Raw genomic sequence first — 288,358 nt, 5'->3', positions numbered from 1 at the left:
AAGCGAACTCCAAAGCATGAATAATTCAAAGAAATCTTGGTGGATGCCCATCATGTTCATACAGGGACAGAATGCAGCCACCCCCTCCAACTCCCCAACTCCCAGTGCAAAGCCGAAATGACTGAGGGTGTTCAAACATCAGGTTGAGATCAGCTAGAGGGGGATTATTGCTCCTGCCTTTTACCAGGCTTCCCCCAGAATCCCCTTAATCCCTTTAATGTCACTGTTTGGAAATCTAAGGCAGCATGGCACACACAACGTGGAAAGACCAGTTCATGCCAATTTCTTAATGGACCGGAGAGGGGGCTGACCCCTGCACCTGCTCACATCAGCACATATCAAAGAATGACTGCTTGACCTCAGTCATGGGGTCATGGTGTTGCCCTTAAGCTTTAATGCCATTAAATCTCAGTTTTATCTTCTAAACAGATCTGCATGCGTAACATGACAATGCAACACATACAGGGATTAAACCATCATAATGTACAACATACCCTGTGAACACAATGTAACCCCTCCACATGTATCTGGAAATCTTTAAAAACAGAGATTTCAATCCCTTCATTTTTTAAAATATTTCCATCCACAGAGAGGTGAAAAAAACACTTCCATGAGCATGTAGCCCTGTAAGCGGTGATACCTCGTATGTGGAGACATCAAAACACCATGAAGGAGGAAGAAAACATAGAGGTTTAATCCAAAATGACACAACACTCCCTATGTAGTCCACTATGCAAGTCAGTAGAACAGTATTTACAATTGTTCATATGTGGAAATCTGAAATGTGAAGTGCTCCCTGGAATTCGGAGGTATCTGCAATTCAGCCAGAAACCTCTACATTTTCAGAAAGCTCTGTTTTCCTTGTCCACACGAAAACACTGAAAACAGGGGTTTTAAAAATATCACCACTTAGGAGAGTGGTTTTGAAAAGCTCGGATTTCAGTAACAGGAGAGAAAACCCTCCATTAAAAAATAAATAAATAATTGGATATGTGTGGATGGTGCCTACGAATCCACAGCTACTCTACAAGTGATGTAATACAGTAGACAGGCAGTTATTGCTGCAAAAATGTCCCTCACTTTTGTAAATATGAGAGTTTGGTCGATTGAATAAAATTGTGTTTTCAATTCTTACACAATTCAAACATGTATCATGTTTCACATTTCAGTTCATACTCTATACACTCATAATCATGCAGATAATGGCCAGCAGCCTCACGTAATGTTCACAGCAATCATTAGAATGACGGACAAAGTGATTTTGAATGATTTTGAGCATGGCAGGATTGTTGGTGCCAGACACTCTGGATATCTGCTGATTTTCTGTGTTACCCAAAATGGTGCAAAACCCTCCCCCCTCCAAAAAGAACAGATGGAAACACTGTGTTGATGAGAGAACTCAATGCAGAATGGTCAGACTGGTTAGAGCTGACAGAAAAGCTACAGTAACACAGATGTTCAGTCTCTAGAATTGTGATGAGCAGAACCTTGTCTAACCTTGAGGCAGGTGGGCTACAGCAGTTGAGGAACACTGGGTGTTCCTGATACAGTGCTTAGTGATGGCAGTTATGGTAAGTAAACTGCTAAAACAGTCCACTTAGAATTCAGTGTTTTTGTACCCATGTACCCATCCTCAGCAACTTACACTGATGTAGGAGATGTACACTGTGTAGGAGAGGTTGGAAAATGATCATGTACAAATTAGCTCAGTTTTGATATATAAAACTACAAACTAAGAAATTAAACACATTTAAAGGACATAGTATAGCAAGGACATGTTCAGCCTCCAAACAGTAAACAATGCTAAATACTAATACACATAAACACTGTTAGAAAGTTATTAAACATATTGCCATACACATATTTTAAGATTTAAGATTCCAGTTCAGAATATTAAGATAGTACAGGTTGGAACAGGAATGCTAAATATCCATAGTTTTGACTACTGACTGTGACGGACGTAGCTACAAACATTCAGAAATGTTTTCTTCTTAGCAATTTTGGAACATAATTAGTGACTGGATGTATTACCTGAGGTGATGAAACAGGTGCACTGCATAAATCAACAACACAAATCGACTTTTGCATATTGCAACAGTATCAATGGGGGGATAAACTGATTTTGTGATGCGTATTGATGTTTCGTTGCAGCACTAGCAGGCCAGCACCCAAGGTGATCTACATGTGGGTGGTAATTTTTAAGCTAACATCAGGCTCCCTACTGAACTGAGTCTGCAGTCTGCCTCCCGACAGCATTCTGAAATATGCACCCTTAGGGATTCATCTCTGAACGGAGACACTGAATATGTTTAATGACGGCCCACCAGGAGCATTTAGAGAAGGATGCTGAAGTTGATTCTTTTCCAGCACAGCAAGCTCATTTCTCATCGGCCCCAACATTACCCTGCTGGAAAATCCAGCTCAAGACTTTTGCTGGTAGCTGATTTTGCGGGGTCTTGGATTGGCCTGCAAGAGAAAACATACCCTATGGCACCCTATACCAGCTCTTGACCAACATAGCATATGTAGCAATGGTGCTCATGAATATATCTATGCCGATGGGAGTAGTGGTCTTAAAATGAGGTGTGTTCAGGTACATTTCTGGCATGTTGCTATCCTGGTAATGTTTGGTCGTGGTTGGTCATGCTGGTCAAACTGTTATAGCTACAGTTATAGCTGTGGCACAATTTTTAAGAAGCATGTTATTTCTGGAAAGGTATTTATTGATCTCTATCTGCGGAGGCCACACAGCACAAAATCCTGTCCAATCATTACAGTCAGCCTGAAAGTTAACTGAAAATTAGTGAGCTTGTTTTACAAGCTTGCACTGCTAAAGACAGAGAGGTCTGTAAAGGTCTGTAAAGCAACAAAAGGTTGCTGATATTTCTGTTGTCTTATTTATGGGAGAATCTGTAATTGTCCTGAATTTGTATAAATCAGTCTGTGGGCCCTATTTCAGCAATCTTTAGATGCGCTGTAAACCTCACACCGCGTAGCTTGATTTAGGGTGTGTCAGTGTATCTTTGCTATCGTAACATCAGGAAAAGTTCACCTTGCGAGGCTTGAAATGTGCAAAAGGCATGTACTACGTCTCTTAATTATTCATGGGTGTGTTTTGGGCATAACATGCAATAAACCAATCAGCGAGTCACTTGCCGTTCTCTTTAAATGCCAGGTGTGGTCTGACTTTGGCAGGTTGTATTCCAGTGGCACAAAGCGGGGGTACGCACCTGTCACTGACAAGATAGCAATAAACGTCTGACTGTTGATGTCTGCCTAGGTTGTTTTCAGTCAGTGTCGCACCTGTGTGTTCCATTTCAAAGATAGCTAAACGCCAGACATTTACCTGATCACACCTCATTTCTAGACCACTACGCCCATCGGCATTGATATATTCACGAGCACCGTTGCTAGGTGGAAGGGTGTAAGATATTGCGCTTTGTGTGTGATATTGAGTTATGGACACCTGCTGTTAGCTTCTGGCATCGTTGCACTATATTTAGGTCTGTTTTGGGCAGTACACTAGCTTCTTTGATGAATTTGCCCTCAAAGTTTGATGTTGTTTGCTGTCATGTGGAGAGACTTTCAGAAACACTGCTGGAGAAGGACAGGAAAATCTGTTAAAAATATCTATATATATGTGGGCAAGACCTGTAAGTGTAAGCTAGCCAGCTGTGTATTTGCTAGCTAACTGTTTATCTTGTATGTAATTGTAAGCAAGTGTTTTTCAGGTTGTTGAACAAGGAGGGCTGAAGGTAGGGGTGGGAATTTTTCAGGTGAATTTCCTGCTTTCTACTTACTACTCCTACTCCAGCTAACAACATGCTTTTCCCGCTTCTACTCCACAATTTTTCACAGCAGCGATACCTTCAAAGTAGTTAAGAAATAAAAAGAATATATACCAGCCCTAGTCTGTGGTTTTCATGTGACGTAGCTCTCTGTATGCTAGTGACTAGCAGTTCTAGTTCTTACTAATTCCAATAGAAAACAGGTACTTATTTTCACAGATGACCAAAAACTATATATCATCATTAGGTGTGTCAGTCTGTTATATTCGTAGTATGCTTATACGCTGAGCTGAGCTTACTGTGTTAATCATGTTTATGTGAAATATTGTGCAAATGTTATTACCGCTACATCAGGCAAGCTTATTCTGCATGATTCCCGGTGGGGCATGTGGAGGAAATTGGCAAATAAAAAGGAGTGAGGTGTAATCCTGACTAGGTGATAAGACTCCAATGTTTTTTTTTCGCCCTGCCTCTTAATCTCCAGCAAACACCGGTGCTCATTTTTTTCCTGCAGTTTGGAATCACTCCTTCTCCCGACTGAGCGACAGCGCAAAGGAAAACAGCCAGGACGAATAGTCTCATTATGCCGCATACATTGTTTGTTTATGAATTCATATTAGCCCAAGTGTGTGATGGATATCTTAATTAACTTCATTACTCACTCTAATAATGGCGACTTGGTGACTTTATAGTTTCTCAGCAGGGACTAATTCATCCTTTGTAACCTTTTGCCACTGCGATTTGACAATGATATTTAAAAAAAGACCCCATGCCTGATTGTTGTGTTCAAATACCCACCACTGCCGATCCCCACCCTCTTGATCTAGGGGGAATTTGCACCATGAGCCAAAGATCCCAGTTCCGAACCCCATGCATAATTTGCAAAAATGTCTCCCCTTACCTACGGTTAATTACCCTTGACTGTTCACAGAGATGTAATTAACAGTCTCCTGTTCTCAGCGACGGCCCCGGAATGCTAATACCGAACCACTGTGTAAAGTGTTTGACTTTCAAAGATGTGGTGTCATTTTAATGTACAACCTGGTCATAAAACACCTTCTCATCCTGGTCATTTTTAAGAAGGTTTACTGTTAGAGCCGAGCATCTAAAATGAAGTGGTGCACACCACTTATGATAAATAGGAACTTTTGACCAAATTGTGCTTAAATTTAGCATCTTCAACAATGTCAGTTAATCACATTTTAGATGGTGTAAAATCACACCGTTTGGATAGCCTGAAACAATTGTGCTAAGGATGGCATCTTTTGTCTTTTCTAAGCTTGGTAGTTTAGCATTTTATAATGTGAATAAGGATTTTTCCTACCTTCAGACCTACACATTTTCACATACTCCGGGTACCTGTTTGTTAAATAATTTGTCCAACAGTGGCCATTTTATGCTGCGAAATGTCTTGTTTACTGTTCCAACCATGGCTAGTGTGCCCCCAAGAGGTTGAAAATTTGTAGGTTTGGAGGTTTGTCTGTAACTTCGCCTCACCTGATGACGAAATATTGAGAATTCTCCCCTTGTAAGAACTCCATTGCGCCGCTGTGTTTACCCTGCTACACTAAAGTGGGAACACATCATCAAACTCTGTGAAAAGGGCCTATTACAGAGCTGTGAGCAGGAAGCTTCTGAATGTTGATGCTGGCATTGGTTGCAGCAGCAACATCCGAAAGCAGAAAAGTCTCTGATTGGCTCAGTTCCATCATGCTCTTCACTGAGTCCCGCCTTCAGACGCTTAGTATTGGCCTTCTAACATGCGTTTTTCAAATGTGCTGAAAAAGCAGGAGGACCACATTTTTTAGGATCCCACTTTATCCACTCTATAGATTACCCTTTAACCCTCTATAGATTATCTACAGATTTTCAATTTGTTAAAAAAAATATTTCGGGAAACTCAGATGATTCTTAAGAGTGTTAGGGTTAGGATTAGGACCAGAGCTGACCAACTATCTGGGGAAACTCAGCTGATTCTCAGCAATGTTAGGATTAGGGTTAGGATCAGTGCTAGGTTTAGAACTACGGTGAGGGTTAGGATCAGTGCAAGGTTTCGAACTTGGGGTGAGGGTATAGGTTAGGGAAAATTATATTTAAGTATCTAGATGAGTTTTACCTGTTGTCATCTGGATACTTAGATTCACTTAAATTTTCCCTAACCCAAACCCTCACCCTAGTTCGAAACCTAGCACTGATCCTAACCCTAACCCAAGTTCTAAACCTTGGTAAACAAGCACCAGTAAAATTTAGTAGTAATTGTAGAAGATATTTTTACCTTGAGATTGTTGGGTCAATACACAAATGCAGAGCATGGATAGGTCAACTGATGTATGCGGCCATATGTATTCTACAATGGCTTTGACTGTAGCTCAGCTAATCTGTCAGTAAATAACCGTTCCCAATACACCCTGTGATACACAGATACCATCTCATTACTGCTGCAATATACCATTTCTGCAGTGTACCATTTCTAGTTTGTATTAGTACAGAAGAATCCAAGATGTCCTCACAAAACAGGTCGGCCTTAAATCTCAGTGAGATTCTGTGCTTTCTTTTATTCCCCATAGATGTGAGGGAAACAATTGAAAATTGAGTATGCATGAAAGCGTGGAAGGAGTAGTATGTGTCTGCATACAAATAGCCTTACAGCAATGGCTCTGTGCAGGAGTATGCCAGAGACAGTCCAGTTTGTTGAGGAATGTGATAGATGTCTTACTTCACCACACTTCAAAGCAAGATATCCATCCGACAGTAGAATTAGAAACCCGCATTACAGCCATCGACCGTTGGATTTCAACCTCCAAATACGCGGCAGTGAACACACACTTACACAATGGTAAATAGTGGCAGGTGGGAAGCGACCTTACCACCCAGGCATCAGCTTAGGCTTGGATGCCATACTTAAGGATGTTCATGAAAGAAAGGGCACTGTTCCTTCACTTTCTTCACCCTCATTTCCTGCTGGTCCAGGGGATCAAACTGGTGACCATAGTGTTGACCATAGCTCAGCTAATCACGTCTTGCAATTGGACTTGTCTGTAAATAAATAACCATTCCCAGTGCACTCTTCTCCAGATATTATCTCATCACTGCTGCAGTAGTAGTGCCCTACTCTTGGAAATCCCAAGGCCATGGTACAGTAAAGGAGGAAAATCCACACTGTAAGTGGCTCCATTGATGAATAATGAAAGAGGGAAGAACAGTGTTAAATGTGTGCAGTTCAAAGGAGTCCCATCTCACCTATTTAAGATGAGAGGCCCGAGCGAGAGACAAAGCGGTGGAGGCAGCTCAGTCCTGATGCTGTAATGTAAGCTGTCATGAGTACAAAAGACAAGCGAAGGCTGCTAAGAGTGTGCTTTTTCAGGGCGTGAAAAAAAAAACTCAAAACACACTGCCAATCAGTTTCCAGCTGCTTCCGAGACAAAAGCACATCTTACATCATGTCAAAATATTAGCATAGTATTTTTTCTAACAGTAGTCCCGGAGCATTTGTCTTTTATCATGCACCACGTACCAGCGGTGATGGAATAGGGATCGCACCTAATGATCTTTTGAATAACAATAAGACGAGAGGTATCTATTTTTTGTTTCACTAAAAGAAAGCTAGAAGAGCTGGCAGCTGAAAGAACACAGAGGTTCTAGATGTTCTATAAAGGTTATTAAACTCAAAGGAAAATTTATTATTAGTTGTTAACAACTGACCTACAGCAGAACTTCGTTTTTTTTTTGCATATTTAAAAATATGGACATTTCGTCTTTATTTGGACAATATTCAAAGAAGGAGGTATTAAAGCAAAGTAATTCATAGACATCAGGTAGAATCAGGTGCAGCTGCCATTAACATGCGTTTTTGTGATCGGGTCATGGATCATAACCACATGAAAAGCCAGGTTAGATAAGATAAGATAAGATAATCCTTTATTAGTCCCACAGTGGGGAAATTCTCTGTGTCACAGCAGCAAAGGGATACCAAGACACCCAGATGCAAAAACGTAGATAAATTACCAATATATACACAATATAAATAATAAAAGTAAAAAAGCAATAATAATATTATTTACAGATTATTTACAGATAATTGCAAATGACTCTTAATTGAACATGTGTGTGTAGTTTAAGTGTGTGTGTATGTGGTCCGCTGGGAGCAGTGCTGGTTGTGTGTTAACACCCCCAAGACGCAATGTGATGGGATTACAATCACTCAAACCACATTCGAAGGTGGTCAGAAATGGAGCTTGTCCACATTTGTTTGTGCGTATTTACTGGTAGATGAAAGCAGTATTACAGAGTTTTTATTTCTTTGTGGTTGAAATAGTCACGTTTTCTGATAGAGCTGTTAAGGTAATCTAAGAGTCTCCTGGAGCAGGACAGTTTCAATGAATTCGTCTGTCCAAAGCATGTTGTTCCAGATGTCCTGGTCTTTGTCTAGATCTTCTCTGGCAGACCTGTCCTGATGTATTTTTTGGTCCACAGCTCTTCTGTTGGATCAGTCCAGATGGAATAGCCTTTGTTGCTTAAATGGCGCTCAACACCCTGTTGCCAGTTTGTGGCTTGTTTCTTTTCAAACCACTCTCGGCAGGTACTCTGACCACCACTGCTGACCAGGGACACCTCGTAAGCTTCGCCATTTTGGAGATGTTCTGACTGTGACATCTGCCCATAATAATGTTTTTTGTCCCTGTCAAAGGACTCCACGCAGCTCAGGTCTTTTTTTTTCCAAGGCTAAGCCCGGTAAGTGTCTTCCTTGTGAGGAACGCTGTGAGACTCCTGGGCTTTGTCAAGATGCTGTGTCCCCTCCAAAATTTTAACAGACGTATAATTACACGTTTTTCTCTCAGCGTGTCAGCTTCTCTCAGGCATGTAACTCCCACCTAATAGGCTGAAGATCCAAAATGGTCTAAAAAAAAAAAAAAAGGAAGAAATGCAGGCACAGTCTGGACAGATGAAATGGAGAGTTTCTTTTTTAGCTTTGTACTGTTCCCCACAGAGTAAGGTACATAAGCCACCGCCGCTTCCAGAGGAGAATAAAAAAAGAAGGGAACTAGCTTGCTTCGCTGAAGAAACCAGCCTGTCTAAGCAGAGCTAAGGATTTGATTAATGGCTAAGGAATGACTCAGAGTAAGTAACCAGTGGTTTCATACATTTTCAGGAAAGGTGGCACGAAGCCAGATGCTAAAACTATGCGCATTTACCCAAATGACTGTCGAAACTTTCTTTCTCGTCAGCAGTCTATGATGAGGTAGGAATTCTTCCCCAAATGCCTGTTTACCTATAAGCTCAGAGACAATGTAAACATGCAAACGAAGAGGTCTGAAAGGTCTTTTTTTGCTGTCATGATACGTGGTGGCGCAGCATGTTCTGCATGTCTTTGCTGTGGTGAAATGTCCTATGGGCATTCTTCTGTTTAAGACTAATTAGCATGAAGGTCAAGGTGTTTAGCATTGATTTTTTTTTATCTCAGAGCTGCAATACAGCTGACGTTAGCTTTCAATTTGCGCAAAAAGGGTCAAACTGGACTTTTCTTGAGAACTGCAGCTTTGCTTTTAAATAGTCATTGAAATGGTTTCTTTGTATATTTGTGGAGACCTAGTCAGGTGGTTGTAGTTCAATGTGATCTTAGGTTTCTTCTTTTTTTTACCACATAATATAAATGTGGAATGTCCATCCAAGCTATCCTCACAAAACAGGTTTGCGTTAAACCTCAGTGAGATTCTGCGCACTCTTTAATTCCCTATAGATGTAGGGCAAACAATTGAAAATTGAGTATGCATGAAAAAATGTGCGAAGCATACATCTGCATACAAATATCCTAACAGCAATACTTGTCTGCAGAAGTATGCTAGGGACAGTCCAGTTTGTTGCAGAATGTGATGGATGTCTTGCTTCACCACACTTCAAAACAAAATATCCACAAACGCACACACTCACACACTGGTAAACTGGCTCAGTGAGCACACACACCACCTTAACACCCAGGCCACCCCAATTTAGGCTTAGGTACCTTGCTTAAGGTCACTCCTGCCGAAAACATTGAGGAATGAGGGAGCAATGTTCCGTCAACAGCGCTCCATCCAATACTTCAGAGATGAGTTGGGGATGCGGTGGGGAGGAGATCATCCAACATCCTGACTTCACTATGGCTCTTGTCGCTGAATGCAATCAAATTATCACAGCAATGCTCCAAAATCTAGTAGAAAGCCTCTAGCCCCTGGATGGTAGACTACCACAAGCGGTGTACTGTGGTTTTTATACCTCAACACTAAGCTGTTACACTCAATTCAAGCACTGTATACTTGGTTTCAATGACATGTGTGATGCTGTTGACCTGGTCTACCTCAACATACTACACCTGAACACACTGCTCCCCCTACACCCCTGAACACCCTGTAATAATCACTTACAAGTTTACTGTATGGGCCACCTTTGGTTCCATAAAGAACTGTGTTTCTAAAACATGATGTGAGAGCATGAAGAACCAGTACATTTCTAAAAACCTTTACTTCTGAGCTTTTAAACGGTTCTTTACACTCTACGTCACTATGACCAACATATCCCTTTATGGAGCCAAAAGCTGCTGCTGTAAGTGGAGTGTAAGCCATCCAAAACCATCCTTTACTGCTGCTGCTTTCCTGAAGCCTTAAAGGCAGCTCAGCTACTGACGTCCACACAGTGGGCATTCTGCAACTGGAACATGAGCTCCAGCTTTCCTGCTCTAATCCATTTTATAACTATCACTCAGAAAAGACCACGCTCAGCAATTCTTCCATTTAACAGGGCTTGCATTTTGATTGAGACACATCTCGAAGAAGAACACAGCAGCATGATTTCATACAGCACTGCCCTGTGAAAGACTGCACACCTTGCAGTTGAAAATGCTGCCCATGACCATCGAGAGATGAATTAACTGAAACTCATGCAAGATCCCTCTCACCTCTCCCACCAAAGCTCTCTCTAAAGCCTGTAAGGCAAGTGCTGACGCCCGTAGTCTCGTAGCAACGTATTACTGTTGTCTCAGTAGCTACAAATCAATCTGTTTTCCGACAGCCTCTGCAATGCAGGCACAAAGCTCTCACCACACATGGACTCGGGCTCCGTCAATAATGCGAGTGGGCTCCTTACAGGCAATAGGACAACAAAAGGAAAAGAAGCAAGGAGCAATCTATCCAAACCCAGTCAGCCCCGCATGGAATATAAATATCCTCTTTACGGCCGCCATGAGGGACCCTCTGCACAGTCGTGGTATCTGTGTGGTCTTTTCCCTCTGTTGGCTGTGTAGTCTTCGTAAGCATGCACTACATGCCTAAATGTTTGTGGACACCACTTCTAATGAATGCATTCAGATCATTTAAGTTGCTCCCATTGCTGAGACAGCTGTGCAAATGCATGCACACACACACACACATACAGCTTGTCTAGTTCCTACAGAGAAGCATTGCCAATAGAACAGGACTCTCTGAAGCAGATCAACATATCAACTTATTGGCTCCATGTCTGATACCAGGTGTGGGCTATACAGCCCCCCAGCATTGAGCAGTGGAGCAGTGGAACTTTGTTGTCTGGAATGATGGTGCTCCATCCAGTATTTTTTATTTTTTTTAGATGAGTTGGGGAGTTTGATGATGAGGTTGGGAGGTGATCATCCAACATCCTGACCTTACTAATGCTCTTGTCGCTAAATGCAATCAAATCCTCACAGCGGCGCTTCAAAAATCTAGTTGAAGGCCTTCCCTGGACATTAGGCACAAGGACAATACCCTTGATTTCAGAAGAAAGAATGAATGAGCAGGTCTCCTAATTCTTTTGTCCATATAGTGTATGTCTATCTGTCAAAATAATAGGTAGTTCCCATGCCTTGCTAACATTTGCATTTGTTCTGACACCATTATTATAAGACAGTGTGCCATATTAACATGTATTAGACTACTAGTATTGCACCAGCTAACTATAAAACTCATCAGCCTGTTTTTTATAAATGTTGCTGCACCAAAAATACTGTAATAGTTTTGGGGAGGAGCTCATTCTTACTGGTTTGCTTCGTAAGCATGCACTACATGTCTAAATGTTTGTGGACACCACTTCTAATGAATGCATTCAGATCATTTAAGTTGCTCCCATTGCTGAGACAGCTGTGCAAATGCATGCACACACACACACACACACATACAGCTTGTCTAGTTCCTGCAGAGAAGCATTGTCAATAGAACAGGACTCTCTGGAGCAGATCAACATATCAACCTATTGGCTCCAGAGGGGCTCATTCTTACTGGTTTGCTTCTACACAGATGAATTTCACATGAACCATGGATTGATTACACAGTTTTGAACGTTTCTTTTTCTGCACACATTCATGGAAGATTGTAGGACCTAGGCTCCTCCATTTATTACTTTTTTCTCATTTTTCTTGACAAGTGCTTTCTGGAGTCATGACATTTCACCTTGCATGAACATCTGCAAAAAAGGAGTTTAGCCATGCAGGTGATTAGTCGAAGCAGTCAGGTAAAACAAATCATGCAACCCCATGTGTGGATAGCTTCCACATGCATAACAGCAGACTGAACCAAGGTATGAAAGAAGCAAAGCCCAGACCACTGATTTTAGAAGGACTGGAGGTCTGTGCTCTGGACTGCTCCTGAGCTCGAAAACAGCTTTCACACTTGACCAAACAAACCAAACGCTCAGAGCAAGCACTCCCGGGTCCTGGGAAAAAAAGCTAGTGGGAAAACGTCCAAAGAGTGGAGTATACAAGTAAGAGGCAATCACACCATGTCTTGGTGTTATTGCAAGTTCAGAATCTATAGACATGACACACACAGATATGATCGTTGTATCTCTCAAGGATGCATCAAATATTTAAATCTACTGTCAGCCAATGCAAGATTTTACTGTCAAAAGTCTACATTTACTTGAATGTGACGTTCAGTGCACACTTTCCTTATTAGTGTGATATATATTCTATACAAAGAGGCTTATTTATATAAGTTTACAAAATGAAAAAAACATTGGAACATAGACCTTTCCATTTTCATACCAACCTAAATATTAAACTTGGCCTCCAAAAAACAACTTGGTATAGAGCCTTGACCTTATGTGGAGGTTCATCATTAAAAACGCTTCTCACACTCAAACACTCACATCTGCACTGATTCTTTAAAGAACCATCCACTGAAAGGTTCTGCAGGCAACCAAAAGTGCTTCTCCTGTGGCATCACTCTAAACAACCCTGTATGGGACCTTATTTTAAAAGCGTATCCCAGTTTTTTACTCATTCTGTTTCTGCTAACCCCCTACTCTTCATATTTTATTGTCCTCCTGGTGTAATGCACACTGTAAAGGCATTGTTAATCTGAGCGTGTTGATCTGATGAGTCAGTTCAGGTGTCTTAGAGCAAGAAAAGAACAAAAAGAATGCAGTAACTACAAGCTTTGGAAACTGCTTTATTTGATCTGTCCAAAAAATACCCTAGGACAAATCAACATCATGGGAACACAGTTTCTCATCTATAAATGTGGATCACGGGCATCTTTTTTTTATTTTTTAATATTTGCGTGATACCCAGCAGTACTGCCTGCACGTCCCAGTAGTGAATTATAACCAACAGTCATACAAAAAAAGTGAAGAAATGTGTAAAACTGCCATTGAGACAAACCTAATTTTGCTGGGTTTTATGAATCTGCCCCAGCATGTGCACCAGTAGCACCAAAATCAATAAATAAGGTGTACCCATTGCAGGCAACCCCTCCGTTAATGCCCTAAGTGTTTTTTTGTGTTTTTGACAAAGACTGTACTACAAAATGTAGTATAGGACCATCCTGAATTCATCCTTTATTCAAATTCCTTTCAAACATTGCCTATGATTGTGATGGTACTATAAGTCTTAAATGCATTAATCTTGATTTGAGGCCTCCTGGGAAATCTTCCGTCGCTCAATAAAAGTGCACCATGTGGGGAGCTATATTTTACCATTTATGTTGCCAGATGCCTCAGACTTGAGCAATATAAAGCCTCTTCTTTCTCTTACTCAACCTTCTCGAAATGACAGCTGGTTCCAGATGATCTATTGTTCTTTCAAAATGCCACATTTCTGCTTATATAGATTGACTCGAGCAACTTCTTCCAGTAATGATTCACAATTTAGTAGTTGGAAGGTTTGATCGAACATACGCAACAGTGTTAAACTGTATGTTAACAGGACACTTTTCTAAAACTCATGCATCTTAGTGTGGTAAATAATACACAAAGGTGCTTATTTAAAAATATGTAACATGAGAGTCATTATTTGGGCTTAAAAAGTTCAAATTTGAATTACAGCAAATCAATCTTCATGGTCCCAGGAGTTATTTCCTAGAGGTGTAAAATTGTATCAGTGCATATTAGTGTGATATATAGTACACAAAGGGGCTTATTTACATAAGTATACAAAATGAATATCATTATTTGGGTTATAAAGACTTATAAAGAGCTATTTTTTGATGACGTAAATGAGTAATGTAATGAATTAATATGCAGATCCTGATAAAACTACATCACTTTTGAAAAATCAGTTATCTTGATCACAATTTTATAATTTTTTAAAGGCTCAAAGTACTGGTTGGTATTTCAAAACATGTATGGTCCCAAATATCTGTCCTCAAAATCCCAATATTTGTAAAATACATTTACAAATAATTTAAATCATGTTATGTTTGGTCTTTGCTGCAGTTCAAGTTATAACATGCAACACAATGTCCTAATAGTGTATAACAGAGAGACTGTTAAGTAAGTATTAAATGCATGATGCTAACAGACCTAGCATAATGTAAAACCATGTAACCCAAGCATTTTAGAGATAATTATCACTTTTCTTACATATTTCAGAAGATTCGTTCAATCTGTCATGCCTTAGAAGGAACCCACATATTATATTATTATTACATTATGCCTTAGAAGGAACCCACATATATACACATTGTGCACTGAGCTAACACTGATAATTTACTGGGTCTTATTGGACAGTGGTGTAGTTCTAAGGCTGTGAATGCACAAACGCCTGGCATGACGTTATGATGCTTATTCTACACTATATGCAAAAAAGTATTATCGACCAGCTCAATTAAGGTTATTAAAAAGAGTTTATTCTTTATTTTTGGAGCCATTGTCTCTACTGTCAAGGGGAGACTTTCTACTAGATTTTGGAACATTGCTGTGAGGTCAGAATGTGATGATCACCAATCCACCTCATCCTCATCAAAGTATTGAATGGAGCAGCAACCGTTATTCCAGAGAACACTGAATCACTGAGCCACAGCTCAATGCTGGGGGACAATATTTCTCTACAGGGACATATAGCTGACATTTGCACACACATTGGTACATCAAGTGTATGTAAAGGTTTTACTGGTAAAATGTATTCATCATTTTAGTACCCTAAAAAACAAGAGCAGCAAATACAAAAGTAAAAACTAAAAATGCAAAAATTTCATATTATATTTTCAAGCCTTGTATTTTTCTATTACTTAAGGCTAGAGCAGTTGCACAAAAGAACTGACCTGCCATATGTGCATGTTTTTTTTTTTCTTCTGTGTTTCTGTAATTGCATTCATCTCTGACCACCTCCATATGTTGTTTGAAGTAATATTATGACACTTTTTTACCTTCAAAGATCAGTATTTCCTTCAAACAGTGGAGTAAACGTGAATTACACTCTCCAACTGTAGGGGGAGCCGCAGTATCTTAAAGCAGCATTATGCAAGAATTCTTGCTCATGGCCTCTCCCTGCAGTCGGGAAATGAAATTCATGCTTTGATCCACCACTAAACAAGGACAAAGGAGGACAAATGCATGTCTGGAAAGCCATGGGAATATATAAGCGGCATCTGAAGGTGAAAGATGCATGTGGACTGAGGTTGTAGAGTATTATTAAAGATGTTTACACTAATATGACTCAGACTACACAGCATTATGTAGTTCTCACAAGTTTTGTTGCGTAGTGCAGTCAGCAGCATGCCGAGCACGGAGTAGCAACGATAAAGACACTAAGTCAGGGGAGGAACACAATGATTTGGAGGCTGCTATGTTAAGAAAATTAAAAATGCTACATAATGTTGCATTGGTTTGATCAATCACTCCGAATACAACCACTTAATGTGGCTCTGTTTACCCAGCTAACATGCCCATTTGTGGGCCTGAATGGTTAGCCCAAATGGGAACCAAAAGCTTTTGTCCTTGGGTACCATGTTGGCCCCACATATGCATACACATCAGAGTCAGTAATGGGACTGGAAGAGGTTAAGCATGGGCTCCATCTTGATTGTGCATTGCACATGGGGATTCCCACCATGATCTAGTCACCAGAACCAGCCTGCATGAGTCCACCATAACCCATAATGTGTACTAAAGTGTTCCCTAAGCATTTGTCCATTTACGTGACCATTAATCCTAATGCTGTGTGTTATGAAACACAACCTGCTGTATGTTCAAGCCTAAATTGCTGACCACTAATGAAACCACTTATCTATAAATTAAGCTGTCCCTATTTCAACACATCCACCTGAATGGAACACATTATGCAGTGATAACAATGTCTTTAAAAAGCAGGAATGATGGATCTTATCTTTATCATTGATGAGGGATAAAGGATTTAACGGGGTAAAAAAACATTCTTAAAAGAGTGGAAATCGCTCAGTTTTCTGTAGCAAAAAAAAGAAAGAAAAAAAGATCGCAGTCTTGCTTCTTACTCAGTCTTCTTACTCATTTTGTTTCCTATTGATCCAGCCTCTCTCATTGTCAAGGGAGCATCAACCACTCTGCCACAATGCTCAAAAGTATTCTCTTCAGAGCTTGTTTCATTATAGAGGCTCGTCTTTTTTTAACAACTTTTTAACAACATCCTTCTTAAGGATTTTCAGTTTGAAGCTGCGTTATTACAACGAGGCCTTCAATCAAGCCATGCTGCAAAGTTAGAATTGCCTATAATGTATATGTGATTGTGGACATGTGAGTGAGTGTGTGTGCGTATGTGTGTGTCAGCGTGTGCCTGTGTGTGTGTGTGTTCTAACACGAATCTAAATAGAGCTGAGCTTCAGTGTCCTCTTCACTCCTCGGAATCAATATAAGTCCTCTCTAACACACAGCTTTGCAATTTATAGCTGCTGCTGGACTGAATGTTGATAGGTCAGACTGAATGCTGCCCTTGGAAGACAAAAAAAAACAGCTTAGAGCAGCATTTCAAAGGGCAATAAAATATATTTTTCTCATTTATTATGCTGTATTGCACCAAAGTTAAGAAGCCATTCTGATTCTGATGACCCTTCTCCCACATTTTATTTTTACGGCCTGGTGGGGGGACCTGGTGGTAAACTGGAGATTGTTTTGTGTCCAATGAATAGGACTATATAGTAGGAGCTTCTGTGGCCATAAAACCGTGACTTTACTCTCTCCTTATAATCGTAACATCCTTGATTCAAACCGTGAAACGGCATGGCAGTTTAGAAGCAGCCTTGAGGAAATGGAGCTTGGAAGTTTTTTTCTTTAAAGTTTGCACCTGGGTGTGCTCAATGATACATGAACGGGAAGGGTGGTGAAACTCCATTCAGCAGAGTAGGCCTTAATTTCTTAGAAAAACAGTACAATACAATGTAAACCCAAACTTTTTTGGATACCATTGACCTAAAAATCAAAGTCATTTCTGTTTCACAGACATTACCACAGAATACATCTCAGAATATACTGTACATACAGTAAATGTATGTATGAATATACAGTACCCATCTATTCACATGCAAAATATACAGTATGTGCAATAAAGGATAATCTGGTAAAAGTATGGGGACACCTGCTCATTCATTGTGTGTTGGAGTAAATGTCTTTACTTTCCAGTGAAGGCTTTCTACTAGATTTTGTAGAAATGGACCCCATTGTTACAGCCCACCTTAACCTCACATGGGTCTCATCCAGGCCCCATGGGCAATGCACTATCTATCTATCAATCTAAATGGGGCCCATGCAACAAATCCTGGTCCCATCACTGACTCATGCATATGTGGGGTCAACATGGAACCCAAGGCCAAAACTTTCTGGCTCCTAGTTGGGCTAACCATGCAGACCCACAAATGTATGCTAGCTAGGTAGATTTAGCTAGGTAGTGTAATAGTGTTTAGATACTGCCTTAAACACTTTTATTATGCCATGATCCCTTTAACACTTTAACACAAGAAATCCTTTTCTGAATAAATGTCAAAGGGTGGAAATAATGTAAATCCTGCAGATAAATATGGCTAACCTACAAGAAAGTGTCTGGGGGTGATGGATGTAGACGACTGCAAAATGAAATTGACTGAAATGTGCTGTGAACATTAAAGGAGGAGAACATTGCTTGTCAGTTATATTTTGGTAATAGATTTGTTTAAAGGACTTTTCTTTTTCAACAGGGAGTCGGTTCTGTCTCTACAGTCCGGTGGAGGTGTAAGGCCATCATAGGTTATAAATCATTTCTTCCATCTGCAGCCTCTCTCTCTCTCTCACTCTTTCTCAGTGACTTTATTTATGGTGTGAGTTAGCTCTCCTCTGTGAGCTATGATGTAATTATGCTATCAAGATTACACTAGATATTAGAACAGAGCCAGAGGCCATCCAATGGTTAATGCAGTTTGGAGTAAGATAGAGACTACGAACCAAGAACAATACATTCAGTCGACTTTTAAATTAGATGACCAGCAAGTTGGAATGATGCAGATATTAGATAGAGAAGTAATATGAAAACAAAAACAAACCACTATTGGAATCAATATACAGTTCTGCCCAATGTTTCGACTGCTGCAGAATTTAATGGGATGTGTCATAATGTTAATCACAGTAGAAATCTAATCAAAGTGGGTCCCGGAGGGTTTCAAGGCAAACAAAAGGTATGAACATAGGAAACACTGTATCTTCCAGCTTTCAAAAATGTCTCTTTTGCCTCCTCCACCTTTATTGGTTCAATTTGTTGCTTACTTGAACACAGCTTCTGTATTTAATATGTTGGATATGGTAAAAGTTAAATGGTCTCTAATGGAAATGCTTCAGATTAGCCAAACAGACCCAAACAGAAAATGCAGGCCTAGAATAAACCACAATGTATCTAGTTTTAAAAGGAAGATGGTAACAGATGGCATATTTCATATATCATGCAGCAATATACAATAAAATAAATTAATAAACCTTTGAGTCCATTAGCATTCAAAATGCTAATTAATTTCAGACTCCATGCACGTTTTCTGGGGAATCTACAGGCTTGAAATGATTTGAAAACTGCTGTCCATTTTTGCTCGAGTCCCTATTACCCCAAAAGGCTTACTGCTGTCAGCAGAACAGACGACTGTTTACTGTTTCATTAAAGTGGGCTGAACAGCTCAGCAGATAGCAAACGGGCTAACAGACTGCTTCAGTAATATTCAGACACAGGCCTTCATTTTTGCTCTTTACTAAAGCAGTTGCTGTAAAATAGCATACACATTAAACAATATGTCATATAGCACCTCAATGACGGTGAAAACTTACTAAAAATATGAGTGCTTAAGTTGACAACAACAAAAACGATTACTAACATATGAAGTGAATCCCCACAGAGGTGGCGAGAATTCGCTGTATGCTAGCAGTGAGATGCAGCCTTTTTCACAGCACATTGTCTCTGCACTATACGTTTCTGTACTTTGGCAGAGTTGAACAATACATTCAGTCGACTATAAATTAAATGACCAGCAAGTTGGAATGATGCAGGTATTAGATAGAGAAGTAATATGAAAGCAAAAACAAACCACTATTGGAATCAATATACAGTTCTGCCCAATGTTTCGACTGCTGTAGAATTTAACGGAATGTCAAAATGTTTAAACTAAAAATGTGAATGTTCAAGTTCAAGTTCAACACAAATTATTGCTCAGTTAAGATAGTAAATCCCCATGGAGGTGGGGAGAATCAGCATTATGCTAGCAGTGGGAAGCAGGCTTTTCAAAGTAATGTGGGATGGTTCTGCGCTAAACATTGCTGTATCATGGAAGAGTTTAATACTTATACTTTAATACTAAATTTATACATGGAAAAGACTGACTAAGAATCTCAAACACTGCTGTCCCCACCTTCAAAATCTCACATAAACCAACATAATAAAAGCAGGGCTGAAAACCAGGCCAATTCCAAAATCTCTCAATCTATCCATACATCCAGTCCACTAGTGAAAGCCTTACAAGGCAAACCCCTGGAGAATAGGGGTGCCTCCCTATTGCATACTACACACTAATACTATACCAAATTTACACCTCTTAATCATTGTATTTAGGTGCTTAATTTAGTCCCATTGCTGCAGTTGTATAAAATCAAGTCTGCCTTTACATACATTAGTGAAAGAACGGGTGGTTCTGAAGAGCTCACTGAATTCCAGCGTGGTTCTGTAATAGGATGCCATCCTTGCCAAAAGCCAACTGGTAAAACGTCTTCCCTCTTAGATATTCCATGATCATTCCATGATATTAAGTAATATCATTCCATGATATTAAGACGTGACAGACCACGCAAAGTTACAGAGCAGGGTCGTCGAGTGCAGAGGTGCATAGAGCATAAAAGTAACCAACGCTCTGCTGACTCAATAACCTGTTGTTAGAGCTGCAAAGGGGGACCAACTTCATATTAATGCCTATGGGTTAGGATGGGATGTTATAAAAGCTCCTGCAGGTGCAATGTGTAGGGTTCCCAGTACCAAATAGCAAACTATTTGCCCAAATAGTGAACATACAGGTTTGGGAAAGTTAGGACACAAAAAATTAACATACAAACCTATTTTGTACTGACAGGAAGTGATGAAGCATTGCTATACAAAGATGTATCACTTTCCTACCACTGTTGGAACAGCACTAGCATCGTTGTCTGCCATTTCTTCCAGCCGTGAGAAGATCCTTTCTTTCCATTTCGCATTGCTGTGTGGGACAGTAGTGTTCGTCTAAACCGATCGGTTCAAAGAATGCATCACAGAACTAGTTTGTTTTACTGATTAGTATGCAATTGGGAATCACCTTATGAAAGCGAGGCTAAAAAGGTTATAAGCTAATGCAAGGCCCGAAGAAGGTGGCGCCAGGAATAAGCACCGCTGCAGTAGTAAGAAGCTTACTGATGTAGCATGGTGTCAAACCCCAGTCTGGCATGGGAAAGGTGGTGTTATTACTCACTATGCTACAACCTCATACCACTCACGTCAGATTGTTGATATTGATTCTGTATTCTAGTGTATTATCCAGTAACAAATTCCTAGTACATCTGTACTCATTCTGATATGGAGTAGGAAGCCATTGTGGAGGCATCCTAAAGCTGCAGGCTCAGTCAGTATGCACTGTGGCTGCTGCTGCAGTCTTGTCGATACATGGCTGAAGGTAGAGGCTTATAGGAACTCGTGCACTGCGGAATGTTCCAAACAAACGAAGAGGTGATCGTCTGAAGACCTTGCCCGCCCCCCTTTCCCCTTCCAAGCTTCTTCCTGTTTTTCCTGCCACATTCCCTTCATTTTCTGCCATTTTGGGCTTCTTCATTCAGCGATCTTGCGGCGCCATAATGAAGTGGCTCCCTCATTTCCCAACCTCATTCTGTCACACCCCCCACCACAGTGAAATATACATCAAACCCCACAATAAAGAGTGTGTGCAGCCAGCATGGCCGCGCTATTGGCAGAGCTATAATGGAGACAGAGATTTATGACTGGGACCAGGTGTGTGTTTGAGGAATTGTACCTGATCTAATAGCCTTTTTTTCCCCTTTCAAGCTGAAAGCAAAGAAGTTCTGAAGGTGAGCGGAGCAACAGCATTGACCTGGCCCACAGCTTTCCTCACTACATCACTGGCATCGTACGAGATTCCATTCATTTTTAATAAAACAAACACTGTCCCGTCCCTTCCACTTCCTGCTGCGGATGACTTCTAGACACCATTGGATAGCACACTGACAATGTCTCTGCATTTCGGAGACGTCAGTGGTGACATGTGCTGTGGGCTGGCATTGTCATTCCCAGCCTCGCTTCCTCTCGAGGGAGCTCAGCCGTCATTCCTCTATCAGCACCATTCAGGGAGCATTATGGCTTGACATTGAAGGGCTGACGCGACTGATCAGCCTTGAATACTGCACCATGCTGTGCCTAATTCAATCCCATTCCAGATTAAATTCATGCAATTTTAGTATTGCCCACATGACACACATATTTTGCATTCAGAATATTAGGCAAGTGTAGACTACCGTTTTTTATGGTATAAACTGTGAAGTCAAATTGACACGTTTTATTGTTTTCCTCATTGTCATGGTAAAACTTAATATCATATGAATTATAACACAACTTTAATGTATGTTAATGTAACAAGGTTTTATTATAAATATTAACATGTTTGGTCACTTTTATTTGTCCAGTCATCATGAAATGTTCTTAGAATGTAAAGGGCAGATGGAGAGGGATCATACTGCACACATATGTGATAGTTTGATTATTTATTGATCTTTTTATGTGGGTTTATGTGTCAAATGTAGTCCCTCAGACTCTTTGTTACTGCATATATATGTACAGTAAATGAGCTCTGTTCAGTATGGTGCCTCATTCAAAAAGCAGTCCAGGCTGAAGCACTCCTAATAACTTCAACATGAACGGACAGAGCTAAACTGCTGTAGGCTGAATAGATGTAGGCTTAGATATGTAAATGTGTTTTTTAGACATCATATAAATACTGAATTAAAAACACACAGTGGCCCCAGTCACACCTGGCTTTAACATGAGTCTCAGGCAGTCCGATCACAAATTTTTTACCAAAATGCATAGCCGTTTATGCACGGATTTCTTACATCATTTTTTCACTTTAAGCCTTTCCACAAACATACTTTATGCCAGGAGTGAACGGGACCTACAGGTCAGTGTGTGAACTGGATTGAATCAAATGGTATGTTTTGAAGCATTAACATACATCTTTACTTACTACAGAGAAGTCACTTTTCATGGCATTGGCCCTCTAAAGTTAGGGCATTTTGAGCACATCAGCGATGGCTTGTTAAAGGGAACCTCTAATAAGACATTTTTGACATTTACCAGATCAAAATGTCATTCATTATCTTGATGTCACGCAGACTCAAGTGACTGACAAAGATTTAAGAACACAATAGGGCATTAATCAGCATTGAAAATCTGACTAAAATATTATTTTGCAGTGACCTGTCATTTTATTCCATGATGTGCTGGTGCATCATCCAAAATGCAATGCTGAGATATCTTGAGACGCTGTGTTTTAAGCTGATGAACACCCTGGTGACATAATTTGCGAGATACGAGGCCTGTCAGTTCGATGACATCAAAACCATCTGTGACCTTTGTGACAAAGTCTTAAAAGAGTGGAAACTAGCCTTCAAAGATAGTTCGGAAGTCTGATCACACAATTGCTCACGCTGCCTGAGGGGTTTATGATGTGCCTGTTTTTTTCTGGTTTGCGTCTCCCTTTTGCACGCAGTGGGGCGGCTGTCTGGCTGCTGATGTCCCTCAGCATGTCTTCCATTTTAATATACAGAATACAGAGAGAGAGAGAGAGAGAAATGAAAGGAGTAACAGTAGTTTCTTTTTAAATAGAAGAGGCAATTTCGCTTACTGACTGGCTGAGTGACTGACTGACTGACTGACTGACTGGCGAACCTTGTTGAAATGCGCATTCAGAGTACTACCTCTTGTTTTCTCGTACTGACAGTCTGCGGACTACATTTTGACACAAAGATAACTCAACATCACTACTGCAGCATTAGCAGCGCATCAGCATCGTTACCACAGTGAGAGCACACCCACCTCTGGCCTCGCCCAGCATCGCTACCACAGTGTTAGCATACTCTGATTCACATAAAGCCAGCCAGCATCGGTAATGCGGCAACCACCGGCCTCACCCAGCATTGCTGCAGTGTTAGTCACGTTTATTTTAGGCCACAGTCCTCTTTTTCACAGTAAAGACATTTACATTTATGGCATTTAGCAGACGCTCTTATCCAGAGCGACTTACAAAGTGCTTTGCTATTTACCCAAGAAAAACCTTAGCTAGTTAGAATAAAGAGCAGATATTCTGATCGCAAACGTCCCATTGCTGACATGCCACTGACAATACTATGCAGCCATTGCCTGTGCAGCCATTGCCTATGCAGCCATTGCCTGGTTTGTCCTGTTTGGTAGTCTTTCATAATTTGTTTTCAAAAACTATTAGAGAACTGTGTATGGAAACATGTTACCCATTTTAGTAGCCATTTTAAATCCCCACCCAACAGCTAGAACTTCCACATCTTTTGAAGCTCCCGGCACTTGGAGGGTGAAGGTTAGCATGTGCACATACTCAGCTTATTACATGGTCAATTTAAAAGGCAGATCTCAGAGAAGAACTGAAGAGCGCATTTATACAGAATTCAATAGTAAATAAAACAGCTGTAGACTGTAGAGACACATTGAGGAGATATGTGATGTTGCTGCTCTGTAATAATTAAAAAAAAAAAAGAATTCAAGTCATCAGCTCAGGATAATTATGTGGTTTATGTCAAGCGCCAGGACTCTCTGTAACTGGATGTTATTTTTGATACTGCAGTGACGTTGTTTGTTTGCCAATTAATTTCTTTATTTACATTTTATATTTATTTGTCGCAACATTTCATTAAAGTCTGCTTCTGCTTCTTTTATTAGAATCGGCAGCTCTGTGAGATTGTGTTGTTGTTCTTTGCCACAGCAGGTCAAATTCGTCACCCAAACAGGCCCTTAACATCGGCCATTTTTTTAACAGCTCATGTGGATGTTGATTGGACATGTGTAAAAATACCACAGCAAAAGGGAAAGAATAGGGCACTGAGCTCTGATATGGTGACATTATAAATATGACTTCATTACCATCCCACATAATTTGCATTGCATTTCACAGTTCAGACTTCACAGTTACCAGACTTTTCAGATTCCAGCCTTTTCTGTCATACTTTGACTTTTTACTTTCTCAGATGTTACATTTAAGTGTGTTGTCTCTAAGGTTTTAACACATCCCTGTACTAAAGAGGTGGAACTACTAATACAATAATTAATAATACACTATATTAATATGAGTCCACAAATACAAATATATTTAACAATGTTTAAACCCTTTAAGAAAACCATGAGACTACTTCCCATATTAAGAAAACTGCATCAGTGGAGCAGACGATTTGGCCTAAGTTTTTAAATGGCTCATATTAATGGTTATAAAACAGCTTTAATTGATATATAGAACTGTTATGTACATATGTATGTTATGTATGTTTGTTCTTCAAATCTCCAGAAGTGGCTTTTCTTCTGCATCTCTTAACAAACCCTTTGTAGCACCTCTGTTTTAAGAGTGAATGGAGCTCTTGAATGCAATCAGGTTGTTGTGCATGTGTATTCATTAGCACAGTCTCTGCGATTACTGGCTTTAAATCATCATGATTAACTACCATTTATCACTGCAGGAGTTGTTTATTGTGTACACAAGAGATGCAATCAAATGAACAATAAACATGAGAAGGACAAAAAGAAGGTTACCTGATCATTTTGTTGAGCACCTTCCACACGCCGAAACTTCAAACTTAAATTAAAGATACGCCGTTATTCTCTAAAAACGTCTTGAACTTTATTTCTTTGGAAGAATTTTAGAAGTTTTAGGTTTTCTAGAAAGAAATGTGTTTATGTCTTTTGAGTTTTTTTATAAAATATATTTGGTAAAAAGAAATTACACTGTATGTCCAAATATTTGTGGACATCCCTTCTAACGAATGCATTCAACTACTTTAAGTTGTACCAATTGGTGACACAGATGTGGAAATACACACACACAGCTTGTCTAGTCCCTGTAGAGTAGTATTGCCAATAGAACAGGACTCTCTGGAGCAGATAAACTTATTGGCACAATGCCTAATGTCAGGTGTGGCTTATAGAGGGGTATAAAGCCCCCAGCATTGAGCTGTGGAGCAGTGGAACTGTGTTCTCTGGAATGATGGTTGGTGCTCCATTCAATACTTTTGGGATGAGTTGGGGATGGTGGAGGTGAGGTGACGATCATTCAACATCCTGACCTCACTAATGCTCTTTTTGCTGAATGCAATCAAATCCTTAATGTTCCAAAATCTAGTAGAAAGCCTTTCCTGGACATTAGGGACAGTTTCTCCAATACAAGCAGGATAAACACCTTTTTTTTAATACCCTTGATTTCAAAAGACAGTGAATGAGCAGGCGTCCCAATAGTTTTGTCCATGTTATGCAGCTTTTGTTTAAACTAAAGAACTCTTTAAAATCCCAATTGAAAGTGCATAGAAAAGCAATACTAAGTCTCTTGAGAAGATTATAAGAATTAAGGCCATCTACAAAAAAGATATTTCAGAACATCTGAAGTGTGTTTGGAGAATTACATTTAACACCGTACACCGAGTTTTTCTTAAGACCCTTTTTTCATAGGAAACATGTGTGTATCTGATCCCAGATTCTCCTTCCTGGTCTTGGAGAACCCCTGCCCTGCACATTTTAGTGTCTTTACTGCTTTCTTTTCAGGAATTGGAACTCACAGTTCAGTAATGAGCTGGACTATTTTCCTAAAGCATTGTAGTATTAAGATCATTATAACTTGTAGAGAGAATGTTGAGCATGATGCTCACTCTACCATTTAATGATTATCTTTGTGCTACCATGCTTTTGGGACATCTGGCCCTGGTTAGCTAGAACAGGCGTATAGGGAGTTGGGAAAACACTAAGATGTGCAGGGCAGCAGTGCTCCAGCACCAAGGGAGCCACCTATCTAGTCAGTTCATCTAGCAAAACCGTTTAAGTGAAAAAGAGAGTGTAGAAAGGGTTGCTTGACTTCTTCAACTCATGGGGCCCTATTGTAGCGATCCCTAGGCAAGCTTGATTTAGGGCGTCAGTGTGTCTTTTCTATCGTAATGTCAAAAAAAAGGACGCCTTGCGTGGCTCAAAACGCAAGTCTCTTAAATAATCATGGGTGTGTTTTGGGCGTAACGTACAATAAACCAATCAGCCTGTCACTTGCCGACCCCTTTAACAGCCAGATTGCTATTTAAATGGCGCAAAGTGGGGGTACACACTGTCACGTGTGACAGTTGACGTCTGCCTAGGTTGTTTTCAGCCAGTGGCGCACCTGTGTTTTCCGTAGCCATGAAGCCAATACGCCAAAAATGGACCTGAACACACCTCATTTCAAGACCACCACGCCCATCAGCGTAGATATATTTGCAAGCACCGCTACTATTTAAATGCTGCAGGTGGAAAGCGTGAAAATAGACAGTTGGCATGGTGTAGGATAGCAATGAGCATCGCAACATGCCTGTAAGATGGAACCGCTGATCTTAAAGCAGCAGACCAATACTTATAAAATTGTAGGACTTCAGGGAGGCTGACATTAAAAGGCCTGGGATGGATTCAGATTTCCTTATGACTTTATTAAAACTAACTTTTGGTTTCATAAAAATGTGTTTGTTATGAAGATGTGTACATGTGAAGAATGAACCTTTAAAAGGCTCTTCACACTTATACATCCCTATTACAGACATGTTTTTAATGGAACCAAAAGTGATTCTTTTATGGCGTCACATAAGCCTTAACACTCACACTGATGTGTATTACACAGTAACTACACAGGGACTGATGAACAAACTGGTGGGGATATTCTTTGGTAATAGAAGTTTGTAACAACACTGTCTGCCCTTTTTAAGGGGTTAAAAAAGAACCATTTAAGCCCCTTTGGGTTTAAGGGTGTACACAGAACCCTGGTAGTGTTGTTGTCACACATTTCATTGAAGAAGGGCCATTACAGCATGAAGAAATACTGTATAATACTAATAAATGGCTTATAGTCAGTAAGACTGCATGGTTTATAAAGTGCATGGTTTCTACAATAAATGCACAGCAAACCTCAGAGCAAGTCTTTTTTTATCTGTGCTTTTGTGTGTTTGAACTGTATGGGTGTCCTTAAAAGAGGCAAATGTAAGGAAAGGTATTTTTTAATACAGTCTTCCTAGCAGATATGACAAACTGCTTCAATTTCCTCTGAGACAGCAATGTTACCTCACACTACACAGCAAACAACACCAACAAACAACAACCAAATCCATAAAGACAGCACCCTGGGTGCTCTTATCATGTATTTGCCATCTGTTCCCAGTAAACTGTGTGGATGTTTGCCTAGAACACGTATATTATTCATTCGTCAAATCTGTTTACACCACCTGTTTCACGCAGTACAAAGAGGATAACACCACTGTTTGGAGGTTGCCCGCATAAAAAAATGAAGTGGTCTGAAAAAAATATACATTTAGTCTTTTAGCGACTGCAACTAAAAAGATTAATACAGGCTTAATGCGAAAACATTATAATCATAAATTAGTGACATGGAAGAGTGGAACACTGATGAAGGTTTCAAAATGACATTAAGAACCGAGCTCTTTTTAAGAATTCAGCTTGACACTCCATTTCACATCCATGTGTAAGACAGAGCGAGCCTCGCATTCTGGATATAAAGCACATCTGGGTGGCACATCTTTTTTTGCTCTTAATAAAATGTGATAAAATATGATCAATATGGTGTACAGTGTATTCAAATTAGAAAAGCTAATTGGCTAGATTACTAATTCCCAAATGTTAATTAAAACCATGCAGAAAGCCTGAGATGAGATTTCATTATCTTTGTGTATTATGCAGCAAATGCTGATGGGATTTATGTGAAAATGAATTTGCATGTATCATATCTTCATGTATTAAGATACAACTGTGTCTTACAAATATGTTGTTGGAGGCTGGGAAACAACTGTCTAACAGTTAACCACTCATATTTGTTTTCACTGACAAACAATGAATGTCCATTTACTTATTGCTGATTGAGCCGATGGTGTAGCCTGATAGCCTAAATCCCATTTCACACCAGAAGGGACAAAGGCAGTGTATTGCTGGAATTCTGTGTTGAATTTGGAGAAAGCACTTATTATATCAGTTGTGTTGAGCTATTGAAATTGGTCTTGTTTGATTGGTTTATAGCAAACAGTGAACATTTGTACATTTTGCTAATAAACCTAATTCACAATGAGGGTTGAATTACAATTGCAGTTGTAGGTCTGTAGGTCTGAGTAAGGAAATCAGTAAACTGGGCCCAAAGCATGTTATCACTGCAATGCCGTGTGCAGCAGGTATGAAAGGCTCTATTGGATAATATAAGAGTGTATTACTTGTGCTGTAACAAAAAGCTGTTTGCAGTGACAGGGGTGGCTGAACCGTTAGAGCACTGGGCCATTGATGACAGGGTTGTGAGTTCAATACCTGGGCTTGGCAAGCTGCCACTGTTGGGCCCTTGAGCAAGGCTCTTCCCCTCTTTGCTCCCTGGGTGCCGCAGCAATGGCTGCCCACCGCTTAAGACAAGACAAGACAACCATATTCACCTTTAGGACACAGATGGAATTTGGCCTCTGCCTTTAACCAATCTGTGTGTTTTGATCACTGCACAGATGGGTTAAAGGAGGAGGCCAAATTCCGTCTGTGTCCTAAAGGTGAATATGGTTGTCTTGTCTTGTCACCTGATAATTGTTATTATCCAGTGACAAGACAAGACAAAATAAAAACATGAGGGTAGCAATGAACTCTGTTAACAGCTTATAATAAAAGCTAAACAGGTATTGTAGTTTTGAACAGGTATAGGTCCACTAGAACTAGAGGACAAATCCAATTAAATTTATTTGAATAAACCTGTTTATCAAGACTCACAAGCGGGACCCATCCTCCTCTGGTTAGAACTACTTTTAAATGCCTGATAAAAAGGGATTCAAAGGAGGTATAACATATATATTAATATATAACTGAACCAGAGGAACACAAACAAACTAGGCCTAGGTATGGCCAATATAGTGAAAACCTAGTGGAAAGAAATAGTGCTACTGTAAATAACACTGAAACATCACAGTGAAAAAGCAGGATGATCAAATCAAAGGTAAAAAGGGGATTTACTTCATGTGTCGTGATAGAAGAAAAGGAAGCCTGACCGTTCCTCATACTCCGTAATGAGCTTCTTGGGTTTCGCCTCAAGCCAGTATAACCAATAAACATCCAAACATTGGAGTGAGCTGCTATTTGAAGACTACAGTGGCTGCGGCCTCCCAGGTCAGCTGCAGAAAATGGGGGAGGACATGAAGCGGACTCTGTGGCAAAAAGCCAATATGAGTGTTCAGTCCTACTTAAGGCAATGACAGAACATAATCAAGCCTCAAGGCCAAAAAGGAGAGCAGTGACTTTGTCCATGGGACACAATAACAAGCCCTTCATGGATGATTTAGCAAACAAACAGCTCCAGCACTGGCTGTGAAACTTTTAAGAGGATGGGCTGATTACGAATTACCTTTTGTCCAGTTCTGTTCAGTCAGATGGTCCGAAATGAACCAATTGTATTAAATGCCATCAGATATCCCACCAGAATGAGAGCAAACAACTCAGCTGCAGAGGGAGACATTGCTCCATAAAGGGATGGAATATTATTGTGCAGGGTTTTTTCCTCTGCTTGCACATTGTTTTACATTAGTCCCTTGAGGAGCCATTGGGAATATAATGCTTTGCTTAACAAAATAAATAAATAAATAAATAAAGACACTGTCCTGAACATATCTTTTTTCTCTAGGATTTTGCTTCAGCCCAGAAAGAGAACAGGTATCCAGGGAGAGAAATGTTGATACGAATCAGTGGTGGTACAGCAGGACGTCCCGCGAGAACATGTGTAATTCCAGGTGCGTATGCAGCTTCTTTTCCAGGTGAGGGGACACATGTGACATTGCAGTCCGAGAGCTGAGAGATATTAGAGTAAAGCTTTTCTCTGGCCCAGATTGTTTCATTCCACACATCTTCCGCATACCTACACTGCAAATATATATATATAAAAAAATTAGACCAGCTTATATAAATCATAAATCCAAATATCTTATATAATATTTCTCATTATGAGAAATTATGAGTTGTAAGAATATTCTGAGATGAATGAATCTCGTCACTCGCTTCTTCCTGGTCAGGGTCAGGTTGTATCTGGAGCATGCTTGGAATCATTGAGGTCACTGGACAGATTGCCAGTCTATTGCAGGGTACCAAACACACCCCATTCACTCACAGCTAGGGGCAATGTAGCATGACTAGTTTATGTACTATGTGTCTCTGGGACGTGGGAGAAAACCCATGCAGTAAGCAGGGTGAGAATTGAACCCCAGACTCTTGGAGGTGTATTAATTATTTCAAGTTTAATTTAGAAGAACTTTTCTCTGGACAACGTGACTTAAATGACTAAAATATGTTGTTTTATGTTTTATGGCTAAAAATATGTTGCATCGTGTTATAGTATTCGTACCACAAATATTAATATTTAGAATGGATTTAAGTTGTACTTTTGTAAGTTGTAAGATGTACTTTTTTTGACAGTGTATCAATGGACCTATGCAATCTAGGGATGCACCGATCCAGTACTCACCCAAACACTGTTTTGAGTCCCAGAAGTGTCTAAAATCTACAGATGATTACAGACTTAAATCCTATTTTCAAAAACCACAGCTTTGCTGTTTCTGACATTTAATAGTGATAAAGAGATAAACTGAGAAAGGAGAAGCTGCTAGCTCCTTTTCAGTCACAGACTTCAGAATAAAACTCCTGAGCCAAGACAACACTGTTTTTAATTTTAGTAACAAATAAACATCAATTTGGTCCATTTATATCTGTGTTCATCTGTGTTTATCCCCCATCAGTTTTATTTGCTAGATCTGTGATATGGTATTCCTGGCGATTGCTTGTATTTCAGGTGGTTGCTATGGCACATCTCATGGTTAATAGGTTGTTGCTATGGTATTCCTGGTGGGGGCTAGGTTGTTGCTGTGGCGTTCCTGGTGTTTGCTAGTATTTCAGGTGGTTGCTATGGTATATCTGGTGGTTGCAGGGTCAGTTGCTATGGTATTGCTATGGTTGCTAAGGTGTGGATGGTTGATGCTAGAGTTGTTGCTATAGCATCGGTGGTGCAGATGGCTTTTGCAATGAGCAACTGCAAAAAAAAAAATTCTGAACAACGTTACTGGCAATAATGATGTAATATTATTATAATGAATTACTAAGCATGCAGTAAAGTCACCCGTGCTAAATGATCTCACCCAGAGATCATATGAGGCCACTCTGGACTGATACAAAGTGCACCACTAATCTGAACCTTGTAGGAGTTTATCTGTCTGTTGGCATGTTTTACTGCACGATTTGGTGTGTTTCCTAAATATTTAAATATTTAATAAAAATTTTTTAGCTTTGTGTTTTTCTTTTTCCTTGCAGTCGTTATACTGCAGATTAACGACCTGACCATCATCACAGCGAAACCTCCTGCAGGTACATTATGAAGAGTGAAAAGCTCGACAGTTCCGAAGCTGCACATGACCGATGACAGCTCTCCTCCCGTCGCCTCGGCACAGGCCAGGCCTGGCAGCACAGCAGAGCAATGCCAGCAATGACTAAGCACAAAAAGCTGCCAGCACTGAGCTGTGCTCTGAAGCATATGCTTAGTTTTCTGAAAGTCCATGTCAAACTTCTCAAGCCTGCTTATGTAATCCACATCATGTTAACAGCGTGTTGCAGCTGATCCGGTCTATCAATAAGTAATACTTTCATATCTGCTACTCCGTTCCTAGCATGGGGTCTGGCTTCTGGGATATGGGCTCTGGCTTCTGCGGATGTCTGTAGACTGCTCTAACAGTGAGCAGATCAGAAGGACATATAGGCTGTAGAAGGCAGCTGGTAAGATAGTACACCCTTTAGAAGAGTATTTTATTTATTTCTTCAAAGTTGCTGGAGGGAACAGACAGGGGCTGAAAGCATGTCTCCGGGGGGAGCACTGTCAGGCCAGGGTGTCAGCCATCTCAACATGTAGCAGAAGGCATGGCGAGAACTTACAGCTTCATCTGCTGGGCTTGTCCTTACAGAAAAGAAATTGAGCAGCACAGTTGGGATGGGTTTTTCATATGTATTCACATGATCACACGTTATATCAGTACAGTATACATACATTGAATAATTTATAATTAGCTGTAAGTGATATAAATGCTCCTAGTCTCTTCCAACAGTTTCAAACTCAAGCTGTCAAAAATTGGAAAGTGTGAAACAGAGAAAAGCCCAACAGTAGCTTAGTGATTGTTGTCAGATTCTGTAAAGATTTTGCACATATTTTAATTTTACTCATTTTATTTGAGGCAGGTTTTGTTTATAAATTAAATTGAACTTCTCTTTTTATTTTTTATAAATTTGTTTTGTTTTTTTGAAACATCAGTACCAAATTCGGTACTGCCAATGGACCCACCCATTTGTAGCTCCCCCTAGCACTAGCAATGCTCCCAGCATTAGAAGCTTAAGAACTTAACACACATCTTCTCTGAAACATCCGCCAACGTGGCACAGCCGGGCAGCTGACAAGCTGAGCAGAAGGCACCAGGTCTCCGGCTCCACCGCACCAGCTAACAGACGCCTGTGGCAACCAACATTGCTTAACAGAGATGAGGGAAGAGCATCATCTACCCACCTGGAGAAAGCATGGCTCAGACTCTGGATGCTGATGGCAAAGCGGACATCACTGGACAGCTAAACACAATTGAATGCTACCAGATAAATCATTAGAGCGGTCTCTGCTTTAAGACGAATTGCTGGTGATCCCTTTAATACCCATCACAGTTTGCTCTATGAAAAGGTTGGCTGGTCATGTAGCTTGTACATTAGAAAACACACTGATGTCTATAAAGCTCTCAGTAGATATATGCCATTCGTACATCACAATCCTTAACAAACTCGTTCCAGGGATTGGATTATCCTTCAGTTCCTGAGAGTTTTTATTAAACTGCTTTCAGCCACAGCTGGACAGTGTAGCAAACTGGACTTTACTACAGAACACTCTAAAGATTGGCTCACTGGTGTCACACCATCATGCTAAACGTTTAGGCTACGTAAAATATTACCAGACTGAAAACAGTTAGTAGAAGTGATGAACAAGTTGGAAATTTGCTTGAGTTTTTGGGGAAATCAATAAAATCAAACTAAACTTTTTGAATTTGGTGATGGAGGCAATGTGCATTAATTTATCAGTGCGCACATGTGTGCCTTTCAGGAACAGATTTGGTCACATCACAGACAGATACAGGTGAACCGTCAAGATAGCCAAATCCGATCTGTCCAAAAAATGTCTCTTGCCTCGCCTACTCATTTTCTACATTTATCATTCTTTTTATTTCATTCTTGTTTAAACAGCACATTTAAACAGTTGTTTTTATTATGATTATTGATTATCATATTGATATTGATTGATTTTATTATTTCATATCATTTCTTTTTTTTAAGTGCCTCCTGTCTGGGTATGCTCAGCTGCATTATAAATGACGGTCACCTGCAGTGTACTCTGTGTACTTTAAGTAAAGGACGATTGATTGATTGCTTTTCTAAGAACCGCTTTCTTTGACAGAAACAGGCCATTCGACTTACAGGCATAAAGGCCAGTCTCAGCTTGCTGTTTTTGGGGTTGCGTGGAGGTCCAGTGCAGGCAGCTGTGCTATTGCTGGTAAAGCATGATAAAGCATTTGCTGACGAAGAAGTGGAAAGCCAATCAGAATGCAACAGTTAAAATCCCAATATCTGTGGTGAAGTTAATGCAGAATAGATTTATTGGGTAAACTTTATGGCTTTGTTTTCCAGGAAAGGTCAGATTTTCTGACAGTAGGTCCACTGTTTAGATGCTTGTGCCATTTAGGAGCCTCATTGTAATTTCTCTGAGCCAATCCAATCTGTATAGTATATAATGTTTTCTACGTATAATCACACACACACACACACACACAGAGATATATATATATATATATATATATATATATATATATATATATATATATATATATAATGAAATACTCATATAATCATTTTAAAAAACATAAAATATCAAATAAATTCAATTGTTTTCTCAGAATTTGAAAATGTGTACTATTAATATATATATATATATATATATATATATATATATATATATATATATAATAAAATGGAAATCAAATATATAATGAACTGAGACATGTGTGTTATGCCCTGAACGTAAACACAGTATTTATGTGATCTCAGGCAAAGTTTACGACACCATCAGGCAGTTATTTCCAGTGAAACGAGACCAGGCTCAAATCTATATTAAATCACTGATTAAATCAGACAAAAACCTCATGGATAGTTTGTAGAGTTCAGCTCAAAAATGCAAGCTAATTGGCTCATTTTGATGAAAGGCAAGACTTTATCCATAAACAGACGTCATTCATATTTTAACTAGTGGCCGGTCTCCTTATTTATAACGTCTCTGTCCCAGGTACACCAGTGGCAGCACGCGAGTTATGTGTGTGTATGGAGTAACAATCATTTAGATGTAGAACTTTACTTCATGGCACGTTACACCATGAAATTAAAACTTTGTAAAAGTCTGCATGTCAAAAGGAATTGGGATGTAAAAATAAAAATGTGCACTGAATGTGAAAAGGCCACACGTGGGGAAACAATGCAAAAACGTCTAAAAATGTCTAAAACATGAGTTCATACGGTGAAATAATGTGAGTGTTCGGTTCAGTCTCCACGTGGAAGTGCATATTCAGATGTGTGCAAAGAAATGTGTTGTTTTGCTACTTTTTCTTAGTTAGGCAAAGTCCACTTCCTCCTCGGGTGCCGGTGTTAATCTTGCAAGAACCTCAACAAACCTGCGGCCAGGACAGTCAGCATCGCCACGCAACTCACAGCCAATTCGGGTTTTAGGAGTGTCACTCCGCATTAGGCCCAATCTGTTGCTGTAGGGGGAAGCACAGCTTTTACATAAGCACCTCACAGACCTCCGCCTGCTGCAGCTCCCCTCGTGTGACTCACACTTCCAAAGTCTCCTCGTGTGACTCAAGGACAGCATTAACCTTTCTCTCTTTGGTGGAGCGGTGAAGTCCCATGTGCCTCCACCAGCCTCGGATTCGCCAGTGCGGTCACGCCGTTCGCTCTTTCTTCACACATTACCAGCTGGAATGACCAGACTAGTCCATTTAACCAGTGGATTTGATGGATCAGACCAAAAGCTAATTTAAACAATTTCCAAATGTTGTCGGACATTGTTTGGTGTCCGAAGTTTGCTTCTTTCACTTTTGGACAAAAATATTGGGACATCTGCTCATTCATTGTTTCTTCCTAAATCAAGGGCATTAAACAAAAGTTTGTCCTGCTTTGTTGGAGTAACTGTCTCTGCTGTTCAGGGAAGAAGGTTTTCTACTATATTGTGGAACATTGCTGTGAGGATTTGATTGCATTTAGTGAAAAGAGCTTTAGTGAGGTCAGGATGTTGAATGATCAACACCCCACCTCATCACCAACTCCCCAGCTCATCCCAAAATGTACTGGATGGAGCACCATCCATCATTCCAGAGAACACAGTTCCACTGCTCCACAGCTCAATGCTGGGGGTCTGTGTACCCCTCTAGCCCATGACTGGCATTAGGAATGTTGTCAGTAGGTTTATGTTTATCTGCTCCAGAGAGTCCTATTCTATTGACAGTGCTTCTCTACAGGGACTAGACTAAGCTGTGTGTATCCATTTGCACACCTGTGTCAGCAAAGCAGCTAAATGCATTTATTAGAAGGGGTGTCCACAAACATTTAGACATGTAGTGTATGATGCAGATGTAATTTGTTACATAAGCTTGCAACAAGTAATGACTAATAATGACTAATAGTGACTAAATAAAGTTGAAATGTCTTTAATTAGCATTGAGCAAACTGTATGTCTAGGTCACCACACCTATGCTGGAGTGAAGACTTGAGGAATGAGAAGGATTCCTAAAGGGTGGGCTAGTAATATTTTCAGGCCAGCTACTTTGGTGGCATACATAAAACCAATGCAAACATGAGAACACATACACAAATAATGTACAAGTGGTATATAAGCATATAAAGTATATTCTTTAAAAAAATAATAATATTAAAATATATTCAAATATATTCAAATACAAAAATATTTTGGTATGACTTCACTTGGTCTGTTGTAGATCTTATAGATGTCTCATTGTTGCTCACCTGATGTTCAACTAATATTCAACTGAAAGCCTGTTAAAAGTAAGCGAACTAACCTAACCTAAAGCTGAATGTAAATGGTTGTCTATGGAAACCCTACACCTAACCCTTAAACTTTTAGGATTAGGTTCAGGGTTAGATTTAAGCTTTAGGTTAAGGTAAGGGTTACAGTTAGGGTTGCGATTAGGTTTTAGGGTTGATTAAAGGCTAAGGTAAGGGTTAATGTTAGGTGTCGGGTTACATTCAAACAACAACCATGTACATTCAACTGTTCAGTTGCATTTACTACATATTCAGTTGATTGTCAGGTGAGCATGTAAATTAAATCAAATCAGCTATCAGTAAAAAAAAACAAACAAGAAAAACAACAACATAAGAAGACATGAAAACCTAAGACCTAAGCAAAACTCCCTCAGAGCTGGAGGAAAAAACCTTGGGAGGAACCAAGACTCCCATCCTCCTCTGGTCAGAACTATGTATAAATTATTTATGAAAGTCATTGTACTGCTCAGGTATTGCAGCATAATCGTAATATGTCTATAATAATCATCGTGTAGTATAACAGAGTAATGAGAGTTAATGGTGATAATATTAGTTGCGGCAGATAGTTCCATGTAGAGTCCATGTAGTATTTTAATAAGCAGCTGGTCTTGCACAGATGGTGGGGGAGACTGGTGGTCGGACTGGTGGGTGGCAGCTGGTCTGACGCAGGTAGAGGAGACCCCAGCAGTTAACCTTCTAACAGGTTGGGCTGGATGACTAGGCAGCCATGGATCTATCCATTTTTTTATACCATTTTTAGATCTACGAGGCATTTCTGATGGTGTGTGGTGCCATAGTTACAGGATCTTTAATTTGACACATTGTTACATATCTTTAGACCCAACCCACTTGTGAAACCCTTTTGAGGCTTAATGCAACAGCTACTCTGGGAGAGTTTAAGAGTGAGGCTATTAAAGACTAAAAGCTAGCAGGAGAAGGCTGAGGCTAGCCAGGTGATAATCAAGACTGATTGACTGCCAGCTGGGGAGATGATGAAGCTAGCCGGGTGCTAGCCAGGTGCCAGGCTAAAAGCTAACCTTACCACCCTACTACAATTTATTGAGCTAGCTAACCACACACCATGCCAACTAAAGAGGACTAAAGAGGACCCAGGGAAGGCAGCAGCATTATATGGTGAGGAATCTGGAATGCTAACAAACAGGAAAATGAGCATGTTTCAGTCCAAGACAAAATAATAACAGGGTTGTAAAACAGCTTGTGAAACTGCATCTGAGCATTTTTCACTTCAGCTAAAGTAATAAACTTCAGACAGAACAGCTTAAAATACTAAATAACCGATGACCGCATTTGGCAGTTGTGTAAACTGGATTTTTTTTGTCCAAAATACATTCCTATACATTCCAGATTTGTATCCACTGTCTCATCCATTACAACCTCAATCAGTTACACCATTTGGTTGTTTGTGTTTGCTGCCACTGTTGTGTTATGTTTGTCCTAGCCTGGCAAATTTGTATTCCCCCTTCTGAGCTCTCTGTTGCCCTTGACTTTTAAAGGGAAGGATTCATTGAATGCAAATCAGTTCTGTACATCTGCTCCCGAGTCATGGCAGTGTGCTTTGCCATGTGTTTACAGTCTACATGCATACGAGATCACTGTAAAGATCAAGTTTACAAATGAGAGGGTGCCTGCACTAATGGAAACAAAACCCCTCGGTAATTAATCAATACTTCAGCATCAGCTCATTTGCAGCTAATTACACTTCAGTAACATGATAGCATCAATACAAGGCTTAACCATGAGAAGCAGCTGGATTTTTAACGCTGTAAGCGCATTAGAACCACTGACTCTCTTTCTCCATAATTGTTCATTTCACACTTGGAAAACTACTGTTGTAGAAGCAGTCTTATGGTATAAGTATCTATATTGTGGCCCTTTGTAGGTGCGTGACGATGATAATTAAAGCCTATAGTCTCACCAGTCTGCACAGCATAGACTGGAGTGGCTGACATCTACTGCAAAGTGTACATAGATAGAACTAAATACTTATTTGCTGCGTAATGTAATCCAATTTGTCCTTTTCCCGAGGAATTTCCTTTTGACAACTTAATCTGTTTAAAGCTTCATTTAAAATTCATTTCATTTCTTCCCTGTTCACATTGCACTAATTGCAGTGAATATCATCATAATCACATTAGACCTAAGCGGAGTCCCGTTTTGACAACAGTTATAGGCTTATCGTATGTTTCTGACAGATAGGAAAATGATAAGCATGTGATTTTTCATTGGGAAGAATGTAGGTATGCATATATTGAGGTAAGTTATGCAAGACTGTGAGCCATGTAATAAAATTGTGAGAACTTTTTAAACGTCTGACTGTCCAAAAGTCAGTCCACACGTTAGTTCCTTTCTAAAAAAAAAGAAGTGCTGCGAAAGACACTGGATTTTAAAGGCCTGAGTAAAGGTATTTTATATATTCACAGGCCAAATGCATGCATGTACATAGATTCAGTCTTTATTCCAGTGTCTAAAACCAGTCAAAAACCACCTAAAAGTCTAAAACCACCACACATCAGTTGTTCAGTACAGACAGTACTGAAAGTATGTCAGGCCTGTTCCCAACTGCCCCCCTGATGGATTTCATTTGGCTGCTTTTCTTGTCTTTACATGCAGCATTTTAATGTTCTGTAATATTCATCCAGAATAATCTTCTGCACTGACTGAATTTAAAAGTATTTAATTTCATTAAATAAATATTAACTATTGTGATAAGGTTATTTAACATAGTTACATTGTAACATCATTGTAAATCATGAAATCAGTACATCATTTTTAATTTTTCATGATTCTCTCATACTAAATGTTGTGTGTTGTGTATTGGACACCCCCTCTAATGAAGAGATTCAACTACTTTAAGTTGCACCCATTGTTGATACAGATGTGCAAATGCACATTAGGTCCTGTAGAGAAACACTGCCAATAGAATAGGACTCTCTGGAGCAGAAGAACATGAGCCTGTTGGCATCATGCCTAATGCCAGGCATGGGTATGAGGTGTATAAAGCCCCCCAGCATTGAGCTGTGGAGGAGTGCTCCATCCAGTACTTTTGAGATGAGGCAGGGTGGTGATCATCCAACATCCTGACCTCACTAGTCATCAAGTTGCTGAATGTGATCAAATCCTAACAGCAATTCTCTAAAATCTAGTAGAAAGATTTCTCCCCTGGACAGTAGAAACAGCTACTCCAACAAAGGCAGGATCAACTCTGTTTATAATACCCTTGGTTTTGGAAGAAACAATGAATGAGCAGGTGTCCCAATACTTTTTTTCTATATAGTGTGTGTCATGTTCATTCATTCATTTTTTAAATCTGTTTTTGCTTACAGTGTACTCATATACTTACACATGTGTATATGTACATGTGTCTATATGTAAAGATATAATGCTGTGTTTTGTTTTCTGTACTATATGCATGTATTTTCCGTGCAGTATGAGTGCCATGCTGATATTAGGAGTGCAGTATAAGCAGAGCCGAAATTAAATGTCTTGCAAATGATGCTTTCAACAGATTACACTGTCACAATGAAACTCCTTGTAAAAGGGAAGGACTGGATTACATTACACAGCAAATGAGTATTCAGTTCCATCTATGTGCACTTAAGGGAGGTAAAAGGAGGACAGCGGAGGAGTGATTTATGGGAAATTTGCCCTCTTCATACTTCCTCTGAGGTAAAGGAATGGGTCAGGACTCTCACGGTCCGTGATATGAATCCATTGCAGGAGAGGAAAAGTCAGTGGTAAATTAAACAGGGAAAGGTTGAGCTTTAACCAGGGAGCTCTTCGAAAGACTCTGAAGTACAGCTTGTGAGGAATACGTTGTACTCTTCTGCCCCCTAGTGCACAGAATGCAACACATAAACCTTAAGAAAGATGCTAGGTGCTGTTCTAGCAAAGCACTCATTCAATCTTCTGTTCACCTCCAGTCATTTGGTTTATGGTTAAATTTAAAAAGGAAGACAGTGCTACTCTACTTTTGGAGTCTGTTGGACTATCTGTTAAATCTGATGTCCAGTTTAGCAAAAGCAGGAAACCACCATTTGATTGGCGGTATAGTCTTCAAAGCTTTATCCTTCAGTTTTTGGTTAATGGTGACCATATCTTAGAGGTCACTGGGAACACATAGAGTGTTGTAGGATGTTGTGGCCGGGGGGACCTAGTATAGTCCTACAACTTAGTAGGAATAGTATGTATGTACATTAGCATACACTCATTTACCAAGACTAATACATAACTTAATCACCTATATGGCCAAATAATCTCCTTTCGTGAGATATGAGATTTTTCCATTGCTACAATGATTGATGATTGATGTTTAGGCCTTTTTTTAGGTTGCAGTCAATTGACATCTCCTGCTATCTCTATATCTCTTGCACACAGGCAGCTTGGCTCGTGTAGATGCAGGTACATTTAGAACAGTTCATGTGGAGAGAAGACGTTAAAGACAGTGTTTAAAGCTGTAAAAATCCACACCCCAAGCATGAGGCGATTGTAGATACAAACGCTGACATAAAATCAAAGCAAATTCCTAAGTATTTTACACAGCTAGAATTCCCAGCCGGTCACATTTTTAGAGGAAACAAGAGGACGTCTCGTCACCCTAGGTTAAAACTCTTGCTATCTTGTCTGCAGTGTTGCCCAACAATCTGGCTGCTAGTAGAAGTATACAGTGCTAATTGCCAGCTAGCTACATGAGAAAGACAAGGCATTGGTTCTGTGACATATATTTTTGTTTGGTTAAACACATGCATAACCATGTTTTTGAGCTAACATCTGATAACAGCAGATGCATTGTCAAGTTCTCCCTTCACACCCTTCATGCAGGAAGGTGTGGTGTATTACGTAACAGCATTGCTTGTAAGGTTGCCCTCAAAACCCAGGCTAAAACGTGTTCATTTCAACCACTAACATTTACGTATAAGGCATTTAGCAGACGGACTTATCCACAGCGACGTACAAACGTGCTTTGCTATTTACTTAAAATAATCTTAGCTAGTTTGAATAGACTAAAATTCAAATATACCTCTTACCAGTTTAGACACTACTAAACACAAGTCAATATGGAGACCATAATACTCTACACTTCGCCCAAGTACTCTCAGAAGAGAAGGGTCTTCAATCTGGGTTTGAAGACAGCGAGTGACTCTGCTGTTCAGACACCCAGGGAAAGTTGGGTGCCACCACTTTGGTGCCAGGACAGAAAAAAGCCTGGACGCTTGTCTTCTGTGGATCTTAAGAGATGGCGAGTCAAGCCGAGCCATACTTGAAGCTCAAAGGGCTCTTGGTACTGATCAGCTTTTGACCATCAAGTATGGAGGGGCTGGTCCATTCTTGGCTTTGTAGGCCAGCATCAGGGTTTTGAATCTGATGCGGGCAGCAGCTACAGGAAGAACGCAGCAGTGGAATGACATGGCTGAACCTAGACACGTGCCGCTGTATTCTGGATAAGTTACAGGGGCCTGATTGTGTGCAAAGGGAGACCACACTTAAATCATTATCCTATTTTAATCAGGATAAGATGATATGTACACATTGACCAGATCAGCCTCAAAACAGCTTCTGCTTAGACTGGCACACAACCAATGTCCTCGATGCTACGCTGTACACTGTATACTCACTGACCACATTTAAAGTGCATTTTAGAATAGATTCAGCAGGAATGTGTAAGGAATTAGGAAGGCTTGAATACAGTACAGGGCCTTCTCTTGGTCTGAAAACAGCCTCAGTTCTTTGAGGCATGGATCCCACAAGAAGGATCCCAGGCGATTCCTTGCTTCGCACGGCGTAAAATCGGTGCAAATTCCCAGACATTTTACGCATTTCGAATTCCCAGCTGGACACATTTTTAGAGCCTGAAAAGAGGACGCCTCATCACAACCAATAGAGTCCCTGAATAGAAGGTGCTACACTGTAAACTGTACACTTACTGACCACATTTTAAGAGCCACTTTTAGAATTAAAGTATTTTATTCAGCAGGAATTTATTCAAATCAGGAAGGCTTGAATACTTTGCAGGGCCTCCTCCTGGTCTCAAAACCTCAGCCTCAATTCCTCGGCCTCAATTCTTTGTGGCATGGATTCCACAAGACTTTACTTGGAAGTGGATTATAGTATGTTTACATGAGTAAATTACAATTCCTACAGTTCCTCCTTTTCAGGTGTACTGTCAGTCTGCCAGACCTCCATTCTTCCACATTTTAAAAGGTGTTCTACTGAACTGGGGAAGCCACTAAAGTTCATAAAACCAGTTTAAGTTTTATTTATGTGGTCAATCATGCTGCTTGCAATAGCTATTAGATGTTTAAATTGTGACAATAAGAGGATGCATGTCTTCAGCAACCTTGCTCAGACATCAATTGCACATGACAATAACACCTGTTAGCTTGTAGCACACTGAGCGAATCAAACTAGACAGACACTTCCCTACTTGGTCAAAATGGGCCTATCTGCAGAAATAAACAAAAGCCAACTACTCCAACTTCCCCATCCAGTAATCAAAAGAACATGCAGCAGCACCCAGCCTCTAACCTAAGGAACTACACAGAGCATGTAGGACATTACAAGGTAGAGGTCTAACCTGTCTGAATCCTCAGATGGCACAAACAATCAAGCTTCCAAGTTAGGAGGGAGCTCACAACATTAACTAAACTGACGCACACGTGAGCACAAGAGAGCTAATCACACCAAGCTCTACAGGAAAACCCCTAAACCCAAAGCACACCCATTACAGTTCCACACTCTAGCAAAACCAGAGATTTAAGGAACTCACAAGTAAAATTAACAGACTAAATCAGTCCCCATATACGAGATTAAAACCAACCAAAGCACAATACACAGCACATAGCATGTGCCACGGGGTATTTTTCTGAAGAAACTAATGCACACACAGGGCAGCCAAAGCCTGCTTTTGCTCCATTGTTCAACAATTGCTCTTCTTGTAAATTTCCACCAGGGGCATGATGGGAAAGTAATCTCAAAGTTGCAGTCTTGCAAATAGTGACTCTGCAAGATTCTCAGTCTTTGTAAAAACGTAGTGTGTGACTAGAAACACTGTGAGGAATGACACATTGTCTTCAGATGTGGGGGAGTGTCAGACTTTAGCCTTTTTAAAGTGTTTTCATAGACTTTTCATGGTCTTTTAGTGTATGGTTGGCAAAATTGACAGACAGACAGACACACAAATGCAAAAACTATATGCTTAGTCTTTTCTAATTCCAGTGTTGTGTATCTTCATCCAGAGTGTTTGAGCTGATTGAGAGTGGGTGAGTGATTAAGAAGTTGTGTTTCTATTCTTATATTTTACATTTTTTAATAAATAAATAAATAAATAAATAAATAAAATTGACATACCCACCCACTATAAAAAAAAAACTTGTCAAAACGACAGCGACTTCAGGAGAATACAGTGTTGTTGATACTAGAGAGCAGCACATCACCATCAGACTCAGCTTATTATGGGAATATGAGTTGCTATGTTGAACCAGGTCTTGTGGCCTTGTTAGCATCTGCAGAAGGTGAACTCGGCATGCGACGAAGCAAAAGCCATGGGGGCAAAAACCTATGCTAGGCTAAAAACTAACACTACCCTAGTGGCTTTTACCATTTCTCCTCTCCAATGTTCGCCCTCTCTCAAAAACAACCTGGACTACCTCAGCTGAACCAAACTGGAGCTAAACACACATCAGAATGGAACATCTCTATTTGTAAGACTGGAGATGGAGATCTGGAGGTCTGGCTAACCTGGCTACAGTCTCTTCGGCTTGCTAACACATGCACATCATGCTGAGCGGACACAGCGAGAGGACAGCGACACTTTTGCTTAAGACTCTGGAACAATTACAGTGTTTTTCTTACTGTGTTAAAACTGTGTGTTAAATTTCTATAAGCTTTTATAGTCCTGTATTCCAACCATTTTTTTTGCCACAGTTCTAGATGAAAGCATCTGCCAAAGGCTGTAAGAGAATAAAACACCTAAATATTAATCTCAACATGCAGAAAGACTAATATAAACATTTACTTTACACTACAGGTGGTCTCCTGGATAATTCCTGGAAGCAACTCTTTTTTTTACCCATCTTAAGCAAGCCAAGGCGTTAAAGGAGGGGTAGAGCGTGTGTCCTGATATGAAGAATGTTAATGGATTTTTTTTTCTGACTGGATTCTGACATGCGGTTCCTCCTAAAATCAGTCAGATTTAGCTCCAGTGTTACAGCCTGTATGCCACTTTGAATAACAGAAGGTTCTTACATATTTGATGTCCTCAGATCTTATATTTTGTTCCGTTCCATCCAGACCACCCCTATTTAATCGGGTGCAGTACACATCAGGGAGTTGAAATGCACATTTTGTTGATCTTTTGGTGCGTGTAGTGGCTATAGTCACAATGCCTTTTTGCAGCCACAGCTTAGTAGATGAGGGCAGCCCTACTTAATGAAGTAATCGGTCTTTGCAAGGGTCTGGGGGGCATTTGGCAATAAAACAATCAATAAGCCACCTCTATAGTTCATACTGGCCAGCTTGTTATTTTCTGTATCTAGTGATACTGAAGTTGCCACTGGCACACATGGTCAAATTGTGCACATTTAGTCCCTTTCTGTCATTTTATTCTAACTTAGTTTGCTGTTTTTAGTGGGGCTCAGTGAACCTGGAGAAGGTGCAGTTAATGCATTTTCTTAGAATGCAAATGTCTTTTTTTTTTACCAATTTGTTGCTAGTGATTACCTTTCTTAGAATAAACTGTTTTATTTCATTATCTGTTTAAATGAGCCATTGTCTCTGCTGTTTCTGAATTTCCTTTTTGGTCAGCTTTTTTTGCCGTGCTGAGTGTGTTATTTGCCCATATACACTAACTCTACTGCACTCAACCTCTTTTATATGCCACTGTATATACTGTATAAACTGACCACACCCAGATTACAATGCATTAAATGATTCATGTATGTATATATATATATATATATATATATATATATATATATATATATATATATATATATATATAGTCAATCAGCCAAGCAATGATTAGTGCCCAAATGATGCTTCTGTAATTAATGCTGGAGATAATGAGGCTAAAAAAAAGGTCAATAGTCACCCATATTATTTTCATAAATACATTACAGTCCAGACCTTCTCTCAACCAGTTCAAACTCTATTTGGGTCTTCATTAAGGTCACACAGATTTGTCAGTGTTATTTAGTGCACAGTGTGTGTAAAGATAAATGCAGGGGCAGCAGGCATTTCAGGCAACAGTTGTCCTAAAACACATTGACAAGTTTCTACAACCTTAATGAAGATCTGGACGTAGTTTAAGCAGATGAGAGACATTTTGGATATATGTTTACAGTATGAAAAAAAAATTAGATGATCACTGACTAGTGGTCCCCGAAGAGTCTAAATAAGGTCCATCAATAGCTGGTGTCTTCAAACCCGGTCCTGGAGGACTGGTGTCCTACACTGTTTGGTTATTTTTCCTGCTCAAATACACCTACACTATTACATTAACATATGAATTGAACCTTAAACAGGGAATTATCTACCTCTGCTGGACACTGGCCCACCAGGACTAGATTTGAAAACACAGCCATAGAAGAACCATTTTTGTCACAGAAAATAGAAAGTGCTTCAAAGTGAACTACTTCTTCATAACAATATTTACTAACCCAGGTGATTTCATCATTTTGCACAGTGTCCTCAAAACCTTCAAAGCAGCCAATCCTTGCTTGAGAATGGGAGGTGTGGTGAAATGTTTGCTAATCAGCTGGACTGTCATCATTTATGTAGAAATCTGTGGACAAATTCCAAAACGTGAGGTGACCTGCCTGCTCTGGCAACTGTTTCCAGATTTCAGTTGCATCACAACCCTGTTATCTTCTTCAGTCGCTGCACTGATTTAGCCAGACTGACAATAACCTTGGCTATGTAGCAGTTAAAGTAATTTAATATGCAATTCAATTCAGTGTTGTAATACATCAATTTAATCTGGGCAGACCGTCTACATTTGCTTCTGAGTAATGCAAGAAAGTCAAAGTTGAGCATAGTCCACTAAACCTATACTCAATCAAACAATTTCTTTCTTCAATGACTAGAACAGACCTAAATGTTGCCTAGCAAAAAGCAAATAAAAATACATAAAAATATTTTTTGTGGTCAAACTCCATCCATTTTATACATTTTTAAAATCAATTTAAATCATATTCATTTAAACTGCCATTTTTAAGGTATGCAGAAAGTATACTCAAGTATACATATTCTCAGGTAATCCCAAACTCAATGACCCATATTCCTCTAGTAAACTCATCCTCAGCAATCCATGCTCAAGTAAACCCACACTCAACAACTCATTCTCACATAAACCCAACCTCAAGTAAACCCATTCTCACGTAAACCCAAAATCAAATAAACTCATTCACATGTAAACCCAAACTCAAGTAAACCAATTCTCATGTAAACTCATACTCAAATAAACTCATTCACATGTAAACCCAAACTCAAGTAAACCAATTCTCATGTAAACTCATACTCAAATAAACCCATTCTCACGTAAACCCAAACTCAAGTAAACCCATTCTGATGTAAACCCATTCTCACATAAACTAATACTCAAGTAAACCCATTCTCACATAAACTAATACTCAAGTAAACCCATTTTAATTAAACCCATACTCAAGTAAACCAACACCCAGCAACTCATTCTCAAGTAAACCCATACTCAAAAACTACTTAAAAAAAACTAAAATTAACCCATGTTCAAGTAAATGTTCAACTAAACCCTTTACTTAACTAAATGGGAAAACCCCTTTCTCAGATAAACCAAAGGCAATTATTTATAAACCTCAAAAATCAGAGGTTTTTGCAACAGAAAAGCTGTCCAGCATCAAACATAAAACCTAATGTGAATGGCTAAAGAGAAATTCTTTAAAAAAACATATTTTGTCACACAAATCCTGAAGTTTTCATTTTCTCAGAGAGGTTTAAAACCACCACCATTTACTTAAGTACAGAGGTAATGGAACTACACTACCTCTGAACAGGTTTAGCAGAAGATCATCTCAATCACTGCTGTCTCTTTTCTACTTTCTGAACCATTGAAAAGCTCATATGTAGAACACATGCATCAGTAGAAACAGGGATTCTGGATCTAATGAGGAATAAAATGTTCTTTCTGGGAAAGTTTGGCATCTGAATAACAGTACACTCTATTCTTGCTACTGATTGTTCATGAGGGGTCACCCGCCAGCTAATGATTAATGGAATTTCTATGACTGGAAAAAAACAATTGATGCAAAAGAGATCATTAAAAGGGAGGTTAACCCTATTCTTTTTGTGCCATATGTCTTTGGTAGATGCAAGGCAATCATGTGTTTACAGTCATAAAGGATGGACAGGACTGTAAACACAATAAAACCATAAACATTTCTATTAAACTAGTATACTTCAAAATTACATCAGATTTAAGGATTATCAGATAAGTCTCAGATGTCATGTTTTTATTGGAAATATTCACAATGTGGAAGAAAACTGCACTGATTTCTTATATTATATAATATTATATTAGTTATAGTTATATTATATATTTTTTATCTTTTATTTTGTGTTTGAAGGGAATCTCTACCCTTAAGTAATGTTTTGAAATATAAAGTTATTACATGCATTGTAATACATAAAATAATTGTAGTATGTATGTGCCACATTGGAATTGTAGGTGCATCATTTCCATTCATTCAAATACGAAAATAAAGTCTGGATAAAAAACGTTTTCGTAAAATCTGAAATATTTCAATAAAATTTATTTGCCTCCATTTGGAATTTCATTTTCCTTGGATGGAAAATAGATTTCAGTTATTTAGATTTAGATTCTTGTCCATTTTATGTAAATCAGCTACTTATGGGCACAAAATCATTCATTTGACATATTTTCTTCAGTTTGCTTTACTGATTAAATATAACTGTGTTACATGATTAAATACATAAAATTAATTATATTAACAATTGTATTTAAATTCCACTTAAATTCCATACAGATACATTTCAGTCTGTCATTCCAACATTAAAAGGAATCAAAAGAGTATCTGACATCCAGAACATATGATGAACACTAACAGACCTACTTCATGAACAAATGTTAGATTAAGCCCCTCAGAGCCGGCCAGATGCCTCTGCTTTTTGCTTTGGATTGAACAGAACCGAAGCTCAGCTCCCAATTTGCTGACAATAGTGTAAAGACAAAGTGTGTCTACTGCAACATTAATTACCTGAGCCTCACCACGAGCAGTACAATGCCGGAATGCCCTGACTTGTTGTGCAAATTACAAATAAAACCTTAACTTCACTTGACTTGAATACTGGGCTTGGTTAGGTGACGGATTAGAGGTCGCCTGAGAACAAACAAAGAAAATGGAATTACAGGACAGAGATACTCAGTAAAGGACAGATACTACACAGTAACACAATAACTACAGTAACTTACACTTTGCTTCCCACCCTCAGTTTGAATGAAGTAACATTACCAAACTGGTATGACAGGGCCTTAACTGTCCAAAAACAATGACAGCAATTATAAAGTCACATTGCTGTCACTGAAACATTTCTGAAGCATGAGGGTTTCCCAGAAGCAGCTCTAAGACCCTTGTTTCAGAGAGATACTGCTTTATTACTGCTTTATTTATGTCATTCCCAGACAGCTGGAATAGGTCATTTTTAAAAGGTAACAGGAGGTAAGGTTAATGACTTCTGATGACTATCTAACTGCTCCTGCGATCAATATACACCACAGAAGCAGACAAAAACATGTTTTTTCAGGTCTGGACTGAGTTGAGGTTTGCTTGAGGTCTGTTTTCCAGCTCATGCAGAGGGGTCAAAGGAGGCCTGCTGACAAAAACATGCTTTATACTCAGAGATGTCAGTGATTAGCAATTCCACTAAATTCCACTGAGTCATAGCAATACAATGAACATTTCTGACAATAGTGACTATGACTTTGTATTGTTTAGACCGCTCCCTCGTCAACTCCCAGTTAAAAAAGGACTTGTTCAGCCATTATCACTGTTAGTGATGCAACCCATGACCTAATAGAATGTGTGCAAGAAAGGCATTTGTTATCATACAGGATTGGTTGGTTGGGTGAATGGGATCCAAAAGTGTAAGCCAGAGTGAGACTGATTTCTCAATGCATTCGTTTGATCAGGGATATAAGCTAAGCTAAGAGGTTTAAGAGTTCATATATACTCTTCTTCTTCTTCTTCTAGTCCACCAACCAGGCCAAGCCTACTCTCTGAGCTAAATACACTTGCCTCAGAACCAGGTCACATTTCTAAGCTCCCACCCCTGCAACCTGAAACTGCACCTACAGTAAAGATGTTCTGCTTTACATGCCTGAGCGAAGCAACAGCTAAATTCATACATTTGACCTATTTTTAGTTTGTAAGTCAAACAACATGAAACAGGCCTTTAAACCTGTTGAGAAAACAAATCAAAGTAATATGAGTTGAATTGAGCCGTTTGAGCCATCAAACTGTACTTAAAGCAATAGCATGGAAAAAACATAACTGCTGTTAAATCAACTGGAGTCAGTCAAGTCAAATACAAGAGAATCAATATGTTGGTTCAGTAGAAAAGTAAATAAATGGATGTAGTGTTTAACTGATTAGTGCAACCTTGTTGAGTAAAACCTGCATCTTGGTTCTAGGCTTCATCTGTTGGCATATTGGATGTGTCTTTCACCATTGTTTTACTCACCATCAGTGCATTGTCGTTCCCTGTATTCTAACTCCCAGTGGATATACAGTTATGCTCTATGATTTCATTGATTGCCTAACCTTGTTATAACTGGCTGTAAGAAAGAGCTGCCATTTTCCTACAGTAATTGATTGGGATTTGCATAAAATTTTAGAGCACCAGAAGTGGAACTGAGATGAGTCAGACTACACCTTACCAGCTAACAACCAAAACCAGACCAGAAGGTTTTGTTTTATTGCTGATATGCTCTGTCTTATCTGCTCATCCATCTCCATTTGTTACTTTCTCAATCCCCATTCGCTTGCACAGCAGATCAGAATTGGCATGGAGTTTGACCACAGTAAAAACTCAACTGCTACGTTTATTGAAATGGTAAAAAACTACTCAGCATATTCTTTCGAATATCCAGCCATAAAAAAGTGACATAGTGATGAATTTTATGTTGCTAGCCAGCACAGCAAACGCATCGGAACACATGATATCCGCACATGATACAACAGCCAAATGCATGTTAAGCTTTATGCTTCTGGCCTCACCTGCCCTTGGTGAGGTTATAAAGAGAGAATGACTCAAGTGGGTTCTCTTTATTACTGGTGCTGTGTTAATCATAAGTCAAAAAAGGACTGGAACTGGAACTACCAGTTAAGAGAACATTAAACCAGTTCTGGATGCTTGTTAATGGGAGTCGCTTTCTGTTAAAATAATTAATCAAGCAACTATTTAACCAGGCAGTGGCTTGATTAAACAGTGCCAGGATCACACTAGGGATTAGTTGGAAGCTGCGTTGGAAATTAGACACCGCCATAGATCATATAGACTCGAATTCAAGTGTGTCAAAACATGTTTGAGGAAACCAGAGTCAATGCTATATTTAGTGGGAGTTTACTGGTTTTTATAGACCTTTTGGAAATGTCAAGGGGCTCGCATTCCACTTAGTCTTCAAGAAGGTTGCTTGATGGACTGACTAACTTGATAGAGTGCTAACATTTTTCGCAAGTGAAGTAAAGGCACAGTATACAGTAAGAGTGTGTTATGCTTAAAAATGTTTCTGATTGGTTCTTGGCTTAACTTATGTTTCAGGACTTTGTAATCAGCAGTCAAACCCTGATTTTAAGAGGACATTAAAAAAATGTATTCTTTAAAGAGGCTCTTTAGGTTCTATTTGGTCCTTTTATCTTTTCCCTTGTTCCACATTTCCCTTTTAGGCACCTTATTTTAGAAGTGTAAACTACAGCTTATCTGATTGTGGTGTGGGCTACTGCCTAGCACACTCTTGTCAATCTTCAAGAAGATAGCCAAAAGAGAGTTCGAAGAGTCAACTGCTTGTGCACAAGGGGTTTATTTGGATATGAGCTATGTTATCAGTGCCTCACAGTTGTGACTACTCTGTAAACATCTGCGAAGGAGACCCACCCCTAGGGCCTTTTGTAATTACTGTAGCAGCTGCGACGGTCCAGCAGTCACGGGAAATGCAGACGAGTTTTATTATTTCAGAGTTCACGCTTTACATTTCCCTAGTCATTCCCAAAAAATAATCCTTCTGGGCTCGGTGTGTATTTGTTTGTAGACACCCTGCCTAACCAGTGTTTCTTCGGAAATCAAGAGTATTAATAGAAAGGCCGCGCCCACCCCCCCCCTCCTCCCCCCTCATTCTACTGTAACTGTCTTTACTTTCCTAGGAAGACTTTACTTTAGGTGTTGGAACATTGCAGGGAGGATTTGATTACATTTAGTCACAAGAGCATTAGATAAGTCAGGTGCTGATGTTGCTGAATGATTAGTTCTGGATCACAAACTCCACTCCAGCTCTTCCCAGAGGTATTGGATGGAGCTCCATTACTGCAGAGGAGGCAGTTCTACTGCTCCACAGCCCAGTGCTGTGGAGAATGAATTCAATCTAAGCTAGGCTGAAAATAACACGCAAACTCACACTGACCCTGTCTACACCTGGTCACTTTATGCGTCTCCAGTGTCTAAAAATGCAGGTGTAAACGCACCCAAGTCCCATTTGAAACAGACGCAAATCTAATCACTCAAACCTCTTCAGGAGGAGGTCCGAGATGCCTCTGTAGCCATTTTACAACCAAAACCTCTCCCATTATAACTGAAACACCATTAATAATTGCCGAGCAATGAGCAAATTTGAATATCCTTACCCACACAGAATGTGTAATCCAGTCTGACTAACCGGAGACACATTTGACTGCCGAGTGTCATGCATATGGTCCAGATGCTAGTTGCATGAAGCATGTATTGTGTGATGTTGTCTTAGCTAACAGAGAACTGTTAGAAACGTCTTTCAAAGGTTTCAGAAGGGTTTGACTGTAACGATGCTCGTTTGAGAAATGTTTTGAAAATGTGAGGTAGAAATGGTTTTATCATAACGTTATTAGAATGTTTCTCATGCAAAATGTCCAGTTAAACAAACACTGACATTATGAATATGCTTATGAGCATAACTAAAGCATTTGCAAAACTAATAAACTGGAAAATTTGATATAGCTGATACATAACATTTAATGAATGTGACATAGACTAAAGATTTAAAGCATAAAGAGTATAATATGTTCTGATTTTATGGGAAATGGGAAATAAATGTTACCAAAACATTAATTAAAACATTAAATAAAAAACGTTGTAGGAACGCCCAGAAAACTTGACATTCTAAGAACTGAAAGTCGTCGGTTTGGAACGTTCAGAAAATGTTACCAAAAAAAATCATATATGGGGTGTTGCTTGCTGTCAGTCAGTCGAGCGTTTGAGTAGATAGTGCACATAGCCTACCTTTAGACGAGCTACAATAATAGCTAACTTTACAGTGTAGTTTTTTAATATACAAAAAATATTGGATCAGTGCTGGATGACACTGAAGGTTTCAGTATCGGCCAATCAGTATCGATACTGAGAAAGAATCGGTGGCATCGTGCCACCTCTAAATGAGCCGCATATTTCTGTCAGTGCTGGAACCAAACGAGACAGTGGCACTTTGCCCTTTTCTGTACATTTTCAGCTCCTATGGAGGCTCTAATTCAGTTGGAAGTGTGCCACCATGGTATATGTTTTGATCCTGATAAGGCGACCCAGCCTTCCTCGCAATGCTATTGGTGCTCAGGCTTCGCACCCTTTGTATCTCTACAACGCCCCCAAAATGCACATATCAGAGGCAAAGTTGTGCTCCCGGCTGCAGGTCTGGCGTGTCTGCGCGGTGCGCTGTTTCCGAAAGAGGCTGTGAGCTTCAGCATGTTCTCGGAGGTCTGAGGAGCATCTGCGCGCTCACACAGCACTCGGTTTTCACTTCGAAGCGTCGAGCAACTCGAGCAGGATGACTTTCTTTCAGCTGGAGGATTTTTTGGCAGGATGGATAGGAGGTGAGTGGCTTGTGTGTGTGCGTTTCCTTCAGGCTGGCTCGTGTGGCGAGAGAACCTGGAATAAAAGCCCAATCTGCTGCAAGTCAGTGAGGAATAAAGAGTTCTGGCCTTTACCACAGTCCAGACTGTCTGTATATTGACCACGTTATATCGGACACGTGCTTGTTTGTCTTAGTAAAGTTGCTCGAGCCGTGTCTGCAAGTTTGCCAGTGCTTTGGTGCAGCTGCAGTGCATGAGGAGCAGCTTTCTGCGCTACTTTCAGTGGAAAACTACGTTTTTAAAAAAGAAAGGCTAAAAAAAGAAAGCACAGGCATCGTCAAACGCCTGGAGTTTTCAGGGGGGCGTTTCTGCACTTTTGTTTACTTCGGTTTTCTATGGTTTTATTCACGTTTCTGCTCGTTTTCCCCCCCTCTGCGGTTAAAATGCACATAGCTGCACAGATACACAGATAGATCGGCAGAAAAAGACTTTATTGACCTTATTGGCCTCCAAAGAAATTGCAGAACCCCCCAACGCAAATAGAACCACTCCCACCACTCCCACCACTTTTGAATGCTAGTTTGGATTGCATATGTTTTTTCCACCCTCGTTTAGGAGTCGCTGGGTTTCAAGTTTGTTTGCACTGCAGATTGTTTTGGGGAGAGTGATCGAGGGTCCACCGAGGGTGCCTGGGCTACCGGCAAACTTGCTCGCCGGCCTGCTCGCTTTATGTCAATCTTCCAGTCCTTCTTTGCGCGCCTGTGTTCTGACACCCAAAACGCACAATGTATGGTATTCATCAAAGAGGACAAAGTGGTATTCACGAGTCCGCTGCTGGGACGTCCACCCACAGAAGCTGTCATTACAAGCTGCTCGTCGTTCCTAGTGGCCTGTGGTGCCCCCTTAAAATAATGCAGGATTTTTTTTGTTACATAAGCACAATGCAGCTTTCTCTTGTTTCAGGTGCCTCCAGCGTGATTGTGGGACACCCCCTCGATACAGTGAAGGTATCTGAACCTGTTCTTCTACCTGAATGTGAACCAAGCTCATGCATCCCATATCCATCCTTCCATCTTTTATATGGCTACCTTATATATTACTTTCTATTAAAACATTAAGTTTATGTGGCAGAATAATTTTTGTACACAGGCATTTTCATGAGCATTTAACTGAGTGAAACAGGCTGTTTCTGTATCTGTTCCCTTAAGGTTGACATATGTAGATGAGCTCTGTTCTGATTGGCTGATAGCCTTGTATCATGTATCTTCCATTCAAAAAGCAGTATGAGAGAGTGGGGTGTGGCTAAGCTCCTGTAAGCTGATAGGTGGATATATGTGAATGCATTAGTTTGTTTGTTTGTTTGTTGTTTGTTTACATTACTGAAACAGGTCATGCACAGTATGTTGGTTAGCAGCATATGTGTTGCCATATGTAACACTTTGCAAACTACAGCAAACTACAATTATTTAAGAAACTGAGAAAAAAAAATTAGTTTTCTCATATTTTGGGCCCTTTAAACTATGTCTAAAGAAGGCAGCTCTAGGAAATGAGCCTTGCATTGTGTTGTTCATGTGTCGTTTCATTGGCGTATTTTGTAGACACGTTTACAAGCAGGCCAAGGCTACAAGAACACCTTCCACTGCATTGTTACTATCTACAAAAAAGAAACAGTAAGTGAACAACTGCTGCTCTGCCACTGTATCTGTACTAAATCACCTTGGCACTGGAATGTCCCCGGAGGTGTATAATTCTCATAAATAACTAACTTGCATATTTGCTACAAGAACCGCCTGAAGGAAGCGCCCGACTGAACAGGTCTGCCTTCGTCATTTTCTCATCTTGTCTTAGGTTGCCGGCTTTTTCAAAGGCCTTTCCTTCCCCCTGGCTAGCATCACGCTCTACAACTCCATGGTGTTCGGCTTCTTTAGCAACTCTCAGAGACTTATTAGCAAACTTCGTTATGGTGACGGGAGGCACCCGTCTGGCATGCTCGACCTGACTGTGGCCAGTATGATGACCGGCTTCGTATCGGTGGGGCTGGGAGCCCCTGTGGACCTTGTCAAAATCAGGCTGCAAATGCAAACACAGCCTGTTCTTGCAGGTAAGTCTGAAATTCAGATGATCCAGGGTTGAGCCATTATCAAGACAAGCTAGAAGTGCTCTTTCTCAAAGATATGAGGAGACTGTTAAATGGGAAGTTCAACTTTTACATTTCAGCCCTGCTTTAGTACTTATTGAAAGATTTCTAGGCAGTTTTTTAAATCAATTTCTTTATTCATTTGTGACAACTCATCCAAGCAACCCACCCCCCACATAGAATTCCATTCAGTGACAGAATAATTGTCAGACAGATTGAACACACACATACCTCAACTAACAGACAAAAATGTTCCTCATAATTATTCTTTTTTGACACCCTTGTGACATTGACCCAAAAGAAATTCCAGGAGCCTAAGGAATGTAGATGTGTGAACTGCCAAACATTACATGAATGCATTCATCCCTCTGTGGCTGGAGGAGTCATATCTAGCTTTTGTTGTTGAAGTGAAGCTTAGCAGCATTAAAACATGTTGTGAGCATGATTAATGTTCAGAATGCTAGTGAACTTCAGTAAGGCAATTTCTTTAATGCATTTACTGCATTCTGAGAAAGGCTGCACATTCATTCATCCAAATCAGTAATAATCATTTAATAAGTGATATGACTTTCCAAATATGTTAGTATGCCTACTGAACCGATCACTGGGCATCCACCAATAAAGAAAGCATCAAACTTTTAATGTACAGTAATAGAAAACACTATACCACACAGAGCACTATAGATGTCAGAAGTCAGAAGTCCTGCCTCCCTTAGTTACTGTTACTATGTTCATCAAACTTTTTTTGTCATGCTACCTGACATCCGTACCACCTGTATTAACAGACAAAAAAGCTCAGAAACATAAAGTGAACTTTGCACAGAGTTGAGTAATTCAGCAAATATTCCACTGTTCAAAAACACACGGGCTCTACAAGACTTACAGTGTAAACATTGCATGGTTTAGGATCTAGCATGTGAACAGGTCATATGAGTCAGACCATGTCATTATTTTTCAGTTAATGTTAAAGTGCAGGTTTTTATGTTAAGGAAGCTAACACCCATTGGAGCAATGTTAGATTTGTGAAATGTTAGCATTAATGAATTGTGGTATGCATTCAAGTACACTAATATTTATATATTGTTATGTAGAACATATATACACATACAGATATATACACTGATAAACACACAAATATTGCCCTTATACACTGTCTACACAGTCTTACTGTATATCTGTCTTATCTTATTAAGGCAGGTCGCTTTTTCTTTCTATTTAAGTGCAATTATACAGTATTGCTGTAGTAACACTGCAATGTCCCTTTGGCATCGATTAAATTCTATGTGTCTAAACTTGTCATTGCTTTATAATGTAATTCATCTTTATACATCATATTAAAATAAGCAAATACAGTAGCCCAAGTAAAGATTAGCTTAGCTAAGATTCAGCATTAAATGGCAAGTGGTTTTGACATTGATCTGTGAGTGTGGTTTGCCTCATAGTGTAATCCGAAATAACATCAGTACTACGCTCTCGATGAGATGCATAGTAAATGTTCATCATGCAGTAAATTGTCCTCAGTAACACTTTTACACCTTCTTTACAGTATTTAAACATGGTTGAAATCAATTGTTGATTCCCATGATGATGATTCATTTTACTGTAACCGATGTGGACATCCCCAAAGTTTCCAATGCCAGTGACATTAGGTACAATAGGATTAAAGTAACATACTTATACACAGCTTATTTCATCTGTACAACTGGTCTCTGTTTCCAGAAAATGTCACTCTTGCTGGCAATGGCAGCGTCCCTCTTCGCTCAGTAGGACTGCAGTCCCAGCCTGTCTATAGAGGCCCACTTCACTGCATAGGCAGCATCCTCCAGGCCGAGGGAATCCAAGGACTCTACAGAGGGGCAGGAGCCATGATGCTGCGCGATGTGCCTGGCTACACCCTCTACTTCATCCCATACACGCTATTCTGTGGCTGGTTAAACCCGAATGGCAATAGCTCCCCTCACCCCTGTTCCATATGGCTCGCTGGAGGATTGGCAGGTACATGAGAGTTTTGTCATCAAACGTGAAATTTTCTGTTGACAGCATTGATTCAGGATGTTAAAAAAGGACACACGAGTGGACTGTCAACTTGGAGAAACTCCAGGGACAGCCGGTACAGTGATGGCTCTGTGTATATTTACTCAGGTGGCCCTACTTTATCCTTTCCTAGTTTAAATGTATCAAAAGATCGTAGGGTTATAGAGGCTCAGCATGACTGTTCATTATGAGAGGTCAAGAGCTGGGCCAGACTGATACATTTGTTGTGGATTTATGGGACCTTGTTATAACACAAACAATAAGATACTGTGAGTATCTGCCCTTTATTAGAGATTAAGAAAGTTTACAATTGAGAACTGATAGTAATATTTGACAGCTGTTGACCATGACAGATATATCAGTCAATAATGCAGAATTTGTAAGAGAAATTAGTCATTTTGCTTCATAACTATTTGGAAGCAATGCTACCTCTTTGGCCATAGTAATGGTATTGTTTTGGCTTATGTTATTGGAAATTATTAGTCACAGTCTTTTCACATGGGCCCTAATTAATAGAATGTGGGCACGTATACAGATTTTTTAGTTGTTAATGCAGAGGCTTTGTCCTCTAGTGTCCTATCTATAAGGGTTGTTTCCTCTAATAACATGATTTCTCAGAGCTGTTGTCTTGTTTTTGTGATTTCTAAAAGACACGGTCTAAGTTCAGCTTTTGTGGTATTGTGGCAGAATCTTTTCACTCAAGTCTCGCCCTGCTTTGTGTGTCTTTATTCTGCAGGCTCCATATCCTGGGTCACAGCAACACCAGCTGATGTGGTTAAGAGTCGATTGCAGGCGGACGCCACGCACCACAGGAAATATAAAGGAGTTATTCACTGCATTACACAGAGTTACAAGACAGAGGGACTACATGTAAGTTCACCAATCCTCTGTAGATAACCTTATATGTCATGTCATCCCCAGTGTTGACTGAAAGTGGTTACCAGCTGAGCGGTGAAACTGTTAATGTAGGCCCAGACAGGAAACGACCTGTACCTGACACTGTTGCACAACAAAATAGCTAGTGCCAAAGGTTCACCTGGTATTGTGGAAATTGTAGATACTGGTCTGTCTGTCTGTCTGTCTGAATATCAGACTGTCAGAGATCCACCAGGTCATGGAGTACAGAAGCTGAGTGCACTGCAGTTTTGTTTTCAATAACAAAAAAATAGCATTTCATCACTGTCACGCAAGAATCTCCATTCAGAGTTACGAAAATGTCTACTATTTTAGAGATAGATGTTTTTCACTGTTTTAAGTCTTGACCAGTTAAGATGACATTATGGATTGAGCTGTCCCTCACACATTGCTCTTTCGTATTTTTCCAGGTTTTTTTCCGTGGTGCCACAGTGAATGCTGTCAGAGGATTTCCCATGAGTGCTACAATGTTCCTGGGCTACGAACTTTCCCTCAAGTTTTTCCGAAGCCTCTAACAACCTTCCAAAATTTTACTTAACACAGAGACTTACTAGTTTTGATATGGATAATATTCATCCAAGATTTTACTTTTTACCAACAGCTGCATGTGGGTTAGATTGATATGGATACTTTGCTACAGTATCACTTGCACTTTATACGTATTTTCTTATATTAAGAAAGCACGGGGACAAGAAGAAAACATGACTTACTGGTGTTAAACTTGGTTTTACTAGGGTATTTTCATGTGTATGTGTGTGTAGAGTCAATGTACTAATTCCTATATTATGGCCAATGGTTACAGATCTTATAAACATACAAACTAGAAACAGTGCTACTGCCTTTGTAGAGATGATCATTGTCACAGAATAGTTAACATGTAATAAGATGCTTGTCTTGCATGATTTTATCTTTTGTAGATACAAAATATCAGGATGTTATATAATGTTTATATGAAATGATGCAAATATGTGAATATGGCCAATTGCATTCCATAAAGAGACATACAACATACAAAGTCTGGTGTTGTGTTGGTGTGTCTGCATTTCAGTTAAATACAGCTTAAGGGGACTATTTACATTTATATACAAACACTGGCATGCAAAAGTTTGAGCACCCCTGGCTTAAAGGATTAAAATATCCTGAAATGATTTCTAAAAGGAATGAAGTTACACATATTTATTTTAAGAAATATCACTTTTTAACTTTTACCATTTTTTAAATGCCAAAAAAAAGAAAAGGGCTTGAATCAAATGTTTATGCTCCCTGCTTGGTCACATCTGCACCCGAGGTGTGTTTAGGATCTCTATCCTGCCAGCGTTTAATCTTCAGCTGTTTCACAGACGGTTTGATGTTTGCTTGCCTGTATTTGATTCAGTCTATTCTTGCTTATCCATTCTAAACATTCCCTGTGCTGCTGGCTGCAACACACCCCAAAGCACGATTGATCCAGCACCTGTATTTAAAAGTGAAAGAGAAGTCCTTTTTTAATGGAATCCACTTCCATTTGCTGAGTCCTTCTGAAAGTCTTTGGCAGTCAGACAAGGGTCTTCATTAGCCTTTCTTACAACCTTACAAGCAGTTCTCTCTAAAAGTTCTCCTGTTCTTGCTGGACCTCCACTGTTCCTCTTAATTGCCATTTTTTAAATAATAAAAAAACCTGAAGAAAGCGCTACCTGAAAAGGCCATATGGACCAAAGTATTGGGACACATTGTTTCTTTCAAAATGAAAGGAAAATAAAAAGAGTTTATCCTGCTTTTATTGGAATTACTGTCTCTGCTGTCCAGGGAAGGCTTTCTACTCGATTTTGGAGCACTGCAGTGATGATGTGATTGTATTTAGTGATAAGAGTGTTTATGCGTCATCATTCCAGAGAACACTGTTCCACTGCTCCACAGCTCAACACTTGGCAGTAAGGCAGGGACCAGACAGGCTATGTGCATGTGCATTTGCACGTCTGTGTCAGCAATGGGTGCAAAGTAACTGAATGCATTCATTAAAAGGGATGTCTACAAGCATTCGGACATATAGTGTGTCCTATCTTCTTATAGCCTTCTCCTACTTTGTGGGCATAAATGATTTTATTTCCAGAGTGCTAGACAGAGGAACCTATGAATGATGGAACAAGGTCTGTGAAGTCTATTAGAGCATTTATACACACTTATTGCTTATTATTTGTTATTTGTCACATGATAACCAAACCTTTCAAAGCACTTTTTTTCTGCAGTAAATATTTGCCCCTTGGCTGCAGTGCAGCTTGTTTTGAAAAAAAAACATTGCTGTTATCAAAAGAGGAATGGACATTGTAACATGAAGTATAGATTGAAGCTCCTCAACCTTTAAATCAGTCAATTTTTTATACACAGAAACCTTCAAAACCAAGTTAATCATTGATTATGTTATTTGCTGGCTGTAGAGTTCAAAAGCTCAAATACTCATATAAGCTAATTCTATACTAAAGGATCCTCTGTCAGAAAGACATCTCTGACTTGCATAATTGTCCAATCATCTGCCTGTCTTAATCTGTTCACTGACATTGTTGCAAGCAGGCCTTGTTTGCTCTTATGGCACCTTTGCAGGATCTGTTGCTAACAACAAGCAAGCACAGGTTCAGGACATCTTAATTACTCCCTGAGAGGAAGTCCTTTCAAAAGTTCTGAACACTTCAGACACTGAGACGGTGTGAAATGGTGCATTGTAGAGAAATTTGGCTATTTAGATTTCTTCAAAACTGTCGTAAAATAATCTCTCAGGAATCTTGTTCATACATTTGAGGCACAGTGGTCACTGTAAGTGACTGTGAGTGTAAATTCACTGAAAAATCCGATCACTGAGCTAAAATCCAGCTCTATTTATTGGATTTCTTAATCGGATTCCTAGACTTTACTCCAATCTAAGAAATTGGAGTATGTTGTTTACTTGACCACTTGAGTAATCAGATACAGAAACTGCAGAAATCCGATTATGAATTCATACTGTAAGGGGTAGCTCTAGGGCAAGGCCTCCTCCTGCCACCAGGGGGAGGCCCCGAGTCACCCCAGCCAGTGATTGAGCCCAACTCCCTACACCTGGGCAGTAGGCTATATAGGCACACAGATCCAGTTGCCCCACTGCTGGATCTTTTGTGTTCACTGGCTTTCGAGCTGCAACCATCCCACTTTTCTTCTGAGCGTGCTAAGGTGGCATAGATCATCTCTCTCCTCACCGGTAGGGCATTAGCCTGGGCCACCCCAGTGTGGGAGCACCAACCCCACGTATGTGCCTCCACGGCCCAGTTTGCGGCTGCGCTGTCGCAGGCTTTCGACCTTCCGCTCCGTGGAGAAGAGGCAGGGTCCCGCCTCCTGCACCTGCGTCAGGGAAAAAGGTCGGTGGCTGAGTATGCCATCGAATTCCGCACGCTATCGACGGAGAGTGGATGGAATGCCAGCGCTCTCACCTCGGCTTTCCACCATGGTCTCGGTGAAGAGCTCAAGGATGAGCTGGCCTACCGTGACCCTCCCACCTCCCTCGATCGACTCATTGAGCTGGCCCAACGGGTTGATAACCGTCTCGAGGAGAGGCGAAGGACGCGGAGTGCCAAAGCCCCTCGAGCTTCTCATGGCCCACCGGCTGTCTCTGGCTCTTTTAGGGGGTTAGAGGAGCCTCCCGATGGTGGTGTCCAGCCCATGCAGTTGGGGCACACTCGCCTGCCACGGCAGGAGCGTGAAGCCTGCATGCGTGAGGGCAGGTGCCTCTACTGTGGGGTCTCGGGGCATCTCCGTTCTGCTTGCCCCGAGCTCTCTGGAAAAGCCAAATGTCCGGCAGGGCAGGGGAGACCACTGACTGACCTGACGCTTCTCCCTCAGGCCCAGGGGGTATTCCTCAATGCCACACTAGCGTCAGGGATGTTTGAGGTCCGCTTGCCTGCCTTCTTGGACTCTGGAGCGGCAGGAAATTTTCTGGATGCTGGCCTCGCCAGGAAGCTGGCCCTGCCGCTGGTCCCCTTAAGGGAGCCTATGCCCATAGCAGCTATAGATGGCCGGTCACTGGAGCCTGGGGTGGTGTCCCACCAAACCCACCCTCTTACGCTGCGAGTCGGTCCTCACACCGAGCGGATGGTGTTTTTCATCATCAGTGCTCCCAACTTGCAGTTGGTTCTGGGTTTCCCCTGGCTCCAGCAGCACAACCCCCATGTGGACTGGCTATCTCGGTCTGTCTTGGCATGGGGGCCAGCTTGTCAGTCCTCCTGCCTCAAGGCCCCAGGGGCTACTGTGGCTACCGACACCGTTCCCGAAGGTTTTGACCCCTTGCAAGTGCCGAAAGAGTACTGGGACCTTCGGGAGGTGTTCAGCAAACGACAGGCCCAATTGCTGCCCCCCCACAGACCTTTTGACATTGCCATCAACCTCCTCCCTGGCACTACCCCCCTTAGGGGCAGGCTGTTCTTGTTGTCTGCGCCAGAACGGCAGGCAATGGAGAACTATGTCCAGGAGGCCCTGGCCTTGGGGTTCATTCGGCCGTCCACTTCCCCAGCCGGAGCCGGCTTCTTCTTTGTGGGGAAGAAGGATGGGGGTTTGAGACCCTGTATTGACTACAGGGCTCTCAACAAAATAACCACCAAGGACCGCTACCCATTGCCCCTCATGACCTCAGCCTTTGAGGCACTGCAGCAGGCCTCCATCTTCACCAAGCTGGACCTGCGCAGTGCCTACAACTTGGTTAGGGTCAAAGAGGGTGATGAGTGGAAGACGGCGTTTATCACTCCGTCTGGGCACTACGAGTACCTCGTCATGCCATTCGGATTGATGAACGCACCCGCCGTCTTCCAGCGCTACATCAACGAGGTCCTCAGGGAGGCATTGGACAGGTACGTGTTCGTATACTTAGATGATATCCTCATCTATAGTAGGTCTGTAGACGAACACGTCACCCACGTCCGCCGGGTTCTCCAATTGCTCCTGGAGAACCACCTGTTTGTGAAAGTAGAGAAATCTCATTTCCATGCGCAGACAATCTCCTTTCTGGGCTTTGTTGTGTCCCACAACACCCTGCGCATGGACCCGGCCAAAATCAAGGCCGTGGACAACTGGCCGCGTCCAACCTCTTTGCGCCTAGTCCAACGCTTCCTGGGGTTCGCCAATTTCTTCCGGCGGTTTGTGAGGAATTTTGGCTCCGTGGCAGCCCCTTTGACCGCCTTAACAAGAAAAACATCAGGGAGGTTCGTCTGGTCCACGGAAGCCCAGGAGGCGTTCGACACGCTAAGGCGCCTGTTGACCACGGCCCCGGTTCTCCAATTGCCTGACCCAGAACTCCCGTTCCTTGTAGAGGTGGATGCCTCTGAGGTAGGCATGGGGGCTGTCCTCTCCCAGCGGTCTGGTCCTGGCCAGAAGCTGCACCCCTGTGCCTACTTCTCTCACCGCCTCACCCCTGCGGAACGGAACTACGATGTGGGTGACCGTGAACTGCTAGCAGTAAAGCTGGCGCTGGAGGAGTGGAGAAACTGGCTTGAGGGAGCAAAACATCCCTTTCTGGTCTGGATGGACCACAAGAATTTGGCCTACATCCAGCAGGCCAAACCTCTTAATCCGCGCCAGGCCAGGTGGGGATTGTTCTTCACTCGGTTTGATTTCATACTGTCATTCCGACCGGGCTCGAAGAACACCAAGCCCGATGCTCTCTCTCGCCAGTGGGAGCCCCCTCCTCAATCAAACACACCCACGACTATAGTCCCCAAAACCCGGATCGTGGCGCCCGTCCGATGGGGACTGGAGGACGCAATCAAGCAGGCTCACCTTACTGAGCCTGATCCGGGTGGTGGCCCCCCGGATCGGCTTTATGTACCCGGGCCTGTAAGGGAACGGGTGCTTCAGTGGGGCCATGCGTCCTCCCAGGCAGCACACCCAGGGACTACGCGCACGCTCGAGCTTCTGCGGCGGCGGTTTTGGTGGCCCCGCATGGAACAAGACGTACGAGCTCATGTGGCCTCATGTTTGGTGTGCTCCCAATATAAAGACCACAGAACCAGGCCCACTGGTCTACTACTTCCGTTGGCCGTCCCCTCACGTCCTTGGTCCCACCTGTCCCTTGACTTTATCACTGGGTTGCCCCGGTCACGTGGCAACACAGTGATTCTAGTCATTGTGGACCGGTTCTTCAAGGCTGGCTGCTTTGTGGCTCTCCCAAAGCTGCCAACCGCTAAGGAGACGGCCGAGCTGGTGCTCCACCAGGTGGTACGGGTTCACGGACTCCCCTCCGACATCGTGTCAGACCGTGGGCCTCAATTTACCAGCCGGTTCTGGGGGGCCTTTTGTCGACTATTGGGGGCAGAGGCCAGCCTCTCATCTGGCTTTCACCCCCAGTCTGATGGCCAGACCGAGAGGGTCAATCAAGACCTGGAGCGCACCCTCCGCTGTCTGGCCTCCTCGTCCCCGTCTACCTGGTCTGATCAACTCATTTGGGCGGAGTATGCACATAACACCCTCTGGCACTCATCCCTGGGAATGTCCCCCTTTGAGTGCCAGTATGGATATGCTCCGCCCATGTTCCCCGGACAGGAGACGGGGACGGGGGTTCGTTCAGCAGAACTGCTAGTCAGGTGCTGCCGTAAGACCTGGCAGAAGGCCCGCAAGTCCCTTCTGTCTGCGAAAGCTGCTCAGAAACGCTACGCTGACAGGAGGCGGTTGCCGGCTCCCACTTATCGCCCTGGGCAACGGGTTTGGCTTTCAGCCAAGGATCTGCCCTTACGTGGTGCCCCTCGCAAGCTGGCTCCTCGTTACATCGAGCCATTCAAGATCCTTCGGCGGGTCAATCCTGTTGCCTACCGCCTTGCCCTTCCCCCTTCGATGCGCATTAACCCCACCTTCCACGTGTCCCGCCTCAAGCCGGTCTTGTGTTCCGTGGGTTCCACCGATCCGCCGGGCCCGCGTACAGTTGGCGGTGCGCCAGCATACACTGTCAAGCGCCTTCTGGACGTCCGGCAGGTCCGAGGCGGGCTCCAGTACCTAGTGGACTGGGAGGGTTATGGCCCAGAGGAGCGGTCCTGGGTGCCCTCCCGCCACATTCTGGATCCCGGGCTCGTCCGGGCATTTCGTCGGGACCGTGCTGCTGGGTTGGGGACGTCGGGTGCCGCCCCTCGGGGGGGGGGGGTCCTGTAAGGGGTAGCTCTAGGGCAAGGCCTCCTCCTGCCACCAGGGGGAGGCCCCGAGTCACCCCAGCCAGTGATTGAGCCCAATTCCCTACACCTGGGCAGTAGGCTATATAGGCACACAGATCCAGTTGCCCCACTGCTGGATCTTTTGATTCTGGTGGTGTGTGTATCTGTGTGCCTGTGTAGTCTCGAGGTGAAGGCTGAGTGTGTGTCACTCCCCTTCGTGTGTGTCCCTCCCGAGTCTGTTTCCCGGTGTCTGTGCAGTGTCTGTGTGTGTGTGTGCGCGTGGCACTCATACACTCGTGTACCAGAGGAAGGCAGGAGTGTCTGTCTTCCCTGGTGTGTGTGTCTGTGTGTGTGTGCGCGTAGCACACATACACTAGTGTTACAGAGGAAGGCAGGAGTGTCTGTCTTCCCTGGTGTGTGTGTCTGTGTGTGTGTGCGCGTAGCACACATACACTAGTGTTACAGAGGAAGGCAGGAGTGTCTGTCTTCCCTGTAACTTCTCAGTTTTCTGGTTTCTTTTGGGAGATCCTTTTTGCCCTCAGTTGTATTTCCCTCTAGAGTTAAAGAGGTAGCCAGTTCTCCCCTGGCGTCCTTCGTTTGTTTATTAAACCCATCTCTTTTTAAGTTTCATTTGTTGGCCGTTTTCATAACTGCTGCTTGGTGCCTCTAACACGGCGGCCTAGGTTCAAACCCCGCTGTAAGTGAGCACCATATTACACATACACCCTCAATTCTGCATTTGAATGAAAATATGAGAGCATAATTTCTATGTAGTTGTTGAATTTAACAGATTGCAGATAAACGAAACACAGAACGTGCTGTGATCTTTGTAAACGCCACATTTTACATTAAATTTTTCCCAATATGTTACATTAAGCAAATAAATGGTAAAATGTGTGTCCAGACTTTCACATAGTCCTGAGTATAGCTGCCTAGTGATTGTCTGTCAAACTTGCACTTAAAGCCTGGATAAGAACTGAGACTTATCCCTTTGAATCTATTGGAAATCAATGCTGATTAGCTTGTTGTTTTACTTAACACAGTTCATATTTTCAAGGCAGGGAAACTGTGTCAGTACACATTAATGTGTACAGAGTGTTATTAAAATGTGCTGCTCAAACATCAACCCAATTACATGTTTCTAAAAAGACTTTTAACATGTTAACCAAAAAGACATCAACAGAAACAGGAAAGTCCGGGCAAACACATTGTGGATAAAATAAGAACCCTAAAATCTGTGCTCTCTATAATCTGTGTTTCAAAAACATAAACATTCTTCTGATAGTCAGCAGCGCATTCCTACACTGCTCTTTAAAAAACACAGTCTTGAATCATTTCTCTTGTGTTCACATATGTTGCCGATGATCACAAAACCAAAGGAAAATGCTTTCAGGTAATTAGGAACGTTCTCAAACATGCAGAATTGCAAATGAAAAACAGACAAACACCCATGGGAAAGAGAAGAACTTTGGGAAAAGATGGCTGACCGAAAGTATGTACCCTTATACAAGACCACTCTGTGTTTAGTGACTGCAGCACATGGGGAGTTTGCCCTATGGGAGATCATGAATTGGCAACTGTTTGAGGCGTTCCTCCACTAGGTGGCTGCATTGCATCTAAAACAAAATTCAGTGCAAAATTCATTTCATGGTCTGCCCAGCAAGTCCTGTATTTTCCCCAAACTAGGGTCAGCACTCTTCTAAACAAAGCTGCCAGAAGGAATTCTTTAGAGCAATGCCATAACTTTTGTTTTCAGAGAGAACCTTTCAGTTGGTAGTGTTTTCAAGAAGTATGTTTGGAATGAGATGAGTGAATGCTGCTGAACTATTAAAAAGATTAAAAACTCCATCTAAAGGCTGATTAATATATTAGTCAAGTCAAGTCAAGTCAGATTTATTTGTATAGCTTTTTACAACTGTTGTCGTCACAAAGCAGCTTTACATAAATAGTGATTAATTAAAGACAGAGACAAAGAAGAAAGAAGAAAATAACGTAAGACATTATGGATCAAAGACCCCCAGTGAGCAAGCCAACAGCGACAGTGGCAAGGAAAAACTCCCTCAGAGCTGGAGGAAGAAACCTTGGGAGGAACCAAGACTCACAAGGGGGACCCGACCCGTCCTCCTCTGGTCAGAACTATTTAAACATTAATGATAAAAATTACCAAACCAGGTATAACAGATAGTTAAAAATGGTTTTAACATGGTCACTAAACAGGTAGCAGTGGTAGGCGGGTGAGCTGCTGGTCTGCTGTGGGTGGTGGTGGGTGGGGGGCCTGCTGGTTGGACCGGTAGGTGGCAGCTGGTTTGATGCAGGTAGAGGGGACCTCAGCGGGCAATCTTCCAGCAGGTCGGGCTGGGTGGCCATTTACTCGGAGAAGGTAAAAAGACAGAAGTAGTTCTGAGAGGAATTTTATGGAGAGCAGAGAATGTTGGGTAGTATCAGATTGTGTCTGACGACTCCGGCAGGTCTGACCATAACAGCCTAAAATGATTATGATTATTATGATCGGAGCAGTTTAACAGTATAGATGGTTTGGTAACTTTTATCAATAATTTATAAATAGTTCTGATCAGAGGAAGACGGGTCGGGTCCCCCTTGTGAGTCTTGGTTCCTCCCAAGGTTTCTTCCTCCAGCTCTGACTGTTGCCATTGGCTTGCTCACTGGGGGTCTTGGATCCTACATGTCTTTTACGTTATTTCTTTTTTGTCTCTGTCTTTTACCAATTACTAATTATGTAAAGCTGCTTTGTGACGACATTAGTTGTTAAAAGCTATACAAATAAATTTGACTTGACTTGACTTTATATGAATGAAAGTTTTTTCCATACAACCAAGCAAAGAACTGTTTTAGTGTTTTAGAGTAGTCAGCAGGTACACCAATCAGCCATAACATTAGTACTAGTGACAGGAGAGGTGAAAAACAACAATTTTTATTCATCTACAGTGACATTGATCATTTCACAGCAAGTGAAAAAGCAGTTCGTGAAGGAGGTGAAGGTGTTAAAAGCAGGGAAAATGTTCAAGCATAAGTATCTGAACCACTTTGACAAGAGCCAATTTATGATGGCTAGACCGCTGGGCCAGAGCATCTCCAAAATCTCAGGTGGGTCTTGTGGGGTTTTCTGGTGTGCAGTGGTCAGTACCTCCCAAACGTACTTCGGAAATACAAATGTGTGAGTGTAAAGAACCTCCAAGAAATATTTCGGATCCTTTATGTTTGAGAAAGTAGAGGCTGGTTTATATCCCAAAACTAAAGTAAGAAGACCAGAAAGATTGTGCAAATTATCTGACAGTTTCCCTTACATCACACAGTCATTAAATTATGCTTTCACTAGAGCCTTACATTGAAAGAGAATTCAAGAATGGTGGCATAAAAAGATATGTCAAAGGCCAAGAGATTTAAGACCAAAGTCAATACACCTTTCACTGCAGCAAATCTTTTGACTGTGTCGGCCATGTAAAATGATAGCATGCACTAAGGAAGATGGGTATACCAGAGCATCTGCTTGTTCTAATGAGGAACCTTTACAATGTTTAACAAGCCACAGTCATGACAGAAAATGCACAAACAGATAAGCGATGAGGCCTCAGCTAACCCTAACTTTTTTTATATTAGCTAACCATAAAGTTAACCTCAGCCATTTTATATTTAAGGAGCAATTTATACAAGCTAATATATTTGGTGGAACTAACTTACCTTAACCATAACCCATTACATTAAAATCATCAAAAAGCTGAAAAGGGTTCTTGGACTCCAGTCTTCGACAACCCTAAAATGTCACACAGTAAGAAAAAAAGGTGATAAGCAGAGGACAAGGGCTACTGACACTTTTTAAGTGACAGTCAAACGTAGTTCGAGTCTGATTAAAACTGACAAGCCTAGAAGAAACTAGTCCTGGTGTTTGCTCATCATTTTTTATACATATAAAAGCTTTAAAATCATTTTGATCAAGAATCAAAATCAAAAAAACAAAAACAAGAAAGCTAAATTTAAAATACAGCATTAGAAAGAGACCACACATATTTGATTTTCATTAGAGGCGTGCCAGGAGGAAAGCCTTGCTGCCAGAAACATCATCAGAGCCAGACTAAAGTTTTCCAGGGAATATCTAGACCAAATCCAAAGATGGAGGAGTGGCAAAAATGTTCCTCCAGTTGGTGTCAGAGACTGTAGATCATTATAGGAAACATCTAACTAAATGGTATTTCACCCAAGGTGGGAAATATTAGCTTTTAGGATATATTTTTCATCACAATAATTTTTTGTTTTTCATTTTTGTTAATGACATTTTACATCTCTTAATCTTGTTTAAATGAAGATCCATAATAAATGTCCATATGTATATCACAAACAAGTTACATTGAGTGTCTGTACTGTCCTTTACTAAAAAAAACCCTTTAAGAATGAATAAGAATAAGAATTATTTCAGGAGTGTAGCCAGCTAGTTGGCTAACATTTGCACAGCCTCCTGTAGACTGTGAGACAACTGAAGCATGAATTAGACAATGCTGTATACCATCACCATATGAACATATAATAAGCAGGGCTGGATGAAGGACTCATGATATGGTGGAGGAAACATCATTGACCTTCAGTATGCAGGACAGACAGCTAGCTTTCCCACTGATGGAGAAGACGAAGAGGTAGTGAAAAGATTGTGCCTGTTTAGATCAATTATTAACAACAAATGATCCAACAGTCCAGTAATATGACACTGCTTGGCACTCAGCATAACACTGATGAAAGAGCTGGAAAATATCATCAGCTGCAATAATTGTCCAGAATATTGGCCTTTTATTAAGGGTGTCAACAAGTACTGATATATTTTTTTTGGAGTAGGTGAAGACTTTTCAAAGACACTGGACGGGGATATATTACATTTACATTTTACAGAGCGACTTACAAGGTTACTCATATTACAGAGGAGGGCCATTGTAGTGTTAGGAGTCTTATTGGAGCCCAAGGACTCTTATTGGTGTAGTGCAGACCCAGATCAGGAACTGAACCCTGGTCTCCCACATGGTGTGGTAGCTCACTGTCAGGTAGTGGTGTTTTCTATTGCGCCACACCAACCTCATATCATTCTCATATTATGATGAGAAACAATTCATTGGAAATGTATGGAGATGATTTTAAAGATAAAAAGCATGTGTAGCTACAAGATGAATGGATAGATAAGTAAAGAAGTAAGCACACTGATTTCTGATTTATCTAGAATTGCAAACTGTTGCTAAATCGAAACTATACCTGAAACAGCACCTCAATCAACTGATGAGCACCAGGCTTATATGTTGACCAAAAGACAAGAGTATTAGCAGGATCTAGTTGAAGTATATTCAAAAACCAGCCAACTTTCCAAGCTAAAGATGAACCTAAGTAAAGAAGTAGGCACACAGTAGTAATAGTGGTTGTAGTAGTAGTAGTAGTTGTAGTCTGTCAATTGGCTCAAAAGTTGAGTGGAACCACTCACTATCTTTGGTGTGCAAGTAGGTATCAGTTGTACAATCTGTTGTACAATAATAGGAAAAACACATTATAATGGCTCTGTATGTTTAAAGAATGAAAAGTAACTAGCAAAAAATATTCTGACAAACTTGCTTCACCTTGTTTTTTGATTTTCTTTTTATTAAAGCTCTTTATTCTTGATCAAACATTGCTCCAGAAAAAGACATTCACAGCTGACTCCATTCATCCATGGGCAGTGATGTGGTAGATGAGTTTTAAGGCAAAACAGCTGAGACCACGGCCCACCAGCCTGCACTCTCTCTGCCTCATTACAACTGAAAGCTGACCACCAGCCCTTCCTCCACTCAACACTGCTTTCCTCCAAATACCATTAGCAGGATGACCTAAGGCCCAAGCTAACCAAGGCCTGACCATGTCGCAGAACATCTAGCATATTGCTGCATGCATACTCTTATATTTATAATAATGTAACCTGCATGACAACGCACTGACGGTGAGTGCAGGGGAAGGACACGACCAATATCAAATAGGTTGGTGCCAGGAGTCAATGGGACAGGTGTGAGTTTTCCTTCAACTAAAATGCTCTGATATTTGGTTCAGCCTTTTCTGAACAGCTGTTTTAATAACATGCACTGACCTGTAGGGTTTGTTTGTGCAGTACACTTAAAAAAAGTGATGCAGTAAAGATGCAGTAAAACTCGTCTCATTCCTATTGGATCCTTGCACCAGCTATTTGCATACAGGCGTGTTCTCCAGTTACTGACACTCACCATCAATGTGTTGTCATTTCCCCAGAGTGACCTTCTCTTGAGTGCCCTTATGTGTTTTACGTCTGGTTAACAGCCTACTCTTAATGTTGTTGGCTGTAAGAGCAAGTTACTGTTTTTCTGTATTGCTGTATGCGCTGCTGCGCTGGCTGAGTGCTAGCACTTTTATTTGACATTTTTGGGGTTTTTTTTAATGAATTTGGGTAAAAAAAAAAAGGGTATTTGATTTTAATTTTGCAGTTTTTGTTTGGAATAATTGTCATTTGACCTTTTCCTACAGTGTAAATGTAAATAAGGAGATAGATAAGTAGATAAGATGTACAGTAAATAAACTCAAAGTCAAGTGTAAGTGCTTATTGTGAATATATAGAAGTTATCTAATTGTAACTGTTATATCAAAAACGTCAGGGCCTTCCAAGTCGCGCCTCAACCTCTTCTGTTTTTTCCAGAAGAATTGGTCTCACATTGGCTGGGTGGGTAGGACTCTTTACTAATATTGAGGAGGACTTCCTTTCTTCCACCACTACACAAATAGCCTGTAGCACTCAATCAATGATTGATTGATATAAAGGGCTCAAAGTGTGCTAAAATTGCATTTGCCATGCCATTACCCCACCACCACAAAGTGGGTTGGCGTCATGGATTCAAACTGTTGGTGCCAAATTCTTGTCCTCCATCTGTGTATACATAAATCGAGGTTCATAAGACTAGACTAGATGTTTTTTCATGTCTTCGACTGTCCTGTTTTGGTGAGTCTGTACCCACTGCAGCCCCAGCTTTCTGTTCTTGGCTGACAGAAGTGGAAACCGGCATGGCCTTTGTGATGCTTTTGACGTCACCACAATTGCACAGGGAGGCTATCTGAGTTACTGTAGCTTTTCTGTCAGCTCTAACCAGTCTGGCCATTCTCATCTGACCTCTCTTATTAATAAGGTGATATTTGTAACTGTAGAACTGCTGCACACTGGATTAGTTAACTCTAAAGGCTGTTGTGTTGAAAGTGCAGTTTGAGTGCAGTTTGTTGAAACATTAAGGTAAAATATTTTCACCATATGAAACATGAGGTTTTGATATAATAGCAGCATAATGCAAGTATACACGAACATATCACCATAGAACATTTACTTTATCTTAAGAATTCTGCTGAAGAACAGACGTTAGATAACAGCAGCTTTATTTCTTTTAAAAGAAGCTTCAGATAATTGCTTATTGGCATCTTGTCATAAATTATCCTTAAATTACATTGTTTGTAGTTGAGGCCTAAGAGGTGTTGTCTTCTTTATTCCAACCAATTTGATGCTGAACAAACACAATCCAATTAATTCCAGAATGATTGATCACTTCAACAGAATGTGATCAATACGCCAGTAGGTTGGCATCCTGCAAATAGAATTGCATCTTCCCTCCAGGAAGCAGAGATTAGTTTCACTTTTTGTTACAGAATTCCTTGAAATTAAAGAGTATACTGCTTTTATGAAGCAGAGAAAACATTAATGTCCACATTGTTCTGAAGCCAGACAAATATATGGAGAAATGTCCAGTGAAAGCCCCTTGGAGCAATATGAAAATGAAGGAAGCCACTTTGATCATTGATCCTTTCCAGGGGATTAAAATGGAGGGTAGAGGTTTACATCTTACTGAGCCATATCCTCAGAGCTCACATAAACTCTTAACAGAGATGGATGGGTGTCCTCCTCATCTCTGTCAGCCAGGCCATGACAGATTCACTGGGCTGCTTCCTGGACGCCACATTGCAGATAGTGAAATGAAAATGAAGACAGTTCTTTCTTGTTATTTCTCTAAATAGAAGCCAAAAGGACATTTGTTTAGCCAGTTGGATGATTGATGTACATTTTTAAAAAATGGTGCATTGAACTTGCCAGTAGACCAGGAGGTTCTGGTAGAGTGGGAGGCACCATGCCCAATGCAGTGCTTTGGCTAGAGGGCTATAAAGCCATTCAGCATTGAGCTGTAGAGCTGTGGAACTGCAATCTCTGATTTTTTTATCCAAAATCTTAAAAATAAAGGTGCTTCAAATTAAAATTCTCTGAATGAATCTTTTCGTTCCATAATGAACTCAGTCCTGTATAAGAGACGTGTAAGTGTGAAGAATCCTTTCAAAATTGACCGCTGAGCAACTCGAAGCCCTGTGAAGAACCTTTTGGAGGTCTAAAGTACCTTCACTTGATGTAAAGGTTCTTTACCAATTTAAAGATTCTTTAAAGTGGTTCTTATATGGCATCACTTGAAGATCCCTTTAAAGCACCTTAACTCTTACTAATGTTCTTGTGGCTAAATGCCATCCAATCCTCACAGCAATGTTCCAACATCTAATAAAAAGTCTTCCCAGGAAAGAAGAGGTGTTGGGGCAAACGTCCTATTGACACCCTTGATTTCAGAAGAATTGTTGAATGGGTAGGGTTTATTTTATTGAAAAGTTTATTGAAATGTTCTTAATTAAAATGTTCATTACATGTTAAACCTGAGCGTGTAATGTAACAGTACTGTTTACTAATGGTGAGCATATGTGGCTCTATCCAGCACTATTGAGTGCACACGCTGTAATTCACCCTGCTTCAATGGCACTTTCTCTGGAGAGACGTTGTGATTGGGTTACCTCTGCTTGTCCATGGTTGTCATGAATAAGGTTTTATTGCTCTTTTATTGTCGGGACAGGGAAGGTTCCGCATGCCAGCTGCTGTTCCTGGTTGGCAATATAAACCCCCCTGAGAGTGCCTCACCACAGAAAACAAACACGAGACCTGAATAACATAATAACCAACCTCTGGCCTTGCTAGGGTTTCCTCTTTACCAAAACCCTGCTTCAGAAAATGAAATACTGTGGATCACAAACTAATATCATTTGGGTCCTGGAACTGAATTATGATGTGTCTTATTTTAGATTATATTAGAAAATGTGTAAAGGGTTAAAGTAAACCCAAATAAAAACAGGTGGATTTCACTTTTACATAGCCATTTTCCAAAGTCTCTTGGTCCCATAGACCTAAACAAATTGTCTTTGTTTCTATGCCATTGAGACCTGTCCTGACTGGCCTTCATGTATTGTGGTATTAAGGTAGTCTGGGCAGAAATATGTAATAAAAGATGTACTTCCCTGTGAATGAGCAGACTATAACAATGGTAATAAAATTTTGTGCAACCAGCTTCCACTTCTTTTTATACTTCCATGCAATGCAATGTCACCAGGAAACCAGTTCTTGTGTATGTCGAACAGACACCCTTTACATTGTGCCACAATTCCATGACAAACGGACCAATAGAAATACTCTAAAATGGTCTTAAAATAAAATCCTTACATTGATTTCCAATGAAAGTGCTTTACAGTTAGCATTTTGCATAACAACACCAGTGTATGGACTGTTTACTTTGTAAACTACATGAAAGATTTATATATATATATATATATATATATATAGTCCTATCTCCTATTCATATTTTCTATAGCTGTTTTTCATTGTCTGGCTTCTTTAAGACCAGACTGTCTGGGATGCTTTTCTATGCTGTGACGTAAACAACCTGAAAAACAGAGAACAGCCAAAGGACAGGCCAGTATCTTCTACAGTGTGGGTGGATTTTGTTAGTTTTTTGGCTCACAGCTTACAAAGTCCATCTGATTGTGAAGATGACAAGAGCAATGCAAGCTGGTAGAGAAGGCATTCATTTAAACATATCTCCGTAATGGGTGTAAATGCTAATATTATGACACTTTTAAAACTGGTCTCTTGGTAATAATAAATATCAGTTATATTTATATAACGATATACTTCCGTGAACTTGCCTACAGAGCCACTGGCTGTCAAGATGCAGCACTGGACAAGCAAGCAGACACGGATCTGTTGGCGACCAAGTGCACACAAGACACTAATCTACCCAAATGACACGGCTCTCCTCCGAGGACATTCAAATGCATCTTAGCTTGCCTAATTCAATTGCATTAGGATGTGTTTGTGGCATTGCAGCATTCCTTCACCCACAAGCAACACACTCTTGTATAGTTCTCACATCACCATGTTTCTTATTGGTTGACTTTATTCTACGTAAAACTTATATTAAAATCATTACAGCACAGAGAAATGATTTCCTAGCTAATACAGGCCAGGCTTAAAGCTACAGGCTGAACAGCACTGAAATTAACAATTGAGCAGGTAAGTCCCACATGAGCCTTTTACACCATGTCTGATTACACTGTAGACAAAACACTACAAGGGACCATATTTCCACAGAACTCTAAGACCTCTAAATATATACCCTATATACACTATATTGAGACCTGCCCATTCATTGTTTCTTCTGAAATCAAGGGTATTAAAAAGTTGAACTAACAGTAAATTAATGGTCACCACCCACCTCATCCTCAACTCATACCAGGAATATTGGATGGAGCATCATCATCATTCCAGAGAACCCAGTTCCACTGCTCCACAGCTCAATAATGGAGGGCTGTATACCCCTTTAGCCCACACCTGGCATTAGGCAGATAAAGAACCAAAGGGTTCCTTGAGGTGTCATGATTCTATATAAAATAATTGCTTCTACTAAAGAAGCCTATAAAGAAGTCTGTATTGTGCCTCGTTCAAAAAGCAGGACTGAAACACTTCACACTTCAGCAGGAATGGGCGGGGCTAAGCTTAGTGCATAAGTATGTGCAAATGTACTATTTTTTGTGATATCACAAAAATGTTAAGTAATTAGCATCCATTCATGGACTGTATTAATTGGGGAGTTACTTCTACATTTTAAAGTGTTTCTAAAATTCATATACTTGGTTAAATTGTATAAAGTGAGGAAATTCATTTCTTTAGAGTTTGTGCAAGCCTCTCACAAGAGTATCACAAGTGTCACTCATAGTAATTTTACGATTAACACAGTCAGCTGAGGACATTTTAAAAAGTGCACTGCAATGCCCTTAAACACTGAGCTCTCACGCTGTTAACAGTCTGCCACAGCATAAGTTCTATGACTGGTAAACGACCTTTTATAAAGATGACCTTGAGTTCGACCGTAGAGCTGAATGCTCTATCACATGGATTTCTAGTGCTAAGGCTTGGCTGATGGTCTTGCACACCCATTAACTGACATCTCCCTTATGCCTGCACTGCGTCTGGAGCTTCATGACCTCATCGTTCCCTTTCTCCAGACACAATGCCACACCACCCCATCCCATTCTTCATTCTCCGATGGTCCAGCAGAATGATGTTAGTTTTTATTTGGCCAACAAAAATGATACAGCATAGTGGATTTCTTTTATGTAAAAGGTGTCAGACATACGAAACACATGCTGATGCATCCACCTTAAATGCTGCCCATACTGTATATATCACAATACCAATGCTGCTATTCAAGCCATTATAAAGTGTATTTACATATATTCTTTAAAACTACGATTTCCTATTATAAAGCCATGCTACAATATTCTGAAGAATACATATACAATGTACTATAAATGCCTAATATTTTAAAAGAAATGATATTCTGCTTTTTGAAGGGCTGTTTGTTTAACCTTGTTTAAGAGTGTGTGTAGCGTACGCTGAGCAGCTGTCAGTACTGTTTGCTTGTGTCTGATGAATGGGTCAGGTAATGACAAATGCGCAGTGCTTCTTCATACCCCCCCCCCTCCCCCCCCACTAACATGCACTTTCACACAAGCTAAACTTACAGAACGTGTGTAATGCTCAGCTGTTGATTGATGGTGTCGCTGGCTGAACAGCCCTGGTCGCAGTTATGTCTGTGCTGTATTTCAACACCTTTTCGCACAGACCTAAAAAAAAATATGATTGCGATGGATTAACTCTCATGTTGCGAGAGGCTGTTTGTAGCCTGTGTTTGTAAGCTGTTCGCCGAGCACTTTTTTAGGAACACCTGGACACCTACTCGTTCATGCAATGCGCCAATTGTCTACATCCACGTCTGTCTGCTAAGAACAGAAAGCTGAGGCTGCAGTGGCCACAGGCTCACCAACACTGAACATTGTAAGACTGGAAAAGCAGAGGCTGGTCTGATGAATCTTGATTTGAGGCACACAGCTGGAACCTTTGGAGGTGCTTCAGTTTGAAACTGTGGAGGAGGTGCTTTGAGGAAAATTCAAATAACCTTAAGAGGTTCACCTAAGGTCTTAGCCTCTTAAGGTCTAAGAGGTTAAGAAGTATCATTGCTGACCATGTGCATCCCTTCCTGGCACAGTTTCTCCCATCTTCTGATGTCTACCTCCATCACACCACAATGCACCATGTCACAAAGCAGAAGTCATCTTACACTGAAAGCAGAGTTCCTTAATGGTCTTCAGTGGTAGAGCAGGAGGTTACTTGAGGCTGTTTTGAGGAGGCCCTGCTCAGAATTAGTATAGCGTTTACTAATAAATTGCTTGGTGAGTGTGTATATAAATATACTGACCTATCTAGTCAACCATTATGACCATGCTGGTGACCACCATGACCAGCCTAACCATGTTGGTCCACCAATATGACCGATTTAACAACCAGTTTCATCAAGCTGGTCACGTGGATTGACCAGCTAGTCCATCAAACTCCAGCTTAACCAGCTGGCTTCCCAGCATAGGATATATTTTCTCCTGCATGACCAGTTCCTCACCCACCTTGACCATCAACGACCAGCTTAGACCATCTCAGAATCAGAATCTCTTTATTTCACCAAGTATGTTACCCATACAAGGAATTTGTCTTGGTGAGAGCAACACGTATGACAAGTAACAAAGAAACACAGAACACAGTCTTAAACTAAAGGAAAATTACACTAAACAATAAATAGGGTAGGGGATAAATTAAAAAAAAGTAGAAAGTACTAAAGGTAATAAAGGTAATAAAGAGCTGAAAGATGTATTTACAGAAAAGAAAAGAACATCTGTACAGGTGTGCAAATAGTCATAGTGCAAAATAGGCAGAGTGCAAATAACTGTTCAGTCCGGTTTGGTACAGTTCAGTTGTAAGTTTAGAGGTTTACAGTGGGAGGTGACCACTGTGATTGAGGAGCGCTACAGCTCTGGGGAAGAAGCTGTTAGCATGACGTGTTGTGCTGGTTTTGATGGACCGCAGTCTTCTACCCGAAAACTAAAGTATGGCCTCCATGTTTGTTTTTGCCTGGATTAAAAAGTAACAGTCATCACAGCAACCCCACACAGTCCTTACAGCAGCTTTACAGCAGCTTTTTCCACTGAGTGAAGAGCAGGAGAGCTGCTGGTGATTGGGGATGGGGGTGGGGATGGGGGGCGGTAGTGAGGAAGCAGCCCAGAGGGAGGGAGGAAAGGAGGGAGGGATGGAGAGAAGGAGGGAGGAGGGGAGTGGAGGGGAGGAGAAGGGAGGCTGGAGACCGTGCGGGAGGAGCAGTCTCTCGAGCCACACACGAGTGAGAAGCCTGGAGCCGCGAGCGGAGGTTTGTACATCTTCCATCCTCGCATGCTCTTCCTCCACAGCCCGGTTCACTAGAACCAAACAGGCACGAGAAAGACTCGAGCGCGAGCCGTCAGCAGCGGTAGAGCGTGCTGCAGTGGTGCAAACTCGCGGATGGATGCGGAGGGTTGGGCATGCAGGGTAAGGCGTGATCTGCCAGTTTCAGCACCATGTTGCAAAGATGTGTAAGAAAAGAAAACAAGTGCAAGTGAAGCGCGAGCTCTGTAGGGGCTTTTGTCCCTCGTGCTAGCCGAGGGTAGGAACTGATGTCCTCGCGGGAGGAAAAGAGGACGGAACGTGCAGGTACAGCCAGCGTTGGAGGTGTCTGTGGACGAGGGGGTTGTTGATTTCATCCTAGAGCCCGTCAAACGCTGCTGTCCTACAGCAGAGAGCCTATAGCTGCAGAGGCTGTACGTGTGTGTGTGTGGTGGGCTACACTCGGGGTCCACGGGCAGGCTAATATTCTTGTTTCCTCAGGGCTGGGCTTGTGTGAAGCCTTTATGTATATCATCTTTAATAATTGATTTGGAGCTGCATTGATCTTTCCTGATGCTTCACGTTCAGTTCTCTCTTTCTCTGTGTGTGTGTGTGTGTGTGTGTGTGTGTGTAATAACCTATGAATTAATAATTGCTGCCATGTGTGTTTTGTATGAGTTAATGACACTGTGACAGCAGCTGTAGTGTTGTTTATTTGTTATTTTCCTCTGTTTGTTTGTTTGTTTGTTTGTTTGTTGCTCCGTCTCATTCTGTAAGGTCTGAAGTTTCAGCATAATATCCATTAAGCAGATCTGTGTGTTTGGTGGTTGACCAACCAGACTGACCAAGCCAGTCAACCAGTATGATCATCATGACTATTCTGGCTGACGAGCATGACCAGCCTAACCATACTGGTCCCCCAATAACACCAGCCTATTCATGCTGGTCCATTAATATGCCAGGCTTAACAGTCAGCCTGATCAGGCTGGTCATGCTGATAGACCAGCTAGTCCATCTTACCAAATTAAAACATATGCTTTGTTGGTCAAGAGCTCAGCTGGTCAACCAACTTAACCATCTGGCTCTCCAGCATAGGGTCATATTTTACACCTGGATGACCATCACAAACCAGCTTAGACCTTAGTATGCATGTAGTGTAGTAGCACCTATTAATATATAATTACTGTCATATGTGTTTTTGTACAAGTTAATGACATTTCTTCGCTTGTTTGTTTGTTGCTCCGTCTCATTCTGTAAGGCTATTTTTTGGCGCCACCAGCTCAAAAGTTTGCATAATGTTCATTAAGCAGATTGGTGTGTAGATAGCTTGAGAGAAGGATGAAAGGATCTTCAAGAAAGGGGTGATTGTAGGCTCTTACCATTGAATATATTTATTTAAATAGCAGAAACCCACCGACTCCAGTATCTGCCCATAGACGTCTATTATAAATGTCATGTCAGCTTGCAGAAAATTGATGGTTTGTGATGATAAACATCTTGCTACAGGTGCAACAGATAGAGATTAGATTCAAAACAAGGTATTACTTTAACCCCTTAGACCCAGTATTTAAGCCCACACCAATTTAAGTCCCTCTTACACTACATTACTGTCATATTCAGTATCAGTATCATATCAGTTTCATATGCCCCAAAATTGAACCTTGTGGGACTCAAAATATGCTGAACCTAATGGTAAGTGCATAATTCACAATAGTCTGGCATAACCGAACAATAAACCTAAGGTGTAAGGGGTTAATACCCTGTGCTGCTGCAGCAGTGCTAGTTTTCAGTGGGGCACTGTACACTGGATGCTCCGAATGCACATTACTGTTCTATACCACTGGCTCCTGAGGCAAAGGAAGAATCATGCGTAGCCTCTGACCATCCTTCATGTGCTTTGTCAGAGAGGGCAACCATGCTGTCATGGCTGTTACCGTGTCAGGAAAAAAAACACACACACACACTGAAGCTGTGATTAATGTGGGCTACGCTGCAGCGTACACTCATGTGTACTGTTCTTTCCATGAAGGTTAGCGAGGACATACAGTACATGCACATTCATCAAAGTCTAAATGGCCATACTTGTGATTAGCACTCAGATCATAAAAGCTTATCTGGCAGATAAGTTCAGTTTAAAAAAAAAGAAAAAAGAAATACAAATAAATAATACACTAATCTTACTAATAGGTAAATGATGTGAAAAGGGCCCAGATCAGCCATTTAAAAGCACCAGGCCAGTATTTTGAGATGTTTTTTGATGTTTAAATATTAAATATAATTTTGCCTCCTTTAATGATATTCTTGCATACAATATTCTGGGTTCTGGTTTGGACCGGCTCACAAAAGCCTCATATTTTAGCATAGTTTTAACATTGTAACAGTAATTACTCTTACCAGTGTTGCTGTCCTCTCATGGTGTCCTCTCAGTGTAATGTGCTGTTTGCTAGTGAAAGAGATTGTAGCCGGTTAGCTTTTAGCCTTGCCTCCACTCGCTTAACTGGGTTTTACTTTTTTGAGGTTCTTCCAGCGAATACAAAAATGGGTACTTTACCTTCTGATGTGTGTTTAGCTCCAGTTTGGTAGTCAGCTGAGGTAGTGAGGTAGACAGTAGAAAGAGGAGATGATAAAAGGCTAGTGTTAGCTTGTAAGTGGATTTCTGCTTGCTTTTGCTTCATTGTGCGCCTAGTTTGTGCACCCCGAGTGTGAAATCTGAGGACACAAGGACTGGTTTGCAAAGCAAACTAGCAAAGTCTGAAGGTGATAAGCTGCTCTCTAGTATCAACAACACCATATTGTTCCAAAGTCTGTGTCTCGTTTTACCGTTTCACCAGCTTTAACTAGAGTTTTTGCTAGTGGGCTGGGTGTATGTAAATCTTGAGGTTGTGTAATGAATGGAATGAGTTAAGACTGTTATGAAACAGCTTAGGGTTTTTGGAATTAAGTATTGTTTTTAAGGTTCACAATATGTCAATTTTGTGTACATAACTTTCATTATTCACGTATGCCGAGGAAAATGCAATGTACCACTCTAGGCTACCTTTAAGAAAACATGCCTTAAGAGCAGTGTTATTTTTAACAGCCCTTTATCAGGTGCAGAAGGACAGGCCAACAGGACAGATCTGTGGAGAAGACAAAAAGTGTCTGGGAAGTCTTCACATCCACTAAGACCTGTGTATTCTAAGGCACAAAACATACATCTGGAACATTTATGCCACTAAGTGCTGGTTATGACGGCAGCAAAATGCAGCTGTGGTCAACGGTGTGTTGCACATGGCAGGTGAGGAATGGCTGGTTGTGGAACCCCTCTGTGTTGTTCTGAAAATCATCAGCACAGGCCTACCAGCGGGGAGAGAAATCAAGTGCTAAATTATTCATTTCTGCACAAAAAACAAGCCCTGTCAAGATGTGGTGTGAGCCTTTGTAGATTTAAATTTTTTGGTAGGCTGTGATGACCTTCCTTTCTCCCGGAATGCCTTAAACGCGTCAGTCTGGCAGAAAACGGCCAGGCAGCTAAGGAGCTTAAAGAAACTCAACAGGTGTGGCAGTGACAGGTCAGCAGGAGCACTTTTAAAAAAGCCTTTTGTCTCTTTTGTGGCCTGTGCAATTCTCTTTTTCCGCTGCTGGCCCTCTGCAGATTAGAGCATTTGGCGGCGGAGAGTTTGATGCCTTTTTGAAGGCTTTCCACTGTAGTTCATTAGCTTGGCTACTTGAGATAATCCTGGAGCTGTGAAATTGGCAGCAAACGTTAAATTCCCTCTTTTTGAGCGCAGTTCAATACAGGAGAGAAGTAAACTGGCGGTGCCGCTGCTTTCAACAAGTAGCTGTGTTTGTTGCCTTTGATAAGTAGTATGTCTGGTGTCTTTGATTGTTCCTTAGGATCTTCTGTGTGGACAGGGAGTGGACTTGATTCTCCAAAGATTTTTTTCTAAAAGCGGATGCCAGTAACACCATCTCTGGCTGTGGTGAGATGTTAGGGAAGTTGGCTGTAATTGAAAAGACCTTTAATCTAGCAAAATGCTGTGGAGATAATGCTCTTTTGGACTGCCTGCTCGCGGCAAGCATTTCAAATGAGAGCTTATCTCCCTTCCCCAGATTCTCCCTCCTTCTAAGTGGTTAGCTCCTGGGCAGACGCGCATGGACAGTGAGCACTCTTCAAACACACAAAAGATGCTTGAGCTAGCTAAAAGTAACAAAAATAGAGGTAATCAGATATGAGTTTTGGAGGTCAACACTTTCCTTAAGCCTCGGCTATTTTTGTCTATTATTTGAGATACTAGGTGATTAAATCTCTACACTCTTTAAAATAAAGGTGCTACAAATGGACAAATGGGCCTTTATTTGATGCCATAGATGGATCATTTTTGATTCCATAAGGAACCAGTTTTGCAAAAGAGATGAACCTTTATTTATTTTATTTTTTACCAATTAAAAGGTTCTTCTATGGCATCACTCCAAGAACACCATGTAGCACCTTTATTTTTTAAGAGTGTAGGCCTAAAATTACAGCTACTGTTTAGTTGTTGAGACGTGTTTCATACATATTTGTCCAAAAGAAGCACAGTGCTTTTAATCTCAGCCTAGCAATGAACCCAAATCCATACTGATAATACTGATACACAGTCATATCAGAAAATATGACCTTCTGCCTGATAGTGGGAATCACCACCCAGCAAGGCATCGTGGCATGGACTGCATTATGGGACGAAAGGTCTTCAGTATGGAGGTCAGCTGGTTCGCAGTGGCGTGTCGATTGCTCTGCACCACTCGCCAGAGTCATAGTTCCCCTCTGGCATCAGTGGCCCGTGGGGTATCACTGTTATGTCGTTGGGAGGTACTCGATGTTTGAGATGTCCATTCTCGGTACACCTTCACCTTCACTAGACTTTGGTAGTAGTTTCGGAGATGCTGCCACTCTTCACCCTTCTGCCCTATTATCTTTCCCTTTTGGACGTCAGTTAAACCACTCCCTTTTCCCTTCTCCCGTGACGATTGTTTTGCACTCTTCTACAACTGACTGGTGTGCTCGCTTATTTGTACATGCAGCAAACCCTGTCACATATATATATATATATATATATATATATATATATATATATATATATATATATATATATATGACTGTATTCCAAACTGGTTTCCAAAACTGTGTTCCAAAAGCATTTAGAATTGAATCTATAATATATTTTACTTAAAGCACACCAGGCCTACTCTTGTTGGACAGATGGATGAACATATTTTTCCTACTTTAAAAACTGCACAAGGTGTGTGCAAACTGACAGATGTCTTCGCCAGACAGATGTAGCAAACCTGTTTATTCATTTGGGTTTATTTTCTAGGATCTGTATTAACTGCCTCCCACTATTCCCGAGGTTCATACTCCGAAGATGACAAAACAACAGACGTTAATTAGGCTTCTTCCACAGGCTGGATAGTCAAAGTAGGGCTTAACACAGGCTGAAAAACATTTAGAAAAAAAGAAAAGAGGAAGAATACAATGCCACATAATGGTAAATAAAATTAGACAAAGACCTAAAATAAAATAAATAGCTAATGAGAGGCAGCAAGTGCTGAATTATGCTAAATGACTTTTAAAACTGCCTTTTAGTGATTGAGCTCATTAGATCTGCCAGATGGAGATCAAGTGTTATTTTCTAATAGTGACAATGTTTTGCTTTTAGTGGAACTAGGAGCTGTCTGTCTACTTCAGCCGCTGTCCTTGACTAAACACAATACTAAAACTTGATGATTTTGTAAATATCTTCCAAAGCAATTAAAGAAGGCTGTATGTGACCACTACTGATCTCAAGGCTCTTTATAGACAGAGCTTCACCCTTGCAAGCAATGTACTGCGGCAGCTGTATATTCTGATACAACAGATCGTTGTCTCAGGTTTAAGGCCTACAAATACAAAAACATGTTGTATGATAGTACACATAATATCCATATCCATGCAAAAATGTCATCATAAATGATTGATCCTCTGTCACACACCGCTACATACATTACTAGCATTTGTCATCACAAGAGGGAAGACACTGTTAAAAAGAACAAATGGAATGGGGGCCAGGCTGTTACCTTGTGGAACCCCATAATTCTATTAACATAAACATCGTCACTGTGTTCCTGCACTGAAAAGCCCTGTAGTATTTCAGCATTCCAGTTCATGTTAAAAATATCCAAATTGTGAGTATCTTAAAGCATATATTAACACAAAAACAGAACATAGAAGATACACAGAACCGCTGGGACATTAAGAGTTCCACTTTTTTCTCTGCAGATATTTATCCTTAATTAGCATATCATTTCTTTTGCTCAGATCTCTGCACAAAATGTTGAGGATTACACTGATTAAACTGAAGTCAGTAAAAATGCCGCACCAACATGCATACTGCAGTGTGACAGAGGCTAATTGGCCCCCATCTGAGAAGGGGTTTCCCGTGACCTCTTATGCTACTGATATACTTTGACACTTACTTAGCAGGAGGTCAGCTGAAGTGAATGCAGACCCCCTCCCTGAAAGCAAGTGTCCCCAACTGCTCTGACACTGCAGTTGGTAGAACATTCATATGTTGGCCCAAGCAGGGCAATACTGAGTCATTATATACCACAGTAAAATGTCAGGAAGGTGTTTCAGAGACAGCTGTACTCTTGAACAATAACAATATGAATATGGTGGTGCTGTACTGTACGATTGTAATAACGTAGTTTAATATTTATTAACATAGTGACTACATTTGACTACATATATTATAATTACAAAATAGTGTATAATAGTGTATGAGTATCAGGCAAACACTGATTGGCTGTCTGGTAGCATTGTGGAAGGGGCGAGATCCAAACAGAGCTCATTCTAAGCCGGAACTAGCGTGAAATAAAAGTGAAGCATCTTGAGGATTGATTAGTAGAAGGAAATTGTTATGAATTTTGATATCTTCTTGGATAGGTTTTTGCAAAACAGCCATGATATTTTTAGATTTCTGGTGTATCAATATTTGATGATTTTTAAATTGTACTCTTTAACTTTTAGGTTATACTGGGACACTGTTTCACCTAAACACATTTTATTCTTTCTACTGCATTTTTAACTCTAAAATCAATCAATTAAAAGAATTCTCACATCAGTGCATACCTACTTAACTCTATGTCCATTCAGCTTTGAACGCTGCCTCCTAGTGCACACATTACACACAAGTATTGAGTCAACATCTGCATGTATAACATGAATGTTTGTTAATTTGCACTAGTTTAAATCAGCCATGCTTTAATAACCAGCCTTAATGCTGCAATTTCTAGGGGTTAACTCCGGAATAATCTAAAACATAGCTCCAACACAAGCAGATTTTTACTGAGTAACAAGAACTTTTGGAAGAAAATAAGCTGCAGATAAGTATAGCTGCCCATTCTGACACAGCTGACACAAGGCCTCGACAGAAATCAGCAGAAATCCTACTGCCTGCCACCGCAAGCTACAATTCACAAGTCCCAGGTCAGGCTCGCTGTGTGGACAGGCGTAGGGTGCGCTGAAGGAGTGATAGGTAATGAAGAAGTGATGTGTAGTGATGTGCCGGAGTCCTCGCAGCCCTCCTGCACTCCTCTAGGCTTCATCATCCTCTCCTGGCAGCTGATGTTTTACACAAGAAGCCGTTGCCCTGGTAACAACTCTTCACACCTGATTCTGTAATGCCACTTCATTTGCCCCAGCCAATTTATGAGGCACGCTCAGGGGGGACCTACGAGAATGCATAAATATATGCTTAGCATGAAGATATCTAAGCAGCCCTCTCCTCTCTATTAGCCGTTGCATCATTCTAATATAGATTATGGTCACTCTTTAAAAAGCTCAAAGCCATAGGGGAACTGCTACCAACTTCACTATCTCCCCATGTATGTGTTTAAAATTCAAAGGGAATTTGGTTTCGAATAATAGTCTGTGTGAAAAGCCAGAGAAAGGTCATCCACACACACAGCAGCTCTAGGAACACCGTCACTCATCATAAAACACGTGAATTATTGTTCAGCCAAGCATGTCATGAAGCAGACAAAGGAGAGGCCAAAGTTAATTAGTGACACAGCAGGCATGAACGAAGAGTCAAATAAAGTCAAACCTCACACAGCTCTGTAATGTTTTCGATAAGAGAAAAGACCACCCCGAGAGACTTACGCGCTATGCACTTGAAAATCTCCTAAAAGCAGAAGCCCATGTTCAGTTTACTTGTAGCTACAGGCCTGCTCAAGTTATCAGCCTTCATAAAAGAGAATAATCTGGATTTGAAAGAGTTTTGAGTTGTTATAGTAAGTATGTGACTTAGTTTGGGGCGAAAAAGACCCGACATTGTTTTAGATGCCCATTTACAACTCTGTGATTTTGCCTCTCTGATTTTAAATTAAATAAGTCAGTGAGTCAAGACTGTTATCTGTTTTGGGGTTTTGGTATTGGCCGGTTTTACAGCCCTGTTTTTGGTTATGTCAGACTTTCTCTTCAATGAAGGTACATACTATGTCCCCGGTGTTTCAGAGGGGCAGTGGTGGGTCAATGGTTAGAGCACAGGGTTATTGATGACAGGTAGTGGATTCGATACCCGGGTATGGCAAGCTGCCACTGTTGGGGCCATTGAGCAGGGCTGTTATCCGGGCATGTGAGCTCACAATATCACTGTGTGTGTTTGATCACTAATGTGTATGTATGAGTTCACTGCACGGATGGGTTAAAGGCAGAGGCTAAATTCCAAAAGGCCCAGTAAATTGCAAAAAAAAAGCATGTTGTTTTTCTGATGTCAAACTTTTACATGTATTCGCCTATTTAGCATATAGTCTAGTCCCACCCATTCTCTCCATACATGATAAACAATCAGAACAGAGATCATTTAGATATAAGTCATAAAGAGACTTTGAAAAGGGAATTAGAACTATTTGTGGTGCACAAACCCAGATATCATAAGAGGACCTCGGGGCAAAAATGAAAGCTAGGAAAAATGTAGGATATGGCCCCATTAAAATGCGCCTTAAACACGAGGGATGTATGCTTGCATCGGCTGAGCCAAAACAGGCTCATCGTCCTCCCATGTACACTGCATTCTGTCCTGGCTGCATGCCCCGTATTTAATCTTATCATCAATGGTGCTTTGCTGTCAGAATCACTTTGTAAACCAGGCAGAGCAACATAGAGTTTAACCTAATTACCCTTCATGCCCTGACTTCCAGTATCCCTCCGTGCGACTCCCACTCCTTTCCTCGTGTGGGAAGGATCTCAGTCTTTTTATCTTTCCAGCCAGAATCATCCCACTGAAACCATTTTTTGGCTCTTCAAGCAGTGGAGTAATGATGCAGACTGTACTGAAAAACAGTGCATGATTCAAATGAATTAAAAATAGTTACATCAGTACAGTTACTGCTGTAATACACTTTATTCATGTGGAGGTGATATACAGACCATGAAAAAGCTGTCTGCTAACTCAGACAGATTTAGTCTCAATTATATAGATTTCATATTTTATTTTACATAAATGTATACATGCTAATGTGTCTGCATCTGTAGCTATACAGGCCTACATGAACAATACTGGATATCTGCATTGGCCCACAATTCCAATATTGATTGGGGCACTATTTTATTTGCCCAGCAAAATTATTAGTGTTTATTTGCATCCAGCTCCACTTTAACACTGAGGCTTTTACTGTGTAAATTTCGAGCACTAAATAGTTGCCAGTGCTTTTCCATTTGAGATTAAATTGTCAAATGAAACTCACGGCTCATTCAGTGGCACATCTGGCTTCTCTTTTCTTGAAATTATCATGCTTTAGGGAATTTATAAGGTGTTAGAGAAACCTACAAGGACTTTATTTTATGTGAGAGAAAAGGACAATTATGAATGGCATTTAGTCTTAAATGAGAGTTGTCTTAAATGTAATGGTGCTAGAAGCGAGCATTCTTTCTCTAAACAGAGCACCTACACTTAATAAATGATATGAAAATGATTTGAAATGTCACTAATTGTGGAACACAAAAGAGCAGTAGTTTTATTGGGTTTAAGATCAGTCCAGCAACATCATAAAATAGCCCTTAATAATATCTACACTGATGAACTTTATAGTAACTGACATTTTAATCGCTGGATGTGGCTTTTTATTTAAAGCATTATTTAAGCAATATTTTGTGGTTGACTTGCTTCTGTGGTGCTCATGGCAAACATTGTATTGAATGGTGAGGCATATTTTATGACGTTTCATTTAGTTTGTTAAAGCAATGAATTGTATTTCCTCACACACTGTATGAGAAGAATGTCAAATATAATGAAAATCTCAAAAACTGCTCTCCAGTTTAGTTTCATTTGTTAGCCTACCTTGTGCTTTTGCTAGTTAGCTTAAATAAAGCACCAGTTTGGTTAGTCTTTACTTCACCTCGTCATTTTGTTTCTCATCGCATTGCTGCATTTTAACTCACATGGTTCCAGACAGCGTTGGCTAATACATGAGGCTACTAATGATGTTACGCTAATTACGATGACGCCATTTTCATGTGGTCATTGATTGCTGTTGTAAGGGGTAAAAATGTGACTTTCAAGACACAGATGATGGGATGTTGAATATAAGCTGATTTGCAGTCTCATGTTGCTGAACTGCTTCTATATTGTATAAAGTCACATAAGCCAAAAGATGCACTGTTTCCACAAAAGCACAATCCTAAGCTCTCTGCACAGCAGAAAGGTTGCAGAAGTGCAGCAGAAATGAGGGTGGAGGTGTAGTGATTAACCACTACACCACTGGTCTTCCCGGCCAATCCGATTACTCGCCTCATACCTTTTAAACAGCTGCACAGCTCTCAGTGCCTGCACATGCAAAAAGGCCCGGTCAAGGCAGAGCTTCACTAATGAGGAGACAGAAGAGTTATCCCTCTTTCTCTGCACCTCCTTCTGCTGGCTGTAATGTATTCCATTGCTCTGTACTCTGTGCTCTGTGCAGCACATTAGATCAGGTGGAGACAGACTACAATTAGTAGTTCAAATTGAGCAGGCAAATGAACTGTGGAAACAACCCATCTGCCTTACATTGTATTCCACAGTTCTAGAAATACTGTACTGAGGATGACGTTTAACAGGTCTATAACTTCAGAGGATAGATGGTGGGGGGGGGAGGGGGTGTTAAGACCCCTTTCTTGCAAGTCTCCAATTAATTAAGTTCACTAGAATGGATTTTCTTGGAAACCAGAATGGTGTACCTGTTATAGCTGCAGTCGTGTCCATATACCGCTGTACAGCGTCATAATCTTGGTCATTTTCACATGACTTATGGGAACTGATTCATCCAGGCTCCGCCCACTGATGCATTCTGTCATAGCCAAGCTTCATTCAGTTTTGGAAAAAAATGCTATCAGCTGTTAAAATGGTTGTTTACCAAATTCTAAGCTGCATTTCTGTAGGCCTCATGTGCACATGGCCACAAAGCTGCATCAAGGCTTAAACTTATGCCTCTTACGTGTTTCTCAATTTGTTGTTTAATAGGGTGCTCCCCTCCTGATCATCGTCCTAATTTGACAGTTCTGCAAGGACTGCAAAGATACAAACTTAGCAGCAGCCTCTTACCCAAAATTCTGATCAACATAACAGTGAGGATAGTCAGATGTGAGTTCAAGTTTGTTCAGTAATGTAATTTCATTTTTGGTCTGCTTTGTGTTATCTAGAAGTCCCTAAAAGTGTCAAGGCCTTTATTTGTCTGCATGTTGATAGTAATAGCGACCTTGAGTGTATTAAAATAAAAATAAAAACATAGCATTTGCTACAATGCTAATTTCACCTCGATCAAACTACTAAACCCTACCTTTCACACGTGTGCAAAATAAATATGGTATGAAATGAATGACGCACTCTAAATGTAGCCATTTTGACAAAAACTGAATTGTGTGGGTGCCTCACAACATCATATACAAAGGATGTGTGGGCAGAGCCCGAATAGATCAACTGCCATGCAATTACAGTGTGATAGGAAGCAGACATCTGAAGCGTTTAATGCCACTAAATGCTCCCCACTGAACTACTTATTCCATGGAATGATGATGTATATGATGGCAAATGTTGTTTTATGATAGTTATGAGGACATTTTTAGCAAAGAATGTAATTTTTAAAAACACACTGATGGTGAAGAAGGGAGAGGGCAAAATAGTCCCCAAAGAATTTTAGATTTCTGATCACTATTTTACCATCAACGTTATAAACAAAGGAAGGTTTTATGGCCGTTTTGGATAGTACATAAAATGGCTATATTTGTGTTGTAGGCCCCTGATTCCTGTCACCACCAAAGAATTCAAAGTTTGTAGGTTTTTCACACCAAATCACTCAGAATGACTTCATTTACATATGTATCATCACTCAAATTAAGCAGAAAGTTTTAGAAGTCAGTGGAATTGCCTTTCCAGTAACTCCCATCCTTCATATCTGCGCTGATAACACTGCAAAGCTATACCAATAATCTAACAGAAGGTCTGGGAAAAATCTGTGGAAATAACCTGAAACCTTGAAATAAGGCATTTTACATTATGACTACAGGATATTACCAGGCATCTACTGTATTTCAAGACACTAAAAGAATCCCCCATGTCTCTAGTATTACGCTGACAAAGGATCATTTGCTGTGAGATATCTGTTTTGTAATGACTTTGTCCCTCAAGCAGCGGGAAATGAGATGGCTTTTTTTAGAAGCTGTTCACAGGCTATGGGGTAAAAATGATTTGAGTCATATTAATTTGTTATAGGCCTCTAAGATGGGGGGCTGCGTGTATCATTCTGTTATAAAAAAAATTAATGGAACCAGGCCACCTTACCCTCCAGCAAGACCTGCTACTATAATTGATCACCATCCAGCCACAGGAATAAATTAGCTTGGCCTGTGAACTGGCCTGCCGTAAATGGAGTCTGCAGGATGTTCATGTTGCAGAATGTTCATTTTATGATTGTGTTGATATGTAACAAGAAAAATGGAGACCTGGATCCTTTATTAAGGTTGTTTGTACACAAGCGTCTGCTGGGCCAAATGGCAATTTGTATGTCACATGTCGCTCTGACAGCTGCTAGGTAGTAAGTTGGGAATCCACCTTTTTCCTCTGATTTATTCACCCACCTGGCCCTGATTGCCAAAGTCATTAAGTTGTGGCTGAAGATAGAAAATGCAGGATTGCAGCAGGATTACAGGATCTTTCCGGTGTCTACGCAGACATATCCCTCTTAAACGTCCGCACCTGAAAGATTCCCTTATTGTAAAAATTGAAGGGGCTTCAACCTACAAAGCTATTACCCAGCACATGAGGAACATCCATAGAGGCACTCGCAACAGATATTACAAACAAATACATGGCACTTACTTTGTGTCGCAATCAATTCCTTCTAGTAGAACCTCTGTGTGTAAATCAGCATGTCTGGGAAAATATATTTGAGCGATGCATAAAAGGAAAATCCTTCATCCCCCTCATAATAGATTGACTGTGCTCAGGCTAGGTCATATTGTTGTGTGAATGCAGGATCGGCTCCTGGAATTGCACATTGCTTTAACCAGCATGGAAGAATGGGGTCTATGTAGTACTATAAAATGGTTCTTTGACTCGTAACAATAGTGGAACCCTTTTTGGTGCAATATATAGAACTAAGTTCCTTTAAAGTATCATCTACAGAGGTTTTCCTATCATGAGAGGAACCATTTAAGCAGGTGAAGAACCACTGCAGCATCCAAACAGTTCTTTAAGTTGTTGTGATTCTATGTTACAGCAATACATCAATCAGCCATAACATTATTACCACGTGTCCAATATTGAGTAGGTCCCCCTTGTAGGTCCCCCTTGTGCCACCACAACAGATCTGAGCAATTTAAGCCATGAACCTCTGGAGGTGATTCCTGGTATCTGACTCAAAGACATTGGCACGTTGTGAAGTGAGCTTTGGGTGCCCATGGTAGGCACTGTGTACTGCATGCCAGGCACATCCCACAAGATCTGCCTGAAGTTTTGGAGAAGCACTGACCCAGTCCTCTATCCATCATCATTTGACCCATGTCAAAGTGGCTCTGATTCTTATGCCTGACAATTTTAACTGCTTTTAACACGTCACCTTCAAGAACTGACCGTTCACTCACTGGCTAATATGTCCCACCCCTTGACCGATGCCGATGTAGATGAAGATAATCAGTGTTTTTCACTTCACCTGGCAGTGCTAATGGTATGGCTAGTTGCGTAAGCCACAGTAGATTGTGTTCGTGTGATTTTAAGGGTATTCTTAGGCATGCTCCCTTTTTTAACCTAATAACTGAACACAACAGATCATGGTAGTTAAGAAAATAAATGTTCAGCTCCACAGTTTGAAGAAAAAAGTCTTTACTTCATCTGCCAGTACTCTAGATGCTGTTTACATGGTGCATTAATACAGTTATTGTGAGATGGTCATATGTGTTCGTATATGGAGTGTTCTACCTGCACACCTACCTACCTACCCAACCAACTAACCGTGCTGTATAAAATAACATTTGAAATGAAAGTGTCCCAACGTCTAACCGCTAACACTGTCCTCACCTAACCAGTCACAAGCTAGCAATACAATACCCTGCAGCACTATTCTGTATGTTACTGTGTTGCTCCGTCCCTGTTAATGTGGTAACAAGCAGTTTATCCTAGTTTATTCAACTCAATGTAAGGCAAAGCAAAATAAATAGGTTAGATGAACAAGAGCAATATTTTACCTAAAAAAACCCTTCAAATCAACTTCTGCCCTGTTTCACTTTTGTCCAGCTGAGTGATCGACACTTCATGCTTGACACTTCATGTTGTGTTGATTATAGGTCTTCCAAATTTCATCATACGTTTAGTGCACCAAGCACAGGAAGAGGGAAAGTTGGACTGAAGTGAACTGATTGCAATGTATTCACCATTAGTAGTTCCATATATCTGTTGATTTATGTTGTGGAATTGGATTCCCTGGAGTGGTCCACTGCAGTTGAGCGCTTTGCCACTGAAATGGAAGTTATGTAAGGATCAGAATTTGCTAATAGCTGCAGGAAGAAAAGTGCTGCTGCTGTTCTTCAGTAAGACATTATGTGCAGTTCAACAAACCAAACTTTCATGGCATTATACTCCTCCTCAGTTCTGCATTTCAAATGTGTTGGAGGTTTTCAACAAAAGCACAACATACAACTGACTGCTTTTCTCCTGACTGCTTTTCCTCATTGAACAGGTAAAATGAGGCTTAGACCTGTGCTGACTTGATGGCTTGATGATATATATATATATATATATATATATATATATATATATATAAATATTGCACATTATTAAATGGTTTAAAAACACTGGTGGGTCTAAATAATCCAGTCTCCATACTGGTAAGAAGCCATTTGAATGCTCTACAGTTCCACAATGATAAATCAGATAAATATGGTCCTTTACAGAAGAAACAAGGCATTGTTTTCCTGACTGCTTTTCTGAGGTGCTCAGGAGGGAAACCAAGATGAGGTGCACGATGATGTATTTCCAGCATAAAACAGTAACCTGCTGAGGCTCCAGTTCCAACAAGTCCCAGCAGTGCCATACGCTCTCCACAAGAGTGCCATTTGGTCACGCTCTGATTGGCAGGGTTCCCCTTTTGCTCCATTGATATAAGTAATGTTCCAGCCAAGATAAAATCAGTGGCTCCTATATGCTTCATTTACAAATACAACAGGGTGGAATATGTGGAAATGGAGCTTCTCCTAATATTTGATCAACAAAGCTAAAAAAGAAAGGTCTCTGTTTACATGTTTAAACAGTAGTAATGTACAGTAGACTATAAGAACTGATCTCAGAAATCTCCGGTTCGAGATGGCATGACGATCTCAGGTTACAGAGGATTTATCAAGCATCTGTTGACGCAAGCGGCTCTACAGGATGCTAGCTCTAAGCTTCAGCCCATGGGCCGAGTTGCTTAGCCAGTTCACCATTTTATAATAACGATAATTACACTGATGGCATTTGGCAGGCGCTGTTATCTAGAGCGGTTTACAATTGAATCGTGTTACAGAGGCAGGAGAATAGAAGGTTAGGTGTCTTGGCCGAGGGCTCTTATTGGTGTAGTGTTGTGTGCTTGAATCGAATCCCAGTCAGTTTGCCACACGGAAAACAGCGATGTTGAGAGTTGCCAACTCAATGAAGGAATTTAAGGGTTGGTATAACGTGATCTCTTGTTGTGGTGTGCAGTATTCCGAACTGCAAATTAATGATAAAGCTCTTGGGTGGGCCAAACACCATCTGAATGTTGAGTTATCTCAGTCATCGTGTATATATATACAGTAGCACCTGGTCGGTGACTGATACCCAGTTTATTGTGTTATTCATGTGTTCAGCTTCTTAGGTATAATGAACCACAGATGTGGGTAAATCATTTCTATATACACATTACTAGCAGTTGCTTTCATCAGAAATGCCCGAGATGCATCACTTCCTGCAGTTCCCTTTTCCAAAACATGTCATGCTGCTAAGGCAACCAAGGCGCCAGGGCAGTGGCTCTTCAGGAGTAGCCTGAGAAGCTGGGGTTTGCTTAACAAGCATAATGATAATGGTGCACTAAGCACACCACTAAAAAACATAATGGGTTTGATTCCCTTCAACATGCTCTACATAGAAGCCTAGCAATGCTCCACCTGTTTGCTTTTGAGTCCATTACCATTATCTAACTCTGAAAGGTGCATCATGCATGATCTGTCCAAAGCATAGTAACCAAATGCTCTCAGCTCCTTGTGGGTTGTTTTAGACCCATGCAAGTAAATTGTGCAATAACAACAGTATAGTTTGATGTAACTATGACATTTGCACTGTTAAATGTGATCTTAATGAATTCATTCATCACCAAATTCTGATTAATATATATTTCAGGATTTCTTCAGTAAGAAAGACATTTTGTCAGTTCGACCTCAAAAAGAATTCAGTTGAACTGAAACAAAGCACATACAATTACATTTCCACAGCACCATCATTCCAGAGTACACCGTTCCACTGTGCTGGAGGTCTTTATAAGGTTAGGCATGGTGCCAATATGCTTCAGAGAGTCCTATTCTACTGGCAATAAAGAGAGAAGACGAGTTGTGTTTGTGCATTTGTATGTCTGTGTCAGCAATGGGTTTAGTAGTGAAATGCATTTAATAGAAGTGTCTGTCCACAAACATTTGGACATATAGTATAGTATGTTTGGTTTAGTATTTAAGGACGTTTTCAGTGAGACTGTCCCCTTCCCAATCCATGCAGTACATATATATAAATGAGTCTGTCAAAATGGCCCAAAACCGGTTTGGCTGTTTGACGGTTTGCCAGTGTTGGAGGAGACATGTCAGTCCTTACCCTCCCAGCGTTGAGAACGTTACATGTGATGGGGGAGAGTACTAAGTAGTTGGGTCAGAAAAAAAAATCATATTATATAATAATTTCTCCTTGTTTCTTCTTGTTTCTTTTCCCAACAGACGTGAAAGTGCTATCGTCAATTAAAGGATAATACACGCGCTGTGCTGGACTAACACAGTTGGGACCACGGATAGAATACATGCACCATTCTCTTTAGCTTTAAGAAGGCCAGATATTAAACTTCACCATGGATTTTGTAATGAAGCAAGCATTGGGAGGTAAGTGTGCTATTTTAACTCTTTTCACAGCTTTTTATCTTTATCTTTTATCTTATTATCTAATATTTAAGATCTCTCTTTCATTGTTAGGTATTTATTTCATGACAGATTGTTAGGTATTCATTTGTTTAAAAAACAGGCAACGAGCTATTTCCAGCTCTTGCCCTACAGCAAAAAGGATACAACCTTCAGAAGGATAGATTTTTGGATTGGCCAGGTTAATACAGAAGCTTTTACATACCAGTCCTTTAATAACAGTATTACTAGAGCATAAGTCATTCTATTATTGTGGGTATGCTTTATGTTCATGAGACATAACTTTGATGCATTTTTCATAACTGTATATTTATTATTCTAATGTTAATATGTCTATATAATAATATATGATCATATGCTGCATGATTTTAATTGAACAGTTGCATACATATGTATTCAGTTTTATTGTCTGTAAAAAAGGTTTGCTTGATTAAGTTGACTGTAGAATTTATACATAAAATTATTACTCCGGTTTAATACTGTTGATTCTCATCACCTCTGTTATTTTCCTGAATTAATACAAATACATAATGCATAGTACTTTACTCAGAACCTGTAAAGTAATGTAATATTAAACAAAGAGAACCTAACCAAAAAGTGGATAAATGATAAAATGTTAATGAAATGAAAATCACATGAGTGGTTTTTATGTTGGATACCTGCTTTTATAATAATAAAAAAAAGAAATTAATAAAAAATCTCTATAATTTCTTTTTGTTTAATATAACATCTTGTTTAACATAAACACATTAAAAGCATTCACTGAAACAAATAATCAGACATGGCACCGGGAAATGGAAATATACATCAATCACAATGCATGAAGTGCATTTTCCAACAAGACATGCACCCACAGTCTCAGCATTACCCAATTACTCCTTTCTAAGAAGGGTGTTGACTGTCCTATCGACTATGCTTTAAACATGTTGTGATTACGGACTTGCGTATGGATGAACTATAGATTTTCTGATTTCAGAGAACACCTTGTGTTCAAAGGTCAACGAGTCCTCAAATCAATTTCTCTGTTTGGTTTCATCAGCTGAATGACTATAGATAATCTATTCATTGCCTGCCACTTCCCCCAAATGGGCCAGATGTGACCGGCCCTTCTAAGCCAGTCCTGTTCTTGTGACCGCATGGTGACCTTTTATGTACTGTGTCTTGCAGTGTACAGATGCATTGGCTGTAGAAACAGTGTGCAGTAATGACTTCGGTGTGTCTTCTTGTGTGGTTATCTAACAGTGTTTTAAACCTACAAATAGCACTTCCTCCCCCATATGTTTTCGAAAGGACACAGAAAAGAAGTTCTGTGCTTTTCAGCTTCAGTTGGATTCAGGTCAGAGCACCAGCCTGCTGCTGCTATGCTAGAATAAACACGGTCATTATTATGTTGAAAGGTAAACTTCTATCCTAGTTTCAGGACTATGGCAGAGGGCAGCATGTTTTCTTTGGAGAAATCACCCTTTCTGTCCTCACTAGTGGCCTGGTGACTCTGAAGAGAAGTGCTATAAAAGAACGCTGCCCAAGTCGTGCTTTACAGTAGGACAGGGGTTATTTCTGCGAGTCAGCTGAAACGTTCAGGGAAGCTTCGCAGCTCTGCAGCGCATTTAAGCTAAAAGTTTGAAATCATTTATATGTACACTTACCAAGCACTTTATTGGGAAGACCTGTACACCGTACGCATTTATCAGGCAATCACATCATTGATTAGACAACTGGTGCCAGTTTATCCATTTTCTAATAAAAGGCATTAGTATTAGTGTAGTGTTCCTAATAAAGTGTATATCTGCCTGTTCAGCAGTCTAGTCCTAGGCATTCATGTTATAAGAAGTGTTTCAGGCCAAGATGTTTTTGAATAAGGCACAATTCAAAGCAGCCAATTAGGACAGAGGTCATTTACATAGCATTAACATACATCCGTCTGAAAGACGCAATGGCAAAACAGCCATTAATAGTTTAATAATAAGAGATAATATATGGTCAGAATGTTATTATACATGTATATAAAAATATATACATGTTATAAAAATGTATATATTATGTGTTATTAGTAAATATAATACCAACAAACGTCATCAGTGGATGGTTGCATGGGACGTTTCAAAGAGATATCAAATATACCATTTTGAACCCTATTAATAACATCAATAAAGCATTGTTTATCTCTTAAGTAAGTCTTATATAGCAGCAGTGACTCCACCCTGATAGATCAATGCAGGGTAAAATCTGGCCTCACAATTCACACTGGGCGCTAGGATCTTATCAAATCTTTAGCCTTTGTGTCACTATGTGTAATGCGTTTCTTTGAGCAAATGCGTCTGCACTTCTGTTCACCTTAATGGTAGAGGACCATGATTTATCCATGAAGGTCATTCATTATTCAAAACACTTCTTCTCATCAAATTTCCACATCCGTTACAAATTATTCAGGAGAATATAACATTTCAGCAGCTCCTTCAGAGTCACCAGCCCAGCCTCCTGCCCTCCTAGTTGTTTAGTAGACTGTAAAAATAAAAGTAAATACGTGTGAAATTATTTATTGAGATGGTTCGTACAAAGAGTAGACCAAAATTAGTAGATTATAGGCCAGTGGTACATTTAAGTCTTTGGTGTCTGTGACATAAGCCTACCATGTTTATAAAATCTGGTTAAGAATCTAAAAATAAATAATAAAAACCATAATAATTGTAAAGTTAACATATTTAGGTGGGATTAAACAGTTTAAAAAAGATGAAATGCAAAACTACCAGATAAGATGCTCTTTCTGGTCCTGAGGCTAGAGATTCAGAATTCGCATGGAAACACTAACATTCAAAAACACTTAGTTTTAGCTTATTTATGGAGATCTTGACTTTTGAATCTTGACTTGTGCAGTTCAGGCTTGTTTACAGATTTTTTAATTTTCTGTGTAGCAGCAGGGTTTTTTGTATAGATTTTTTTTCTATAGGAATGAATGGGGTGCTTAAGTCTGTACAGGCGTCTTATTTCACAATGATACAAATACAGTATTAACACCCAACCAACCACATAGGGCACCACATGAATTACTTGGTAAACGCCCTAGCAACCACTGAAAAATATTACAAACATGATGTTTGGAAACTAATAGATTTTATTTTAATTTAACCCAAGTAACCCAAAATATTCAGCTTTGTAGCTCCACTACAAAAGCAAGTACACAACCCAGTGACTCAGTTAATCACCTGAGTAGGACTTGCATAAAAATACAAAAAATAACTATGCTGACTCACCCAACCTAATTATTCACAATCATTTATGTAATTAATCAATATTTCGTCCGGAATTATGTAGTTGATTTATATATAAATATATATCACCATTGTCGGATCAAAACACAGGAGATGGAAATTGAGTGGAAGTCATGTTGGAGCATTTCTATTGGCTCACTCATCATGAAATGTGTAAAGAACATTGTTAAACAATGTCAAAAAGTGAAAAATGGCAAAAATGGAGATGAAATGTTTATGTTTGACAGTGATGATAATGATTAATTCAATTAAACAACAAATCAATGCATTAAACCATTCTTCTCCCATAGCACTGCCATCATTCAAACATCTTCTTTCTTAACAGCTCAGTGAAACAGTAGAAACAATATCGCCCCCTACACTTCCTGTAGTAAACTGCTATCTGTTTTATGGTAGTTGCTGTTGCATTGCAATGCAAGCATGTATCATATGAAGATTACACAGCAATAAAAGCTTTTAAGGGACACTATACTGCTTACCGAATGTACAACTGCAACCTGCTAACAAAAGAAATGATACTGAGCGAACATCAGTTTCTTGTAGATAAGTAAATAATAGAAAGTTCTCGACTGTTGTACAGATGATTGCAGTAGTAGTGGTGGTAATAAGTGACCTATTTTATTATTCTTTTATCAAAGAATACTAAGAACCTAATTAACATGTTAATTTAAGGAGCACTGATGATTTGCATATCAACAAGAATTAGGGTTTCTTATCCTATATATGAATATAGCTCCAACCACGACTGCTGCATGATAAATCATGGGATTTGGTCGCCCATCCATCACCACTGTCTGTTATTCCTGCAGTGCTTTTGATGTAAAGCCATGCAGAATCTGATAGAGGAGAAAAGCTCTCCTTTTGTTATGGTAACTAATCTTCTGTATGGCTTAAAAAATGACTGAAATAAAAGCAATGGCCTACATATTTTCTGTATGCTCACTGGAAGTGCCATTAGAAGAATTTATATAACACACCTTCTAAGATCAAATTACTCAGGATTCACTTGAAATGCATGATTGTTATTCAAACACTAAAACAGCGAATGAAAAGAGTCGGTATTCAATCTTGTCCAGGGAAGCCTCGAACTGTAAAATACTGTACTGCACAGTTCATTTGAGAATGGCAAGATTAATGACCTTGAGTTCATTTGGAATGTCATATAAGCTCAGGCATTCAAATCCAGTTAGCAGAGAGGGGGCCGCCAAGCTGGCTAGTTAATTATCTATTAGGACGCTGGTAGAAGTGGCCCAGGCCCAAGATTCTGAACGACCTTCCACTGCCTATCCTCTGCAGGCTGTGGGGGTACCTGCCGCTAGACCTCAGCTGAGTGCTAATCTGTCAGCCCAAGGTGTCCTACACACACATTTGCCAATTAAAGCACCTACTGGCAGTCCTTTGCCCCCGAATGCCCTGCGAGGCATATGGAAGTAATTAAACTCAGGTGAAGACAGAGCATTAACATTCAGGATGGATTTCAGATGCATAGTGGTGTGTAATATATGCTTGTGATTAACAATAATATTCTATAATATTATTCAATAATATTCATATTTCATATTGCTTTGAGACATATGACAGCCATGATGCAATGATGTTAAAACAAAAGGCAATAACTGCAAGAATTTGATTGTGCATTTGATTGTGTTTGATTTGACTCTTTAACTGTCATACTGACCTTTGCTAAGGTGAAGATCTAGACCAGGGGTGAGCAATTCCAGTATGGGAGGAACCGGATTCCTGCACAGTTCAGTACACAGTGCACAGTGCTCTTCCTGGTCAAGCACACCAGATTCGATTCACTTCTATTTATTTGTTATTATTAATTAGTGAATCAGAAAAATCTGAAAACTGTGCTGGACTCCAGCCCGGGTTACACATCCCATATTCCGTATCCTCCTGCTTCTTACATACAGTATAGGTCCAAACATTTTCAGAACACCCATTCTATTGACTGAATTTAGCTACTTCATGGGACACCCACACCTTGTATCCCCATTAAATAAAAGATTGGTAAAGGAATGGGATGCTTTGGAGCAGCCTCACATGAGCCTGAGGTCCTTATGTCACAATTCCAAGCATCGGTAGAGAAGCATAACCCCACCACCAACTCTGCCACCACCAGCACTGGGCTATGGAGCAGTGAAACTGGAGGGAAAGTATCACTTCTCTGAAGTGAATCAGGACCTGACCTCTCTAATACTCTAACAGTTGAACACTGTCTAACTCTCACTCTTCCAACATCTACTGTAAAGCACTCAGAGGAAAGTATACCACTAGAAGTGTACACAACATCCACAATATAACACAAAAACGTATTACATTGTCATTTATAATGATCGTCATTAAATGGACAAAATGTAATAGTAGTCATTAAATGGACAAATGTATTGGGACACCTGCTTATTTCCATTCCTTATTTCTTCTGAAATCAAGGATATTAAAGAACAATTTATCCTGCTTGTGTTGGAGTAACTGTCTCTACTGTCCAGGGAAGGCATTCTGCTAGATTTTTGAACATTGCTGTGAAGATTTGATTGCATTCAGCGCCAAGAGCATTAGTGAGGTCAGGGTGTTGGATAATCACCACCACCCTCATCCCCAACCCCCTTGCTCATCCTAAAAATGTTGAATAGAGCATTATTATTATTACAGAGAACTCAGTTCCACTGCTCCACAGCTCAATACTGGGGTGTGTTATACCTCTTTAACCCACACCACTTCTCTACAGGGACCAGACAGGTACAAGATGAGTACAACTTAAAGTAGCTGAATGCATTAATTAAAAGGGGTGTCTATAAACATTTGGATACAGATAGTGTTTCCCTAACTTTACATCATTTTAAAAAAATACATTTTCTAAGTTTAATACATTTAATTAATACATGGTTTAGTATTCAGTCATATATTTTACTACCAGTAATAAGTTAGTTTTAGTTTACAAAAATTAGTTTTTTGTAACAAACCTTTATGGACTTTACTGAAGCACGTTGCTGATCTATGTTTTAGAAGTAAAAAATTCACAATGAGGGCATGGAAAAGGTCCATCTCAAGCACAGAAGGTGTGCCTGGACATGTAAAACAGATGACCATGAAAGAGGATAAGCATTAAAAAAGAGCTACTTAGGTGCCATGTCACACTGAGAACATCACAGTATCACACAGTGTGAAGCACAGTAGTGATACAGCCTTTTCACAAGCAAGCACAGGACCCTTAAAACCAGCCTACAACAGCTTTGGTGAACCATAAGCGTAGTGTGTAGTTTAGTAAAGCTGAGAGTTTCTTCTGAAAACACTATAGTTGTGATACGTTGGTGCAGTCACTGTTGAATAAGGTTCCAGCCCACGGGACAGAGGCGATTTGTTGGGCTCTGTTCCATGGACCTGAATGTTATTCAGTGGTGATTGCACCGACCAAAGAAAACACCTACAGTGTTTTCAGAAGAAACTGTCTGCCTCTGTTCCTCTGGTCATGGTTCAGGTTACTGGTATATATATACATATATATGTATATCACCTGTACCACATTATTGACACGCCGTAATATTACTTTCTAGTTTTAGAGTATCTACAGTTGTGTGTGTTAAGAGATAATGTGCACTGTATTCAGTATATAATGCACATTAAACAGCAGTGTCCTTGTTGCCAAGTGGTTTGTTTTTCAGTTCTGTTTTGTGCACTTCACTGTTAGTATCTAGGCCTTGACAGTTAACTGCAGTGTGTGTCATTTGCTGGCTGCCTCAGATTGTTTTAAATTAGGCTAAAAATATAGGGCCTTTTCTTTCCTGAAATTTGCTTTCTGTCTGGTTATCGTTTGCAATACTGGGTAAAGTTTCCTTTGGTGTCATGTAGTGAGAGGAAAATGGAATCAAACAGTTCAATCAAAAGCTCTCAGCAGCACTCAGGAAGCACCTAAATGCCTTCTAATATTGTATTGTATATACACTACATGTACAAAGTATTGGGACACCTACACATTACATCTACTGGAGCTTTTATGACATCTTACTCTAAACCCATAGTCATTAATAAGGAGTTGAACCCCTCCCCCTTGCAGTTATAACAACAAGTTTGGAACTCAACCTTGCTCTGTAACTTCACATACACCACACACAGCTGATGGTGGAATATCTAGGAGGGTCGATATTTCACCAACTGACTTGTTGCATCGGTGGCATTCGATTACTGAACCACACTGGAATTCAGTGAGCTCTTTAAACCACCCATTCTTTCACTGCTGAATGTTTGTAAAGGCAGACTGCATGACTAGGTGCTTGATTTTAATGGGACTAAACAAAACATCTAAACTCAATGACTAAGAGTCCAAATACTTTTGTCTAGATAGTGTTTTTGGGAAATATTGTGATATTCTTGCAGATGCAGTTAGTTTGATTCTTGTTGTATCAACTAAAAGATGGTGAATTTTAAAGCCTCTGTAGTGGGCACTAAAAAAACGTGTTGACTTGAGTGTATTGTCACCATTATAACAAAGTCTTACTGACGTGACAAGATTTTTTTTATTCTAGTAATTAGGGACCACTTTTATTAGTCTATTTGCCATGAAATGTTCACACAATGTAAAAGCCAGCTGCCAGTTTCAAAAGGTGTAAAAAAAAGTTGCCTGTGAAGCTAATTTCCTTGCAGATGGCTGCACAGCTTTCCTTGATCCTTTTATCAATGCTTTTGAGTCCACTTTACAAAACAAAACATGATTCATGCAAAGCAGAAATTTGATCAGGCTGCTGACTGTAAGTACCAAACCTCCAGCCCCATCCTCCAGCTGTCAACCCATCAAGCAGCAGGTCACAGCTGTCTACAGCCACAATGAACATCAATAGGAACTGTTTGATGATGATCTGGCTTTTGGCTGCCTCATGCAGGAGCCACCAAAGACATGGGGAAGATGTTAGGTGGTGAGGAGGAAAAAGATCCAGACGCCCAGAAGAAGGAAGAGGAGAGGCAGGAGGCGCTGCGGCAACAAGAGGAGGAAAGGAAGGCTAAACACGCCCGCATGGAGGCCGAGAGGGAAAAGGTCAGACAGACCATCAGAGATAAGGTGAGCTTCTCCTGTTACTCACAAACCGTGTAAACTGATCACACACCACACTCTCACTATTCCACTACTCCAAACTAAACAAAGCCATTATATCACTTATATTAGATTTTAGCTATGAGTATTAATAAATAATACATCATTAATAAATGCTTATACACATATTTACAGTCAGTTAATAATGTAAACTCCATTATTTGACTATGAGGTTTTTTTAGATACCAAACCAAAACTAAATTATTTTAAAAAACTGGCCTGTTTATGCAATTTCTGACTCTGTATGGCACACTGTTATCCGTACATTACATCTGGCCAGTTCATGCTGGTTTAGCTGGTTGACCAATTTAGCTTTTGACCAGCATAGAATATGTTTTTATTTGAGTTGGATGGTTTAGTTGATCTACCAGCTAGTAGTATGACCAAGATTGTTGACCAGCATGTCGACCACCACACCTTAGTGTATGACCAGCTTTTCAACCACCTTGACCCCCTTAAATAAAAGAAATTAAATAAAATGTTAATTGGTTCAAAACCTTTTAGGAATGCCGTAGAGGCATTATTCAGCCTGCAGCGGCCTGCAGCGGCCTGCAGCGGTCAGGTGGGTTTTTTTTAGAAGTTAACAAAGTGCACTAAATGTCTGCAGTTTGTGGAACAGTGGTAAATTAACCTAAATACAAATAAAAAGTGTTAATGCACATATCAAAAATTAGGCCATATTATTATGCAGCATTGGGTCAACGCCACATTGTGAAAGTGGTCTGTTATTTAAACAGTTATTTCCAAAAGGAAGACCAAAAAACTAAAGAACTAATGTTTAGAGTGTCACATTACACAAATCAGCCATAACATTAATACCACTGACAGGTGAAGTGAACAGCATTGGTTATCTTCATCTACAGTGGCATCTGTGTGTGTGTATGTATGTATGTATATATGTATATAGCAAGTAAACAGGCCGTTCTTAAAGGTAATGTGTTAAAAGCAGGATGGTCAAGTACAAGGATCTGAGCACTAGACGACTGGGTCAGTGCATCTTTAAAACATCAGGGAGCTCTTGTGGGGTTTTCTGGTATGCAGTGGTCATTACCTACCAACAGTAGTCCAATAAAGGGCAACCTTTGAACCACCAACAGGGTCATGGACACCTAAGGCTCATTAATGCGCTCCATAGAGGCCCCACCTCAAAACTTAGAGGACTTAAAAGATCTGCAGCTAACGTCTTGGATGCCTGCAGAGGTCTTGTGGAGCTCATGTCTTGAATGGATCGATCTGTTGTGGCGCACAATGTTTTATTAATGTTATGGCTGATTGGTGTATAAACAACAACTAAAGATAAAATACACAACACTAATAAACAGGAAAGTGTTTTTATAGTATTTTATAGAATATAGAGTAGTATTATTTAGCAGATTAGTATATTTCACCTAAATAATGTGTAAGAAAGTACAAAGGTCAGATTAGTATTGGCCAAAACTCAACATTTAGGTACTCTGATCAAATTAAAGCACAGAAAAATGGACATAGTTTGAATATAGCCATCTTGAAACAACTTCAGTCCAAGTCTATTTGTTTCTTTTCCAGAGCAGTGTAATGAAAACACTCATTAGTTTCAAATATAGACATAAAAGGTCAGCCAACAGCACAGCTTTGACACTTCCAACCCTATTTTTAAAGTAGTGCTTTGCCAAAGAACCGCTACCTATTTTGTAACACTGCTGACAGTTAGCATATAATGTGAGTTTGCTTTTCTGATGATACTGAATCAGGGGATTTTTTAATGAAGATTCATGTTCATTAAAGCCCATTTTACAAGGCCACGTAATTCCTCTTTGAAAAGCTCTTCTTGCTTGTGGTGTGAATCCCCTGTGTTGTGTAGTATGGACTGAAGAAGAAAGAGGAGAAGGAGGCTGAGGAGAAAGCAGCTATGGAGCAGGCCTGTGAGGGCTCACTGACTCGCCCTAAAAAGGCCATCCCTGCAGGATGTGGGGACGATGACGACGAAGACGAGGAGAGCATTTTAGACACCGTTCTGAAATTCCTTCCTGGACCTCTGCAGGACATGTTTAAAAAGTAATGGACACAAGACTCTGTCCTAGGGATTGGTGGGTGCTTTTTTTTCTTTTGTGGGGTGGGAAGGGGGGGCAGAAAAGATGCTATTAATTTGGGAGTGGGGATTGTGGGGTGTTGCCAAACTGTGGAAGGCTTTTCACTGCCTTGACAAAGTCTTAGTTTTTCTTTCTACTGACGAAAACAGTTCATACCCCTACAAGGTTTGGTCTTTTCACTGCCATTCAGGTTCAAATTGTTTACACTTCAAAGGTCTTTCTATTAGTTGACTTATATGCACAACCATGGCCTCATACATTTGGTGGGCCAGTCGTGGGCCATCAGGATTTAGGTGGTCAGGCCCTAATAATAAAGGGAACAATGTCAAGGTACACATTCCATACAGTTGACACTACTGAACTCTGGCACTGGGAAGTGGGTTGCGCTTAGATTGGTTCTTCGTTCCCCCCCTTGTGTGACGCTTTGAGGGCAATTTACAACAGCAATTTTAGCATGTTGCCTTCCAATGACTTCCTATGCATGGAAGTTTTTTGTTGTGTTTTTTTTTTCAGGATAAAAAGACTGTAAACGTCTCTATGTGGGATACAAGAGGTCAGGTTGTGTCGTGTTTTGAGTGGAGAAAACCTGCCTACAGAACAGTGGTTAATGTCTTAGGTTTGGTGTTGCTGTACATGACGATGCACTGCTCATAACAGGCCTGAGAGACGAGATGATTGTCTCTGTAATGCCATTCCAGACCACCTGAATGCTAAACCTGTATGTAGTCTGGAAGTTCTCACTTCTTCTTTTTTAATATTATATTGATAATAGTTTGTTATTGTGTGTAAGAGAATATGATCCTATTTGCTTCAGTCCTGCCAACTAAAGATTTGAGGAGCGAAAAGTGTCTACATTTGCACTGGGTTGAAAACACTGCCACATTCTACCTAACGAATGATTCACAGGGCCAAATCCTTTTTACAAAGGTGTTTTTTTCCCCTATTGATCATATCGATCACACATGCATTAGTAGTTATCCAGATCAGTGCATTGAAGGGAGCTAGATGTTTAGGCAAAAAATAAGCTGATTAGTTTGAAGCTGTTAAACTTGCCCCAGAGACAATCAACAGCAATCACTGCTAGTGGAGAAACTTCTCTATCCTGCCACACAATTCATATATAAATCATATATGAAGTACTGGGACCAATGACCAAACGCCTTGTAGTTCATATTTTCTCCAAAAATATTTTGAATTGGCCTGTTTTTAAACACACAAATCTCTTTGCAGATGCCGGTTCTTTGTTGTACAATGTTTTGTTTTGTTTTTTTAATACATTTTCAATCTCTTCGTTTTCCTTGACCAGGATCAAATTTCCTGACAGCTGATAACTGTTATAGCTAAAATGTTTTGGGTTTTTTTGCATTAAGAAACCATTAGACCAAAGAAAAAGTAAGAAAATCTCGTTTTATTTGAACATGCCTAGGTGTTCAGGGCTAGTTTTGCTACATGCCAGTGACCAGAGAACTGACCAGAGAACTGTCAGAGCTTTCACAATATCTACTCTTCATTTTTGCCCCTGAATTAAAATGAAAAGGAACAAATCCACACAAGAATGCCAGCTAATTGCAAGTGAGATTTCACCACCTAGCTACCCAACTGTCCAACATTGTCAGAATCATATCAACATTTTCTAATCTTGGTTTCTATTGTTTAGGTCAAATTTAATCAGAGGTGTTTCCAGTTTTCATAAGGGTCTGCCACAACTGACCTATTCAAACATTTTCCAACAATCTATCAGACACAACTAAAAAGTCTGTGCAGTCTTTCAACTTTTAAATTTTTTTTCTAGTCTTTAAACCGCCAATAAAAAAAAAAAAGTTTTTGGTTAAAAAGCTGGTTTAGGGGCCTCCAAATGGTCCAGTGAACTAAGACGCTGCCACTATGAATATCCCTATGCCACTGAGTATCCTTGGTTCGAATCTGTGGTCATGCTGCTTGCCATCAGCAGCCAGAGTCATAGAGAGCACAATTGGCCTTTCTCTTTCGGGGGTGGGTTGATGGCATTTCTTCCCCACATCACTTCTGCACAGTTAGCACAGGTGTCTGTCAGCTGTTGTATCAGAGCTGGGGAGCCGTGCTTTCCTCCAAGCATGCTGGCTACACGTGATGCTGCATAAGCTTCACATGTGGTAAGAGAGATGTGCTAGTCTTTAACCTCCTACTGTTGGAGACATTGCTAGTGATGGGGTGTTCATTTAAATAGGGATTGGGTATTTGGCCTTCTAAATTGGGTGGAAAACTTAGAAATAAATGGCTGGTTTAGTTTGATGAATGTGGCCAGAAACGTTTCAGTGTCTAAAACCTTTTTTTTTTTCTTTTCCTTTACTTTATATTTTATGTTTTCTATTTAGAGAATAATCACCTTTTCGGGGGGTGGGGGTATATTTACTGTATGTGTAAGGTGATCTAATTTGAAGTCAGGCAGAGATATGGGTTTAGTAATGCATGGTGGACTCTATATACCCTTTATCTATAGTTAACAAGAGTTAACAAAGGTAGTAGCTATCATTAGTATACATGTAGATATTAAAAAAGAAAGCAAGAAAAAATTAATTAATAAAAATTTGATGCAACTCAATTTAGAGAAATCCCTTAAATAAATCCAATAAATTGGCTTGAAAGGCATCAAAATTCAAGTGAATAAAAAAAAGGTTAGGACTAGTTTTAGGTCGGTACACACCAGGCGAGTTTTCTATTTCTAATAGGAAGTAAAGAAGTACGATGTTAACTTTTTTTCTAGTGCTGAAAGTTTTTTCACTAGTTAAAGCCATATTGTTTAGACTGCAATAATTAATGAAAAATAATAACTAGGTAATTCACCTTTTAGTCATGCATCTGTTTCCTGTAAAGATGTAGAGGTTCGTGGATTCTATCTACCTAGCTTATGTGTCTTTAATCTCTTCCATCATCTTTCGATAAGAAAAACACATAAAAAGCCATCATTAATGTCTTCTTTGTGTACTTCAAGTTCTCTGTGGAAGTGTGTCTCCGTCTGTGCTTGTTTGTTCGTACCGTAAAACATGTTGGTTCATATACTATGTTGATGCTGTGGCTGTCATAATGTTCTAATGTGCACAACTCAAAGCCGTCTCATCATCCCAGGGTCAGTGCAGGCTAATGTCTGACATGCATGCAGTCTGATACCAAAACACAAGGTCCTGTGCTGTTTTTGTGTCCTTGTCCCTGCAACAGAAGCTGCTCACTAGAGTGAAGGGTCCATTTTTTTAATGAATGAATGAATGAATGGATCGGTCCCTGCATTAAGACCACTGCCTAGAAATACAGTTCTTGCTAAGATTATTGACCACAGGGTTCTGAACAAGTAGGCCTTGTGGACGTCTGCATTGAAAATGTTGAAATGTCCTTTTTTCAATATTATGGTCAAGGATTAACATGTTTGTAGGTATGTAGTTTTAACTCTCATGTTATGATTGGGGTCATGTAGACCCCAGATTCTCTTTAAAATATGAAAAAAAACTCTGCTTGATATTTATTTTCTAATTTGATTTAATTAATAAACATTATTGTGACCTGGTGACATGGTTCTGAAGCTCTTTACATCTTCTGTTTGGGGTCTCAGAGGGTTTTCCATATGTTAAAATATCTTCAAATCTCTCTGTCTGTGTGTAATATATTGACTGTATGGGGGGGGGCTCTGGGCTGGAGTTCAAATGACTTCTTTTTATTATTATAGACACGTGAACAAGGTAGAGATTGAATTTATAGGATGTTACATTAGGTAGTTATGTATATATTATATAATCTGAAACTGAGACATGGAATGCAATCTTTTTACACCGACTTCCATTGAAAGTGAAGCTTTTTCCCCTCTCTTGAAAAGTTGCCGTATTGGAGATACAGCCATTATTTATTATTATTATTATTATTATTACTGATGATGATAATGTTTTCTCCCAATTTATGCATTTCTCCTTTCTCATGCCCACATCACTGTTATTCACTTCAGTTTCTGAGTTTTAGTTATATCTAAAGAAGGAAAACGAAAAAATGACAACCAAAAATAGATTTATTTTGAATGTATCATTGTTATTTTATTTATTAATTTATTTATTTATTTATATTCGATTCACAGCACTGAGGTCTCTGAGACCCCAAAACAATGAGTAAGTAAAGCCAGTCTCAACATAACATGAGGGTTAAAGTCAATTGACAGCATGTTTAACAGTCTTTCAGGCCAAAACATTACAATTACAAATCCTTCCTACACTTCTACATTCCAGCTGAAATGACAGAATTCGGCAGCACACTGAATATTTCATACACCTCACACTCTCTGATCTAACACCTTGGTGACATCTTTTCATACTAATCTTATTTGCAAATGCCATTTGTATTCTGTGTGAAGCTAACATTAAGGGATGCGATGAATGTGTTGATCAGTCTTTGCTTCTGAAAGTTCTGAAATTCTGAAGACTAATATTTGAAAATGTTCATATGTTGAAATTAAATTGGTCTTAGTGAGCATGTTCATGCTTCTTCCTCCCTTAAAACACCAGGTATCTAAAGCCTGTTGATTTGCTGCTAGCAGTGATAGCTTGGCATCACTTTGCATGAATAAACATCAGCACAATGATGACGAATATTCTTATTCATTCTATAAATATTCTAAAAGCAAGACCTCCCAGCTTATACCCATATCTTAAATTCTTATGTTGTGTGGACTACACACGTCCCTTTAAATTCAGTCCAAACAGTTTACAGGCAACTACCGAGACATCTACCATGCATACAAGATATGTGTGTAGTAATTACTTGATTGTTCAGTCTCAAATAACTTTCTTTTATCCACATTCAAAAGCTATGAGATTGTGTTGGCCTTCATCTCTGTCTTTTTCTGAGGCAAACACTGTAGGATCTGCCTGTGCTAAGGGCTATTATCAGCACATTTCCACAGGGGACAACATTCCATTTCCACTGCACCGTGGTGTTTTGTTGTTACTTTCGCAAACAGCTTAATTTTGCCGGAAGGGGGATTGAAACATTTGTCTCTGTTTCCTGACTGTGCGTTTTCTCCCCAGCTGAAAAAATACATATTTAATTCCTGAATTCATTTGCGCATTATGTAAACTAGGAACACAGAAACATTCAGCTGGTGAATCAGTCAGCTGTTTTTATCCATTTACCTCCAGACCAATGTTCGTGACCATCCACACTAGAGCTAGAACTTGTGGCCTAACAAAACCAACAAATTATGAACGAAAGAAATTTCAATTGGGATGGATTAAGGAGACTGTGTAACTTCAGGCCGTTGCTGGTCTTTTCGTAACTGCTTTTCTCCAATCTTGCACAAAGGGACAGACTGCACATAACACCATGTTTCTGACATTTGAGCAGTGCTCAACATGCCCTCTCAGCAAAGGGACATTACACAACCTCAGCATGCCAATCTTCAGGTCAGCCAAATACTTTCAGATCTCTTCATGTGAATGTTCTCTGCAAAGGGTTCTTTGAGCGATAGCATTGAAGAACCACTTTTGATAAAGATCTGAGAGTGAAGAACCTTTTTAAACCTTCAAAGTTTCAACTTTTTCTTGATGTTGAAAGTTGTTTTACCTGTCCAAAGGTTCTTCACACTCACACATTACTTTTAAAAAAATTGGGTCCATTCACCAACTTTCTTCTTGAAACCAACTTATTTACTTTCTCCTTATTTGGGATTTGTTCAGTTTATGAGAACAATGGGACCCATCATTATAAAAGCAGACCTACAAACAATTCTGCACTTTAAAATCTGATGTCGATTTTTTGTTAGGACTTTACTCAAGAAGAAATTTAAGAGATTCTTAGGAAGATATTGGGGAATAAGGTTGACGGTTTATTGGGCAACCAAAAGTGGTTCTTTCATGGCATCTCTCAAAGAACACTTTTTAGAACCTTTATTTTTAAGAGTGTATAATACACACTACACTGCTAAAAAGGCAAGTCTTTGGCAAGTGAAAGCAACCTAGATCAGGTCAATATATCTAATTTCTCATTGTGATATTATTGTAAGAACATTATTAAAAAAGATTGTCCAACCTATTTGCAGACCCAAGCTAAACTATCTATGGAATGGAATTATATAACATAAGGTTACTAATTACAAACTTATTGCTTTAAGGTATGGATAGGTACCTCAAAATATGGGGAGCTCTAAAAGAGATATATATGACGATTTGCACAGTGTATGTAGGGAATACTTAGAGAATACACCAAATTCTCTTCATAGCTGTATTTATATCACTGGGAATGATTTCTGGCAGGACATAACTTCCGCAAAATTCAGCTGTTGGATACTTTTATCAGTTTCTGTTGCCAGGGACCTGTACGGTTAAGTTCAATCAGGGAAATGCTGTTATTTCTCAAACTCAGTAAGTTCCTACTGCATTTCTGATCAAGAGTCAAACTGCTATTACATGTAGAAGTGTGTTTAAGCTTGGATTCTTGAAATCACTTTGGAATGTTATTTCTTGAAAAAGCAATTATACAAATGTAACTGGACATGTGACATGTGAGTAGAATACATGTGCTAATGTTTACTGCTTAATGTTGATTTAGTCATGCACTTAAGGATATTCTAACTGGTGGGACTAGCCGAGTAATAATAACTATGATATAGCCAACCTTTCAACTTTATCATGTCAACCGAGGATGTTTTCTGATCCCTAAAAATGCAATGCAATTAAATAAGATGCATTATTGTTGTGAGACACCAGTTTTTTTTATGCATGTGTAAATGGCCTTTAAAATGTGTATTGATCTTATACTGAAACCCTTTCATTTCCCCTCTTGATCTTGGAACACTGTCCTCAAAAGCTGAGCCTAAGTTGTCTGAATAAGAAAATCTTGTTGCAGGTAGTTTTTCTCTAGGGACCAAATGAAAAAATCTCCTGTGGTAAACAGAAATACTTCAGAGCTGTCCTGGGTGCATTTTCCATGTTACAAAACAGCTAACATTTCTGCACATTAGAAAGTAAGTCTGTCACTAAACATCAATGCAGCAGCAACACTAGCTATTCAAACTGTAGACTACTACAGCCAAAGCAACTACACTACCACTTTTTGGGAATGTTGCTGGTTTATTTGGGGTTTTTTTGTGAGGTTGCTCGTTAATAATGTCAGTTCACCTCAAGGATTCTGTTACATTCTGGAGAAACAAAGGACAACCATGGTAATTTTCTCATTGGGAGAAATGGCTAATGGCTCATTTGGGAGAAATGGCTTAGATCTGCAGTTTTTGACCTGACTGAGCTTAAAACCCATAATCCAAACCAACCTGAGACACAACATGTGCAGAGACAATTAGAGTACCGCTAAACTAATTACAGTAATTATTCTGTAAATATATAATAAACAATTCATTCTATTTCTTTTTTAATATATTAATTTGATAAAACGTCTAAAGAATAACTGTTATGACATACTTTCATTCATTTTGCCTGAATGCTGTAGTGTACTATACTGACTCGTCTTTATTGTATGTGACTATGATAAAGTTGAAAGGTGTTGACCTATAATATAAAAAGGGAAAAAAACCTCAATCAATCATTTTTGATCAGGGTATGTGTGTGGAGAATGTACAGCGTAAGCTCAGATGGATTTTTATTCTTTTTTTGCATGTCACATAGTACACTATCTGTCAAACCAAATCACTGTAAAATTGTCATTTTAACAAAACTAAGTTTAACTTAGCATTTTTGGAAAGATCATACACAAATAAAAACAGTTTGTAAAAACATTTCTGTGTCATTTTCCGTTTTTTTTTTTTTTTTTGTTAATTTACTTTAATATTTTTATGTCTTTTACGTACTGGGCGTTGGTGTTAAAATGTATATATTTCTTCGTGGCTCTCATCTAATACCATTTTCTCTCCATACCTCGAAATAAAAACTCACAGTTTCTCTGCACATTCCTGATTTTACACTATAAAACAAACATAGTTCGCTGCTTTCATTTTCTTATTGTTAATATTCATTTCTAACTACTAATGTATACACTGTGTGCAGAATTATTAGGCAAATGAGTATTTTGATCACATCACCCTTTTTATACATGTTGTCCTACTCCAAGCTCTATAGGCTTGAAAGCCAACTACCAATCAAGTAAATCAGGTGATGTGCATCTCTGTAATGAGAAGGGGTGTGGTCTAATGACATCAACACCCTATATAAGGTGTGCTTAATTATTAGGCAACTTCCTTTCCTTTGGCAAAATGGGTCAGAAGACCGATTTTACAGACTCTGAAAAGTCAAAAATTGTGAGATGTCTTGCAGAGGGATGCAGCAGTCTTGAAATTGCCAAACTTTTGAAGCGTGATCACCGAACAATCAAGCGTTTCATGGCAAATAGCCAACAGGGTCGAACAATCAAGCGTTTCATGGCAAATAGCCAACAGGGTCGCAAGAAACGTGTTGAAAAAAAAGGCACAAAATAACTGCCCCTGAATTGAGGAAAATCAAGCGTGAAGCTGCCAAGATGCCATTTGCCACCAGTTTTGCCATATTTCAGAGCTGTAACGTTACTGGAGTATCAAAAAGCACAAGGTGTGCGATACTCAGGGACATGGCCATGGTAAGGAAGGCTGAAAAACGACCACCTTTGAACAATAAACATAAGATAAAACGTCAAGACTGGGCCAAGAAATATCTTAAGACTGATTTTTCTAAGGTTTTATGGACTGATGAAATGCGAGTGACTCTTGATGGGCCAGATGGATGGGCCCGAGGCTGGATCAGTAAAGGGCAGAGAGCTCCACTCCGACTCAGACGCCAGCAAGGTGGAGGTGGGGTACTGGTATGGGCTGGTATCATCAAAGATGAACCTGTGGGACCTTTTCGGGTTGAGGATGGAGTGAAGCTCAACTCTCAGACCTACTGCCAGTTTCTGGAAGACACCTTCTTCAAGCAGTGGTACAGAAAGAAGTTGGTATCGTTCAAGAAAAAACATGATTTTCATGCAGGACAATGCTCCATCACATGCATCCAAATACTCCACAGCGTGGCTGGCCAGTAAGGGTCTAAAAGAAGAAAAAATGATGACATGGCCCCCTTGTTCACCTGATCTGAACCCCATAGAGAACCTGTGGTCCCTTATAAAATGTGAGATCTACAGGGAGGGAAAACAGTACACCTCTCTGAACAGTGTCTGGGAGGCTGTGGTGTCTGCTGCACGCAATGTTGATCGTAAACAGATCAAGCAACTGACAGAATCTATGGATGGAAGGCTTTTGAGTGTCATCGTAAAGAAAGGTGGCTATATTGGTCACTGATTTGTTTTTGGTTTTGTTTTTCAATGTCAGAAATGTTTATTTCTAAATTTTGTGTTGTTATATTGGTTTACCTGGTGAAAATAAACAAGTGAGATGGGTATATATTTGTTTTTTATTAAGTTGCCTAATAATTCTGCACAGTAATAGTTACCTGCACAAACAGATATCCTCCTAAGATAGCCAACTCTAAAAAAAAAACAAAAAAACACTCCAACTTCCAAAAATATTAAGCTTTGATATTTATGAGTCTTTTGGGTTGATTGAGAACATAGTTGTTGTTCAATAATAAAAAGAATCCTCTCAAATACAACTTGTGTAATAATTCTGCACACACTGTACATTCAAAATAAGGTTATTCTTTACACTGTGTCAAAATTCAGTGTAAGGAAAAAAAAAATACAGTTTTGTTCATTTCTTCATAAATGGACCAATAGAAATTCCATTGAAAATTAAGAGATTTTTAACCTTTTAATATACTTTTTAAACTTTACCATCAAATTTGGATGTCCTATTGTTTTGTTAAAAATGACAGTACCTGTAAACCAGTACCTATGTTACCTAAACCTGATATTCTTCAGATTTGTGTTTAGAAAATAAATAGACCAAATTAAATGTATGTACAATATGTAAGTACAATAATGGACATTAATGGATTACTATGGATCTTGGCTCCAAAATAAATCAATTAAAATGCACAACTAGAATACATACCCAAAACAGTACATATATTTTAACACAAATACTCTGTATTAGGCTGTTCCTTTTGTGCACTCAATGCTTTTTACAGTGAGATTTCTAAGATACACTTTAGAGTATCGTAGTATTAGCATATAGTTAAGTAGCAAAATAAATCTCTTTTAGGAGCTTTTCTCTTGTTTTGTAGGACAGCAATGATTTATTACATCCACCTGTGAAAAGCAAATGTAATTAAGCTATGCTTAAAGGTTTTAAGAGAGGAAAGAACCACATGCATTCTTCACAAATCAAGTGTAAATCAAGTGCTTTCTAGATAGATATAGAAGGACAAAAAGGTTACTAGATGGGATTATTAATACATTGCATGTCAAAAGTGGTTTGTTTCAAAGGAAGCACCATAAATTACAGGAATGAAGAACAAAAGACAAATATGCAGGATGGCGAGTGCTGAGGTTGAAGGAGAAATGAACAGATAAACACCTGAGGGACTGAGAGAGGCTCTGACATTCACTAACCAGCATTGTTCCCTTCAGGGAGAAAAGGAAGTGACAGGCTCTTTGGAGAAGAACCACAAATGGAAAGTGAAGTGGAAAATACTGAGAGTGAGAGGTAGCAGATGGTAATGGTGTTGTTGGCAAAATCGTAATTGATTAAAGGGAAGAGGTTACTTTGGTTGCGTTATGGCATGATGTTCTGCAGGGGAGCTGTACTTCAGTTAATCACAATGTTTACATGTTCCTTAAACCTTCAGACGTCCAGAATGGCTCAGAGTGGCTCAACGGTCTAATGCACTGCCACTATGGCCCGATGGTCGTGAGTCTGAGTCTTGAGCCTGAGTCTGAGAGAGCACAACCCCCCCCCCCCCCATTACACTTTTGAAGACCATCTAGCCACCCTAAGAGAGCACAACCAATTGCGCTCTCTGACTCCAGCCGCACTCAGTCCAGGTGGATAGATGCCGTTCTCTCCTCTCATCACCCTCAAAAGCAATGCTGTTCTGCACAGGCATCCGTCTGGGGACCTGTCCCTTTCTCTGCACGTTCGAAGGGAGGCTTCCCCTGGTTTGTCTGGTTTTGCATTTATCGGAGAAGATGTGTTAAGTCCTTACCCTCTTGTTGTTAGGAGCATTGCTAGTGCTAGTGGGAGCTATAAATGGTTTGGTTAATTGGCAGTAATAAAATTGAGTGGGAAAAGGAGAAAAATTCAACAAACAACTGAAAAGAAATCTATAGAATGGTGTCTCAAGAGGAGAAGGGAAAACATCCCTAACTTTAGTGTAGGTTAATGAAACCAGATTTAATCCTCATCCTCATCTTGTACTTGGTGCCTAGAAAGCATGCTGATGTAAGACAGCCCACTATTTGTTTTCCTCAAGCCAGAGATTCCATTTAGATTAGCACCAGAAGACCTTTATGAGAAAGATGAGTTCTGTTATAGGAGAACAGGCAGAGCTATTCTTGGTTATATGATTTATATGAGATCATTGCTTATCTACCCAGTCAGATCAGATTTAACACACTCATAAAGAAAGGCCAGGCTTTGGCTTTACAGAAGATGTGAAGAGGGGGACACATACACATATAGCAGAATAGCAGAACCCGATGCTTTGTTGAACCAAGGCAAAATGTCCTTAAAATACGGTATACAACAGGTTCTCCATAGTGGAATATACACAATCACATCATAATAATATGACCACCCCTGGTTTGGAATGAAAATGGCCCATTCAGTTAGCTTACCATATAGGAGCACTGTGTGGTTCTATAATTACAGACTCTGCATATGTCATTAGCCTCCTTTCACCCTGTTCTTCAATGCTCAGGACCCCACAATGGCCAGGGCCGCCACAGAGCAGGTAGTATTTGGGTCATTCTCAGCACTGACATTGACGTGGTGGTGGTGTGTTAGTGTGTGTTCTGCTGGGATGAGTGGATCCGACACAGTAGTGCTGCTGGAGCTTTTAAACACTGTATCTACTCCCTGTCCACCTTCTAGATGTAAAATCAGAGAAAGTAGCTCATCTGTTGCTGCACAGCTTGTGTTGGTCCATCTCTTGTCCTTCATTACTGTTCACAGGACGCTGTTGGCTGGATATTTCTGGTTGGTGGACTGTTCTAAGTCCAGCAGAGACGCTGAGGTGTTTCTGATCCACTCATACCAGCGCAACACACATTAACACACAATACCACCATGTCAGTGACACTGCAGTGCTGAGAATGACCCACCATCCAAATACTTCCTGCTCTGTGGTGTTCCTGTGGGGTCCTGACCTCTGAAGAACAGGGTGAGAGGAGGCCAACAAAGTATGCAGAGAAACAGATGGACTACAGTCTGTAATTATAATTACACAGTGCTTCTACATGGTAAGTAGAGCTGATATAATGGGCCATGGTCATAATATTCTGATATGACTGTGTAATAATAATAATAATAAATGACTATCATAACCTTGAGGAGATGACTGTAGCATAATTGGAATGGGAGGCAAAAGCACCATTTTCTGAACTGTAAAAAAATTACTCGACCAAGAAAATTTGTTTATTTTTCCAGTGTAATAAGGTGTTGGGAAGGGTCTTTATAGACACACAGGATATTTCAGTGCTGTATGATTATTTTGTGAGTATGATTTTGGAATGAAACTATATTTAGTCACTGCCTGAACAAAAGAACCCTTGAAGAACCCCTTTTATTAAGTGCAGAACTGATGTTTTCTGTAATATCAAAGTTTTTATTTGTAATTGACATTTATATCCTTCTGTAAGAGATGCAATGAAGCGAAACACCCTTGAGAGCCCTAGTTACAGTGCAGGAGAATCAAAGGTTCTCAAAAATTGAAACCTCCAAATCAATCAAAGTGCCTTTTGCAGTCGCAATGCCATCATTTTCCAGGAATGGTCTTTTAAAGATTCAGAAATAGCTTCGTTTCCTCCGCAGAAAATGAAAGAGTATGGATCTAATTACCAAAAACACACACATACGTACACCCACACACGCGCACTGCATCTTCCCTGAAGAGGCAGATCAGGATGCACAGGCTCTCCCTGCACCTGCACAGACCTAGACACAGTGCCCTTCATGTTGACCCTGACAGAACCTTTTCTTATCAGATATGGAATAACGCTGCCATGCTTTGAAATTGTATTAGAAAGAGAATGACACAGCTCTGCAATGTGATATCAGTCAGAAGACTAGCAGCCTCCAGCCCACAACAGGAGCATCGATTTGGAACTAACGGGGCGGGGGGTGTAGAGTGAGTGAGTTTGGTGTATAGCTCCACTCATTTTTCTTTCATTTCCAGCATTCCCACTGCCGGTGTCTAAGCACTGGTCTATATTTTTAGCACAATATTATATAACTCAAGAAATCCTCTGAATTTAGTATAGCCCAGTTTCTATAGAGCTACACAGACTGTTCAGCTACACAGTCAGTTCTTCTGACAAACGGTTCTGAGCACATAATGCCCGCTTTGGATGTACAAATATGGAGAAAATGTGGGGGTAGATTTCTCATCTTACCATTGAAACACTGAGAAATGTGCCATTCATTGGACAGACATAGAAATATAGAAGGTAGAGACTGAATTGAATTTTTTTAAATGTAGCTGAGTGCAAAATGGCTGCTTTGGCACCACTATTATTTATTCATTCCTTTGTCTTCTTATCCGCTTTTTTCTTGGCGCAAGGCAGGAACACAGAGGGCACCAGTCCATTACAGGGTATAATATTATTATGGTAAACAGTAAGAAATGTTACACTAATCAAACAGGAAGAGCTTTAAAGAGAGAGATGAGACGGCTATGACCTGAATTTACTGATGTGGGAATGGTAAACCAATACAGATATCCCACATTCTTCATTTACAAACCTGCTGATGTAGATATATACACATTTATGGGACTAAATGTAGAAATGGGACTATGTAGGGGGTTAGAAATGCAGGCATTTTAGTTCAGTATTCCAGCGTCACCTAAACATTTTGCTCTTCCAGAGTACAATCAAGACGCCATCAAAACTACTGATACCAATATGATTCTAAGATCAACAGGTATACCTACATTTAGTTTTTTTTAAGTGACCCCCAATGGCCTTTGAGTGATGCCATAGATAGAAGAACCACTTTTGGGTCCCTAAACTAGTGCATAGACCCCCAAGATGCACTAACAAAGTCTAAACATCTGGAACATCAGGAGGACCAGTTTGAAAATCAGTGACCCAAAGAACCATGTTGGAAAAGTCTCCTGAGAGCTGCTTTGCTTTGTGTGCATTTAAAATAATAATATAAAACTTAGTCTTTTCACAGGAAGTCGATTTTGCAAAAAACAGTGTCCTCATATGAGGCTAAAGGATCAACGTTTTAAAAAATTAAGTATCATGGTGCAGAGAAGCAGAAATGTAATGTCCTCATATGAGGACGCAGGGTCTTTCAGGTCAAGTTTTTTTGTTTTTGTTTTCCCTTAAACCATGACATGATGTGGAGCTTCTTTCAACTTTAAAAAAATGCTATTCAAAAGGGCTCTCTAAATGCATGGCTTCTATGGTATGTAAAGGTCCCTAGATGGTTCCTGGCTTGAATATCTGGTTTAAGGAAAACCTTTAAATGATATAGTCACTGTCACACAAAACACTTTGTACTGTATTTACATTTTTCCTATTTTATACTTTTTTTTTATTTAAATGTAAAATGTATATAGTGTCAGTGTGTTGTGAGGAATGGACCAATAGAAATTCTCCAAAATTATATGAAATCTTTTTACACGGACTTCCATTGAAAGTTTTCCATGTAAAATTGTCATTTCGGACAGACAGTGGCGACATACAACCTTTACCTCATGAGAACAGTCTTCTTCTCCATTGAAGGCCTTTAAGAATGGTTCTTGTATGGCAGTGCACAACCATCACCTCTGGCACCTTCATTTTTAGGGTAATGTAATACACATTCATCCAACTGCATGTATAAAAGATGCCTGACCAATAAAGTAGATTTTCAGCATTCAGCAAACTACTGAATGGATCAAAAAGGAACTACATTAAAAGAAAGAAGCGAGGAGACTCTGCCAACTCCCCCTACCAGCAACTGGGCAGAGTAAGAGATATAGCTCCTGCTAAATTAAATGTCATTAAGGAGAATTCAGAGGGTGCTTGTAGCTCCCCGTTGGTGTGTAGGAAGTGGCGAAGTGAGACATCCTGGAGCCTGCAGGGCTGAGTCACCAGAGAGAGGGGCGAGGACAGCTGCCACCAGCCAGCCTCTCGGCTCCTCATGTGGACACGAAACGCTCACGCCGGCAAAGTCTGTCACCACTGAGGAAGATTAACTGCGGCCGTGTCTAATCTCGCTCTCCGATCATTCCCCAGTGACCGGAGGCAGCTCCAAGTCCACGGGCAACACTGTTGTTTACGGCCTCCGTGGTGGCCCTGTGCCGCTCCGTTGTTTAATCCATGGCACGACTCAAAACCCAGCAACTGTTGACCTCAGCATGTAATAACAGGCGATGGCTAGAAGAGAGAAGACATTGCAATACCAGCACTTCCCAGTGCCAAAGCAGCCTCACGCCTGCCAAAAATGTCTATTTCCCCTCTGCCCAACAGACCAGACAAACAGAACCACAAATCCAAATGAATAACACTGTCAAACAGGCAGCAGGCCCAAAGAAACACTGCTAATATTGCTAATATTTCTGACTGTGCCTCTGAATAAACCCAGAGACGGTAAACATTCAAACGTCAGTTACACTTCTTATGAAAAGAGCCCTCGCTTCTATCTGTCACTATGATTTCTAGTGCATCAATTAGGCCCCACTAGGAGATCTAGTATGTACGATATTTGGAGGCCTTACTGAAATGAATGAGGCTCAGGTAAGCATAGAAATGGCCATTTAATGCTGAAAAGGATGCCAACATATGGTCTAATCGTTCAAGTGCTATCTCCTGCTGAGAGCTGACATTGTGCCATTACATCCCTCACAAATCAACCAGAACAGTCATTCCATTAAAACCCCCCGCCTAATATTGTATAGGCTCTCCTTGTGCCACCAAGCAGCAGCGACCCTGTTAGACCTCTGAAGGTGTCCTGTGATACCTGATATTACCAATATTTCCCTTACAGTGGTAGTGGTCTCTCTCCACATTTACCAACACAGTACGTTTGATTTGAGATTTGAGATTATCCACAGAAGAAAGGATTAGATCTCTTAATAATACCCTGTCCTTTATGTTTATTACAGTGTTCACTGACAGGTATTCTCAACTCTAGTGAACATTACATTTAAACTCAGTTAAGATGACACTTGACACGCTGCTCCTTGTGAACGATACACACATTATAAATTTATAACATAAATTCAGAAATCATATATCAATACATCCAGACGCTCAAAGAATTGGAAATAACATGAACGCTTTGAACCAAAGCATGTATCTTGTGGCAAATATTAACCCCTTTTTTATAATATCTGATTCACAAAACATGATAAACTACTTACAAAAATGTGTTTATTTAATAAAACACCATACAAAAAAAAGTTCATTGGGGAAAACAAAGGAATAGGAATGACTGCAAAGAAAACCAGCATACAGTGCAATTCTGCAAAAATGTCCACTGGTGCCCTCTGGTGGTCATCAGCAAAATCTGATATTCTATAAGGCAGCGGACCTCAGTTCCTGTCTTAGTGACCCACTGCTCTGCAGTTAAGCTATTCCAAACAGAAAATACTTAAAACTGTGATTCCTGAGGTCGAGAACTGATGTTATAGAACATCTAAAAACATCTACTGGGTTGACTTTCATAGTTGAGAGAAAGCTTTGTGTAACTACAGTAATGCTTCTCGTTGCACTCAGTTTTACCATGTTTACAGCGTTCACAAGAACATAAAATGAGGTTTCAAGAAGCTGTGATACTAAACAGTCAATGGTTTGTGTTTTGCCATGTGCAGATGCTCCTAAAATTCACAAGAAGAGCAGACTGTTACTCTGCTGAAACAATCACAAAACAGCTGGGGAGAGGAAGAAGAGAGAGGGGGGAGGTGTTTACTACATTACTACAACCATAATGTAGTAAACACTTCTAGTACACAGCTGACATGAAGGGATGACATGTTTCAGTATTAAAAGAGCAAAGCCAGTGTGCAGACAGACATAAGCTCCAAGTATAGTATCACTAACTACCGCTGGTGCAGGTGGCAATGGCCAGGCTCATGCGTGACATTAATCCTCAAGAGTCATTGGGAAGGCCAAAAAGCTTGACGGTGCCTGCCTCCCGATTACTGTCATACTTTCCTTCCTTATCATCACAGGCATACGCCAACAGTGGCCTCTTTGGATGCCAGGCTACAGTGAAGGTTGGGGACTCACACTGGACCTCCCAAAGCTTCTCCCCTTTAACCAATAAAAAATAAAACATAAATTCAGGCTGATACACCACATGTCCTTGTACGCAATAATATTTTGGGTTCATATATTCCAGATATTAGCATGCACTCTCTCTCATCTTTCTTACCTGTCTCCACCTCAGCAATGTCTATGAAATGGTCTTCAGAGGCTGATGCTAGCATTTTGCCATCATGACTGAAGCTCAGGGTTCGCACTGGCCAGTCTAACCTGTAGAACATGAAAATCAGCTGAAGCGCAATCAACACTACATATTAATACATACAGTATAAGTACATGTATGCATACATTATTTTAGCTGATAGAAGGCACGGACCAGTATCAATACTGACAGCAGTTTGTTTGCCTCAAAGCTTCTTACCTTGAAAAACAGCGAACACACACCAACTCCTCAACATCCCACAGACTAACTAGAGCATCTGCACTTCCAGTAGCAAAGTACTTGCCAGTGGGATCAAATTTGATGCAGATGCAGTTGGATGGATGTGCGTTTATTGACTGAATGAGCTTCAGGTCAGGGTAACTGGAACAGAAAGTATTCTTTGAACATGAAATGAATAAGAACAAACTAAATAAGTGTACTAGCAAATATACAATATATGGACAAAAGTATTGGGACTTCAAGGCTATTTCTTTTTTATTTATTTAAAATGAAAAATATATATAAAAACGTTTCTTGGGGTAACTGTCTCTACTGTCCAGGGCACCACAAAGGCAAAATGCTCACCTCAAAATGTTGATGCAGCCATTGCCGTTAGTCAGAAAGAACATATCATTGTCATTGTTCCAGGAAATCTCGTTAACCTCAAACTTGAACTGCTCTTCAGCACGTGGACGGTGAGTCTTGGCATCGATGAAAGTAACCACATCATCCTTATTCCCAACAGCGATGGTCTGACCGTCAGGACTCCAACAAATGTTAATGTTCTCTCCTAAGAACATTAAAACATTCATTTTTACACTGCACAATAATTATTTATCAATTAGGCTTCCACAGCTTGTTGAGTGCTTTCAGGCAGCCGTTTACTCAGTTTGTAAGGGAATTAGGAAATGGTAGAGGCCAAATTGAGGTCTGGAAGACCAAGAAACCTTCCAGAGAGAAGTGCTCATATGATTTGACTGCAAAAGATCTTTGGGACATTTTAGTAGACTCTGGAGTAGTGGTGCACTGTTCTACTGTGCAGAGACCCCTGCAAAAAGATCACTATTATAGCTCATATCTCTCAGAACTTTTACAAGGGAGAACAGGTAAGAATCCACCACACAAGAACTGAATGACTGCTGACCATGCTGGGTGAGCAAACTTTTGCTTCGGGCTTTTAAACTATTTTAGTTTAAAGCTGCAAAAAATGGGAAAAAATGGAAAAAAGTAATCTTGCTTAAAATAATTAAAGAAACTTGTCCTGTTTAACTGTATGCCTTATGAAATTCAGGTCATCTTTTACTTGCTTAGCTGTTCACAGTGGCTGAACGTTTGACCATTGGTGACCAAACCTTTGCGTGCCACTGTGTGTATATATTTTGAGCCTCACCTTTAGTGCTGACCGTGGCCATGCATTTAGTAGTGCGGACATCCCAGATGCGTATGGTCTTGTCTCCTGATGCAGTCACGAACAGATCTGGGTTGGTTGGGTGCCAACACAGCTGGTCAACACTGTCTCCGTGACCTCTGTAGTTATTCTCCTTTACCTGTCAGGTGGTTACAACAATACCTCAAGCTTAGATACTGTCCCATACAAAAATCAGAAGAGACACCTACATACAACATGCATATATTCTCCAACTACGTCCACACACTACAACGTGTCTACATGCATGTATGTAAGTAAATAAAAATCTCAAAACCAGGCCAGAGAAACGTTTCTTCAGGGATGATGGGTCAAGTAAGGCGAGCCATACTTGAATCTTTAAAAACCATCGGTACGGGTCGGGTTTTGACCCCTGCCATCTAAGAGGGAAGGGCTGGTGAATTTTTGGCTTTGTAGGCCAGTGTCAGGGTTTTAAATTTGATGGGTAGCTACAGGAAGCCAGTGTAGAGAACACAGCAGGAGGAGTTACACTGATGAACTTCTGACCGCTGGAGACTGGAGAGTTCTGCTGTGGTGTTTGGGATCAGTTGTAAAGCTTTGGTGGTGCACTTAGGACGACCAGCCAGGGGGCTGCAGTAGTCATGTCTAATGCAGAAAGGCCGAATTCTCCTAACGTTGTAGAGAAGAAATCTGCATGGCCAAGTCGACAACGAGAAGTAGCTGCCCCACAGCTTCGTGCTTCTGCAGATGGAGTGACCAGAGATCACGATCCACTTACGAGAAACATTAAATAAGCCCTAGAATAAAATATGGCAAAGTAAATGCCATCAGAAATTCACCAATGACATTAAACGACAGGAGAACACTTCAGCTATCAGCTCCATCAGCTCCATCAGTTTCATCAGCTCCATCAGCTCTCCAGAGCATTCAGCCAGTCCATGATCTTACCAGACGGTCTTTTTCCAGGACAAAGACACTGGCTGTTTTATCAAACGAGCCGGAAGCCAGCCGCTTGCCATCGCAGCTCCAGGCGACGGAGTGAACTTTGGCGCTGTGAGCGGGAAACTCCCGGCTTTTGTTGTTATTTCTGAAATTCTCCTGCATTTCATGATAGTAGGAGGAAGCCATGTTCGCGGCTGCTTCGCTTTCAACGGGGCCGGTTGTTTTCACCCGGAGTAAATCACCAGCGCCGCCTAACGTCTGGGAGAAGAATTGATATAGACGTTTTTCCATTTGTCTGCGTAAAGAACATAAAAATATCTCCACTTAAATCAAATTGAATAAAATAGTACATTGCAATATAGAAATATTGTTCTAGTTCGAATGATCATCTGGCCCTTATTGCTATATTGCTATATTCAAACCAAACTGCAAATATGCTGAATTAATTCAATACTGGATTCATTTTTGAACTTTTTTGGCTGTGTGACGTCAAAAACGATTCATAGTTGCCCGTTTTTGAACTCATTGTTGATCACTGACGCCTGTTTTTGTTGTTGTTATTGTGATGTCACAAAAGATTCACCGGGTATCGTGTTTTTCAACTTTCAAAGGATATGTTGTGATCTGCTTTTGAATTTATTGTTTTTGTGATGTCACGAAAGGATTTGTTGTGATCTGCTTTTGAATTTATTGTTTTTGTGATGTCACAAAAGGATATGTTGTGATCTGCTTTTGAATTTATTGTTTTTGTGATGTCACAAAAGGATTTGTTGTGATCTGCTTTTGAATTTATTGTTTTTGTGATGTCACAAAAGGATATGTTGTGATCTGCTTTTAAATTTATTGTTTTTGTGATGTCACAAAAGGATTTGTTGTGATCTGCTTTTAAATGCATAGTTTTTGGGATGTCACAAAAGATTCAATGAGGCTTGATTTTAAATTCATTGTCTTTGTGATGTCACAACAGATTGAATGAGGCTTGTTTTTGTAATGTCACAAAAGGATATGTTGTGATCTGCCTTTGAATTTATTGTTTTTGTGATGTCACAAAAGGATATGTTGTGATCTGCTTTTGAATTTATTGTTTTCTGATGTCACAAAAGGATATATTGTGATCTGCTTTCGAATTTTTGTTTTTTGTGATGTCACAAAAGATTCACTGTGGCCTGTTATTGAACTCAATGTTTTTGTGATGTCGCAAGAGTTTAATTATTATATTTCGTTATTTCATTAAGGATATGTTGTGATCTGCTGTTGAACTCATTGTTTTTGTAATGTCGCAAAAAAAGTTTTTGTGATGTTATAAAATATTCTTTTGACTGTTTTTGTGATAACACAAAAGATTCACTGCGGTCCAATTTTGAACAGTTACTTTAATCCGTCCCTGATTAAAGAATGGTTCACTGGAGAAACCAAAATAATTAATTTTGCACGTGCACTACAAGCTACTGCTGCTACCAATATGTATTATTTATTGCTAAATCAGCTCAATAATTTTGGATTATTATATCTTTGTTACCCAAGATCTTGTTAAGCTTAGTAGCTTTAGACATACCAAAAGAAATATGAGAATCATAATAGGAAATGTGATTTTGTAAAGAGCCGCTGCTTTAGCACTCAGACTGTGGGTTATTTTCATCCATGTTCAAAAATATCACACTTCAAAAACATCTGGGTAGTGTTTCATGTTTATTCAGTCCAGTTTAAAAGGTACGGTGCAGGAGAATAACATGATTTTTAAATAAAAAGGTGCACTCTTTTTCTGTAGCTTCAAAACACACACACACACATACACACATTTTAAGATCACAACAGTCAGATAACGTCCCGAGTGAATCCTTAACTTCTTACAGCCTGAACGGCATGCAGGCGGAGCGGAACCGGATGGTGTTACAGTAAGGCCAGTAAACATCCCAAAGGTGCTGACTAGGGTCAGTTCATTGCTGGAGATAAACTGTCTCTTAAAATTGTCAAGTTAAATATTAAACCGTTTTAATGTGCCATGTACATCAGAATTCAGATCTCAGTGGGCATAGTAATACAAGATACATGGAACACAACAGCCAAATCTACTCTTTAGACTCTCTGCGCTCTACAGTATCGCTCTGTCAAAGCAGTGACCATCTGCACTAAGTGTCCTGGCTGTTGCAAACCATTATAGGTTATAAAAATCCCCCACAGCCAACTTAGGTCTGGCTCAACATTACACAACCGTGGAGCCAAGCAAATATCATATAATCCCCAAGCAATAAATTTACTGCAGTGCAAAAACTTGGGAAACATAGGTGGAAGACACTAGAGGAGAGCGTATCACTCCATAAGGGTGTTCACATTAGTTTCACGATGAAAAGAACTAATACAATTAAAGATAGCTAGGAGGTGAGTTGGTCTAAGAGGAGGTAGACTGTATAGACCCTATTCTACAGTATCTCCTTCATGCTTCATCTATGTCAATCAGAGCACTTGCATGGCTTATATTTGCATCTTATGAGGATGGTTCAGAAGCTGAACACAGAGCCTCAGATATAACAGCAAAAGTGCCTTGGTGTGCGGTACTGTTTTCAGACTGGTTCAGAATTGAGTTTTTGCATTGTAAACAACGATCTTTATGGTACAGTTCACTGTTTAAACATGGAAAACAAGCAGAGTGTATAGCCTTTAGTTATTGCGATATGAAATTAGCTGTTGTTGATGTTGAATATATCGTGAGTATGCAGTATTTTTGGCATTTATGATGCCAAGATGCATCATGTCGACCTAAATTCTGCAAGCAAGGTCTTAATGCCTTAATCGAAGTTTTAAGGCCTTAATGCCCTTTAGGCACTTTGCAGCTAGATGAGCTGATGACCAACTTGAGGTTTAGTGGTAATTAGGCTAAATGCAGATATTTTCTCTCAACTGCAACAACGTCATGCTTTGAGTGAAATTCTTTTTCATCACTGGATAGTGCACATCGTGATAAAGTATATTACAGTCGAACTCATGTGATACCATTTTTAGGTCATATCATCATCACTATGGGAAATGCTGGACAGATTTTAAGGTTGTGGTTGAGCAACGTAAAGTCATGGCAAATTACTGTAGCCCACTATAAAGGATTCATATGTAGGAACTCGGCTAGAGAGAAGCGCTTTTGCGAGGCGTCTCTAGTCAAAATCCTGCTGATGGAAACAGAAAAGGGTACACTTGTGTATGAATGTTTCCTTTGGAAAGGTTTTGCAGCAATGCATTTTATATGTTGCATTGTAAAGGTCTCATGGTACTCGTTCTGGTAGGACCCAGTAATAAAAGATATTTTACAGAGGAGTAAATGATCATTTCAAAATAGGAATCGAATGGTTTCCCTTTAAGCTCAAAATGCAGGATACCTCTAAATGACGAGTGTTCATCAGTGGATACGAACCCACACCAAAAGACAGTTTGTGCTCTGAATACCTAGAACTGAATATGTGTGGAATTTGAAATAAATAAATAGAAAAAAACAAGATCTCAAATGTGCAAATGCTGCAGCTGTCCTGCTAGTGCTTGCCTTCCGTTAACACTCAGCATCCATGCTGCCATTTGCGTCGTTAGGGCCATCTGCTGAGGAGCTGAGAGAGGCCTGCAGGTCCTCATTGTGTGCAGGGTGGCTGATCCCATTGGGCTGCTCACTCTTCTCTTCCTCTCGATTCTTCTGCACTCTGTGACACACCATAAAACATTCATATATATATTTATATCTTATACATATATATTTTATTATTATTATTATTATTATTATTATTATTATTATTTACATTCGGATACTAGTTGACATTTCTGAATAAGTATACTTGACTATAAATATACTCTTAAAAACTGTAATATTTGAAGCATTTTAGTCATATGGGCAAGGATTTATACAAGTGAAAAAATGCAATAACTTTTCCCATATATAATGACTTTGGAAGTAGCTTTACCGGGTGCAGGAGCTATTGTTGACCAGTTCAGAAGGTCTTTTCTCAGAGAGAGACCTGTGGATGGCAGCTCTCTGTTTGGTTCCACTAGGTTCTGTACCCGAGTCTGAGCTCCTCCGAGCTGTGGATGCTTCTTTGCCGGAGTCTGAGCTGCTCCTGGAGCCGGCCTCACTGCCAGAGAGAGAGCTGATTCCCGGCCCGTCTGTGTCTTTACCTGAGTCAGAACTGTGCCGACCATTCAGGCTATCAGTCGAGGAGACCTTGCTGATCTGTCCATCCATGTCATCTGCAAAGAAAGGTGATAGAACTGAGTGTGGGATTAGCTTTGTAAATTTTACAAAATGTGTCTAATGTGAGGGTTCAAACAAAGCTATTCAGGATGGATAAATCACACAGTGCTGGGTGCTCAGATGTCAGGCTTGATTGCATCAAGTGCAGAAGAGGTTTAAAAGGTTAAAGGCATGGTAAGACATGCTATAGGATTAAACAAAGACTTGTGCCGTTAGCTAGAGTTTGAGGTTAAATTACCTGCAACCATATATGGTGAGTATTGACAAAAATACAGCCTTTATCTATTACTTTTTTTATAATGAAGTGTTTAAAGCAAATAATTAAGTGTATTTTGCCCCCTAGTGGATAAACCAGTAATTAGATCTTCCACTGAGTGAAGTGGATAGATCATATTCACAATAACTGTATCATATATACAAGCATACATGTAATATACCCATTCAAGTGACAAGTACCCAGTTGCGCAGTAGGGCAGAAAGTCAGGAATGTGTTGTGGCAAACACAATGATGCTTATATATTAGCCCTGTGTATCCTTACAGGTTTCCAAAAAGCAGTAGGATAATATGCCATTTTGCTACTGTAAAACATGAGTATCAGCTTTCTTTCAATTTTCTGTCATTAGTCTGACCTGCTGCAGCTGGATCACAGGCCTGCTTGCGTCTCCTCCTCAGAATCACTTCAAGTTCACTGTCTTTCTTAACAGGCAGTGTTTCCTGGAATCCACGACTGGGACTCTTTTTCACTGTGTCCTGAGAGGCCAAACATACATATAATGAACATCTCATGAACACCCTTCCCTCAGCACCTTCACATTCATTACATGAACAACACCATTCCATTAATACACAACACACATGATGCATACAATACTACCAGCTGATTATGATCTCCATAAAGAGGAGAAAAGGGTAGAATGAAAGCCTGTATAAGTGGATACTAATCAGGTGAAGTACCAGAATGCCTTTCAGCTCCTCCATTGCACTCTCCTGGTGTTTCTCCTCAGAGGCTGGACTTGGCTGCTAAACAGAAACACAGTACAGATAATGCTGAGTTGCAATTTTAAGCCACTACAGTGTTGCAGTTCTGGGTCATAAAGCTTCAACATCTAACATTATTTTTCGAGAGGCTTCTCTTATGTTGTTGTACTTGGATGATAGAGATGAAAGGGTGGAGCAGAATCTGGCACTAAAACAGAGCACAGATGGTAGCTATTAAAATCCTGACCACTGGTCCGAGCTATTGATTTGAACTCCTACAGCCCCAGTGAGTCTGAGTGTAGTCGTGGTGGCTCAGTCAATCAATGGCTTTAACACAGACAATTTACTCCCTCTCCCTCCGAGATGTCCACATACAACGGCACATTAATAACTAGACCATTCCTCTGGGACAATGCCCAAACTGCAATGAGCCTTTTTCACCATGCGCTTTCTTCATTAGTATTTTCTCATTAAAAGAAAGCCCATAGCCATCTTTCACATGTATTAACATACACTGCATTATTCAGCTCTAATCTGATGCCTTTAATGCCTTTAAGTGAGCAGGCTTACCTTTGTGCCAAATCTCTGCTTGTGTCCACATCAGGTCAGCAGGTTACATGCAATGCAGAAATGACAAAACATTATAAACTCAAGTGCATAGCAGCGACACACAGAGAATAATGACATTTCATTATTTTTTATATATAAAAAGTGCCTTTCTTGTACTCAAGGGCCCTTTACAAGATTTAAAAAAAATCAGAAGATACAGTATACAACAACTAATACAATGCAATAAGGACATTATGTACAACAAGATCTAAAAGAGAACATTAAAATTAGGAGAAAACAAAAGAAATATGGCTTACTAGTATAGCACACATAATATGATAGGCAAAAGTATCGAAAGACAAAACAGAGAGAATAAAACACTTGTAGTATTGTTGCATGTATTTGAATTAATCCTGTATCTCTAAAATGCCATTTAAAAAAAGGCAAAAACCTTATTAACTTTCAATGGAAGTTTACAAGCTCTAAAGTTATTTTGGAGCCTTTCTAACTAGATCTAATCACCATGATTTTTACACAATATAAAGAACAACTGCCAGATTCAAATGAAGCCAAAAAAGAAAAAAAAATAATGTCAAAAATGGAGATAAAAGATTATGTTCCAACAGTGACGATATGTGGCGAGCAAAGGATATAGTTATGTCATTTTCTCTGTTGTGTAATTTGATATTAATTGCTGTTCACTGAAATAAACAGAATTTCAATGAATACCAATGCTAGGATAAAAAGGATAAAAAAAGGATAAAGGTGCACGTATTCGTCACTGTACAGTGTGGACTGTACAGCAAAATGTGTCCTCCGCATTTAACCCATCTGGTAGTGAACACACACTCACACACACACACGTGTTAGGGGCAGTGAGTACACACACACACACGGTGGGCAGCCAACTCCAGCGCCCGGGGAGCAGAGAGGGTAAAGGGCCTTGCTCAAGGGCCCAACAGTGGCAGCTTGCCGAGCCCGGGAATCGAACCCACAACCCTGTTATCGATATCCCGGCGCTCTAACCGCTGAGCCACCACTGCCCCATGCTATCAAATGTGTTTGTATGGGTAGCAGAGGAAGTATTTCAACATACTAATTTGATCAAAATAAAAAATAAACATTGTTTTTCGTCAATTCCTGTTTTGCAGAAACTTGGAAGGAATGGAAAAATCTAAGCTTTTACTACACAGTATAAATGAAAAGTAACTGTACCTTGGTGTCCTGTCCTTTTACAGGTCTGAGTACCACCCCATGCTTGATTCTTTCCATCATTTCATTGACAGCCTTCACTTTGACATCATCCACTCCTTCATTCACTGCAGAAAGGAGCCAGCATTTGTCAAGTAAGGTCAGAACAAGAAGCCGGCAAGGGCAACACAGATAAATATGCTATTAGGACTGCATGAAGCCAAAGGTACCAAAGTCACCTGGAGCCTGCTCTAATTTCGGAGAGCCTTTTCCACCCTTGGAGGATTTCCTCATGATTGCGATGAGGGAGCTATTTACACAAAAGAAATGACAACAATGAAAAGAATTATGGACTGGATCAAACAACAAAAACACTGCAATACTGAATTATTAACACTGTAGCTTATGCAGCTCAAAACCATTAGAGATTATAAATATCTATCTATAGCAGTAATTACAACATTTGTTCAGTCTAATAGAGGCTAAGAGAGTACAGACAAACAGTCTGCGCGTGGTGCAGCTTTAGTGCAGTAAATGGAGCAGTACCTGAGGGGGTTGCAGCGAGAAGAAGGGGGTGGGGGTGGAGGGGGAGGAGGGGGTGGAGGAGGAGGAGGGGGCTGAGGAGGAGGTGCAGGGGGAGGTGCGGTCCCAGGATATGGACCAGAGGCCGAAACACAGCTCCTCTGAGACTCCTGCAGCTCTTTCACTGTGGAAACACAGAGACAGTTACAGCAGTTATAGGAAGCCTGTCTTGCTGCAGGTTTCGGGCAGTGAGTCGAGTCCAGCTTCTTAATTCTCTGACATGGGTGGGGACTCATTTTATGGCAAGTCTACAGCTTATAGCCTTTCCGAGTTGGATTAGTTTTACCAGAGGTGATACTTTATATTGGTCCAATTTGCTAATTCCTGATTTATACTGGATTAAAATCCCAGCTCGTCAGTAATCGCTTAAAAGTGTAGTATCTCCCCAGCTAATGCTAATCTGCCTCCAAGAACACTGTTTAACACATAACCACACCTACATCTGCAGTGACACTGAGACTGAAGCAGCATGATGTAAGCTCACCTCTGCACTCCAAATCGCTGCACTTCTTCATCTCCTCCTGCAGCCGCTCCTCTGTGTCTTTTTTCTCTTCCTCCAGCAGCTCCAGCTGTTTCTGCAGCTGTGCTAGCTGCTTCCGCAAGGCACACTGATCCAGCTCAGCCTCCAGAGCCTTTACCTACAGGGAGAGAAAGAGGTGTGAGCGCTCAGCAACTGTGAACAGACTGAAGAGGACTCAGCATTTTTGTTTTTTTATTATAGCACATATTTTTTTTATTAAAGATACAGTTCAAGCACAGTTCAAATGAGTAGTTAAACCTCAGGGATATACCTTTGTACTGGTCACTCACCCCATCAAAGCCAATTAATGTTGTGGCTAAAAATGTAAAAACATGTTTTTGCTCCAATTAAGCAATTTTGACTAAAAAGTGAAAGTACTGGAAATGTGTGTGTGAAATGTGTGTTCCCTGTGATCATTTGGTCCACAGAGTGCGAGCTTCAGCATAATAAAGCAGGTAACAGGCCACGCAAAAAATCATGTTTGGTTCATACCTATTATTTACACGGTATTTAAAGTTAACAGTAAGTACCAATACACTAGTCAGGTCAGCTTTACTACTAATTCCTCACAACTTCTGGGGTCTGCATGTTGTGGAAACAGATATCTTGCTCAAAAGAACATCACATCCTTCTCAAAAACCTCACAATACTCAACCCACATGAATTCTCTCTAATTTAACTTTTTCTGTATAATCATCAGCATCTTCAAATACACAAGTCTGCACACAGGACCACAAAGGGCTGGATTGGGGGAGGTTTCACACAGAAGAGAAAGTTATTCTATTCAATAACTTTTCTGGAAGCATTTTTGCAAAACAGTCGAGTCAGTCTAGGTCCATCCGCTTCTTACTTTTCCCTATTTTCCTTGGATTTGAACACTCAGCAGAGCTCAAGAACAGTGCTTTCTGAAGGCATGGCATTTCACCATGCAGGAACAGCTGTAAGCAAGCAGTCTTTTTCGTAGGAGAATGTTAGCAGGCACATAGGTGATTGGTTGAAGCAGTCACATGACATAAAGAACCAATTTGGTGATCTGAAATATGATCTGATGCAGTTTATAGTTCAAGTTTAGAGTCCAATTAAATAGTCTCTGGATCTTGCACAGAAGGGCAAAAAGTGGTGGAAATGTATCAAATTTTAGTAGTTTGGTTTGGTCTGCTAGTTTGATAATAGCTATCCAGGTACTAACAGGGCTCTCTTCTGGAGCATCCTCAGCCTGCAAAACGTATATGATTTTAATTAAACTTTAGTTCAATAACAGTAAAAACAGCTGCATAGATCATTGATTTGTCCTTCTAGGCTGGGCACTGTAAACAGTACTTCATTGATGCAGGTTATTGACTACATGGGGTCCAAAACTTTGCATCCAACTCCTGCACAGTCTCTGCTGATCTATTCTCTGATTGATTACCCACCAGTTCTGCTCTAAGCAGTTCTATGAGAAGGACTGCAGTCTTGTCAGCACTCTGACACTGGGTGAACACTTCCCTGGGAACCGAGGAATCTTTTTTCCATCCTGCTTAATTATCAGCCCTAGATTAGAGCTCACAATGCTTTCCATAGAAACACAATGCGTAAGTGTGTGGAGTGTGGCTGAGACTTCTCCATGAAGTTCTAATACTTCATCCCTGATCTCAGTTGAGAGCTATCAAGCCTCTGGATTTCTCCTTTGATATGCTGGGGTTTGTAATTAACAGTGCAGTTGTGGAGGCAACACTAGCCTCTTATCCTATCCACATCCTCTTGTTTGTTGTGGTTGAAAAAATAAACTGCTGAGATGGCAAATGCAGAGTGACCAATATTCAGTTACAGAATAATACTACTGTATTGTTGGCCAACTGAGCCTAACACACCCCTAACAAACCCACACACAAGGCACACTTACTGCAACCTTTACTTATTAGACTTCCAAATACGTATTATGTGATACTGACATTATAACTGAGGGTATAAGCCATTTCTTATTCGCACACAGGGCGAGTGTCTACCTTCTCTTGGTGCTGCAGCCGTTCCTGTTCCAGTGTTTTGGTTACATTGGAGACATCCTCCAGAGCCTTGAGCAGCTGAATAGTGGGGTCTGCCTGCTGGAGGAGAATCATGCTCTGTCTGTTTGCCTCTTTCTGCTTCACCAACATCTAAAAGAGAAAACAAGACCATTACTTATCCTCTGTGAACATGATCCAACTCCGCCTACCCCAAAATGAACCACCCTCAGGAATAGTAGCAGGAATACTGTGTCATTTGTATCATACAAAACATTAGGGTGGAATCAGATTTTGAGGTCAGCTGGTATGGAAAAAAAGACACTGATTAAAATTGCCGATTTTGTCTGGCCTGTTTTGAGCCTCTTTCAAAAAAGTAGTCCTACATTTTTTGAAACACTCACGAATCAGCATTAATGGGTGGAACAAACTACTGCAGTTTGCATACAGACCAAGCAGGTCTGTCAGGGATGCAGTAAACATGGCCCTGCACTTCAAGGTACAAATTGACAGTCCAGAACGGAAAAGCAGAAGGTACAGCTAGGAAAACGTGTCAGACATCCAAACCCTCAGTACTGGAGTGCCACAGGGCTTTGTGCTCTCCTCAACCCCAATCTCTTCATTCTTTACATCAATGACTGCATCTCCAAGGAACCATTGTAAAGATCCTACAGTTTGAGGACAGTATCATTGAGGTCGGCCTCAAAACCAACAGCGATGGGTCTGCCTACTGAGATGAAGTTGAGCAGTAGGTGTCCTGGTGTAAAGATGTTTGTGGTCTTCAGACACACTCCAATAACTCTAACCACCAACATCCATGACTGTGAGGTTTCCACTGTGTAGATACTCAACTTTCAGGGCACCACTACGTCCAGGGACGTGAAGCATCCATAGCCAAGGGAGCACAGCAGAGCATGTTGTTCCTAAGGCATCCAAAAGAAATTCAACCTGCCACAAGCCCAAAAGATCAGGCTCCATACAGCGATAGACTCTATCCTCCATGTTGTCTGGTTTGGATTACTGATGTCACAAGAACGAGCCAAACTCCAGCATATAATCAGGACATCAGAGAGAATCAATAGATTTACTTTGTAGCTCTTCCTTAACAGCAGGGTCATGAAGAATGAACACTGGCAAAATTATATTTGACCACTTTCAGCCTGAATATCACCTCTTCCAACCACGTCCCTCTGGTAGAAGACTAGCAGACTCCCTCTGGAGGATCAAAGCCAGCACAAGTAGACATGCTAACAGCGTTTTCCCCAGAGCCCTTATTAATCACAGTGGGCACTCTGTACTTTAAATAGAACTTCACAAACCCATTACAGTGGCTACTCTTTGCCACAAATGCACCTTTGCAAATGTTAATTTCATTCTGTTACATACTGTAAATAGTAGTACATTTTGTTTCCTTAGATCTGCAATGCATATATTCACAATTCACAATACTTTGTTTGTTATTTTGTATTATCCTAATTCCTTATTTTATCTTCCCTTAAAAGATAAATTGATAAATCTTATTCGTTTGCACTCTTGTTAGCAGTCTGTTAGCAGTCTGTTAGCAGCTGTTTAATTTGTTACATCATGCAGATGGGACAGATTCCTTGTGTAGCATCCTCTGACTCTGATTCTGAAAAATGTGCATGTGTCAATCATTTGTTTTTCATGACACTGTAAAAATAATAGATTAATGCAAAAAAATGAATAGCACTGTTTTGGGAAAAAAAGCATAGACCAAATATTTCACATTAGAGATGACAAATGTTACTAAACCTCCCAGTGGAAAGAATAACATATATACTAAAAAATAAGTATTTATTTTTGAAAAAATGTGGGGACCCATAAATTACATACAATGTTTAGATATTTTTACTAGTCATAATGGCAGAGCTAAGGTAGGAAAAGGGGGGAGTAATATATTTTAAAAATAAAATGCTCTGCCTGTTTGTAAAGTGTAAAATGAAGATGTACTTCTAAGATGTGGATTATCATCTATCATCTAGGGAGCTAGTTATTTAATTATTCAATGTGTCTTTGTTTTTTTTGTTGTTTTTTTCCTCTTTAATTTATTTTATTAAAACATATTGTCAATACCCTTTCTTTATAAGTTTACTGTTTAATGTTTAATTTACAATACTTGCAAGAGTACTGTTTGTAATTCTACAGCCATTTTGTATTTTTTTGTTCGTTTTTTTTTTATTACTTAAAAAAGAGGAGCAACATAGAGTTAAAATTGCAATCCAACATGACTGTTTTAAGCAGGTGTGTTAAACTGTGGCTAAAGGAAAAGCTTGTGTTATGGACAAGTGGTGTAAATGGCAGTACATCTGGCTCTATTGTTTAATTGTATGTTGTAGTTCCATTGTTGTTGTAATGTCCGTGTCAAATAAATATAAAAAAGAAAAGAAAAAAAAGAATGGATTCCAAATAAGCTGTTTTCCCTGCTTGGGTTCCAGAAATGAACAGTATGGACTGCTGCCCTTAAGTTACATTTTGAAATGTATTTTAGGAGAGAATTTGCACTTCTAAAAATAACTTATAATAATAATTACATATTATAATAATTTAACAAAGAATTTAAATGTGGTGAGGTCAAAGGATCTACAAACCTATGACGTCTGTATTTTCATTCTGAACTCGTGTCATACCTCATGTGCATAGGTCTCTGCTTTCTGCCTCAGGCTCTGCTCCAGATCCAGCTGCTCCTTCATCCCCTCATATTCATGTGCAGCCATCATGGATACTAAAGAAAGACACATGTTTCTAGTGAGACACTCAAACTGACAGCCAATCATAATGGGGGAAGTGTGGTGTGTTACTTTCAGGCAATACACCTGGTATGAGAGAGCTGTACAGTTTCTATCAAAACAACCGCAACAGTCAGCGTGAACACAGCTACGGGGGGAGGGAGTCAAATGGAGAGCAAATTAAAGTGCATCTCCCCAGACGCAGCTGAGGGAATTCCTGGTCCATCTCCGACAGTTAATTTCATCAGGGCGTTTTAATGGTGGTCAGGAGTGAGTGAGTGGGTCGAGAGGAAATGATTCTCTTCATGCCAGATGTAAAGCAACTCAGCCAGGATGATGTCATACACAGACAGTTGCATGAACGTGACTCCAGAGAACAGAAAGACACACCACACAACTGCTGGTATTTCAGCAAAACCTTATTAATGCATGTCAGAGGTAATCAGCAACTACAGCATTAAAGGCTCACGCACCTCTGTTGAATCTCTTGATGGTCTTGGTTTGCTGATCAATGGTTTTGTGGAGCTCCTTCATCTCTGCTTGCTCCTTTTCTGTCTATAAAACAGTAAAAGGGGTCTTTTAAAAACACTCTGCCAAAAGAATAGAACTGTACAGAACTAAAAAATGAAAATACCTAAAAAATAATTTGTCTGCTATCTCTCCTATAACACTTACAGATAATTCACAGGTTAGTTATCAACTCATTCATTATTGAAAAGGTTCATGACGGTTGTGCATAGCCAAAGCCCACATCCACAGCTCTGCCAAACAAGAGCATGTTCATTCTCCTACAGTGACAAAAGCAATCAGTAAACCACTTACAAGTGCTGTCAGCTCCTCGATCTGTCTCTGCTGCTCCTGTAGCTGACAGGCTAACTGCTTCTTTTCCTCCAGTAAAGTGTTCACTGTTTCCTGAAGATCTGTGGAAAACAAAAGCAGTGCTTTATTTCAGTGGTGTGCCAATCCAATACTATACAATATCAGTATCAGTCCAACACTGGCCCAAATCACTGGTCAGATATCATAAAGAAAAAAAATATGATCCATCTTTAGCCTAAACTATCATGTAAATGTTTAACCCCTAAAACCTAAGCCTACATGGTTCAAGCCTACATGCCAGTATTGTAGGCTTCATTGCTCAGGATCAGTGTTCCTTACATGGTACACATCTCCTAAGAAACAGCAAGACTCACCTATCTAACATCAGCCTGTCACCAAGAATCAGCGAGTAATCCAGCTTGGACATACAACTAAAATCCATGTGGGTCCCAAACTTGAACCCCAGTTTTAAATGCCATGCTGTAGGTGTGTTCTGCTCTGTGGGCGTAACCTTCAGTGTTTGTTTGAATGCCTCATGCATGTTTTTTTTCTTCGTACTGAGAGGGGAGGGGCAGCAGGGACATTTCACTCTCAAATGGGCTCATGAAGTGTCCAAAAAACAATAGATGACCCGTGTATTTGTCCTTCCCAGTTTCTTCTTTTTTTGCATATTTGTCACATTTAAATATTTTGGATCATCCAATTATTTGTAACATAAGATAAATACAACATGCCTAAGCTCTAAATCTATACCACCCATGTAAAAATGTAATTGTGATAATCTATATGAGACCTTAGAGGATCCACTCTTCTCTGCAGAATTGTTCAATTCATTGGAAGGATTTTATGCATGAACTGCCTGTTTAAGGTCCTTTCACAAACCTAAGGATGCTTCACATGGGGGAGTTTGTGAAAAGAGTTGGTTGGGTTGTGGGTTATGTATTAAATAGAATGTATTAAGGGAAGTAGAATATTTGTTTCACAGTTTAAACATTAAGTTGTTTAGATGGCTATTTATCATGTTAAGTAAAGTGCATTCCTACGATTAACAGCTTTGTAAGAGAGGGCAATGATAGTACTGGATTAGTGTCGTTATCGGCAGATACTCAAGGCTGCAGTATCAGTATCGGTATCAGCCTCAGACGTGAGAAAGTGGTATTGTGCCTCCTCTACTTTAAATGTAAAGCAGTGCTTGTCAATACGTTCTCAGTCCTTTCATATGCAACATACAGATCTTTTGCAATGTACAGGTCTTTCTGCACTTTTTAGCTTTTTCGATGCCAAGAAATGATGCCAAATAATTTTAACATGGATTGCAGGACTGAAATGAAGCATGATGTAGTCAACATTTAACTACACCATTAGTTACTACATCAAACTACATTAAACAATTAGTTAATATTTGTTTGCCACAAAAATAAGCCCTTGAATTGATACTAAGACTCCACAGACTTAAATAAATTGTGCTGTAATGGACTGGATATCAGTATACTGCTTTTTAGAATTTTGTTTGATGGTACAATTAATAATGAATGAATACTCTTATATCACTCTTTACTGAGACTGTTTTCCTTCACTGCAGCAATACAGGCTGAACAGGTCAACTATAACACAAAACACAATCATGGCACAAACACAAAACATGTAAACTGTAAATATAACTTTTATCATTAAGATTAAAAACATAAAAAAAGTTAGAAATAGAAGATCTGATTCACAGAAATGAACAAAAGCTCCACCCCAGCAGTACAACAATTATATAATATTCTATTTGAGTTTATAAAATAGTTGATTTGAGTGACTGAATACAATAAAACAATTAATATATATTATAACATATTTAATATTGTTGCTGTCCAATTAAAAAACGTGTATCTTAATTTTTTATGTCCCCATCATTTGAATCTAGGACCAGCTCTGTACACTGTGTGAATAGACAACTGCTCAAAATTACTTGGGATAAACTCTTATTTTACATTGACTTCCCTTCAAAGTTAAGAGTATTTTTTCCTTCTCCTGTAATATCACCATTTTGGAGATTCATGGTTTTCATTGGACAGCAACGAGATAATATATGACAATCATATTAGTGATTTTTGTAAAGTAGACTAATTAAAGAAAATACATTAGATCATACTGGTTTCCAGTATTCCAAGCACAAGACTTTGTGATGTACCTTTGACCTGCTGTTGGTACTGGGCATAAGGGTCGGGGCTGTGGTCCTGTGGCTCAGCCTCCTCCTCCAGGGAGATACAGTCTGAGATACTGGGCAGCAGCTCGTCCAGACATGGCCGAGACGACAGGCTTAGATACTTCAGCTTCCTGTTCTCACAGTTGAGCTGAGGGCATGCAAAATAACATTATACAGTCAACAAATCCAAAACCAGAAACCAGACATACCCACAACATCTGCTGTGTGGTAGCTTTGATTCAGTTCAACATGGACTCAGCATGCTGTATTATTCTGTTATCTTGTCAGAGTGTATGGTGGGTATATAGACAGCCTGTTATGGCTGCACAGATTATAATCGAAACTATTGTGATTTTTCTTGTGTAATTAAATGTCTTTTGAACACAGAACAGAAAAAAAGTATTTCTGCTTTACCTTGGTAGCCAGTGCTTCAGCGTTTTCCCGACATGACTTCTCAATCTCCAGCTGCGTCTGCAGCACACTCACCTCCTCAATCACCATTTGGGAAACTAGACGAAACAACAAACCGCAAAGGTTGTGGATATGACACCCTTGCATTGGATTTAATTAGTTACATTTTGTCTACTCATTTGATGTGTAGAAGAAACAAGAGCACTGGACGAAATGTTAAAGTAGATTAAAAAAGGAAGACTAGGCCTCATTTTCACTGCTATGCAAGAGGAAACCACCCACAAGGTTATCCGTTACATGTTCACAATGGCTGACCTATCAGCAATTTTGACAGCACTAATACTGGTGCTGTAACTGAAAGCCACTACAGTAACTCTACACCCCATGGAGGCCTCACAACAGGGGATCAGGTGTCATAGCAATGTCAAGCCAGTTCATGTACAAGTGCCTGCTCAGCAGGGTTCCACTCTTGCTCCAGCAAGCTTGTACAGCACTGAGCTTTTCAGTCATGCATCCAAATCAACTGCTTCCGCCCCCACACAGTACATGGCCCCACATTCATGCTTAGGGGTCTATAGTTATTACTGTTGTTTTTCTACAGTATTTACATAATTACGTTTAAGCCTGGAGAGCTACCTTGGAGAGCTACCTTGCCACAGACTTTGAATCCTACACTAATTCATTTCACATGATCCAATTAATTGCTGCATTTAAAAGCCATTAAGTTGGAGGGGTTGGAGAACACTGGTTCAAGGAAACAGCAGAAAACCGTAATGCTGTGTCAGCAAAGGTCATCAACCTAGTGTAGAAGCCACTGATTCAACCAAACTCCATAGTAATATTCTCCCAGAAGGCTGAAGGTGTGTTCCAGTGTGCCAGTGTGTGATGGCACCCTCACTGTGGTCAGTGAGTTGATTCTCTGGTCAGTGAGTGGTTCAGGCTTCGCTTTCCATGGGAGTGAATGAAGATGAAAGGAGCTCTAAGTCATCAGTTTCTTCACAAAGCAGCTGCTGAATAATGCATGAAGGAGGCCCTTCTCAGCATGCAGCCAGACTGGAATACATCATCAGCCTGCATTGAAGGCCCAGCCACTGCATAAATTTCCTAATTTCATCGCTCTAAAAAGCACTCTTTACTCTTTTTTTTCTGATACAGCAAATCTGGGCATCATGAGAACGTAAGGCTGAGGGCTGTTTCAAACACTTGTAAATACAGAAATACTCATGGACTCAGGGTTTGTTTTTGCACTGTACCAGCCAGTATTGTGGAAGGTCCACCCACTAGAATGTGAGACTCTAATCTAAGGACTATGCAATCTGTTTATAGCATAATTTCAATAATACAAAGCATGAAATGGACATATTTTCAAATGGCCACCAAAAGTGGCATATACCCATTTAGAAACATTTAGAAAGATATGCTCCTGCAACTTCATTATTCCCTATGAAATATGCAAAGTGGACAGCTGCACTGCACCATCCAGGACTGCACTGCTCAATGTGAGAGGAGTTGAGCAGAGAGGGGAAGATGCCAGGTTTCTGGAGAAGCTGAGTGGAAACTGAAGCTCACTTAAGCACAGATGACCATTTTCACTCTACACTTTATTGTTAAGACCAAACACATGCAAAACAAAAACTTTCACAACAGTTCTAATGAGATATTAAGATGAAATATGAGAACAGACATCCATAAAGCCATTAGTATAGAGAGCAGCAATCTCTTTGGAAAATGCATTTCCTACAGAGTGTCTGGCTTTGTCCATTTGCCCTAACTCATCTGTGTGTTTGCTGTCAGCTGTCAAGAATGCAGGTAAACACAAGTGGACAGTCTGAGGGGTTGCCATTTCCTTAGTTTCCCCCTCTGAAAACATATCGAGTTCCATATCCATTATGTATAACATATATATTATGCTTTAGCACGAAGCATAAAAACATTTTCACTAAACACAACACTTTATGATTCCTTTTTTTTCTTACACCTTAAACATGAGCTGCAGATGATCCTGATATGCCAATTGAAGTCATGTCTAAAACTTATTTGAAGGTCCCACGTCTAAATAAGGCCAAGCTAAATACCATTTGACCTCATGTATACCTGGGTATGTCATCTGTCTTGAGAATCAGGACTATTGAGGATCATCTAGGGAAAGCCAAGTCACATAAAAATGCAAGCCTAAACACACCTAAGATGCCTTTTGAAGCGCATTAGTCTCTCCAAGACGCATTTGACAACCAAAACGCATCCTGTTACAACAGAAACAGCAGTAATAATTGATGTGCTACAAACAAATTTACACATTCTGCCTCACATGTTGCTAAATCTAGTCACGTGAAGTGACCAGGTGTAAACAGGCTCTTTTTGCTTTACTGGCACCTAATGGCTCACAGTGCTTGGTCCCTGATGATTGCCAATTGAGGTGTAAATTGAATTAATTCCTAGAAATTATGCATCAATTTAAGGTTAGAAGTGAACATGCATTTCTTGAACATCTTAACAAAGATCATTTACACAAATTAGGTTTACTGAAAGGTAGAATGACTGCTCCCTATTTAAGCTGAACCATTTAAGCAAGCATGGTCATGGGTCAAGTTATGCAGGATGAGTAGGATGAGTTAGAGGGATGCACCTGCTGCATGCAGATCCAGCTGGACTGTGGTTTCAACCAATAAATGGGCTAGAGCTCTGTGCCCTAACAGAGCCTCCATGGACATCCCTGATTCTGCTTATTTTGCTCTCTAATGACTGACCGGGGTAGCTCAGCTCCAGGCCTAGCTACTGTGAGGAGATTCTAGGTCAGCAACTGCTTTGTGCTGCATGAGGAAAACATAGCTCCAGAAAAGCAGCAAAACTGAGACTAAAACAGAGGGACAGGGAACGCCAGTGCTCTTTTCAGGCAGGATTCACACAGGCATCTGACACTGTGTCCTGTCACTGGGACTGTGTTAGGCTAGTATTAGTTGAAAGAACCATCCATTCCCTTTTTTAAATTACAGCGCTTATGTTCTGCTGATAAATCAGAACTCTTATTAGTCACTGTGCAATTCTGTTTGTAAGTGGAGCCCTAACTGTGCTCCATGCTAACACCCTTTAATCTATTCTCAGCCTCTCTCCCTTCAAATCAGAAAAGCCTACACTCACAATACACACAACAGCCATGTCTTTCTATTCCTACATTTTTATCTACCAAAATGTAGCGGCTGTATTTGGTCTTGTGTAAGGGGGGAGAGAAATTAAACTAAGGCTCACTGAAGCATCCCAAGGAAAGAGGTGGGAAGCAGCTGTTTTGCCAGACGCAGATCAAGTGCCTCCCAGATACTCGGCAGCAGTTTCCCCACGGCAGCCAATCATCAAATAGCAGTCCGACCAATCACATGCAACCAGCACGGGACCATTGTCCTGTATGTCTGCAAGTAGGCCAAACTGCACTGACATTTGCAGAGTCATGTTAGGCACTGCAGAGAACTGTGCCAACTGTTAGCGGCCTAATGAACAGACCTACTGCGTTCGCTTTACGAGGTATCAATGAGGATAGCAGCTGCAAAAACAGATCAATTGGATATTAACTATTTCTGTGTACATACACAAACAGGCTGATGGGCAGTGACTAAAATTCATCATCAGCATCAACAATGAGCCATTAATGTCAGAAATGCAGCCATGAATAAAGGCATGCGGAGTGACAATAGACACACAAACCTCTGTTCATTTTCAACTACTGAATAATTAATAATCAGAGATTTCAATAATTCAAAGAAAAAACATGGCATAGATGAGTACAGTATTCGCCACAGTCTATTAATCCTCCCCTGGGGGGCATAATGACAAGGAGGAAGCTTTGATTGTTTCAGATAGAGTCTGGGGCTTCACATGACTGAGACCTGAGATCTACTAATCCATACAGCACATCCTGGTGAGGCAATACACTACATACAGTGAGTTGTAACCAACACTCTATAAGGAAACAGCCAAAGGCAACTGCTTAAATGCTTAAAATAGTGCTGAAACAATAGAGTGGGTGCTTACAATTATATTTATAGCTCAGTCAGTATATAGCTTTGTGGTCTTTATAGTCAACCAACATTAACAAAGAAAGGACACGCTTCACCACTGTGGTTGCATTAAATTCCATTTACAATTCAAAAGCAGAGTCATTATTCCAGTAGGAAATACAGTGGTCTATGATTAATAATGTGGAAACTAGGCTAAATATAAGATATCAAATACCTCATTCTGACACAAATAAAAGGTTATGGATCACCACTGCTACTCAAAACTGACCTCAACTTAAACACTTTAACATGTAAAACTACCTTTAAAATATCACTAAAATAAATAATATAAAAATAATAGATCAAAATACATTAAAACACTATTACAGTATTACAGATGCACTGATGCACAATATATTTAATTAACCTTTACACAACCTATGGCAACATAACAAAACAGCAAGAAGAAATATTACATAACAAAAGAACCATAGACTCCTTCTCACCTGAGTCCAGAACCAACTTCCATCAACTGTGAGTTCTTACAGCAAAGTGCGTTAGCAGGTCACTTCCTAACGGTCCCTATACTTCCTTACACTGGCCCTGAGCAGCACTAAGGAACATCACCAAAACAAAATCCATCTCTTGGATTGGCTCCAAGTAGTCATGGGGACTGGGATACACCTGGGAATAAGGGCTCATTCAGAATGCAGCTTGGAGGCTGGGTGATAATGAGATGGGTTAGGGCGGAGGTGAAACAGCACAAGGAAGCTAGACGCGAAGTGTCAGATTAGAGGATGAGTCTTCCTCAGGGGCACGTATGGATGTCCCGAATGGCAGGGCATCTAAATATCTGCAGTGAATGTCTAAAGAGCATTTCACAGTGATGTTCATAGTGGACCATCTGAAACCTCTAGAAGTTTGTTGAGCAATAAGAAAGACACTGAAACCAGTCTTATGAGAAAAAGGCCTTAATGTAAATGCATAAGATACAGTGAAAAATTTTGGCCAAATGCCCATTAGGTGTACTGATATAGATCTATGTGAAATAAAAATAAAAAAAAACACAAGGTCTAAATTAGGACAAACACATGGATGGTCCTGTAACCTTTTGAGATTTACTGTCATTTGCTCCTCGACTCTGTGTACAGTCGGGAAGTGTAATTCAGTGAGTCACCTATACAGGACATGCCTTGCACATGTATTCCTATACAAGCTGAGAGATACAGAACCATCAATGAAAATGAAAGAATCATGTGTCCTGAGGCAGTAGAGTAATATTACAGGATTTCACATAAATATGGTTATGCAGGTTACTCAGTGTTGCAGTTCTCACGTGTGCTGTCCTGCCCGCTTCCAGCATTACATAATGCTATAGCCAGCGTGTCGAGCCCAGAGTAGCTATAATAGAGAGTCTTTGTTGTTCTGTTATTTGTTGCACTATCCAGTTTCAACCAGAGAAGGATGGGTTGCCCTTTTGAGTCTTGGCTCGCTCAAAAGGGCCCAGATCCGGATCTCTGTAAAGCTTCTTTGTGACAACACTTTCTGTTTTTTTTCTGGTGTTAAAAAACTTGTGTATATCCACCTGTGCTGCCTACTGCAGTTTGACCCACCCATTAAGACTGAAGTTACATAGAGTGTTTCAGCCCAGACTGCTTTCTGAATGAGGCACAATGCAGGGCGAAAACTCAGACCTGGGCTCTGTTGGATTTTAAGGGCTAAAGAGAACTAGAAATAGTGCCCTGTAAAAATGGATGGATACCTGAAGTACATAAACCCATCTCACATGGCCCTCAGGGAACAAAAACTAAGTCCATTAAGTACAATGCAGAATATGGGCTCCTTTTGGGCCCCTTTAGACCACAGCCAATTCTGACAGCTGGACAACCTTTATATGTTCCAACTACCACCTACCAGTAATAGACAAGTGATATCAAGTAGATGAACTTACCTCTCTTGATGTGCTTCAGTTGCCTTTCAGCCTCATCTCTCTCTTCCGTAAGTCTCAAGCACTGAGGAATATATAAAAAGGTGCTGAAGAAAACATTTCTTCTATAAAAAGTCACAAATGAACCAACAATGAGTCAATCAACCAACAATTCCAGTCTATAATCATGGGCAGGTTTTTAAAACAATGGATATGCTGATGTTTCTAAAAGGCTTCCCACCAAACAAGAAGATACAGCAGCACCAAATCAGGCCACCATTTGTAGGCTAGTCGACATTAAAGACATCGCTTCAGTAATGAAGTATCATCAGCAACATCAGCGAATATCAGCAGACAATGCTGGATCGAATATCAAAGGAAAAAAGAAACAAATCTGAACTGATTCTGTAACAAATCTAGCCCGAAATAGCACACACTCACAATGTGTGTCATGTTGCTAGCTGCGTGCTTTGTCCTGTGGGCTAGTGGAGCGTTTGAGTAGTTCCAAGCAGGATAGCCTACTTTTAGGGGCACATCTTAAGTGAAGTGCTTCAGGTTATGAGCAACTCATCAGAAACTCTACAGAAATCCTCTGATTGGTTGATACTCAAGACTTCAATATCAGTACTGAATTCGGAAAAGTGTCATCATCATCAGTCCACAGTTGCCATTACAGCCTGGTGTTATTTACATATTCGCATTTAATACTGTTCGCATTTACAGTTATGAAATTTGGCTGGCGTTCTTATCCAGAGTGACTTACGTTTAAACCATGTTACACAGGTCGGAGAATGTAGTATTAGGTGTCTTGCCCAGCCTGGGAATTGAACCCAGGTCTGTCACAGGAAAAGGAAGTGTTGTGACCCACTATGCAACATTGACCATTCAGAAGCATAGACCTCATAAAAGTAAAGCTATTTTCCAGATGGTGGAACTGCTGCTTGGTGTTTAAACCATTTAACATTCCACCCCAGACTCATCTGCATCTACAACCTTCTTTCTGAAGGCCTCAGAGAGCTCTATAGAGCTGGCCATGATGATTCCACTCACTTCACCAATTAAGAGCGAACCAGACTAAATTTCTGAGGACTAAACAAGACAGGCTTCTCCAAAATGTGTGGGTGTGCTAACTTTCTCTTTATTATTATATTAGATTAGATTTCCAGATGTTTATTAAAAGATATTATAGAAAAATCATAAAAAAAGGTTTTTTATGGATGTTCTCATTTTTTCACATGACTGTATCACCTATACCAGTATACCATGATACTGATACTGCTATAGCCCCACTGTGATACTGCAGTTCAGCTGCAGTCATGTACAAAATGGACAAAAGTTGTTGGACGCCTGCTTATTCATTGTTTCTTCTGAAATCAAGGGTATTAAAAAGAGTTTATCCTGCTTTTGTATAACTAACTATAACAGTTATTGGAATAACTGTCTCTACTGCCCAGGCTAATCTTTCTACTCGATTTTGGGAGCATTGTTGTGAGGATTTGATTGCATTCAGCAATAAGAGCATCAGTGATGTCAAGATTCTGGAAGGTCACTACTAAACTCTCTAGTCCACGCTCTGGTCCATGGTGTCAATAGGTTCATGCTAATCTGCTCCAGAGATTCCTATTTTATTGGTAATACTTATCTAAAGGGGCTCAATACAGATGAGCTGTGTGTGTGCTGAATGCATTCATTCAGAAGAGGTGTCCACAAACATTTGGACATTTATTGTAGGTATGAAATGTTGCTATGAGCTCGGGAATGGGGAACTGGGAATGCTGTATAAAATATAATGTGACACAGAATTTCATAACGATGTGATACTGTATTGCCCAGTCTTACTGTCAAAGAGGCGCAGGCAAGCACACGTCTGATTCTGGCAAGTTTACCGAAAGGACGACAGGGAAAGGCTACATTTAGCCAGCCGAGCTTCCAGATGAGGACAATGTGCAGCCTGGATATTGAGGACGTGTGTCAGTACAGAGCTTTCATTAAAGAGACAGAAACGCATCTGCATCTAATGATGCACAAAACACTGCTCAGCTGCAGAAGGGTGTCACCGTGCCCCCACTACACCAAAATGCCGGTTAGCCCACTCAGCGAGGGGCCTGTGGTCAAGAAACTCGACATTACGCCCAAATAAAATCGAGCAATCCTCAGTGTAACAGCGGCAGCAAAATGAAGCCTGGTGCGAGGTGTGGCTTTATAAATCCAGCTCCAGCATCCCTTACCTCCGTTTTCACTCTCTGAGCCTCTCCCTCCTCGTCTCCGCTGGCCTCCATGACCACTGAAAAGGGATGAACAAGGTAACCGAGAGCACAATAGAGTGAGTGTTTCAGCAGTGCACAGCGCGTTTCTGCAAAGAGGTCTCAGCTGAAACAGTCGAAACGGGTCATTTAAAGGCATGTTAGCAGTATTACCGGTAGGCAGGGGACTCGCATCCATGTCCCTTTGGCAGACAGCAGCAGCAGCAGCAGCAGCAGCACCGGTGAGAATGAGAGACCCTCCTCCCTCACAGCTCACCGTCTGGGTTACACGCAGCCTTCAGTCGCCTCCCATCGAGTCTCGCGTTATTTTTCTCCCCACCCGTATTCAGATAAGCCCCGCCTCCTCAGCGCGGATTGGATGGCAGTGTACACTGAGGAGCACGTTTACGATTGGCTGTGAGCTATCAACCAATCAAGATGCAGGAGGCGGGCCATGTCAGAATACAGGTAGGGACAAATGAACGGTTCTCTACACAGCTACATCAACCGGCACGCCTCAAAGCAGCCGGCACACCAGCCGGCACACCAACCGGCACACCAACCGGCACATCTTAATGTAGACTGTAATCTAATGTAGAACTGACTCTGAAGATTGATGGAGGTTCTCTGGATTCTCTTTTACTGTTTTTATTTTTCTTTGTTTATTTATTTTCCGGCTCTGGTCAGTTTTAATACAGAGGCCATCCTGAATTCCAGCAGAGCTGGACTCTCTACATGAGTTTAAGATGCTGACAGGACACACACACACACACACACACAGGGTTTAGTTTTCAGTGTTTTTTCTAAATGTATTGACACTGAACCCAAAATAAGCTGTACATTGTACCCCAGTCCAGATCTCTCACTCTGAGAATTCTTACTATAATAAAGCTAATTTACATATCGTTACTGTCATAGAAAAATAAAACTCTGATCCTGATTCCTTCAGTTTTGCTCGTTCTGAAGTTCTCCTCGCTCCTCATTTAGAGACTCATACTGGCTGTTTATACACCTGGATACCAGCAGTAGATGTACTCATTCGCTATAGATGGTTCAGCAACGTGCATTATTGCCTGGTGCAGTTTAGAAAGGATTTGAGAAAAAGAACAGATTCGATTAATTAATTAGACTAAATAAAATTAAATTTAGATTAGTTTAGATTAGATTCACTTTATTTCAGTGGAATTCCATTAAAACGAAATACAAAACCGAACGTTTGTACGTTTTCTCTGATTTAGCTGTTATATTTATGTACACTAAACCCAAAATGAGCTGTAAATGTATCACCAGTCAGATATCTCAGTCTCTGAGGAGTCATATATCTCTACAGCTGTCCTAAAACGTCCTTCCCTGGGAGTTCAGGCGCCTGTGTCCTGTGTGCGTTGTGTCCTCTTTTACACACTGCGCGCGTTATTATACATTTGCTGTCTTTTTACGCAGGACGTGCGTCCTTACTCGTCTGGTGCGGTTTTACCTGGTATCAGTTTACCTGTGGCTTATTCAAGTTGATTTTGGGAAAATTCAAATCAATAATATTTTTTTGTGTGACACAGCCATATTCTATTCTATTCTATTCCACAAAGCAGCTTTACACAATCAGTAATTAGTAAAATACCAATAAGAACAAAATCAAGCCAACGGCGACAGTGGCAAGGAAAAACTCTCTCAGAGCTGGAGGACCCACCCTCCTCTGGTCAGAACTATTTATAAATTATTGACAAAAAGTCACCAAAGAATCTCCTTAGCGTTTTTCTTAGCCTTACGTGTCTTGTGCGTTTTTACGTGTCTTGTGCGCTTTTACGCATCCTGTGCGCTTTTACGCGTCCTGTGCGCTTTTACGCACGGCGTGCGCTTTTACGCGTCCTGTGCGCTTTTACGCACGGCGTGCACTTTTACGCGTCCTGTGCGCTTTTACGCACGGCGTGCGCTTTTACGCGTCCTGTGCGCTTTTACGCACGGCGTGCGCTTTTACGCGTCCTGTGCGCTTTTACGCGTCTTGTGCGTTTTTCGCGTTTTGTGATTTTCCGCGATTTTTCTCATTTTTCAAATTAAAACTCTTTGACTATTTTACACACAAACAAACACACATATATAAATGAACAGTACATAGATTTAGTAAAAGGTGAAAAAACTGAAACAAATGACACAAAAGACACAATATATCACAAGGTAGGAATTTACACTCGGAGCGGAGTTGCATGTAAACCAAAGCTTTAAAAAACACTCAATAAAGCAGCTGACCAAAGTACCTCATGCTAAAAAGTGATGTGCCAGTTGATGTTCTGGGCTGCTTTAGGAAAACTCTTCACAACTCTCACAACTCTTCAAACTTCTCATAGTTTTCTGTCATCAATTGCGGTTGTTTTCTTTGTTCAACTTCATTGTCTAGTTGTTGTTACACCAGTGGCTGTAATAGGATGTGCCAGTTGGTGAGCTGCCAATTTTAGTATGTGCCGGATGTGTCACGTTGTGTGCCGACTGCTTTAGGATGTGCCGGATGGTGTGCCGACAGCTTTAGGATATGCCAGATGGTGTGCCAAATGCTTTAGGATGAGCCGAATGGTGTGCCAAATGCTTTAAATGTGCCGGGTGTGCAAAAAGGTGTGCCAACGACTTTAGGATGTGCCGGATGGATGAGCCGGTGGGTGTGCCGACAGTTTTAGAATGTGCCGGATGGTATGCCAAATGCTTCAGGATGTGCCGGATGTGTCACGTTGTGTGCCGACTGCTTTAGAATGTGCCGGTTGGCGTGCTGACAGCTTTAGGATGTGCTGGATGGTGTGCCAAATGCTTTAAGATGAGCCGGATGGTGTGCCAAATGCTTTAAATGTGCCGGATGTGCAAAAAGGTGTGCCAACGACTTTAGGATGTGCCGGATGGATGGGCCTGAATGGTGAGCCGACAGCTTTGTTGGATGGTGTGCCAAATGCTTTAGAATGTGCCAGATGTGCCAACTGTTTTAGAATAAGTTGGTTGGTGTGCCAAATGCTTTAGAATGTGCTGGATGGTGTGCCAAATGCTTTGGGATGAGCTGGTTGGTGTGCCAAAAGCTTTAAGATGTACAGGATGGTGTGCCGAATGTATTAGGATGTGCCAGTTGGTGAGATGACATTTTTAGGATGTGCCGGATGGTGTGCCGATTGCTTTAGGATGTGCCAGTAGGCGTGCCATCAGCTTTAAGATGTGCTGGTTGGTGCGCTGAATGCTTTAGGATGTGCCAATTGGTGTGCCGATGGTGTTAGGATGTGCCAGTAGTCGAACCGACAGTTTTAGAATATACCGAATGGATGTGCCCGGATGGTGTGCCGACAGCTTCAGGATGTGCCGTATGTGTCATGTTGTGGGTCGACTGCTTTGGATTGTGCCGGATGGTGTGCCAAATGCTTTAAGATGAGCCAGATGGTGTGCCGACAGCTTTAGGATGTGTTGAATGGTGTGCCAATTGCTTTAGAATGTGCCGGATGTGCCGACTGTTTTAGAATGAGTCGGTTGGTGTGCCGACAGCTTTAGGATGTGCCGGATGGTGTGCCGAAAGCTTTAGGATGTGCCGGATGGCGTGCCAAATGCTTCAGGATGTGCCGAATGTGTCACGTTGTGTGCTGAGAGCTTTAGGATGTGCCGGATGGTGTGCCGATTGCTTTAGGATGTGCCATTAGGCATGCCATCAGCTTTAAGATTTGCCAGTTGGTGCCCCGAATGCTTTGGGATATGCCAATTGGTGTGCCAAATGCTTTAGGATGTGCCAGATGGATAAGCCGGTGGGTGTGCCGACAGTTTTAGAATGTTCCGGATGGTGTGCCAAATGCTTCAGGATGTGCCGGATGTGTCACGTTGTGTGCCGACTGCTTTAGGATGTGCCGGATGGTGTGCCGACAGCTTTAGGATGTGCCGGATGTGTCACGGTGTGTGCCGACTGCTTTAGAATGTGCCGGTTGGAGTGCCGAAAGCTTTAGGATGTGCCGGATGGTGTGCCAAATGCTTCAGGATGTGCCGGATGTGTCACGTTGTGTGCCGAGAGCTTTAGGATGTGCCGGATGGTGTGCCGACAGCTTTAGGATGTGCCGGATGGTGTGCCAAATGCTTTAGGATGAGCTGGTCGGTGTGCCAAAAGCTTTATGATGTGCCGGATGGTGTGCTGACAGTTGACTTATGGATGAACTGGATGGTGTGCCGACTGCTTTAGGATGTGCCAAATGGTGTGCTGACAGCTTTAGGATGTGCCCGTTGGTGTGCCGACTACTGTAGGATGTGTCAGTTGGCGTGCCAACAGCTTTAGGATGTGCTGTAGGGTGTGTCAACAGCTTTAGGATGTGTCAGTTGGTGTGCTGACTGCTTTAGGATGTGCCAGACGGTGTGCCAATAGCTTTAGGATGTGCCGGATGGATGTGCCAGTTGATGTGCCAACAAATTTAGGATGTGCCGGAGGGTGTGCCGAATACTGTAGGATGTGCCAGTTGGTGTGCCAACAGCTTTAGGATGTGCCTGATAGATGTACTGAATGCTTTAAGATGTGCTATACGGATGTGTCACAGGGTGTGTCGACTGCTTTAGAATGTGCAGCATGGGATTGCCGAATGCCGGATGTGCCGGAGGGTGTGCAGACATCTTTAGGGTGTCCTGGATGGATGTGCTGGTTGGTGGGCTGACTGCTTTAGGATGAGCCTGTTGAAGTTATAATAGTTTTACTTAAAAATTAAATGCAGATTAGCTGTATTGTCACATGCCAGAAGACTACAATTTTGGTTAAGATAGACTGTATGTGTGTTTCACAAATTTATTTTCAGAGGGTTTCAGGGGAAAGGAAGTAGAAATATTCTGAGAAAAGATGGGCTTTACAGGTAAGGAGAAGTTCCACACAATGAATCAACATTTGTAACAAAAGAAGCTTACAAGGAACTGCTAATAAAATTTTTATGTTTTTAAATACAACATTTGGTGGTGTCAAAATACAAAATTCCTCAGTACAAAAAGCAAAGGTGTACACAAAATAAAACTAAAGATTCAATTGAGTTGTGCAGATCCACATAATATATGCAGAACTGTATGTAGTGATGACAAACATGTCATGGTGAAAATCAGGTAACACCCAAGAAATGTTTTAGATGGTTCCTCACTGGCACCTGCATGCTTAGTAAACAGAGGCCCTGAAAGAATGAAAAAACATATGTAAACTGGTGTTCCTGCCCTTTTGATTCATAAAAATCAGAATAACACATGGCCCACCTGTTACAAAAATATATAAGAAGGGCTAAATTCCTTTCAAATTTTATTTCATAATATATACATAATACTACAGCAATGCCACCTAACAAGTCTCACTATATAAAAAGGCACATAAAAGCTGTTTCCCCCTTCTATTAAAGACAGACTCAACACACAAAATCATAAAAAAGGTACCTGGTAAAAGCTGAGATGGTTATTAGTCCCAGAATCAGCTCCAGGCCATAGAAGCAGAGAGATATGGCATTGAGGATGAACTCGAGGCGCAGAACAAACGTCTGCAGCAGCAGATAGTAGACACTCAGCACTGTGCAGGGCACCAGGACACCAACACTAACAGACAGCGTCAGAGAGTGCTCACACAGGTTTCCCTTCCAGCCTACCAAAGAGCATCAGACCTTATACAGTCACAAATGAGAACCCCAACTGCTAGAAATCATCTGAAAATAGAAATGAATGAATCTCAGTGCCGTACACTGACCGTAAAAGAGTCTGAGGGATTCGAGGCCAAGGTAGAGAAGCAGTAGTACAATGTCTAGTATGAGATTTGATTTTGGATATGGGAGCAACACTCCTAAAAACAATGGAAAAACAGTCTGCATCATAAGTTAAGTGTTAATATAAAATACATGTAGCAGAAGAGAATACGTCCTGCAAAACATTACCTTTATAAACAAACATTAAAATTTCAGCTATGAAGAAGACGGCAAAATACCAGCTGTTCAAATAAAAGAGGACCTGCAGGGGTGTGGAGGACAACTGAGATGTTCTGTTAAGGAGGCTAAAAATGAGACTGCTGTTAATCGCTTGCCTGAGACAACACAGGGGTGAAGAAACACAAGCAGGAAAGGGTTAATATCGCACTGAAGGATACAATGGGTTGCCGTCCTGGAAGAGAAAAAAATGAAGATATTTACAAACCTGCTGCAAATCAACAGATTACATTCAACACAGAATTCAGTTACATCTCACAAGTTCTATTTTTTTTACCTGCAAAATAAAAGTCTCCATGCCCTGCACTAAACAGTCCACTTATTTAAACACAGTATTCATTTAAATGCTTTTCCCAACACTTTAAAAACTACTGGCATAGTATACTGGTTTAAATAAATTATACAACGTTTGCCATTTTCACTTCTAAATAAAACTATCATAAACAGCAGTGGGTGGACTAATACCGCAATAGTGCCACTCTCATTTTAAATATGGATTAAAATATGTAGGTTTTTTTTTTGCAATAATTGCAAAAAAATAAATATTTATCTTTTTATTAAACTGAATGTGAAGCTAAACTAAAGAAGGGAAAAAAATTATCATTAAAATTTTGTAGGACCTATTTTTCTTCCATCTCACTGAAACTATATAGACCATCAGGCAATCATTACCAACACTTAGCACTACATCCCCCAAACAGGTTCAGTTACATGGTGAAGAGAAAACTATTTAGCCACACGAGAAAATGAAGGTAGAGTCGCTGATACTTCTGTAATTGAATTAATCTTGAAAACAGAAAAGTTCCCAAAAGTATAAGGGCAGAAAATAAAATGTTATCTAGTTAAATGGAAGTAAACTTTTAAAAAAGTTTTAAATCGAGTTATATATATAAATAAAATATTAGCTACAAAATGAAGGTGTATGCCTCTAAATCTAAGTCTGAGCACACATTAACGACATCCCTTGGACAGAAGTGTTATTTAGGACTGCTGTTACTGTTCAGTTCTCATGTTGATCCAGAGAGAGAAGCCAGATTCCTTCATTTACACATGTTCACACTGTGCTTCACGGCTTCTGCAATACTGAAAACCCCGGGAGACTTTACAGAATCTAACGATGCCTAGAAACGTAATTATTAATAATTATTGTTTTTAGAGTGAATAATGATGAACATTCACACAGAAAAGCCTGAAGGTTTTAGCACCCTGCAGAAAACAAAGCGGAGCAGCTAGCTAGAGAAGTTCAGCAGCGCCGCTCATCGGACTGTAAAAGGGCCGCTAGACTGAGGTACTGAAACGGCTTCGTTATATCGTGTTAAATTAAAGATGTCGTGCGGACGCTAAAGCAGGACCTTCTTCAACTGAACACAGCTAATGCTCTTCTGACCCAGAGCGGCAGCGAGTCCTTCAGTCCAGCAGGTTACATTCGCCTTACCTTGGGTAGCCATTTTGGAAACCATGGAGACGGCGTCATCTTATGGAAGGAGCTGGCCTGCGGTCCAATCAGAAGCCGCCTAAAACGGTGGGCAAAATTAGCCGCAAAATAAAAGTCTCCAGGCGCTGCTCGTTTCAAAATACCTTTGATGCTACAGCCAGTGAGCATCTAAAACGTTAACATAAACTATACAATATTCTTGCCATTTTCAATTTCATAAAATTGGCAACCCAAACAAAGATTAATGTTTGTATTTCAAGAAAATATTTTTGTTAGCAATTGACATCAGCTTTCCTCCATTGTAGGAGGCTCAGATGCCTGCTGGGCCTGCTTTGTCCACCTACAATGTCAATTATGTACATTAGGCTCTCTTATTAATCATCCCCACCCAGCAACTCTTTCTCATAAAAAAACCTTAATTCAATCATGTATAAAATTCTTGCCATTTCACTTTCATAAAATTGCTTACAAGATGCAAAAAAAAAAAAAAAATCAGGCTTATAAAAACTTTACGTTTGCAGCCTAAACCAGCGTTACCTGCTTGCTCCCTAAAGTGATAAAGTCGTGATTATTGTCACAATCCAAATTTAAAGTGGATCCAGCTACCAGCTGGATTAATTCTATGATTCTATAAAAGAGGCAGACTGAAAGTTTTTTTCCCCTCTGTACATGGACATGACACTTGCTTGTGTGACTGGCAATAGGATTTGGACACCTAATAGCTATAAATTATTAGAGCAATTAGAGACATTCACCAAAAAAGGTAAAGGAAAAAAGCTGTTTCTCATCTAAAGGCTATAGGGTAACCTTCTCACTAATCATTTTTTTATACAAACATAAATTTAACAAACTAGACATGAAACTGTAAGACCATAGTGGAACAAAGTTTTATTGGCTGTCTAGAGAATCACTCATAACCAAGAAATGAAATCAATGTTAGAAATGCTTTTAATACAGCAAGTCAGATCTCATAATACTAAAAGATAGAATCTAATAGAAAAAAAGAATTAAAGGACTCTCATTTAGGATCCACTTTATACCACCACAAAAAAGGTTCCGTTTTAAGATTTAAAAAAACTAAACAAAAAAACAAACAAACAAAAACGGTGGTGAATGAACTAAGTCAACACGTAAACATAGTATACTGGACTAACAGCTCATGCATGATCAAATACTGTACAGTACCAATGACAATTCCAATAACTAGTTCTTTTCCTCTTTACACTGTGCTTTGGCCTTCTCCTTCTCCAAGTGTTTCTAAAAGAGAAAAACAAACAAGGATTAATGTTTGTATTTCAAGAAAATGTCAATTGCAAACATATATCAGCTTTCCTCCATTGTATTAAAGGCTCAGATGCCTGCTGGGCCTGCTTTGTCCACCTACAATGTCAATTATGTACATTAGGCTCTCTTATTCATCATCCCCACCCAGCCACTCCTTCTCCTTCTAAAAACAAAAACAATTATTAATTCAATTATGTATTAAAGTACCTTAAGTTTGTCATAGTGTGCCTGGCTGCTGCAGTGGACCTTCTTAGCAGTGTCTTCATTAGAGTAAAAAAGGAAGCAAACTCTGCAGTAGTATCCCATCTTCACAAACTCCACACCTGCAATCAAATAAAAATGCCAAATGTTATGTATTCATTTAATAAAAAATAAAAACATAAATATTGATATAAATAAATAAATTAATATTTAGAAAATAAATACATTCATATTTAGATTTTGTGTTAAACAAGAACACTCTTAAATGTCTTACCAACTGGCACATTAGGTTCATATGGCCCCAGAGTACTTCGGGTGGTTTCAGTTTTTTTTACAGGCTGTGCAGGAACAGTAGAGGCTTCATCATTTTCCTGACTCTTCTCAGGTGCATCACAAGGCTCAGCAGCAGCATCAGAATCATCATTCTGGTGTTAAAAAGATACCAGTCCAACATCATTAACCTGATAAATTACTGTTTTTGGTAGAAGTGATGTTTTACAACAATTAGGACATGCATGGCGCTCATTCGGAGTACTGGATCATTACTTGAAAGGGGCGTGTAATAGCAGTGAGGAGTTAGACTGGTTAAGACATTCGTTCTATAGAATAATAAATGGGTGCTTTATTCGCCTTTTTATTATTTGTTTTATAGACACTACTAAGACAAAGACACACACCGGCCTGCATTCTTCTGTTACAGATCAAGTGAAGAATTCACACATTTAAGTTTTCTTGACTTAAACAGTTACATACATCACACTAACAAACATGAAAATATGAAATTAAGAAACTTTAATAAACTGACCAATTTGCTCTCCATGTTCTGAGCTTCAACTGCATCATTTTCTTCTGTATTCTCAATATTTATTTCAGCTGGACTTTCACTGGGTTCAGCTTGGTTTTCCCTCTCCTCTGCGGACACAACCTCCGCATCGTCTGCACAGCTTGTTTCCTCTTTGACCTTCTTGGTCGGGGGCTCTTCATCCTTACTGCTGTTAATTCTGACTGGGGAGCTGACCTCAGCTGCTGTCTCCTCATCAGAGCGCTCCCTCTTGGATGCTCGTTTGTCTTCTGGCTTTGGAGTTGGAAGTCTGTTTCTGTTAGAAAGTGAATCAGCACAGAACGCCACCGGAGTCCACCCATCAGGACTGAGAGCATCAAATCAACAATGTAAAGGTCATGCACTAAACAGAACACAATAAGAATACAGCACTAACCCGTGTTTGAGTTGACTGTATTTCCTGCTAATGTAGACGGCCAGCCGTTTGCCTTGAAACTTTGGTGGATTTTCTTTGGAGACCTCAACAAATCTCTCAGCATCCTCGCTCTTCTCCATTTCGATTAAACACTTGAATTAAACACAAAGCCAAAAATGATCGCACTTTATAGACAAAGCGAGAGAAAAAGATGGATCTATGACTAAGGATTTGGTACTCTGCACACTTGGGAACGCATTACCTCATTGCGTGCCCTATTCAAAATGTAACGTGCGATTTTCCCAAATGGCTCAGCAATTTTCAGTAGGGATGCATCTGACGTTTTAAAAGGTGGAATATGTCCAATATAAACTACTTTGCTCTTCTGTGAAAGATGAAAACATTAAAAAGATGTTAAAACCCTTTAACTGAAAAGTACATTTCTAAATAAAGGAGGTTCTGAATGGTTCTTACCTGGATGGTTGGGTAGACCTGAGAATGATAAATTTTTACTGCTTTTCCGCACACAGATGGTGTGACATTTCCATTGTAGAAACGAACCATTGCTCTGGCTTCCTGTTCACTAGAAAGTTCCAGAAAGGCCTTGAACACAAAACACAATTACATTTCATATTTTTAAATGTCAAAAACTGTAAGAGTAAATCGTTCTAATCAGCTGCTTCAATGTTTAACTACACATTTTTTAGCCCCAATGTCTGTTTTTGGGACATCCTCACAAAGTGTTCCACTTGTCTCAGTGTGAAGCACACAGCTTAAATTATATACACTCTGCTATTCCACTGTACCCCATCCCAAATGTGTTATTGCATTAGTCAGCCACTGAAGAACACTAAACTCATTGCCACGTGCCTCTGTCCGAGGCCGCTTTTGCTTTGTGACAATACCTAAAAAAGCAATACCTAAATAGGCTGTGGCATTAAAGTGATGATTGGTATTAATGGGCCCAAGTGTGCCAAGACATCATTTACCACACCATTAAACCACCTCCATTAGCCTTGACTGTTGACACAAGGCAGGCTGCATCTGTAAATTTTTGCAGTTGAATCTCTACCATCTGTATAACTCAAGATTCATCAGAACAGTCAATGTTTTCCAATATTTAACTGTCTAGTTTTGGTAAGTCTGTGCCCACTGCAGCCTCAGCCTACTGTTTTTGGCTGAAAGCAAGGGACATGGTCTTCTGCTATAGCAACCCATCTGCCTCGAGTCCCATGTGTTAAGCATTCTGAGATGATTTTTTATTTTGCTCAACACAACTGTACAGAGTGGTCTAGAGAGACAGTTACTGTAGTTGTTGTTTGCTCAAGATATTCTGTCTATTTGCCACTAAGCCCTTAAACAAGGTGTATCTATCTGCAGTGCATGTAGCCTATACAATCTGTAGAAACCTGATTTCTGTCTGCAGCTCCTTTCACTGTGCATGTGCTCTGCAGTGCTACATTTCTACTAAACAGAACTCATCTATGTACAAATAAATGAAGGAACCACTCCAACAAACTCCTGACCTGTACAATGCACTGGTGACTGATCAAAATTTAAACCAGGTAAATCTTAAATTAAAAATCAGGCTAATAACCACACAGTGTGATCTAGAAGTTTATAAGAAAACCTACCTCAGGTCTCACATTCAGGACCAGGTGTCGCACCACTTTCCCAAAGGGCTTGGCCAGAGACAGGATCTCATCAAGGTAATCATAGCCGCGCCTAAACCCAACCACATTCACGACTCTTAGGCCCTGTAAACAAAGTTACTCATTATATTGACACCCCAGGAAAGAAAAGTAATTAAAATACTGTCATTGTAATAAACTAGCACACAAATGAACTTATTATCCACTTCATGAGGTTCAGATACCACAAAGGTGCACTTGGCAAATGTTAAATTACACACATCTGTTGCAACAGTTTCAGCCAACCTGTAACCTGTCCAACAAAGAGGGATAACCAGCTATATATTTGACCGGATTAGACATTAGACATTTTAGATATACCTCATTAGTACATTATACACAGTGTACAATTAGAGACTATAGCAGAGCTTTTTCCATGTACAGTTTGTATTAGGCCTACTCACTGCTCAGTTTGCAGGATCACTGCTGGCTGGCTATTTTTGGTTGGCAGACTGTTCTTAACCCAAAGGTGACAAAGACCAACATCAGCATGTACCATACTACTATGCTGGTAACAATGTGCTGAGAAAAGTCCATCCAAATAACATCTTGTCAGCAGTGGTCCCACAGTTGCTCCTCTCCGTTGATGGACAGGAAAGATCAATTATATCAGCATTAGGAAGGTCCCAAACTGTTCCAGTGACTCAGAATTGGGGGTCGATCCAGATTGAGTATCGACTTTTAAGGTTTCGATCCACTTCCGATCCTTAGGTTTGCTATAGCAGGGTGCCATCTGGGTTCCTCTAGGCACCATTAATAGACATGATCCTTAGCTGCTGCAGGCAAACTTCTATTTTTTTGCAAAGTTACCCTAGACAGAGTTCATCTGGGAGCTTATTCAGGTGAGGGAAACTAAACAGAGCTTTATTGGAACTGATAAGTGCAGCAATGCTAACAGTTAGCAGCCAAATCAAAATCTAAAGTTAGGCCAACTCTGCATTCCACCTTAAATAGTGCTGCAGTTCCATTGAGGTTATTTCAACAACAGAGTGTTGCTGCATTACTTAAGGTGGAACAGAAAGTTCAGGAAAAAGAAAAAAACTTTAGCTTAGAGTTAGTTTAGAGACTCTCTGTAAATGAGAGAGCAGCAGGTAAGGAATGTGTTAGGTGGTCTATTTTCCCCAGTTTGTTGTAGTTCTGCAAAATCCATATATTATCCCATTAGATCCATTTGGGAAGATCTAACATGTTAGATCTTGATGAATTATGCCTGGTTAGACCATGGTGGAAAAGCTCTGATCTACCAGCGAGAGAACCATGCTCCTTTCTTTGGTTCTAAACCAGCTCTGAATGGTGCATTCAGAACCAAGGAGGAGGCGAATGCTAATGCACACGCAAACTAAGTGATCCGGCTGCTGAATTGTAAAGGATCTGGGAGCTGAATGGTCAGGTGGGTCAGTGAGACTGAACTGTAAGATTATAAACACTATAGAATTTAAAACCGTTTAAAAAGTTTCTCCAAAGAAAGTAAATGAAAATTTAGTCAGATTACAGAAACTGATACTAAAAATTTGAGTGATTTTGCTGCTGTTTACTAGCGTGGATTAGCACAGTTTAACTGAACTGTGGGGCTGTATTATTTACAGAAACACAGATTGGATCGAATCGGCCCATAGTCAGCATTAAGAAGCTTGGATCGGATCAGTACCCTAATCAGTATAGTTTGTGCACCAAATAGTTAAAATGTTAATACATACAACTACAGAAATGGGTTACAAAGCACTGAAACCTGCAAATCATAGGTTTTGCAATGTATAAAGCCAACACCCGAGGCAATCCCATGATATTTGAAGAAGAAAAAAAAAAAAAAAAAAAGTGATTACTTACTCCACTTTCCTTTGACCTGCCTAAAAATAGATAAGAAAATAGTTATTTAGACATATTGGTGAAAGCTGTACGCATCAATTAACATGTTGTCAATGCTACAGTCAGCTACCCAAAAATGCTTCAAACAATCAGTAAGAATAAGCTATATTTTGAATTACACCAGAAAAACTATTTCAAAGGAAGTACCTGAAGAGCTTCTAGCCCTAGATTTTGAGTCATGCCTTTCTGCATCTTCCTCCTCTGCTAGCTCATCCAGAGTCACAAACTCATCCATATTTTCAGGAAAGTCAGATTCTTCAAGTCCTTCCTAATAAAACACAGATGGATGATTTTAGGGCATTATTAATCTCCATTCCACCCCAAGTTCCCCACTATCTGCAGGCTGATGCCTGTGTACAGTCTGGATCTACTCTATTTTTAAGTTCTTGCTTACCAGTTCACTCAAATCCTCTGGCGCATTCTCATGATCATCCTCAGCTTGTTCTACTTCATCCTGGTCATCTGTGTCTTTGTGCACCTCTGGGGTGTCCTGATCTGCTTCATGTTCAGCTGGCTCCTCTGACTGAGCCTCTGCCTCTTCAGGCATCTCTGTGCTCTCAGCATTGTGCGTGTCATCATCTGCTGGCTCCATCCCGGAGTCCTCATAGTCCAGTGGGACTTCTGGATTTGATTCCTCTTCAATGGCTTCTTCTGCTTGAGATTTAATGCTGGTCTTCTCCACAGCTTCATTTTCATCATGAGCCTCCACAACACCTTCCACTTCATCACCAGACCCCTCTGCAATTACCTCCTTGTGTTCCTTCTCAGGTTTTAACTCGCCTGTCTTTTCAGTCGAGCGCTCTTTAGATCTGGAGCTTGTGGTCCTTGGAGACCTGGACGAGGTTTTGTAACCACTTCTGCTACTGCCCTTCCGGCTGCCTTCATCTCTTCCCTGTCTTTCCTGCTCACCTTTCCAAGGTGGAACTCTAAAACACAGTTCAGATTTCAATTTAGTTCATTTTGTACTTCTCCCAGGGAATGTTTTTCATTGGTTCACAGAGGTAATACTCACGTTAAATTCTTGTACTTGGTGCAGATATTCAGACGGATGGATCTACGGCCAATGTTCAACGGGTTGAGTGTGTAGTACTTCACCAACATCTCTGCATCTTCTGTACTGCTCATTTGTACAAATGCCTACAATGTACAAAAACAAAAAAACAAAACAAACTGTAAACGTGCACATTACAGTATTGGGAAAAACGTGAGGAAAAGAAGTGACAAAACTAACGGCACGCTTTTTACCTCATCATTCAAGAAAAGATGTTTTTCAACCGTGCCAAATCGACGAGCTACTGTGAGTAACTCCATTTTTTTCTCAGCCTCTCTTGGCAAATTGGAAAAGAACACCACAGGGCTGGTTCCAGCCTTCACATTTTTATTGTCTCTGTCTGACCGGTCGGTTCTCTGCAAAGCACAAAAGCATTCATTAAAAAAATAATCATTTCCACTATTTACAGTACACTGGTATGTTGAACTTGCCCTACAGTTAATATGTAAGTGCTATTTCATTTACTGTAAGTGTTTGACAAATGCTATCGTTTCTCAGTTACAAAACAAGATTTTAATCCTGCTTGAAATATCAAGGTTATGTCTAAACTAGGTGTGGCATCACAAACATAGTTAGAAACCAAAGTCTGCTCAAATATTTTAAAATAAAATGCATTCTTTCTTTCTTATTTCATTGTGTGCTCTTACTTCAATCACCAACAGCTCCTTGGATATGTAGATATGCACTTCCTTCCCGTGTAAAGTGGCAGGCTTCTTATGATAATAATTAGACATTGCCAGAGCCTCCTCATGAGACTGAAGCTCCAGAAAGGCCTATCAAAGAAAAACAAAAACACACCATATAATGCAAAGTACTGTGATGAGCAGTCATAATGCAATGGTTCACAAGGGCAGAGCTTTACCTTGTTCTTGAGCACAAGGTGTTCACAGATAGTACCAAATGGACGGGCTAGAGCAAACAGGTTAGATAACACTGGCTTCCTGTCATATTTTACCACTACCACCCTGCTTCTAACCTGAAAGAGATGTTAAAAGTCAGTGCAGTCAGTGTCACAAACAATAAATTACAATTCTCAAATTATTCCAGAAAATTCCCTCAAAAACATGCCAGAACATCTACTAAGGCCAAATCATAAGTTTAAAGTAACTATTAACAAAACAGCTATGCTATGTGGCAGTAAGGAGATCCAATTCTAAGTGCACTATTACCTTTGGGGTCATAGAATATGACTGCATTTTGCTTGTCATACCCATGCCAGAATCAGAGCCTTATAAAAAAATAAAAACAAACAATGAAAATCCCAGTTAGCTTTTAATCACTTAATGCAATTCACATTCAAAGAAATGCCAAGTATTCATTAAGGATATTTAAAAAGTCACGGAAGACTCAAATGTACACTTGGCCATATTACCCCAGTTTGAACTCATTCCTGTTCTCTGCCTCACACCGCCAGATGGAGCAGCCCCAAGTAACCCATCAGATCGGCCCTTTGAGTCAAAAGGGAGTGATCCCGACCTGAAAGGGAATAAAATAAGTTAGCAAATCCATATATACTAGGGTGCAAGTGTCAACAGTAAATTCAGTTCATTCGACTGGATAAGTTGTTCATGTTAATATTATACTGCATGAATGTACAGACAAAAACAAAAAAAAACTAAAAAAAAAAAAAAACTAAAACAAAAGAGACCCCCGATAAGTTTAAGCTTGGGACTAACATATTAGCCTGTGGCCTATAAAGGTTCTATAAAACTGAACAGTCTAATATGCTTAAATTGGAAACATTGACATAATATAAGGCACATGTTCGACCACTTCTGAATCAACACACTGTATTCTATCTTAATAAATTATGAACTTTGTGAGGAGCCAACAGCTCTAGTAACATTAAGTTACATACATTCGTTCAGAGGGCATTTGTGGATCCCAATCTGGGTACCTATGAAAAAAGAAAACATGTCTCACAAATAGAAAAATCAAAACAAAACAAAACACCACACACCATATCATCATATATTAAACATTATATCAGTACATATAAGAACTTTAGATATTTAAGAAAATGTTTTGTGTGTACATACAATTGCAGGAGGACTCTCCTGTTTTCGGCATGCCGCATTCCAGTTGTGTGTTGATTCCATTCCTGTAAAGAAACACCAAAAGGCCACAGTAAAGTTTCTTTTACTAAAAAAGATAATAGTTTGATGTTATCTCTCCTTAATTACATCCAATTACCATTAATTTAACAATGAAAACAAGTGAATTTGATCTCATTCATACCTAAACAAATCAACAGCCTAGAGGGCATCTGTTAAGGTCTAGATCAGGGGTCGGCAACATGTGGCATCCAAAGCCGCATGCGACTTTCTCCCTTTAGACTTCACACCATAATAGCTCAAAATGAAGCAATACCAAAGTTCCGTAAAATAATCCCTTGTCAAATCATTAGAAAATACCACACACACACAATTAGAATTAGAATGAACATAATGTGCAGCTGCTAATTTATCTCCTCTTAGGCTTAATGTTTTGCTTTCACTACTAGCTTGGCCTAGGAGCAGATATCTGACTGCTTAAGAGGCCGCTGCATGCGGAACAAGGTGCGCCACAGAATGTCCTGAAACTCAATTTGTTTTTACTGATGGTGTATACAAGACCAGCGAGTTCAAGCACCTTCCAACTGCTTTCAGAGCTACTTAATTTCATTGCTGCTGCTGTATTTACCCAGAAATAAACCACAGAGACCACATGGTCTTAAACTTAGACCATAGTTAGACCAAAGTCACAACCTTAAAAACACACAGTAAGACTAAATTTGGCTTACTGCAGTGAATGGGGGAAAAAAAAAAAAAAAAAAAAAAAAAAAAAAAAAAAAAAAAAAAAAAAATTCCAGTAGTACTACTGCTCTCATTGTATCATTTCAAGATGGAGTCTGAACAAACCTCAAGAGAATGGCTGGGTTGTCTGCAAACACGTGTTTTTAACTACAAACCTTCTGCAATGGAAGCTTACAGTTCTGTTTACACTACACCAATTAGATGCTACAAAAAGGATAATGGGACAGAATTGGGACAAAACCACTCATTTCCATTGCCGACCCCTGTTCTAAACAAACAGTTCCAAAAAGAAAATTCGTTTTCTGAGGGCTTAATGATTTGCAATTATTAACTGCCTATTAAAGAAGACCCTGCAAATAAAGAGGGACAAGGACTACATACACTAAATGTGTACATTGAAAGAAATTTCTGCAGCATGCACTGGACCAAAGGCAAAATGCACTCAAGTTATTTGCCATAAGCCTGACGTTCGTGGAAAGAAAGTGTGTGTGTTCAAGAAACAAGTGTACTGAACTACTCACCATGGTCGAATGTACATCAAAGTCACAAAGGCAGCACACATGAGGAAACATTTGTGGCATGACTCCCAAGAAATCTTGTATTTTTCCCTGAGACGGAGCTCCAATTCTTCGCTGCATAAAGAGATCGTCAGACGTTGAAGACGAGCCCATGCCAAGGCCACTATAGTGGTCAGTGGAAAGATCAGAATACTGGCGGCCTCTGATGCTGCTGCTGCTGCTACTACCATAATCTAGCATATCGTTCCCACGAGTAGAGACATCTTGCATTGAACTGTAGCCAAAATTGCCCTGTGAGGTGCGGCTCTGACTCTGCCCCGTGGAGAGGTCCAGGCGTCCTCCCTGCATGTCTCCCCAGTCATCACGCCCTCCTCTATATGAAGTGTCTGAGGAGAGCGACGGCAGGTCACCTGACAGATTCTTACGATTCTTAAGTTGCATGATAAGATGGGGCAGCGTCTCCACACTGATGTTTTCCTCTGGAACCTGGGCCAGCACATCCAGGTCGGTGGGCGAGAGACCAAGACTAGCAAACAGCTTCATGGTATTGCTAAGGTGGCTACCCACTCTGCGGGGCAGCTGAGAGTCATTGTCTTGTCCGTCCCCTCCACCCAAGCCCACCATGCCGCCGACATGCTGGGAAGCGGAGCTGTAGGGATCAGGGTTAGACTCACTCATGTTATAGTTTAAAGTTTCAGCGGCAGCCAAGAGCCCACGGCCGACAGCAAAGCCTTTCTGACCACCATCTGGGGTCAGCTTTTGGGACATGGCTTTAAAAACGCTGAGCTTCAGATAGATGATAAAAAGAAATGAATGAATCAGATGATCAAATTGTCCCAAGAAGGACAGTCCGTGGATAAAAGTCCAAGTGCCAAAGATAAGCCAACGTTGAGAAAGGGTAGGTCCTCTTCAATGACAGTACGAAACAGGTCTGCAGAAAGACAATGGAGCAGTGATTTCTAGCATGCCCTCAATTGTTCAGCAGTGCCACAGGAAAGCAAGTCAGTGAACTCTACAAATTTAGACAATGAAAAAAACTAACAGCTGACATGATAAACTGCCCAACTGCTACATGCCATATTGGTATGAAGATCTACAGGAAAGACAATATGGATTATTTAGTGTGTAACAGAGCTTTGAAGAGAAATGTTAAGATTTAGAACTACGCATATCCTTCAAATGTCAGGAAGGAAAGAGAGCATTGCATATCGCAGTCAGGAGAGGAAAACCAGAGACATGATGCACGTGATCGTCTTTTTTTTTTTTTTATAGCCAGAGAACTATGGGAGAAGCAATCAACAATGGGTATCTCAGTTGGGCAGGAACGTGTCAGGAGAACACACAGTACTTTATCTCCAGATGTCCTTGGATAGAGAAATTCTTCAAACAACTGGATAGCCTTTAATTGGAAGCAGATTTAGAAACAGCAGTGAGCATGTAAAGAAGCACATGGAGTTACCAGATTAACAGATCAACAAGGCATTTTCTCTTCAGCCAAAGACAGCTACACACTTAATGGTCACCAAAATCGAATTCCATGAGCACAAATGGTCAGAATGGCTTTCATTACAGAAAAAGACAAACCAAATTGTCAAAATGTAGAATGCAAAGTCTGTTCACTTCTTTTTATAAGGAACAAATATAACTAGAACAATTTGAATAAAAATCACAGCATCAGAAAGTCAAAGAGAATAGTTTTAGGCTAGCTTGTAGCCCAAAAACTTTAAGAATCGAGTTAAGTTATATGTTACTGTTATACGATACAGTGCTGCCCTTAGACTTTTTGTGCAGCATTGGTTGTTGACGGGGAGCATAAATGCTGTTATTTGAAGTGTGTTTTTTTTTTGTGTACGCTGGTAACCATTGGCATGCTGCTAAACACAAGGGAAAACAAATATTCAAAGCATATGGGCACTTCATGCATGTGCGCCTGCTGCTACACGACAAATGTAATAGCCTGCACTGATTAACACTACTCAGCAGTTGGACTATAGATGATGTTTTGGAGCTGTGCTCAAATCAAACTTTTCAGCCCCTTTTCCAAGTGGAGTTTCAAAGTTTCAAAGGTCCAGCCAGGAAAATACTTTCTGCATAGAAGAGATGAAGAAGGAATTTTCTTAGATTACGGTCAAAATGAAATGCACCGTGTGAAAATGGCAGGGGTGTAACACTTTAAATATTCTTAGAAAAAAGGTCATTTCATTTACTTGTATAATGCAGGTCCACCTTCTGAAATGCATAACGTATGATAGGAGCAGCTTGACTCGACCTCACTCTATAGAGCTCGTTAGTCTGGTCAACCAAAACAGATGAACTGATGGACAGTAGGGAGAAGAGATGAATGGGAGATATGGGGGTAAAGGCCTTACATGCAAAGCGTTTTGAGTTTTAAAGCTGAAGGATGTGTGAAGTTACAGGTTCAGAAACGTACGGCGGTAACAGGAGGAATCGGATGGAAGCATGGAGACTCTTTTCATTGCTTAAGAGACCAGACGATATTTAAGAATTTCATGAACTGATTGTAGGAAAAACACCCAGACGAAGCTGAAGTCGACTTATTGGACTCGTCTGTTCTGTTCAGTAGTTTAATGCAGGAGGCTGCAGAGCTGCACACACACAACTGCTGCATCTTTTAAGGAGGAAAATCCAACTATGCTAAGCTAAGCTAAGTTAAGCTAAGCTGCAAACTACTAAGCTCCTAGCTACCGTCAGTGAGTTAAACTAGCTAGCTAAAACATATTTAAACAAGAGTTGCGAGTCACTACTGTCATTTTAACCATCCGATTATTATTAATACCTGATAATTAACGATGCTTTCCTAAAATGAAACATCACTGCACAAAATATTCTCCATGTAAACCAGAGCAGCAGCCTCACAGCTAGTGCTAGCTGAAGTTGCACAACGGCCAACTGCACAGAAAGCTCAACGGCACCCTAGACCTGTTCACTCAAATGCACTTTAGTCGTGATTTTACACCTAGTACTGACATTAAGCATTATTCTCTCTTTTTATTTAGAATGACAAACATTAACTTACATTTTGTCGCGGTTGTATTTCTCCTCAGGCTGCAAAACTGAAAACAAGTCAAACACGAATCAGCCGATTGACCTCCGCTGATTCGAGTCTTTTTCCTGTGCGAGGAGCACACTGACGTCTAGAGCTTTGTTTTTCTCTTGTTTTATTTTATTTATTTATAGTTTATTTTATTACTTTCCTGTGATTTTCATTTTAAAACTATATAAGTACAATCAAAGTTGATTTTTTTCGATAGCTAATGTAGGGTGATTCTTCTTATTATTTTTTTGGATGTCATTTTATCATGGTAACTTTATAAAAACAAATGATTTTATCGTGTCATCGGAAGAAGGGCTTGTTATACTATATTTTATATCATAGTCAGCAAAGAATTCGGTAGGAGTTTTGGCACGGTGGGAAGGTGCTAAATCCTGCTGGAAAACGATTTTGGACAGCAGATGGAAGCATGAAGCGCTTAACAATGTCCTGGCAGGCGGCTGCGTTAACTTTGGACTTGGTGGACCAACAGCAGCAGATGATCTGACACCCCAAACCATCACAGACTGTGGAAACTTAAGAGTTCAAATGTGTATTTATTTATTTATTATAATTTTTTACCCATATTTGGATAACCTGAAAAGGTTCAAAATCACACAAAAAAAATCAACCTGCTTTTGAAAAGAGTCACTAGTTGAATCACTTAAAAAGATTTGAATCTAAAGCCTAAATCACAGATTCAAATCACAGACTTAATCAAATAAAAAGGTGCAAATCACTTTTGAAAATGTCTAAATAGCTACTGGAAATATAATCAGGGTCAATTAATTTGAATAAAATTTAAGTAATGGTTAAATGTAATGACTTAAAAAGAGTTTGAATCGCAAAGGCTCAAATATTAGGGTTTAAGTAACTGAAGCGCTTCTAAAAATGTTTTGATTGCATTTAAAAAGATCAGCATCACTGTTCAAACTGTGCTTATAAAGAGGATTTATGGTTTTGTTTATCGCTTCTTAAACGATTCGAGTTGCTTTTGAAACGTCTTGGCTCAAATAGGTCTGAACTGCTCTTGAATCGCTTTCAAAAAGATCTGAAGTATTTAAAAGTGGTCTGAATCACTTTCTTAACACATTTTAAAAGATCCGAATCACTCTGAAACGATTCAGTATTCATTCAAATGTAAAACATATATAACGATGTAACTTTTTTATGTACAATTGGTTTGAAAAGCTTAAGCTATAGCGTTATCACTAACAGACACTAACAGGCGGTGCTAACCGATGTGTTTTCTCAGTTCGTGTATTAACACATTATCTGTTATTATCTTTTCTGGTGGACTAGCTTTACGTTTTTAAAAGCGCGATTCTGTAAAGGTTTTATAACTGAGGTTATTTGATTGACAAACTCAGTTGTGCTGCTCGGTGACTGATTTAGGACAGTCATTTAGGACAGTCTGCTGCAAGTAAATGCTAACTGTTTTCAGAGAAAGTCCCACCTTCCAACAAAATGAGCCAATCAGCTTGCTGGTTAAAATTCTTTGCCCCTCCCTCCTCCAAAAATCATCTAGTTCTGTGACATTCTTGGGTCACATTGCATGCACTGCTCTTCTCAGGTCTAGACACAGTTTACAGATGTTTAGGTACGGGAACTGTGAGGACCATGGCATTCATCTGGCATCTTTTGAGGTAGCTCATTATGGATTTATAGGATCATTATTCTTCTGTAGAAAACATCTTCTCCTCATATTCAATCTTGTAACAGACCGTGTGATATCTGCTTCCAGTATTTAATTAAATACATTCCTTTAAACATTTCTGACACAGAATTTTGTAGTGAGGATGCAGGAAAGGTTTACTTCTGATGGTTTTTTCACGTCTTCAACAACAAAGTCATGTCATGTTTGTGCAGGTGCCTCTGGAGAGTAGCACAGCTTCTCACCTGCTTAGTTCTCAATCCTATGTGCAGTTCTCATAGAAAGCATCTCAGAACAACAAAGCTAGAGCTGTGACAAAATGTTAACAAGGACCACTAGCCTGACTGTAAAAAGATATTTTAGATAACAATATAAACGTTTATAGCTTGAGTGGTCAGTGCAAGTCCTTTTCTCTTTACTTTATAGTTCATCCCTTTTAAACAAGTTTAGAGAACAGATTGCTTAATCAGCTCCTTGCAGTGTGAGAACAGTGCATAATGGAAAGCTTATTATTTAAAACAAACATTAAAAACTTAGATGATCAAGAGACCGCACACAGTAAACTGTCCAACAACAGACTAAATGCCTGCAGCAATCCTATACAGTTGTTTTATTGTGAACCTATTAACATCAACATAACTCTACTGAAATGAGAGTGAAAGGTGCCCCATATAAAAAGTTAAATCCCATCATTGCTTTAAACCAAAGATAAAACTAGACGCCAATAAGTCAGGGAAAGACGGGAGGTAACTTTCTGCTGCAAACAGGATAATGCCATGTTGCAGAATGAATAGTACATAGTATGCCTTCAGTGTATATAATGCTTTTATACATATTGTTTCCACTGAGTATTCCACTGCTCATCTTCAGGCTGAGCCACTTTTGTTCTTGTGTTCCTAGAAAACAACCAAGATTAAAAAATACATTAAAAAAACATAAAAAAAACAGATCTTCAAGACAGACAAAGTAAGGCAACCAAAAACCTTTACCTTCACTTTCTCACAGTGCGATAAGCTCCTACAGTGTTCATCTTTTGCCTCCTCTTCACTAGCATAGATGACATTGCACAGGTTGCAGAAGTAGCCCACTACAGGACGGACAAACTCTGTCCCTGTGAACAAACCATGCACGTTGAGTATATCTGTACATCCTTGTTACCAAGCTCAAGTATATGTGAAAAGACATAAAGATACACTAGGGGTTCTTACCAACTGGCTTGTTTGGTTTGTCAGGTTCAATCAGAGACTCCGCTTCAGCAACACCCTGGTCACCTTCAGTGGACTTCTGAGGAAGTACAGTGTTTCAAAATGACATTGTATTTAAGTGTTTATCATTTTTTTATATTTTATTGCACTATACTATTGCATATACCATAAAATACCATTTAAATATTATATTACACAGATATGAATATGTTGCCTGAAGCCTGAGACTTCTTTTTAATATGCATTTATGGCAGAGAGGTACATGCTAGGTGTTCTCACACAAACAGTAAAGAACTTTATTTAAAGATTATTTTTAAATAGTATATCAAATTTGTTGTGTTGCAGAAATTGTGACCCCTGGTTCCTATTATCACCACTGTAGTTTTCAAAAATCATTGACTGACATTGTTTATATTATTAATTAACAAATTATACAAAAAGAAAACATATATATAAAGAGGGAATTGTCCAGGACCAGAGTTGACTGAATATTTGACAGTGTTGGTCCAAACTTAAATTCTTTGTATATAAATGTTGATGGCGTGTCTTAGACATGCATTAGAGTAACTGACCTACACTTCCCACTTACCACATTTGCTTATTAAATAGACACTTGTACTCACCTTAGAGTTTGCACCTTTACTGCTTTCCTCCTCATCAGAATCAGAATCAACATTAAACCTACAAGACATGAATCAACAGATCTAAACGTCACCGCCAGTCATAGTCAAGAGTCTTAAGCCCTATTTGGACGAGATTCATTTTACATAAGGAGGTGGTGTAATATATTTTTACTACAGGACGTCTGTAACATTTAAGAATGTCTAAGCGTTGGCCCAATTCACATGAGCACTTTGGTATGTTTTATAGCCTTCCTCTGCTTCATAAGCAGATTTTCGTACTTTGATTTTCAGATGCTCAGCCAGCTGCTTAGAGAATCCCATTTTTGTGGAAAGTTAGCATAAGGTTTGAAAAGTTAGCTCTAGAATTCCTAATGGCAACTCCTGACTTGTCTGACTGAGATCTAATGAGTCAATTAAGGCCTAATGAATTAATCGCTCCTCTTATAACATGACACAATTACTATATTTGTCTTAATTAAATATGAACTATGGATAAACATCTTTCACATTCAAAAATCAACATAATCTGCAATTTGGTCAGAGGATCCTAATCACAACAATATTTGTATTCTGGTAAAACTACAAATTATTGGCCACTATTGATTAAAACAGGCTTAAGTCCTGCTACCAAGATTTAAACCTTAGTAAAATAATTAAAATCCATTTAAAATACCTACCCTGTTGTTGGCAAACTGCTGTATTTCTCAGACACTTTAATCTTCAAGACGTTACCACGGAACGCAATGTCTAGATTTTTTGCATCAGCTGCAATTTTTTCAGCATCAGAAGCTTGCACCATCTCGACAAATCCCTTTAAGAAAGCAAAATCTTTTTTAACAAGTAATTTTCAATTCTAATATATAAAATGACCTAATTACATTTACATTTATCAGCCAAACATATAATTGCCACAATATAACAGAGAGAGAGAGCACAGCATGCTGAAATGCTGTGGTGTACAGGACAATTGTGGTGCATGTTTACTGGTACTGAAATAATACTGTAAAAATGGCACTAGAGCTTATTAAAACTTAGCACTCACCCTGGGGTTTATATGGAACAACTCCTGGTCTGCTAAGAATGAATGATTAAAAAAATGCAAAAAAGGGCTTTCGCCTGATTTACCTTGTTACTACTGCGTATTAAACAGAAGTGCTGTACTTCTCCGTATCTCTTTGCAATATTCATAAAATCTGAATCCGTGTAGTCTTCAGCCTTTGGAAGGTTTCTAATGTAAAGTACTTTCCCAAAGGTTTCCTGAAATGCAGACAAAATGCATTATCATTTAATGTTACTGAACACCTTTGTTAAAATTCCTAATTTAAAGACAGCAGATTCTTAACAACGTTAACTAATAAAAAAAACAGATGCTACTGGACCTGTTCAGTTTACCTTTATTTCCTCTGTGTCTTTCTTTCCTTCCTGTTGCCCTGTACACTGATCAGCTATTGGTGATCCTTCCTCTGAGCCCTTGGTCCTGCTAATACTTTCATCTTTTGATGATTCTGCTTGTTCTTTGCTATACTCAGAGTCTGTGATTGTAGCAGGAGTTGGCAGATTTACAGTTTCTGTTACCTCTGAGCTCTTGGTCTCAGTGGTTGTTCTGCTGATACTTTCTACTTTTGGCGATTCTGGTTGTTGTTTGCAACCCTCAGACTTCGTTGAGGAAGCAGGAGTTGGTAGACTTACAGTTTCAGTTACTTCAGAGCTCTTGGTTTCAGCAGTTGCTCTGCCGATATTTTCTTCTTTTGGCACTTCTGGTTGTTGTTTGCTATTCTCAGAGTCCATCAAGGAAGCAGGACAGTTTACATTTTCGGTCACTTCAAGCGTTCCCTGGAATGGTTCACAACACAAATTACAGAATAAAAAAAAAAAAGCCAATGTAAAGGGTTATAGTTCACTACATTACTGACTGATACATACATTCTGAGAATACATTATACGGACCAAAGTATTGGGACACCTGCTCATTCATTGTTTCATCCCAAATCAAGGGTATTAAAAAGCCAGGGAAGGCCATCGACTAAATTTTAGACCACTGCTGTGAGCACTTCATTCCCTTCAGCAACAAGAGCGTTAGTCAGGTCAGGATGTTGGACAATCACAATCCCAACTCATCCCCAACTAATCCCACAGTATCCCAAAAGTATTGGATGGAGCACCATCCATCATTTCAGAGAACACAGTTCCACTGCTAAAAATCATTTTATAATTTGGAGAGAATTCTGTATGTGCATCGCAAGGTTTCTTTTTAAAATCTCTGAATCACAAGAATCAACCCCAAAAACTTCACTAACCTCAGGCTTCTCCACTGAAGGATTTTGTTCACTTGATTCTGAAATGCAAATTAGAGCAGTTACTCACAAATTTCCTTGTTACAAAAACAAAAATAAAATCTGTTGCAAAAAAAACAATACCATCTGATGATTCTTCTTCCACAAGTTCATCTAAAGTGATGCAGTTTTCAAGGCTGTCCGGAAAGCCAGGATCCTCCTAAAAAGAAACCAAGAAGACTCTTTATACTATACTACTAAAATCACACACGCATGTATTGAATGTGTAGTTTGAAATGTTTACTTTAAAAAATACCTCCTTTACCTCAAAGGTTTTGTCAGTCTTTGATGCATACTCTGAAGTCAGTACTGTATCCATTGTGCCTAAGGCTGGATTCTTCTGTCTTTGGTCAGCTGAATTCTTCTCTTCTACCACTGTAGCTGATGGATTTTCTTCAGACATGACTGCTGAGGTACTGGATGTCTTATTTTTCATGTGAGCAACTTCATCTGTTTTATGGTCTTGGTCCATCTTCTGGTCATCTGTGGGCTCATCATCATCATGTTGCAATTCTTCTCCATCATCTGCTATAACCGCTAGCCCTTCAATGTCACTGTCTGAATCCATGGTCACAAAATGTTCACTGCTGGCACCTATCTTAACTTCCTCACTTGACTTTGTAGATTCATCTTTAACAGAAGGACATGAGGAAACTGATGACTTTTTTGTAGAGGTTTTTGGCCTGTCTTTGGATTGTCGTTGTTCATCTCGCTCTTTTGATCTGGAACTCCTAGATGAGCGGGTCCTCTCTGAAGAGCGAGTTCTCTCTGAAGAACGCCTTCTTTTAGGGCTAGGACTGTCCCGTCGATTACTGCGTCTTCTAGGGCTAGACTCCTTCTGTGGGTTGGAGCTCAGCAACTGGGCTTTGTCAACAGGTGGTCTGTCTCTGAATCACAAGGAGACAAAAACTTAATGAAAATGATGAAATCTGATTAAATTAATAAAAATGGATGAATACCTACAAACACCTTTATATAAGGCTGCACGATATTAGAAAAAACTAGACGTTGCAATAATTTATTGTTACCATATACATATTCATAATTGTAGTCATATTAATAAACACATGAATTTTCACAAGATTTCTCCAGAAGTTAGTTCTCTAGAAGTTATATCATGACATCAAACATGTCATGATATTAATAATGCATTCTGTGTATTGACGATTGGAGTAAATAAATCATATTGGACAATTATAATCTGTCTTTGGTAGATCTGCACATGTGCACAATGTGATGAGAATGCTGAAACGATATATTGTGCAGCCCTAGTTTATTACATAAAATAAATACACTTATACAGTAATCAAACTTAATAAAAGTGCTTACATCAGTGTTTCATATTCGGATGAGAAGGTGATTTGAATTGTTTCTCCTTTTAGTTTGAGTGGCTTGGCTGAATAGTGATAAACCAATTTCTTTGCATCTGCTGAATTAGTCATTTCCACAAACCCCTGTGAAAGAAACGCACTGGTCCTTACTTTATAAGATAAAGTAAAAAGTTCTTTTGTAGAATGAATAATAAAGCACACAAAAATATAAAAAAGGATGTAAACAGATAATTTCTTCCTGTAAACAGAGTATTCCTTCTTAGGACAATATTCAGATATTACTTGGATGTAAATATTGCTAATTTGGCATCAGCCCAACACTCATTGTCATATGATCAAATGTGGAGATTAAATAGATTCTTTAAGAATAGATAACTAAAGTTTATCATTTAATAGCAATCTTTCTTAAATCTACACGGTGTATGTTATTGTATATATGTTATTATAAGTAACAACAATGGTTAATATGGCCTGTAGTTCTAAACGTTTGACCAGTAGCATGTGAGCTTTTTATGGCATCTATACCTGGCTTGGCAGGAACAAGGAGTTTTTTACAGGTCCAAAACGTTTAGCAATGTCCATCAACTCGGAAGTGGCACCATCTCCAGCAGGTAATGGGGAAAAGGAAACAACTCGGGAACTCTGTGATAAAACCAGACATACTACTTTCACAAAATAGAAATTCACAAAATTGAAAGTTAAAGAAAAAAACGATACCGCTTCGGATGATAGTATATAAAAATAAAGTGCTCAAATACTACCATGCTTAATTTTACCTGAAGTACACTGAAAGCTGTGGAGACAGAAAATTCTATCTGTTTTTCTTGAACTGCTAAAGGATTATGAGTGAAATATTTCACTACATCCTCTGACTGTTCTTTTGATCCCATTTCCACTAAAGCCTAAAAGAACACAGAGAACAATATATAAAAAATAGTATATCATTTATAACACATAACAAACACATGAGTGAAAGAAGTAAACCGATTGTTTCATACCAGTGTTGGGAACATCATGACTTTCACAACTTTTCCAAACTGCCCAAGCAATTCTTTCAGGTATTCTTCTTCCACTGTATTGGCTACAAATTTAACGCTGACCACTTTTCCCTGTGTTAATACATAAGTAATAATTACTGTCAACATTTGAGAAAAAATACTACATAAAAACAGAAATTTCAGCATACAACTGACATGACTGTTTACTGTTGTCTTCAACTTTTTTTCCTTTTGTCTTCTCTTTTTTTGCATCTCCAGTTGGGCTTCATCTAGTAAGAAGTGCAGTACAATGGCAAGCCATTAATTCCAGGAAAATTAAACATTTTAGAGAGAGAGAGAGAGAGAGAGAGAGAGAGAGAGAGAGAGAGATTTACCTGTGTACCTCTCAGTGGATTTGGCCTGTTCTGTCACTTGGAACTCATTCCTAATAAAATTACAAAGGTTAAACAACTAAAGCAATCCAACAGTCTAAATATGGTTACAATTTTTAGGGTACTTACCTCCTAGCAGATTTAATCTGCTGATCCCACTCCGGATACCTACAGAAAGGAATGAAATAATTTAAAATCACAACTAGAGTTCATTCAGATCTTTCAGATCTATCAGATCTATCTGTCAATTCATTTATAATTAGTCTATGCACAGCCTTAAGTCCCATTCACACAAAGTCTGTGTTTTACAAAAGAACGAGTGCAAGTCAAGTTGAAAATAACACACGTATATCAACAAGGTCTATCCCAACTGTGACGTCTCGTATTATTAAAATCGAGGGTGACCAATCAGAGCTCCATTGTCATACAGCAGAACACAAAAAAGCTCATATGACGATCAGCAACACATTGACTATAAAATGCAGAGGTTGAAGAAAATATATGGCGGAGCAGTACTGAAAGGCTGGGTAATGACTGAGTAAAGATGTAGGCAATTTATTTTTGTTTGTTTGTTGGTTTTTTAAAGTCTGTTCATGTCCACAAAGAACCGTAAACTATAGTTTTCCCGCTAATGACCACTTGTGCATAGGAGCAAAAGGGGACAGGCAGCAGAGAAAAACAATGAGCGGAAATTTATAAGAGCTATGTACTTTCTAGCCCCTTTTACTGAGCACAGATGGCAAAAAAAAACATGCCGGATTTGGAGTTAAGGATCAACTATGGTACAAATCGCCTCCAAAAAAGCATACAAAAAGGCCTTTAAAGTGATGTGGTTATCTAATCTATAATATATAAATAAAAATATAAACATACACAAGCTGGTTACTCTCTTCAATGAACTATTCAGTATCTAGGACTGTTAAAATTGTCTTACTTTTCCACAAGCCCAAGCTGACTGTTCGCATGCTGAACACCTCTAATATGCCATGACCAGTCCTAGGAAAGGAGAGAGAATTAGTCCAGTTTAATTAAAGAAGATCCAAGCTAAAGGAGCAAAATTATTCATTATTTAAAATGGAAAGGATACTGTTTTTTATGCTTTAATCATCAAATGAAAACTACATGAAATTTAAATTAGTCATTAACAGTCACAGATTCCTTGAAAAGTAATCAAACAGCAAGAACAGTTCCTTTGATTTTACTGTACACTAAAACATTCAGATTTGAAATCAAAATATGAATGAGATGTCAGATCACACTTTCAGCTTTTATTTTCTGATATTTAATATTAAACTGATATTGTAACTTTTCTTCAAAGCCACCTATTTTTTTAAGTGAGCAAATATACTAGAACATGTGACTGACAGGTTTTTCTTGTTGCCCAGGCGTGTCCTGTTTGGCTGATTATTTAAACAATTAATAGCTTTGAGCCCTGGGCTTAACCTGTAAAGACTGCATTTGCATTTGATAAATCAACAAAGGCCAGAAAGTTGTCAATGGAAAAAAAACAAAAAACACTGAAGCTGAGAAAAGAGGGGAATCTCAGGCATTGTACAAGCATTGGGCAGAGCTAATCCAACAATTAGAAACGTCCTGAAAAGGAAACCAGTTGGGTTCTAAAAACCAGACATCAAACAGGTCGACCAAGAAAAACAATTAGTTCATGAACACTGCCAGAAGAAATCCCAAAAGCAGTCAGTGGAATCACCAACAACCTCTTTAGGGAAAGGGGAAGGTATCACAATCCACTGATCGAAAAGGACCCCGAGAGTCAAACTACAGCATCAATACAACATACAAACCACTTATCAGAGGGTCAGATTTGGATCTGCAAAGACATACGGAAAAGAACCACAAATGCTCTGGAAGTTTAATGGACTTAAAAGGATCAATTTGGACATCTACCAAAGAAGTCAAAGTGTGGACAAAGAAAGGATCTAACTCATGAAAAAAGAGGAAGACAAAAAAAGATAATCGTGTTTTGGCTTGGACTTGGACTTGTCAGTGTCAGGAGTGGACTAGTCTTTTCTGATATTGTAACTCATGACAATAACAGCATAATGAATTCAGCGATCTACAGAAACATTCTGTCTGAATCTTCCTGTGAGGAATTTCATCATGCTGCAAGAAAATGATCCAAAACACACTATGAACACAACAAAGGATTTAATCAGGGGAAAACATAGACGGTTTTAGACTGGCCAAGTCAATTACCAGACCTTAACCCAACGGACATGAATTACAGTTCCTGAAGAGGAGACTGAAGGAGGATAGCCCTGAAAACAAGTGAAAGAATCTGCAGTAAAAGTCTAGGAAAGCATCACAAAAGAAGACACAAGAGCATAAGTGTGGTGACATCATAGGTTCCCATCTTAAAACAGTTACTTACTTATGTTTTTGTGTTCTTATAAATTTTCCCACATGAAACAGGGTGATCGGTCACCAAATGTGCCAAGCTCCAAGTTGTTTAATGAAAATCAAATTCTGATCTATGGTCTCATTCATCTTTTAACATATAATTCAAATGCCTTCAGAGAACAGCAAAAACAAAGGAATTGTTTCACTTCTTGCTGTGTGTCCAATTTTTCAATGGAGAGTATGTTTTGAGTACGATCAGTTGTACTGGCTCAATGAAAACTGAAAATGCTGCTTACCTTTTTAGAAAGGACAGTAATGTCACAGAGAACACATGCGTAAGGAAATACTGGAGGAGCTTTGCCATGAAAAGCTGAGGCCTCCTTCCTAGTAGGCACCTTATGAAGAGGGTCAACTAAAATAAAGTACAAAGTCTCGATGTTCCATGTTGGTTCCATGTTAAACGAATACACAGCAATACAATAGGAAACTAGGAACTACATTTTTAACATATATGTATAACATATATGTATAAGAGATCATGAACTTTACCTTTTGTCTCAAAGGATTTGGCCTGTGCGGTCACCGGTATGTCATTCCTAATGAAATTACAAAAGACCTTGTCTTTAGAAACAATTAAGTAATTGAATCATGTTGGTGTAGGTGGTTCTTGACACAGTTATTACTTACCTTCTAGCAGATTCAATGCTCTGATCCCAGCCTGGGTATCTGTTGACATAAGAGCAAATATTAGTAATTGTAATTAGTAATTAGTAACAGTAATTGTTTTACAGATAGTCTGTAACCTATGAGAAATAAGTCAATTATCTATCTATCTAAATAGATAGATACTGTGGCGTCACCCTACACCACCCTAATGCTGTTCACCTGGCTTGTTAGCCTGCACGGCCACAGGTGAACGGCATTAGGGTGGACGGGTGAACGGCATAAAAGGGCATGCTCAGTCGCACACGAGAGGAGGAACATGGAGAGCACGCGACAGCTGAGCTGCCAGAAACTGAAATAATCTGTACAGGTGTGTAAGAGACTGCTAGAGCCTGACTATGGCCGTTATGTTCTTTCTTTTTTTTCCGTTTAAGTGGAGGGTACAAAATAAAGGTATGCGTGTCACTTCAGCCCTGTGTTTGTGTCGTCTCAGGTCATGGTGGTCACACCCCTTTCCTCAGAGGTTGTGTCACACTAGACAGATAGATACACAAACACTAATTTAACTATGGACAGTCTTAAAGTTTAATCAGTGTCGTCATTTATTGGCTGAGAAAGTGAGTGTGTTTACATGCACTTAATAATCAGATCATAATTTGATTTTAATAATAATTTGATGTTTAGAGCAACCTGACAACCCTTTCCAATACAATGTAAAGTGGATTTCACAGCTGAGGCAAAGTATCAAACATCACAAATTAAAAGAATAAAAGAGCACTTACTTTTCCAAAAGCTTGAGCTGACTGCTAGCATGTGGAACACTTCTGACATGCACTGACCAGTCCTACAAAATTCCATAAAAAAATAACATTTTAAAATATCTATTACTTATTTTTTAAAACTGGTTAATTAAGAAGTAAATATGCTGCTTACCTTTCCAGACATGACAGTAACACTGCACAGAACACATGCATAAGGAAATACAGGGGGACTTTTGCCATGAAAGTCTGATGCTTCCTTTCTCGTAGGCACATTCTGAAATGGAGCTATTGAAACAGAATATAGAGTGAACATTTTGGCGTACGCCCTAAAAGTGAAACAACATAATTCCAATATGTGACTAGGTGAAGTAAACGTTTACCTCCACTGGATCTGCGATGAGGTGCTGACTCTTTCCTAATGAAAAAAGCAAAATCCAAAATGTGAAAAAAAATAATATAACTGAAGCGTGTTTACAATTCTTACCACAACATGGACTCACCTTGTAGCTGATTCGCTAGTCTGATTCCACTGTGGGTACCTGTAATAAATTGATTTTAATAAATGAATCATAATTTGCTAAAGTAATCTGTGGAGCTTGCAGAAAATGTCATGCTCTTTGTATAAAGCCCAGAAGAATTAGTGTCACAATCTCTAGATGTCCATTGCTAAGGGTACACAACCTGTCACACTGATCATTTACTATGAGTTTTATAGCGGTTTTATTTTATAGCAGTGTAATGACTGTGAAACATTCCCAATATACCATACACACACAACAAAAGAGATATTAGAATCAGTACAATAAGTTCAAGAGTACTTACTGTTTCACAAGTCTGAGCCGACTGTTGGCATGCTGGGAACCTCTAATGTGCACTGACCAGTCCTACAAAGAGAGAGAGAACGACGCCAAATGTATCTAGCCTTGTTTAGAAAGCAGTAAAACGGATTCTGGGATAAAAAGATGATGCATGTTTACCCTTATGTCATATCTACTAGTATGAAAATGGTCTCTATCGTTTCTATTCCATACTGCAACAGATAATGTAGCAATGTAATCTCACTAAACTTACCTCATTTGTGAGAGTTGGTCTTAATTTACAGCTTTACAGTTTTATTTGGTGAACAAGTTGTCATGCTGTTTCAGAAAAATTACTTACCTTCTCATTCTGGACAGTGATATTGCACAGAACGCATGTGTAAGGAAACCCTGTGGGAAGTATGCCGTTGAAGTCTGATGCCTCCGTCCAGGTAGGCATGTTAAAAGCGCCCGGTGACATGAGATGCGAATGCTCAACATTTTGCGTAGTTCCACTATTGTACTCAACATAAGAGTGTGAAACAGTTGAAGGCATCTCTGGGGTTGCAGAGGTGTGAGGCTGAGTTGCTTCACTGGAGTGGCCGTAGTTCAGAACATTGGACGCTTTACGGCTGGAGGATCCAGCAGTAGTACTAGTGCTCACCCCTAAGCCAGTTTTTCGAGGGTTCCCCCAGCGATCTTGCCAGCTTTGAACTTGCTCTGGAGGGAGTGGGAACGTTGAACGTGTAGATCGTTGTAATGGATACTCAACAACGTCTTCATGGCTGCTGCTCTTCCAAGCATGAGATGATGAATTGTTGCAGGGCTGCGTTGTGCTGGACCTAGATGAAGAAGTGTTGGATGATTTGTGTTCTTTGATCTGTAAAAGCAGTTTTGGAAGAGTCTCGACCGTGATGAGATGCTCGGGAAGTTCTGCAAGCAAGGAGAGGTCGCTCGCGTCCAGTCCACAGCTATGGAGAAAGGAAAGAGCCTTTCCTGGAACAAGAACAGAAGAGTCTGTAGCTCTGCTGGAAGATGTTGTAGGAGGCCCTGATTCCTGAGATGCTGATCTATCTCTCGGCCTGTAAACGTCCGAGTCTCTCTGGTATGAATCTGGATATGCGTCATCCGGAGAGCTTCGGTAGGAGTAACGCTGAGACATGCTAGTGGATTTAAAATTTTTGTTAGATGATAAAACGTTTCGATGAAGACGACCGAAGGCTGGTGCAGCTGTTCGAGGAAGATGAGAAGCAGATTGTCATCCACCTGTCAATAAAGGTTGTAGATAAGAAGAAAACCATACATATGTGCGGTCAAGCTCCCGCTTGTTGTCCAAGTAGGGGGCCAACTAATTGGGGGCTTACCTTCAAACATGAGCAAGAACGAATCCAAGACAATTTTTAATCAAATCTAGCCTGGAATAACACACACACACACACACACACACACACACTGTGCGATGTGATGGTAGTTGTTGCTCTTCCTGTGGGGTAGTGGTGTTATATAGTTTGAGCATAATGATGTATTTTAATGAAGTCTTTAAGAAGAAAGATTGGATTGATATTGGAAGAGTTTTTTTGGGCCATCTGTAGTAAACATGTCAGATTTCCTCTTTGGCTTTCTGAGGATAGATACACAAGACTTGCTACTTCTGACAGCAGGACATGTCGTCTTACATTTAAGACATTTGTACCAATCCTCGAAGTGTCAGGATAGAAAAATAATATTTAGAAATATAAAATCTCCTTTGTTTAACAAATCATTCCCTCAATTTAACAAGTCATCCCCTCAGTGGAGAAAGGGGTGAACTGAGGGAACAATGTATTTAGCTAAGGGAACAGATAGATATTGTAGGTAGAGGAGATGTATGCTACATTGAGGAAATGATTAAATCAATGGATCTTTTTATTAATTAGAGGGGACATTTTGAGGGATTTCTTTTTTTCGAGGGAATGATCTGCAAAATTTATGGGGAATGCATTTATTATATAGTTATATAATATGTAAATATTATTTTTCTACCTTGATACTACAGGGGTTCAGTAGCTAAGTTTGCTGTCCTCCAAAGGAACAAATTAAATGAGCTATGCTAATGTTATGGACTTATACAACACAGAGTAAAGGAAGTAGCTCACAACAGTGGCCAGAATTAGAGCTAGCTATAGTATAATTGACTACAGCAGTGTTTACAATGCTAGCTCTCAAGCTATCGACTGCCAGGTAATTAAATAATACAGATAACGTTAGCTAGATATGTACAGTAAGCTAAATTGTTTTTTATGAACAATTTAACTGGCACTAGCTAATTTGTTGGGGTTTTGTGAAGTGAGTGATTTGGCTCTCAATCAAGCATTAGCTAGCTAACATCATCAGCAGCCCACAGCTGTAGCTAGCGACCAACCCTCCTGTAACGTCTCGTTACGACTAACGTGACCTAATGTCCAACGGCGGCAAATGAAACTATCTACAGTTCTGTAATAAAAACTGAGCTGGAGCTGGAAAAACATACCTTTATAAATTTAATCGTTGACTTGAAAGGACGACATCCAGCTAAGGAAATTTCCGTAAGGTAGTAAATCACTGGTGTCAAAATAAAAGTCTCTACGCGCAGCAGGTCTAACAGTCTACAAAACATTTGTCATTTTTTGTGTTTAAAAGGTATAGATAATCAAATTTGCCTTTTTCAATTGAGACAATGCAAGCATCTATTTCACACACTAAACCTGAGCAGTTTGTTTAATCAAACACATGTGCTCTTTTATACACTAGAAATTAACACAAATTGTAAAGACGTCTTAATGTGTACCTTTAGTAAACTATGCATTAGGGTAGCCATCATTTAATTTAAGACCCTAGTTTGGTATTTTTTCTCCTAAAAGAACATTAGGCCATTGCATGCAGTTTAGACAATTTAATCCAGATTTACCACAGCATGAAATGTAAAGTAAAAATCAAAGACGGTTGTGAAACAAAGCTTTATTGCCTGTTTGTAGACCAGAAAATGCAGTCATTGTCAGGAATGGTTTAATATAGCAAGAAACGTCTATCAAGACAAAAAGAGAGACTAACAGGAAATAAGGCATTTGATGGCTCTCCATTAGTATTCACATTAGATAAAAAAACAAAAACAAAAAAAACAAATTTTTAGATTAAATAAACTTGACTGAACTAAAGGACAACTCATGCATGATCAAATACTGTACAATAACAATGACATTTCCCATAACTTCAGTTCTTCCCATCGCCACTCTGTGCTTTGGCCTTCTCCTTTTCCAAGTGTTTCTAAAAAGAGTAAAAAAAAACCCAAAACAAAAGGGTTAAAGTCTGTAATTTAGTAAAGTGTATATATATATATATATATATATATATATATATATATATATATATATATATATATATATATATATATATATATATATATATATATATATATACACACACACACACACACACACACACACACACACACACACATTGCAAACAGAAACACATTCTCCCTCCACTGTATTACAAGCTCTGCTTTGACACCCTGGAGGGCTTGTGCACAGGATGGAAAATACATGTACATATGCATATAATGACTATTTAAATAAATAAATAAATAAATACATTTAATTAAATAAATCCCTGGGAAACAAACATGCGGCTGGAGAATTTTTACATCAACATTTCTTATAATTTTTGTTTTTTTGGCACTTCCCAGACACTTGCACTTCAACACTAAACTGCCCCCTCCAAACAGCTCTTTCTGATAAATCAAGGGGCTACATATTAAAGCACCTTAAGTTTGTCATAGTGTGCCTGGCTGCTGCAGTGGACCTTCTTAGCAGTGTCTTCATTGGAGTAAAAAAGGAAGCAGACTCTGCAGTAGTATCCCATCTTCACAAACTCCACACCTGCAATCAAATAAAAAGGCCAAAAGTGTTATACGCTAATAATAATGAAAAATATCTACATATTTAGATTGTCAAAATGTTGTCTTACCAACTGGGACATTTGGTTCATATGGTCCCAGAGTGTTTAGGGCGGTTTCATGATTTTTCACAGGCTGTGCAGGAACAGTAGGGGCTTCATTATTCTCCTGGCTCTTCTCAGGTGCACCATACAGCTCAGCAGCAGCAGCGTCATCATCAGAATCGTCATTTTCACAAGTCTGCTTAACAGGGATCAATAGAATAAGGCTGAAAAGGAAACACCAGTCTACATATTGCCCTTACATATTAAGCAAGAAAAATAATAAGCATCACAGAAACAATCATTTTATCAATACAGGCTCTCATCAAAATAACCTGGGAAGGAGATTCAGCTGCATCTCTGCTAGTTTCCTCTGTATTCTCAAGGTTCATTTCAGCTGCACTCTCGCTAGGCTCAGCTTGGGTTTCATTCTCCTCCTGCTGCTTCTCCTCTGCGGACACATCCTCAGCGTTGTCCGCACAGGACATTTCCTCTTTGACTTTCTTGGTCGGGGGCTCTTCATCCTTGCTGCTGTTAGTTTTGACCGAGGAGCTGACCTGAGTTTCTGTCTCTTCGTCAGAGTGCTCCCTCTTGGATGGTCGTTTGTCTTCTGGCTCTGGGGCTGGAGGTCTGTGTCTGCCAAGTTGGAAAGTGAATTAAACAAGCAATCTTTATCTTCATTAAAAAAATACACTGAGGGTGATCCTTATTGTTAATGCAGTATTTACAGTTCAAAGAGACTGTTAAAGGAAATTTAATTGGAATTTAAGTTTAAATTAAAAATGAACAAAAATACATGAACATATTAACAGCATATTTTAAAAGCAGTGTGATTGCATAGGAAGGCAAACCTGAAAGCTAAACATGACATTTCAACAAGAGTCTTCATAAAGAAAACAGAGCTGGCTACTCAAAGTTAACTAGCGAAACAAAACAAAATTTTTCTAGATGCTTGGAATTGTGCAAGCTAAAACCAGGGTTGTGAGATGCAGGAAATCAGCATCCAGACTATGCTCACTAGTAGTTTTTTGCAGGTGAGACAGTGTGAAAAGACAATTTCATGGGTAGCAGTATAAGTGATATCAGAATGATTCAAAAGCAGCTTTTGGTCAGTTGTTTTGAATATATGACTGGCTATAGAAGTATGTATATTACAACTTGGAGAAGTTTGTTCTGGTGAGATATTAAATGATGGTCAATAGAAACAAGGTTGTTTTCGAGAAAATTTACTGCTTTCCAAAAAGTCTGAATGAATCAGTACAGAATGCCACCAAAGTACACCCCACAGGTCCAAGGGCAATATTAAAATACCAAGTAAATGACATGCTTTTACTTTACAAAAATACAAAAAAAAACCAACAAAAAAACGCTACCAACCCCTGTTTGAGATGTTTGTATTTCCTGCTAATATAGACGACTAGACGTTTGCCTTGAAACTTTGGTGGATTGTCTTTGGAGGCCTCAACAAATCTCTCAGCATCCTCACCCCTCTCCATCTCAATGAAACACTGGAATTAAACACAAAGCCAGACATTACCTTACTTTATAGACAAAGCTAGAGAAAGATGGATGTGTAAATAAATAAGGACACTTGGGGTGAGCCCATTACCTCATTGCGAATCCTATTCAAAAAGTACCGCCTGATTTTCCCAAAAGGTTCTGCAATTTTCAGTAGGGATGCATCTGATTTAAAAGGTGGAATATGTCCAATATAAACTACTTTTCCATTCTGTGAAAGGTGAAGAAATAGACATTAAAAAGATGTTAAAACCCTTTAACTGAAAAGTACATTTCTAAATAAAGGAGGTTCTGAATGGTTCTTACCTGGATGGTTGGGTAGACCTGAGAATGATAAATTTTTACTGCTTTTCCGCACACAGATGGTGTGACATTTCCATTGTAGAAACGAACCATTGCTCTGGCTTCCTGTTCACTAGAAAGTTCCAGAAAGGCCTTGAACACAAAACACAATTATATTTCAAAAACTGTTAATATCCTGCAAGAGTGCTTGCTGCACCAACTAATGTGAACTGAGAGAAAGAGAGAATGCTTAATCAGATGCTTCAATGTTTAACTATAAAGAGTCTTTGCTCAATTTTTTAGCCATAATGTCTGTTTTTGAGACATCCTCACAAAGTTCCACTGTTCCACTTGTCTCAGTGTAAAGCACACAGTTTAAATGACATACACTCACAAGCATTTCCTGCAGATCTCTCTGGAGCAGATTATTCCACTGTACCCCATCCCAAATGTGTTATTGAATTAGTCAGCCACTGAAGAACACTAAACTCATTGCCATGTGCCTCAGTTTCAGGCAGCTTTTGCTTTGTGACACAGCAATATCTAAATAGGTCGTGGCATTCAATGGAACTAAGCCCTTTCATAAACAAGGTGTATCTATCTGCAGTGCATGTAGCCTATAGTCTACAATCTGTAGAAACCTGATTTCTGTCTGCAGGTCCTTTCACTGTGCATGTGCTCTGCAGTGCTACATTTCTACTAAACAGAACTCATCAATGTACAAATAAATGAAGGAACCACTCCAACAAACTCCTGACCTGTACAATGCACTGGTGACTGATCAAAATTTAAACCAGGTAAATCTTAGTGTGATCTAGAAGTTTATAAGAAAACTTGCCTCAGGTCTCACATTCAGGACCAGGTGTCGCACCACTTTCCCAAAGGGCTTGGCCAGAGACAGGATCTCATCAAGGTAATCATAGCCGCGCCTAAACCCAACCACATTCACGACTCTTAGGCCCTGTAAACAAAGTTAGTTAATATATAAATTCAACAGTAAAGAAGATACTGTTGTTGTTAAAGTTCATCAGGGACAGCAGCAGTGCCCAGGTTTGTAAATACTCTACGCATTAACATTACACTTTAGACACTACATCACTGGTACATCTTGTAGGTGCACAGTTAGAGACTATAGCATATATAGACCTTTTCCCATGTACAGTTTGTATTAGGCCTAATCACTGCTCAGTTTGCAGGATCACTGCTGGCTGGATATTAACCCAACAGTAACAAAGACTAACATCAGCATAATACCTACTATGCTGGTAACAATGTGCTGAGAAAGGTATACCACCCCAATAATATTTTGTCAGCAGTGGTCCCATAGTTGTGCCTCCCCGTTGTTGGACAAGAAAGGCAGTGGATGATTTGATAACATAACAACAGTTAGTATGGTTGTCATACCTAATATTGAATTTTTTTAAATCAATCAAAAACAGTATAAAAACAGTGCATAAAGCAATGAAACAGCACTTAAATAATCAACATGCTTAACAACTAATATAGTAAAGAAGTGATACCTACTCCACTTTCCTTTGATTTTCCTAAAAACAGATAAGAAAAGTGTTGTCATATTGGTGAGAGCTATACGCATCAATTAACATGTTGCCCATGCTACAATCAGCTGCCCAGAAATGCTACTAATGCCAAAACACTAACATGTTTATTCCAACTTGTTTATACCACCATATATGGTATTTCTGCTGAACACAATTAGCAAGGATAAGATATACTGCGCTACTGAATTACACCAGAAAAATTAATTCAAAGGAAGTACCTGAAGAGCTTCTAGCCCTAGATTTTGAGTCATGCCTTTCTGCATCTTCCTCCTCTGCTAGCTCATCCAGAGTCACAAACTCATCCATATTTTCAGGAAAGTCAGATTCTTCAAACCCTTCCTAATAAAACACAGATGGATGATTTTAGGGCATTATTAATCTCCATTCCACCCCAAGTTCCCCAAAATCACCAGTATCTGCAGGCTGATGCCTGTGTACAGCCTGGATCTACTCTATTTTTTAGTTCTCGCTTACCAGTTCACTCAAGTCCTCTGACGCATTCTCATGATCATCCTCAGCTTGTTCTACTTCATCCTGGTCATCTGTGTCTTTGTGCACCTCTGGGGTGTCCTGATCTGCTTCATGTTCAGCTGGCTCCTCTGACTGAGCCTCTGCCTCTTCAGGCATCTCTGTGCTCTCAGCATTGTGCGTGTCATCATCTGCTGGCTCCATCCCTGAGTCCTCATAGTCCAGTGGGACTTCTGGATTTGATTCCTCTTCAATGGCTTCTTCTGCTTGAGATTTAATGCTGGCCTTCTCCACAGCTTCATTTTCATCATGAGCCTCCACAACACCTTCCACTTCATCACCAGACCCCTCTGCAATTACCTCCTTGTGTTCCTTATCAGGTTTTAACTCGTCTGTCTTTTCAGTCGAGCGTTCTTTGGATCTGGAGCTTGTGGTCCTTGTAGACTTGGACGAGGTTTTGTAACCACTTCTGCTACTGCCCTTTCGGCTGCCTTCATCTCTGCCCTGTCTTACTTTGTCATCATTTTCAGATGGAACTCTGGAAAAACAGTTCAGATTTCAGGTTTTTTTTTTTGGTAATTTCTCCCAAGCAAAGATTTTTCAGTAGGTCACAGAGGTAATACTCACGTTAAATTCTTGTACTTGGTGCAGATATTCAGACGGATGGATCTGCGGTCAATAGTCAGTGGATTAAGACTAAAGTACTTTACTAACATATCTGCATCTCCTGCACTGCTCATTTGCACAAATGCCTGTAACGTATGTGCAAAAAAATCCATTAAACATAATTTAACTACACAACTGTAAACGTGCACATTACAGTATTGAAAAATGTGAAAAATAGAAGTGATACAAAACAAACAACATGCTGGAGAACAGCTTTTTTACCTCATCATTCAAGAAAAGATGTTTTTCAACCGTGCCAAATCGACGAGCTACTGTGAGTAACTCCATTTTCTTCTCAGCCTCTCTTGGCAAATTGGAAAAGAACACCACAGGGCTGGTTCCAGCCTTCACATTTTTATTGTCTCTGTCTGGTCTGTCATCTTTCTACAAAGCATAAACGGCATTTATTAAATAAATGCTTTCCCACTGTTTACAGTGCATTGAATTTTTAAATTATTGAAGTAATCAAAACAATATAAACCATATTAGTTATTGAAAAGTCAAGGTTATATTTTAAAGTAGATTTTAACCTTACATAATATACTATATATTAATATACTATTTCTTGCATTTTCTTACTTAATTGTGTGCTCTTACCTCAATCACCAACAGCTCCTTGGATATGTAGATATGCACTTCTTTCCCATGTAAAGTGGCAGGCTTCTTATGATAATGATTAGACATTGCCAGAGCCTCCTCATGAGACTGAAGCTCCAGAAAGGCCTACCAAACAAAGAAAAAAAAATGGCAACAATACACTATATTACACATATAAGTACTGTGATGAGCCATCATAATGCAATGGTTCACAAGTGCATAAAGTTACCTTGTTCTTGAGCACAAGGTGTTCACAGATAGTACCAAATGGACGGGCTAGAGCAAACAGGTTGGATAACGCTGGCTTCCGTTCATATTTGACCACTACCACCCTGCTTCTAACCTTAAAGAGATAATAATAATAATAATAATAATAATAATAATAAATTGCAATACTTATTTATTTATTTATTTTAAGAAGATATCAATACGGCTACTGCACAGCTTTGTGAGAGGATCAAAAAGAGGATTATTACCTTAGGTGTCATAGAATATGACTGCGTTTTACTTGTCATACCCATACCAGAATCAGAGCCTGTATTGGAAAAGAGAAAACAAGAGCAATCAGTTAGTCTAACTAATAAAGAGATGAAGACCTAGAAAACTCAAATGGACACATAGCCATATTACCCCAGTTTGAACTCATTCCTGTTCTCTGCCTCACACCACCAGAAGGAGCAGCCCCAAGTAACCTTTCAGATCTTCCTCTTGATTCAAAAGAGAGGGACCCCGACCTAAAAGGGAATAAAGAAAGTTACAAACATACCTGTTCTACACAAAGACAAAATGCTTACACCAGCAATTAGGGTGCAACACCCCAGCATTGTAGCCTTGGGATGCTAACTGGCACAATTGAATATTGCAGTTACTATATGAATACATACATTCGTCCAGACGGCATTTGCGGATCCCAATCTGGGTACCTAAGAAAGAAACATTCAGAAATGGAAAATCAAATCAAACAATCAGCAAAAGCAGCAGATTATGAATAGTTAGTAGCCAGAAGAGTACTGAAGTTGTACTGTAGTTGTGAACTCATTTAACCCTTAACTTAATGACAGAATGATATATATTTAGGGAAACAATTTAGATGTACATACAATTGCAGGAGGACTCTCCTGTTTTCGGCATGCCGCATTCCTGTTGTGTGTTGATTCCATTCCTGCAAAGGAACCCCAAAAAGCCACAGTAAGGTTTCTTTTACTGAAAATTACTAAAATATGATACCATCTGACCTACCATCTCAAAAAATAATCTATTTTAAACCATTTCAGCAATCAAAAACAAGTGAATTTGAGCTCCTTTGCACCTAAACAAATCAACAGCTTTAACATCTCACTCCAGAGGACATGTCAAGGTATCATGTCAAGGTTTTTCACATACTAAAAGATTTGGAATTATTTGAAATTATATAAAGACAAGGACCGTGCAAATAAAGGACAAGAGCTATATAGACTAAATACAGACACTGAAAGAGCTTCACCCTGCATGCGTGCAAATTAATATTCTAAGACTGGATGAACAAGACGCACTGATGACCAAATTTTCCATATAGGTGTTCTTTGCAAATAGGTTGGCGAAAGAAAGTGCATGTTCAAAAAAAAAACAAGTGTACTGAACTACTCACCATGGTCGAATGTACATCAAAGTCACAAAGGCAGCACACATGAGGAAACATTTGTGGCATGACTCCCAAGAAATCTTGTATTTTTCCCTGAGACGGAGCTCCAATTCTTCGCTGCATAAAGAGATCGTCAGACGTTGAAGATGAGCCCATGCCAAGGTCACGATAGCGGTCAGTGGAAAGATCAGAATACCGTCTGTCTCTGCTGCTGTTGCCATATTCAAGCATATCATACCCACGAGTAGAGACATCTTGCATTGAACTGTAGCCAAAATTGCCCTGGGAGGTGCGGCTCTGACTCTGCCCCGTGGAGAGGTCCAGACGTCCTCCCTGCATGTCTCCCCAGTCATCACGCCCTCCTCTATATGAAGTGTCTGAGGAGAGCGACGGCAGGTCACCTGACAGATTCTTACGATTCTTAAGTTGCATGATAAGATGGGGCAGCGTCTCCACACTGATGTTTTCCTCTGGAACCTGGGCCAGCACATCCAGGTCGGTGGGCGAGAGACCAAGACTAGCAAACAGCTTCATGGTATTGCTAAGGTGGCTACCCACTCTGCGGGGCAGCTGAGAGTTATGGTCTTGTCCGACCCCTCCACCCAAGCCCACCATGCCGCCGACATGCTGGGAAGCGGAGCTGTAGGGATCAGGGTTAGACTCACTCATGTTATAGTTTAAAGTTTCAGCGGCAGCCAAGAGCCCACGGCCGACAGCAAAGCCTTTCTGACCACCATCTGGGGTCAGCTTTTGGGACATGGCTTTGAAACTGTTGGGCTTCAGATAGATGATAAAAAGAAACGAATGAATCAGATGATCAAATTGTTCCAAGAAGGACAGTCCGTGGATAAAAGTCCAAGTGCCAAAGATAAGCCAACGTTGAGAAAGGGTAGGTCCTCTTCAATGACAGTACGAAACAGGTCTGCAGAAAGACAATGGAGCAGTGATTTCTAGCATGCCCTCAATTGTTCAGCAGTGCCACAGGAAAGCAAGTCAGTGAACTCTACAAATTTAGACAATGAAAAGAACTAACAGCTGACATGATAAACTGCCCAACTGCTACATGCCATATTGGTATGAAGATCTACAGGAAAGACAATATGGATTATTTAGTGTGTAACAGAGCTTTGAAGAGAAATGTTAAGATTTAGAACTACGCATATCCTTCAAATGTCAGGAAGGAAAGAGAGCATTGCATATCGCAGTCAGGAGAGGAAAACCAGAGACATGATGCACGTGATCGTCTTTTTTTTTTATAGCCAGAGAACTATGGGAGAAGCAATCAACAATGCTTCTCAGTTGGGCAGGAACGTGTCAGGCATAAAGTACTTTATCTCCAGATGTTGTCCTTTTATTTGAAAAAGAAATGCAATCCTGCAAACAACTGGATAGCCTTTAATTGGAAGCAGATTTAGAAACAGCAGTGAGCATGTAAAGAAGCACATGGAGTTACCAGATTAACAGATCAACAAGGCATTTTCTCTTCAGCCAAAGACAGCTACACACTTAATGGTCACCAAGGATCAGAATGACTTTCATAATAGAAATAAAAAACCCATATTGCCAAGTCTACTCACTCCTAGACAGACTTACAAGTATAAAATCACAGCATCAGAAAGTTGTGCTGCAGCCGAATGAATGATTTTAACATGATCAAGTCATTACAAGCCAAATTCTGAGTGTTTATATGTTGTCAATTTCTTTATCAAGAAGCTAAGTGTCGTGGTGCTGTCAGGACCACATTTCACAGAATAATGCTAACGCCAGCACGCCCCCCAGACACGGGAGTGTGATGCCCACTCTGACCAACCGCCACGAAACGCATAACCAGAGGAGGAGAGGTCTCTCTGAAAGAGATCTCTCCATGCATGTGGGAAACGAAATGCGAAAGAAAAAAGTTACAGCGTTGTTGTGTTCACCTACTTCACCACACTACAGATGGTGCTTCATAAGTCTGGAGTACCGCACCCTACAACCACAGCATGTCTGGATGGGGACACCCCGCCACCCTCTATAGCCTTAGCTAGTTTGGTCAACCAGCAGCTACATTTACACTTACATTTATGGCATCCAGAGCGCCTTACAAGATTGCTGGTATTACAGTTGTGGGCCAATGTAGTGTTAGGAGTCTTGCCCAAGGACTCTTATTGGTGTAGTGCAGCATAGTCACCCACACCGGGAATTGAACCCCAGTCTCCCACATGCTGTGGTAGCTCACTGGCCAATAGTGGTGTTTTCTGTTGCGCCACACCAACCAGCAGCTACAGACGAACTGATGAACAGAAAGAAGACGACAGGACAAGACAGGTAAGAAGCAGTCTCTTATTAATAGCCTTGCATGCAAAGTGTTCAGCACTGGAGTGTGTAAGCTGGAGGATGTGTGAAGTTAAGAGGTTTAGGACCGTACGGCGGTGACAGGAGGAGCCAGGTTCTCGTTTCGTTGCTAAAGCGCAAATAGAGACCAAGTGAGTGTTATTTCAGAGGAAAGCAGAATTGTTATTAGTCATTTCTGTTTCATCGTTTGATATAGAAAGCTAAATCCAACAATAAAACAACCAACACTAGCTAGCTAATCAACTCCAGACTCGCTAAGCTAAGCTAAGCTAACTTGCAAACATCTAGCTAGCTCATAAAGCTAGCGCAACATAAACTATCTAGAAAAATGGTTGAGTCTCTAAATTTTAGCTAGTGCTACTATCTAGGAGAATTTCGAAACCCTAAAAAGGACCGTTGTTTTCCTTTACAATGTAATATCACGACACAGCAGCACAAAATATAGCTATATTCTTAATGTGAATCCAACAGAGCAGCGGCCCCGTTAGTGACTGTTAGCCTCTCAGCTATAGCTACCTTGAGAGAGACAGCTCAGGAATTCGCTAGACATGTTCACACAACCGCACTTTAGTCATGACTTTACACACAACGTGAAGATGAGAAATTGTTAGCTCTCTTTATTCAGACTGATGAACATCAACTTACATTTTGTTGGTGTGTTTTTTTTTTCTTCTTCTCAAGCTGCAAAACTGAAAGAACGGCAAACGTCGCGACGCGAATCAGCCGATTGACTTCCTCCGCTGATTCGATTTTTTCCCCCACACGAGGAGCACACTGACATCTAGAGCCTGGGTTCACTTTATCCGTCTGTTTCTTCATATCCTGCACATCTGTACACATTCACTCCTATTTAGCTCCTTTCACAATGTTTTTATCTACATTTTTAAATCTACGCTCTTGTTTAGTAATTATTAATCTCGTTTATGAATGTTTTATATTGTATCTTTCTTTAATTAATATATTATTCTGTAAAAAATATATTAGTTTACGGTGTTATAGAGATTTACACTTTCCAAAACATTGTACGTGTAATTGTATTGCTTTACAAAATAAACAGATTCTGATTTACCCCTTCACACATTTCATCTGTAAACTGTAATTGCAGTACAGAACAGCAGAGGGCAGACAAGGCCTTTCACATAAACAGTGTGTGTGTGTGTGTGTGTGTGTGTGTGTGTGTGTATATATATATATATATATATATATATATATACACACATATTAGTGCAATGACTGTAGAAAAGCCTTGACAGTGCAATGTCTCTGTCTCTACAGCCATTGGTGCAATTTATATATATATAAAGAAGGAGAAAGGAACACTTTCAGTAAAAAATCAGTGTAAATTTGATTCTATTCTGATTTTATTGATTAATTTTAATTAATTTTGGAGCATTTCTGCTCATTATAAATTATGTCAAAAAGTGAAAACGGCAAGAATAATTTTGTGTAACAGTGATGATATATATCATATAGGCCACAGTACTGTGCAATAGATTTAGGCACCTGTGAAAGTTTGAATGAACAAGCTTCTTATCTGGGCAGTACATGTTTATTTGCTCATTAAGACACTTATATTAGAATAAATACAAATTACATTCATACAAAAAGTAGTTTTACATCATTGTGTAAAACCTGGTTTGGTAAATCAGTGCTGAATGGTGTTAAATCAGGTGAGCTGGTGAGGGAATTAAACACGTGGTGGCTGGGGGAGTCCAGGAGAAATCTGGAAACCGGGATTTGTTCTCCAAACTAGCTCACAAGATCTTCACTACTTTCTTTAAAATGAGAAATGACTGTTCCTTTTTAATGAGTTTATGTTTACCTGCATCTGTCCTAATGTGGACAGTAAGAACTCTCCCATTCCTGAGAGAAATGCTTAAATAAATAAATGACCGTAGGTGACTAAAGCTTCTGCACACTGCTGTATAAACACACACATAGAAAAAAGGTTATGTTGTAGGAATTAGTGAAACTGTACTGACAAAACCCAACAGTTTACAGTTCCTCTGCCCCTTTTCTTGCCCTTTGTCCAGCTTTGAGATATCATCTGCATTCAAGAAATGCAAAAACAGACTAATTCCTGCCAAACCTACTGACTAGAAAGTCTAATTTAAAATATTGCAGATTACATGTCACATTAAAAAATGCATGAAAACATCTGTCTAGAAATAAAGACATGGGGGGGGGGGGGGCTATGGAGTTTGAATCTAAGTGCTTTAGGCAGTGATGAAGTGTCAACTAAGGATAAACATCCATTGAAATCTCAGAGCTCTAGCAGTTTTCCCATGGGGGAAAAGTCTGCTCAGTGCATCAATGTGACAAAGTAACGGTCAATCGGCTGGACAGTTGAGAAAACAGAAATAGAAAAGTGACGCGTCTGATTTATTAAGCAGCAATCTTTAAAATAGTGGAAGCAAGATGTGGAAATACCAGCAGTGAGTCATAAATACGCCCGCAGGCTTTGCTCTTCAGCTCGGGTCAAAGTTATAAACCTCTGCTGGAGATAATAGGTTCCCGGGCAGATTCCACTGCCTCTATGCCATGACAGCAGAAGCAATTGATAAGACAGAATGGAGGCTCTCCAACAATACTTAGCTTTGAAATCATTTATCCCTGAATGACTAATCAAACGACTGCAACAAAGGCTGGCAGCTGTTTGTTTAAATAACGGTTGAGCCTTGATTGCCCAGTGTGTTCTGAAGAGAGAGACTCCTTATTACCAAGTCCCTTCTCTTAGAAGGAAGAATGACAGTTCAGTACAGTTCACTGAAGGTTCACCTCTGCCCACTTACCCCTTGACCTTCCTTCTACTTTGGATTTATTACTCCCTCTGTCTTGATTTATTGCAGCAATGCACTAAAACCCGCGTAACTGTTCTGGAGGTGAGAGATGCTGCATGTGCATGTTGCAGGAGGGGAAAAAGTCAAATCACTGGCGTTAAATCCACACAGTGAGACTGGCACTTCTCAAAGACCTGCATAGCCAGCCGGTGTGTAAGTGTAGGTAATTGCAATGGCATATTTCCTCATGGCCAAAAAACGGCATAGCTCAGTGTCGCAATTAGGAGGGATCACAGTAAGCCCAAAGCCCATTACAACACTTGACATTTCAGATTGGGGAAATGAAGCTTTTTGACTTTTTCAAGGCCAAAAAAAATGCCAGTCTTTCATCAAGGGGCTGATGAGCGAGCACTTAACTCAGCAAGTCACTCAAAAATGCAATCAGGGGAAAGACATTCCTCAGCCCCTTCAGATGTCTGCACCTCCAGCGCTCAGCACCTGCGATGCACTGAGAACCTGAGACATTATCAATCAGGCCTCAGTGATAATAATGCCAGCTGAGATATTGTGGAAGTTTATAATGATGGAGGAACTGACTGGCCAAAGAACTTTTTAACTAGCCTTAATTTTACAATTTTCCGTCAGTGACATAGCCAGACGTTGACCTTTGGGTGGGCTTTGGCAAAAGTGTGTGGGCATAATTCTTCCCCCACAAATAAGGTACAACTGCAAACCACAATATTAATCCTGCTCATATTTGACTGCCAGAAAACATCCAGAAAACCAATCCAGCTGTAATATTCACCTGCAACATCACTTCTGTGTTTTTGTAGACTGCTAATTTGACTGGGCAAACTACCAAAACAAACAAGATGCTGCCTAAATCAAGTGAATGGTGGAAAACACAAATGCTAAATTCAGAAAAATAGACTGTCAGTTTGGAGCTTGTAAGCTGTTTAAGTGGTTGTGGTCGAAAGCAACACTCTGGGAAAGGTGAGTGATATTTTTGTCCAGTAAAAAGTCTCAGTAGCATATAGCTACGTAGCTGTTTTTTACATGTGGATGAGGGTTAGCTATTATAAAATAGACTGCAGTGTTTATGTCGCCGCTAAATAAATGACACATAACCAAGTTATACAGTTTTCAGCGTTTTATTAGCTCAAAAAGTCAGAGCACATTGAAAAATCAACTTTGTGATGACGTTCATGTGCACTCATCTCTTTCCGACATGACTTGGAGGAGCATGTTCCCCGGGCGCTGGAGTTGGCTGCCCACCGCTCTGGGTGTGTGTGTGTACTCACTGCCCCTAACACGTGTGTGTGTGTGAGTGTGTGTTCACTACCAGATGGGTTAAATGCGGAGGACACATTTCGCTGTACAGTCCACACTGTACAGTGACGAATACGTGCACCTTTATCCTTTATCCTTTTATGTTAAGTTCAACTGCTTGGGGGCAGTGGTGGTTCAGTGGTTAGAGCACCACAGTAATGGCTGCCCACCGCTCCAGGCATGTGTGCTCGCCGTCACTGTGTGTGTTTGATCACTAGTGTGTATGTGTGTGTTCACTGCATGGATGGGTTAAAGGCAGGGGTCCTGTTTTGTCTTGTCCGAGCGACATAAAAATGGAGTAGTCAGTTTACTATGGATAGAATGATGAATAGCATTGTTCTACAGCAAGTTATAGATAGATTATAGATTAAGATAATGTGCACAATCAACCATGAACAGCAGCTGCAGTGTTAAAAATTAGGAGTTAGGAGCCATTCAATACCGATTCTGTCTTCTCCATGTTAAAAGGTTGAAGGCCACCTCAACTCGGGAACTCAAATCTGGTATCAAAATGATCTGTGTATTAAAATGATTACTAAAATTAGTGATCATGTGCAGCTTCTAAGTATGGAACTCTTATTTACCATAATTCAGATGTACATGAACACTGAAGATGATAACGAAGAGGATAACTAAAAAAAAGGCCTATTTTGATCACTTCAAATGCTGCTGCTTATTTACGAAAATTGAGAGAATTCATGTCCAAGCTCAGAAGCACAGAAACACCCACAGGGAGAATTTGTTCATTAGTAACTGCGAATGTGATCCATCATATTCAGTACCACTGCAGATTGGCCACAGGACCACCAAAGGCAAACACTGAACTACATAACCTACTGGGACCAGAGCTGCAGCTTGTCTCTCACGACTGAGAGTCTGTCAGTCTGTCTTCTTGGTTGTTGGAGTAAAAACAGTCATAAATGATATATGTCTCCTTTCCTGAATAATGATGTTACTCTGCTTCTCTGCAAGGCTGATTTAAACATATTGACAGATGTAAACTACTACAGAGGAGTGGAGAACTTTGGTGTCTGATAATGAATGGGAGGAAAAAGCTATTATAATGAGGTTGCAGTGTCATTTTTTATATAAAAGGCTTAAAATGTGCTTTTTCAGCTGCTTGTTGTTTTGAATCTGTGGGCATTTCCATCTTCATCATGCACTTGTATTTAGTCTAATGTGCACATGTATGGGAAGCAAGCTGTGTGGTTCATGTCCATCAGTGTCTGCAAACACAAAGTGGAACCATATGGAAGACGCGTCTGCTCCCCCAGCACTTGCCATCTTGCCCGAAGAATGCATCTCCAAATGTTAAAAAGAAATTGGCTGCAAATATTTGAAGAGGCACTACACTCATCGTTCACTTATTAGAGAAACCTACCTTGCTTTTATGAAGTCCACTTTGCCTTATAGGTCCAGTATAGAGATCGAGAAGTAGGCCTACAGAATCCATTTACTGTTGAGCACAATCAGTGGTCAGCTCTGACCAAGGAACTGTTCTTAGCACAACGGTGACACTCACATGGTACACAATCCTCCTAACCTTGGATTTCTTTCCTTTCTGTTTTCTTTCTAGCTCTTCCCTATATTTTGAGATGTCCTTTTTTCTGAGTGTTATGTCCTGGTACTGCTTGACCCAGCTGTCCACCACCTAGCTGCCTCATTGTGATGCTGTCCTGTTTTGGATCCTTGTATTGATTCATTCACACAACTCTGGTCACTGCATAGCTGTGCATATGACTATTTTACCAGAATGGACTTTCACATCAACACAATATATTGTGTACAATATATATACACAATATAATATGTTCTACGCTCACTCACATTCTCACAGGTCATGACCTGCTGTTACATTAGCTGTAGCTCTCTCACGCTTTCTGACCAGTTATTGTTGTTGTGTAATTTCATGTACTATCCAGATGAAACCCAACCCAAACAACCCCAACATTCTGACCTTTTCGCATGGGTTATATATGTATTATCTATCTCATTTGCATGTAAGGTGCTAAACTCATCAAACTTCATCTTAAGCACACAGCGGTCAAACAATGTAAAATAAAGCACCCAACACAAAAGGTTCATTATATCCCATTATCTTTAATTATCATTTATTAGAGCTGTCACATAGCAACAGAAAAAGTAATACACACAGCTCCCTGCAAGAGAAGCCTTACATGAAAATATCAATCTTTAAATCCACCAAAATAAATACTGAGTTTACAAAAGTTCTTCTACAACTTATGGGGAGATTTACAACACATTCATGCTGAGAACTTCTGCCATCGGGGCTTTGAGGTGTTACACAGTGGTGTTTGTCTGTTACTCTTTGTGTTTGTATCCGTGTGGGTGTGGGACGGGGAACCTTTGGGGGAGACTAGAGGTATGTTGGAGGCTTTTTCTGAGCAGTACTCATGCCTCAGCTTTTTCACTCTTTTTTTGACGCAGTACATCATTACCAGTCAGATAAGAGGAATCGGAGACCTACGAAGCACAATCATGTAAACAACTCACCAAACTCCCATTGCTTAACTATTTCTCACCAGCTCATTGAACCAGGCAGCGACATTCTGTTAAAAGTGCAGATTTTAAACTTTCGTTTTGGTCGTGGTAAATAGAGAAGGAGGTACTGGATTAGAATTTGAATTTGATTAAAGGTTTTCGTCACTGCTTGACATCAAAACAAAAGGAAAAACTGAAGATTGAACTGGTTGGTAACGAATGTAAATATAAACTTTTATCTAAATAGTATAGACCCAAAAAAGAAAATGTAATAAAGGTGGCCTTCTGAGGGCTAGCTTTACATAAACACCTGTCAAGGGTCAATATGCCCTATGTTCTCCAGTATGCATCCCTGTAGGCCGAGAACAGAAATCATCCTGGTTTTGGACTCGGGATCCTGAGATGTCCAAAATCCACATCAACAAAATCTCAAACCTCCTGCTTGTTTCCCAGAACACAGACAGTCAAATGCGTTCTTCTCCCAAAACTAAGCCTAAGCCTACACAGCCTCCAGACTGACACTAGTGGAAATTATGCAAGTGATTTCTTTCTTGATTGCCTCTGCTACTGAAATTGTGCTCAGTGACTTGTGGTCAAAGGGTGCTACATAATTGAAAGCTGGAAGCGTCAGTATGAACCAGGAGTATCAAAAATAACTCTCCAGAATGGCTGTTCATAATTAACATTCCACTAAAACATGCCATAATACCCAGCTGGCAAGCACGCCTGGGTACATTCGAGGTTGATGTTGCCCCAGGTAAACAGATCTTGATTGCCCTGAATCGAAGTAATTTCATCTTTTTTTTAAGTGCTTGTGATAATATTTAACATTTTCAACAATTTTGGCATGATGTGGCACATCAACTAAACTACGCAATGCTTGTTGCTTGTTTATTATGCTTGCTTAGTTTACGAGCCAAGTGCAAATTGCTGTGACCTCCCTTTGATGTGTTACGGAGTGGAATTTTGTTGACTTCAGCTGAGGCAGCATCTTCTGAAGTGTTTAAAAAAGAGAAACTTGCACAAGTACAAGTTGGCTGTGAAGGCATGACCATGTACTTTTTTTGTGAACATCATAAAACGAGAAGCCCATCGAACAGCTCTGCAGGACATTGCTCTGGATGACACTGTGCAATCCATTGTTGACTTTTACACTAAGCTGGAAGAATAATGCATTGCCTCTGACCGAAGCATATATATATAAAGGATCACACAGACCACCATCAGCTTCCTCACTTAAAAAAATACTCCTATTTACAATTCATTCAGAACAGACATAGATGCTTAGCTCTGACCTTTAGCATTTAGAGATCAGCTGGTAAAACATTTGTACAATCCCAAAGTAGAGGTTTTCTTCTCCACCTGTGAGTGTTTTGAGCTTTGTTGGTGCCAGATGCGAAGACGAGAAGGGGTCTTCCATCAGAGTGGAGCACAATAGGTGTGTAGCTGTGTTCATAGAACTCTCTCCTCTCTTTGCTTCTTGTCTTTTTATTTCCTTTTGCTTTTTTGGCTCTGTCAAGCCAACACGCCACCACGTGTAACACTTCAACACATTTGTCACACAATTATCACATTAAGCAAACCAATCACAAGAGTTTTCTTCATTCATTACCTTTCAAATTCTCCTACCGCAAGTTTGGTCTTTGATAAAATATTGGCAAACAGAATACTGTTTGATCTATGAAAACTATAATCAATATATCATAAAAAAGTGCTGTAAGTGCTTTAATTGCAGAAGAGGTCATCATTTAGGAATAAACAAAAGCATGAGGATACTGCTAATTCCTACTGGTTTGATATTCTACTGTATATAATGCTCTGACAACACTGTGTCAATACCTCCCTGTTGAATTACAATAAATTGAAAATATTTCCTCTGCTGAAATTAGCTGACACTGAAAACGTTTTACAGTTACGGATCTCTCGATATTTACATTCTTACATTCTTTAAATAAACTGAAACGATACATTTGAAAAGGGAACACTATCTGTTGCTCAAAGGGTGAGGCACAGTTGAAGGCTGAGAACGCCTCTGGTACATAGGCTGCTGTGTTTAGGAAGGACAGAACTCAGGGTTTGGCCAAGCTGGTGTGCTAGAGGAACGAATAAGATAATGAGAGAGGCATTCAGTACCGTCACAAACCGCTAGAGAAGTGCAGATCAGCGTTTCTTCGTGACACTTTTCGTTCTGCTTGAGCTTAAATAGTGGTGATTGGACACACTGTGATTGGAACTCTATGAATTTTGGAATACCATCTCAAGGTTTGGGGCAGCTGTATATAGGTTTGTTCTGTAGCATCATAAAAGCTGGATACACTGGGAAGCACTCTCTGGTGGAACTGGTCAGATTCACCACAGCTGTTATTCAGAATGGCTCGAAGCATAAAGCTATGGCACCCAAGAGCTTACAGGAGTGTTTACTGCAATGGATTAAACCCAGTGAGAGGCTTTAAATGGAACTCATTGTTAAAATAGCTCTCTGGTGATGTATGCTCACCAGGAGGCAGAGCTCTGGCCGTGTGAACATTCTGTGTGACCATGGTCAATATTCTGTATGTATTTAGCCTCGCAAACAGATTGGCACAGGAAAAGCTCTCCAACAGAAACAAGCTGAAATGTTCAGCCTATAGCAGCTGTCTATTCCATCTGTGACCACTGCGGTCATGGGTTCACACTCATATTTTAAAGACGTCATGGGCTATAGAAATGCAAATGGGTAAAAAAAACCAAAGTTTTACTGAATCATGACCTTACAATGAGGGAAAATGTTGAAGAACCCTCTACTGAAGAGAGCACAGGTTATACAGGTGATTAATTTCCCTTGTTATTCATTAAAAGGCACCTATTTAGTAACATCTATGACCACAGATGTAAGATCTGCCTACAGGAGTGGAAGGTTCTGTTTGATGCCATTGCTAAATATTATGTTAATTTGTATAAAACAAAACACACTGCTACACTTCTGTCACCGTGTCTCCATTTGAAACCCATAAAATCCAATTTAGCACAGTGTCTGTTTAGCCGTGTCTCTTCTCTGAAACAGAAATGATGTCCTGACTGCAAATTCTGCTAAACCTCCTCTAAAGTTCCTCACAAATAATGCTTGATACATGATGTTTTGGTGCTAGCCAAATAATTACAAAATAATAGTAGCAGGGGCAAAGGACGGAATCATAAACATACCAGTTTGCTGTACCACCACTCTTTTACATTAGAAATAATTACATCCAAAAATAAAAAAATCAAATACCTTTGGCAACATTGTTCACTTTCAGAGTTTGGATCAAATGCCTCAGTCCATCTCCCAGTAATTTGTTCCTACACTGCCCTGCGATAGTACATGTTGCAGGTCCTGCAGGATGCGCTGGGATGGCACCTTCCAGTATTGGTCCTGATGAAGTGGAAGCCAGTGTCAGAAGCAGGATTCCTGTGACTCTGTGTCATTTTGCACCGACAGTTTCTCCTGTTCAATATGGTTTCCATTGTGAAGAACCGAGTACCTGTGAAGTAAAAAGAGACAAAAAGCTACATCAGTTGTAGAGCTTACCTCTGTACCTGTACATCTCGGCTGCACCTCTAGCTCTGAAGTCCACGTCACGCAACAGCTTTAACTGTTGAATTATCAGCTTGATATGGAAGAGGACTCAGTCACTCCAGAATTGGAGGGAGAAAGTATATAAATTTCCGTTGCAAATTGTGCACCACAGTTGAGATATTAAACTGTTCTGAGGGAACATATAGAAGTGTAGATAATGACTGTTATTCGCAATTTTGTATGCTATTGTTTTCAAAGTAAACTCAACAAAATGATGGAAAAAGAACTTTACTGCAGCATGTAGAAACAAGTCACACTGTATTTGAAGAGAAACTCCATATCACTGCTGTCCAATAAAAAACATGCTTGCTTTTTATTGGACAATGGGGTTTTCAAGGATAGCACCATTGTAGCAGTGAAGACAATTTGAAAAAGAGTATATAAACAGTCCTGTGAAAAAAGGACCCTATTAAAAATATATTCAGTTCTATTCAGGATGTGGCCAAAAGCAAGTTTTTATGATGCAGAAATGGTATATGACTTCCATCCTTGCTTCCAGGGACACTATGTTTAAAAGATTGCATGTGATTTGCACGCTGGCAGTGATTCTGCAAGTGCATTCCCAGAAATCAGGCATGAATACTGATAACCCGATAAAGCTGATCTATAGACGCAGAGCATCTCCAAAAGTGAGGCACGTCTCACTTCTAAAGTGTTTCATTGATATTGCCTTCCATTCAACGATATTGCCTACATTATGCAGTACTACACTGAATATGAATTGTGTGCAGACAGTGATGAAGCAAAGAGAACTAGGCGGGTCTCCTGAGCTGAAGTAAAATATCTTTTTAATGTACAAAAAGCAGTTCCTTCCATTATACAGGACTGTTATATTGAAGCCTTTCTGTTGCAAATTTCTGACCCATCAATGATTTCGTTAACCTTGAGCTGGACAGCAAAAGGACATTCTTTAGCTGGTAATGGACTAATTATTGAAATGACAATGAATCAATATAGCTCCTAGCAATCTCTTGGCAACCTGAAGGTGATTTCCAGATTTCCAAGTCTATGGTAGGAATTTATAATGGGCTTCTATATACAGTAAGGGCTACGTGCAGCACAGTCAGAGCTCTTCCTGGTGCTGACGGCTGAATATGACGCCTAAACGCTGCTCTATTACCTCCATCTCTGGCAATGACCTTCTACCCCCCAAAAAAAATCATTACGAACCCTTTTGATAAACAAGCAAACCGAAAGCAATTCCTGTAGAGAAATTGGGCATGAAATTTACCTTGAAACCCTTCACCCCCTCAAAAGTCGTTAATGTTCCGGGATTTAGAAAGGAAACGTGCTACAGCAATTCAGTGAGGCAGAAAGGAGAATTGCTGCCACATTGCCGCTCTCTCACTCAACAATGTACTGTTTGTAGAGGTCCTGATCTACACAATCAAGCCTGCACTGAAAAACCCAGGGCTGGGAAAAAGCTATTCCAAAGTTTTACAAATGAACGTCACCTGAAATGTCAAATTTTCCAATACAATACCGAACGGTTGTAAACATGCCAGATTACCGCATTTTTCCTGCTTCAGTCTACTTTATGTATTTTCTCCTGTTATATTTTATTTTCACTTCTACAATTTATTTAACTGAAGCTCTGCTTTAATCAGGTATGCTACACACACTAAGCATCAGTAACAGATTAGACCATAGCCCTCTTGGAGCACCAGTCAACAAATAGGCGCATAAACATCAATGAGTCCTGCTGAGAAAGAACATGTGGTGGACTGATTTAAATTAAAAACATCCATCTTTAAAAGCGAATATCTAGGGACTTCTGTGGCAGTTATATACATGAGGGTCAGCATTTGTGCTGTCACTGCTTCTGTGGATTGTGTTGCGCTGCTGCGTGCCTGTAAATCCCACAGAGTAGAGCCAGCATGGGAGAGAGACAAAGACAGAGATGGGGATAGAGAGAAAGAGAAGGATACAGAAAGAAGAGACTAAGAGAGAGAGAGAGAGAGAGAGTGAGAGAGGGGAAGAAAGAGAAAGAGGGCTGTGTGTTTGTTTTCACTTCCGCTCCACTGACATCATTAAAGTCCAGTCACTCTTTTCAAGTCCGCTAGTTGCTGTTCCAACAGTCCATTGCAGGCCATCTGTAGTGCAACACAGCACAGACCACATCAACCTCTCCCCTGGGGTTGGGGGCTTCCCTCACTATGAAATGATGGGAACAGCTTTAGAGACATTTGCCCTGTTCATTTTCCCTCACGAAGACCCAGATAACCAGACTACCAGCTGATTTATCTGTCGTATAGGCCTTCTTCTTCTTCTTTTTTTTTAAATTTTTTTTTTTACATTTTTTGGCGTGTAGGGTGTGATGCGTAGTGCTGTGAATCTTTCCTCCTGTATCTATCATTAAAATAATACTGTGACTTGCTACAGTAGCCTTTCTGTTGGTTAAGACCAGATGGAATAGTTTTTGCGGCTCATGCGCCATGATGAGCTTGGGGCGTCCAACACCCTGTCATTTCTTTGGACCACTGAACTGGTTGGGTGACATTCATCACTGCTTATCAGGAGCACCCCACAAGCATTGCTGTTTCAGAGATGCCCAGGTGGAACTGTCAAATAGCCAAGGCCAAACTGGTCTTCAAACCTGCCTATTTCTCCCATATCCAACACAGTAACTACGAGAACACACTGTTTAGTTACTGTCGAACATACATTCAAGACCTTGAGATGTGCCAACGGTTTCCAGACCAACATGTCTTTGCTGTTTAAGTAATTTGTCCATTTTGCACATTTGTTTTTCACTTAATTTAAATCTGGCAGTAGTCAACATTCATGATGAGTGGACCAATAGAAATGTTTCAAAACAACTTGGAATAAAATCTTTGGTATCACTTTACTTGGATTGTCCACTACAGATGAACTGTCTTGGTGGCTAATTTTTCATTTATGGTGTGAACAGACTAAGGAGTGTGAACAGTACATTTTGAAACAGTTTCTCCATCCAACTTCAAATTTCAAAAAAAGGATGACAGTGTGGTTTTCTGTGATTTGTGCCCTTTAAATGCCCAATACTATGTTGCCAGTTTAAATGTTTCCTAACTGAATATGAAATCTTTGCAGCCCAACTTTTGGCTACACATGACATATCGTACATGTGCAGTGCCGAAAGGAGTTTTTACATGACAGTTTACGATACCCCACTTTTCATCTGGGCTTCAAGTTTTGTTGCTAAGTTCTTTAGCCCATGCCAAAAAAGTTCAGATGTGGAACAAAAAAAGTTAAATAACCATGGCAGGGCACTAACTAGACCTGGAGAATGGAGAATGATCATTTGGCTCTTCTAGACATTTTTACAGACATAGATATTGAAAGCAGACACTTATATTTTACCTTACCGATGATGGTTTGAATAAAGAGAAGCATAAATCCACTTAACTAAACCCACAAATGTCAAAGCTTTATAGACTCAGTCATTTTTGAGTAAAGTTACAGCTCCAAGTGAGATACATTACAGACCCTGCTCTGAAAACATAAAGCAACAGATGGAAAAAGAACACTGTGTGGTCTGTAAAAAAAACAACAAAGTGGCCCTAATTTACGTTTATAAAGTTTTCTTATCTATCCTCAAGATTGCCTTGTGATGTAGTTTTGTGAAACTAGCTCTCTGATTTCAGCCAGAAAAGAAATGCAATGTTAGCCGGAGAAACAGAGGGAAAATCTCCTGCTGTGGAAGGCTGGAATTAGCCAAGACAAGGCAAATCAAGATAACTTGCTCCACAGTATGATACCATCTGCAATTTCAGGCTAACTTAGTAGGAAGAGAGGGTAGGCAATCTATTACAAGCTCATCTACTTAGACATGTTCCATCGCATCAGAGCCTGAGAGTGCACCAGGAACAGTAGAGTCTGAAGCATAATATTCTTATTCAGATTTGGCCAAAATACTACTATTGTGATTATACTGCTACATATTGCAGTATATTGAAAATGTGTCAACAATCTTACATAGTTTATATATATTTAAACCAGAACTCAACCCCTGTAACAGCCTATGGCCAGCCTGTGGGCTGAAAGTGTTATTGCAAACTTCGGTTATCAATGTTTCTACAGAAGTCCTGTTGTTACAGACAGAGTAATTCACCTTAGTGTGAAACAAGCCTTGCTGCGTTAAGGGGTTAAGAGTAAAAAGGGATGTCTTCGGATGTATTGTTATAAGGTAGTAACAATTTTCAACATTAACATTTAACCCATTAAAGGGGGAATACATGAAAGTAGTTTACTCATTAAAGTAATATCTGAAGACTAGACTAACTATGCCACTGTGTTCACAAAGTCAACACTACCAGCATGTTCAGCATGTGCAGCAGGACCATGTGCTGTAATGAGACAGAGCTCAGCAAGACATTTCACTCATCAAGCAGCCAAACAATCAGGACCCAAACCAGGCCCTACCCTGCCAGCTGACTTTGAGCATCAGGGTGTAGTCTGGACCCAGTTGGCAACGCTCCATGAACCCATGTGTGTGTCTTTCAAACAACTCTTAACCAGCACCGGATGAGGTTTCAGACACACACATGTTCAAAGATAGAAGGTTTGATTGCTTTTGAGCTGAGTGACAGCAGAAGTTGAGCGTTCATGACCTGACTGTTTTGCAGTCCAAAATGAAGAGCAGATTTTGGAACAGAAGAAGTGGATGTCGGGAAAGAAATAGCTAGAGAGAGTGAGAGAAAGAGAGAAGGAGAGCAAAAAAGCAAGAGGAAAAGTACAAAGAGGCCCTAAGAGGGGAAAGACGAGTGCCAGTGTTTACCTAAGAGGCACACTCTTTATTGGAAGTGCACATCCCTGTCGACACGGACATCTGTGTCTACGTGCGAGGTGATCAGAAGAGAGAAACTGAGAGCAGGAAAAGAGAGAAGTCTGTTTAGGTGCTTGTTTGATTCATTTTTCCAGAACATAAACCACAGCGAAATCCTGTAAAAAATGTTTACAAGCTTGCCCCATGGCCACAGGCAGGCTCTCGGTTAATAAATGGACAGCTGCAGTGAGGGGCTTTTCCTTCTTTCCCCTCAATGTGCCAAAAGTAGCCCAACACATGGCAGAGAGCTGCTAAATGTTTCCCGATAAGCAGACACGTACACACAGCCCACCATGCCGACAAACCTCAGGAGATGAACTCCTAAACATATATGGTCCTAGAAAGGGTTCTTTGGAGTAATAATGTGCAAAAAACTTCTAAATGTATTCATGCTCACACATCTCTTTTACAAAAATGATTCCTTATGGATTCAAAAATGTATCATCTATGACATTGCTCAAATAACCCTTTGTAGTGCCTTTATTTTTAAACAGTGTGGAGCTATTAAGTAGATTTCCAGTGACTGTCTTTAATTATGACATTCTCACCTCCTACACTTAGGGCTCCCAGTGGCTAAGTGGTCTAATGCACTGGCACTATGGCCCTTGTTCAAATCCTGAGCCATGCCGCCATCAGCACCCGGAGTCCGAGAAAGCACAACTGGCAAACATTGCCTAGAGGGTGTCAGTTGCTCTGCGATGCCGCATTGGCGGCAGTTCGAAAAGAGGCGGTGGCTGGCTTTGCATATATTAGAGGAGATTTGTTAAGTCCTTACCCTTCTACAGTAGGGAGCATTGCTAGGGGGGAGCTACAAACAGGTGGGTTCAGTGGAAGTACCAAACTGGGAGAAAAACAGAAATATTCAACGAACAAAATTATATATATATATAGATAAAACCCTTAAAATCGGTTCTTTAATAGTTCTACAATACAATGGTCCTATATAGATGTGTGACTCAAAGAAAAATATGGATGCTTTAATGGTTATTTTTGTAATTAGGGATGTTTCTACATAGAACTTGGTTCTATATAGCAGTGTTTGTCAACCCTGGTCCAGGATGCACCCTGCCCTGCACATTGTAGTGCTTTCCCTGCTCCCAACACACCTGAGTCAACAAATCAGATCATTACCAAGCCCTTTCAGAGTTGCAGGGGGTGTGTTAACGCAATGAATCCACTAAAATGTGCAGGCCTCCAGGATCAGGATTGAGAAACACTGCTATATATCACAAAGAAAGACTGTACTATCTTCATGAACCATTCATACTATTTCATGTCACCATTTCAGTACTTAAAGCTGTACTTTAAGATTAAAGAACACCCTACATTTTTGGGCTGACTGCATTTTTACAAGCGCAGAATTGTGTAAATCAGATTTTTTTTACCCAACTATTCATTTAATAGTATAAAGCCACCACCACTGCAGCAGGAATACAGAAAATAGCTGAATACACACCCCCTGCTCCCCGTCCTGGCAGCAGAACGGCAGAGAGCTCAGTCAAGCAGCTGGTGTTTACCTGAGAATACCTGCACAGTGCCTCTCACGCGTTTATAATGCATAAGGCAGCGTATGAACGCTGGTGTCAAATTTGGAAAGTAATCTGAGCTCCTGATTCAACAGAGAACTAACTTTGCAAGAATAATATAACGATCTGACACCTAGATGAAAACAAATGGCCCATGCATTCATGTGTTTCCTTTAAATATTCTAACATTCACACACTCTGACAACATTTCATATTTGCGCTAATTTTGATAAATAAGTCCACATAAAATGGAGGGATATTGTCCCTGCCATTCACAGAGTGGTGCCAGAAAGCTGCTAATGGATCTAAAACACCACAGCTCCATTTCTGAACCTCAAATAAAAAAGCTGCCTTGCTCAGACCTCCACTGATAGCACAAAACAAATATCTGACAGTATCAAATAAATGTCTCTTCACTTGTCCACACATTTGTAAGCATGCGGTTACTTCCATAAGAGGCAGGAACACACTTAACCAGCAGGGCGCTAAGGTTTCTGTACTTAGTCCTGCTGCTTTTCTTGGACCTCTGAGCTACAGGCTCATTTTCATGACACATAGAGGTATTTTTACAGAGCAAAAGCAGGAGCGCTTGCACTTGAATACCCGCCATCGACTTTCCTTTTACTCAAAATGCAGTGATTTGGACTCTTTTAAAATCTGCTGCCATGTGCCATAATAGCGAGGCTCTGACTCTCTTTGGCAGCACCCCTCATTTATCTACCGTAGGTATAGTATGTGGGCAAAGTTACAGCATTTAAAGCCAACACAAACGAATGAGGAAAGATAGTTAATCATGTATGTAATACATTATTATATATATATCTAGGAGTCAGTCAAAATCAGTCTGTATAACTGCTTAAAGATTATACCTTGAGAGGTGGCTTCCTGGACTACCAGGAAGCTTAAGCTTAATCCTAGAACAAAAATAAAGGGCTTTTCAGTGATAAATCATGGATTTAATCCTAGACTAAGCTTAAATTATGTCCTGGAAACATTTTATTATTTATTCATTTATTATATTCTTAATATACTGACTGGCCATGTTGTTATAAATCCTACCAATGAGCAATAAACACTTGTCAAAGTAGTTGTTACCATCACCTTGCATGGTATCACTCTAAGACAAATCCAAAAACACTTGTCAGGTACAAGTGCTTGTATAGGTGATAAAAACAAAATCTCAACTGTGTTTGAGGTCTGTTTTATACACATTTTCATTTCTTTTTTTCCCTAAAAGACAAAAAATGGCTTGTGCTCTCTTTGCCTTAATTTCACAATATTTCACTGCTATTTGCTGGGCTCATAGCTCACCATATGCAGTGCATGCAGAGATGCAGCTTACTTTCCATTACGCCACTGGAGGGACCACACGCAGACATATGCAAGAGTATTGACTGAACAGACTGCTGCTTAAATCTTCTAAATCCTCAGGCAATACACACACCTTAAATTACAGGAGCTAAACCCACTTAGTAATTAAGCATAATCACCCATTTTACCACACTGCGCAAAAGAGGAAAGCAAAAACGGGCACTCTAATAACCATTTATTCAAATGGTTTGTTTCATATAGTTGCCCTAATGCTATATTGATCAGTTCTTCTGCTCGCTTTTCATTTGAGTGTGCGGTGGAGTCGACCATGAGTCGACCGTTTTTAACACAACTCTACAGTATGAATGAGAGTAGTGTAGAAAGAGCACATACCAATGACTGACCGCACAACCACATATTACAAAATGACAAGACCGCAAGCGTCTCTCTCAGCATAAACATTTTTGTGTTTGAAAGTTGATACAGCACATCTGTGCTCTAAAGCAAGTGTTGAGGCAGAGGAAGGCTCTGTATGTTCTCGGAAATAAAGGCTGCAGACAGGAAACCATGTCTTGGAGAGGCACATCCATTGCAATGTCACCGAGTTAAAATGCCAATGCCACCAAGCTAATAAGGACAAATGACAAATGAAAGGTAATGTCTAGTGCAGTTTGCTATAAAGCCAACAATCAATAAATAAAAGCACTTAAAAGTTAGCGCCAAAGTCACCCAGCAAGCTAAACATAACACTGAAGAAAAAGAGAAAAGTTAAGGGACTACTCAGATACCCAGGGCAGGATTGTGTGAGAGAAGTGCCCATTCTTCTTACGTAATGACTGCTCTTCCATAACGTAATGTAGCTAATAACAGACCTAGCTCTCAGGTCCCTCTTTACAGGCTGATAAAAAGAAATAATGCTGATACACACTCCAATAAATTTCAAGGCCATGTTACTTGGACTGGCCTATCAGATTTTAATGCAGTCGGCTGAAGCTGAAGTGTTTTTACAATGTTCACGTCTCCTTTCAACCTCAGACACTTCAGGCCTCTTTAGACTGCTCGCTGCGAGTGATCCTGACATTCCTTCTATTGATCCATCGCTCTCAGCCACTCGTTTGTTTGCACAGAGTGGGCAAGAGTAAACTTTAGCATGTAGGACTGAGAATTCTACGCCACAAGACTGATAGGCTGTTCATGTTAAGGTACCAAACTCACTAAGGCTGCGTGATTTACTGCATGTTTATTGTCACTGTGATATGAGTTGATTCATTGTTAAATTCCATTACTCACACACAACATTTGTTAGGAGCAACAAAGTGTTACGAGCTGTTCCTAAGATTAGCCCTGTGGCATGCTTCCCTCAGCAGGAGATCAATCCTTTCATTTAGAGTTTTTAAATTCACTCTGCTGTCCAGCAACTTACATTAACCTTAACTACTAGCCTGTAAAAGACCTCAAGTCTATTCATTCCAAGTGTAAAAGGTCTTGAGCAGTGATGGCTATTGTGACAGAGTTTCTTTGACAATGATAATATAATTAACTGCATTAAAATGCAGTTATATATGAACTTTAAATTTAATTAAGACTATTCAGACACTGGAATTGCAATTCCAATGGGGCAGTGGTGGCTCAGCGATTAGAGCGCCGGACTATTGATGGGGTGTGGGTTTGATCCCCAGGCTCGCCAAGCACCCATCGTTGGGCACTTGAGCAAGGCCATTAACCCTCTCTGCTTCCTGTGCGCTGCAGCAATGGCTGCCCATCGTTTCAGGCATGTGTGCTCACTGTTACTGTGTGTGTTTTCTCACTAGTGTGTATGGTCTGTGTTCACTGCCCGGATGGGGCGTAGGCCAAATTCCATCTGTGTCCAACATGTCGTCATGGTTGTCTTGCCTTGTAATATAAAAAAAGTCTTTTACATTCTACAGAAATAAAAAGAGATAAAATAAACACACTGTTTTTAGACCAAGACGACAATCCAGCTCATTCACATGAATCCACTCTCCTCACTCATTCGACTCAAGGCCAAAATCATCCTACACCAGAGCTGTGGAACACAGCATTGAAACTTCGACATCTGACAACATATTTTTTTATGGTGACGCACAGCGAAATCCAACATGGCACTTCAGTTTCGAGGTCAACAAAAATGATCATGTACATAACTGTCCTAACTGTGACTAGAGCTACACCATATATCAGCATCATCATCACAATGTGCACATGTCACATAAAGTAAATGAAATCATACACATCATGCTACAACCTGATTAATACAAAAGGAAAATTCAGTTCTTATTTTTCTAGGACAGACTTTATCTACTCAATACCATTTATTTTCCTCCAATCTTCCAGAGAGCATTATTATCACAACATGTTGTATCACAGATTTTTGGAGAAATCTGGTAAATTCCTGCATTTTAAAATATTGCAATATATATTGTACAGCAATAAATAAGTATCATAATGTCAGTTCTGTCCATTATCATGCATCACTAACTGTGACTGTTATCCAAAACAAGCTAAAATTGCCATGCAGTTCCTAATACTTACCTTGTACACTGCAGTACACACAATAAAATCTTTTCATACACTCAAATCAGACCGCAGAGCAATAAAATTCATCAATGTGGGCCATGTTGGTGGTAGTTCAGTACATATGGCAGTACCATTCAAAGAGCTATGACAACCATGATGCTTATAGCTCTGTAAATGGCGCTGCTATCTGCACCACACATTTCGACTCCTTCATGGACCTTTGTTGGGTTTTCCTGCCTCCTGGGCATGCTATACATAGAAGAGACATCAAGGAGAAAAAGAGAAATTATAAATGCAACACCAGTATTATTCAGTCTCTTCAAACAATGAATGCATAAATAATTAAATAAACGAAAGCTGATGACACCTCAGCAAAGAGAATGAGGCATCAGGATAAAGAGAAGCAGACAGGATTATCCTCATACACTGAGAGTACACCCACTCCATTTCTCGGTTCAGTCCAAATATAATCCAGTCTCTTGTAGACATGCAAATTGATCTGAACAAATTGAATGCATACACTGACTGAAACTGTGTTAAATAAATGAAACAATAACAGATCAAATGTGTTGTTCAAATCTGTTCATTTGCTTTCCGTGTATATTTACACAATACAAATGCAATTATCTTTCAAAGCGACTTACGAAACTGTACCTCAAACAGCAAACACTCACTGATGGCATAGCTTAACAAATGTCTAACATGTAATTGTAATTACAGTTCCTTCCTTCTAGCTGAAAGGAGAAAATTAAAAACAGTAACTGAAAACCCCTCAAGATTTTCACTAAAAGCAACTGTGGAAAAGCCAAATTTTTGCTGATTAAGTCACTTTACAGCACATGGACAGATCGGACCACAGTCTAAGGCTGTACAATGTGAAAAAGAAAAAAAAATCTGGGCCAAATTTCTTGAGAAGTGACCCTGTCTTGCTCTCTCTTTATTGGGACGCCTAACAGCAGGTGTGCATTAGACACTCAGTTAGCTAAGAGCTAAAATTAAACTTCCCTCTATTTAGTTTTGGTCTTGGTTATTTAATGAAAATGAAAGAAAAAGAAGAAAACGAAAAAAGTGCCACATAGGAAGCAGAGGTGAGATGTGTACTAATGTACCTTAAATCATCTTGTATTTTCCTCAAATTTTCAACATGTGAAATGGCCTCTTTCCGTGTTTAAATTCTTTTTAAGTAATTTTATTATACTGTTATGCTTTTCTGTTCAGGTGTTCTGATTCTTTATTGCTTTAATTATGCATTTTTATCATTGTATTTAAATCAATAAAATGGCCAGGACCGGGTGGCAGATCCAAACTTCCATAACACACTTCTATAACCAAACAATAATTCTAACCGCAAGCATTATAATCCTTTAAGAGAAAATACAATGAACAAGGAAGCATACAAATAAAAAAATATTAAGGTTTAGAATGTGCACATGTGTTCACTTTAGAAGATATAAACTTAATTACACCTAGACAATCAACAACACATCTAATTTGACCAGGGGTGGCCAAATTCGTATTAAAACAAAAATAATAAGCAGTAGAATGTTATAAACCTGGTATTTGGATCCACCTTGAGCTGCATTACTATGCATTAAAAGTTGCATATGAATATATTGAAATTCTTATTTGTACTATCACTGTTATTACCATTATTACTACTCTTATTATTATTGCAACACAGGCTGTATAATAATAGTATGAGCACAGTTTTTAGAAGAGTATTTTAACCAGAAATACCAGCAGTGACTGGACCCTCTACAGTTGAGGGAGGAGAATGGTCAGTGGCGAGTCAGAGTGTCATTCTTTCTTAACTTTAGTTTAGGCTTTGATATAGACATGCGTCTCTTGTCAAGCACTGATTGGAATCAATAAAGCAAATCCCGCTGAAAGTCAGTGATGTTGTCAGTTTCAATTTCACCCTGATCTCCCCCTTCCCCAACACACACATGCACACACACACACATCTGTCCCCAGATAACACTGCAATGTCTTTGCCTGAGCCCATGCACTCACGCAGCCTCCGATACGACATCTGCACTGCTAAATTTAAACCAGACAGAGATCTGAGGTGCTCTGGGTGAGCTCAGCCCCTTTGTTTCCACTATCATGGACAAAGTGACGATTGATTGACTGTGATTGCAGTGACTCAAATGAACAAGAACTCATGTCCTGGAGCAACGCACAGTTTGTAGAAGCAATTTATACAACGGCGCAGACAATAGCATGAGTGGCTAGTCTTCGATGTCTGTAATGGGTGGCACACGAAGCAGCGGAGGTCCACAGCAGTGACTGTGTGTACCATACACCAAACAAAGCGAGCTACTCGGCCACCACAAAGTGATCCTTAAGACTGAATGCTGGACAGTAATTTTCTCACAAACCTACACTTAATTGGCTTCTTCTCAATGGCCGTAGTCTTTAAACCGCTTCTCCCGGTCAGATCGGAGGCGTTCCTATTGAAAGATGTAATGGAATAATCGTTTCTAAGAGGTCACTAATGATTGCTTGACGTCATAATAATGTAGTCCACTCACGGCCTTGTCTGGAAGCACAAAGGGCAATCTGACACGCACCTCAAAAAATTAACAGTGTGAAATACGTGTGAACAGCTACTGCTTTCAGCCAATATCAGATCACAACACACACATCCAACACATCCAATCTGGGGGTGTAAATAGCACATCAACATGTGCTCTTAAAACTTTATGTTCATTTCCATTCTGTGAATAATTGATTCCGGCTGAAACAATTTGTTGCCTCATGTTATTAGAACCTTAACTAATTGTAATAATGTTCTTTTCTAGATAAGGATATTCAGAACAGCTTTGAGAGCACTGAGACAGCATACCATGTTATGATTTTGAAAGTAAATAAAAGATAAACAGAGCAATACACAGCTTAGTAAAAATATTGAAAACAAAACTTTAAAAGTAACAAAATGATCTGATATAACAGTGGAAGCAAGCGGAAAGTTCAAAAGTTCAAAAATACCCTCTGTAAACGCTGGCATAAGTAAAACTCCAATTACCAGTGAAGAATCAGCATGAGAGAGAGAGCAAGAAAGAGAGAGAGTGAGTGCAAGAGAAAGGCAGATATGGAGCAGTGTACACAGCCAGTGTGTCCTCATTAGTGGGCAAGCAGTCCCTTTTAAAGAAATAAGCTACAAGCAAACTTCTTCGAGGAAAGCAACATTACATCTTACGTTCCATTATAAAGTTACCTTTGAAAAACAGCATTTCAAGCACAAAGGCCAGTAAAACCACACACTTCAGTATAACTTCACCTTTTGACATGAAATGATGAGATCTGCTTCTATTGACTGGTTCCTGTCACTGCAGCGGCTCACAGGAGCCATGTTGCATAGCATAGCATAGCTTTGCTTTTAACACCAACAAGAACAAGAATATTGTAATTCTTTCCTGTAATGGGTTCTTTGGTGCCTAATCGGAAAGTGTAGTTAACAATATAAAGCAGTTAGCTGATTGGAGGGATTTTGCCTAGCACAGTACCTGCTCAATTGCCTGGCTTTAGCTTCCTCACTCACCCAGTTCGAGTTACTCTTTTGTGAAAACTGGTGCAGGCCAAGGTCACTAGGTCTGATTTATGTAGCAACCTGTTTTTTCGTAAACAAAATTAGACTAAAAGTATCAAAAATACAATTTTCTCCCAAAGCAACTGTTGCGTTTTACAACTTTCCAGCTTTGGCTAGGACTAGCTGGGTCTTATTAACGAGGTGTGGACGAGGTGTATGTGGACGAGGTGTATGTGATTTTAAAATAAACAATGTAACTTTTTTTGTGTTTTGGAATTGGCCTGTTTTCCAGCACTGTTGTTTGTTGTTTTGAATTTTCTTGGAACAGGAAGAGACAACAGTGTTTAAGGTTCACATTTGTCACTTCCATGTATCAAATATGTATTAAAGAACTTTTCACCTCCTGTTTTGTTATTCAAATACACTGTTGCCTCTTAAATACATTTTGGTGGCATGTAGATCCAACCAAACAGCCACAAAATGGACAAGATCTCTTAAACTGGCCTGTGGTATCTGACCCCAAGCTCCAAGTTTGTTTAGCAGTACATGCTTTAAGTCATATAAGACCTGTTGTTCTAGTATGGACTGCGTATGATTTGACATCACATTCATTTACATTTATGGTATTTAGCTGACGTGCTTATCCAGAGCGACTTACAAGGTCACACGTATTACAGAGGTGGGCCAACGTAGTGTTAGGAGTCTTGCCCAAGGACTCTTATTGGTGTAGCGCAGCATAGCCACCCAGACTGGGAATCGAACCCCAGTCTCCCACATGGTGTGGTAGTTTACTGACAGCTAGTGGTGTTATCTGTTGCGCCACACCAACCACTAGTTTTAGTTTCAATCCATTCGTTTCTGTTGTCAGTTCTTGAGATTTCAGCAGTCTGTAAAAGGATTGCTCTGAATTCCTGCTGAATATGTTTGTACAGTCAGTCGCACAACAGCTCTCTCCTGTTTTTGTGTTAGCGGCACGCAGCCACTTAGTCAGTCTTTTTGCCACTCAGTGGGCGTGGCCGCAGTGACTCCAACCACCTGTGACGCCACGTGCATACCCTCTATATATCAAACACAGTCAACAGCATCTGGGACTGCAGCTGCATAACTCTTAAAACCTACACCAATGGCAGTCACTCTGACTTGAGTAATTTAATTACATATTTACTGTGATCGACACAGGCTGTCTTTAGATTGTGTGTTTGCTACATCAAGTAGTAGATAATGAAATCCGGCTTATACCCCTAGAGACTATAATCTATGTTTACAAGCACACTTGGCCCGTCGAGTTGCTATTCACTGAGGTAGCGGTGAACAAAAAGCTGTGAATGAGGAAGGAATTTTATATCTTTAAAGATCATCACAGCATGAAATTGGCCACAATGAGTCACCAGGAGAACCGCTGGCTTTAAAAGACAACATTTTAAGCACCCAAACACAGATACTTCCGTACACAGACATATACAAGTCTCAGCTTCACACACACACACACACACAGTCATTAGAAATGTAATATAAAATTATAATCAGCCACCTCATTGACCCAGAACGCGATAGCATCAAGGACTGAACTTGAAGGAGAGCATGCAGACAGCAGGTGTGTGTGTGTGTATGTGTTTGTGTGTGCATGTGTGTGTTTGTATGTGAAAAGACTCACTTGCAAGCTCCTCACACAGCACTAGACAGGAACAGGTCTAGTGTTGCAGAACCAGAGCAGCAGTTTGGAGGCAGAGGAGCAGCCACTGGAGAAGAGCAGAATAGAGGGCAGCAGAGAGTCACACACACACACACACACACACACACAGACACATACACAGGACAGAAGAGGAAAAAGGGGAGAGATGGAAAAGGAAGAGAAAAGAGGAAAAGCAGGTTAATACACCCCATGGCTAGTTCTGTACTCATTGTGTTACAGTGTGGTAGTTTGTGTGTGGGGGCAGAAAAAGAGAGCAAATCAATTCAATCAATCAATCTATTAGTCAGTCAGTCACCCAGACAGTCAGGCAATCAATCAAACAAATACAGAAGCAAAGACAGGAGTTTTGCTGGGACGACTACCACTGCACAATAACCTATTACACACAATATGTAATTCCAGCCAGATTTATGCAGTATTTCACAATAGCACAGTATCCATGACAGTTTTGCTTTACAAATACCCTTTTATCCTGCTCTGCTTTATTCATATTAATCAATCAATATGATCATTTAAGGCCTGTATGCTAACCAATTGCCACAGCTTTTATTTGCTTAGCAAACACAGATCTCTTCCTGGCACTGACTACGGCCACTCATACGCCCTGCCCTGTCTAAGGCCCCTCATTTGTTGTTTTCATAATAGACTCACCACCCAAATTGCTCGTAAAGGTCACTGCTAATAATGGGGCTGCAATGGCTCAGAGTGCTCACAAATACAGAGAATGCTAATTGACACGTGAATGACTGCTATGACTCACAAAGAAGGTGCTGTTCGGAAATGTGATCCAAAGCCAACAGAATGTATTTGCTGATCCATAAATCTCAATTCTATAAGAAAAGACCCGCTCCATTATGCAGCAACACCGACTGCTACTAACTAAATCAAATTAGCCCTTGACAACCCAATGGTTTGGGTTTGACTTCTTCTGCCTCTTGTTTATGGCGAGACTTCTCGGGGACTTTGTGGCATCTGTTCCTTGTGTAGAACACATAACCAGAGAGCTGCAGAGCTTAAAATCCGACCCACACCTCAGCTTAAACTTCGGCCATGGCATGTACACTAATGTGAGAGCCTTTCAGTTAAGATCCTAGTAGTAGCTATGCAGTCTTTATCACTCTCTCAATGTCTCCTTTGCATGGTTACTGGTCATAATTAAGACATTTGATCTATATTTAATTCTAAATCTGCTCAAGAATTCACAAAGCATTTATAGATTAAACAGTGGGGCTGGTGAATCATTGTAATCTGCTTCAATAAACGACTGAAAAAAACAAAAATTCCATTAAAAAACAGCCACAACAAAAAAGCACGTACGCCGCTGAGCAAACGAGAGTCGTGACTGTGGAGCAGAATATAACTCTTTGTTTTTCTTGTATGTTTGCTCAGCCCATCTGTGCCGCTGCCTCCTTTGATCCATGTCATCAAATCCCTGTTTCATTTTAGGGAAGTTTATCGAAGATCTAATCATTCAGGGCACACAGCTTTGCTCCATTCACTCTTAAGAGCTGACACATGTGCGCCATTGTTTCAAACTCAGGCCGCATCGGGCAAACATCCGGCGCTGAGTGAGCGAGGCAGTGATGAGACTACATGCGCAAAGATGGGATTACATGTGCTTATCATCAAATTCTGAGCAAAGTTTACAGAGTCCTGTACACTTCATAGAAGCAGAACCAATACAATGTCCTTAGGATAAGCTGCTCCAATCTGAGTATAATCTGCGACATACGATGGAAATTATTCTGAATATCTACCCTTAAAATATGGTGACTTTACTCAGGTTGCTGAAAATGATTGGAAGTTACAGCTGGATGTTTATATACTGTACACTCATCATGAAAATGAATGGCATGGCAATATGACTGAGAACCCATTTCTTTGAACTGGGGGTAGAATGAGTGACAACATACATCTTTAATAATAAAAAAACAGGTTTAAATGAGTTTAAAAGGATTATTTTTAATCAACAGGACTTTTATCTGCGGCTGGAAGTTCTAGAGATCATAAATGGCTTAGCTCTTTCCAGGTGGCCCTCCCTCTCCCCCCTCATCACTTGGCATCACTAACTGGTAGTTAGTGTTCCCCTCCAAGCAGGTTCAGCTGTCCAATGACGTTGCGTTAGTGTCAGTTCAAAAAGATGTGGTTGGTTGGCTTCATGTGACTCGGCAGAAGCACAAACTATCCCTCACCTAGCACTTAATGTGTTTATCTGATCACACAAATTCCATACGAAATGGCTTTTCACCGAATTCACGCTTATGTGGAAAGTTCCTGGCGGTCATAAGAGACTGTGTCCCTCCATTAAACCAAACCCTAGCCTCCAAGCATGAATATTGAAAGACATCATTTATGAAGCAAAGAAAGAGCCAGAGGAGCTAAAGCCCAACACAAACACCACTTGTCAGGATTTCTTTGAATGTCTTTTTCTGGGGCAGAATGAATAACAACATACATCTTTAGTAGAAAAAAAAACAAGAATTTGGTGCACAGGTTTAAATTATTTTATGGTCTTTTTAAATTAAAACAGGTAAAGAAAATATACAGCAAATCCAATAGTTGGTTAAATGTGCCTTAGCAAGGTGAACTTTGATCAGATGCTTCTAGTATCAATCAATAAGCATCTGGCAGAATTCTGACTTGACACAACTGGTCAGAGCTCAATAGAATTTCCTGGCATGGACCTGACTTTTAGATAGGATTGAGGTCAGGACTTTAGGAAGGCCTTAATGAGCTTAATGTCATTCTGCTTTATCGATTCCATGAATCTATTGGAACATTATTTTTGCCCATGTTTCATCCGTCTGGTTAATGGTCTTCAGCTTTGCTGAAGAATTCTGAAGTAGACCTCTTTCACCATTATTCCACCCACTTTGTGCACTGAAAGCCCAACATTGCCATAACATTCATGTCCATGATGACTGTATGTAAGCGTCTGACCACAACTGTATGTTATCCTATCCTGTCCTTTAATCAGTGCTTCTGGGGGTTAAATGCTAAGACTGCTTTCTCATGGGATTAATATGTTACAGGGGGTGAACTGCCTCAATCATGGCTCTAGACATGTAATGTTTGATAGTTTTTTTTGTTATTTTTATTATATTTCTTTTATTTAAGTAAAGAATTAGTATTGCCTTTAAGTATAATGTAGGGATGAACAATTAAATTGGAATCTTATTAAAACGCAGATATATAAAAAGCAGATCAGTAGAAGGTTTAGCTGGACTACTGTGTTAGAATGACTGTATAGTATTCATTTTGCTGCACTTGTAGTCTCACAGAAATAAATGATATATAATCATTAATAATTATTTATTCTGTTATATAGGTAGACATAGTCCTAATTCCTACTTTTTTATAACAGTTCACGCATCAGCATCGGCAAAAAACCCTTCTAATGAATGCATTCAGCTACCTGAAGTTGCACCCATTGCTGACACAAATGTGCAAATGCACATGCATAGCCTGTTTAGTCCCTGTAAAGAAATATTGCAGATAGAATATGACTCTCTGAAGCAGAAAAACATGATGCTATTGCCACCATTACTCCTGATAGGCATGGGCTGGAGGGGAATAAAGCCCCCCAGCATTGAGCATCCAACACCCTTACCTCACTAATGCTTGTAATCATTGAATGCAATTAAATCCTCACATCAATGCTCCAAAATGTAGTAGAAAGATTACTCTGGACAGGGAAAACTATCAGATTCCCATGTCAATACATCCCTGGTATGAAATGTGCTAGAGACATAAACCTGAAGGTGTGAGACACAAGGCTTATAGCTCTAAAATAAGAAGGTATGATGCACCTTGAAGGGCTGAGAGGAAGAGGCATGCTCTATTAGACAGTCTGTTGGATTTGCAAGTTTACACGTGCTGCTGTTGCTCTGGGGATGGCACACTGGAAGGCCAGCTAGCTGTCATCACAGCAGCTCTGTGTGTGGGGTAAGACACTCTAGCAGACTGGATCATCTCACACACACACACACACACACACATACACACAGACACAGACAAACACTCGAGTTCATATATCACAGCAGCTCCAGCACGGCTAATGTGTAAAACTCCTGTTGGTTTAAAGAGTGCCACCCGGGTGTTATGTAGCCAACCTTCTTTTCACAGACCTCCCCTGCGCTCCCATTTCCACAGAGTAAATCTTCTCCACAATCATACCACAAGCTTTCATCCTCTCTCTCTCTTTTTCTCTCTCACTCTCTCTCTCTCTTTCACACACACATGTAGTAGAGGAGGGGGCTTCCAGGAATGCCTTTTTCCTTTCCACACTCATTAGAGTGAGGACAGGACATGTCTGCGAGGGAGACGGCCCCTTCCACCGGGGCCGAAGCATCGGCAATGTCAGGCGCTAGTTAGAGTTCACGTGTGGGAATCCGGTCTCTCTGCTGTGCCCTATCAGATGTTTATGAGCAAAAGGATGTCAATGGAATATATCAACTGCAGCAAGGAAGCCTGTGAGACTGCTGTGCAGTGTCAGAGTGTTATACCTCCAAGGGTTTCACATTTCAAATAGATTAGGTACTCTGTCGAAAGAACAAAATACTGAAAAACAAAGTAATGATCTGAAAACCAGTATCAGTAGCAGGCCAATAACAGCAGAAACTTATAAAAATATATTTTTTTAAAAAACTGTGGCTAATTTTGGCCAACTAAAATTAACATAAAATGTTTTTATCATTTTTATCTGTGGCTGGAATCCTAGAGATTATAATTGGCCTAGCTCTTCCCAGGTGGCCCTCCCTCTCCCCCCTCATTACTTGGCATGTTGCTAGCCAATGTAGGCGTCTGTCAGCTGATGTAGCAGAACTGGCAGTTAGTGTTCTTTTCCAAGTGGGTTCAGCTGTCCAATGACGTTGCGTTAGTGTCAGTTCAAAAAGATGTGCCTGGTTGGCTTCATGTGACTCAGAAGAAGCACAAACTAACCCCTTTACCTAGCACTTAATGTGTTTATCTGATCACACAAATTCCATACGAAATGGCTTTTCACAAAATTTACAGTTACATTGAAAGTTCCTGGCTGTCATAAGCAACTGAGTCCCTTTATTAAACCAAACCCCAGCCTTCAATGAATCTTGAAAGACATCATTTATGAAGCAAAGAAAGAGCCAAAGAAGCTAGAGCCAGAGGGAGTCTAAAGCCCAACACAAACACCACTTGTCAGGGTGGCAGACGTTACGCTGAGCCCTGTGTCTGGCCTGAGCTTTTAGCAGAGAAACACATCTTTTCCTGAGAGCTGTCTATCCATTAGGGCTGGCCTGTGCGATTCTTTTGGAGTCCAGGGCAATACGAGATGCTAAAACAGAGGCCTAATAATACGCTCATGAGAGCATGTTATTAGTCATTCTTAGGGTAAAATTAAGAGGGTAATAAATCAAATAGAGTGCAGAGATTAAATCAAGGGCCTAGGGGTTGCGCATTTCTTTTATTAAAATGTCTCCATTACTGTACTCTCTCCTAAATCCGCCCGCCGGGTGTGCACATCTCTGATGGCCTTTTTATTGTAGTGAAAAGGACCGACTGTAGAGTATGCAAACCATTTCTCTCTAAAGAGGCTCCTAAGGCGTATTATGTCAACGTTAATTTAGTGAATATGCTTCCTTGCCTAAGCTCCACTTTAATCATAAGCCTGGTTTTGTTCATGTAATGTCAACATACTGCCATTTTAATCTGTTATTGACTCTTAGACATATTTTATGTGGTAAAGAAAGTCAAGTTGGAGTAACAATACCAGATACCGAGATAAAGAGATTACACAATGTTGCAGTACAGGAGTGATTTATGGCAAACGTTAGATATCAGAGAACAGACTGTAACAGACTGAGAGATGACCTAGGCGTTTATTGGATACATTCGCTGGAGTCATCAGCAAATCAGGATGGTAGCTCCTAGCCCCAGAGAGTCCTTACAGCAATGCTACTGATGACCCTAAGACAAGAGGGTAGATAAAGGAGCCATTGGGGAAAAGAGCAGCGGGAGCATCAGATGGGCAATGAACTTTAATGGTTGCCTCTCCACCAAAATGCTGAGTTTACACAGCAGTGGCAATGGCTTGCATAATGGCATGCCAACCTAAAAGCTGAAAATTGACAGCATTTTCACTGCTCAGATTAAACCGTAGGTGCAATGATGATAATGACAGTGAATTACAAACAGAAATTAATCACGCATTATAGCTGCATTTAGTGATTAAAGACAGAGACCACTGAAATTCTGTTACAGCTTTGTCCGCAGGAATTGTTAAAGCTCTAGGCGAGACGTAACCAAATATTCTGCATTGGTGGGCACAGCAGAAATACATCCCATTAGCCAAGAGACATAAAATACCAAGAACCTTCCTGTGAAATCCATTTACAAGAAAGGAATGAAACACTTGTCACTGTGAAAATAGATGTAGACCAGAAAGCTCAACACAAACATTTGCTAAAAAGCTCGACCATGGTTTGGCTTATAGGCAATCTTTTTTAGAGCCAAAACCAGTAAACAGTAATAAGACAAAAAACACAAAATATACAAGAATGCTTGGTGCTCTGACTACACATGCAGAAAGCACATTAAATCACATACTGTAGACTTTAGCCCTGAGACAGTTATTCCACTAAATTGAAAAGAAAAAAGCATTATTACAATGGAAGCCTAATTTTATCCTAGGCCAGGGACCATCAATTCTCATCCTGGAAAGCCTTTCTAATATACCAACTAAACTAGTAATTAACCTGTTAACCTCTAAGCCTATTGTTCAGCTATTAATCTTACTATTTTCTCTTTAATACATACTCTAAATTATTGGTGCTGATGGCCCCTGCTCTATGCAATATTACAATAAGTGGCTAACTCTAAGAGGCATTAGGATTGTCTCCAGTGGAAGATAAAAGAGCACTGGGGCTGGAGAGCATTTATAGTGCACTCCAGTCCCAAACCGGCCGGTGGATAAATTTGGCCATTCCTTCTCCTGGCTGTAGCCTTTTGCTTGCACTTCAACACCAGCAATACAATGTGCCAGTGGTGAAGTAAGAGCTAAAGGTTAAATAATTAAGACAGAGAGCACCAGGCTCATGTTTAGATCCGTGTCGTCGGTTCTAATGGGGCTGGAACTCTTTAAGCTCGTTTGGCTGTCCCTGAGCTCCCAGCACAGCACATCCCCGGTAGAGCCAAGGCTTTGGAAAGCAGCTGCTCGGAGATCCCTGCATACTTCACCACTTTGTTTATCGGCCAGATTAACATGTTGACAGCCTCGCCATTTGGAAACGGGCCCGCGATTTATGTCTGCGGCACGTTTCCAAGTGCTGCGGAAAACAAAGAGTGGCAGGACGTTATGAGGAGCGTTCACGAGCGACTGGGCGGCCTAATCTGGACGTTTTTTTTTTTGCCGGGGTTTGTTTGGCCAACAATTGCTGTGGCAAAAGAGAACTTTGAAGTGAACATCCGGATGCTTTTGTTCTTTTTTGGTAAGACAGCAGATTATCAGAGGTTCTAAGCTGCAGCAGCGTCTAGTGCCCTGACTAAATAGCTTTGCTACCAACAATGTGAATCTGAAATCCCACCTCGATTGGAGGTGGTGGATGTTGACTAAATCAGTTCACTTAGAGGCCAGAGGAAGAAGCATTCTTGCGCTATTGTTCACTATTTATTTTAAGGCCAATTACACCATGCAACGTCTAAACCACTTTTGCAGAGACAAATTTGTCCATTTTGTTTGTGTGAAATCTGTGAATGCTGAGAGTGGAATTCGATTTTTCCCCCTTTGAAAAAATGACATGATTATTGTGTCATCACTACCAGCCATTACCAGCCATGATCCGTAACGTAACACTGCAAGCTGCACTGTGTCATTAACGTTCTGCGTTATTTGATTTGAGTGGCCGCGACCAGTCACAGCACACAGAGGAAGATGAGCGTGACACTAATGACACTGTCAGAGCATGTCAAAATACCAAAATACCAAAATACCAAACTTAACAGTCACTGTCTGGAATTATAGGATGTTTTTTTGGCATGGAGAGCCAAGAATTCCCAGTTCTTATCATTTCTATACTGTAAAACCAATTCTTACATTGATAAATGAGTGCTCTGTGTCTTCTTCATTAGTCCAGAGGATACAGTCCAAGGACAGTGTCTGTAAACTCACTGAATTAGAATGATTTATTCAGTCTGCAGTGTCTCCATGGAAACAATCAGGGATTTTGAATAAGTTTCACATTGGTGCTAATGTGGTACATACATGGCTCGCTGTCTTTTGACAAAGAGGATTTACAGGTCTCTCAACGTATGATGAAGATGAAAAGCCACAGCTTTAACTTCAACTTCTAGCTCCTGTGGAACTATTTTTTAGGGAAATGTAATGAGCTGAAATAAAAGTTTACTTTGATGGTTCGGAGTCCCCACAGTTTTCAAACTATCATACTCTTTGTACCATCACCAATACAGCCCCTGCTTTTCTTACATTACTCGAACAGTCAGAAATAGTTAAGTGTGCAGCAAATCTGCTATTAGGTCCCAAAACATGGCATGGTGAGGCATGGCATGGCGTATCTGAGAGAATGTGAGGGCAAAGTGATGACATCAGATTATTTATGTCTACCCCTTTGTGAAAGCTTCCTTCCTCTTTCCACCAGACGCATCACAAAATGTCACCAGCAAACCATGCATAAAAGCACAGTTATTAAAAACGAGCTTGGCACCACAATAAATTATTTAAAAAATAAATCCATCATCAATTATTAATAGTAGAGATTTACTATTTGCTCGTTGAGCTTTGAATTGGGTTGATTTATGCTTTTGCTTGTGGTTTAAGGCATACAGAAGTCAATGTAGTCTAATGGCATCATTTTTCAATACTGTTCAAAATGTTGGAAATGGCATGCAACTTAACATAGATGATTTGCCGAACCCATATTTACATGCTATGTTGATAATAACAAATTTCCCTTGGGGGGGTGGGGTGGGAGGATTTCAGTTCAAAAAGACCAGCTGGCTAAACTCCAGCTTTAATCTGTATCTGAAATAGCATGCTAGCCTTTGGTCAAAGCCTGAGGGAGCATCACTCTGACCTTTCAGTAAAGGAGACATGCAGGAGGAAAAAAAGAGAAGCTCTTTTGTCCTCTACAAACCTTCTAGCCTCCAGCGGTTTACAGCAGCTCAAGACAGATTTACAACAACAGTTACCGAACTGAAGATCTCAACCCCATACTTTTCGATCAAGCATCAGCGGTCTGGTCTGAGAACTCCAAGTGCATCCCTAACACACCAAGAGCTCATCTAAAAGAAATGAGTGTGGGAGAGTAATCTGGCCGTTTGGTGTTGCTGCTGTTCCCAAACTCTCATGGGAAAGTCCACACTCGAACAGTAGAACAAGGACTCATCATTACCTACCCTGACAGGATGTTTGTGAGTTCAGGTTGGGAATACACAAAGCAGAACTAACTGCTTCAACTAGAGCTGAGTAAAGAGACTGAACCATCACACCATAGTAAACATGCCTACTCGCCTCTTACAGAATTGCCACAATAGTCTCGAGAGTGCGACTTTTCTAGTTTAAAGACTAGGTAAACCTTCCTCTCATGGTGTATCTTTGAGGTGGGTGGAACGTTTAAAAAAACTCCAGCTGCTTTGGGGTGAATTGTTGGAGGCGGGCTGTTTGAAGTGTTTTCGTTCACTGGCTGGCGAAAGCAGAAAGAAGCCAGATACTTAACATTACTGCCAGGAGGCTGAATATCATGTCTTTATTTATTAGCCTCTACTGACAGTGCATTTCTTTTTGGGGGGATACCCATTGGTTGCATCACAGATTTGTGTAATTCATGCTGGGTATTGTACTGAACGCTGAGAAACAAAAGCATAAAAAGGCTAAAAAAAATCACAAATTCTGTCAAACTGATGAGACTGAGAGAAGCAAGGCTAAGCTACAATATTACATAATGTATGACATATTACATGCTAGAATGCTCCAGTACACCCAGGTTCAAGTATTTTAGGTGTTAGGTCACCAAACAGAACAACTTCTGACAGGTCAAATACAATTATCCAGTGCAAGAAATCTGACAGTGGAAACAGCGTAAGAGTGGTGACAATAGTAAGAAGTCCAGCTCCATTTATTTTTTGCCCCTGTAGAGGTCTGTGTGTATGTATAGATATGTTTATGTTTGAATGGGAATTTGCCAGCATTTTGCAAAGCTTGTCTCACCTAGCAAAAGTTCCTATGAAAGAACACTCAGGATTTGTGGCTGTAGCATGGACTGGTCAATTAGATTTGTCTCATAATTCTGTCTGTATTAGGGTAATACTACATGAGGGGAGAGTTCAAGCCCTGAGTTAATTATAACCAGAGACAGGATATGCCCCCTCCTTTCTCAGCGCAGGAAGTGTGCGACTCCTTCTAGCATTGGACAGGACAATTCCTGTCCGAACACTTGGGCTCCTAGAAGGCACTTAACGAAAAAATCTACACACAGAGGGAAGGGATAAGGTCAGACTGAGTTCACCTACTTGAGTACATGCGTTGAGCCGTTGATCTGTGTAGCTGTGCAGGGGGCTCCAGGTGCCAGGATGGAGGGCCGTCGGTAGCGCTTGTGTCCGCAGCAGAGAATGATGAGGAAGGCACGGCGGAAGGACTTGTTGAGGAAGGCATAAAGGATAGGGTTGAGCATGGAGTTGATGTAGCCCAGCCACAGGCAGGCGGCCCACAGCTGCTCGGGCACTGTGTAGTCTATGAAGGGGTCCACCACATTGGTGATGAAGAAAGGAGCCCAGCACAAGCAGAAGCAGCCCATGATGATGCACAGAGTCTTGGCCGCCTTGGTCTCAGTGCGCATGCGGTGGTTGCGCTGGTGATCTGCGCTGTCCGAGGCGGCGTTCCCTGCTCCGCCCGCCCGCTGCAGCATGCTGATCTGCCGGGCGTGTTCACGTGCCGTCACATAAATGCGCTGGTAGGCCAGGACCATCAGGCCCAGTGGGATGTAGAAGGCCACCACGGAGCAGGTGAGCGCGTACGGTTTGTTCACCATGAACACACACAGCGTGGAGTTGCCGCTGAACTTCCGCGCCTCTATCTGTCGAGGAAGGGAGTGATATTTACACAAGCAAGTTACACATTCGGCTTGTAGACGCTAGAGAAAATGTCACACATTCTTTAACTCTCTTTCGCTGAGTTTTTGCTTTCCTGTTAGTCCATTTGTATTCCGGTCTGAGGAGCCCAGGGGGAACTGTCAATTTGTCAATGTTGGAAATGTTTCAAGACCAGAGGTGGTTACGGACCAACCTTAAATCCTGTCAAGCAGAAAAGTGATGATCCCTTACCTGGAAAATATTACTCTTTAAAAGCTTCCCTCGGAAAAAGACAGTCTTTTAAAAACAGCCCTGACCTTTTAATACGTATCTGAAAAGGCCTTCAGTTCAGCATTTTGACATGAAGCATTGGGATTGTTGCCTTAAAACAGAAAAAGTGTTTTTTAAAGTTAAGTTTGATTAAGAATACCTAAAATATCTGGGGGAAACACAGCAAGTAACCCGACAAACCCATTTTGCCATACACTTCTTCGCTAGGTGACCTTTCACTGGATACAACTCCATTAAAATGATGGTTCTGTGTTGTAAAGTGACATTAAAGGCCAGGGTCCACATGTACAATATAGGCCTAGGCACTGTTTACAAACATCGATTTGGGGGTGTTGTGAACGTGTTGTAAATCCGCTTGGGGAAGAGGCAGTGAGAAGAGCATTAATCACTGTCCAGCAGCGACTTTGCCAACGCCACTCAGCGCTCTCACATCATATCAGCGAATCGTTAGGCCATTAGGCTGCTGCCACAAGAACTGATCAATAGATGCACACAACATATTTTTCTTTAAACTGGATACATTTTTTACAACAGTGAGTTTTTTTTTTTTACTAGGCAGGAATGTGACCCATGCTTTCAGAGATACTTAATATAAACCACTAATTAGCTCTGTTGAGAAGTGCAGTCAATGAATCTAGCAGTGGTCCTGATGCTCCAACTATGAAACACTCTGTTAAATAGCTGTCCAAAATAGATATCCATTAGCATAAAGCTTGTGCGCTGTGGATACCGTGGAGCCGAACTAGTTCAGACTGCACAAACACCTCATCAAACAGACTCTTGCCGTCCTCGCGCCAGGGATTTACACTCATAATTCTCCTGTGTGTCAGCTGTGACATATAAATGATTATGTACGAAAAGATAATAATACACTGCTAATTTACACAAAATAAAACAATGTCACAAACTGTTAATGAAGCCAGTCTGTTATGAAACAGCTCTTGGCTGAATCGATAAGAACACACTGATCCTAGGAGAAAACCCACTCAGGATGCCATTCAAATACCATTTCCTCTCTCTGGATGACTTTCATTACAGTGCATAAATCTTCACACGGGGCAATTTTGGTTTATTTATTAAAAGGTGATGGATTAAGGGGTCTACCTGGCAACCTGTTGCTGGTTATTTTCTATTTGATCATCACAGCGCTGACTGGGAGCTATTTATAATGCTCATGCTCAAAGCTACTGTCTGCTTACATGCAGCTGCAGGAAGGGAAGCATTGTGTTTGACTGTATAATGTTTAAGCTGAATACAAAGTGGGCACAAAATCAAGGTAAAGTGTATGAAGGACCACAGGGGAAAAAAATGAAAATGCTCTAATGAAACAAAACATCACCTGATTTACATGTTTACAGAGATAATTATTTCAGTGAATGGCTAATCACTTTTGCAGTCTTTTAATAGGCCATCTGAATAATCCAGGCTTGTTTACATACTTGTCCTGATTCCAGTGAAGATGAGAGAGAAAGAAAGATGATCATAAAAAATTAGGAGCCCAGTGCATTTTTCAAACATTAAACATTAACACGGGGCGACCTGTGACATCTGACGGATATGACTCACCAAATGATTTATTCCGATACTGTTCCAGCCTTGCATTATTGGTAGGAAGGATATAACAGTTGGGATAATCCAGCAGCCTCCTATCATAAGAGCCACCCTCATTGGTGTCATCTTATTCCTGTAGACCAGAGGCTGACAACAGATGGCATAGTACCTGCAACAAAGCAAAGTTAAAAAGTAGTTTATTAATTCAATAGTATAATAGAATAGAATGATTCAACGATATACAGCCATATGAATGATTCACCCCATGTACACCATATAAACATTTGATCTTCATTCACACAATATTTAGACATGGCAGTAATATAACTGCACAAAACAAAATAAATAATTTATCAGTAATTAATAGAAATGCAATTTTCCTTGTAATATGTGTTATTAAATAAAATGCCTAAAACTAGATTCAGGTGCAGCACATCAGCTACGGACAATTGGAAAATGGTTAGAGAGGATTTTGGAGGAGGCTGTCTAAAAAAATCTAAAATCTAAGACATTTATTTTGGTTTGGTCTTGATTGTTGAAATAAGTGGTATCCCCATGACTTCAGAAAAAAAGGTTGTAATGTGTTTAGTTAATTTAACCCCATCTCCCAATTTTCACTGTTTAAATGAAGATCAAATGTCCAGATGCTTAAATATGTTTAAAAGAGACTTTTCAAAGACTTCATATGGTGTTGGTGTGGTGTGGTGTGGTGCAACAGATAACACCACTACATGCCACTGAGCTACCACACCACATGGGAGACTGGGGTTCAATTCCCGGTCTGGGTGACTATGCTGCGCTACACCAATAAGAGTCCTTGGGCAAGACTCCTAACACTACACTGACCCGCCTCTGTAATACAGGTAACCTTGTAAGTCGCTCTGGATAAGCACGTCAGCTAAATGCCGTAAATGTAAATGTAAATTAAGTCTGTCTGTATGTATAATCATCATGCAAATATCTGATATTCAAGAGATTAGACTTGGACTTAGACTAGAATTGTTTTTAGCATACACACTACTGGTGTGAATACGCTGATCTGCCATTAGATTAATTCCACCTGCCTAAGATTACGTAGGTCTCCCTCTTGTGACACTAAAACAGCTCTGACCCATCAAGGTATGGACCCTACAAGAACTCTGAAGGTGTCCTGTGATATCTGGCACAAAGACGTTAGCAGCAGACCCTTGATCCTGTAAGTTGTGAAGCCTCTATGTGCGTTAATGAGCCTTGGGCACTCATGACCCTGTTGCTGGTTCACTGGTTGTCCTTTAATGGAGCACTTCTGGTACAGACCACTGTGTAACCCGAGAACACCCCACAAGATCTGCCGGATGTTTTAGAGATGCTCTGACCTCGTCGTCTAGCCATCCCAATTTGGCTCTCATCAAAGTGCTTTACATTCTTATGCTACTGTAGATGAAGACAATCAAGCAGTTTTCCACTTCACCCGTCAGTGGAGTTAATGCCAGAGCTGTATTATATTTGAATGGATGTAATGTGGTTTCAAATAAGGAAGAAATGCTGAAATACAGGAAACTTCAATCATATTCAGCACAGTGACCTGTGACCTGCTACCGCGTTGTAACCTTTTTGATCTGTCAGAATAGATTCCCAATGGCCTTCTTTAAATGACCCTCAGAGTTCAACCCCAAAGGACTTTGAAAGAAGTCTACTTTCTATGGAAATCACACCATAGTAACACAAGTGGGTTCAACACAGCTGTGCTACGAAAGTGACGTACAGCCTGCCATAATCAACATGTTTGGAATATAGTCATGAAGAGTGATGTACGTTTGATGCAAAAAGAATAATGACAGGCTTTGCACAAGTTCTAATGTAATCTTTTATACAACGGAAACAGAAAATAAATCCACATTAATGTGAAGAAAACAACTCTGCACGCTGATGCGTAGGAAGTTGTTGATGAATGAATGGCACTTCCATTTTGCGGAACAAAGGGATATGACACTGTAAGAGTGGAGGAACGCCGCTGATATAATAGCACAGATGTCTTGGTGCGATGGGGCTGTACCATCCAGACCGCCAGTAAAAATAACTCTGGATCCGCACCAAACGAGGCACAGCACAACAGTGAGGCTGCTGCACTTTTATCAGAGTTACACTGGTGTCAGTGTTAAAGAGCTGTTAAAAAAAAAAACACTGCGATGGGGTAGAGCACCTGTAACATGCATATGTAAAAATAAATATGTATCAGTGTTCAAAGTACATTACACAGGTGCTCTCCGTGTTCCTCTCTCCCATTTAGAGGTGAGTGGTTTATAATGTTATTATAGTTATCGGAGTATCAGTCTGATTTCCATTAATACAGGCTTACTCTGAAAACACTTATTTCCTGCATGTGGAAAACCCTCTCAACGCCTTGATGAAAATCCTTAATTTTGTTTTTTGGAACATGCAGTTTAGTGCTGTTTTTAAAACAAAGTAAGTTGCACAGTTGTCCACTGGTAAAAGAAAGAGTTTCAGCAATAGTTTTATAACATTTTATTTATTTTATATTGTGGTCTGTTTTCCACACTGCAGACTAAACTTAAAATTTATTTACCTTCAGACAACGTCCTTACTGCTGTCGGCTGGGCAATAATGCCTGTTAATGGCGCCTTGAGGACACCAGATGGTGCTCTGAACACCATTGGTTTAAACACTCAGAGACTCAGAGGTAGACTGCGAGAAAAATAAAGTTAAATTAAAATAGTCTATATCCAGGACCTTTAAGTGGGTCAGCAGACTAAGGCAAGGATTACTGGTTTGAATTCCGGGTCATGCTGCTTGCCATCAGCAGCCAAAGTCTGAAAAAGCACCCTTGCTCTCTCATGGGTGGGTTCCTCCCTACATCACATCAACATCAGTGTGATGTTAGTCAGCACAAGCATCTGTTAGTTGTTGTATCAGACGGTGACATCTCTAATTTGTTTGTTTTTGTTGCATCTCTAGTCACAATACACTCATATAAATATATCACGGGTACTGTCAGTACATTCAGATCCATTATGGAGTGCCAGTAAACTAAAACAATGACCAAAATCTATACAATCAAAGTATGCAAATTTGTAAGCAAATTTAATTTGAACCCTATAGGAGAATTTCATTTGAAAAGATTCTTAGATTTGTACACCTGTTTTCCTAAAATTGTGTAGTTAATACATGCACTGAAACACAGCAATTTTTCAAAATACCGTATGTTTGTAATATGTGAATTTTAAAGAAATTGTCTGTCTGCATATACCTCATAAAAAATAAACATATATATATATATATATATATATATATATATATATATTTTTTTTTTTCCTTCTATATCAACCTCAGGTTACAAATGTAGAAAGCCCATTACACAGATGTTCACCAATTATCAAATCTGAACACAGAAAACCAATACTTCACATTTGACTGCCATGCACTTCATGTGGCATTTCCCCCCCTTTGTCCTTAATATAATATTATAATAATGCTGCTGATCACTGCTGCTAAGTGGTATGAACACTCGCTTAATACTGTCTGATGACAATACAGCACTTAGCACCAGCAATAAAACCACTTTTCAAACTGGCAAGCTTCCAAACGGCCTTTCGGTACCTACTGCTGTGGCTACTGCTCTGAGGGTGGTGAATGCTGATTACCCTGTCGCTATTCAGAGTGTGGCTGGTCAACACTGAAAGAAGCCTAGCCATGGCAGGAGTGATACTGGACGGAACTCTCTGCATTCCTTTAGTCCAAAATGTTGAGGATCTCTCCATCTCTAACTCTCTCACTCTGACCCAGTTCTGTCAGCAAAGTGGCCTGTGTGTGCCGGGTTCCTGTTTATCTGCTCACCACTCGGTGTGACATTCCTGGCATGTATTCATTACAGCACATTTAGCACTGGCAGAGAGGCCTGTGCTCTACTGTAAACCATGGCCATTCACACCTCATCACCAGATCTGCTGGACCTTCAGGTGAACCGGACCTTAAACGTCCTCTCTGAGAAGCACTGGTCAGTTGATTCAATTTTTTTTTATTCCGGTGACATGGAGCAGCGACTTCCATTAAACAACCATGACGGATGTTCCAAGTCCATCCGCTTGGCTAACTGATGCGCACTGCTGACGGCTGACAGAAAAAAAACCCTGCAGCTATGTTGTGTATAGGGGCTCTAAGCTACATCCAGAAACACTATTGATTCTCCTATGACAAAAGTTTGAGTGAGCCTCACACATCATTCTCTCATAACAAATGAGGAGAGGTTGGCAGCCTGAGGGGGAGCAGCGGGGGCAAGTGTTTGACAGCAGGCCAGCAGAAACACGACCCGTGCATTAGTCACTCTATGTGTGCTAAAGTAGTCTGGGCTGCGTTGTGTTATTTGGAGCCGGACAAAGCTCTCCTAGCAAGGGTAGGCGTCCAAGCTGTCGGCGGGCCAAGCTCTCTACACCTGCCCACCTGGCTTATTTTACTGTCACTGTGGCACGTGCAAACCCGTCTCAGGCAGACAGGGCTAAACGCAAGCCCAATAGGAAACAGACAGGGCACCGGTGCTTAAATGATAATTACAGTGCCAGTGATGGATGGGGTCTGGTATTGCTGTTAGTTTTCAGGACCGGCTCAACAAAGAGAGATGGATTTCAGAACATATGACTCATTACTGTCAGCCCCTGACAGTTAACAGCAACATTAAATTTGTCATTTGTAACGAGTGTATATAATAAGCTGAAACTTGTTTCATTTTATACACACAACCAGCCAAGTGAATTTTCCCATTTGAGAGATTGACCATGCATTTACATTTACTTATGAGCCCCTTAGTAAATGGGTGAGGGGGAAATGGCATCATGAAAACCTGTGTAAAATGCCAGTCTGGTATTGGAGAAGCCCTCATGATGAAGAAATGGTTCTCCAAAGAAGTGAAAAGCAGACATCTGGGCTGTGGGGCTATACAGCTGAGGAGGGCATCTAGATGCAGCGAGGCATAATGTATGTCACGCTCCTTTCAGGCACTGCTAAAAATAAAGCTCTTAAGAACACGTTTCTTTTCACCTGTCTGTCCCCTTGCCTTCAGGGTTTTGTAAAGCAGCAGATTTCACTGATACGAGCTAGCAGCGATGGACACTGATTGCAGGCTTTCTTACTCGTAAGTGCGGCTATTTTGAGTGAGTTTTCATTTATTAAGTGTTGAGCAACATGCCTCGGCTTTCAAAAGCGCTAATTCTCTGTGACTTGTTCATGCGTCAAGCAGAAGATGGAGATGACGGCATGGACATAAATTTCACGCTCCTTCCCTTTGGGATCCATTTGAGGAGTCCTTGGGGGAAACAACATATGTCTCAAGTAGTCAGTTATGGTCTGAAAGCTGCATGCCTGGGGAATATAATAGTTCCTTATGAAGGTCATATAAATGCATGATATAGGGAATTTACTCCCTATGCCATAGCCCTGATTAGAGTTGATTTTAGTAGTCTTCACTAAGCTACTGTAAAACATTGGTCTCTCACATATCCATACAAGCAAATGCTTAACACATTTAACCTTGTCTAACACCACTGACTCTTGTAATTGCTGGCATCTCCTCAAACTCATTTGGCCAAAAATACTGCATGCACTATTGAACAAAATGAACCACTCCTAAACAGAGTGCTATTCCATTAGAAACAAGCTTATCCAGGACCTATTGCAGTGTACAAATAATGATGCTGAAAATCAATATCAGGGCCATAAGTGGCTTATACTGCCAGATAGGCCTAATCAAGCTCACCATTAACCTAATGGACTTCATGTGGCATTAGTCAAAGTCAATTTTTGCAATAACATGATCCCCATGCTTCAGAGAGAGTTCTCTCTTATTACTGCACAAAAAATGCAATGTACAAAAAAGCTTGACAAAAGATGTCAGAAAGAGGCATCTAGGGAAGTCTAAGTTTAAGAACTGGCAGTTAATTTAACTGGGAATGTCCTGGTTAAGCAAAGACGCCCCTATGAAGTAGTTAATGACATTATCAATCTGGCAATATCATATGGGGGGTCCTTCCTATTCTCAGACTCCTGACCACGGAGGGCTGTGTTGGGTGTTGATGAGATTTGAACTTATGATCTCTTGTCTCTTAAACAGTTAAGGCAGTTAGATGGTTGCACCTAAAGCTGTGAAATTCTGTACTTCCCTGAGTCCATTAAAGAAAAGAAAGGTTCATTTACATTTACTGAACTGTGTTGTAGTGTAATTCTATATTTGAAGTGGCACAACAGTCTAACTGCCTGCACACCAGTTCAAATCCCAACAAGGGCTCAGCGTTCGATTGTTAGGAGCCTCCTAGTCTGGGCACCTTTATGTCAATAGTTGAAAGCTGCAGATTAGAGAAAGGGACTAAACTCTTACAAAATATATAAAATATATATATTAAATATTATAATATTAAAAAAAAATTAGCTGCATCTACTAATGTTTTTTCCATATGTAATGTTGACCCAAAAAAAACTGTGGGGAAAAAAGTAAATTTTAACAAAACTAAGTTGAGGTAACTCAAAAACACTCTCCTATTGTCCTATATGATAAAGTGTAAGCAAGACGATTCATCAGAGGCCTTGTGAAACCTATAAGAACAAATTCAAAGGCATGGTAACAACCGTGATCATCTTAACAGCAAAGGTGTGACCGACCATTAGTGCTTTGACGCATTTGCCGCCCTGTTTGTGAGACTCTTCTGAGACATGAAAAGAGACAGATACTGGCCTGCGGGCCCTGGGCGAATGAGACAGTAAGCTGCTTTCTAAGGAGGTGGCACATGTTTCACACGCGCTAACACGAGCCGACACGGTTAATACGGTAGTGTATGCTAAATGACTGCCAGAAGGACCTTCAGCCAGAAGACATATTGAGGCGCGCTCTCCTCCCTCATTGTCCAGACTTGCTTTGGCAAATGACTTGTAAAACGGCCAAAACAGAGTCTGCTTCCCTCTTTCAAGATTCATGATTGTAATAACCAGTTGCCAGCAGCTGAGCTTCCAGGAACTTATCCCGTTCCTCCTGACGCAGGCAAACATAACTCCTCGTACAAAAATTGTGCAAGGAATCAGAATGTTTCGGTCTTGATTGCCGTAAATGAACAAAGTGGTGCAAAGTGATGAGCACAAGGAAAAAGGAGAGGAACTGTCCCAGATCCAGAGGTAAGGGCTGCAAAGTTTTGCCATCAGAAGCTTTCAGAGGCTTTCCTTGCTAAAACTGCCGCCATCGAGAGCATAGTGGGTGGGGCACAAACCACTCAGAGTAGATGTTTTATAAAAGACCATCTGCTGTACTGTCGTTTTCTTTCACAAGCCACCAGTAGGCTAATCTTAAAAAAAGCGTTCTCCCTCCATGAGAGAGGAAAAAAGAAAGAGAGAGTACCAAAGACAGCAAATCAGAATGAGGATCAGGCACATTGTGACAAGCCAACATTAACGCTACTCCCCCTTGTCTATTCTGCCCTTATGACCCCAGTCACAAGCCAGCTCTTGAAAGGCTGCCTCCATAACTGCAGGCTCTGAATGATGCAAGCCAGGAGAGCAGCATTGCACTCAGAATATCCGCTGCAGAGGCTCCCTGCACCCTGTCTCACAATCCAGTCAAAAAGTCAGCTGCTCAATCGGTAAAGCTGTAATAAAGGACAAACCGAGGTTTATGGCTTTGTTTGACTACAGAGAGGCTTTACAATGTGTCTGTGTCACATCAGAAGAGCTTGCATTCCAGAAGACTATCTGATAACTGCCCCACCTCCCCTTTATCATTCGTTGCAGACTGTTTATTACTAATGAAAAAAGGCTGCTAGATTAAATGTCAAAGACCGTAATGGATGACAGCTGAATGCACACTTAGTAAGTTTAAACAAGTTGTTCCAATGGACCCACGCAACCAAATACACTCTTCCACCAAAGGAAACATTAAAGAGCGTCGCACATTTGGGACAGCTACTATCTGGATTACGCTGATTTTTTAAAAGTCCTTGTAGTTATTACCATAATTCTTTAAAAGCATCGCTCTTTGTCCTTGCTGATAGAATTTATAGTCTGGAATATTAAATGTTCATCTATTTAATTACTTACGAGCCAACAGTAAAGTCTACCTGCTTCGACCAAATGAGAAAAACAGCCCATACGCCTCACTCAATAGCGAGGAAACACAACCATGATCATTTATAGGTTGCCGAGGCTCAGCCATTAAGGGCTCGAGGTAAGGAATTTACTTCTTGTACTGTATTTATTCTTACTTCTTTGTGAAATACTGAAATGACTGGCACAATGTTTCAGCTGCTGAGCATGATCAAGAGCACTGTGTGGGCTGTATGTGTGCATATGTGGGAGGGTGTATGTGGCTACGTGTGTGATGTGTGGGCTTCAACATCAAGACACACCAGGAACTAAGCAGCCAGAGCAGTTTTAAAATATTTTGGCTTGGAACTCCAGCGCACTGGATTTGATATGAAATTACTGTCCGTTAAAATGTAGAATATAAACTTTGAGAGAGTTCAATGTGTACTGGGGGAACCATTCAAGAACATGAGCACTTTCATAGACTCATAGAAACTCATTCCACTGTACCGTATGTAATTGAATAAATGAACATAACCTAAACCTAACCTACAATTTTCGTGTTAATCTATCATTTGCAATGACTGAAGACTATAACCCATAGACAGCCCTATATACTGTTTTTTTTCCCTGATGGTGCTCAGCCAGGCTTGTAATGCAATCATATTCAGTCTGTGCTCATATCAGAAGATGTTTGCCTTCAGTCTGGTCTTCAATAAATGAAATGCTAAGAATAGCAATATGCCCCAGGTCATTTTTCTACTGCAAGGCAGAGTGATTTCCACCATGTTTTAAGACATCTGGTTGGATGTGAGTGGTTCAGATGCCCCTATACAGTTCAGGGTATAGCGTCTATTTGCCTACTGTTGTGACATTACTATATGACTGCATCGTCATTGTGATCAGCCATCAGAAAACCTAATGTAAGTGTTTTAGTTGAATTCTTCTGCAAGGTAAATGGTAGGACAATGGTTTTTACTTTAGTGTTTGGCAAGTAATAACACTAATGTTAATGTTTACTGTGCAAAAGTGGTCTCTAAACCCTGCTCCTGTAGAGCTACCTTCCCGCAGACTTTCGATCTAAACTTAATCCACTCCACCTGATCCAACTAATTAAAGCCTTCAGAAGTCCTTAATTGACTGAATGGGGTGTGGGGTGTGAGATAGGGGTTGAAGCTGAAAACGGCAGGAGGATGGCTAGAGACTACTAATCTTTAATCTACTAAACTTTTTGCTAGGGCCCACCTTTACACTGACAGTGTACATGTTAAACCCACATAAGCTACATTCTACACTTTTACTCAAAGCTTGTATTTTATCTCTTACTAAATCTGCATTTTATTATTTCTGCAACATTGGGCCCTTTTGCCCTTTTCCGCATATCAATGTTGCTAAAACTCAAGTTCAAGCCTTCATCAGCTCTTGTATTGATTACTTTAAATCCCTGTTTATCGGCCTTCCTGCTAAACAGACTTCAGTATATTTAACTTCGCTGGCAAGGTCGTAACACACACAAACAACAATCTGAGCATATCACTCCCATTTTTCATCAGATACACTGATTGCCTGTTTCTTCCTGAACCAAATACAACATTCTCTTTCTCACAAGTGCTTCATGCTCCATCTTTCAGAACTTCATCTTACCATCCCCTCTAGCACTCTCAGATCCTCTAGCAGTAACCGATCGTTGTACCGCGCGCTGGGCTCTCCTCTGTGGGTGGCAGGGCATTTACAGCTCTGGCACCCAAACTTAGGAATGTACTTTTGAATATCAACTGAAGAACTGATCTCATCGCTCATTACTTCTCTTCTCCTTTTTTTTTTTTTTTTTTTAATCATTGTAAACTGACATTGGGAATAAGAAAGTCACTATAATAAATGGATAAAATAAAATAATAAAAAATAAGCTACCCAACAACAGCAGGCTAAGCCACCATTTGCCACCATAATGCCACCATATCTGTTTATTATTTTCTTCATAGAAAAAAATTCTCATAGAAAGTTCACATTCTTTTTCCTGATCATTACTTTATAGTGGTAGGTGAGTGCATAGTGAGGTCATGTCTGAGTACTTTTATTGTACAGTGGCATACAAAAGCTTTCTGTTAGTTTGAATAGTTAAGTGAGTAGGCATAACGTGCATAAAGGCGAAAAACTAAAGATATAACAACCATTAACATGTTGAGCATGATTAGTGCATTATTTGTGTTTAGGTTTTGAAAAAAGGAAAGAGGGCGAGCAAAAGAAAAGCCTTTTCAGTATTCTCACCATGAGAATACTGAAAACTGTTCATAGGAGCAGAGTTCATTATTAAGCATGGGGTGGATTGGTTATGCTTTGGGATTGTGTTGCAGCCATTGGCAAGGGGAACATTTTATGGGTAGAAAGAAGAATGGATTCAACTAAATAGCAGCAAATTCTGGAAACAAACATCACACCTTCTGTAAAAAAGCTAAAGATGAAAATAGGATGTCTTCTAAAGCACGATAATGATGCTAAACATACTACAAAAGGTTCCTACAACAGAGGTGCAAGTTGGAAGTTTTGCAATGGTCCTCACAGTCCCCAGACCTAAACAGCTTTGAAAATCTGTGGACAGACCTCAAAAGAGCAGTGCAGCAAGATAGCCCAGGGGGAGTTACTAACTACAGAACACGCAGGGTGCCCAGACTAATTTTGCTAAAAATATTAAAGAAATAGCTTATCTTCAGCTTCAACTTAGAAATCAGGCTTTTACTAGGAGCTACTAGGAATTGTGTAAGCATAACCCTTTTTATCCATGACCTGAGATTCATCTCTTAATTCTTCACTGTTTCTCTCCCACTGAGAAACTGTAGAAGACAAGCCATTAATACGGTCACTGCAAGAAAAAGGTCAAGTGACTGAAAAAGACATATAAAGATGGTGGGGGAAGTTCTACTGACAGTCTTTTGAGCTCATGTACTATATCTCACAGATGCAGTGGTGCACTAAGGACCATGAGCAGTTCCTTTTTTTCTTCACACTGTTACAGATTATTCTTTGTCTATTTCTTCCCATTCGAGTTTGTGAGACTTAATGGGAGGATATGTATAAAAGGGCATTTGAGTCCTTCATAATTCACTCTACACTGAATGTGACATTCTGCACATCAAGCACATCATGGTTTCTCTGCAAACTCCAAGTGCTGGAGTGTAAAGCCAAAAATACAAAACCCATGTCACTGCCACATTACTTATGAACGGGTTTGGTGCTGGGCTGACTGCTCGCCTGTTGATTGTACTAAAAGTATCATGTGGAACCTAATTAGCTTCGTAATCACAGTGTTGGGTATGATTTAGCAGCTGAACATGTCGCAAGGCACCACTAAAGTTACCATGGAAACAGCAACATCACACAGTACGCATTCAATTCGCCTGCAAAATTAAACTGATTTGCTGGCGCTTTCATGGCTAAATGCCGTGTGACTGACATGGCAGAAGCTTATTACTGCATTCTCGTCATGTGTTGTGCGCGCAAGTTGGAAGAAAATGAAGGAACTGCTTGCAGAGCACTTGAAATAGGCACAGCTGAGAGACCTTGTGTGCATTCATCCTTCAATGTTTGCATGGATAAAGTAAAGGATACTTAGAGGCTGCCAGTTGTGTTTTTGTTAGTTAATTGTGTGTGTGTGTGTGTGAGAGAGAGTGTGTTTGTATGTCCCACCTGTCCAAGGATATGCAGCACAGGTGCAGGATAGAGGCAGTGGTCAGCAGCACGTCCAGCGATGTGCGGACCAGGCAGAAGGTCTCGCCATAGATCCAGTTCTGATGGATCAGCTCAATGGCCCCAAATGGCATCACCAGCACTGACACCAGCAGGTCAGCAAAGGCCAGTGACACTATGAAGTAATTGGTCTTAATTTTCCTAAAGTAACAAGAGAGTGAATGTTAGTTTTTGTTATTTTGTATATAGTGTGTATTGCGTCACACAAAAACCCGGTATCTTCAAACATGCAACTTTACAGGAGAAGTAATTTTGGAGCATTTCTATTGGTCCATTCTGTGTAATGTGTGGACACAATATAATGTGCCAACACATCACATTATATTATATTACGGCAAAAAGATTTTGTGTGACAGTGATTATATATCATAGCTTTAATGGTTATAGCTTATAATTGGAGGCAAAATAATAATTATAATAATTATTATTATTTTAAAAAATCCAAATAAAACATAAAATAAAACCAACAAACAGTATAATTAGCAATGAGCTCAAAGGAAGCAACAGTATTAAAATATTTACATATTAAGAAAGTAAAATTTACTCATTTATGTCAACAGCTGTTAAAATGCATTGATTTAATAGACTAATAGAGCTGTGCTAATACAGCAATGCCATTAGAATGATTGAATTGGATGCCCTTTTATATGAGAAAATTCATATCCTCCTTCAGATCACTTCATATTTGAATGAATAAATGAAATGTGGACTGCAGAATAAAGGTATGAAAAGAGACTATGTGTGTCTATGTCTATGTGTGTGGTAATCTCCTGATAGGATGTCATACTGTGCTTGAGAAAGACCAGGCCCTCTGGCACTCCATTAATGACTAATAAAACTCTGGTTGAGGCAACGGCCCACGAGAGGCACTGAAAACATAGTGCTATATATAGCCCACTGAGAACCTCTAAACGGACTCAAATCACTCGATCATGTGCGCCAAAACATGGCATCAAAAATGCACTCCAGCTGTCTGCTAACAATACACATCTGTGGAAGAACGTAGACTTAGACAGTGATGGCTTTTTTCAGTGCGGCACATTTGATGTCAATTTGACATCAGACAATTATGCCATCAGATTATATGGCAGTGTTTACCAAATCCTTTAGACACATCGTTAAAGCATAACGGTGCCAGATGGCCCCTACAATCCTGCGATTGATGCATTCTGATCAGACAATTTTCTGAGTATTGTTAACGTCTCAATAAGACAATGCTTGACAGGCCACATATTGGACCTGAATGGCATATTATATTTTATGGGTTATTTTAAACAGACCTTTGACATTACTGGAAGTAAACTAAGTTGTGCTAGTAAACACTGAGCCAGTCAATATTTTGGTTCAGTTCCATTTCGCAACACACCTGAGCTGATGGGATCAAAGCCTGCAAAATGGTGATTGGCTGGCTCAGGTGTGCTGAAACAGACCGAGACTGCACACAGGCTGAAGGGTTTAAGGGCTAAATGGGCAGCCTGGATATTAGCATATCATCGCTGTCATATTTAACCCTCATAACTAGGGATGTAACAAGGCATCAGAAAATGCATAAAAAACCATAAAAAATGTGATGCTAACAAAATGTTGTCTGCTGCATTTGTATTATTTCTAATACAAACATACAGACTGCTACTGATCACTCTGATCCTTGCATACAGCATATCCTCACACTGAGCTTCACTAGCTCAGCGACGGTGTGCACTTTGCACTTTAACAGGAACCCCCTCTATTGTACCTAAGTTGTGCACTGTATTCTCTAACTGAATACTAGCTGCTGTACTTAATACTTGCACTGTACTCTTGTTTACATGGTGTGTTATACTGTTTACAAACACCTGACCTCAACAAACTACATCTGAACACACTGCACACAGCATTAATATGCACAAACACCCAATAATAATCACTGGACTACATATTCATACAGTTCACTCATTAGTATAGTAACACCTACAAAAAAGCACCGGTCCCCAGCTCCTCTACATCGGCCTGTGCCAGCCAAAATCACTTTTTAGACGAGAGCACTATCTACACATTATCCTACCCAACAATCCTAAATTACAGACTGAGTCTGAGGCCCAGTTCACACCTGGCATTGGTGTGAATCCTGGATAATCCGATCACAAGTGGCCAACACAAATATACTGGTGTGAACAGGGTCTCGAAGACACATTGTAATCCGATCATTTAAACCACATTTAAAGTGGTCAGGGATGCATATGACCACATCATTCTTGTGGTTCCCGAAAGCAAAGCCCTGCCTGTACCAACCACGTCACAGCATTAATGTATGTCATGCCCCATCTCCAGTGGAAATTATGTGAGAAATCCGGAGATGCATGCAAAACGCCAGGTGTGAACGGCTAGAGTCGCATATTAGTATCAGGTGTGAAAAAGTTCATGGTAAAGTGCTAAAGCAATGGTGGCAAACTGCAGCCAGTCATGGCTACTGTACTGTACAGTGTTTTGTCTTTCTAAAAGCATGTGTATGTGAAGGAGGTGTGAACAGGGCCTGTGATGCACTGATGCATGTGTTTAATGATATTAGAGCATAAAGTGCAAAATGTGGCTCATAATATGCAGAGTATTCATTATAAATGTTGGCTAATTCCTGTTCTTGTGTTTTTTAACCACTTTGAAGATAACACCTCGTCCTGCAGTATAAAGGCACTGCACTTATTTTATGCATGGCAGACATGATAACACATTTGCATGCATTGACTTTAATGTGGTGCTGGACACAGTAAGCAGGATGTTGAAAAGTGATTGAAAGCCTCTTTAAGGCAGGGCAAAAAAAGAGAGACATACCCTCATAAATCAAGAGAAAGTGCATGAAAAGGAGGGCGGAATGTGTTCGAGGCTGATGTGTGCTTTTCCTCATTCTGACACACATTTTCAACAGATACGACATGCAATTCCACTTTCTGACTGGAGGAGTCTGAGTGATGAGGACCAGCAAGGTTAACGGCTCTCTGAAAGCCACTTCTGGGACTGCCATTTACCACAAAGAGCTGAGGACCAAAAGCAGAGAAAGCACCAAAATCTCTTAGTGTTGCTGCCTGTCACTCTGTTTTAGATTCCTTCGGCTGTGTGAGAAACCAAGGCTCTTTCTTCATATTAAGGAAGAGGGAGACAGCATCACATGTGTAGACCCATTTCCTAAATCCACAGAGAACATACAGAGGTGACCTTGGGCAGTAACTGCGGCTGACCAGTCATCCACATGCTGATGTTGTATGGATGTGCATGGTTCGTACAATGTGCCACTGAGCGTAAGATGTGGTGCCGTATGATTTGGAGAGGGCTTTATTTTAGGGATCTTATCCCTGGAGAACTGTTAATGGATTTATGGTTGTGGAAAGTTACCTAATAACCATACCAGGCCTTTTCCCTCTAGAAAACAATGCGACCACACACACTACTGTATTTTTGTTGATAATGTTCTCAAAGCACCTAATCCCGAGAGACTCAATTCAGGCAGCTGCTTTCATTCAAGCAAAAATAGTGCCGCCGCATATTTCTCTAAGAACTCACTTCACAGTAGCCCTCTGGAGAAGTAATTAACCAGCTGCTAATCAAACACTGATATGGAATAAAAGGAGGCTGTGTATTAAGTATGCATTCACGAGTGGAGCAACTGCAGAAGCAATCAAAAAATCATTTACTGGTGCCTAAAACACATCTATGCCTACTGCCTTAGGAAAACCAGAAAGGCATGATGTCTAGTGCTTGGCCGTAACAGCTTCACTGTGCCGTACATCGCCTTGTCTATACTTTAACTAATGTTTGCAAAGGTAAAAAATGGTGCAACCCTTTTTTGTGTTTTTAATGTCTGCCCTACTGTTGGGAGATCACATGTTGAATTCCCAGCAATCCATAGCCGGAAGAAAGTATAATTACCCTCACTCTCTTAGGAGGGTAGGATGGACCTGCGTGCCCCCTCATCACTCAGCTTGATACTGGCCAACGTGGGCGTCTGTGAGCTGACATAACAGAATTGGCAGCAAGTGTCAGTTCAGCTGCCCAATGACGTGGCAGTTTAAAAAGATGCGGAGGTGCTTCACGTGTCTTGGAGGAAGCATGTGCCTAGCCTTCACCCTTTTAGTTTGGTGGTATCGTGGGCATAGACAGATTTTTGTCTCAATTGTCTTCCCAAGTCATGGCCAATCATGATCTCCTCCCATCACACAATGCTGCTAAGCAAGGTAGGTGAACGCCAGCACATGCTTTCATAAATGATGTGCCGTGAACTCAACAGCAAATAATAGTTTGGACTGAATGTTTTTCTGTAAGATGAATGAAGCAGTACATTATTGCTGTTTTAATCGAACCCCTTAAAACGTCTATGGACTGCCAGCGGGCCAGAAGTGTTACTACAAACGTCTATTACCAAAGAACAGCCCCACCAGTTTGTGTAGAAGTCCCGTAGTTACTGAATAAGACATCTTAGAGTGAAACAAGCCTGGCTAACCTCATAGCTAGAGTATAGAGAATTTGACAGCAGAAGGAAAAGCCATTTTGAACAGTAATGTATCCATGAAACATTCACACAATGTAAAAAATGTGAAGCTGACAGTGAGAGAAGTGACTCTGACCTGAGCTGCCGGTCCTTGCAGACGGCCACCATGACCAGCAGGTTTCCCAGGACGCTCATGAGCATGACCAGCGACAGGAAGCTGATGAGAGCAACCCTCTTCGCCATGCCGTTGCTGTGGTAACAGAGAGATGATAAGAACTTATTCTACAGCGTGGCACAGACTAATGAATGATTAGAAAGGCAGTTGTCATGAGCTGACTGACATTTCATGGTTCAGCAAAAAATATGAAAGAGATGAACCAGCAAATAAGCTGCTTCCATTTTTGCAATGCAAACTGTGAACAATTGCTCGGCTTGTCTTCACATTAGCATTTCAAAAGCCTTACGAATAAGCGTGGACAGCGTAAGCGTGGACAGTGTAAGCCTTTTTGATCTGGCTAAATGTTAAAAGTTGCGATTCTGAAAGAATTCCATGACTTGGATTCCCATGGTAACATCTCTGTGTGGGCACTGGCCAAGAATAGAAACACAAAGAACGGCACAGTGCAGCCACAAAGGCAGGCTAATTTCTTTTATGGATTTTAACTTAACATAGGTGAGGCGCTTCTCTCCCACACATATAGCACGTCTCTCTTTCTGAATGTTTAACAGCTGTAATGATTTACTATAATCTGTAGAACGTTTACACTTCTCATATTCCATTAAGATGAAACATCTACAGTGGAGTTTGCATTCTGGTGCAGTGGAGTGTGGGAACGGTGCATTCGGATCTGTTCTACAGAGCTGTACCACAAGGCTTCTCAAGAGTCTCAGCACGCTAAATTCAAAATAGTGTCACTACAGAGCTGTTATTATACATCAAACTGACTGACTGTAGTACTTGTCCAAAAACACTTATTTCTCAATATCTAAATATCAAAGAAACTTCAATCACTCGCACACATTGGACTTCCTTTGATCATCAGCATGAACTGAATGAGTGTACATAGTATAAACCTGTGCTGGCAGTGTGCCTGTGAGGAGAGAATACGCCTATCTGAGATAATGAGGACACAGGTCAACTCATTTGACAAACAATTGACAAATAAAGACAAATCTGACCTTGACCACCACCAGACAAAACAGAGAATCACGGCCTCTACCAGCAAAGCTATTACTGACCATGACTGCATTGAAGCACGTTGCTATCCTTCCTTCAACACTGCACTACGCTCAGACTTGTAAAAATATACAATTCATCGTAATTCAGCCCTATTGACCTAACATGCTATTTTCTCATTACGCTGTGGTTGAAGTAAAAAAAGGTCCAATTAAAAGTCTGAGTAAACTGGATCTTTCACATTCCCCTCCACAGCCTGACAGTGGCTTCGAGTTCTGCACTGAGGCCAAGAACTCCCAGAGAGCCAGGACTGATGCCTGCGGGCAGCCAGTTTCGTCCACGTCAGGCACAGTCATGCGTGTGTGATGACTGGTAAAACCTTTGACCCTGAGTGTGTAATAGAACTGAGAGTGCAATCAGTACACAGCAGCTCAATCAAAGCTCTAAGTGAGCTGCCCTTGGGTCAGGTAGTACACCAGCTCCATTGTTGGATGTGCTGCGGAACAGCTCGGATCTGGACAGCGGGTTGGAAAGAACACTCATTTCTCATTTTAATCAATTAGCCACTTTTGTTGCAGTCCTGTTAGGTTCAGCAAAGAGCTGTATACTTAAACTGTACAAGAGAAGGAACTGGTAAACTAAACTGTACAGACTATGAGGTGCAAATGCACACAGACAATACTGCAATTTATGTGCATATGTCATATGCAATGTCTGAACAGCAAGCAGCCAATGAGTGGTTCATGTTACATAGTGTCTGTGTACCAGGAGAAAAGCTTAAAGTGGTATCAGGCTGTAAATATCCTGGTATTATACTTGATTCTATGCTGATGACAAAACGCGACTCGATCCAAATATTTAGCCACTACATAAAAGCCATCTGAGGTCAGGAGAAACAAATGAAACCCTCATTTTTTTGTACCCTATTTTTTCTCTCCAGCTTACATAAGGAAAACTGTCAAGAATAGATAAAAATAGCAAGTACTGTCCATCATGTTCCAGACTCATTTGTATTACAGGCCCACAGCAAATAGAAATGCATGCATAACCTAAATGGTAAGTGTAAATTTTTAATGGGTAAATGATTCTTGCACACTATAAAAGTGCCAATGGTATTTTATGACATTGCCTTACCAGCCCACGACTTCAAACTTTGCTCTGCAAGAAACACTTATTATTTTTTCACATCAATGGCTAAAGTTAACAGCGGCCTATGCACCAATCACATTGTAAATAACCCCACTGTGATGTTTAAAAGGTTATAAAAGGGTTACATTGACTTCAGTACTTTGAGTTAATGTCAAAAAAGAAACTAACATCTGTAGCCAGTCAGATGAAGGTTTTTGACATGATCCTTTATTTTGAGTAATGCTCTACAGGTCTACCTGTACCATGATGTTATGTAATTACGGCCACAGTGAAAGTCCTGTGTAATTGAGAGTAAACTGTTCAGAGACGGCATATGCTATTCTAGCCTTGCTTATTTTAATTTTTCAGTAGAAGAAGTGACTGAAAGATTTTACTGCTTGGAATTTGGCTGAAAGGTGAACGCAGCACACGCCGTTCAGGTTTCCGTGAGTGACATGTTTATCACCAGGTGACTCAGATCACTGATTATTAATCTTTCAGACAGTGATTACATATCAAAACTTGCAGAGGAAAAGCATTAACCAGAGCAGCCCAAACATACAGAAATCAGAGTGGAACAATTAATAAATACATAAATTACAGCTAAAAGTTCACTCACTGCAATATTGATGAGCCTGTCTGATGATGATAAAATGAAAAGTTCCCTTAACCAAGGGTAAGGAGGCCTGAGATATAATTTCAGCTTGAAGTTGTTGATAAAGATACCGGAGAGCAGGCTGATTATTTGATACTTGAACTACACTGAATTACAGGGTGATGTGGTTTGTTTAACCTGGCAAGCTGCCCCAGACAGCTTTGGCATCTCACTGCTATCCCCCTTGCCATAATTCAATTGTTAGCCACTTAAGGTGAGGGGAAACTTGACCCCAATTACTCCATAATCATGGCACTGTCTAGATGTTGACAATCGTAGCCCAAACTGAGGTTCTTCATTATGATTAGTTCTTCTCTATTAAAATGTGCATCTCAACTTTCTGATTTAACTGCCTACTCAAGAAGAACAATAGTGCTGATTAGGGAGCAAAGGGCAGCGCATGCTTTTGAATAAATGAACAATGTACCATTACACAGGTGTCCATTAGCGATTTCTGTTGGACAAAAAAAAACCTTGTGGAACACGTTTTAGAACTCATAATCAGCCAGAAACTTTCCCTTAAGAAATAAAAGCACAAGTGTGTTAAACGTGTCTGTAATTTCAATCAACCGCATTACTGAATCAGAGAAGTCATATGGAGATTTCAGGAAATTTATTCACTCCATTCAGACACGTCTGAAATGCATAATGCATTTGAGTTTGCTTCGTTATGAAGTCTGACATTCTAGGAAAGAATGTGGTGAAATGACTTACAGATAATAACCCAACAGGGTAAAGCCATGCTGTGAAACACAGCAGACATGCTAATGTGCAAAAACACTTTTAGAGACTGGGGAGGTCTGTTCTGTAAAGCACAAACCATCACCAACAAGTCAACCTGATATTTTGCCTCAATTACTTACAAAAACCGCAAGTTGTGCAAGACCAGGTTCCAAGTTTTTGTGATATTCATAAATATTTGTTAGAATGTCTTCTTACTAGATGTGGGCAGTATGACAACACAGATATTTTCTGTTTTCGTGATATATGTTTTTTTGTGAGCATACTGTGGATATCATCAGTGCTTAAAGAACACTGACCAACTGCATGTTTCCTTACACAGCACAATTAAAGTTATGTGTAATTGGATTGAGTATTGAATAAAAATCACTGCGCTAAAGAGTGGGATGAAATAGTGCTGGGCGATAAGACCTCATATCAATATCACAAATAATTGAGCATTTTACCTTGATTACAATTAATAAATGAATACACAAGCTGCTTAGTTGGCTCAGTGTTTGAGTTCTCTCATATGTTGTTCCATGTTGCAGACTGGACAGGGCGGAGTCTTGTGACTACATGTGTGACAGAACGTTTTTAAAGGGTACTGTACTTGAACACACACTAAAGGGAAAGTATTAGCAGAATTAAAAAATAATTATTAAATATACCAGTGCTCATCATGGGCAAGATTATGTCAAAAAGAGGTTATGAATGTTGATCTCAGTTCATTGATGCATAGAGGTAATCTGTCACTACTGGGGCATTTTGTCTGTTTGTCAAAATATCATGATAAAAACTGTGTATCATGAAAATGTCTTCAATTATCATGATCTAATATTTTGCCCATTAGACATAACTTAACTTCATGCAAAGCAACGCAAACTGATTGCATTGTTACAAATTATACCTATGTGAAAAAAATCTGAGCACCAGGAACTGTGGTTCTGTGGAGTTTAGGAGGTTAAAAAATATATTGACATCTGACGGGAATCTGTTTACTAAAACTTGATGACTTTATTTACTGAACTCTAAAAGAACAGGATGTTTCTGTGATGCCCAGCTACTGTCCTACAATATCTGCTTTGTATCATTTTTACTGCATTTATAAATGTTATACTTCTCTAGAACGTTAATCAAGGTATACTTAGTGCCAATGTATCTGTATCAGCATTGACAGATGCTAAAATGAAAAATACATGAAAAAGACTGGATATCAGTGCATCCATTACATTTTATTATTGCCTTCATTGCACTAATTTCCAAAACAAAATATCTTATTGTTAAATGTAAACATGGACTTGTTTACTGAAGAACTGTAATGAAATCGAATGAGGTCATTGATTTACTTTAAGCACGAATCGATCCCGGCACCTGATCAATAATCATAATGCCGAAGTCTAGACATAAGAGAATTGTATCGGTGACTTCCACACAGCATTGTAGCAGCCTGCTTTAGTTCCTGAATTCCTGAATTGAATTCCTTGCTTTATTTGAAAAACAAATCAGGGAAGTATTGTCAGAAATAAAATAAAGACAGGAAATGGGGTTCTTTCTGCAAAGCACGGAAATACTGGTTCTGACTGGTTCCCACACATCTGAGGCATCCCATAATTCCCTCACTCTCATTTGCATATGAACAGTCTGCAGCCTCCCTGAAATGAAATATGGCGGGTCAATTGAGTTGAACTTCTTGTCTCATTCAATGGGCCTGGATTGATAAATCCATTTCCTGACAATTATCAATCACGTATTTGCCTCATCCTGCTCCACAGATTGATGGTAATTAATGGGAAATCTGATAATAACGTGCACCTGGGGATGGATCGGGTTGCCTGGATACTCTGAAGGTTCATGTGATTCTTATGTCCTAGATGACAAAGGGTTCTTTCAGGGTGAATATCAATTTCTGTGCAGCTCTCATGGATGATTGGCAGGGATCTAATTGTGAAACATTTAGCACTTGTAAGCTTCACAATCTTCTGGTTTAAGGGCATTTGCAGATGGTATTAACATGCTAAACTTCTCTCTGGATGTTAAAGCATTTAGCCTTGATGGAATGTTTGGAAATATGCCATGGTTTTAATTTGCGCAGACATGTTAATGTAAAGGTAAATACGGAAACTACATGCACATGTGTGTGTGGGCCACATGACTTCTGTACATTAGGTATAATATAACAAAGACAAGCCAGCTTAATTACTTTAATCAACTATACCATATACCAATTACATACCATTAGAAAAATCTATAACAATGCACCTCTCATATAACACTCACAATGTTGTGATCACTTGTATCAGCCTACACGCATCACTTAAACGGTTGTTACAGTTATTAGCATTCAGCAGTCTTGAAGTCACGCTTGCTATGCAAGGAAGTTTCACTATGGCACTGTAAAAAACTGCAGTTTCAAAGTAGATCAAACTTCCTAATTTTCACCGTGTTATCATTCAGGGATGATAACACTGTTGCATGGGCTGCTGCTATGAGATAGGCCTCTGTTGCCTGGAAACATCAAGGCGTTGGGACAAGCTGTCTTCAGCTACTGATCCTCTGACCAATAATGTTCTTCTGCTAATCAGCTACAGATAAAAGCTAAGGCTCTCCTGCATTCAAGCCATAAGGAAGTTACAACGTGTGTTTGCTACTGTCACCTAGAGCTGTCACTGACCTCTATTTGTATCTTCACAACAGCACACAAGAGCAAATCCACGATATTTGACTGTAACCACATCACCTGCCCACTCTTAAATAACCTGCTCACTTTCTGCTGAATTTCTGTCAATGACAAAGAAAGGAGAGAGACGTACATCACGTTAAAGGACAGAGGAGGATCTGCTCCTATAGGAGGATATCCAAAGGATATATGTTTAATCATAGACCATGTTTGGCCAGCGCAGAGCTTCTTGATCCCCACACGGCCATCCTGAGTCAGGAGAAAGCTAGCGCTGGAGAACATCCAGTTCACACTCAGGTGGACCAGAAGCTGCTTTTCCTGCTGTCTCAGCTCTAAAAGAAACATGTGGCTGAAAGAGCCATTTTTTATTTACAATAAGATTCAGGATGTGGATGGCGAACGTTTGAGAGACCCTGATGAACAGAATTCATCAAAACGTAAATATTTAACTGTCCAGTGCGGCTGACACAATTACTTGCCTAAACAAATATGCTGACTAGCATTTACCTGCTCAGTGAATCTTAACAATTACTTGGTAATTTACATAATGTTGATGTATTTTAAATTCTACTGCTGGCCTCCCTGTGCCTGAAGGACAGTCATTAATGTGCATTTTTAAGCACAGAGCCAGATTAATAAAGCACAAAACATTAAGAGGAAATAGTATCGCTGTACCACATTTGCTCATTCATAAATAAGGATTACTAACAGGTTTTACCATCTGGGTGAAAAGTAGAGCAAATATGCTTTTCCTACATTAATTAGCTATTTATATCACAGACAAAACTGGAGAAGGATGAGGTGAGGCTGAACGTAAGCGCGACAGAAAAACAAACATAGACATATACTTAATACTACGAAGGATAAAATAAAGACAAGCAGAAACCCGTTACAAAAAGCAATCATTAGGAAATAAGCACACTTACTACAAAACATGATGAACAACACCAGTGGTGCCAGCAACAACAGACTTTATAGTAAAAATGTTATAGCCAAAACACTCATGACTACTCAATCGAGTGATGAGCAGCTCAATAGGCTGTAATACACCAAAGTATTAAGTACTACATCTATAGCACATAGAAAAATGCAGTAAAGCAAACAATAGACTCATGTAGTAGCATCATAAGAACAGTTAGACATAAAGTAACAACAATATGCACTGGCAAAACCAACTAAGCTGCTGAATGATTAAAGATGGCAATATCTGACCCTTACACAAAATCAAGATCAGCAGAAAAGAGAGTGAAGGCATGCAAACTGAACTTTACACCCGCTTTTATGACAGTCAAATGGCTGTACATTGTGAGCATTTTCTGAAGACTAAACTCTAGATTATCAAACCAAGTAGAAATATTACTGTACATTTTTTTTATTCTGACCTTCTGAACTTGGCATATGAGAATACTAAACAGCCAGCTGAAACAGTAAATAGAAATAGTATTCCTTCCTTTATGAATTGCATTCTGCGTTTCCCTGTTTATTTGCTTGTTAACACATAAGACAACTAAATCTGACTGCCGACAATCACAATTGTTGAACAGAATGTTGAACTTGCAATGACTGGCTTGAGACATTAACACCAATCATCAGAGTGGGCGCAACCAAACAATGCATCTCATTCTTGAGCACAATATTCAATAAAAATGCTGTTATCACATATTTTTTTTAAATCATAAAGAATGTACCGTGGTGCGTACAGGATTATGGCTGCTGGCGCCAGTGAACAAGACCAGACACAGACATAGAAAAAAATAGGGGACTTATACATTGAACCAGACAAGAAACACCTGACAAATATCACAGAAGGACAGGGATAGAGACTGAGAACACCTGGACACAATGAGGAGAAGGCAGGACAAGGGCGAAGACAAAAACTTAACCCACAACTCTTGGGACGCAGAACAACAACAACACTCCAGGGGAAGGCTCAGGGGAAAGGCCAGGAAAATAGAGCAAGAAACCAAGAACAGATTGGACAGGAGACAGTGCTGGAGATAGGACCCGAGACTAAACAGGGGCAGAAACAGGGACAACGACATAGACAGTAACAGGAACGAGAACAGGAACCAAGACAGGAAAACCCATGGGAACAGGCATAAACCTGGAAACAGAACCAGTCACAGAAAACTGGACAGGCAGGGGTGTGAACAGGTCACTATGGGAGCTGGTGCTGGCAATGGAAGGACTCAGGGCGCTGGCACTGGAACTGAAGTTGAAGCTGCTGGGACCACTGGCACAAGGACAGGAGTGCACAGGGCCGCTGGCAAGGGGACAGAAGCGAATGGGGCCGCTGGCACAGAAGCTGCATGAGGGGTAGATCCCGAGGCTGTAGGAGTGGTAGACGCTGAGGCTACACTAAGGGCAGGCGCTGAGGCTGCACAAGGGGCAAGCGCTGAGGCGGCATGAGGGCCAGACTGTGAGGCTGTATAAGGGGCAGCTTTATAGGTACAGTGCTGATCCTGAAGGAGCTCTTGTGGGGTGTGAGGTGCATGTGGGAGGATGTCCATACAGGTCAAACTCCACAAAATGCTTCCAACATGTGCCACCATCAGCTTTGTAACCCCAAGGTCTCAGCTCAACACCACCACCGGGAGGCCAAGACGTTGTATGGGGAGCAGCTTAAGCATGTCATAGACGCCACTCGCTATGTCCATATTAAGGTTTGGTCTTCTGTCATGGTTTTAAGGATGAGGTGAGGGAAAACTATTTGTGACAGTAAGAAGCTGGTGTGGATTTAATAACATGTTTGGTGTCACATGCTGGTGTTTCTGCACATAAACCACTAATCTGATGAGCCAATATATACTGTATTTAAAAGGTCAATTTTTAACTGATTGAATCAAGTATTATGGTAAACATCTTAACTGCTATTGAGACAGGCTTGACTTTCTTGTAAGGGATTTGAGAGCACATTAATACAGAATGAACAAGGCTCAGTCAGTCAGATAAAAAATAAACAGATTAAAAAGAGATAATTGTGCTGCTCTCATGATTTAAAAGAATTAGTCATCAACTCACTGCATCTGTGTCGAGCACTGATACTGCCTTTATATCTGCTTTGCCTGCTATACACTTTGTCTTCCACTTTTTGATCTTTGTCTTTTTAACGCCTATGACAAAGGTACTGTTACATTTTAAATTACCATTGATATTGATTGTTAACCCAAACTCTTTATTTATTTTTCTGTTGATTATTTGCTGTTGGATTTTAGCAAACAATACATCTGCTTCTTTTCTCTCCATTCCAAAACATGTTGAATCACAAACAGGCAGAACATTGGTCTTTAACCCTCTGGAGTCTACGAACACTTTGGCGTGCCACATTTGATGTTTCTTGAAGTTTCTAATATCCTTGCGATAATACAGCGCATACATATGGTTCAAACATTGCCTGACTCTTTAGAGCACACCCCTTTCAACTGCATCAGATTGCCAGATCGCACATGACTCACATACGAAATTACGAGGCTGTGAAGACGAGTCAAGATACTCGCCTTTGCCTCTCGCCATGTCTAACTGGTGGATTTTTGTGTCCGTCATCTGGTAACACACAGGACCACTCATCTGTTTTTGATGTTGTGCGTCTGTCTATGTTTTGTGTGAAACTGACCAATGGACAATCAGAAACTCGTCTTGTGCCTTTTATTTATATATCTCACTACTTTGGTGCTTTGTCAACCTAGGACAAAGCGCATGAGCTCATTACCATGTCAATATTTACTGCCTGTTACTAAGGTCATGTGTAAAACCACAGCATTAACAGGGAGCAGCCTTTAATGACTCTGGTCAATAGTATTTTTATTACTATTATTACTGTTTTCAAAGGTTTTAGAGATTTTCCTATTGCTCTTTTCCAGAAAGGTTATACTAAGTTTGTTGTTGCTTAGTTAAGCCTATTTTTATTGTGTGTCCTTTTTTCAAAGCTCTGATTGCTTTAATAATCATCAAATTGTTAATCATATTCATGGGCAGATTAACTGTTTACCAACATAATCAATGGTGACAGCAGTATCATTCAGTTAAAGATAAAACAAAGCATTCAATGTGGCGCTGCATTTTGTTGTGGAAGAACCCGCAGGGCTTGAAATTGAAAAAAATTGCACGTCTGAACACATTCCAGCAGACCTAGACAGAAAGAGAAAGGAAGATCAGTGGACCCCTCTTCCTGCCTTATCCCCATTTCAATAAGCAGATTTTCCCTCGGCAGCAGCTCAAACCTCATCCACCACACTGGGATTTACCACCTGGGTTAAGCCAGAGATTGCTGTACTGTATGTCTCAGATCAGTAAATGTCAGAAGAATGAGCAGATTTATCTTCTTGTCATCCTGAAATATTCCCATGAGGCATATCAAACAACTCAGTTTTGTCTGCAAACAGGTCGGATGTTTAATTTAAGTGTTCTGAGTATGTCTTTGGGTTAGAGCGTGCCAACATCTATCTCTCTACACTGAAGGTGTAGACTAGGCCAAGCATCACCCCCGGTAATTTCCCCCCTCAGCACAACCCAGTGCAATCCCATTCTAAATTCTGGAGAAGAAGAGGTGTTCCAATTCATGGCTCATAGTAATGCAGCAGCACAGGCAGAGAGGGTACTGTGTTCCTGAGAGGGAGCCGTGAGTCTCTCTTAATAGAGCACGCAGTGGAGGTGAGACTGACAGAAGCAGGAGAACATGTGGTTTGAATTGATATCATACAACGATGCTATAAGTCATGCATCAGAGGTATGAATGGGAATTTCTGAAGGAAAGAAAAAAGACACATTGGAAGACTGAAGTGCTGAATGGTGGAGATGTCTGAGAAGACAATCAGGAGCTGAGCTCCTGGTTCTCAAATTTTATCAATGAGGATTTTGACAGCTTTGTTAGACATGCTAGAAAACCAATTCATAAGAAACTGGACAGAAGCCTGGGCCATTCTACCTCTAGCGCCCACTGAGCTTTCTACTTTTTTCAATCAGAGAATGAAACATGCCTATAATTTTTCATGAGCGAACCATAGCCGCCACAACAACAACAGCAGTGACGCTTTGAGGGTACAGATGATCATGTTGACAGCGCTAGACTAGACAGCAACACGGGAAAGGCTTAAAGTCAATCCAAGTGTAATAAGCGTTAAAGGTCACTTTTGTGGCGGTTTGCTGCTATTTTTAACAGCTTTTATTATGTGCTCAGTGCCGTGGCGCGCTAAGACTGTCATAGGATCCTTAAAGAGAATTTGGACGAGAGGTAAGTGGATACACGAGGAAGGAAAACTGATGCCAGGACAGGAAGGCCATGTTTCCTCTGCTCTGCTGACCACCTCTCCGCAGAATCATTCTATTGATGCCATCAGAGCCAGTGCCCAAATCCCTTTGTCAACTCACATGCCTTTAAAGCCATCCTTGTTGTTTGTTATTGATAATGAACATGTGTTACAGCCTAGAACAGGGCACGTACTGAAGCTGATCAAATAAATTATGCATTAGCATGTTTTCCCTACTGTGACGTCTTGGGATCAGGTTCATAGCACACACTTTCAGAAACAGACAAATGATGGTGTTCTAACCTCTCATTGGTATCGACTTCTTCCATCACAGGCATCTGGCCAGTGGAACTCAGATTCATGTACCCATAGAAGCACAGCGTCTCTGAAAAGCAAGGACAGATGGGGGTTAATGTAAGGCAAGGACAGCCTGAGGTTACTGTGACAAAGTGGTTAGCACAGTGCATCTATTACTGAACTTAAAATGCAAAACAACAAATCCTTTTCTGAGGTTACAATCCATCATTGGCAGTTTTGAGAGATCTCCCCTTTACCTCTCACAAAAAGAAGTGTGTGGAAGGTGGGTTACAGTCTAAACAGAACAGACACGTATTCTGCCGCTAAATGATGCTTGTGATACATTAACTAAAGCGTGACACCGAACAGTGGGCGTAAAAAGAGAATAAAAAGATTGTCTGCTATTGTTGAATGAGCTTGTCATATTAAAAAATGGAACGACGATGATTGCATGAAAGAAAAGTGCTTGGGTCATGCCCTAAAAAAACCAAAAAAAAAACAATGCTCGCTCAAGGAGAACAGCAGCATGCGGTGCACAGTGCAAAGTGGGCACACTCTCAGGTTGTTTACACACCACTCTCTAAAAGTTTCAGAACACAAGCAGTGAGCCTGAAGCTTATGCAACAGCTTAATAGCTGTGCGCAAAATCAAATTACACGGCAACAGTGGGGCGTGGGACGACGTGGGAGCCCAGACAAAAATGCAGGTACACTTTGTGAACACTGTGAATGAAACTGGATGGTCAAGGACCATTATGTCCTGTTTTTTCATGGTGTTATAGGGCCATTTGGTTGTGGCCCCATCTGAATCTGTATGCAGCAGGGTGCTGAACAGTAGGCTGCTGAAGATGGAAATTAATTCACTCCAACTTTTTGAGTCGAGAACCTCATACTCTCTACAACCAAATGTTGAGAATTTAAATCAATTAACCAAAATTAAACAATGGCTTTCTTTTAAAACAATGTCCTCTATTTCATTTCAGTCCAAGTGTGGATGCATGGCAGAGCAAATGCCCAATTCATTTCGCCAGAGAAAAAGCTCTGCAGCTCCGCCTCCCAGGAAATGCCTCATGGTTTTCATTTAGATTTAAGTCCAAAGAGATTTGCAACTGCAATAAATGTGTAGGTCAGCACAGAAACGCATAAATCCACACAATCGCAAATAACAAAGTTGCATTTCAGAAGCCTGCCAACTGCCCACACTATAGAGAAATAGAGAAAGAAAGAACAAGTGAAAAAGAGCGAGAGAGAGAGAGAGAGAGAGAGAGAGAGAGAGAGAAAGAGAGAGAAAGAGAAAGAGGGAAAGAGAGAAAAAAAAGCAACAGAGAGAGGAGATGAAGTTTCCTGCTTGTCTGCACCAGCAGGATTCTCATCATTCCCAAACCACTCAGGGGAGAGAATTCCTGTAGCAGCCCACCAGCAGGGAGCCCTGAGTCTCCAGACAGGGCTTACTTCTTCCAGATGGCCTCCAGACACTCTTAAACGTGACGTACACACACATACACACACTAACACACATACACGAATGCACGTAACAGCTTCGTTATGTCACTTAGACAATCCCTGTTCAGCATCAGAGCAGTGAACGTCAGCTCCATAACAAAAAGACATGTTACAACAGCACACGGCAAGGCACAGAACGTCCGAAGCCCTAAAATAATGTAATAAGACCAAGCTTATTCTAAGAAATCATCACATCCAAAGCAGCCTGTCCACTTCTGTTACTTTCAACAGTACTATTGTGGAACACGGTTACAGTTTTGTCTCACTCCAATCACCGCTAATTCTCGATCGGCTTGTTTCTAAGTAACCCAAAAGCCTGTATATGATTCAGAGAGAACTTAATAGACTTGATGTTTATGAGAGCTGAAGTCTTGCTTAATGTGTTTGGCCCGTGAGAGACTTTCTGACCTTGCATCACTGCAAGCAATAAATAAATCACTTAAAATGCTCACAAACATTCTAGAGAACCTAGGCAGTACAGTTAACAGCAAACGCTACACACAGCTAAAATTATCCCTATATAGTTGAAGATATGTGAAGGGAGGTAATCATGCTAAATAAGGTGTAATGATTTGCATAAATTTGAACATATCAAGCATGGCAGTGCATTTAAATTAAAACTGTATCACTGATATGTCCCTCTGTGTCTGCCGAGGGTTATCTCTCTTCTGTGGAAACAACTGATGTCAACAAGGCATCTGGGTTTAGCCTACCAGAGTCGAATTAATGTCTCGTTGGATGTGTGGAAAATGGGCTGCAAACCAGATTGACAAAAAGGAGTGATCGCAAGGTGATACATTTTTATGTCCGGGGAGATTACAATTAAATGATAAATTGTAGCGTTTGTGATTTTAGAGGTTTTGCTAGAGGGTGTATTCTTTGGGCTTATTTTCAGGTGCATATATATATTTTTCTTGTATTCATTTTTTGTTTAATTATAATATACTTTATTATCTTAAATGATAATATTATATGATATTGTGAGATCAGTGACTAGGGACAGCTACCTTAACTAAACAGCTTTTATGCCAGAGAGCATCATTTATTTAAATTGATTTAATGCAGAACAATATTTGCATATATTTATATTAATATGATTTTATAAATATGACATGACACAGTTTTCAGGATAGGATGGGATTTTTGAAATGTGCCATTTTGTCTGGATGTTAAAACACCGGGATACATATTGTGTATGGTGAATTTGTAAAAAGTGTTATGATAGCATATTACTGCCATGTCCCCCACCCCTCCAGTGTGAGACAGAATTAGAGCTTTTCACATTCTTAATGTACGTAATATTGAAATTGTGTGCATGGACCACCATATGGAATATAAATGGATTTTGTGAAAAAGGATGAAAAGGATCCTGGCCACTGTGAGCTGATAGAGGAAAAGACTATCATTGCACAAGATTTCCATTTTACAATCAACAGCCTTCGTTCTGGACGAAGATAAGCATGATGGTGATCACAATTTCCTGCAATTGTCCGAGACTTTGAGACTTCGTATTCTCTGTCGAAACCATCAGGAGCAGGTGCTTAAGTTATGACGTTTTATTCTTTGCACCTAGATAAAAGACCACTCTGCTTTCTAAATAAGACACAGAAGGAAGCAAAGTTGCTAAGTTTATAAGACACATTCTGGCTCACACTGGCGTTTTTCTGAAAAGAGAAAGTCACGACCACCTCCATTACTACACATTACTCTTCTCAATCTTCCTGACTCAAAAGGTAGGGGATCCATGAGTTCAGGCGCCAGCTTAGCCACCCACTGAAACCTGAGAGCGCCTCTAAAAACGTTCCTCCATCTCAATAAAACGGCTTGCTGAGTCAGCCGTTTCTAGCAGCCAGATTGTATTAACAGTGGTGGCTGCTCCTCAATCTGCAGTAGGTTCCTGTCAAATGGCACACACCTGAGGCTCTGCAGGCACGACGGGCTCCGTCAAACCTTGCCAGGTACAGAGTAATGGAGAAAGTAATGAACGCGGCCACAAACTCGTTCGCCTGAAACGAGCCTCTTCGTTGCGCTGTGTAGTACGCAAAAGTTCCCAACACCCCCCCCCCCGGTGGACTTCATATTTCATTTAAATGCAAATGTTGGCTTTAATGATGATCTCTGGGAACCTAATGCTCGAACGTGTACGTCTGCTGGCTCACTGTGTGCTATTTAGAGAGGGCCAGCGTTTGTCAGTGGTGCTCTCTGCTTTGCTCCACTCCACTCGCCTCTGAAGACGAGGGCAGCTGAGCACTCCACACTAATTTGCCACTCCATTAATAATGCACATCATGAAACACTTTTAAGCCAAGGGACCATATTTTCCTTCAGTATTACATAGCTATGGGCCAATTCCTAAGCTTCGTAAAGCACGCACCATAACAAATGATAAATATATGGAATTTATATAACATTTAGTTATAGATGAATGCTCCATGTACCTGGTAATGTGCACTTAGAGGGCATTCAGAAATGAATGGCGGTTCCCAAAACAAATTTAGATATAAAAAATCACTTATTTACTACAGTGAAGCTGAGTTTATTGTTTAGATCCATCTTTGTCTCAACACTTTGCTATCATATGCTGGCATCTGTTAATTCAAGAGTGGTTATATAACGTCTCATGGAAATTTATCTGCGGCTGTAATTAATGGAGCGACTAAACAAGCCAGAGTGTGTTTCTTAGAGGAGCATCGGGAACCAACCTAACCCCAAATTAAACCCCAGCAGCTGCCACTCTCAGAAGAACACCGGCCAGATGTATAGAGAGCGAATTCACATATTGCAGATACGCTATAAGCAGACACTGCTGCGGTCATGCCTATGAGCTTTTACTGCTGGACTCAGATGATTCCTCTGTTTATAGAGTACCTGAAACGACCAATAAAAAGTCCTGATTTTAAGACCAAGAGCTGAAATGTATTCTCTGTGCTCTCCTTCAGTTTGTTTGAACAATACAATATAAAGCTGATAGTCTCTCGAGTATAAATAAGAGAAGGAACTGGGTGGATAGAAACCTTGGTGATGTCATAAAATGTTAGTGTAATTACAAATGACCTGGTCACCTACTACCTTTAGGTTTCTGATATAAAATCTGAACAAACAAAAAAGGCAGCAGAAATGTCCAGTGGAATATAAATTTCTCGTTGCCAAACGTTGTGCGTAAAAGGAGAAGCATAACCACTCTGCTGGGGTTGGAGTATATCCACCCTCAATATCAGTGACGCTCCCGCTCTCTCAGCCTATGTGGATTTTCTGCTTTGTACATCGTCTGTATGACCAGTGAGAGCATCAACATTCGAAAGGTCGCGGCCCACCGCTACAACATAATAAAAGGAAAAATCCAGTCAAAAGTTTGGACACACCTGGCTGAAAGAGTGTTGATCATCATTTTAAAGACCTTTAAAAAAAATGTAAAAAAAAGATGACACTGGGGACACGCTGTTATTCACCTAAGTCAGGATGTTGTGAACTGAAAGGCTATTTATAGGTCTTGCTAAATGAGTAAATGTGAATTATATGTATTAATGTACATTAACATCATGTAGCTGCATGGTTTGAGAGGTATTTCTGCCTTCACGCATACACATTGCCACTGTCCTACAACCTGAAACCCTTCAGCCATGACATCCTGACTACAGTGAATCCCTGTGTGTCCCCAGTGGCCTCTTTTTTTTGAAAATCAAAATGAGGTCACCCTAGCATTTGTATTAAATGTTTTTAAGATGATGATCAGCACTCTTTCAGCCAGGTATGCTGTTTTGTTTTGTTTGGTACTGTATCAAAACAATGTAGCATTTTATCAAAACAAGTGATTTACCTAACAGTGGCCATTTCATGCCGATAAATTAAACTTTTGCCTTTCCAAACCTGGCATAGTGTGCCCCAAGAGTTCTGCTGCATCTGTAACTCCGCCTCAATGAGAAAATGTTTGTAGATAAAAATGAGGATTATGAGCAGAATCTAGCACCTTAGTGCAAAGCAAATAGAGCTGCCCTATACAACGTCTTACACATGCAGCTCAGGTGTGTTTTCACTGCCCTGGCTAATTTCTCCCATTTGTCAGTGACCATACGTGTTAAGCTGGGTTGCGTTCACAGTAAATCTTAATGGGTTACAAATCCAGCAAGCTACCACCAGAGGTGCAACCTCTAAGGTGGTCTCCACAAATCCAGGAACCACTAACACACTGGTGACTTGACATGTGTGCTGCGATTCTGGTGAGGTAACGCAGCTTGTAAATAGTCTTTCCATGTGCCAAAGTTTACTACTTTACTACTGCTTCCCGAGAACAATGCTGCCTCCTGTCTCCATATCTACCGCAATAGAGGATGGCATATTTTTATGGCCTTAACACCCCATGCAGTTTTACAGCCCATCGCTGCCGGTCTGGGTTCCTCTCTGTGTCAGAGTAGAGTCCAAGGCCTTACACAACTCGGCCGAGTTTACTTCCTCACAACGGTCTGCATGGCACCACTTGCTCGCTCCACTTTAGCCAACAGGCTAATCAAACACTGACTCCCTGACCGCACAGGGCCTCAATCATATGCACATAATAACAGCATGGAGAGAAATCAACAACACAATGGGGGAGTTCTCTTGGGTCCGTCAGGGCTGATGAATTATTAATCTCTGATGGCGGAGAGTCATCTTGAAAGCGCGGCTCTTCACCACGTTGGAAATGAAAGAGACTGTGTCCCTGCCCTCAGAAGCCCACCCAAAGGCATCCTGAAATAGAAAATGATATTACCTTGTTTCTTCCCATTACACTCAACAGTCTATTAGCCCACTCATCTGAAAGCAGCCAACACAAAGTGCCCTTGCACTCCTGGAGAGACCTGGTTGTGCCCAAAACCCAAACATCTTAACTTTATTTTCCATTTAGTCGGCTGATATTTAAATCACCCTGTTGAACTAATAGTGCACAGTCGACTGATCACACAATATTTTCCTTACGGAAGGGAAAAGTAAGCCCCGAAGTAAGAGGTTCATTAATGAAATCAGTACAGCAAAAAAAAAAATCTAAATTAATACGTTCCATTGCCAGATCGGAATAACTGCTTAAGGCAAGCGTATTAAATGGAAGTGCAACTGAAGTCTGGTGTGTTTTGAAAGAATAGTACAAGAGCAAAAGACTAATACGAGCGTAATGCAATCACTTACAATGCCCTGTAGAAAGGTTAGGATACCTCTGCTAAGTGTACTACAGATTAATGAACATGATTAATTTCCTTAATGAGATAACTGTTTCACCTGAGGCAATGAGTGCATTTCTGCATTCTCAAAAGCACTCAATTTTCTCCCAGATAAAACTGAATCAAATAGTAATCAAACATTAAACATTTCTAGTATTATTCATTACTCATGACTCTTACAGACTTTATTCTGAAAGGACCTAAATGGGCTCATATCTGTCACTGTTAATATTACCACTACTTACTATCATTACTCTTACCATCGCCACCATACTACACCATGATTATTATATTATGATTATGAATATGTTGCCCACCTGAGCAGTACAACAGTATAGATGGTTTGGTAACTTTTATCAATAATTTATAAATAGGTCTGACCAAAGGAGGATGGGTCCCCCTTGTGAGTCTTGGTTCCTCCCAAGGTTTCTTCATCCAGCTCTGAACACCAGGTTTTCTCGCATTTCTAGCCACTGTTGCCACTGGCTTGCTCACTGAGGGTCCTAGATGTTTCATGTCTTTTTATGCTATTTATTTTTATTTTTTTCTGTCTTTTAGTAATTACTGATTGTGTAAAGCTGATTTGTGACAACAACAGTTGTAAAACGCTATACAAATAAATTTGACTTGACTTGACTGGGTAACAAAATACTTTTTCAGAAAAATCACTGACTCACACTGACTCAGAAAATCTGCATAATTCCATAATTTTTTGCTGAATGTCCTTAAACAAACCTCATATTAAACACCCAGAGCCTGGTTCACAGGGTCTCAGACAAATTAACCCTAGTTTACTTAATCATGCAAATCATGCATTCAATCATGCAATTAGTGTCAATTTCCAAAAGCCTGTCTCAGCATGAGTGTGGGAAATTTCCATTTCTCCATGATCTGAGGTCAGCCAGATGCTGTTACTGTAGGGCAAGTGTACCATAAAGGTGGGCTGACTAACGGCAAGCAGAAAATACACACTGTTGGTTACTGAAGGTCATCGGCTCAATAGAAATTCATAACATACAAAATAGGGAGTCTCTCATCTTTTCCACAGGCAATAATTGTACTTTTTCATAGAAGGTTGTGTACACTCACCAAGCAGTTTATTAGGATGACCTGTACACCTAAGCATTTGTGCAGTTATTTAATCAGCCACTTATGTGGTAGCAGTGCAGGTCAGCAGCTTCACATCAACCATCAGAATGGGAGAAAAATGTGATCTCAGTGATTTTGAGAGTGGCATGATTGTTGGTGCCAGGTGGGCTGGTTCAAGTATTTCTAGAACTGCTGATCTTCTGGGTTTACTCAGAATGGTGTAATAAAAAATGAACTGAGTGGCAGTTCTACAGACAGCAACATCAATTTAGGTTAAAATGGAAAGGCAGAAAGACAGTACGTCTGAAAATGATTACGCACAATTATAGTGAGCAGAAAAACATCTCAGCATGCACAACACGTTCAACTTTGAGACAGATGGGCTACGACAGCAGAACACCACAGTGGGTTTCACTTCTGTCAGCCAAGTACAGAAAGCTGAGGCTGCAGTGGGCACAGATGAATCTCCATTTCTTCTGAGGCACACACCAGCATAAATCCAAAATGCCTTTTGGTGTAATGGGGTGATGTAATGCCACGCATGCATCATTTGATTGCTGAAGCCTACTGAGGATAGTGGCTGATCATGGGCATTTACAATTCCCCATCTTCTAATGGCTACTTTCAGCATAATAATGCACCATGTCACAAAGCAAAAGTCACCTCAAATTGTTCATCGCACATGTGCAATAGTCACGTAAAGCAAATTAAATCATACATGTCATGCTTCAACTTGCTTGATGCAAAAGCACATTTTTCATTTTAAATGACAGATAGCATTGATTTCAGTCAAGTCTTCCATACACTTTGATACACATCTTCTGACATTTTAGATGGTTTTATATTGCAGTACATATCGCAGAACAGCATTTTCTTTTTCAGAATCCATACTACCCAGTATTAGTACAGTCTAATAAATTGCTTGATGAGTGCATTTCGCATTATTAGCCTTAAAAAGGCTTTATTAGTGAAGGCAATGTCTAATACAAATAATAGTAGTACAGTAATAAGGTTTTAATAAGAAAGTTATAATGGTTGAGTATGAAAAGTATGACATTTTCACATTACGATAACAGCAAGTATCACGGTTCTAGGGTTACAAAGTATTTGGTATTTTAGAATAATTTATCTTGTTCTTGTTCTTGTTCTTCTTATTATTATTATCATTATTATTAAATTTTTTTAGTTGAACAAAATATTTACTATAGTTAAAACAGTTGCACGTGAGGTAGTGAGATTCTGTTTCCAGCTTATTATTATTTTTATTATGGATTAATCTGCTGATTATTTTTTATCTATTCGTTCACTGATTGTTGCTTTTGCATTTTGAATTTGGTTGCGTTTATTTCCAGGTATTAATCAAATGTATCATAACCACCAATTTTCATATCATGGTATACCTAACAACAGTATCTCGCTACAACCCTAGCTTGGGGATCACTTCAAAAACAAGAAACTTTTTTTAAACAACAAAACAAACACAGCTGTCTACGGTGTGTCTTTCTTTAAATCAGGGCTGGAAGTCCCCAAAGATGGCCTAAAAGGATGCAGCTCAGCAGGGAAATTAAAGTTTGGGAGAATCCATGTTCGGATGTTTGTGCAGCGAGGGCTGAATGTTTATTTTTGACCTGCTGTGGAGTCGCAGAGGAGGACGAGGTGGCACCTCATACTGGGGTAATAAAGTGCTGCCGCAACCCTGCCAGGATAAACTACGGTGATTCTCACTTGCCTTGCCTCAAAGTAAATAGTTCACAGTTTGCTGTCTGGGTTTCATGCACTCCTAGACTGAGTGTCAGATAGGGAGCTTTTGGATTTCACCCGCCAAAGGAATTTCAGCCTAGAAGCAACGTTTTATAGAGCGCACGTAAGCCGAAGAGACCTTCTTCGGAAGGATATAGGAGGACCGTTTAGCCTTTGTTTGTGTTAAAACGGGTCTCTTCCATTCAGACATGGGGGATTTGGGGGGGCAGCAAAGGCACAGCATTCTATATTGTACCTGTGGTTCATCAGCTGCATGGTAAATAGATGCTGGATAGAGAGAGATGGGGAGAGAGAGAGAGTGAGAGCCAGTGTAGTGCATCTATCAGCCAGGTGGCAGGCTGCTTCTGCACTCTGATCTGAAACACCCAGTGGTGTGGATTAACATATCACACCCAAATTATACTGCCTTTCCAGAAATCTGCAGAGGAGGGTGAGATAATCTGTCAATGCACAGCTTTACAATGTGGAGGGATATTTCTCCTCTGAACAGAAGATGAGTAAAAAAAAAAATTAAATTAAATAAAATTAATAACAATAATTTCCATTGCTGTCTGTCAGGCGGGGCTATAAAGATAGCAAAAGCAAATGTGTGACTGTGAACAGTTTACTTTCTACTTATGACTTAGCGTACATATTAAATCAAAATTCTCTTTTTATAAACTGATTAACCCTATTTAAGCTCCAAAAATGAGAATCTGGCACAAACAAGCGTAGTTGTTTTTGAGTGCGCAGGCTTCGTATTGCCTGGGTTTTACGTCATTGTACCAACACAAGCAAGAACAATGAAAATAAAAGCTAATGGGAACATGAACATGGGTGTAACCTGAATGTCCCCTTTGCTGTCAAAATGATCACCTCATTTAAGCAGGATTTACCTTTTAACTGGCCACCATCAGACAAAACTGCTCTGTCCTGTAAATAAGAAACGTGTTAACAGTCCAGGACGTGCTTCAAAACAGCAGATTTCCTCAAACCAGCCTTTAGAGGCAGCAGGGGAATAAATCAGCGCTGAGGTCCCCTGCATTTACGCAGGCCCCAGAGAGCATGCGGAAGCATAAGCACTCTGTTCCTGGGTTTGTTTTCTGTCCACAGGGAGCCGGGGGCTGACAGCGCCTTGCCTGTGTTTTTTTAATCTCTTAGGTAGTCTCATGTCAGGGACGATGCGAGGCAGTACAGCAAGCTCATGGTGTCCCCCCGCTGGACAGGCCTGGGCCAGCGGACCTTAGTTTATGTTTCTTTAATTTTTTCTGCTATAAACAAAACTCAAGCACTTAGTTCTACAGGGAAATTCCTGAAGTGTTTCACCACCAAGCAGGGACGCAAATGTGCTCCACCATATTGCGAGTAGCTAAACCTGACTTGAACTGAACTTGAGGAAAATCTATATCGCATTCTCGACAAGCCGCTTTCACTTGTTTGTTTCATTGATTTTAATTTCTTGGACAGAAACACAGAGCTTTCACAAAATAAACAATCCGGCTCTTACCATAATTCCACCGTTCCTGTTTTAAACAGGGAAAGCTCTGAAGGCATGAGCATGCTGTTCATCATTAGAAAATGCAAAATGTTTAGTGTACGTATGCTAGTCTGTCCTCAGAATGACCATCTACAGCAATTTTGCCAACCCTAAATGAACAGTACCATACCCCTAATAGCAGCACTTCCTCCACTCCCCAAGCAGCACTACTGTCCACTAACGGCTGTGATCTTCTCCCAGATGCACTGTAATTCTGCTGGGGCACGACAAAGCTAATGAGGGAGAATTGGGTGTGATGCTCTAGGTTCACACCTCTGGCGCATCCTACGCCGTTATTCTCTCTCTCTCACACATTAACATTTCTGTTTAGACCACAGAGACAGGTCCAGGGTGTTAGAATCTCAGAGGTTCATGTTCATTTCATATAAAAGAATGAAAGCACTAACAGGAGGGTAACTGAGAGTCTTAGTCAGCAGTAGACATATGCCTATGTAAATATTTCTTGCCTTATCTAATCAAAAATGACTCTACTATGAGTTTAGACAATAAAAATAGCCTATTCCTTGTTTTACCTCATGTATTTACAGCTTTGTAAAGAGGAACAAGTCCTTTATTTTTAAACCAGTGAATTCTTGTCTGGCAAAACATAAGAGCTGTAAGTGAGCAGTTAAAAGGGTGTATTTCTTCTGAAGATACAGGGGAAACTGTATGGCCTTGCCAGCGTGTATGTTTAAACATTTCCTAGTCAACATCAATATGCTGCGCTGACCTAATTACATACATAAAAGTTAGGCGCAAAACAACCGTCTCCATAAAGTCTCTTACATTTGACTAATCATGAACCGGCATGTAACCTTCCATTCACTTTACTTCAATATATATGACTATAAAAGAAGCCTAGCAGCAGTTCATCTGACCTACAAAAACTTGTTCCAGCTCAGTCCACTGCATGATATCAGTTAACCTAATAAGCACAAACAAGAGAAAACTAGATTTGCACCCAAAACATGTAATTTCTTGGGTCAAATGAGGTGGAAACACCAGGAGGAGGAGGGGATGGTACAAACGGCATTCATCATGCTGTTTGTGTCTGGGTTCAGTGCCCATTTTTAGACAAGCAAGGCAGAACAAGAGCCCAGTTTCCCCCACTCGGTACTCTGGGAGCTGCTGCATTCGAGGCAGCTCGCTTTAAAACTTTGAGCAAAAACACACACCAAAGCGGGTAGAGGCAGCTTTCTTTAAATTGGTAAGTCATAAAACAAACCAAATCCACGCAAACATAAACTCGGAACAAACTGAATGAGATGACTCTTAACTGGTATAAAAGACATTAATGCTGTGGTTGACCTCAGCTCAGCTGGAAGGGAGAAAGTGGGCTGGAGGATGAACTTTTCTCAACAAACTGATTCAGCTGATTCTCTAAAGGCACGAAGGATGAGAAAATGAATGAAAATGCAGTGAAATGCATTAGAACTACTCATTTCTACTACTTAAGCTCTGTTTAAACAAGCTCCCTATTTTCCAGTTTAGAAAACAAAATCTAAATGTTTATTAAAAATTAGCCTAATAAAATATTACCACAAAATAACGCTGCTTGAGATGTGGAATTTTATAGTCTTGTCATTTTGAGTATCCAGTATTTACAGATCCAGTATTTGAAGCACTTTACAAAGGAATAGTTCAACAAAAACTCAAACTTAACATGATTTATTTTTGTACCGCAGACGCAGTCGATTAGATACAATGTTTGATATCTGACATCTCTTTCTTTATTTTAGAAAAGGAGAAGCAAGGCTAACATTGCTACCAAACACTGAATTTAGGTTGTCACCATTTTCATCTCTATGAAATTGGTATAACACATTTTAAAAGGGTTTCGAATAGACCAATCATGATAGACCAAATGTTTAAATATATGCTAAAACTGGAACTAAATATCACATCAATTTGTCTGTGTGAAGCAAATCAGGAACAATCAGATCTGGGTGTATTTTTGTAGAATATATTTGGGCATGTATCTACAGAGATGAAACTGGTGACAGTGTAAGTCGAGTGTTCGTTAGCAACAAAGGCCCGGTTTAAAACTAAGAAAACTTCAGACATCAATCCCGTCTTGGCTGATCAACTGAACCTGTTGAAAGTGGTTATTCCTGTTAATTATATATTATTCATGTTATTTTTTTATAGCAGCTATTTATGGCTAAATTAACAGGACTGAATTGGATTCATCCCCTCCAGTATTTTCTTCCCATATCGGCCAAACCCCCTTCATCGTCTACGTTGCTAACATGCCGTCTCAAATTTTCCCCCTCAACTACGGTCAAGTCGAGGATTTGATAGCTCATGTGACCGGACATCTGACCAATCATGCGTGAAAGACAACCAATACCAATGGGTTCCTTATCACACCTTAGTCAACACTTGCCTTGAAGCAGCATCCAACAGCAAACATCACGCATGAAGTGGATGTAAACACAGCGCTGAGCTACTCAGTCTTGTAGCAGAATTGCACATCTGCACCATGTTTCTCTGGTTTCACCTTTGGCTTTTGGGTCAGTCAGATGCACAGACCTAATGTGAAGTGAGAGTCAGTGTATCGACCCACTGGCCTGCGCTATCCATCAAAACACATCCTTTCCATGCCTGGCATGATAGTATTGACCACTGCACTCACCATTGCATAAGCACAAATTGACCTGGCAGCCCTCAGTGGCTCTGATGAACTTCTCCCGTTGTTAGCTCTGCTATATCAGCACAGGCAAGTGGCCCGTGCTCTCCTGTTCAAGTGCTGACTGCGAGAGGTGAGGTGCCGCATTAAAAAACTCCCTTTTCCGCTCTGTAATTCAGACCCAAACAGTGGCAAGAGACACACAAATCAGAAACACACCAGTGTTTTCCTATCAAGGCAATGTGCTGTGCTGTGGAGATGTGCCACTGGGGAACACAGTAATAATTGCAAATCACGGTGATGAAGGCAGGAGACGTTTTGAAAAATCTGATTGGAAAATTGTTCAGCTATACAACTCAGCACTGTAATATTTCAAAGTCGCACGCAAGAAAAGATCTTCTTTAGGTTTCATTACACATAACAAAGTAAATAAGCTGCTCAGACATCTTAGTTCCATCCCAATTCAGCTCTTCAGCAAAAGCCACTATGAATATCTGAGTCTCAGGCGCTTGGGAGCAATTTTATCTGAGACAGTTGGCTCTTGAACCTTTGAGCAAGGTCCATTACCTTAAGCTGTCCTGGGAGACACTGTACTTTCCGGTAAACTATTGTAGATTACGCAAGACTGTGTCAGTGTGTCAAACATCTTTGAGAACTATGATGCGTGAAAAATAGATACATAGAGACATACAGGACATTACACATAAATAAAAGAAGCACTGCGAACATCTTAAACCACCTGTTGGAAAAAAATGAAGTCAATAAGAGGAGGTTATCCCATTTGAACAGAGCTGTAGGCTAAAAATGATTACAGTATTCTGTTAAAAAAGACAACCTTGATCTTTCTGCTTATCTCCAGCAGTTCATAAAGACTAAAATCATGAAGACTGACCTTTTCACGTTTGTGAGATGAGACTTTTCTCACTCCTGAGGTGATGATTCTTCTTCAGAATGACCCAGACAAAATCTAAACGTCTGGGAATGATCAAAATAGCAAAGACAGATAACATCCAGAGACACCCCCCAACTGCTCTGTGTCTTTTCTAATCCACGCCAGTCTCATTTGTAAGTTGCATGGAGCTCCTCGCAGTGACGTAGCTTAGCCTATTTATTTCACAGCAATTCACAAAAACGCCAGAGTCTGACATAAAGATACGCAACGTGCCAGTTTTTGCGTCACTAACGTACAAAAAAAAAAAAGCCTTTTTTTCGTGGTTACAGAAATAGCAGCTAGCGTTTATCACTATGGCCATTTCGGAGGGATTGATTTCGGTGCGCATGGATTTATGGATTTTTGTAGGTTTCATTTAGCACTTAAATTAATTAAACGTCTGCTTAAATTAATGGTGGAAATGAAAAAGAAAACAAGAGAAACAAATCCTCGTATGTGTGTGAAGTAATGAGGAAATGCATCACTCACCATTTCCACGAGGAGTCCCTGGGTCAACACCATGGCGCGGCTCTAAACCCTCACGAGGGGAATCACATCCTCGCATGTGAGACAGAGAACCGGTGCGCACGCAAACGAGCAACTTTTCAAACCGGTAACCTGACAGCTGAGGGCGGCTAGAGGCAGAGTAGTTTCCCCGGCGACCTCCAGCCTCCAGGCGACGGCGGTGCAGAAGCGCGAAACCGAAACGCAACGCAACGCAGAGCAGCGCGCGGCTCTCCGGACCAACCACAGCTGAGCAGAGCGGAGCGCGCGGCGCGGCGTTTCCACGGCCGAAAACCAAACTGTAGATCAAGCCCCGCCCCCCGCCGCGCGCTGCCCACCAGGGTTCGACCGTTGGCTTTGCCAAGCAACGCATTCCTCCACAGCGGAGACACGGAGGACTGTCTATTGACCTTTCATTTCTTTTATGATCTTTTATGTGTTTATGATTATTCTCTGTATAAAAACCACGTCTTTTATCTCACCATGATTTTACCAGCATTTTGTGACACTGCAGTCTCGTTCCCACCATCTTCTCCACACTTACTAAGGCAAACAAACTCATATAGATATAAAGCTATTGCTTTGTTTATTACACTTAATGTAGCATTTAATAACTTACTGAAGAAATGCACACACTCTTTTCCCCCATCCCCATGTTTCACCACTCAATTATTTGCATTTCCCTCACAGATCTCATAGCTTTGTATGTACAGATGCCAAAATTGCATTTACTGAGTATTCAAGATGTTCTCTGATAAATAATGAGTATGTCAGTTTGGTTGGTGTGCGGAATAAATGCTAAGCTGTGGTTGTATAAGCCCATATACAACTATTATTATAACTTTGGCTCAGAATAAAACACGTCGATTTTCTTTCAATGGTGGGATCGTGGGTAATAAAATGCTCTAGCTGGTTAACTGCACTGACGACTGCTGTGGCAAACCTGCATATTATAGTATAGTCTTGTAATATTAAATATTTTTACCGGACAGTGTTGCTCTCCTCATAGTGTGCAGGTAGCTAAAGAGATTGTAGCCAGTTAGCTTTAGGCCTAGCACCTGCTCACTTCCCCAGGTTCGGCCTTCTCAAGTCATACGGAAAAAAGCTAAGCAGTGCTTTGTGTTTAGCTCCAGGTTGGAAGCCAGCTGAGGTAGTTTTCAAGAGAGTGGACGTTGGAAAGATCAGCTAGTGAGCTTGCATTACCTTTTAGCCTTTTTGCTTGAGTTTGAGCTCCCCTTCTGCAGACACTGGCACAGAAAAAGCCACAGTCAGGAGGCTTGGTTCCCACAGTGACCTGGAGGTGATGTACTGCTCTCCAGTATCAACAGCATATTCACCTAAAGTCGAAAGGCTTACGCTAGCAAGGTTGGTGTATGTAAAAGTTATGAGTGTGAATATAATAATAATAATATAATAATAAGTCAAGACTGGGTAACAGGTAATAGTTTTGGGGAATTTGGAAATGGCAGCCCTGTTCTTGGGGATTTTTGAGATGTTTGAGGTTCAAAGTATGTTCATTTTATAAACCAAACTCTCATTGTTCAACTATGTCAAGGTAAACACAGCGTACCATGGAAGGCCCATTTCGGAACAGAGCCTCCACTGGCTCTTTAAGCTTCTCCATAAGTAATGTCTGATCTGATATGCTTTCCATCTCTTCCTGAACACAGTAATCGATGTTCACCAGAGGAAATCCTAACAGTTACTTTACAATTTTCAACTTTCAATTCAGGTATAAATATTTCAGCCTGTCCGTTGAGCTCTTGTGGTATTTAGGGTCAGACTGTATGAGGCTGAAAGAAGGAAGAAGTGAAGTTGTCAAACTGTCTGGGCCAAGATGGAGTTTCATTTCCTGTCTCTGCGGGGCCTTGGTCAACATTCGAGAGTGAATAGGCTGAGAATCAATCACTATAATAGAGCATGCCACAAAGTTCTGTTTTTGTTGAGGATATACATGACCTGCGAGAAATGAAACAGTGTCTATAAGCTCCTTATACGGTCAACCTCTAAATGCCAAAGGCAACTGTGGATTAAATTGCTGTTCCTTCTGAAATCGAAATCTAAGAACTTGTAAATGAAGATGTACAACAAACAACATCAGAGATGAATAGAGCTCCAAACTGCTGCTGCAGCCTCTGCCCACCCAGACTATTTAGATCCGTTTGAGTGAAACACATACTTGATTAAGGGGGCCATAAGTATGCACTAGAGCTGATGTAGCAGTAGCAATTATAGTCCAAATGGCCTTTTGGGCTCCTGAGCCACTAGTGCTTTCCCCTAAATATTTTCCTTTCCCAAGGATGAAAGGTACAGTACAGCTCTTGAGATTGTACCCGACGGCATAATGTTCTCTTTTCCCTGCATTGAATTCCACAAGTTGTGCTTTCCCTCATCCTCTCTGACTGCTCTGACACACCAAGGTGAACTGCAGCGCTCCTGTCAGGGAGTCCTGTCCAGTCTTGTCGCCAGCAGTCAGTTTTCTCTGCAAAAAAACATGACATGAAAGTGGCAGTGGCTTTCCGCCACCCCATATCTGTCTGTGTGGAAATTGAAAAAAAAAAGCTGCAAAGGAGGAGGCCCGAGAGCAGCCGCAGGAGCAGGGTTTCCTCCAGCTGCCCAAAGGTCGCCCTAGGGCTGAGGGAGCTTTTGATTAAGTGTCACCTCTGAAAGAACCTTTTACCTGTTTTCCTACTGTTACATTGTCTCAGCCCCTCTCTACCTGTCATTTGTGTGACAGTACGAAACATCTTGTGCACAGTGAACCTGTTCACCCTGACGAACGTTCAGAACAGCACGTCCCCCTCTGCTGCTCCAGCCACAGAGCCAGAGCACACAGCCACCTTTACTGTCCCTGAGAAATCTCACTCCCACTCCACCCACTGACATGACAGGACCGCTGAAAACGATCACCCTCAAGACACTCTCCTTGACATTCCGCACCCTGGCAGCAAAGAGCTTTTTTGCCTCTTTGAGGGAAAATAGGCCATTACGTCCTTCATGAATGCAGGTAGGGCATAGTGTGAGAGCGAAACATCAGCAAATGTTAGCCATGCATCTTTCATGATTAGGCATGCTCCTATTTTTTAAGGGGGAGCCACAACGTGTATGTTTAATTAATACCTTTAATGAGCCCTTTAGTTCCCTTTTGAAATGTGAGTGAAAAGCACCGTACTGTTCACACAAGGCACCACCAGGTTGAGGCAGCCTTATGGAGAAATGGACTGAAAGTGCAGCCAGCTGGACATTCAGCCAAGCGGACTTAATGCATTTGCCTGGTCAATTCTTTTCTGTCTGGGTGTATCATATTGCTGCGAGAGGTAGTCTTAATTAGTTTATCTTTAGAACCTGTGTCTGTGGCCTTCCAGTTAATGTGTATCATGGTCAGAAACCTTCCTCCAGCAGATACATCCTAATTGGCTTTGTAATGACTGTCATATTGTGAAGGCCTGGAGCCCCCATATACCATTCATTAGTTGACCCACATCTTCTGTTTGAGGCTTCAAGTTAAAGTCATTGACACTGACTGGATTCTGCACCGTCCTGCCTTAAGTTAACATTGGGTAACGCCAGCCAGGATTGGTCTTGAAGCCGGGAGTTCAGGGAGCTCAATTCCCCAGCTGAATACAATCGGAGAGGCCTGTGATTTATCAGGCCCGAGCAGAGTTAGTGATCCTCCAGGGATAGTGGGTGATGGCTGGTGAGGTTGCTGGTCTGGGATGCTGCTTCACTCTTTGTTGGCCCCTCTGCCCAGCAGCTGTTTATTATCCACACCTGGCAAACATCTCAGAGTACACGGCTGCCAGCCTTGGAGTACTGAACCTTGGAAGTTTAGAGAACCCTGAGAAATTGGATATGTTTCCAAAGGTTAGTCTGCAGACCGAGACCCCCTGAACTGGAGGTGGAACTGTGGATCAAGGCAACACAGTATATAAAGCTATTGCACATGGTAAAAGGTGAACACTTAGCAAAAACACAATGACAATATTCTCTGTGGATCAAGCATCCTCAAATGTACACACTGCGTAGAGGAATCCTTAAAATGCTTATAGCTTAACCATTGTGTTTATACAACCAAACTTGCAGACGTAAAGGAGAAATATCTAATTTACATGATTTGATTTCCAATTTTTCTAAATGTATTTGATCAGCCTAAATTTGTTTGCTGTCTGAAAGTGCACTTCTTTAGTTCTGCTTTGATGCTATGAGGCTAAAGTAGGTAATGGAAATCTAAAAATCACTGTCAAATCTAAAAAAACTATCAAATGCCTTTGGGTATATAAGTCTTGTAGCTAGGGCTGTGATGATATCCATATTACCACAATACTGCAGTTATGTAATGCCTGCTGCAGTGTTTAGCTCATTACGGTCACCACTGAATTTATTATTCATTTAAAAATTGAATAGATCTGACTGACATTTACATTTTACATTTACATTGCATTTAAGGCATTTAACAGACGCTCTTGTCTGGACTTTACCCAAGAACAATCTCAGCTAGTTTGAATAGACTACAAATTCAAGGATACCTCTAAGCTTAGACTGACTGAGCCACATGTGGGGTTGGACTGTACAAAATGATGATGGTATCCCAAAATGATTACAACATGTCTGATGTGTCAAATTTCTGTTCTGTGGCACAGACAAAATACAGTAACTCATTGATTCATGCAAGATGTGCCTCAAAACAGTTGAAGGCACTTAACTTTGTGCTCTCAGGCATGAGGCTTCATCTTCTAAACATGTGTGATCTGAGCCCCACTTAGCTGGACCACTGTCTGTGCTGCGGTGTTTAGCCTGTTAGCTAACGTTAACTTATCTAAGCCTAGCTGGCTTGCTATAAGTCGTAATAACATGTCACATTATAACTTTCGTCAACATTCGTGTCAGTTATTTAACATGCACTGACCTGTTTAATACTCAGTGTATCTGTAGTGGTTTAGAAAATGGGTTCCAGATCCAACAGCATGGGAAAAAAAAAATATAATTTCAGCTTTTTCTGTTCGTCCAACAGCAGTTGCTCAACATGAGCCATTGTCATCTAAACGTTTATAAGTGGGGTTTCAATCATCCAGTCTTCAATTTGTTCTGTAGTGAGCAGATTGTTGTCCTGCTAACTAGCTTTTGGTAAAGGCTCATTAAGTAAATAAGAATGTTGCTCCAGGTTCTATTAAGCAAATACAGACAGATATGTTTATTATTTATTTATTATACTTTTTTTTACTGTTTAATTGGACGCATAAATGTGATGCACACAGATGTTATCCTCTGAGATAGCACAAGGGTTTATGAACATTTGCTGTGTCTGCGAATGCTGGGCTTTAATCATAATTTTTTCTGAAGTTCACAGCAATGCCTTAGTCTAGCATTTTGGCCTTTAAGCTGCACCCTACTGATGCCAGGCCCAGCTGAATCCTGTCTCTCCCAGAGCAAGCTGGTCGACATCAAAAGGACGGTGTAAAAAAAAAAGAAAAGATGTCTGTCCACAAAACAAATGCGCACGCTTCTCCGAGCCCACCCACGCACAGTAGTTTTGTTCAGCCGTTTGATCTTGATTGATTTTTCTGCATGTACAGCATGCGGCTGATATGAGGTCAGGCTCTCTGCAGACGCTTTAGCTGGACTGACTAATAACTAGCGTTATTTGACAAGCCTTGCAGGCTCTGGGTCTGGTGTGCTAGGCTACCTTTTCACATAGTCATATCCATGTCTAATGTCCAATGAAAGGGAAATTCCATAGCTGTTACTATGTTGACATACAAGGAGGGTAGGGAGTTCAGTGGTAATTAAAGTTGCAGACATAATGATTTACATAAACGCTACAGGAATAGCAAAAGTGCAACAGGTTGATGCCATGCGCTCTTCACTTAGCCACCATGGAAACAGGAAAGACCTACTGTATAAGGGAGGGATTCGAGGCAAATATCAGAAATATCACATTTAACATCATCTAGGTTTACGCTTACACAAGCACGTGTACACAGAAAGTCATTTGAAGGAAAAGGAAAAAGGCCTTTAATGGACTAAGAGTGGCTTGAAATATACATTATATAATTGTATTATAGCGTATGAAACCCCTTACAGTAATGATAAAAAAGTATTACAGAGGCATCTCACCCTGTCTGATTATTAGATATATGTCCTTAGCAGTCTATATTTCAAGTATTGTAATATCAGCCATTATATCAGAAAAATTGTATAGCAATAATTAATAATTCATTCATTCATTAATAATTGAGGTGATGCGATTATTTGTGATGATTATTATTTAATAGTTAAACTTTCTTTAAAAATAAAAAGCATGTCTGCACACTGGTTAACAAAAATACCCAAGAGAAGGCACGAATACCTACCTGAATACCCAAGTGTTTGTGTCCTGCACCTGTGTTTCATTACAGGTGGATGTCATCTTTTTTAATAGAAACACATTTTTTTCCCCACCACGACTCGGAGCAGGAAGAAGCAGATAAGACAATGGATGAATGACTCTATATAGAACTTTTGCCTTTACCTAAAGAACCCAGTCCCAGTTTTTAGGTTGTAGAAAAACAACTGTTTCTCTCCTGAAGATTATTTAAGTGATCAGTCCTTTAAAAACTTTTAATCTCCTAATCTGCTTCTTCTGGACAGGGTCATGGCAGATCCAGAGCCTACCCGGAGTCAAGGATGCAATGCAGCAATACCCACTGGACAGGGTGCAGGTTAGGGTACCACATACAACCATTCATTCATACCTAGGGACAATTTCACATGGTCAGTTGCCCACCATGTGCATTTTTGAGAGGCGGGAGTAAACAAAGTACCTTGAGGAAACTCACTCAGATACAAACACAGGGAGAACAAACCACACTCCTCACAGACAAACTCACAAGCCCCTAGAACAGTGCAACATGCACCATGCTGTGGCGCCACCATGCAGCCCCTCATCGCAGGTATTATTATGATTATTAGTTTTAGTATTATTATACGTTTTTGTTGTGGGACAACATCACCACAGTATTCACTTCAAATTTCCCATCCCTAGGCCATCTTCAGTGCCTGCTGCAATCAGAATGCGGTCTATTGCCTAGAAAAAACAGTCAGCTCTTGTGCCAACTGATTCTGACTCTTCACAGCATTTGATTTCTATCTTGCAGGGAGAATGATTGACAGTGAGCCTGAGGTGTGCCTGACAAAGGGTAATATTACCTATTCGCTTTAACAGGTGACAGAGACACAAACGTGACCAAAAAAGAAGTGAAAGTATTACACACTGCGCCACACACACACACACACTCTGCAGCGGAAGCCTTACACGCGAAAACAA

General features: G+C 40.2%; 8 protein-coding genes across 18 annotated transcripts; 2 read left to right on the top strand and 6 right to left on the bottom strand.

The window, feature by feature from the left end:
- The first annotated feature begins 53,862 nt into the window (after nt 1-53,862).
- On the top strand, nt 53,863-60,115 carry slc25a48 (solute carrier family 25 member 48). Its single transcript, XM_072663494.1, has 7 exons — nt 53,863-54,056; nt 54,999-55,042; nt 55,634-55,705; nt 55,884-56,136; nt 57,892-58,167; nt 58,943-59,076; nt 59,532-60,115. Exons 1-7 carry the CDS (start codon nt 54,011-54,013, stop codon nt 59,634-59,636), a joined length of 930 nt encoding a protein of 309 aa, XP_072519595.1. The 5' UTR covers nt 53,863-54,010; the 3' UTR covers nt 59,637-60,115.
- A 19,688-nt stretch (nt 60,116-79,803) lies between these two features.
- cplx2b (complexin 2b) lies at nt 79,804-115,711 on the top strand. 2 transcript variants are annotated; one of them, XM_072663480.1, is made up of 4 exons: nt 79,804-79,894; nt 97,349-97,507; nt 105,693-105,868; nt 107,742-115,711. In XM_072663480.1, exons 2-4 carry the CDS (start codon nt 97,477-97,479, stop codon nt 107,937-107,939), a joined length of 405 nt encoding a protein of 134 aa, XP_072519581.1. In that variant the 5' UTR covers nt 79,804-79,894; nt 97,349-97,476; the 3' UTR covers nt 107,940-115,711. The 2 variants fall into 2 exon arrangements, with proteins under 2 accessions (XP_072519581.1, XP_072519582.1); XM_072663481.1 differs by lacking the exon at nt 79,804-79,894 and adding an exon at nt 79,938-80,052.
- Nucleotides 115,712-124,408: 8,697 nt separating this feature from the next.
- Nucleotides 124,409-128,025, bottom strand: thoc3 (THO complex 3). Its single transcript, XM_072663475.1, has 6 exons — nt 127,797-128,025; nt 126,852-127,008; nt 126,047-126,251; nt 125,681-125,842; nt 125,429-125,529; nt 124,409-125,307 (listed from the first exon to the last, which is right to left on the bottom strand). Exons 1-6 carry the CDS (start codon nt 127,974-127,976, stop codon nt 125,144-125,146), a joined length of 969 nt encoding a protein of 322 aa, XP_072519576.1. The 5' UTR covers nt 127,977-128,025; the 3' UTR covers nt 124,409-125,143.
- Nucleotides 128,026-129,472: 1,447 nt separating this feature from the next.
- shtn3 (shootin 3) lies at nt 129,473-152,444 on the bottom strand. 4 transcript variants are annotated; one of them, XM_072663406.1, is made up of 18 exons: nt 152,320-152,444; nt 152,131-152,186; nt 149,927-149,987; nt 143,990-144,084; nt 143,561-143,723; nt 141,388-141,485; nt 141,039-141,120; nt 140,467-140,561; nt 137,825-137,971; nt 135,801-135,954; nt 135,281-135,440; nt 134,974-135,044; nt 134,759-134,862; nt 133,565-133,582; nt 132,971-133,036; nt 132,646-132,766; nt 131,729-132,011; nt 129,473-131,470 (listed from the first exon to the last, which is right to left on the bottom strand). In XM_072663406.1, exons 1-18 carry the CDS (start codon nt 152,342-152,344, stop codon nt 131,326-131,328), a joined length of 1,944 nt encoding a protein of 647 aa, XP_072519507.1. In that variant the 5' UTR covers nt 152,345-152,444; the 3' UTR covers nt 129,473-131,325. The 4 variants fall into 4 exon arrangements, with proteins under 4 accessions (XP_072519507.1, XP_072519509.1, XP_072519508.1 ...); XM_072663408.1 differs by having other exon boundaries at nt 132,971-133,033; XM_072663407.1 differs by having other exon boundaries at nt 133,565-133,579.
- Nucleotides 152,445-157,042: 4,598 nt separating this feature from the next.
- tmem216 (transmembrane protein 216) lies at nt 157,043-159,566 on the bottom strand. 2 transcript variants are annotated; one of them, XM_072664146.1, is made up of 6 exons: nt 159,514-159,566; nt 158,240-158,253; nt 158,031-158,124; nt 157,847-157,939; nt 157,543-157,744; nt 157,043-157,289 (listed from the first exon to the last, which is right to left on the bottom strand). In XM_072664146.1, the coding sequence occupies exons 1-6, from the start codon at nt 159,536-159,538 to the stop codon at nt 157,274-157,276; spliced, it is 444 nt and encodes a 147-aa protein (XP_072520247.1). In that variant the 5' UTR covers nt 159,539-159,566; the 3' UTR covers nt 157,043-157,273. The 2 variants fall into 2 exon arrangements, with proteins under 2 accessions (XP_072520247.1, XP_072520248.1); XM_072664147.1 differs by lacking the exon at nt 159,514-159,566 and adding an exon at nt 159,431-159,471.
- Nucleotides 159,567-160,381: 815 nt separating this feature from the next.
- LOC140541546 (uncharacterized) lies at nt 160,382-188,852 on the bottom strand. Its single transcript, XM_072664220.1, has 49 exons — nt 188,771-188,852; nt 186,623-187,527; nt 186,287-186,348; nt 185,965-186,003; nt 185,845-185,879; nt 185,637-185,749; nt 185,486-185,547; nt 184,728-184,766; nt 184,590-184,636; nt 184,337-184,452; nt 182,617-182,678; nt 181,812-181,850; nt 181,686-181,735; nt 181,507-181,580; nt 181,312-181,422; nt 181,090-181,215; nt 180,839-180,955; nt 180,312-180,436; nt 179,248-179,869; nt 179,067-179,142; nt 178,947-178,984; nt 178,042-178,482; nt 177,775-177,906; nt 177,327-177,460; nt 176,650-176,707; nt 176,030-176,105; nt 175,811-175,932; nt 175,699-175,717; nt 173,153-173,189; nt 170,119-171,022; nt 168,842-168,903; nt 168,661-168,699; nt 168,175-168,278; nt 167,972-168,030; nt 167,665-167,778; nt 167,450-167,575; nt 166,997-167,158; nt 166,764-166,888; nt 166,146-166,677; nt 165,899-166,019; nt 165,713-165,732; nt 163,829-163,951; nt 162,669-162,797; nt 162,457-162,579; nt 162,216-162,346; nt 161,804-162,095; nt 161,273-161,423; nt 161,005-161,120; nt 160,382-160,770 (listed from the first exon to the last, which is right to left on the bottom strand). The coding sequence occupies exons 2-49, from the start codon at nt 187,421-187,423 to the stop codon at nt 160,717-160,719; spliced, it is 7,260 nt and encodes a 2,419-aa protein (XP_072520321.1). The 5' UTR covers nt 187,424-187,527; nt 188,771-188,852; the 3' UTR covers nt 160,382-160,716.
- Nucleotides 188,853-189,157: 305 nt separating this feature from the next.
- matr3l1.2 (matrin 3-like 1.2) lies at nt 189,158-199,991 on the bottom strand. Of its 3 annotated transcripts, none has more exons than XM_072663389.1 (21): nt 199,906-199,991; nt 196,933-197,848; nt 196,406-196,467; nt 196,190-196,228; nt 195,936-196,039; nt 195,782-195,840; nt 195,535-195,648; nt 195,306-195,431; nt 194,931-195,092; nt 194,670-194,794; nt 194,049-194,580; nt 193,793-193,913; nt 193,540-193,559; nt 192,854-192,976; nt 192,040-192,168; nt 191,825-191,944; nt 191,593-191,723; nt 190,551-190,851; nt 190,246-190,414; nt 190,042-190,157; nt 189,158-189,543 (listed from the first exon to the last, which is right to left on the bottom strand). In XM_072663389.1, exons 2-21 carry the CDS (start codon nt 197,683-197,685, stop codon nt 189,490-189,492), a joined length of 3,360 nt encoding a protein of 1,119 aa, XP_072519490.1. In that variant the 5' UTR covers nt 197,686-197,848; nt 199,906-199,991; the 3' UTR covers nt 189,158-189,489. The 3 variants fall into 3 exon arrangements, with proteins under 3 accessions (XP_072519490.1, XP_072519488.1, XP_072519489.1); XM_072663387.1 differs by lacking the exon at nt 199,906-199,991 and adding an exon at nt 197,960-199,880; XM_072663388.1 differs by lacking the exon at nt 199,906-199,991 and adding an exon at nt 198,986-199,880.
- Nucleotides 199,992-205,466: 5,475 nt separating this feature from the next.
- Nucleotides 205,467-281,451, bottom strand: htr4 (5-hydroxytryptamine receptor 4). Of its 4 annotated transcripts, XM_072663487.1 has the most exons (8): nt 281,041-281,451; nt 265,938-266,019; nt 254,165-254,278; nt 249,510-249,710; nt 237,789-237,942; nt 235,374-235,936; nt 224,835-224,919; nt 209,282-209,371 (listed from the first exon to the last, which is right to left on the bottom strand). In XM_072663487.1, the coding sequence occupies exons 1-7, from the start codon at nt 281,426-281,428 to the stop codon at nt 224,856-224,858; spliced, it is 1,566 nt and encodes a 521-aa protein (XP_072519588.1). In that variant the 5' UTR covers nt 281,429-281,451; the 3' UTR covers nt 209,282-209,371; nt 224,835-224,855. The 4 variants fall into 4 exon arrangements, with proteins under 4 accessions (XP_072519587.1, XP_072519590.1, XP_072519589.1 ...); XM_072663486.1 differs by lacking the exon at nt 224,835-224,919 and having other exon boundaries at nt 205,467-209,371; XM_072663489.1 differs by lacking the exons at nt 224,835-224,919; nt 281,041-281,451 and adding an exon at nt 280,513-280,593 and having other exon boundaries at nt 205,467-209,371.
- Nucleotides 281,452-288,358: the final 6,907 nt, after the last annotated feature.

Source organism: Salminus brasiliensis, chromosome 19, assembly GCF_030463535.1.
Source record: "Salminus brasiliensis chromosome 19, fSalBra1.hap2, whole genome shotgun sequence".
Classification (NCBI taxonomy): Eukaryota; Metazoa; Chordata; class Actinopteri; order Characiformes; family Bryconidae; genus Salminus; species Salminus brasiliensis.
Note: the sequence above shows the minus strand (reverse complement) of the source record. Positions and strands in the feature narration are given on the sequence as shown.

What these genes read in the sequence shown, in the direction of transcription:
- slc25a48 (XM_072663494.1), top strand. Translation starts at nt 54,011, where the DNA reads ATGACTTTCTTTCAGCTGGAGGATTTTTTGGCAGGATGGATAGGAG. An exon ending in TTTGGCAGGATGGATAGGAG is followed by an intron (nt 54,057 to 54,998) that starts GTGAGTGGCTTG and finishes CTCTTGTTTCAG; the next exon opens with GTGCCTCCAGCGTGATTGTG. An exon ending in ACAAGACAGAGGGACTACAT is followed by an intron (nt 59,077 to 59,531) that starts GTAAGTTCACCA and finishes GTATTTTTCCAG; the next exon opens with GTTTTTTTCCGTGGTGCCAC.
- cplx2b (XM_072663480.1), top strand. Translation starts at nt 97,477, where the DNA reads ATGGATTTTGTAATGAAGCAAGCATTGGGAG. An exon ending in AATGAAGCAAGCATTGGGAG is followed by an intron (nt 97,508 to 105,692) that starts GTAAGTGTGCTA and finishes TGCCTCATGCAG; the next exon opens with GAGCCACCAAAGACATGGGG. An exon ending in GACAGACCATCAGAGATAAG is followed by an intron (nt 105,869 to 107,741) that starts GTGAGCTTCTCC and finishes TGTGTTGTGTAG; the next exon opens with TATGGACTGAAGAAGAAAGA.
- thoc3 (XM_072663475.1), bottom strand. Translation starts at nt 127,976, where the DNA reads ATGGCTTCCTCCTACTATCATGAAATGCAGGAGAATTTCAGAAATAAC. An exon ending in TCCTGGAAAAAGACCGTCTG is followed by an intron (nt 127,009 to 127,796) that starts GTAAGATCATGG and finishes ACCACCTGACAG; the next exon opens with GTAAAGGAGAATAACTACAG. An exon ending in GGCTGCATCAACATTTTGAG is followed by an intron (nt 125,843 to 126,046) that starts GTGAGCATTTTG and finishes TTTCTGTTCCAG; the next exon opens with TTACCCTGACCTGAAGCTCA.
- shtn3 (XM_072663406.1), bottom strand. Translation starts at nt 152,344, where the DNA reads ATGGATGCGAGTCCCCTGCCTACCG. An exon ending in CTCAGAGAGTGAAAACGGAG is followed by an intron (nt 149,988 to 152,130) that starts GTAAGGGATGCT and finishes TATATTCCTCAG; the next exon opens with TGCTTGAGACTTACGGAAGA. An exon ending in CTGAAGCACTGGCTACCAAG is followed by an intron (nt 143,724 to 143,989) that starts GTAAAGCAGAAA and finishes GCATGCCCTCAG; the next exon opens with CTCAACTGTGAGAACAGGAA.
- tmem216 (XM_072664146.1), bottom strand. Translation starts at nt 159,538, where the DNA reads ATGGTTTCCAAAATGGCTACCCAAG. An exon ending in TTTAATGTTTGTTTATAAAG is followed by an intron (nt 157,940 to 158,030) that starts GTAATGTTTTGC and finishes CATTGTTTTTAG; the next exon opens with GAGTGTTGCTCCCATATCCA. An exon ending in ATCCCTCAGACTCTTTTACG is followed by an intron (nt 157,745 to 157,846) that starts GTCAGTGTACGG and finishes GCTCTTTGGTAG; the next exon opens with GCTGGAAGGGAAACCTGTGT.
- LOC140541546 (XM_072664220.1), bottom strand. Translation starts at nt 187,423, where the DNA reads ATGTCTCAGCGTTACTCCTACCGAAGCTCTCCGGATGACGCATATCCA. An exon ending in ACTAGCGAATCAGCTACAAG is followed by an intron (nt 185,880 to 185,964) that starts GTGAGTCCATGT and finishes TTTTTTCATTAG; the next exon opens with GAAAGAGTCAGCACCTCATC. An exon ending in CCTTGTTCCTGCCAAGCCAG is followed by an intron (nt 180,437 to 180,838) that starts GTATAGATGCCA and finishes TTTCTTTCACAG; the next exon opens with GGGTTTGTGGAAATGACTAA.
- matr3l1.2 (XM_072663389.1), bottom strand. Translation starts at nt 197,685, where the DNA reads ATGTCCCAAAAGCTGACCCCAGATGGTGGTCAGAAAGGCTTTGCTGTC. An exon ending in AGGAGCTGTTGGTGATTGAG is followed by an intron (nt 195,093 to 195,305) that starts GTAAGAGCACAC and finishes TATGCTTTGTAG; the next exon opens with AAAGATGACAGACCAGACAG. An exon ending in TAGGGCTAGAAGCTCTTCAG is followed by an intron (nt 193,560 to 193,792) that starts GTACTTCCTTTG and finishes ATCTGTTTTTAG; the next exon opens with GAAAATCAAAGGAAAGTGGA.
- htr4 (XM_072663486.1), bottom strand. Translation starts at nt 281,428, where the DNA reads ATGCGTTGCTTGGCAAAGCCAACGGTCGAACCCTGGTGGGCAGCGCGC. An exon ending in TGCTGCATATCCTTGGACAG is followed by an intron (nt 237,943 to 249,509) that starts GTGGGACATACA and finishes GCTTTGTTGCAG; the next exon opens with GTACTATGCCATCTGTTGTC. An exon ending in GTATCGGAATAAATCATTTG is followed by an intron (nt 235,937 to 237,788) that starts GTGAGTCATATC and finishes CTTCCTCGACAG; the next exon opens with ATAGAGGCGCGGAAGTTCAG.